Source organism: Leucopleurus acutus (assembly GCF_964270905.1).
Source record: "Leucopleurus acutus genome assembly, chromosome: 5".
NCBI classification, from domain to species: Eukaryota; Metazoa; Chordata; class Mammalia; order Artiodactyla; family Delphinidae; genus Leucopleurus; species Leucopleurus acutus.
The window spans coordinates 66597930-66883560 of record NC_139147.1 but is presented as its reverse complement, the minus strand read 5'-3'; the positions used below and the strand labels follow the sequence as shown (position 1 = coordinate 66883560).

General features: G+C 39.9%; 4 protein-coding genes and 1 pseudogene across 9 annotated transcripts; 3 read left to right on the top strand and 2 right to left on the bottom strand.

Moving 5' to 3' along the window:
- Window positions 1-62051: 62051 nt before the first annotated feature.
- GTF2E1 (general transcription factor IIE subunit 1) lies at window positions 62052-97009 on the bottom strand. Of its 3 annotated transcripts, none has more exons than XM_082839003.1 (5): window positions 96909-97009; window positions 91861-92338; window positions 71347-71548; window positions 68084-68325; window positions 62052-63801 (listed from the first exon to the last, which is right to left on the bottom strand). In XM_082839003.1, the coding sequence occupies exons 2-5, from the start codon at window positions 92306-92308 to the stop codon at window positions 63377-63379; spliced, it is 1317 nt and encodes a 438-aa protein (XP_082695129.1). In that variant the 5' UTR covers window positions 92309-92338; window positions 96909-97009; the 3' UTR covers window positions 62052-63376. The 3 variants fall into 3 exon arrangements, with proteins under 3 accessions (XP_082695129.1, XP_082695131.1, XP_082695130.1); XM_082839005.1 differs by lacking the exon at window positions 96909-97009 and adding an exon at window positions 96726-96763; XM_082839004.1 differs by lacking the exon at window positions 96909-97009 and adding an exon at window positions 94300-94379.
- A 154-nt stretch (window positions 97010-97163) lies between these two features.
- Window positions 97164-139024, top strand: RABL3 (RAB, member of RAS oncogene family like 3). 3 transcript variants are annotated; one of them, XR_014326225.1, is made up of 10 exons: window positions 97164-97241; window positions 102774-102865; window positions 117986-118115; window positions 122072-122186; window positions 124372-124522; window positions 129793-129864; window positions 134000-134038; window positions 134626-134712; window positions 137060-137156; window positions 138086-139024. XR_014326225.1 is itself a non-coding variant. In XM_082839853.1 (8 exons), the coding sequence occupies exons 1-8, from the start codon at window positions 97196-97198 to the stop codon at window positions 134689-134691; spliced, it is 711 nt and encodes a 236-aa protein (XP_082695979.1). In that variant the 5' UTR covers window positions 97164-97195; the 3' UTR covers window positions 134692-136413. The 3 variants fall into 3 exon arrangements, 1 of the variants encoding a protein (XP_082695979.1); XR_014326226.1 differs by having other exon boundaries at window positions 137024-137156; XM_082839853.1 differs by lacking the exons at window positions 137060-137156; window positions 138086-139024 and having other exon boundaries at window positions 134626-136413.
- A 3804-nt stretch (window positions 139025-142828) lies between these two features.
- HGD (homogentisate 1,2-dioxygenase) lies at window positions 142829-188415 on the top strand. The gene is made up of 14 exons (XM_082840045.1): window positions 142829-143043; window positions 148610-148681; window positions 149513-149601; window positions 153519-153624; window positions 168251-168310; window positions 170003-170094; window positions 171289-171323; window positions 172153-172232; window positions 173180-173279; window positions 175359-175483; window positions 177642-177746; window positions 180049-180175; window positions 184853-185034; window positions 187914-188415. Exons 1-14 carry the CDS (start codon window positions 143029-143031, stop codon window positions 188061-188063), a joined length of 1338 nt encoding a protein of 445 aa, XP_082696171.1. The 5' UTR covers window positions 142829-143028; the 3' UTR covers window positions 188064-188415.
- A 13307-nt stretch (window positions 188416-201722) lies between these two features.
- Window positions 201723-208056, bottom strand: NDUFB4 (NADH:ubiquinone oxidoreductase subunit B4). The gene is made up of 3 exons (XM_082839986.1): window positions 207843-208056; window positions 203099-203245; window positions 201723-201879 (listed from the first exon to the last, which is right to left on the bottom strand). The coding sequence occupies exons 1-3, from the start codon at window positions 208020-208022 to the stop codon at window positions 201817-201819; spliced, it is 390 nt and encodes a 129-aa protein (XP_082696112.1). The 5' UTR covers window positions 208023-208056; the 3' UTR covers window positions 201723-201816.
- Window positions 208057-258064: 50008 nt separating this feature from the next.
- On the top strand, window positions 258065-266104 carry LOC309961752 (archaemetzincin-2-like; annotated as a pseudogene). The gene is made up of 2 exons: window positions 258065-259141; window positions 265904-266104. The product of its transcript is annotated as an archaemetzincin-2-like (transcript).
- The last annotated feature ends 19527 nt before the right edge of the window (window positions 266105-285631 follow it).

Below are 285631 nucleotides of genomic sequence, written 5' to 3'. Positions count from 1 at the left end.
CAGCAAAAGCAGTTCTAAGAGGGAAGTTTATAGCTATACAAGCCTACCTCAAGAAACAAGAAAAAGCTCAAATAAACAATCTAAACTTACACCTAAAGGAACTAGAGAAAGAAGAACAAACAAAACCCAAAATTAGCAGAAGGAAAGAAATCATAAAGATCAGACCAGAAATAAATGAAATAGAAACAAAGAAAACAATAGCAAAGATCAATAAAACTAAAAGCTGGTTCTTTGAGAAGATAAACAAAATTGAAAAATCATTAGCCAGACTCATCAAGAAAAAGAGGGAGAGGACTCAAATCAATAAAAATAGAAATGAAAAAGGAGAAGTTACAACAGACACCACAGAAATACAAACCATCCTAAGAGACTACTACAAGCAACTCTATGCCAATAAAATGGACAACCTGGAAGAAATGGACAAATTCTTAGAAAGGGATTAGCCTCCAAGACTGAACCAGGAAGAAATAGAAACTATGAACAGACAAATCACAAGTAATGAAGTTGAAACTGTGATTAAAAATTTTCCAACAAACAGAAGTCCAGAACCAGATGGCTTCACAGGTGAATTCTATCAAACATTTAGACAAGAGCTAACACTCATCCTTCTCAAACTCTTCCAAAATTATCGCAGAGGGAGGAACATTCCCAAACTCATTCTATGAGGCCACCATTACCCTGATACCAAAACCAAACAAAGATACTTCAAAAAAAGAAAATTACAGACCAATATAACTGATGAATATAGATGCAAAAATCCTCAATAAAATACTAGCAAACAGAATCCAACAACACATTAAAAGGATCATACACCATAATCAAGTGGGATTTATCCCAGGGATACAAGGATTCTTCAGTATATGCAAATCAATCAATGTGATACACCATATTAACAAATTGAATAATAAAAACCATATGATCATCTCAATAGATGCAGAAAAAGATTTTGAAAAATTCAACACCCATTTATGATAAAAACTCTCCAGAAAGTGGGCACAGAGGGAACCTACATCAACATAATAAAGGCCATAGATGACAAACCCACAGCAAACATCATTCTCAATGGTGAAAAACTGAAAGCATTTCCTCTAAGATCAGTAACAAGACAAGGTTGCCCACTCTCACCACTCTTATTCAACATAGTTTTGGAAGTTTTAGTCACAGCAATCAGAGAAGAAAAAGAAATAAAAGGAATACAAATTGGACAAGAAGAAGTAAAACTGTCTTCTGTTTGCAGATGACATGATACTATACATACAGAATCCTAAAAATGCTACCAGAAAACTACTACAGCTCATCAATGAATTTGGTAAAGTTTCAGGATACAAAATCAATACACAGAAATCTCTGGCATTCCTATACACTAATGATGAAAAATCTGAAAGAGAAATTAAGGAAACACTCCCATTTACCACTGCAACAAAAAGAATAAAATACCTAGGAATAAACTTATAAATTACCTAGGAATAAACTTACTTAGGGATACAAAAGACCTGTATGCAGAAAACTATAAGACACTGATGAAAGAAATTAAACATGATACCAACAGATGGAGAGATATACCATGTTCTTGGATTGGAAGAATCAACATTGTGAAAATGACTATACTATCCAAAGCAATCTACAGGTTCAACGCAATCCCTATCAAATTGTCAATGGCATTTTTTATGGAACTAGAACAAAAAATCTTAAAATTTGTATGGAGACACAAAAGACCCCAAATAGCCAAAGCAGTCTTGAGGGAAAAAAACGGAGCTGGAGGAATCAGACGCCTTGACTTCAGACTATACTACAAAGCTACAGTAATCAAGACAATATGGTACTGGCACAAAAACAGAAACATAGATCAATGGAACAAGATAGAAAGCCCAGAGATAAACCCATGCACCTGTGGTCAACTAATCTATGACAAAGGAGGTAAGGATATACAATGGAGAAAAGACAGTCTCTTCAATAAGTGGTGCTGAGAAAACTGGACAGCTACACGTAAAAGAATGAAATTAAAACACTCCCTAACAAAAATAAACTCAAAATGGATTAGAAGGGCTTCCCTGGTGGCGCAGTGGTTGAGCGTCTGCCTGACAATGCAGGGGACACGGGTTCATGCCCCAGTCTGGGAAGATCCTGCATGCCGCGGAGCGGCTAAGGCCGTGAGCCATGGCCACTGAGCCTGCGCGTCCGGAACCTGTGCTCTGCAACAGGAGAGGCCACAACAGGAGAGGCCACAACAGTGAGAGGCCCGCGTACCACAAAAAAAAAAAAAAATGGATTAGAGACCTAAATGTAAGACCGGACACTATAAAACTCTTGGAGGAAATCATAGGAAGAACACTCTTTGACATAAATCACAGCAAGATCTTTTTTGATACACTTCCTACAGTAATGGAAATAAAAACAAAAATAAACAAATGGGACCTAATGAAACTTCAAACCTTTTGCACAGCAAAGGAAACCATAAACAAGACAAAAAGACAACCCTCAGAATGGAATAAAATATTTGCAAGTGAATCAACGGACAAAGGATTATTCTCCAAAATATATAAACAGCTCATGCAGCTCAATATTAAAGAAACAAAAATCCAATCCAAAAATGGGCAGAAGATCTAAATAGACATTTTTCCAAAGAAGACATACAGATGGCCAAGAAGCACATGAAAAGCTGCTCAACATCACTAATTATTAGAGAAATGCAAATCAAAACTACAGTGAGGTATTACCTCACACCAGTTAGAATGGGCATCATCAGAAAATCTACAAACAACAAATGCTGGAGAGGGTGTGGAGAAAAGGGAAACCTCTTGCACTGTTGGTGGGAATGTAAATTGATACAACCACTATGGAGAACAGTATGGAGGTTCGTTAAAAAACTAAAAACAGAATTACCATATGATCCAGCAATCCCACTGCTGGGCATATACCCAAAGAAAACCATTATTCAAAAAGACATATGCACCCCAATGTCCATTGCAGCACTATTTACAATAGCCAGGTCATGGAAGTAACCTAAATGTCCATCAACGGACAAATGGATAAAGAAGATGTGATACATATATACAATGGAATATTACTCAGCCATAAAAAGGAACGAAATTGGGTCATTTGTTGAGATGTGGATGGATCTAGAGACTGTCATACAGAGTAAATTAAGTCAGAAAGAGAAAAACAAATACCATATATTAACGCATGTATGTGGAACCTAGAAAAATGGTACAGATGAACCGGTTTGCAGGGCAGAAGTTCAGACACAGATGTAGAGAACAAACATATGGACACCAAGGGGTGAAAGCTGCGGGTGGGAGGGGATGGTGGTGTGATGAATTGGGCGATTGGGATTGACATGTATACACTGATGTGTATAAAACTGATGACTAATAAGAACCTGCTGTATTAAAAAATAAATTAAATTAAATTTTAAAATTTAAAAAAGAATTATAACACTTCTCTTCTCCTATCTGATTACCAGCTGCTATCTGAGGGTCCAGCTTCTAATAAGCTCACATCTGTATGCTGACTGAGATCATGCCCAGACCACCAAACAGCCAGTGGGTACCTTCTCCCACCTTCTCTCTGTGGCTAACTCCAATGGTAAAACCAATTCACCAGGATCTACCTGGAAGAAACGTGTCCATACATTTAGCACCCCAACTTTTATGGTTGCCACCTAAGGGTCAGACCCTCAAATCACCTAGCTGTGATAACCAGTCTGGCTTGCATTCATTCATGAGTTCCACAGGACTTTAGCCAACAAAGAAACAGGTGGGTTTTTTTGCTTTGTTTTGTTTTGTTTGTTTGTTTGGGCTGTACCACATGGTCTGCAGGATCTTAGCTCCTTGGCCAGGGGCTGAGCCTGGGCCCTTGTCAGTGAAAGCACAGAGTCCCAACTACTGCACCACCACGAAATTCCCAAAGAAGCAGTATTTAAACAGGCATGTGAGCCCTGTCTGCAGCTATATACGTAGGCTCAGTGTAGAAGGAGCAGGCAAAATTGTTCATCTCCCAGTTTCTCCCCAGAAGAAGTTTACTTACACTTTACTAGCTGCTGCCTGAGGGGCTAGCTTCTAATCAGTCTGCACCTAGGCAAGGACTGGAATCCTCCCAGGAACCAAAAAGAACTGGTGGGCTAGTAGTCACTTACCCCACATTCTCCCTCTTGCTCATTCCAACAAAAGAACAAAGTCTCCAGCTTCTACCTGGTAAAAGCTTGTCCACATATCTAGCACCCCAAATTTTGTGTGCCATCTGAGATATGGGCCTTCAAATCACCTAGTTCTGATTGCCAAAAGGGCTTGGCCTTCACAAGTCCCACAGAACCATATTAATTTTTAAAAAGGAGTTTTCAAAGAGGCACAGAAACACTTGATGCAGCTGTTCCCTCACCAGGCTCAACACAGAGGAAACAAGCAAAAAAGCCCATCTCCCAGTTTTTCCCTGGAAGGAGTTTGACTGCACACTTCACCAGATGCTTCTTGAAGTCCTGGTTTCTAATCAGAGCCTGCCTATGGAAGCTGACTAGACTCCTTCAAGGAGTCTGAGTAGGCATGTTCCTGCTGTCACCCCCTGGCTCACTCCAGTAATAAAATCAAGCCACTATCTTCTCCCTGAGAGAAGCTTGTCTGCATATCTAGGACCCCAACTTTTATGGCTGCCACCCAAGGTACTGACTCCCAAATCACTTAGCTCTGAGAGCTATAAAGGCTCAGCATTCACAGTCTCCCAGAGCCACACAAAACAAAGAGGTGATTCTATTTGGTTTGTAAGCACTCCCAGAAACTATTCCTTCTGGTTTAGCACAGAATGAGTAGCAAAGAAAATGCTGCTCCCAGTTTCTCCTTGATAGGGCCTAAAGTACATATCTAATGTGCTGACTTTCCTAGACACTGCCTGAAGGTCAGGCTTCTTGCATCATGGAGCTGAAGGTGCAGGCAATTTGTAGTCCTCTGGGAGTCTGAACAGGCATAAGTATGGGCATTCTCCATGCTGTTCAGACACTGACAGGTCCTGGCAAAACCTCAACTACAGACAGCCACTAAGAACAAAGATAGCAATTTGGACAAAAGTTTGATAGGTAAGCAGGAATTCTAGCCGGGTTGATTGATGAGCTTCTTCTCCTACACAAGACCAGTCTGTCAAGACTAGAAGAGGTGGTTTTATCTAATGTGCAGAAAACAACACGGAGAGTCAAGGAAAATGAAGAAATAGGAACACATTCCAAACAAAAGAACGAGATAGATCTCCAGAAACTGACCTTAATAAAACAGCGATAAGTGATTTATATGATAGAGAGTTGAAACTATTGATGATAAAGAAGCTCACTGAGGTCGGGAGAAGAATGCACGAACAAAGTGATAATTTCCACAAAGAGATAGAAAATATTGAAAACTATCAAACACAAATCATAGAGCTGAAGAATACAATATTTGAACTGAAGAATTCAATAGAGGGGTTCAACAACATACTAGAGCAAGTGGAAGAAAAAAAATAGCAAACTCAAAGACAGGGCAGTAGAAATCATCCAATCAGAAGACCAAAAAGAAAAAAGAATAAAAAAGAGTGAAGATAACTTAAATAACTTATGGGACAACATCATGAAGGCCAATATATGTATTATAGATGTCCCAGAAAGACATGCTATTATATATGGAACATTCAAAAGACTCCACCAAAAAAAAACATTGTTAGAACTAATAAATGAATTCAGTAAATTTGCAGATGTAAAATCATTATGCAAAACTCAGTTGTGTTTGTATATACAAACAAACTACTGGAAAGAGAAATTTTAAGAAAACAATCCCATTTAAAATAACATCAAAAAGAATAAAGTACTCAGGCATAAATTTAATCAAGGAGATGAAAAATCTGTACATTGAAAACTATAAAACATTGATGAAAGAAATTTAGGAAGACACAAATAAAGGAATGATATTTCATGTTCATGGATTTGAAGAATTACTATTGTTAAAATATACATTCTACACAAAGCAATCCACAAATTCAATGCAAGCTCCTTCAAAATTCCAGTGCCTGTTTCACAGAAAAAGGAAAAATAACCCTAAAATTCTTATGGAACCACAAAAGACTCCAAATAGCCAAAGCAATCTTGAGAAAGAAGAACAAAGCAGGAGGTATCACAATTCCTGATTTCAAACTATATTATAAAGCCATAGTAATCAAAATGGTACAGTATTAGCATACAAACAGACACATAGACTAATAGAACAGAATGCAAAGCCCATAAATAAACCCACACAGATATGGTCAATTTTCAAAAAAGGTGCCAAGAACGTACAATGGGGAAAGAATAATCTCTTCCGTAAACGGTGTTAGAAAACCTGGAAATCCAGTATGGTGGTTCCTCACAAAATGAAAAATTAGAACTACCATATGATTCACCAATCCCACTTCTGGGGATATATCCAAAGGAAATGAAAATAGGATATTGAAGAGATATCAGCACTCCCTGTTCATTGCAGTATTATTCTCAATAGTCAAGGTATGGAAACAACCTAAGTGTCCATCAATGGGTGAATGGATAAGGAAAATGTGGTATATATATACAATGGAATATTATTCAGACCCAAAAAGAAGGAAATCCTGCCATCTTCAATAACATGAATTAACCTGGAGGGCATTATGATAAATGAACTAAATCAGACAGATAAAGACAAATACTGCATGGTATCACAATATGTAGAATCTTTAAAAAAATTTTTTTTAACTCATAGAAAGAGATGGTAGAGTGAATGTTGCCATGGGCTTGGCGTGGATGAAATGGGGAAAGATGGTAAAAGGGTGCAAACTTTAATCTATAAGATGAATAAGGTCTGAAAATCTAATACATAACATGGTGACTATAGTTGATAATACTTTATTGTATAACTGAAATTTGCTAAGAGAGTAGATCTTAAGTGTTCTCATCAAAAAAATTAAACACATGAGATGATGAATGTGTTAGTTAACTTGATAGTGTGAGTTCTTTCATACATATACATGAATCAAATCATCACATTGTATACTTTAGGTATAATACAATTTTATTTGTCAATTATACCTTAATAAAGCTGGGGAAAAAGGATAAAAGATCACAAATCAGTAATCTAAACTTCCACCTTAAGAAACTAAAGAAACTCAACCTAAGGCAAGTAAAAGGAAGGAAATAATAAATATCATAGTAGAAATAAATGGAATAGGTAATAGAAAAACAATACAGAAAATTAACAAAATTAAAAGTTGAGTCTTTGAAAAATTCAACAAATTGACAAGTATTTATTTATCAAGAAAAAAATATCTAAATTTCTAAAATCAGGAGTAAAAGAGGGAGCATTACTACCAAATTTACAGAAATAAAAAGGATTATAAAGAAATACTATGAACAATTGTATGCCAGTAAAATACATAATATAGATGAAAATGGACAAATCCCTAGAAAGACACAAACTACCAAAACTCACTCAAGAAGAAGTAGAAAATTTGAATAGACCTATAATAAGTAGAGAAATTGAATTAGTAATTGACAGAATTCCCAAAAGAAAAGCCCAGGTTGTCAACACTTCACAAATTCTCCCAAAAAATAAAACAGGGAGAAATACTTCCTGACTAATTCTATGAGGCCAGTAATATCAAAAGGAGACAAAGAAATCCCAAGAAAGAAAACTAGGGACTAATATCCCTTACGAATACAGAAGCAAAACTCTTCAACAAAATACCAGAAAGCAGAATCATATGTCACAACTAAGTGGGATCCATCCGAGGAATGTATAGGTAGCTTGATATATGAAAATCAATGTAATACACCATATTAATAGACCAAGAAACAAAACCACATGAGGTAGTAGAGCATAATGGCTAAAAGCACAGTCCCTGGAACCAGCTACATAGGTTTCTATAGTAGCTCCACCACTAGCTAGTTGTGTGATCTAGGGCAAGTCAGAAATTTTCTATGCCTGTTTCCCCCTTGGTTATTTTGAGGATTAAGTTAGTAGAATGTAAAGCACTTAGAATAGTGTCTGATACATAGTAAGTGCTAGTCAAGTACTTTCTGTTGTTATTATTTTACTACTTTTTATTACTAAATTTATTAAAGATCATGAAAATTATGACTTATCTAACTCCAAATTATATTTGCTGCTGTGCAACAAGTATATAAACTGACATACTCAATTTACTATCTTTATATGTTATAGAAATGATGTTGAGAATTAACAGATGCTTTCAGAGATTAAAATAAACTCATCAATCTAAGAAAAAAAGTTTACCATAATCAAAATCTTGATATCCCCTACTTAAACCTATTCGTCCTCCAATGTTTTCCTTCTCAGAAAATGACAAAACCCAGTTTCTCAGGCCAAAAAAAGATTTAAGTCAACTTTGCTTTCTTTTCCCCCTCATATTCAATATCCAGTGCAAAAGCAAATTCTTCAAAATTTATCCCAATCCATCCACTTCCTACCTTCCCAGCAGTAGCATGTTAGTCTGAGCTGTCATCACCCCTCTTTGGATTACTATACGTACTCACCACCTGACTGGCATTTCACTCCTGCTCCTCTACAGTCTAGTCTCCACACAACAGCCAGAACAACACTTTAAAACTGTAAATCAGATCACGACTGTTTATTCCATGCCTTACAGGGCCCTACATAATCTGGCCCCAGGACACCCCCTATTTTTTTTTAACATCTTTTTTGCAGTATAATTGCTTTACAATTGTGTGTTAGTTTCTGCTTTATAACAAAGTGAATCAGTTATACATATACATATGTTCCCATATCTCTTCCCTCTTGCGTCTCCCTCCCTCCCACCTTCCCTGTCCCACCCCTCTAGGTGGTCACAAAGCACGGAGCTGATCTCCCTGTGCTATGCAGCTACTGCCCACTAGCTATCTATTTTATGTTTGGTAGTGTATATATGTCCATGCCACTCTCACTTTATCACAGCTTACCCTTCCCCCTCCCCATATCCTCAAGTCCATTCTCTAGTAGGTCTGTGTCTTTATTCTTGTCTTACCCCTAGGTTCTTCATGACCTTTTTTTTTTCCCTTAGATTCCATATATACGTGTTAGCATACAGTATTTGTTTCACTCTTTCTGACTTACTTCACTCTGAATGACAGTCTCTAGGTGCATCCACCTCATTACAAATAACTCAGTTTCGTTCCTTTTTATGGCTGAGTAATATTCCACTGTATATATGTGCCACATCTTTATCCATTTATCTGTCAATGGACACTTAGGTTGCTTCCATGTCCTGGCTATTGTAAATAGAACTGCAATGAACATTTTGGTACATGACAATTTTTGAATTATGGTTTTCTCAGGGTATATGCCCAAGAGTGGGATTGCTGGGTCGTATGGTAGTTTTATTTTTAGTTTTTTAGGAACCTCCATATTGTTCTCCATAGTGGCTGTATCAGTTTACATTGTCACCAACAGTGCAAGAGGGTTCCCTTTTCTCCACACCCTCTCCAGCATTTATTGTTTGTATATTTTTTGATGATGACCATTCTGACCGGTGTGAGATGATATCACATTGTAATTTTGATTTGCATTTCTCTAATGATTAATGATGTTGAGCATTCTTTCATGTGTTTGTTGGCAATCTGTATATCTTCCTTGGAGAAATGTCTATTTAGGTCTTCTGCTCATTTTTGGACTGGGTTGTTTTTTTGATATTGAGCTGCATGAGCTGCTTGTAAATTTTGGAGATTAATCCTTTGTCAGTTGATTCATTGGCAAATATTTTCTCCCATTCTGAGGGTTGTCTTTTGGTCTTGTTTATGGTTTCCTTTGCTGTGTAAAAGCTTTTAAGTTTCATTAGGTCCCATTTGTTTATTTTTGTTTTTATTTCCATTTCTCTAGGAGGTGGGTCAGAAAGGATCTTGCTGTGATTTATGTCATAGAGTGTTCTGCCTATGTTTTCCTCTAAGAGTTTGATAGTGTATGGCCTTACATTTAGATCTTTAATCCATTTTGAGCTTATTTTTGTATATGGTGTTAGGGAGTGTTCTAATCTCATACTTTTATATGTAGCTGTCCAGTTTTCCCAGCACCACTTATTGAAGAGGCTGTCTTTTCTCCACTGTATATTCTTGCCTCCTTTATCAAAGATAAGGTGACCATATGTGCGTGGGTTAATCTCTGGGCTTTCTATCCTGTTCCATTGATATATATTTCTGTTTTTGTGCCAGTACCATACTGTCTTGATTAGTGTAGCTTTGTAGTTTCAACCCTTTTTTTCTGTGAATTCTTCCCCTGCTCCCCTCACTCCAGCCACAGCTAATTTCCATGTTGATCCTCTCGCTGGCCAAGCACATTCTTTTCTTTTCTTTTAAACATCTTTATTGGAGTATAATTGCTTTACAATGTTGTGTTAGTTTCTGCTATATAGCAAAGTGAATCAGCTATACGTATACATATATCCCCATATCCCCTCCTTCTTGCGTCTCCCTCCCACCCTCCCTATCCCACCCCTCTAGGTGGTCACAAAGCATCCAGCTGATCTCCTTGTGCTAGGGCATGTCCTTTTGATTACCTCCTCCAACAAACTGCCCTTAGAATACAAGCTTGGGGTGTGAGGGGACAGGCTTTGCTGCAGATTGCAAGTGTGGAGTGCAAGTAGGCAACAGGGAACTGTAGATGTACACCCTCAGCTCTATTCAGCACTCTGATGGTGTCAATTTAACCTGGTTACATAGCATAACCTTTGCCCTGTTGCTGAGAGATCCAGGCAGGCTCCAGATCCCAGGATTACTTAATGTATTAGTAAATGTTTCTCCATTGCCTCTATTTGTTATCTGAATTCATAAGAAGCAAAAAGTTTACAGGCTATAGTACAAACTTGCAATAAATTCAAATAGTCATCTGTGCTCTCTTTTGCCACAATTAACAATCATAAATATTCGGTGATTTAAGACTTAAAATTATCATTTTTTAAAAAAAAATAGTCATTTTAAGAACTACAGTGAAGCTCATCTCAGTTGTTTCAAAAAAATTTTTCCTTATTTAAAAATTTAAAGCAACTGAACGTATTCATTATAATTAGGTATGGCTGCAAGTAACAGTGACTTAAACAAGGTAGAAGTTTATTTCTCTATCAGGTAAAAGTAAGGTGGCCCAGGGCTTGTATGAGAATCCACAGTCTTCAAGTATTAATGCTTTTTCCAGATCACTGCTTTGACATTCTATGACAAAGTCTTTGTCCTCATGGTCCAAGAGGATAGCTAGAATTCAGTCATCACATCATATTTCCAGGCAGAATAATAGAGAAAGGGATGAAGGAGAAGGGCAGAAGACACCCATCAGCTGCTTTTTAAAATGGTTTCCTGAAAGGTGCTGAACAATATTTCTGTTTACCTCATATTAGCAAGATCATAATTACCTTGTCCTGGGGGTCAGCTACAAAGAAACTGGAAAATGTCTATATTCTGGGAGGCTATATGCCTAGGTAAATATTGGGGTTTATATTACTAAGGAAAGAGAAGAATAAATATTGAGGCTAACAACTGGCAATCTATGCCACATTTCAGGATAGAGCTCTGGAAATTCTGATTCTAGAGCAGCTTAGCCACAGTTGTTGCTAGGGATGAGAAGATTAATCCATGTAACTATTAAGATATGCCTGGCTAGAGGTAGAAAAAATGGAGGTGGAAATTTAGGTGAAAAAGTAGGTATAGAATGCTTTGATTTTAAAATATAAAAAGAAATTATTGATTAGAAAATACTGATGAGGGGCTGGAAAGGTGGCTATGCTTTTAATGGATACCTCCTCTGCCCTTCATGCTACAGAAGTGGGAGGGTTTGTGGAGAGTCATGTTAAACTGAGGGTTAAAAGCTGAAGTTGACAAACTATGGCCTTAGGACTAAATGCAGCTCACTCTTTTTGTAAATAAAGTTTTATTAGAAACCAATCATGTTCATTCATTTACATACTGCCTATGGCTGTCTTCATGCTTATAAGGGTAGAGCCCTGTAGTTGCAACAGAGACCATGTGACCTGCAAAGCTGAAAATATTTGCTATCTGGGCCTTTACAGAAAACGTTTGCTGACCTCTGGTTAAAACACCTGCGTAAGGCAGTCCAGTCCCTGACTTTAATACTTGGCTATGTTCTTAAAGCAATTTCACATGTAAAAATAATAGTGGATTGTAAATATGATCTGAGACGTAATTACAAGAATGTAATAGCTGGATATTATTGAGGGAGGGGCAATATTGCTTGTCTTAAATAATGAGTTGTCTTTGCCCTGGAGAAATTCCTATTTCTTATTGTAGCTAGTTGAATTCTCTCTGGATTCTGCATTCTTTTGTTTCCATAAGACCCTTTGCCTGGCTACTGGAGCAACTGAATGTGGACCTTCCCTCTGATAGATAATGATAACATCCCCAAGGAGTCATCTCACATATTGTCCCTGCTGTTGTTATAATGCAAAATGGAGAGATATAATTTTCTTAAGGTAATAACTTTACCTTTACATATAAGGAAAGCATCAAAGCACAGTGAAAAGGAAAAATAAAATCATCTTTCACATTCCAGAGCAAATGTTACTTCCTCTGTGATGGTATCCGTGCTCTGCTAGATGGAATTATTGTCAGCCTCATCTGTCTTCTGTAGCAAGCAGTGTGTAGCTCTATTGAATCTGTCACATTATGCCTTGTTTTGAGATTGTCTGTGAACAGATCTCTCTCCTCTTCTAGAATGTGAAATCCTTAGGGGTATAACTTTTATCTTGTTAGTTTGTGAACACCCAGCGTCCAGCACATTGCCTGGCACCTAATATGTGCTCAGTAAATGTTGAATTGAAACGTGAAAATGTGCTCTCACCACCACATCTTTTCTCTTTCTTCTCCATTACAGAGGCTGGCAGACCTGCCACCAGCCCACCTTGTTCTGGCCACTGTATTGTCTTTCCCTTTCCCTTCTTAGTTTATTTGCTCAATTACAGATCTACATAAACTGTTTGTGTGTGGAAAATGTGTCTTTCATGCTGAAATTCTCCAAATATGGATTTTCTTCTTTCTCTAAAAATTCTCGTTCTGTGATACTTTTTTCCTCTGGACATTATTTTCCCTCAACCCCTTCTCCACTCCTAAATTATATCCTCCTTTATGCACCCACTAAGCAGTGAAGCAGAAGAGAGAGAAAAGGGGCTTGCTTTTTCTATATTCCGCCACCTCCCTTACTCTTGCTCCACTAACCCAAAACACTTGAACCTGTCTTGGCAAGAATTTACTCTGGTAAGAAGTGCAGCAGCTTTCCTGCCCTGAATTTTATTTTATTTTTTTAACATCTTTATTGGAGTATAATTGCTTTATAATGGTGTGTTAGTTTCTGTTTTATAACAAAGTGAATCAGTTATACGTATACATATGTCCCCATATCTCTTCCCTCTTGCTTCTCCCTCCCTCCCACCCTCCCTATCCCACCCCTCTAGGTGGACACAAAGCACCGAGCTGATCTTCCTGTGCTATGAGGCTGCTTCTCACTAGCTATTTATTTTACGTTTGGTAGTGTATATATGTCCATGCCACTCTCTCACTTTGTCCCAGCTTACCCTTCCCCCTCCCCGTGTCCTCAAGTCCATTCTCTACTAGGTCTGCATCTTTATTCCCATCTTGCCCCTAGGTTCTTCATTTTTTTTTTTTAGATTCCATATATATGTATTAGCATATGGTATTTGTTTTTCTCTTTCTGACTTACTTCACTCTGTATTACAGACTCTAGGACCATCCACCTCACTACAAATAACTCAATTTCGTTTCTTTTTATGGCTGAGTAATATTCCATTGTATATATGTGCCACATCTTCTTTATCCATTCGTCTGTCGATGGGCATTTAGGTTGCTTCCACAACCTGGCTATTGTAAATAGTGCTGCAATGAACATTGGGATACATGTGCCTTTCTGAATTATGGTTTTCTCTGGGTATATGCCCAGGAGTGGGATTGCTGGGTCATATGGTAATTCCTTTTTTTAGTTTTTTAAGGAACCTCCATACTGTTCTCCATAGTGGCTGTATCAATTTACATTCTCACCAACAGTGCAAGAGGGCTCCCTTTTCTCCACACCCTTTCCAGCATTTATTGTTTGTATATTTTTTGATGATGACCATTCTGACCGGTGTGAGATGATATCACATTGTAGTTTTGATTTGCATTTCTCTAATGATTAATGATGTTGAGCATTCGTTCATGTGTTTGTTGGCAACCTGTATATCTTCCTTGGAGAAATGTCTATTTAGGTCTTCTGCCCATTTTTGGATTGGGTTGTTTGTTTTTTTGATATTGAGCTGCATGAGCTGCTTGTAAATTTTGGAGATTAATCCTTTGTCAGTTGCTTCATTTGCAAATATTCTCTCCCATTCTGTGGGTTGTCTTTTTGTCTTATTTATGGTTTCCTTTGCTGTGCAAAAGCTTTTAAGTTTCATTAGGTCCCATTTGTTTATTTTTGTTTTTATTTCCATTTCTCTAGGAGGTGGGTCAAAAAGGATCTTGCTGTAATTTATGTCATAGAGTGTTCTGCCTATGTTTTCCTCTAAGAGTTTGATAATGTATGGCCTTACATTTAGGTCTTTAACCCATTTTGAGTTTATTTTTGTGTATGGTGTTAGAGAGTGTTCTAATTTCTTTCTTTTACATGTAGCTGTCCAGTTTTCCCAGCACCACTTATTGAAGACGCTGTCTTTTCTCCACTGTATATTCTTGCCTCCTTTATCAAAGATAAGGTGACCATATGTGCGTGGGTTAATCTCTGGGCTTTCTATCCTGTTCCATTTATCCATATTTCTGTTTTTGTGCCAATACCATACTATCTTGATTACTGTAGCTTTGCAGTCTGAAGTCAGGGGGCCTGATTCCTCCAGCTCTGTTTTTCTTTCTCAAGATTGTTTTGGCTATTTGGGGTCTTTTGTGTTTCCATACAAATTGTAAAATTTTTTGTTCTAGCCTGCCCTGAATTTTAAAACTCATGAGAAAGGAAGAGCCTCTTCCCACCCCCACTCTTATCAAAATATGGCCTTAGCTACAAGGACATATGATTCCTGTATTTTAAAAACAAACTTATGAAAAACTAATTGTGATGAAAATGGGAGCCCACAAGAATAGATACTCCCCTGATGCCCTTCACAGGCCATGGAGTAGCTCTGACTTTATTAGCAAGGGACCCATGAAAAGGGTCAAAGAAGGGATCCTTTCTGGCCCAGCCTTGTATTTGTGAGCCTTTTACCTTTTACTTGTGCTGCTGCCAGTGCTGCCTCTTAGTGTTCCAGCTTCCTAGGCACCCACCAGATTCAGCTGCCAGGCTGAAAGGAAAGAAGAATTGATTTCAGTTTCCAGCTACAGAATGTCCTCACTGCTCCGACCTTGAACAAGGCTATTTCAGTTTCTTGCCAGTCCTCAGTCCATAGCCAGAGTTGTGCTCTCAGCATTGTTTTAATGCATTTCTCCAGGATTTTCCCCCTCATTTTTTCTCTCTGGCCTCTCATCTTGGCTGGCCCTGTGCCCTGACCCTCTCCAAACCTAGCAGGGCCTCCTCACCAACCAGGATAATCATGAGCAGTAAGAGCCTTGCAGCACTGGTTCTTGGCAGGCTGACAGGCACCAGAGAGGACCAGCAGCTGGAAAAGAACCAAGGCTACCTGGTCCATCCCTCCTAGTCTGAGAATCCCTTTGTAAATGAAGAGAGACTGGTCCTAATATTGAGGTGGTGTGACCTTTGGCAGGATCTAGTCTTGCCTCCTTTTTTATTTATAAAATGAAAACACCAGAAGTCACAAATCTTCACACAGAGACACTCAATGTCAGAGCAGTGGCAAGAGCTCCTTGAAAGAAAGCAGTGATTGCTTTAGGCTAGAACTATTAAAGATTTGAGAAAGCAGTACAGGAGAACTCAAATTTGCTCAGACTTTCCAACAATAAGATCCAAACTAGATTAGCTCTGTAGTCAAGCAATTACACTTCTCTTTCCAGCAAATATATCTTATTTTCAGAAGTCAGACTTGGAAATACTGATTCTTGCACAGTATTGCTGTTCTAGAATCCTTTATTTACCCCCATTCCTCTCCCCCTGGGCCACATCCTAGCAAAAGGGAGTTGTGTGACTCTCTCTGAAGCAAAGTTTAGCTTTCTTGCTAGGAAGAAAAATGAAGATCCATAGATTCTTCTGCAAGCTGGAAGTCAGGAATGGAGAAACATGTGATTTGGTTTCAGTTCTACCTCAGCTACTTGAGCAAGTTTCTTCACCTCTCTGGCCCTCGATTTCTTCTCCATACAAAATAAGTAGGATAAGTCTTTCTCTAAGATTCCTTCCAGGCTCTGCTGCAATAATTCATTCTTAACTGCGTCAAGTGCATCACAACTCTGAAGGCAAGAGAGAAATGACTGGCTCTCAGATGCACTGATTTCTCTTTGCAGCATGAATGGAAAATTTACTGAGGACACTGCCATACTGCCTTAGACATGGGGGGAGGAGAGTTGTGAGCAAAGAAAATTGTGCTCCAGAGTCCTGGGCATCGATTCCTTTTGAGAATTCATAGAGTTGACACACATTCCTCTACTGGCATCTACAGAGGCAGCAAGAATCATCTTCTTTAAGCATCATCCCTGCCCTCCACTGCCCATCCAGCTTACTACACATGGAGCGAGTACTTTTCTATGTCAGGCACTATTAGAAATATAAAAATTAATTTGGCAAGATTCCTTTCAAATCAAGCTTACAATATTTGGTAGGAGCGCAAGGACCCAGCAAGGCAAAAACCCAAGGATCCTACTTGAAGAATCATTCTGCTCAGGAAGGGAATTAAGTAGTGGTTCAGAAGATCTTTGACATCAGACACACCTGGATTCAAATTTGGGCAAATTAATCTCTCCCATTTAGTTTCCTCATCTTCAAAATATCACAAAAATAGAACCTCTCTCAAAGGATTAGTGAGATAATAATGCAAGTAAAAGTTCTTTACTTTCTTGTCATAAATAGTTTTTGAGGGTTTTTATATATTTTGGAAGATAACTAAGGATACAGTTTTGAGTGCAGAAGTGCCCCTCATGAATTTTTCAGTGGTGCAAACATTAATTAGATGTCATACAAGTAAATATATAGTTTAAAAAGCGATAAGTGCTATGTGTCATTTGGACCCTCCAGGGAACAGATGCAAAGACAGAATTATAAGCAAAAGAGATTTTGGGGGGAGGTTAATGCCTGAGAAACATTAAGGGCAGAGAAAGCAGAATAGGGCAGAAGAGTCTCAGACTGAAATGCAGATCTGCCAAAGGCTCGGCCAGGTCAAGAGGGACTTAGGAAAAAAGATTGTCCATTAGAGGAATCCCACATTGGATAGAAATGACCAGGCAGTAGGACTATCTGCTATGTCCACTCATTAGACTGGGGCTTCCTGGAAGAGTGTGGCCGTGGCTAGAAAGCTGGGGCAGGTCCTGAAGTCACTAAAACAAGGCATTCAGTCATCTGTACTCTTTGCAGCTGCATAGCAAATTCTTGAAGGAAGATCCACTTGGTGTACCTCCATGGCTGTCCATGCTATGAAGGAAAACTCTAAGAGAGGTTAATGGAGAACCTAACCTAGGCTTCCCTGACAATGTATCATTTACATGGAGATGTAGAAGATAAAGTAGTGTTAACCAGACCAAGAGGTACCAGCAGGAGCTGTCCAGGGTAAGAAAGAGCATCTGTGAAAGCACTCTGCCAGGAGAGGGAGAATTTGGGTTAAGGAACCAAAAGAGAACAAGATTTGAAGCTGAAGAAGCTGGAGCCAGATCTGGCAGGACCTAGTAGGCCATGAAAAAGGATTTTGGTCTTTTTCAGAAGAGCAAAGAGAAGCTGGTGAAGAATTTTAAGAAGGGTGAGGGAGAAGTCAACAACACGATCAGATTTGCAGTTTTTTTAAATTACTGTGGCTGCTCTGTTGAGGCAAGAATTAACAGAAGAACAAGAAAAAGTGCACGGAGACCATTTAGGAGGTTCTTGCACAATGACTTGCACAATGAAAGCCCTCCAAATATAAGACCAATCATCATTATTATTAATACTTACAAGCCTGAATTATGTACTCTTACTCTTGCTCTTTGTATTAAATCTAGACACTTTTGCATTTGCTTTAAGCTCTCTACCAATTACCTCCAGCCTAGTCTTCATTCATCACAAATTATACTGTTCAATAAGCTCACATCCCATTGCTCTGTTTCAGACATTTTACTTCATCATAACAACCTTACTATTCCCTGAACACTTTATACATTTCTGCTCCAAACCACAGTTCATGCCCATCTGGATGCCCTTCCCCACCCTCTGCAAAAATTATCTTCCCCTCTTCTCAAACCCTGCTAAAGTTGTCCCAGACCACTCCACTTAGCCTAATATGCCCTCCATCCCATCCTCCTTCTGGCACTAAAAACTTTGTAAGGCAGAGGTATGTATTGCAATGTGTTCTTTTCATGGTATTTTCCCCTCTTTTGACTTGTAGAAATCAAGGGCTTGAGGAGTAACAGGCACTTAGAAAATGAAAATGTAGAGGAATAGCTTATATTTCCCAAAAACTTATTGTTTAAAAAAATAGTCAGAAATGGTCAATATAGATTGTTTACGATGGAGAACAGGAGCAAATGGGAAAACTGCTAGAAAAGGAAAAAAATAAATGCGATGTGCTAGGAAAAGACAGCTAGTAGTAATAGGAACTAAAATGTATTTAGCACTTACATTGTATCAGTTACTGTCCAAAGAACTTAATATATATTATCTCATTTAATTTTCACAACAACTGTATGAAGTATGATTCTTATCCCTATTTTGTAATGTTGAATGATGAGCATCACCCAGTCCCCTGAGCTCTAAAGAGAAAGAACATTTTCCTGGGCAGCTAATTTTTGAGCCTTAGTTATGTCATGTGGTCGGAGGGGAGAGGGTCACTGGAAAAGCTGATAGAAGCCAAATGGCTTAGAAGATGAAGTTGACCCCCAGAGGGAAAGATTGGGTAGTGGGAAGTAGAGGGAGGAGAGGCAAGGAAGAAGGAAGTGTGATTTGGAAAGGTGAGAAGTTTACAAGATACTTTAAGGAAGTTTTGCATATCCCTTCTCAACGTCCTCAAGAATTTTTAATGAAGATCTACATTGCCCTTTAGAATTTTCTACCTCAGTTTTTTTTAGTCTTCAATAATGTGCCAAGTCTGGCCTTGATGAAAGCTAGATAGCCCAGCTCCTTCAGATTTCCCTAAAGGTATGGTCTCTGGGAACTCTGGAGAAGTGTACATTACAGACATTAACTTTAAATGGAGAGGCACCTCTTTCTCTAGATCTGGAGGGTAGGATGAGGGAACACAGTTGGGAAGGGTTTTCTCTGTCACAGTGAAGGGCAATTTTGAAAGAGTAGTTTCATGGAATGCCGGTGCCAAGGAAATGAAAGCAGGGACTTTGTGCAGAAGCTTTAGAATTCCCATGTTGATCAAAGTAGTCCCGAAGGCTCAGGAGAGCCAAGGAGTGGAGTCTACACTGAGGCCACAGTGAAGGTGAAAAGCCTTAATTTCCAGCAAATTGTAGCTAAATCGGCACTGTTCTGCTTCCTCTTCCTTAACATTCAGCTCATTGACTTACCCACCCACCCAAGAACAGACTTTATGTCCTGATCCCCAAGTTGCTGGTGGCAAGAAGAATGAGCAAAGCTTTGCTCAAGGAAGAGCTATTATAACAAAATAACTATAATTAGCGTGGTAGTGCAGGGAGAGATGCTCCATTTCTTCTGCTGAATTCAGGGCCTTATTTGCATTTGAAAAACAATCTCATTAGAACAGTGTATTAGATTATAAGATATTTTCCAGGAAAACATTTCAGAAGAACCATAGCGATGCCTTGCATGTACACACACAAACAGACACAGACATATACCCTTAATTTTCCAATTAAAAGTACATACATACTTTTCAAGTTAAAAAGCAACCAGAAAGTAATATAAACTGATCACTAGATGTTCCTAAATTTAAGGCGGAAAGACCCGTGGAAGTTTAGAGAGAAAAGGACTGGGAGTTTGGATGAACAGACATTAAGGAAAGCTATATGACAAGTTTAAGAGAACTGTGGAATTAATGCTGTTTAAAAATAATTGTGTTAAAAATCTTTCTCAGGGAATTAGTCCATTTCACGGACTTAGGTGATTACAAAAGTAATCCCTTTTTTCAGGAATTTTAATTGGGTGGCTACAACCGTATACACATGGGGAACCCCTCCTAGTGCTAGAATTGCAGTCAGCATGTTCAATTCATCAATGGGGGATGGTAAATCCCCCAATTCAAAGGGGTTCCATATAGCTACCACGTACCTAAAACCACCCCCAAATGGTTTCCTTGCTTTCATGTTCCACTTCCAAGTCTTTACTTTTGGCTAAACATGCTCACATGTTAGGCTACTTGCTTACTTTCATTCCCCCTTACACTTACCTTACAAAATATTTCTGTTTTCTCTCTTGGTTGCACAATTACAGAAGATAAAACTATTTAGGACTGCAAGGATCCTTAATGATCATCTTGTCCTATTCTCTCATTTTCTTTTCTTTTTTAAATTAATTAATTAATTTGGCTGCGTTGGGTCTTCATTGCTGCATGCAGGCCTTCTGTAGTTGCATCAAGCAGGGGCTACTCTTCATTGCAGTGTGCGGGCTTCTCATTGCGGTGGCTTCTCTTGTTGTAGAGCACGGGCTCTAGGCATTCAGGGTTCAGTAGTTGTGGCACGCAGGCTCAGTAGTTGTGACTCACAGGCTCTGGAGCACAGGCTCAGTAGTTGTGGCACACAGACTTGGTTGCTCCGTGGCATGTGGGATCTTCCCGGACCAGGGCTCGAACCCATGTCCCCTGCAATGGCTGGCGGATTCTTAACCACTGCACCACCAGGGAAGCCCCTTCTCTCATTTTTTAGATAAGGAAACTAGGACAAGATAGGTTAATTTTCCCAGAATCATATAGGCAGTTAAAGGCAGGGGTGGGGAAAGATATAGAACCCAGGTCCCCCTCCCACAGGCCTCCTACTGTCATGCCTGGTCTTCAGTAGCTTTCCTTGGGCAGCTCTCTATCTTCTAATTTTCCCTCCTGGGGGCCTTTGACAGCTCTTTATAGCATCTTTATAGATGACAGGGAGCTCAGTATGACACACACACAATATGTTTATGCAAGGGCGATCTCAAATGCCCTGGTTTGTTTCCTAAACACATTTTGTGGCCTTTTGGCTTACTTTGCACATTGGACATATGTTTCACTTTAAGTAGGCTGGCCCAAATTCCTTCTTTCTAAAAGGAGTCTTAAAACAGGAAAAAAGAACTCAACAGAAAATCCTCTCTTTTTCTTTTTAAAGAAAATGGAAAATACAACAAATGCATAACAGAAAACTGGGAAAGTCGTGATCCTATCACTTTACCCACCATTGTAATCACTATGATGTACTTCCTCCGGGCTGTTCTCATAGGCATCTCTTTTTCATATCATTGTTATATGTCCTTAATCTGACTTAGCTCTAAATTGGTGCTGGAATAAGCTGTCTACAAACTGTCTTGTTCTTCCTCAGAATCAGTGAAAGGACATCCACAGAACACGAATAAATCTTAGAGCTTCACCCAGCACATAACTGGGAGTTATCAATTTTCTGTCATTATATGGTTGGGGTTTGTGGTATAGCCTGCTAATTTTCTATTGAATATCCATAATCCCCTTTTTTCTTACTAAGAGAACCCCAATTTTATTTAAAGCAACTTAATACCAAGCTTAAAAAACTATATTTCTGCAGCCTCTCTTTTAGTTAGGATTGGTCAAATGAAACAGACCTGGTGAAAAGATGTAATCAGCAGTCACAGGGGGGAATAGTGCAGGGAATGCTCTTTAAAGGGGACTGGCTGACTCAGTTGATAAACATTTGTTTTGTTCTCCCCGATTCCTCCCTCTTCCTACCTGTATGGTAGATGTGATGGCTGGAGCTGCAGAAACCAACTGTGACCATAAGGCAATCCTGAAGATGAAAACTACAGGCTAAGGAATAAGGCCAACCTTGGCATTGTGGTGCTGCTATACCAGCTCTGGACTACCAACTTTCCAACTTTATGTTCTTTGACAGAAAAGTATATGTCCATCTTGTTTAAGCTATGTTTTTATCAGAATTTTTTTTTTACTTGAAGCCAGAAATTACTGACACAAGTGCCAAACAACTCTGAAATGCTTTCAGAGAGCTTCCCTTGAATGCTCTCTTTGAATGCCCTAATGGTTCCTCTAAGTCTGGATCCTTTGGTTACTTGGGGTTTCTCAGTCCTCTCTACACACCTCCACGTCCCACATTGGTGCCTTGGCAAGGCCACAACCTCACCCTTTGGACTCTTTAGACTTGACTCTCTTGACGCCCAGGGCTAGGTTCTTTTCCTCTTACCTTTGCCCATTTCCCGTTGCATTTGCTGAAAAGGCCTGGCTTTGCCTGGGAAGCTGCTGCTCCTTCTAAACCCACCCCTCCTCATTCCACCCCCTCCTCAATTTAGTGTCTGCACCTGCTGGGGGTCAGCCTAGACAATTTTATACTAAATGCTTAACAGAAGATTTACATGTAATATTTCTTTGTAGAACATCACCTAAGATGTGCTTAAATTTTATCTACTATTTCCAGATATATATTTTCCCTTCCTAACAGTCTCTATCAAATCGAGTGACTAGTCCCCATAGTTCCAGCAAGGGGTGATCATTGCTGATTAGACCCAGCTGAAAAAAAATCTATCCATAGGTGGCTAATGAAGAAGCTTTTGGGGGAAAATTTTCCCCCAAAGTTCAGCCATAGAACTAGAGAGGCCCTGGTTCCATGATATTATTTTTACCCCTTATCTTTCTCCTTGAGTTATTATTCTAGCAACACACAGGATCTGAAATTTTTAAGATGTAGATTTACTTAATGGATAAGTGATAACTTTTAAGCCAATCTAAAATATCCAACTTGTGGATAAAAATAAGCAAAGTAAATTATTAAATAGTAACTTGGTGCCTGGATTTTAGTGGTAAGTACAATTCTATCCTAAACTATCACTCAGCAACATTAGCTTGTGACTATAAATTAGTCTGGTCAAGTATTTTCTCCTTGGATTCTCGTGGCTATCCTTAACCCAAACCCTCAGGGAAGCAATCTTCCTGGTCCAGATTCCCTACTAATAAAGCATTCACAGGACTATTGACTAATGTGATTTAACTTGGCTCATGTGTGCTCCCACTTGCATAAGAGCCTGGTTTGAGATAGGAAAACACAGAAGAGACCTGCTTGGCTGGCCCTGGGAGGAATGGGTCAGAGAAGAATGACTTGGCAGAGATGGAAGGCTAGATAAACATCTCTGGGCATGAGTATCTGAGGCTTGGTTTTCAGAGAGTCATATTACTCTCAATGAATTAAGAACTGCTATATATATACACTAATATGTATAAAATGGATAACTAATAAGAATCTGCTGTATAAAAAAGAAATAAAAATTTTAAAAAAAAGAACTGCTATAAAGACATTACAAAGGAAGTCCATTCTGACAGGGGCAGTTCTAAAACTTGGGGCCCTCAATAGCTTCCTTCTCTATCTTAATAGAGGCTGCTTATAAGATCTAATCCAGAGATTAAATTATTTCTTCCCTAGGAAATCTCATTTACCGTCTGTGTTATGCAGAGCAATTCTACACACACATACAGCCCAACTTCTACCTCCAAATTTTCTCCCCACCACCCATGATGACTTGGCAAACAGAGAGTATTCTAGCTACCAGGACCTCCTCTCAGAATTATAAACAACAAAACATTAATTTCTTTTACACATAGATAAAAGACAAAATGAAAATAGCTCAGTTCAGGTGGTAGAATTCTGGGTGGTTTATTTTTTTCTTCTTTCTACTTTCAGTCTTACCATACTTTCTTTGATTATAATACATATTAATAAACATTAACATTTCCTGAGTACTGACTCTGGGCCAGGCACTCTGCTAAGCACATTACATATTTTATCTCACCTAATCCTCTTTAAAAATCTATGGATTTACATATAAGGAAACTAAAGAAATTAAGTAACTTATCAGTGAGTAGCCTGCATCTAAGTCCAGGTCTAGCTGACATTAAAGTCAGGACTCTTAGCTACCACAATATTATTTTTATAACGGAAAAAGTACACATTAAAAAAAGACTATAAGATGTTGAAACTAGAAATTTAGTCATGGATTTATCTCAAGGAATTGTACTGTTCTAAAAACGAGAGGGTACATGGCATGGTAGTATATATAGCATGTTGGTTAAGAGCCTGGATTTTGGAGCCAGAACTCACGAGTTCAACTCTGTGTACAGTCTTGCTACCTCCATGACCCTGGGCAAGTTACATAACTTCTCCATGCCATATTTTCTCCATCCACATAATGGAGATAATAGCACCTACTATGGGGTTATTGTGAAGATTAAATCTGTTATATTACATAAAATGCTTAAGTAGTGCCTGGCACATAGTAAGTACTATGAAAGTATTGCTGTCCTTATTGTTATTATTATTATTATTTTATTCCAAGATATTTTGAAGCCAGGCTTGTATCCTTCTGAAAAGAAATCTGGGCTATAATTCTCCTAAGCTCCTGGATCAAGGATTTTAAGAATGAGACTGCCTGACCTTTCCTAGCGGGATAGCTGTGAGGTAAGGGATGAAGGGGGCATGGCGGTCAATCTTTTTTGGGGCTGAATGGATGCACTTTGCAGAGAGAAGTCTCCTGGTATCATTTTAACTACACAGTCAACACTCAGAGCAGAAATTTCCTGTTCATCTTATTTTTCCTTCGTGTAATCAATTAAAATTATTATATTATCAAAGGTCTGTTCATCATTTTTAAAAGCAGGGGAAAAAGTGTCTAAGAATTACCTAATGAAACTCAAATAAATAAAAGTACAATATATGAAATAATAAAAATATTTCTCCAGCAGAAAAAATAATTGCCTAATATATGCTCAAAAAGTAAAGTGAGTCTTTCTCTTATTAAGCTAATGGATGAGTACAAGAACTTAAGTTTCACTGTGGGGAGAATTTCTAAGCCACTCAGGTTTTCCAGAATGGTGGTCCCTCCTCAGGAAGTCACGGGCCTTGAATCCTGGACCTCCAGCAGATGTCAGTGGCTCCCAAATTAAGGCCGAAGAAAAACTATGAAATACGTATCAGGTGAAATCAGAGAAATGAATCCAACTGGAGGAAAACAGAGAAAATGGTGGTCTCTTTGGTGTAGGGAACATAAGTCAAATAAATAATGCTTCCTCACTTCTGACCTCACCACTGCCCAGTGTAAAATTCTCCTCCAAGATAGCCTTAGCCATAGTACTTTTGGAATCTGGGAGCTCCCTCTCTCTAGAGCAATGGCTCAGCTGTTGAACAGCTTTCATGCTGAACTGAAATCTGCCTTTTAATTTCTACTCCTTGATCTAGTTCTACATCTTGATAGGGAAGACCAAATTTATTCTGCCTGTCACATAAGAGCCTTTGAAACATTTGCAGACAATAATCTGCTGTTCCTTTGGTTGACTTTTTTTTCTTCTCCAGGCTAAATGTGACCATTTCTATCAACTATCTCTGACTTCCTGACTCTCACCATTCAATTTGCCTTGCTCTAGTTGGTCAATATCCCCCAAGAATTGTGGTAGCTACCACGGAACCCAGTACTTCAGTGTGGTCTGACCACAGCCCACTGCAATAGGACCAGGGTTGCCTGTGATCTCCACCTCACTTCCCTTCATGCAGTCAAAGGTTGGGTTGGTTTTTTTCAGCAGACACATCATAGTCTTGGCAAATATTCAACTTGTGGTTAATTAAAATTCCCAGTTCTTTCATATGAATAAACACTGTCTAGGTAATCTCCTCCATCCTTAATAGCTGTGTTTCTTTTTTACCCTAAATGTAGAATTCTGCAATTATTTCTGATACATTTTATCTTATTGAGTTAGACAAGACACTCCAGACTGTCTAGACAATTTTGCATTCTGATTTAGTTTTGTGGCTATACTTTCTAGCTTTGTGTCACTCGTAGGTTTAGTAAAAATGCCATAACCTATTAATGCATTGCAAAAGTAAAGCAAACTTTTCTGACATTATTGGAAGTGTAGGCTTGGGTACATGTTGCAGAATGACTTCTAAATTAGCTTGAGCAATTTATAGACAGCATTTTTCAATTCTCTCCAACCCACCCGCATGACATGTAATGCAAGGCACACAAAGAAGAAAAAGAGGCCTCTTTCCTGTGGGTAGTGAGCAAGAAAGAAAAAGGAAAGAAGTAGTGACACTACCTCCATCTTCCCTATTCTCCTATCCCTAGTCCCAGGATTGTACACTCTTGTGCTCTGATTCAGGCATCATCCCTTGGGGTAAATGAGGCTGACAATGTGTTTATAGCTCTTTCTAGACCAGTGCTCAGCCTAGCCACCCAACTTCCCTGTCCAGGAAGATCAGAGGCAACAGGTTGGTATCGAGGCAACATTTGAAGAGGATGGAAGTCAGATGCAGCAGCCCCAGTCTGTACAAGACCCAGCCTGTTGATAATTCTCTATCTTCCCACCAGCAACCAGCTCTTCCTCCCTCTTCCCTTCACCTCCACAGGATCAGTACGAGACAGAAAAGGAGTTTTTCCCTCATTGATTCAGTTCCTACTATTTAGAGCCAGTCAGAGGAACTGGGGCTAACTTTTATGAGCTTAATATTAGGAAAACAAAGTTTACTAATAAAACTAACAAATAGAAACAATTTTATGGCCAGGGTCTGCTCACCAGTATAATGTTTTCTCTGAACCCAAACATATTCAATCTGACTTTTATATCTCCCCTCCCAAAGGGAGATAATCGTAACAAAAGTCTCCAGGAGATTCCCTTACATAGGATTATATGGGCTGCTTTTTCCTCATATTTCAAGGTCAGGTAATCTCAAATGGAACTTTAAGAAATGTCCTACACAGTCGTCAGAGTGGGAGCCATAAAACAAGAGAATAGAGAGTAGGACCGTACTTGGGACCTGGCTCTAAAATCAGTCCTAGATTTCAGTATTGGATTCTTTACCTATCAGCCATGTGGTCCTGGGCAAATTACTTATCTTTCTGCTCCTCAGAGATGGGTATGTAAAAGTAGAGTTGATGTGATAAGAATTAATCAAGTCTTAAATTAGTTATTATGGTTCCTGGCATCTATATAGTTCTTAATAAATATGTTATTTTAAAATAGTTTTCTAATATATATATTCAGCTTTCATTTTTTCTGGTATTCAATTGCTATGCTTTGATCTAAAACAATTAAGAAAGTTGGTAACTGTTGTCAGCAGATTCTTAGAATCCTAGCATATTAGAGATCTAGCTTGACCCGTCCTTTTGCAGATAAAGAAATTGAGGCCCAGGTAGGAAAAAGGAGCTTCTTAAGGCACACAGTGAGTGCATGGCTGAGCCAGGACTACAAACCAAGTATCCTGATTCTCAATCCTGTCCCCAGTTATAGCAGAAAGGAATCAGAATCAGTTATATAACCAAATGCAGATTTAGATGCTAATATATATATCTATATGTAATTGGTATCCATATATATTATTATGTAGAGAGAAATTTTAAATATTACCTATAGCACAATGAATCTTATGCTCAAAACTCCTACTTTAAAATCACCTCTTTACTAAGCAGCATGGGGTCATGGGGAAAGGGCATAGAACTTGAAAACTGAGTGGGCCTGGATCCAAATCCCAATTCCACCACTTACTGCTTATATGACCTTTAGCAAGTCATTTAATCAAGACAGGAATATTACCCCCTATCAGTGGCTTTTGGGAAGCACAAGGCTCATCCAAGTATGGAGACACAATGCCTGGAATATTGAGATACCCATCACATGTTGGCACCCCTCCTTAGATGATGCTCACTTGATTCCCCTGATTTTGGTGCTTTGCTAGGAGCAAGCCACTGCCAGGTGCTAGTGAGATGAGAACCACGTTTGAGAGGAAAGACACTGACCTGTTTTCTTTGTCATGGGTGGGATGGGGACATGGTACTTGGAGTTTCCATCAAGGCTACTTGTGGGTACAAGGTTGTTTCCTAGAGGACATCAGCTCAGGAAGTATACCAAGACCCAGGATTACTTATCACAGGGAAATTGTCTCTAGATTGTTTAATGTCAGGCCTTGGTTTTTATTGGCTGGCCTTAGAGCTGTCTATGCACTGGGATTATATATCCCAATCCTCAAAGTCTGTTATCACCTAAAAGCAGCTTTTGCTTTTGGCACTTGAAGGGTTGATTGCCACAATCTTCTCTTAGTAAGCTTCCTTATGCATTGGATATTTATAAATATTTATGGGAAGAAAGAAGGCAAGAAGGCAGGAAGGAAGGAAGGTAGGAAGGAAGGCAGGAGGCAGGAAGATTGGTTCAAGGATGCAACTGTGATTGGTCCTTGAGAACTAGGAAATAAAATTTTGTTCTGAGAGTTAATCTATACAACCAATTCATAACGGATCAAATCAGAATATGCAAAGTCATCTTAAAGGGACAGTACAGATTCTTAGCCAAATAAGTGGTTCCCCAACCTGGCTAATGATTACAGTCACTTGGGATCCCTGTAAACATTCAGATTCCTAAGCCTTTCCACAGACCCAATAAATTAGAATTTCTAGTTGAGCCAAAAAATATCTTTCTTTGTAAACCCTCCAGGTGATCTTGTGGCAATAAACCCCAGCCTAGCCAGCAGACTGGCTTTGGGAACCACTGCAAGAGGTCTGAAAAGGATTAACATATATAAGGAACAATGTGTAGGTCTGAAGAGGGCTGGTCAGCAAAGGGAATATGGAGAAAAGGGCACAACTGGCGCATTCTGGCTCAAGTAAGCAAAATTCTAGAATTGGGTGCCCTGCCAGGGTTCCAGAAACATCCAGACTATTTGGAGGGTGGATTCCTTTTGAGAAGATAGCAAAGCCAAATGAGCAGAGCCTGATGTTATTAACCATTTGAATCGACTGACTCCCCTTATCAAAGTTCCTTGCTCACTGAGCAACTTTCTAATGATTTCTCTTCCCTTGCAACTAGTCTATAGGGAGAAAAGGTGCAGATCAGGCCAAATGTTTCCTATTGTAAATTAATAAACTGGCATTCTGGTTATATATCTGTCTCTTGTGAGTTAGTATGAGTCAGCATCCTTGAGTCTGATCAACTCAGAGGTTCTGCAGAAATTGAATTCTGATGCTGCAAAGCTGAGGGCCTGACCCTAGGTCCCAGTGAATTCATCAGAGTAAAAGCATGCCATGCAGGCCCCAGGAAACCAGCCAGTTAACCTCTCTTGGAGAAGGAAAATGAGAAGGAGCCCATTTCCCAGGGAGACACATTATGGAAGATTTTCTTTTATCCTTTTTTTTTTTTTTTGGCCACGCCACGTGGCCTGTGGGATCTTAGTTCCCCGACCAGGAATCGAAGCCGGGCCCCCTGCAGTGGAAGCATGGAGTCCCAACAACTGGGCCACCAGGGAATTCCCTAGATTTTCTAGATACTACATGTGTGTTATTGGGTACATTAGCTCAGAAGGGGTTATGTTGTAAGAACCTAACCTAATAAGAAGAGTCATTTAAATTGCTTTTTCTCTTCTCAAAGGGCTTTCAAATGTATTAGCTCATTTGACATTTGAACCAACCCGTGAGGTGAGTCAGGCATATATTATTATTATTATTATTATTATTATTATTATTCCTGAGATGAGGAATCTGAGCACATAGTCACTTACCTTAGATCCAAAGTAAATGGCCCAGTTAGGACCAGAATCCAGATCTTTTGGCTCTTATACATTATTCCTTTCACTTCTCCTCTAATTTAATTTAAAAAATACTTTAAACAAAACCCTAAAGAAGCAATAGAATCACCTGAATGAGATAGAGTGGGACTGTGTTTGCACATGTGTATGGGAGATTAGGTTAAGGACATGGGTATGGAGGGGTAGACAGCAGAGCAGAAGAGAAATCAGATCAGTGGGGATAATAAGAAAGCACATCACATTTTCTTTCTTCTTAGCCCAGACAACCGAGGAATGGTTCAGTTGAATTGAGTACCTATTGTGCACAAGCCCTCATGTGCTACGTGTTATCAAGAGGAGGAGAGCTTCAGAAAGAATATTTTTAAGCATGTATTTTGGTGTGGCAAAGAGTGACACCCCACCCCCAAATCTTCTTCCTTCTTTAATGCAGCACCAAAGAGTACAATCCACACCCAGTGTATTTCGGGGAGGTGGAAAGGGAGACTGTGGTAGTTGAGAAGCTGACTTTGATTAGGACTCTGGCAGCCAAGACCATTTGGAAATGAGGTCTTGATGACATCTCATCAGGGATGGATGTTTGTGCAAAGTGCTTCTTGGGGAATAAAAAAGACTGCAGCTTCCTCAACATTTTTCCATCATTGTATTTTACCTTAGGTCTTTAAGTCTTTGCTGACTTCACCAGTGACAGTTCCCAAAATAAACCTGTTTTTGCAATTGCATGAAAACAAAATCTAGATTCCAGAGGAGCAGGAATTATGAAAGGGGCAAGTCCCTGTGCTCCTCTTTCTCCTGCTCTGACATGCTCTTCAGCATGATCTGCAGCTGGGACAAAGGGCTCCAGCCAGACCTCTCTGTTGATTAGCCCACAGACACTGCCCAGTGGCATGCTTCAGTCCTCATATTTTGCAAACTGGTTTCTCTTTATAAATCTGTACATTCTGATGTGAGCACTCTGGGGTGGCAAAGGGAGAGAGAGCTGCCTGTTCCCAGCCCGATCAGTTCATGTCTGGCTGGATAAACCTCCCACCTCTCTGGCTGATTCATCAGGCTCAGTCTATTCAAACAGATGGGACTTCTATTTAGGTATTTTAATAGCATGTATTTAAGATACCCTATTGAGAATCTGATCTGACAGAGGTTTGGTGAAGCGTTGACGTACTGAAAAACCAGGCTCACTAGGTAAAGAACTTCTTCCCAAGCCAGATAATTTGAATCCATTCAATCAAGTACTTCACTAAGGGCCTACTGTGCAATGGTGTGTGCCCAGCATTGAGTTAAGAGCCATAAAAGTAGAATGCTTGGCAGACAAGCCCTCAAAAACTTCTTTCTCTAGGGAGAAATAGTGCATTGATGGATGTCTTTGTAATTTTACAAACATCTATGACTGCCTACTATGTGCAAGGGGTTTGAGCAGGTAAGGAGCTAAGTAGTCAGAGTAGTGTCCATAACATCCCTTTTATATTAAGTCTACGTCAAACATTGCAAGGGAAAGTGGCTCTCTATTGTCTCATGGTGAGAAAAATGAAAAAAAAAAGATCTAACATTTATTGAGCACCTAAATTGAATGTATTGAATGGTCTTCAGTACACCATGTTCCTTCTTGATACCATGCTGTTGCTTGTTATTGCCCTAACTTTAAGTAATATCACTCTCCCACTCTGCTATGCTTATCCATATCTGATCCTTTTTTTTTTTAAAAAGAACAGATCTGACTTTCTCCAAAAGCTTTTCACTCCCAGCCTTCACCCAATAATGATATCTTTTCTTCATAGTCTTTAACCTGCCTTTTGGAACAGTTTAGTACCTAAAGGCATTCATAATGTTTTGTATTAGTCTCAATCTTTGAGGTTTGTGAGACTTGGATAGTCAATAATACTATAAGCTCTTTAAGAGTAAAACTCAATTTATATTTGTTCAGTTATTCAGCATCTGGTAAGCATCTACTTTGCACCAAATCACCACTGTGAGGGAAACATATAAATAAGAAAAGAACTCTCAAGGAGCTCACACATACACTTTCTATTCTAAAATGGAATCAGAATTCATCTGGAAAACACTTAGCATAGTGCCAGACACATAGTAAGTCTTCTATAAGTGAACTGTCATTAGCTATTATTTCTGTGATAGTGGATAAAAGAGTGAGAAGTAGAGATAAGAACTAAGAAGGGAAGTTATAACTATTAGGTTACTTTTGGAGGTATGTAACAGGAAACCCAACTCAAATGACTTAAGCAATAAAGGGGACTTACTGGCTTATCTGAGAAATTCCAGAGGAAGGGTAATGATTGGTTATGATCCAGTCAGGGTTTTGTCTCCATTTCTTTGTGATTCCTTTGGTGCCACTCCCCTGTTTTGGCTTTATCCTCAGGCTGGTAGCAAGATGATTGTAGTAACTGTAGGCTTCACATTTATACACAGCATCCAGAGAAAGAGAGAATTCACCTCTTCTGGCGGCTCTCTTAAAAGTGAGGAAAAATCTTTCCTCAAGGCCCCAACAAATCTCCCTTCTCATTTCAGTGTACCAAGTGAGTCACAACCTTTTTCTCAACCAATTCCTTGACCAAGAAATGCCATGACTACTTGGCTTGGGCTAGGTTTCTGACCCAGGCACTGTTAAGAGGATGAGATTACTATATCAGTTAGAATGGCCTGCTTATACTGCAGTAACAGCCAACTCCCAAATCTCAGTGGCTTAATACTGCAAAAATTTGTCTTGCTCTTACTATATGCTGGTATAGGTCGGCAGGGGGAGCTCTACCATTATAGTCACTCTGGGACCCAGGCTGATGGAGGCTTCATCTTGACACATGCTTTAGCAATCACTGTATCAAGGGGAAGGGGACCCGGTGAATCATACACTAGCCCTTAAAGGCTTCTACCTGGAAATGACATATATCACTTCTATTCACATTTTATTAGCCAAAGCAAGTCACATGGCCACACCTACATTCAACAAGTTATGAAATGCAATTCTATTATGTATGTAGGAGAATGAGAATATCTGAGAATAGCTACAATCACTACTGCAATTGCTCTTGGCCCAGTCAGGACCAGCTGTATAGATGACTTCTCCTGAAGCACATGTACTTCCTTGGGAAAGGGATCCCTTAGCAAAAATTAGGTACTACTAGGAAGGGAGCAATGGATGCTAAATAGGCAATCAATAATGTTTATTATAGAAGTTATATGAAGGCAAAATGATCTTAGACATCACAGAAATGGAGAAAGGAAGATTATGAACAGATTGGCAAAGGTTGAGGGAGAGAGAACCACTGTAGGACTGTAGCCATCTAGAGATCTGCACAGCAGGAAGGGCCCAGATGAAAATAGGCAGCAGGGCCAGGGCATGAGTTAGCATCTTTGCTGCTGCACTTCCCAGCCCAGGCATGGGAACATAAAAAGTATATCAGGAAGGTATGTAGGGATGGTGGATGATTTGAGGGGATTTGTGTGAGGTCTTGGGTTGTTAAAGAAGTTGAAGAGTTGAAGAAGTCAAGGGGTCCTCAAATGGGCAGTGGGGCCAAAGTCATAATATAACCCAGAACCAGTCATATTCTTAAACTAGGTTAAGTCCTTGAGAAATAACCTACAACAAAGACTTGTGACAGCTGGTGCAGACAGATAAAATGGAATCCAAATGATGGAAAACAGAGGACAGCCAATATGAGATACTGATACAAAGATAAGGCCTTCTGTCCACCGAGTCTATACATGTTAGAAAAAGGAGGTCTCCATGGGAGAGGAGAGTGTGAGTTTACATTAGAGCCATGTTTCTACTCAGGGGAGGAAACACAATATAGAAAAAAGAACTCTTCTAGATCAGCAGTCAGGGAACTTGTATTTGAGTCCCAGCAATGACTATAAATATGATACAGGCAAATCAACATAAACTTCTTTAAACTTGTTTCCTCAGCTGAAGAAAGGGGATAATCATGCGTCCTCTACCTTCCTTAGTGATTTATGTGAATCAAATGAGATAGGAAAGCCCCTTGGCAGACTACAAAGCCTTAGATAAATGTATGTGTGGGATTATAACAGAGATGTGGATCAGTGGGAAGAGTTGAGGGTGGTTAGGATATAGGTGAGACTATCTCCAACTGAACAGAGCCCAGAGTGAAAGACAGAGTGAAGATGAAGTGGAGATATCAGTGGGCTGATAGGCATTGTCTAATAAGTCAAGACTTTTTCAATTGCAAGAGACAGAAACCCAACTCAAACTGGTATAAGAATAAAATTAAATGTATTGACCCACATAATAGAAATAATTACAAGGGTAAAAATGGCTTCAAGTATGGCAGGATTCAGGTGCTCAAGTGCTGTGGTTGGAAATCGCTCTCTCCATCTCCAGTGTCTGCCTTCCTCTGTGTTGGTTTCATTTTCAGGCAGGTTGTCCTCAAATGGTGACAAAGATTGCCCCAGCAGCTACCAGTTATGCTCTACCAGTTTAGTAACCCTAGTAGAAAAAGGCAGTACCTTTTTCTCATTTCAACAAAAGTCCTGAAGTAACTCTCATTATCTGGCCTGGATCATATGCTCCTCTCTGAATCAATCACTATGACTGGCATCAATCCCAGCTGAATCATATGGATGGAGAATGGGGGAGAAATGCAAACTGTGGGAGAACAAATGAAAACCACCCACGTCCACCATAGGAAGTAGGCTTAAGAGGCTTGTTCCTGAAGTGATGATTCTGGAGAAGAGGACACAGGACACAGGAGGGAAGAACATCAAGGGAGGATTTGCAGCAGAGGGAAAGTACCACTTATGGGAGAAAAGCAAGTTTAAAAAAGGGATTTACCAAGTGCACTTTGGGAGACAGGGAGGTGGTATAATGTGACAGATGCTGAAATGAAGATATCTGTTGCTCAAAACACTGTGAGGATATGTTTAAGAATCCCCAAAGTAGCTCAATGCACTCTTTGAGAAATAGTAGTTTAGGAGGCAAAAGCAGCCACTGTCACAGACTTTCAATTAGTTTTTTGCTTGTTAGGTGTTTTTGTTCTTAACTGCTGGGGTGGGGGAAGGAGGAAAAAGACTGTGTCAGTCTTGAAGGAACTAGACTAATGCAGGAGACATGGACAGAGGTCTCCATATCACTGCCATAATTCTATAGATTAATGAGTCTCAGTGGAAAAAGCAGCAAAGAAATTATCCATAAATTTACTACAGTTATAGCCTGTCAAAGAGATGTGAAATGTGACATAAACAGCATGCTAGGTCCTCTCCACCCACCAACTAAACATAAAGGCCCACCCTGTCTTGCCTTTTTTCCACCCTCCTACATACACATTATACCTGCACACAGGCACATAAAAGCAGGGAAGGATTCTCTTGGAACATTCTCAGAATCATTCATTAGACCTCCCAGGTAGGTCACTACCCTGAAAGGAAAAGCTGCCAGCCTCCTGTTTTTGAATCTGGTAGAAAAGGGCTGATCAAAGTTGACTTCATACTGAGAAAATGCTTAGTTCTGGATCCATCCTCTGGATCTTAACAATTACCATGACCTCCACCCCTGATATTGGTACACTTCCAAGCATGTTCAAACAGAAGGGCTTCACCTCATACTTAACCAAAAGAAGACATTAGCCCACTATGACCCTGGACTTAAAGGCTTGACTCTGTGACAGAGAACTGGAGCACAGATATCACAGTCACAGGTTAGTACTCAGATGGCCAGAATGAATCTATGTTAGGACTTAGAGTCTAAATCCCAGGAATGGATATAAAGGGCAATGCAGAGAAGCTAATTCCTTCAGAAAAGAAAATCCAGAGAGACCTTCAAGATGGCGGAGGAGTAAGACGTGGAGATCACCTTCCTCCCCACAAATATATCAGAAATACATTTACATGTAGAACAACTCCTACAGAACACCTACTGAATGCTGGCAGAAGACCTCAGACTTCCCAAAAGGCAAGAAACTCCCCACATACCTGGGTAGGGGAAAGGAGGAAAAGTTTCCACACACTAGGAAGTCCTTCACTGGTGGAGACGGGTAGTGGGTGGGTGGGGGGGAAACTTCAGAACCAAGGAGGAGAGCACAGCCACAGGGGTGCAGAGGGCAAAGCGGAGAGATTCCCGCACAGAGGATCAGTGCCGACCAGCACTCACCAGCCTGAGAGGCTTGTCTGGTCACGCGCCAGGGCGGGCGGGGGCTGGGAGCTGAGGCTCGGGCTTCGGTCAGATCCCAGGGAGAGGACTGGGGTTGGCTGCGTGAACACAGCCTGAAGGGGGCTAGTGCACCACAGGTAGCCGGGAGGGAGTCCGGGAAGAAGTCTGACCTGCCGAAGTGGCAAGAGACCATTGTTTCAGGGTTCACAAGGAGAGGGGACACAGAGCACCACCTAAACGAGTTCCAGAGACGGGCAGGAGCCGTGGTTATCAGTGCGGACCCAGAGACCGGCATGAGACGCTAAGGCTGTTGCTGCCGCCACCAAGAAGCCTGTGTGCGAGCACAGGTCACTACCCATACCTCCCCTCCTGGAAGCCTGTGCAGCCCATCACTGCCAGGGTCCCATGATCCAGGGACAACTTCCCTGGGAGAACACACGGGGCGCCTCAGGCTGGTGCAACGTCATGCTGGCCTCTGCTGCCGCAGGCTCGCCCCACATTCTCTACCCCTCCCCTCCCCCTGCCTGAGTGAGCCAGAGCCCCCTAAACAGCTGCTGCTTTAACCCCGTCCTATCTGAGCAAAGAACAGATGCCCTCAGGTGACCTACATGCAGAGGCGGGGCCAAATCCAAACCTGAACCCCAGGAGCTGTGCGAACAAAGAAGAGAAAGGGAAATCTCTCCCAGCAGCCTCAGGAGCAGTGGATTAAATCTCCACAGTCAACTTGATGTACCCTGAATCTCTGGAATACCCGAATAGACAACAAATCATCACAAAATTGAGGCAGTGGACTTTGGGAGCAAATGTAGACTTGGGGTTTGTGTTCTGCATCTAAATTGTTTCTGTTTCTGTTTTGTGTTTATCTTAGTTTAGTATTTAGAGTTTATTATCATTGGTAGATTTGTTGATTGATTTCGTTGCTCTCATCTTTTTTTTTTTAAATATATATATATATAGATATATTTTTTTCCTTTTTCTCTTTTTTGAGTGTGGATGTGTAAGCTTCTTTGTGTGATTTTGTCTGTGTAGCTTTGCTTTTACCATTTGTCCTAGGGTTCTGTCTGTCTGTTTTTGTTTTTTTAGTATAGTTTTTAGTGCTTATTATCATTGGTGGATTTGTTTTTTGGTTTGGCTGCCCTCTTCTTTCTTCCTTTCCTTATTACTTTTTAATTTTTTTATTTTTAATAATTTTTTTAAAAAATTTAATTATTTTATTTTATTCTTTCTTTCTTTTTTTCTCCCTTTTCTTCTGAGCCATGTGGCTGACAGGGTCTTGGTGCTCCAGCCGGGTGGCAGGCCTGTGCTTCTGAGGTGGGAGAGCCGAGTTCAGCACATTGGTCTACCAGAGACCTCCCAGCTCCACATAATATCAAATGGCGAAAGACCTCCCAGAGATCTCCATCTCAACACTAAGACCCAGCTCCACTCAACGACCAGCAAGCTACAGTGCTGGATACCCTATGCAAAACAAATAGCAAGACAGGAACACAATCCCACCCATTAGCAGAGAGGCTGCCTAAAATCATAAGAGCACAGACACCCCAAAACACACCACCGGATGCAGTCCTGCCCACCAGAAAGAAAAGATCCAGCCTCATCCACCAGAAAACAGGCACCAGTCCCCTCCACCAGGAATCCTACACAACCCACTGAACCAACCTTAGCCACTGTGGGCAGACACCAAAAACAACGGGAACTATGAACATGCAGCCTGTGAAAAAGAGACCCCAAACACAGTAAGTTAAGCAAAATGAGAAGACAGAGAAACACACAGCAGATGAAGGAGCAAGGCAAAAACCCACCTGACCTAACAAATGAAGAGGAAATAGGCAGTCTACCAGAAAAAGAATTCAGAGTAATGATAGTAAAGATGATCCAAATCTTGGAAATTGAATGGAGAAAAAACAAGAAACTTTTAACAAGGACCTAGGAGAAATAAAGAGCAAACAAACAGTGATGAACAACACAATAAATGAAATTTAAATTCTCTAGAACGAATCAATAGCAGAATAACTGAGGCAGAAGAACAGATAAGTGACTTGGAAGATAAAGTAGTGAAAATAACTACCACAGAACAGAACAAAGAGAAAAGAAGGAAAAGAACTGAGGACAGTCTCAGAGAACACTGGGACAACATTAAATGCACCAACATTCGAATTTTAGGGGTCCCAGAAGAAGAAGAGAAAAAGAAAGGGAATGAGAAAATATTTGAAAAGATTATAGTTGAAAACTTCCCTAATATGGGAAAGGAAATAGTCAATCAAGTTCAGGAAGCACAAAGAGGCCCATACAGGATAAATCCAAGGAGAAACATGCCAAGACATATATTAATCAAACTATCAAAAATACAAAGAAAAAATATTAAAAGCAGCAAGGCAAAACAACAAATAACATACAAGGGAATGCCCATAAGGTTAAAAGCTGATCTTTCAGCAGAAACTCTGCAAGCCAGAAGGAAAGGGCAGGACATATTTAAAGTGACGAAAGGGAAAAATCTACAACCAAGATTACTCTACCCAGCAAGGATCTCATTCAGATTCGATGGAGAAATTAAAAGCTTTACAGACAAGCAAAAGCTAAGAGAATTCAGCACCACCAAACAAACATTACAACAAATGCTAAAGGAACTTCTCTAGGCAGGAAACACAAGAGAAGGAAAAGACCGACAAAAATAAACCCAAAACAATTAAGAAAATGGTAACAGAAACATACATATCGATAACTAACTTAAAAGTAAATGGATTAAATGATCCAACCAAAGACACAGACTGGGTAAATGGATACAAAAACAAAACCCGTATATATGCTGTCTACAAGAGACCTACTTCAGAACTAGGGACACATACAGACTGAAAGTGAGGGGATGGAAAAAGATATTCCATGCAAATGGAAACCAAAAGAAAGCTGGTGTAGCAATTCTCATATCACACAAAATAGACTTTAAAATAAAGACTATTACAAGAGATAAAGAAGGACACTACATAATGTTCAAGGGATCAATCCAAGAAGAAGATATAACAATTGTAAATATTTATGCACCCAACATAAGAGCACCTCAATACATAAGGAAAGGACTTCCGGGAAGATGGCGGAAGAGTAAGACGCGGAGATCACCTTCCTCTCCACAGATACATCAGAAATACATCTACGCGTGGAACAACTCCTACGGAGCACCTACTGAACGCTGGCAGAAGACCTCAGACCTCCCAAAAGGCAAGGAACCCCCCACGTACCTGGTTAGGGCAAAAGAAAAAACTAAACAGAGACAAAAGGATAGGGACGGGTCCTGCACCAGCGGGAGAGAGCTGTGAAGGAGGAAAAGTGTCCACACACTAGGAAGCCCCTTCGCGGGTGGAGACTTCGGGAGGCGGAGTGGGGGAGCTTGGGAGCCGCGGAGGAGAGCACAGCAACAGGGGTGCGGAGGGCAAAGCGGACAGATTCCAGCGCAGAGGATCGGGCCGACCGGCACTCACCAGCCGAGAGGCTTGTCTGCTCACCCGCTGGGGCGGGCGGGACTGGGAGCTGAGGCTCCGGCTTTTGTCGGAGCGCCGGGAGAGGACTGGGGTTGGCGGCGTGAACACAGCCTGCAGGGCGTTGGTGCGCCGCGGCTGGCCGGGAGAGAGTCCGGGGAGGGGGCTGGACCTGCCGAGGAGGCAAGAGACTTTTACGTCCCTCTTTGTTTCCTGGTGCACGAGGAGAGGGGATTAAGAACGCTGCTTGAGAGAGCTCCAGGGACAGGCGCGAGCCGCGGCTAAGAGTGCGGAGCCCAGAGACGGACATGGGACGCTAAGGCCGCTGCTGCCGCCGCCAGGAGGCCTGTGTGCGAACACAGGTCACTAGCCACACGCCCTTCCGGGGAGCCTGTGCAGCCCGCCACTGCCAGGGTCCCGGGATCCAGGGACGGCTCCCCCGGGAGAACGCACGGCGCGCCTCAGGCTGCAACGTCACGCCGGCCTCTGCCGCTGCAGGCCCGCCCCGCACTCCGTGACCCTCCCTACCCCCGGGCCTGGGTGAGCCAGAGCCTCCGAATCAGCGGCTCCTTTAACCCCGTCCTGTCTGAGCAAAGAACAGACGCCCTCCGGCGACCTACACGCACAGGCGGGGCCAAATCCACAGCTGAGCCCCTGGGAACTGTGAGAACAAAGAAGAGAAAGGGAAATCTCTCCCAGCAGCCTCAGAAGCAGCGGATTAAAGCTCCACAATCAACTTGATATACCCTGCATCTGTGGAATACCTGAATAGACAACGAATCATCCCAAATTAAGGAGCCCTGTGGATGAAAGGCTCTTGGTGCTGCAGCCAGGAGTCAGTGCTGTGCCTCTGAGGTGGGAGAGCCAACTTCAGGACACGGGTCCACAAGAGGCCTCCCAGCTGCACATAATATCAAACAGCAAAAATCTCCGAGAGATCTCCATCTCAACGCCAGCACCCAGCTTCACTCAACGACCAGCAAGCTACAGTGCTGGACATCCTATGCCAAACAACTAGCAAGACAGGAACACAACCCCACCCATTAGCAGAGAGGCTGCCCAAAATCATAATAAGTCTACAGACACCCCAAAACACACCACCAGACGTGGACCTGCCCACCAGAAAGACAAGATCCAGCCTCATCCACCAGAACACAGAAACTAGTACCCTCCACCAGGAAGCCTACACAACCCACTGAACCAACCTTAGCCACTGGGGACAGACACAAAAAACAACAGGAACTACGAACCTTCAGCCTGCAAAAAAGGAGACCCCAAACACAGTAAGATAAGCAAAATGAAAAGACAGAAAAACACACAGCAGATGAAGGAGCAAGATAAAAACCCATCAGACCTAACAAATGAAGAGGAAATAGGCAGTCTACCTGAAAAAGAATTCAGAATAATGATAGTAAGGTTGATCCGAAATCTTGGAGATAGAATGGACAATAGAATGGACAAATTGCAAGAATCAGTTAACAAGGACCTAGAAGAACTAAAGATGAAACAAGCAATGATGAACAACACAATAAATGAAATTAAAAGTACTCTAGATGGGATCAATAGCAGAATAACTGAGGCAGAAGAACGGATAAGTGACCTGGAAGATAAAATAGTGGAAATAACTACTGCAGAGCAGAATAAAGAAAAAAGAATGAAAAGAACTGAGGACAGTCTCAGAGACCTCTGGGACAACATTAAACGCACCAACATTCGAATTATAGGGGTTCCAGAAGAAGAAGAGAAAAAGAAAGGGACTGAGAAAATATTTGAAGAGATTATAGTTGAAAACTTCCCTAATATGGGAAAGGAAATAGTTAATCAAGTCCAGGAAGCACAGAGAGTCCCATACAGGATAAATCCAAGGAGAAATACGCCAAGACACATATTAATCAAACTGTCAAAAATTAAATACAAAGAAAACATATTAAAAGCAGCAAGGGAAAAACAACAAATAACACACAAGGGAATCCCCATAAGGTTAACAGCTGATCTTTCAGCAGAAACTCTGCAAACCAGAAGGGAGTGGCAGGACATATTGAAAGTGTTGAAGGAGAAAAACCTGCAACCAAGATTACTCTACCCAGCAAGGATCTCATTCAGATTTGATGGAGAAATTAAAACCTTTACAGACAAGCAAAAGCTGAGAGAGTTCAGCACCACCAAACCAGCTCTACAACAACTGCTAAAGGAACTTCTCTAGGCAAGAAACACAAAAGAAGGAAAGGACCTACAATAACGAACCCAAAACAATTAAGAAAATGGGAATAGGAACACACATATCGATAATTACCTTAAATGTAAATGGACTAAATGCTCCCACCAAAAGACACAGATTGGCTGAATGGATACAAAAACAAGACCCATATATTTGCTGTCTACAAGAGACCCACTTCAGACCTAGAGACACATACAGACTGAAAGTAAGGGGATGGAAAAAGGTATTTCATGCAAATGGAAACCAAAAGAAAGCTGGAGTAGCAATTCTCATATCAGACAAAAAAAAAAAAAATCAGGCAAAGATACAATGGGAGGGAACAAGGGGGAGAAAGCAAGCATTTTACTTCTTATTCAGGACCTCATCTTTCTTTCCTTCCCACATTCAACACTCAGAAATACTTCACACAAAATACTGGCTACTTCATTTCTTGTCAACAAGAACTTCAAAAAGGAATTAAATTTTCAGGAATCATTTAGAGAAAGCAGCTTGGTAACTAGTAGAGCAGGGTTAAGAATAAGTTAAGTGCAGACCTCAAATATCTGTTTTTAAATGTGGAACAAGAGAACGAGGGGTACTGTTACTTAAGCTAAGGGATTTCCCGCATTACTTTTTATTCTATACTACCCCAAAATCAAGTAACTGTCTTATACCAGAGTTGAGGTGAGAAGTTTGGGGACCCAGTGCAGAGTTCTTTCCACAAAACCGCATCTTTACAGTTAAAAGTAATCTGGGAATGAGATATGGGCTGAGATCTCCCAGCTAGAATATAGATCTTTTCTGTGTTATTCACAATTTGATCACTGACACCTAAAACAGTGCCTAATGTTATTAAGGAAAAAGTTCCTAACTTGCTATAACAAAAATACCAAAAAATGTAATGTTGAGTCATTACACAAAAGAAGTCTATCTAACCACCAAGAAACAGTCTAGGGCAGGCCTTCCAAGGTGAGAGACTCTGCTCCATGCATCATCCAAGAACCCTGGCTGACCACTCTGCTATTTCAACATGTGGCTTCCAAGGTCACATGCCTGCTGCCATTGCATTCCAGGGTCCACCCTGCAACACGGGAAAAGGTAAATGCTTGTGGAAGAATATGTGTAGAAACAGAACTCCTACTCACATTATTCTGGAGATAAATAGTTACATGGCCACACCTAGCTGGAAGGAAGGCTGGGAAAAGTAGTCTACCTACATGCCTAAGATGTGTGAAGAAGAGGCTGAGGTCTTTTCAAGAATGATGAAATAAAAAGTTTTCAACGAAAAGTCTGGGATTCCCAAGTGAAAATGTGTCTAATAGGCAGTTGGATGTGGAAATGTTGAGCTCAGAAAACAAGCCAAGGCCAGAGATACAGATTTGTCTGCCATCAGCAACAGACAGTACAGGTCAGAGATTCTCAAACTTCAGTCCTCAGACCCTCTGCATCACAATCATCCAGGGGGCCTGTGAAAAATACAGATGATTCAGATTCTAAGGCTCCATTTACTGAATCAGAATCTCTTGAGATGAAGACTGGTAATCTTCATTTTTAATGAGCTCCTAAGCAATTCTTACGAACACAAGTTTTAGAAACATAAGCAAAGGGAATAACTGCTGTCAAAAATAAAAGATTCAAGATGAAGTTAGCACAAATGAGAGAAGGTGCCAAGAAGTCACTGTTAACATGATCCCGCAGTTTCTGGACTGTTGTCGAGCCATACTACCTATTAGATCAACGGTTCTCAAGTCTAGCTTCACATTAGAACATCTGATGAGCTTTTAAAAAATACTGATGCACCGGTCCCACCCAAGACCAATTACATCAGATCACCAAGTGTGAGGACCAGGAATTATGGAGTTTTTTTTTTTTTAAAAAAAAGCTTTACCCCTAATTCAGAGTACAGCCAGGATTGAGAAATGCCATGATGAGACAGCTGCTTTTACATGCTCTTCATTTCGGAGTCCCAGATTACTGCCCTACTCCAGAGATCACAAACCCTTGTTTTAATTAGCTGTGAACACTGAAAAATCAAGAGATCTAACATTTTTTAAAAATCTGGATTTCTGACTTCTTTTGAAGCAGGCCACAGTGGCCTTATATTATTAAACAGCAAAGATCAGCTGATACCAGGTAGCAGTTGCTCCAATCTGACCCTTGGCATTCGTTTACATTCCCTAACTGGCCACCGTAGGCACATGAGTTACTGCCATTGATAGACAGGGGCATTATTATCACAGATAAACAAATATGTTAACTACTCACCTGTAAGTATTACAAGTACTTTATGCTTAATAACTGTATTTGTTTCACTCACGTAACAAAAATATAGTAATCTGAGTCAATCTTGAAAAAAAAAATACATAAGGAAAATGCTAACAGCCATAAAAGGGGAAATCAACAGTAACGCAATCATAGTAGGGGAATTTAACACCCCACTTTCACCAATGGACAGATCATCCAAAATGAAAATAAATAAGGAAACACAAGCTTTAAATGATACATTAAACGAGATGGAGTTAATTGATATTTATAGGACATTCCACCCCAAAACAACAGAATACACTTTCTTCTCAAGTGCTCATGGAACATTCTCCAGGATAGATCATATCTTGGGTCACAAATCAAGCCTTGGTAAATTTAAGAAAATTGAAATTGTATCAAGTATCTTTTACGACCATAACGTTGTGAGACTAGATATAAATTACAGGAAAAAAATCTGTAAAAAATACAAACACATGGAAGTGAAACAATACACTACTAAATAACCAAGAGATCACTGAAGAAATCAAAGAGGAAATCAAAAAATACCTAGAAACAAATGACAATGAAAACACGATGACCCAAAACCTATGGGATGCAGCAAAAGCAGTTCTAAGAGGGAAGTTTATAGCAATACAATCCTACCTCAAGCAACAAGAAAAATCTCAAATAAACAACCTAACCTTACACCTAAAGCAATTAGAGAAAGAAGAACAAGAAACCCCAAAGTTAGCAGAAGGAAAGAAATCATAAAGATCAGATCAGAAATAAATGAAAAAGAAATGAAGGAAATGATAGTGAAGATCAATAAAACTAAAAGCTGGTTCTTTGAGAAGATAAACAAAATTGATAAACCATTAGCCAGACTCATCAAGAAAAAAAGGGAGAAGACTCAAATCAATAGAATTAGAAATGAAAAAGGAGAAGTAACAACTGACACTGCAGAAATACAAAGGATCATGAGAGATTACTACAAGCAACTCTATGCCAATAAAATGGACAACCTGGAAGAAAGGGACAAATTCTTAGAAAAGCACAACCTTCTGAGACTGAACCAGAAAATATAAAAAGACCAATCACAAGCACTGAAATTGAGACTGTAATTAAAAATCTTCCAGCAAACAAAAGCCCAGGACCAGATGGCTTCACAGGCGAATTCTATCAAACATTTAGAGAAGAGCTAACAGCTATCCTTCTCAAACTCTTCCAAAATAGAGCAGAGGGAGGAACACTCCAAAACTCATTCTATGAGGCCACCAACACCCTGACATCAAAACCACACAAAGAAAGAAAACTACAAGCCAATATCACTGATGAACATAGATGCAAAAATCTTCAACAAAATACTAGCAAACAGAATCCAACATCACATTAAAAGGACCATACACCATGATCAAGGGGGTTCATCCCAGAAATGCAAGGATTCTTCAATATACAGAAATCAATCAATGTGATACATCATATTAACAAATTGAAGGTGAAAAACCATATGATAATCTCAATACACGCAGAAAAAGCTTTCAACAAAATTCAACACCGATTTATGATAAAAACCCTCCAGAAAGTAGGCATAGAGGGAACTTTCCTCAACATAATAAAGGCCATATATGACAAACCCACAGCCAATATCGTCCTCAGTGGTGAAAAACTGAAACCATTTCCACTAAGATCAGGAAAAAGACAAGGTTGCCCACTCTCACCACTATTATTCAACATAGTTTTGGAAGTTTTAGTCACAGCAATCAGAGAAGAAAAAGAAATAAAAGGAATCCAAATTGGAAAAGAAGATGTAAAACTGTCACTGTTTGCAGATGACATGATACTATATAGAGAGAATCCTAAAGATGCTACGAGAAAACTACTAGAGCTAATCAATGAATTTGGTAAAGTAGCAGGATACAAAATTAATGCCCAGAAATCTCTTGCATTCCTATACACTAATGATGAAAAATCCGAAAGAGAAATTAAGGAAACACTCCCATTTACCACTGTAACAAAAAGAATAAAATACCTAGGAATAAACCTACCTAAGGAGACAAAAGACCTGTATACAGAAAATTATAAGACACTGATGAAAGAAATTAAAGATGATACAAACAGATGGAGAGATATACCATGTTCTTGGATTGGAAGAATCAACATTGTGAAAATGACTATACTATCCAAAGCAATCTACAGATTCAATGCAATCCCTATCAAACTACCACTGGCATTTTTCACAGAACTAGAACAAAAAATTTCACAATTTGTATGGAAACACAAAAGACCCCAAATAGCCAAAGCGATCTTGAGAAAGAAAAACGGAGCTGGAGGAATCAGGCTCCCGGACTTCAGACTATACTCCAAAGCTACGGTAATCAAGACAGTATGGTACTGGCACAGAAACAGAAATACAGATCAATGGAACAGGATAGAAAGCCCAGAGATAAACCCATGCACATATGGTCACCTTATTTTTGATTAAGGAAGCAAGAGTATACAATGGACAAAAGAGAGTCTCTTCAATAAGTGGTGCTGGGAAAACTGGACAGCTACATGTAAAAGAATGAAATTAGAACACTCCCTAACACCATACACAAAAATAAGCTCAAAATGGATTAAAGTCATAAATGTAAGGCCAGACACTATCAAACTCTTAGAGGATAACATAGGCAGAACACTCTATGACATAAATTACAGCAAGATCCTTTCTGACCCACCTCCTAGAGAAATGGAAATAAAAACAAAAATAAACAAATGGGACCTAATGAAACCTAAAAGCTTTTGCACAGCAAAGGAAACCATGAATAAGACAACCCTCATAATGGGAGAAAATATTTGCAAATGAAGCAACTGACAAAGGATTAATCTCCAAAATTTACAAGCAGCTCATGCAGCTCAATACCAAAGAAACAAACAACCCAATCCAAAAATGGGCAGAAGACCTAAACAGACATTTCTCCAAAGAAGATATGCAGATTGCCAACAAACACATGAAAAGCTGCTCAACGTCATTAATCATTAGAGAAATGTGAATCAAAACCATGATGAGGTATCACCTCACACCAGTCAGAATGGCCATAATTGAAAAATCTAGAAACAATAAATGCTGGAGATGGAGTGGAGAAAAGGGAAAACTCTTGCACTGTTGGTGACAATGTAAACTGATACAGCCACTATGGAGAACAGTATGGAGGTTCCTTATAAAATACGACCATATTTTCCAACAATCTCACTGCTGGGCATATACCCTGAGAAAACCATAATTCAAAAAGAGTCATGTACCACAATGTTCATTGCAGGTCTATTACAATAGCCTGGACATGGAAGTAACCTAAGTGTCCACTGACAGATGAATAGATAAAGAAGATGTGGCACATATATACAATGGAATATTACTCAGCCATAAAAAGAAACGAAATTGAGTTATTTGTAGTGAGGTGGATGGACCTAGAGTCTGTCATACAGAGTTAAATAAGTCAGAAAGAGAAAAACAAATACCATATGCTAACACATATATATGGAATCTAAAAATAAAAAAAGTTTCTGAAGAACCTAGGGGCAAGACAGGAATAAAGATGCAGAAGTAGAGAATGGACTTGAGGACACGGGGAGGGGGAAGGGTAAGCTGGGATGAAGTGAGACAGTGGCATGGACATATATACACTACCAAATGTAATACAGATAGCTAGTGGAAAGCAGCCACATAGCATAGCGAGATCAGCTAGCTGCTCTGTGACTACCTAGAGTGGTGGGATAGGGAGGGTAAGAGGAGACGCAAGAGGGAGGAGATATGGGGATATATGTATATGTATAGCTGATTCACTTTGTTATAGAGCAGAAACTAACACACCATTGTAAAGCAATTATACTCCAATAAAGGTGTTAAAAAAAAATCAAGGATGCTTGAATTCTTACCTCATATGCATATCTCCTATTACTCTGTCCTCTGTAGCTGTTGCCAGGAAAGGCTCTCTGGTCACAAACCCTAGAGTTCTGACATTTTCTGTTGACTCTCACATCTTGGTTACAAGGCCCTGTCTTCTCCCCAGTGATTAATAGTAATTACTGCACACAGTGCTGGGAGAGGTATTACTTTAAAAAGAAACAGCACATAGATATAAATTATCACAAACCCAGAAATTTCACTCTTAGTTATATACCCCCCCCAAACTGAAAATAGGTACTCAAATACTTGTACATGAATGTTCATAGCAGCATTATTATTCACAATAGCTAGAATGTAGAAACAACCCAAATGTCCATCAACAATGAATGGATAAACAAATTGTAGAAATACACAAAACAGAATACTACTCAGTCATAAAAAGGAATGAAGTACTGACACATGCTACAACATGGGTGAACCTCTAAAATATTATAAGTGAAAGAGGTCAGATACAAAGGGTCACATATTGAGTGATTCCATTTATATGAAATATCCAGAATAGGTAAATGCATAGACAGAAAGAAGACTGGTAGTTGCCAAGGGCTGGGGGGAAAGGAGAATGGGGAGCAACTGCTTAATGGTTATGGGTTTTGTTTTGGGGTGATGAAAATGTTTTGGAACTGGATGGAGATGGTGCTTGCACAATATTGTGAATGCACCAAATGCCACTGAATTGTTCAATTTAAAATGATTAATTCTATGTCATATGAATTTCACCACAATCAAAAAAGGGAGGGGGATACTCACTCAGCTAGCATATACCTTTATCCCCTAACTGCCTCACTTCTACCTGAAGGTGTATGTAGAAAGGTGAAGTATCGGCCATTATGTGACCACGAAGCAACAAATATTTGCCAAGAATGGCTAAGCATAAACATAAAAGGAAGCTACGTCTTTGACATCATGAAGGAAACCATGGTATCATCAATTTTAATTTATTAAGAGACAAATAAAATCCCTAGTTGAAGAAATTGGACAACCTTTCTTCTTTACAATTTCTTCTTTAAAGATTGACCTTAACATAGAATTCACGTGTAAGCTTTCAGTTAGATGCATTTGTTAGATGTACTTTTGGTTAGATGGTTTCACCAGTTGCTGGGGAAATGCACTTTGCTGCGTAGATCAGCACTCACCATCTGTAAGTATTCCAAACAGGAAGATAATTAATACAAAATAGCATCACAAACATTAGGTATTCAAGTAATGACAGAAATGGAAAATAAGTCTTTTATATAAAGGCCATGGTTTATTCCTGGCCTGAATAAACATAAATGTTTATTCATTCAAAATGTATTGATGACTACTTACTATGTGTCAGGCATTGAGCCAGGGATATGAGCCAGAACACTGCAGTGAGCAAGAAAGATAAGCCTCTGCCCTCATGGAGCTTACATTCTAGTGAGGGGAGAGACAGACAATAAACACATGAGCAGTCTCACATACACTGCCTGTTAATATCATGCATACAGAGCAACACACTGGGCTTCCAACTCCTTTGATTTAGGACTGGCTGTCAGCTCCTCCGGCTCTGGTCTGGTTTCACAGGGTGCTCCGGTTCCTCAGTTACCTAGGAGTCAGCAGCACTTTCAACATCACAACATTGGTCTCAGTAGTCAAAAATTTCTCAGTTCCTTATCTCCACTGCTGATGTCATCCCTACATTTCACCTTACTTCAGGAAACACACAAACCAAGAAAACACCTCATCCCAACCATTCCCACCCCTAAAAGGGGAAAAATTAAACCAGAAGCAAAATCCATTATTGTTCCCAAGAGAAAGAGCCTACCAACAAAACAAAGCCTGCCTTTCCGGTAGAGGATGAGGGAGGAGAGGAGGGTGGGCACAGCATTCAGGTCAAAAGCTTGTACATGAGGAAAAACGCAAATAATCACTAAGCACAATACATAACTCTAGCACCTGAAGAGAATGCCCTAGACCAGTGCTGTTCAAGAGAAATATAATGCAAGCTACAAATGTGAGCAAAATATGCAATTTAAAATTTTCTAATAGCCATATAAAAGAAACAGGCGAAATTATCTTTAATAGCATATTTCCTCTAACCCAAGATAACTACAGTACTATCTTTTCAACAAATAATCAATATAAAAAATTATTAATAAGATATTTTGCATTCTTTAATCCCATTCTGAGTCTTCAAAATTTGGTATGTATTTCATATTTACAGCACATCTCAGTTTGGACTAGATATAGTTCAAGTACTCAATAGACACAAGTGGCTAGTGGCTACCATATTGGACAGGGCAGCCCTAGACAAAGTACTCACTAAGTTCCCTTTTCCGTGAACATTAAAGCTAATGGCTCCCGAGAGCTAAAGCTTCTAGACGTCTCATTGGCTGCACCAAAGAAGCTATATTCTGCTACCCTCTACTGTTAGTCCTGGGGACACAGCCCTAGGTACCACAAACCACAAGTAAACATAATTCACTGATTAAGAAAAAAATATATATATATATAAATGTATGTATGTGTGTATGTATACATACATATACATATTCAGGCAGGAACAAAATGATATGACGTGGTAGAGAAAAGACTATGTTTTCCTAGTGCCAATTCATCTGTTCATTCATCCATTCAACATTTGTTGACAGCCTATCATGCACCAGAAGTAACTGCATATGCTAGTATCCTGCCCTCAGGGAACTTACCATCTTTGGGGGGAGAAGTTGATAGATATAAATAATTAAATAAAAAAATAAATAAGTTCACTGTCCATAGCAATTTTGCTATGAAGAAAATAAAACAGGAAAATATCATCATGAATGGGAGAAGAGATTACTGTAGATACGGCAAAGAAGGCTTTTCTGAGAATGTGCCATTTAAGCCGAGAATGAAATAATAGGGACAAAAATGGAGAAGAATGTTCTGTGCAGAGAATACAACTAGGGCAAAGACCTCAGGCAGGAAAAACCTTGGCATATTTGCAAAACGAAGAATGTCAATGTGGTTAGAGAGTAGTTAACAGGGAGAAGAATAGTAGATGTAGTCATAAAACTAGGAGCCAGACCTCTTTGGACCCATAGAAAAGGGTCAGGAGTTTAGAGTCTAGATGTTATTCTAAGAAAAAGTCAATGAAGGGTTTTAAGCGCCAGGGGTGAAGGGGGGGTGGTTTGTTAATATGGCTTGGAGTAGGCTGGTAGTGGTGGGGTCAGATTTAGAATATATTTTCAATTTATTAGCAAGTCCTATCAGCTCTATTTCAAATCTGACAGGACTTGCTGATGAATGGGACATGGGATGAAAAAAAGGAAGGATGGCCAACTACTAGACTTTTGGTGTGAGCATGCAGGTGGAATGGTGGTGTCATTTACTGAGATGGGGAGATAAAACAGGAACAAACACTGCTCCCGCTCCTCTATTTCCAATCTTGATAAATGGAACAACCATTCAGTCAGAAGCCAGAGCTTCATCCAAGGCGGTGCCATATCCAAAGAGTCACCAAATCCGTTAATGCCACCTCCCCAAACTTAAAGCTGTCCCCTCCTTTCCATCCCTACTGACTTGGACAGGTCTTTAGACCTATTACTCACTAAGACTATTGAAATCACCTTAATAATCTCCACATTTAAATTCCAACCCAACGTCAATGCTACAAATTTTTCCCCTGCTTAACATTCTCTAACAATCTTTTTGAAGAGCAACTTGGCAATAGCTATCAGTTTAAAATGGACATGTCCTGTGATTGGCTATTTCTCTCTTATGGTTCTATCCTATAGAAGTACTCAGAGAATGCGGATATGAGGGTAATTCATTATAGCACTTTAATAGTGAAAAACTGGACACTACCTAAACGCCATTCAAGAAGGGAATTGTTACATAAACCATCATATAATTATATTATAAAATTCAATCTAGTCCTTATCTTTAAAAATGAAGCAGGTTTAAATATATTGATTTAGAAAGATCTCCAAGATATTTCAAAAACAAATGGCAATGTGTATATGATTGTATTTATTTAAAAAGCATTGCAGTATATCTGTGGGGATGTATGAGTATGTTGTTTCTAAAGGCCTAGAAAATATCACATTAAACTATCAACAATGGTTACCTCGGGGTAAATGAAATAGGGATGGGCTGGGTGGGGAGTTCTCATTTTTTACCATATATATATATATTTCTTATTGGATGAATTTTTAAATAATTAATACATTTATATAACAACAACAACAAACTGTACAACTATCCTGTATGCTTTGACATGATTCAAGGCACTTTAGCACCTGGCACCAGCCTTCATTTCCAGACTAATTTCTCAGACTTATTTACATTAGGTAGGCGATAATGTACTTTCGTGTGATAGGAAATGTGGGTTGATTCTTGAAGCTGGGTCGTGTACTACACCTATCTGCTTTGCAACTGGAATAGGAAAGGCAGCGCCTAGTATTCAGGAGGACAGGAAGCTCTTTCTGAAGAGAAGCTAAGGTACTTGTTCCTTCCCTTGAGGGCACACCAGAATTAGTTCATTCCTTTAGCTCTTCAAAGGAAGAAGTAAAATTTCAAGACTCTTGCCCCTTCTCAACCCATTTGGCTTTACATGTTTTAAGAATACCTGTACTTATCTTGTTCACAGTTTATTTTACTTTTATAATATGAAAATCCAATAGAAAAGACAGCAAATTTAGTGCCATACTTCCAATTCCTTTCTGGAAAATCTTCTTCATTTCCCAAGAGATGTTTAGATATTAAAAAAAAAAAGTGATAGTAGCCCAACTCTGATAGAGATAACACATGTGAAATAGCTTTGGTAGAAACAAAATGCTGAACAAACAGAAGGTAGAATTATACCAATTTCTAAATTCTAAAGATTTTCATATTTGTTTTTGGATTGTCATTTCCTAGTTAATGTTTTTTAAACTCAGGAATAAAGAGAACAAGAAAGTACATATGTAAGTCTTTCTATTGTGGTCCTGGCTGGGAATCTAGTCATAGAGCCAACCAGTAGAAAGAAAATAAACTGTTCTTCCCAATCTTATTCCCATTCAGCGTCTAATTCTCTCAAAATGATACCAAAAAGAGTTATGAAATATTCGATTATTTCCGCCCTAGTCTGTGAGATTAGAAATGAAGTACCTTGGCAAGATAGGAAGAGAGAAACCTAATTAGCAACTGTTTATGCTCTGGTTTGCTACATTCTAAATCCTAAACCTGCCACCTACACTAGTCCCTCAATTAAAATATCCTTCAACTGGTTTGAATTGCTGTAGAACATCAGAAGGTTTTTGTTGTTGTTGTTTTGTTATTATTATTCAGCCTCATTATAAAATGTATTAGCTACCACTTACCTCCATAAACTATCAGAGCAGAAAGGAATCATTGGTGATTCTAGCATAATCCTCTCATTACTGACAGATGAGAAACTAGCCCAGAAAGATTACATCAGATAACGGTGTCACACTGCAAGTGTCTAGTTAACTGGAGCTGGGACTAGAACCTAGTCTCCTGACTTCCAGGCTATGCTAAATTGGATATTTTCTTTTAATCATTTAAAGTTAACACTCCTTAAGGTGTTTTGGAAAAAGTGGTATCTAAATAAGAAAAAGGCTTCAACTTCAAGGGCAGACAGAATGAAAGCAGTTTTCCAGCACATACAAAGCTATGGATCATCTAGGGCCAGTTATTTACTCATCATCTTACTTTTGGCCAAATATATGAGTAATATTTTTTTGGTGTAATGAGAGGAGAAAAAAGTTGGAAAGTAGGGGGTGTGGGGAAAAAGTAGGTGGGAAAATGGTTCCTTGGTTAGGGAAACATCTTGATAGGCCACTTTGGATGTGATAGGACCTTTCAAGGCCCTGCTTGGAGTAGGAATAAAACAAAGAACTAAATTATTTTCTCTAATACATTTATAACTTTCCAAGGTCTTTGGAAAGAAAAGGGTGATAATGAGAAGGAAAAAGGAAGCTGAAATTTTAGCAAGGAAGGCAGCACTCTACTTGGGATGAAATATGTGAGAATGGTAAAGACACTCTTTAAGAACAAGGATGTATACAATCCACTCATACCTTGACTCTTCAGTGCTGAGACAAAAACCCCTCACTGCCCGCCCCCTGCCCATTACTACAAAAACTTCAGTGAAGCTCTGCTACACAGACTTGTGTCCATAGTACTGTGAGAGTCGGTATATGTAGTGCAGAGGAGAGGTGAAGAAGCCAGGGAAGCAGGGAGGCTTCCTGAAGTAAGGAGAAACCTGGCCAGTGTAATGGCTAGGATACCAAACGAAAATGTTTCAAGGAAAAAGTGGGTTTATAGCATGAAATCCTAAAGGGCAGCCAAAGAGATTGAGAAATAAAGGGCTGTTAAGTTGGACAATTAGGACTGGAGAAAGCTGTTTCAGTGTAGTAATAGGGCATAACACAGACTGCAAGAGGGAGATGAAAGAAATACGCAACAAGTCTAGATGAGTCTTTAAGAAGTTGGTAGATAATGGATAAGAAAAATAGAACAGTAGCTTTAGGAAGCAGAACGTGTAAGTTGGATTCAAGAAAAAACAATAACAAGAAACATGTATTCACTGAAATGAAGAGCTGAGAGTTCACCTACAACTACATTATAAACTTAACATCTGATTACTATTTTATTTAAATGAACTTCTTTCTAAATTATGAATGTTTAGAAAACAATGTTTAAAAGTTGAATAGCCCCATATGCACGAGGTACATAAAGTCATTCTTTTTTTTTCTTTTACATCAAATAAAAATTTATTTCCAATATATTTATCAACAACCTAACTATACACCTTAAAGAACTAGGGAAAATTAAATTTGAATATATCAAATAGAATGAGATACTATAGATTAAAATGGAGACAGAGGAGAGAAAAAAGAACAAAGAAAATCAGCAAAAGTAGGTTCTTAGCAAAGATCCAGAAAATTGACAAATTTTCAAATAAGTTGACTAAGAAAAAAGAGAGAAGATTTAAATTATTAAAATAAGAAATAAGTGTGTTGACATTACTACTGAATTTACAAACATAAAAAGGATGCTAAGGGTATATTATGCACAACTGCACCTCAAGATTTTAGATAATCCAGGTGAAATGGATGAATTCCTGGAAATTCTCCCACCAAAACTGAACCATGAAAAAATAGAAAATCTGATTAGATTTAAAAAATTAAGAAAATTGAATCACAAATCTAGAAACTCCAACAAAGACAGCCATGTACCATATGGATTCACTGTTGAATTCTACCAAACATAAAAAATATATATATATATATAAAAATATATATTTTTTTCACATCTTTATTGGAGTTTAATTGCTTTACAATGGTGTGTTAGTTTCTGCTTTATAACGAAGTGGATCAGTTACACATATAGATATGTCCCCGTATCTCTTCCCTCTTGCATCCCCCTCCATCCCACCCTCCCTATCCCACCCCTCTAGGTGGTTGCAAAGCACTGAGCTGATCTCCCTGTGTTATGTGGCTGCTTCCCACTAGCTATCTATTTTACGTTTGGTAGTGTATATATGTCCATGCCACTCCCTCACTTTGTCCCAGTTTACTCTTCCCCGTTCCCGTATCCTCAAGTCCATACTCTAGTAGGTCTGCATCTTTATTCCCATCATGCCCCTAGGTTCATTTTTTTTTTTTAGATTCCATATATATGTGTTAGCATACGGTATTTGTTTCTCTTTCTGACTTACTTCACTCTGAATGACAGTCTCTAGGTGCATCCACCTCATTACAAATAATTCAGTTTTGTTCCTTTTTATGGCTGAGTAATATTCCATTGTGTATATGTGCCACATCTTCTTTATTCATTCATCTGTCAATGGACACTTAGGTTGCTTCCATGTCCTGGCTATTGTAAATAGAACTGCAATGAACATTTTGGTACTTGACAATTTTTGAATTATGGTTTTCTCAGGGTATATGCCCAGCAGTGGGATTGCTGGGTCATATGGTAGTTCTATTTTTAGTTTCGTAAGGAACCTCCATACTGTTCTCCATAGTGGCTGTATCAGTTTACATTCCCACCAACAGTGCAAGAGGGTTCCCTTTTCTCCACACACTCTCCAGCATTTATTGTTTGTAGATTTTTTGAGGATGGCCATTCTGACTGGTGTGAGATGATACCTCATTGTAGTTTTGATTCACATTTCTCTAATGATTATGTTGAGCATTCTTTCATGTGTTTGTTGGCAATCTGTATATCTTCCTTGGAAAAATGTCTATTTATGTCTTCTGCTCATTTTTGGACTGGGTTGTTTTTTTGATATTGAGCTACATGAGTTGCTTGTAAATTTAGGAGATTAATCCTTTGTCTGTTGCTTCATTTGCAAATATTTTCTCCCATTCTGCGGGTTATCTTTTATTTCCATTTCTCTAGGAGGTGGGTCAGAAAGGATCTTGCTGTGATTTATGTCATAGAGTGTTCTGCCTATGTTTTCCTCTAAGAGTTTGATGGTGTCTGGCCTTACATTTAGGTCTTTAATCCATTTTGAGTTTATTTTTGTGTATGGTGTTAGGGAATGTTCTAATTTCATTCTTTTATGTCCAGTTTCCCCAGCAGCACTTATTGAAGAGACTCTTTTCTCCATTGTATACTCTTGCTTCCTTGATCAAAAATAAGGTGACCATATGTGCGTGGGTTTATTGCTGGGCTTTCTATCCTGTTCCATTGATCTATATTTCTGTTTCTGTGCCAGTACCATACTGTCTTGATTACCATAGCTTTGCAGTATAGTCTGAAGTCCGGGAGCCTGATTCCTCCAGCTCCGTTTTTCGTTCTCAAGATCACTTTGGCTATTCGGGTTCTTTTGTGTTTCCATACAAATTGTGAAATTTTTTGTTCTAATTCTGTGAAAAATGCCAGTGGTAGTTTGATAGGGCAAGCATTGAATCTATAGATTGCTTTGGGTAGTAGAGTTATTTTCACAATATTTTTTCTTCCAATCCAAGAACATGGTATATCTCTCCATCTGTTTGTATCATCTTTAATTTTTCATCAGTGTCTTATAATTTTCTGTATACAGGTCTTTTGTCTCCTCAGGTAGGTTTATTCCTAGATATTTTATTCTTTTTCTTGCAACGGTAAATGGGAGTGTTTTCTTGATTTGAATTTCAGATTTTTCATCATTAGTGTATAGGAATGCAAGAGATTTCTGAGCATTAATTTTGTATCCTGCTACTTTACCAAATTCATTGATGAGCTCTAGTAGTTTTCTGGTGGCATCTTTAGGATTCTCTACGTATAGAATCATGTCATTTGCAAACAGTGACAGCTTTACATCTTCTTTTCCAATTTGGATTCCTTTTATTTCTTTTTCTTCTCTGATTGCTGTGGCTAAAACTTCCAAAAGTATGTTGAATAATAGTGGTGAGAGTGGACAACTTTGTCTTGTTCCTAATCTTAGTGGAAGTGGTTTCATTTTTCACCATTGAGGATGATGTTTGCTTTGGGTTTGTCGTATATGGCCTTTATTATGTTGAGGAAAGCTCCCTCTAAGCCTACTTTCTGGAGGGATTTTATCATAAATGGTCTTGAATATAGTCAAAAGCTTTCTCTGCATCTATTGAGGTGATCATATGGTTCTTCGCCTTTAATTTGTTAATATGGTGTATCACGTTGATTGATTTGCATATATTGAAGAATCCTTGCATTCCTGGGATAAACCCCACTTGTTCACGGTGTATGGTCCTTTTAATGTGATGTTGGATTCTGTTTGCTAGTATTTTGTTGAGGATTTTTGCATCTATGTTCATCAGTGACGTTGGCCTGTAGTTTTCTTTTTTTGTGACATCTTTGTCTGGTTTTGGTATCAGAGTAATGGTGGCGTCATAGAATGAGTCTGGGAGTGTTCCTCACTCTGCTCTATTTTGGAAGAGTTTGAGAAGGATAGCTGTTAGCTCTTCTCTAAATGTTTGATAGAATTCGCCTGTGAAGCCATCTGGTCCTGGGCTTTTCCTTGTTGGAAGATTTTAAATCACAGTTTCAATTTCAGTGCTTGTGAGTGGTCTGTTCATATTTTCTATTTCTTCCTGGTTCAGTCTCGGAAGGTTGTGCCTTTCTAAGAATTTGTCCATTTCTTCCAGGTTGTCCATTTTATTGGCATATAGTTGCTTGCACCAATCTCTCATGATCCTTTTTATTTCTTCAGTGTCAGTTGTTACTTCTCCTTTTTCATTTCTAATTCTATTTATTTGAGTCTTCTCCCTTTTTTCTTGGTAAGTCTGGCTAATGGTTTATCAATTTTTTTTATCTTCTCAAGGAACCATTCCTTCATTTCTTTTTCATTTATTTCTGATCTGATCTTTATGATTTCTTTTTTTCCGCTAACTTTGGGGTATTTTTGTTCTTCTTTCTCTAATTGCTTTAGGTGTAAGGTTAGTTGTTTATTTGAGATTTTTCTTGTTTCTTAAGGTAGGATTATATTGCTATAAAATTCCCTCTTAGAACTGCTTTTGCTGCATCCCATAGGTTTTGGGTCATAGTGTTTTCATTGTCATTTGTTTCTAGGTATTGTTTGATTTCCTCTTTGATTTCTTCAGTGATCTCTTGGTTATTAAGTAGTGTGTTGTTTAGCCTCCATGTGTTTGTATTTCATACAGATTTTTTTCCTGTAATTGATATCTAGATTCATAGCGTTGTGGTCGGAAAAGATATTTGATACGATTTCAATTTTCTTAAATTTACCGAAGCTTGATTTGTGACCCAAGATATGATCTATCCTGGAGAACATTCCATGAGCACTTGAGAATGTGTATTCTGTTGTTTTTGGATGGAATGTTCTATAAATATCAATTAAGTCCATCTTGTTAAATGTATCATTTAAAGCTTGTGTTTACTTATTTTCATTTTGGATGATCTGTCCATTGGTGAAAGTGGGGTGTTAAAGTCCCCTAGTATAATTGTGTCACTGTCAATTTCCCCTTTTATGGCTATAGTATTTGCCTTAGTGTTGAGGTGCTCCTATGTTGGGTGCGTAAATATTTACAATTGTTATATCTTCTTCTTGGATTGATCCCTTGATCATTATGTAGTGTCCTTCTTTATCTCTTGTAACAGTCTTTGTTTTCAAGTCTATTTTGTCTGATATGAGAATTGCTACTCCAGCTTTCTTTTGATTTCCGTTTGCATGGAATATCTTTTTCCATCCCCTCACTTTCAGTCTGTATGTGTCCCTAGGTCTGAAGTGGGTCTCTTGTAGATAGCATATACACAGGTCTTGTTTTTGTGTCCATTCAGCCAATCTATGTTTTTTGGTTGGAGCATTTAATCCATTTACATTTAAGGTAATTATCGATATGTATGTTCCTATTACCATTTTCTTAATTGTTTGGGGTTTATTTTTGTAGGTCTTTTCCTTCGCTTGTGTTTCCTGTCTAGAGAAATTCCTTTAGCATTTGTTGTAAAGCTGGTTTGGTGGTGCTGAATTCTCTTAGCTTTTGCTTGTCTGTAAAGCTTTTAATTTCTCCGTCAAATCTGAATGGGATCCTTGCTGGGTAGAGTAATCTTGGTTGTAGGTTTTTCTCCTTCATCACTTTAAATATGTCCTGCCACTCCCTTCTGGCCTGCAGAGTTTCTGCTGAAAGATCAGCTGTTAACCTCATGGGGATTCCCTTAGGCGTTATTTGTTGTCTTTCCCTTGCTGCTTTTAATATTTGTTCTTTCTATTTAATTTTTAATAGTTTGATTACTATGTGTCTTGGCGTGTTTTTCCTTGGATTTATCCTCTATGGGACTGTCTGTGCTTCCTGGACTTGATTAACTATTTCCTTTCCCATATTAGGGAAGTTTTCTACTATAATCTCTTCAAATATTTTCTCATTCCCTTTATTTTTCTCTTCTTCTTCTGGGACCCCTATAATTCGAATGTTGATGCATTTAATGTTGTCCCAGAGGTCTCTGAGACTGTCCTCAGTTCTTTTCATTCTTTTTTCTTTATTCTGCTCTGCAGTAGTTATTTCCACTATTTTATCTTCCACGTCACTTATCCATTCTTCTGCCTCAGTTATTCTGCTATTGATTCCTTCTAGAGAATTTTAAATTTCATTTATTGTGTTGTTCATCACTGTTTGTTTGCTCTTTAGTTCTCCTATGTCATTGTTAAACATTTCTTGTATTTTTTCCATTCTATTTCCAAGATTTTGGATCATCTTTACTATCATTATTCTGAATTCTTTTTCAGGTAGACTGCCTATTACCTCTTCATTTGTTAGGTCTGGTGGGTGTTTGCCTTGCTCCTTCATCTGCTGTGTGTTTCTCTGTTTTCTCGTTTTGCTTAACTTACTGTGTTTGGGGTCTCCTTTTTGCAGTCTTGCAGGTTTGTAGTTTCCATTGTTTCTGGTGTCTGTCCCCAGTGGCTAAGTTTGGTTCAGTGGGTTGTGTAGGCTTCCTGGTGGAGGGGACTAGTGTCTGTGTTCTGGTGGATGAGGCTGGATTTTGTCTTTCTGGTGGGTAGGTCCACGTCTGGTGGTGTATTTTGGGGTGTCTGTGGCCTTAGTATGATTTTAGGTAGCCTCTCTGCTAATGGATGGGGTTGTGTTCCTTCCTTGCTAGTTGTTTCACATAGGGTGTCCAGCACTGTAGCTTGCTGGTCGTTGAGTGGAGGTGGGTCTTGGCATTGAGACGAGGTCTCTGGGAGATTATCGCCATTTGATATTAGTGGAGCTGGGAGGTCTCTTGTGGACCAGTATCCTGAACTTGGCTCTCCCACCTCAGTGGCACAGCCCTGATGCCTGGCTGGAGCACCAAGAGCCTGTCCTCCACACAGCTCAAAATAAAAGGGAGAAAAAAAGAAAGAAAGAAAAAAGAAGATAAAATAAAGTTATTAAAAAATTTTTTTTAATTAAAAAAAAAATGGACAGACAGAACCCTAGGACAAATGGTAAAAGCAAAGCTATACAGACAAAATCACACACAGAAGCATACACATACACACTCACAAAAAGAGAAAAAGGGAAAAAATATATATATATCGTTGCTCCCAAAGCCTCCTCAATTTGGGATGATTCGTTGTCTATTCATGTTTTCCACAGATGCAGGGTACATCAAGTTGATTGTGGAGATTTAATCCACTGCTCCTGAGCTGCTGGGAGAAATTTCCCTTTCTCTTCTTTGTTCGCTCAGCTCCTGGGGTTCAGCTTTGGATTTGGACCCGCCTCTGCATATAGGTCACCTGAGGGCATCTGTTCTTTGCTCAGATAGGACAGGGTTAAAGAAGCAGCTGATTCGGGGGCTCTGGCTCAGTCAGCCCAGGGGGGTGGGGGTGGGAGGGAGGGTTTCGGATGTGGGGCGAGCCTGCGGTGGCAGAGGCCAGCGTGACATTGCACCAGCCTGAGGCGCGCCGTGTGTCCTCCCCGGGAAGTTGTCCCTGGATCACGGGATCCTGGCAGTGGCGGGCTGCGCAGGCTCCCGGGAGGGGAGGTGTGGATAGTGACGTGTGCTTGCACACAGGCTTCTTGGTAGCTACAGCAGCAGCCTTAGCATCCCATGCCTGTCTCTGGGGTTTGCACTGATAGCCGTGGCTCATGCCCATCTCTGGAGTTCCTTTAAATGGCACTCTTAATCCCCACTCCTCGTGCACCAGGAAACAAAAAGGCAAGAAAAAGTCTCGTCTCTTCAGCAGGTCCAGACTTTTTCCCGGACTCCCTCCCGGCTAGCTGTGGTGCACTAGCCCCCTTCAGGCTGTGTTCATGCCACCAACCCCAGTCCTCTCCCTGGGATCTGACCGAAGCCCGAGCCTCAGCTCCCAGCCCCCGCCCGCCCTGGCGGGGGCGCAGACAAGCCTCTTGGGCTGGTGACTGCTAGTCGGCACCGATCCTCTGTGCAGGAATCTCTCCACTTTGCCCTCTGCACCCCTGTGGCTGTGCTCTCCTCCATGGCTCTGAAGCTCCCCCCTCCACCACCCGTAGTCTCCGCCCATGAAGGGGCTTCCTAGTGTGTGGAAACCTTTCCTCCTTCACAGCTCCCTCCCACTGGTGCAGGTCCTGTCCCTATTCTTTGTCTCTGTTTTCTCTTTTTTCTTTTACCCTTCCCAGGTACGTGGGGAGTTTCTTGCCTTTCAGGAGGTCTGAGGTCTTCCGCCAGCATTTAGTAGGTGTTCTGTAGGAGTTGTCCCACATGTAGATGTATTTCTGGAGGAAGGTGATCTCCACATCTTACTCTTCCGCCATCTTGAAGCTCCTCCCATAAAGTCATTCTTGAGGCAACTTATTGCCAGAAAAAGTTTAGACTACATAAAATTGCATCTATTATTTGAAACATGACCAATAAGAGAAAATATTCTGAAACACTTTTTTTTAAATGGGAAGAGTATTCATTTTAATTATGTAAAGATGTTACAGAGCTAGATTAACAAATTTCAGTCAGTATAAAATAGATTTATTGTCAATATTCAGTCATAATACAACCCAGGTAAATGAACCATTACTTTATACAAGGCTCAGATGTTTAAAATCTATCTCAACTTTACACATGTACTATAAAATGATAAATACTTAAAATGACAATGCAAGGGAAAATATTATAAAAAATACAATTGTTGTAGACCTTTGTACGAAAGTTCTTTAAAGTTCTGCCTTAAGGAATAATACCATACTACATATCAGAACCAAAAATAAAGTATTTTCCTTGAGGTTACAATGCTCAATGATATACTGGATGCACTCTAAAATACCATTCCTGACAAGAATCAAAAGAGACAAGGTCATCAATAATGTTGAGAGAAAAAAAAAAGAGAGAGGAGTAATCAATTGTTATATGCTGATTTCTGCTGGAATGGCCTCTTTAAACAATTTACAGCACTGTGGAAGAACTGAAAAAGAAGGGGACCAGTCTCAGCTTTATATAAAGGATTTCCAAATCAGCACACACTCAGACAATGTTAAAGGGTACTGTTCCCAATGCTCTCCACTCTTCAACCCCTTACATGGACTCCTTATCCTAAGTCTGTGTTTTTTCTCTAATTTCTTCCTAAGGGCTTACCAAACACACTTTCTGTTTTCTATTACCTAACATACAAACCAAAAGGCATTATGCACAACAATAATATCTGTTAGTCAAGTCAGTTCTAAAGACACCAATTTTGGTTTAGATATTAATCGTGAGATTTACGCATAACCATCCTTCTTCCACACACACTCCCACCTCCCCTTACATATTGACTCCATCCTAAACTGTGAGGCAATATGAAGCTTTAAGATTTTTTTATTTCCTTCATCAATGATTTGCCTGTTGCCAAGCTGCTTGGTTGGCAGCAATATCAGGAGCTTTTTGGAATGCTTGGTCAGAATAAATAAAAAGGATGTGATCAATGAATTACTGTAACCTATCAAAGTGGGCTTCTACAGGCAGACATGAAGAATTTACCTTTAGACTTCTCTCACTCATTTCAGAAGGGAGAAAAATGTGTCTTAAAAGGGAAAGAAAAAAGGTGAGATAAGGAAATACAGCAAAATATTAATACTGTAGTAATAGGAAAGGGTATGCTTATAGCCAACCTACCTCGTGGAGAAGTTTCTGGCATAAAAATCAAACTTTCTCTCTCTCCCATTACTCTTTGCACAAGATTAACAGTTGATTTACATCAAGAGAGGCAGAAGGCCACTGAACACTTTTCTTCAAAGGTAGGGAATTTCTTTTTAAATGCACATTAGAGAAAGGAGGAAAAGGTAGGGAAAGCTCACTCAAAGAGGTCCTCAAACATGCGTTGTCCCATTGCTATGTACGCTTCCTTTTCATCTGGTGTCATTTGGGCCACCAGCTCTGGCTTCTGGCTCACTTCGCTGTAGGAGAACGGACGGCCAGCCACCATGACAATGGGGTCATCTGCTACTTCCTCAAATTCATCATCTTCCTCATCCTCTTCCCCATGATGTGCAGCCACAGCTGTAGCACAGGGTGGAGAGTCATCATCTGACTCACTGGTCTCACTCTCAGAGTCACTGCCATTGGCAGTGGTCACAGGAGCAGCTGCCCCCACTGAGCCTGCTGTGGCAGAGGGGGTCTTCTTCTCATGAATGAGCAGTGCTCGCATGACCTCCTCATTATCATCTGGCCCCGCACGGCCTTCCTCACGCTCCTGAAACGAGTCTATATCTAAGCCACCTGGAAGGAAAAAAACCAGAAAGTCAATACCCTTAAACATAAAAGGCATTCCTTTATAAGTAACAAAATACATAATATTTTAATATATTATATTTAAATATAGGATAATATTATAAAATAACACAGACTTCACTGGTTCCATTTTTTGAGCTACTGTCCACAAGATATTCAAAATGTTTCTCACAAACTGGAACTTAAGTAGCATAATGGTTAAGTATAGTTGACCCTTGAACAACGTGGGTTTGAACTGTGCAGGTCCACGTATACATGGATTTTTTTTTTTCCAATAGTAAATACTACAGTACTACATGATCCATGGTTGGTTGAATCCATGGAGGTGGAGAAACCATGAATTTAAGTTATACTCAGATTAATCCCTGCACAGTTGAAGGGTCAACTGTACGTGGGTTTTAAGAAATATATGGCTTGGATCTGAATCCTGGTTCTTCCACATGCAAGCTGTAACACTTCAGGCAAGTTATTTAGTCTCTAAACTTTGGTACCTTTTTCTGTAAGATGGGATAATAAAAGCATTTGTCTTCTAGGGCTCTGGATAAGAAAATGAAATAATGTCTATGAAGGACCAATTTTGTAGCTGGCATAATAGGACATCAAAATACGGCTCCTTATCTTGCTCAGAGTAAAAGCCAAAGGCCTTACAATGGCATATAAAGTCCTACATCATCTGAACTCCTCCTGCCCACCTACTTATCCCTTCATCATTCTGCTCCTGTCACAGTGGCCTCCATGGTATTCCCTGTACACACCACACACACACTCCTACCTCAGGGCCTTTGCACTGACAGTTTCCTTTGTCTGGGATATTTTTCCTCTAGGTATCCATACCCCCTTGCATCTTTCACGTCTTCACTCAGATTTCACCTTCTTTCAATTCATCCCTACCTCTATATTCCCAATGCTCTATTTTCTTCCCCATAGCATTTATTTTCTAACATAATAATTTATGTCTATTGTCTTTGTCACCTACTTTCCACAGCTGTAGGTTCTCCACAACAGATATTTACCTTTTTTATTCAGTGATATATCCCATGCATCCAGAATAGTGCCTATTGCTTGTTAGGCACTGAATAAATATTTGATGAATGAGTAAATAAATGGCAGTTTTATTTTCCTGAAGCAAATTAAGTGTACTTTGAACTGTTTATCTAGGAATCTAGTATCAAAAATGAAACTTCTCCCACCACACACCTCCTATCATTTTGTGTACATATTACAGATGAAGAATTTAAGAAAAACATTTATATTCTGAAAATAATACAAAATATAATGCCATTTAAATACATAAAAGAATTTAAAATGTTGATTGAAACCTGACTCCTTGATTCAAATCCTGACTCTTAACACTTTTAGCTGTATGATTTTGGCCAAGTTACTTCATCTTTTTCTGCTTCAATTTTCTCAAGTACAAAAAGGGGGAAAAACAGTATCTACCTCACTGGATTATTGTGGGTATTAAGTGAATATTTGTGAAGACCTGGCACTTAGATTAGTGTTACTTATTATCAAGAGAAGACCCAGAAATGGCCAATTCTGGCCATGGATGAAGTGAAAGCATCTTCTCATTAACATATTAGAATGAATTAGTTGTAACCCTGGACATTTTAGAAAGTATAGAACTCCTGAGATAAGATATTGGGCACATAAGAGAGAGAAAGGGAAACAGGAATTGAGAAGTTAAAAGTTTAGATCAGAGAAAACAGGCTTTTGATAACATGGATGTAAAAGTGAGGGTTAAAATCAAACTTAACCATTTTAAAATAGTGCCAAAGGCTGAACCTCCTCCTTAGAGCCCTTATTACCAATGCAGTATTTCAAAAGGAAAAAAAGACCAGGAATGTATGCAAGTCTCTAAGACTTATACACTTCTAAAAGAATTTTCCAAATACCTTAATATTACCAACATAGTATTTTGAATAATGCTTAAAGTAAATATAAAATTAGAGGAAAAGCAATTTAGTTTTGTAAATTAAATGAAGTCATATCTGAAAGATTTCTGACAAGGTTCTTGAGAGATTTAGCCAAAAAAGGAATTATTCTGTTACAGATGAAGACAGAAAACAAAAAATAAGGATAAATGAACAAATCTCTAGATGGTAAGGTAGAAACACTAGTTCTAGGAGCAGTCTTATTTAATAGAGTTACAAATTACGAAGATGTATCCTGGGAAACTGTCAAGTTCACTGATGATGCTAAGCAATTCTGGGTTCTTAAAGGCCAAACTGATAGCAAAAAAATATAGGAAGAGCTGAAGGTTGTATAAGTGGGCAGAAAAGTGGCAGATCTATTTCAATATTGGCAAGTGTAAGAAAATCTGCCTATAGAAAAGTAATCTAAAATATACTAAAAAACCTTATCCAAGTTATCAAATAAAGGGCAGGAGAGGGTCTGAAAAAAATCTCTGCACATAATTCTAAAGTTATTGGTCTTAATATGCTTCCAGAAGCAAAGCAATAATAAACTGTCATGTAAAAGCTAGAAGGATATTTGAGATAAAACTCAAATAATTAATGATAAATTCATGCATAAATAACATGTATTGCTCTGGTCACTAGGTCTCAAGTAAAGTATATTACAATTGGAGATGGTCCAGAAAAAGATAATTAAAATAAGACAAAAACTGTAGGTGGAGATGGCTTGGGGGAAGAGAATCCTTTGTAAGGAAAGTAGAATCAAAAGGAATTAGAACTTTCAGTAGAGTAATAAGGACATGATTGAAGTCTATAAAATTCTGAAAGATGTTAAAATAACTTGAACTCTGAGGAAAATTAAGTGTAGGACAAATAAGACTCACTTCACACATTCACTGGATAGAGCCTATTCAACTATAATAAAACCTAACGAAGACAAATTTAGACATAAAAGCATATCCTATTTTATACATAGAAGGAAATATTCACAAAAGGGAACAGGGTAGACTAGATGACTTATTTAAAGCCCTTATGATTCAAGTTGTACCATTCTAGGAATTATAAACATTGACTGTTAAACATATGAGCCTAACTGTATACAATACTTGCTAACAATAGTTTTATTTCATTCACTTTTGTTCCTAAGTTCACAGAAAAAAAGGCTTGGTTGCTTCAAGAACAGGCAAGAAGCCAAGTTGGGGAAAACGAACCTATTAAATAGTTGACAGCCTAACTACTATGTAATCTAAACCAATATGCACCAAAATAACTAAACCTCATAGCCAAGGTAATCAGTGGGAAGGAGGGAGAGTAAAGTATGATTGCCAAGGAAAACTTTTTTCTGGTTGGAATTAAAACACCAAAGAGAATCACACCAGAGAATCACACATCTGCTTTTACCATGACTACCCAACTCCACACTACTTTTACAATTCTTAGCATACACAGTAAAGAAACGCTAATTATGAAGGGAAAAGAGTTTAGAAAAAAAAGTCAAAAAACAAGTGGTTTTTAATTACTGATGATTCTTTAGTATTAAAGAAACAGACTCAAGTGATACGTTAGTAATGATACATAACCTAGGAATAGGGACGGGTAGATTCTAATGCTGATGAAATCTAACCAGAGGGACAGACTCCCGCTTTCACCTCTGTTTCCCAGTTTCTGAGCAATACTTATCCAGTTTTAGTCTCCCATTTTCTACCTAGTCCTAAACCATCATCACCCAAAGTCTCTGAATCCAGTAATTTGAGACTAACATTTAAAAAGTAAAATCGTGCAGTTCTCAAGTTTCTGATTATTATATAATTCTTAACCCTTCAGGGCTCACAGAGATTTCCAAAATCTTCTAGTATAAAGTTTTGCCAATCTTCTTGGATGGTGAGAATCCTTGTCTTTACTCATTTGGTATCTTTTTATATATTTCAAGTAGCGCATCTCCTTGGTATTTATGAGGAGACAACATAGCTAGTATATAGTTATGGCTCCTAATTCAAAGAAACAAAAATGCATGCAAGTTAGGGCAACAGAAGATTAAAGAAGAAATGAATTTGGCCACTTTGAACACAAGAGTACTTTTTCAAGAAATTAACATAAAAAAATGAAAATTTCTTAAATCTAGAATGGAAATTTAAAAAGCTGACTGTTTTTTCAACTAAGTTGAAGTTTAATACAAGTATACTGGTTGGTTTTAATGCTTATTGCTCAATTTACTTCCTGCTATAATGCAATTGTTTTACAAAACAGACACAGTGGGTTTCCAATAAAACTAAGAATTGCCCAGGTGATTTCCTAGGTCAAGTTCATTTTCTACCATACCCAAGACATATTCATCTTACTTCTTCTACTCTTACCTTCCTTCATCTCTTCAGAACTATATGCTCCTTGGACAGTGCTCTCTCTTAACCAAATAGGTCTCTCTTTGGCAGATTTCCCCTCCAGTGAGGCTCGATGAAGATCTTCTTGGTCATCCATGTTAATGACAACATTCTGAGTGTATAAGTCCTCATAAGAGGGACCCTTGGTGGCCCATGCTTCCCGGTGGTGCCCACCTGCCAGGCCAGCAGCTGCAGCAGCAGTTGCTGCACGGTCCTTGCTATATAACAAGATTAGAGGAGGAAGGGAAGAAGAAAACTTGAAGTCTTGGTGCTAGAAAAGAAGGGCAGCTGGGGAAGTAGTTACTGAAGAATTACATATAAATTCTATCTAGCAATCATGCACACATGCTTTCATAATTCTGGAAAATCCGCTCTTATACCACAGGGTGAAAGTTACATTGGTTAGAACAACCCATCATATTTATATTTAAGTTTCTCAAACACTGAATCCTCTGGTGTATATAAATGCATTAGGTGTATATAAATGATTGAGGTTGTACAGATTAAGATGTTTAAATAAGTCTACTTAGACAGAGGGGAGAATGAAATAGTGACATAATCCACTTAAAGACACTAGTCTGGTGAAAATCTCTCCCAGTAACATCTTTGATGAGTATTTTGTTTAAAAGCAAAACAAAAACCCCAAACAAAACAAAACACATGTTATATTTTAAAAAGCATGCTCTCAGCTCAACTCAGAAGAATTCAAAGTAGTTCTGTGGGCTTTTCCCTTTCTTTTGTGTGCTGAGAGGCTAGAATAGTATTCTACAAAGCCAGACTTCAACTCAGAATTAATATTCTGCGACTCACCAAATAAGGCAAATCTTTATGCAGAGATCAGCTTCTTTTCAAGTTGTATCTGTCCATCTCTGCACCTATGCTGACTCTCCAAATCCAGGCCCAACCATTATTTCTACCCCCCAGCAACCATGATCTGTTTCTGAGTCTATTTTTTTTTGCTTCTTACTTCTACTATCCATGATCTTCTTAGTCTGTTCCAGGTTGGATCATTCCTTATCTTTCTCTAGTCACTTAACGTTTCCTCATCTCTATGAGTTTCCAGCCTTTCTGCTGCTCCCCGTTTTATCTGATCGTTTCACTTTCAATGTGCTCCACATTCTTTTGAATATACCTGATTTTCTGTGTGTCTAAGCTCACACCTTGTCTTTCTTTGCCTGCTACTGATGCTTTTCTGCATCAAGTTCTAGGCATGACTGTCCCTCCCTTTCTGTTTAGACAGCTCTTTTATTGCACAAACTATCTTCATATTTCATGAACTACCTGCTTATTTAGTATCTGTTCTGTATCTTTCTCCATACCTTTTGCTGTGTTCCTTTCTGTGTCTGCTGACTGATTCTCTTGGCCCTATGTTTCTCCTTTACTTCTCTGCCATTTTTCCTAAATCTTTTCCATGAATCCTGGATTGTCTCCTGTGTAGTGGGCTGTCTCACTCTGAGCCTAAGCAATACTTCTTCATTTAAGTTCTGTATCAGTTCTCTCTCTCAGAAGCCATTCACTGTTTTTCCTTCTCTTTGGTCCTACTTCATATCTGCTTACTCCATTGCTCCTCATTTCTTCCTGGGCCCACTCACATCTACTTGAGTTTTGTCTCATGTTTAGTTGAGATTTCTCTGACGTATCCATGTCTCTAACTGGCCCATTACATCTCTCCCTGAGAATACTGTGTTTCTGACCAACCTCTGGAGGTAATCGTGGGTTCATCCCATCCCTCCCTCCTGTTCTGCCTCTGGATATCTACAGACCCACTGCCACTTTTTCTATCAAAAAAAATGCACCCTCTCTAGTTGTACAAACCATGCTGATCTGGTCACTTAATCCATGCCTTGTAACTACTGCCTTTAGCTGTACCAGGGCTGCTTTGTAAATCACTCTTTCCTATAGCTTTTTCATCAGTTATTTGCTGGCCCACTCTGAGTCTAGGCCTACGAGGCCATCTCTCTGTACCCAATCTATCTATTTGTCTTATTATATTTTAAAGTCTTATGTTACAGCTTTTTTCCATCTTAAAACAGGACACAAGGAAGGGATGGTCCAATTTTCTGTGCTTGAACATTTTCATCTAAATGTGACCACCTTAGGCTAGCTCCCCTGGTGGTGCCAAGAGGAAAACCAACAGGCCAAGTTCGGCAGAGTAAGTATGGAACAAATCTAGATCCTTGAAGATGTAACTGAGCTGTGGAATTAATTCTCAATTGTGCTACCTAAGGACTTCTGGTCATGCTAGAAAGTTTTTCTTACTGTTGAAGCTACTTCTAGTTGGTTTTCTGTTATCACAGATAAAGGTATCCTAACTGACACAGATGCTAGAAAAGAAAATTCACAATAACTTGTACAGATACAAAACCTTCTGTATAACTGGATTGTTTTTAACCACCAAAAAGAAACTCAGTTTGCTCAGGACTGCCCAGAACTGGCTTTTCTGCAGCATCAGTACCAGAGGGCACAAAATACTAAGAGTGCTCCCAAAATCTATAGAGTTACAACTTGGACTACTGTGTTCTATGGAAGGGAGTAGACGGGTATAAACTCTAAAAGCCCTCAGCTTGAAACTGGGAAGAAGAAAGAAAAAGGAAAGAATAGGAGAGTACTCTCTGACCTCAATTCTCAGTTATACTTTTCAAAGAAGAAAAGCCACTTTTTATGGCATGGCAAAATTAAGGCTGCCTCTGCAATTCAAAAATTAGGGTACACTGACAAAAATAGGGAGCCACAGTAAGAAGTATTAACCCATAGGTAACACCCACTATACTTCGCTTTCAAGAAAGTTGCATTGAAAACTAAGGAAGGCAAGAAATGTGTGGTTAAAAACTTCAAAAACAAACATACAAAAAAAGTGAAAGCTGTATTCCTTAAAGAACTTCAGCCTTCAGAACTTGACTAGGAAAATTCAGATATCCCCAAAAGGCACAACCAATTTAGGACTAACTAACAATTGGCTGAGTTGCAGTAGGCCCAAGCAGATTGAGTACTTAAAAGTCAAACCTGACTATTTAAAGATTTTTGCCTAGGGCTCATACTGTTCTGCATTCAGTACAAACAAATTTCATCACAGGCACAAGTTAATACGACATGTGTGGCAGAGCTTAGAATCCACATAATCTTATAGTTTTTAGTCTCCTGGTAAATTACTTACCCAATCCTGCTCTCCAAAGTACAAGTAGTTAAAACAAGGGCAAGCTTAAAAGTGTTCTTGGTAAGAGCACAGGGCCTACACTCACCTCTGTTTCAGGGCTGGTATTTCTGTGGGTTCTGGCTCAAGTATTTCATAGGCCAAGTTCACATCCTCTGTCTCTCGAAGCAAAGCATAAATGGGCTCAATTTGTTCATTAAACCTTGCCAAAAGTGTGCGTGCATCTTTTTTGGGCATTGCTGATTCATCTTCTTCTACCTCTGTATGGCAAAAAGTACAGCGGAAAGTTCCTATAGAGAATACAAAAGTCTCAGGTCAGTGAAGAGAAATTCTCAAGACTAGCCTTTAGCAAACAGTTTATATCTCCACTCTTCCTCCAACATTTTATTATTAAAACTTTCAAAAACATGGAAAAGATTAAAGAAGTTTACAGTGAACATCCATGTGCCCACCACTGAGATTCTACAATTAACATTTTTGTATATTTGATTTATCACATATCTATCCATCTATCATTTTTTGAAGCATTTCAAAGTAATTTCACCCCTCACTGCAGCACAGCAAACAGATTTTAATCACAACATTTCTAACATACATATACTTACTTTAACTTAAAATCAAATTCTTTACAGCTTACCACTGAAACCTGTATCCTTTTCCAACAGTTTTCTTTTTGCACAGTACACATTTGAGTCTATGTCATGGGGAAAGCCAAATAAGTACCTAAAACCGAAAGTTTCTGGTCATTCTGTACATTGTAACAAGGTTATTTCTTCAAATTTATTAACTATTTACATCTAAATAACTTTAACCAATCCACTTCCAAAATTAAAGTTCAAGAAGCCTTTATTGTTATTTCTACAGCCTTCACATTCAGCTTATAATTATATTGTAGTAATTCCTTAGAAACATCACAGATTTTTCACTTCTACTATTATTTCACTAATCTGGGCCACCATTACTTAGCCTGAAATTTAGCTTCCTAAATCTGGTCTTTGAACCTTTAGGCTCTCCCTCTCCAATTCCAAGTTTCCTAGACCACCATTTGAATCATCTCATCCCCCTGCTCTAAAGTCTATCTGATGGCTGAAGTTCTAAAGTCCACAGCATCAAATCTAAATTTCTCATCCTAACATTCAAGAACCTGTATAACTTGATCCAAAAACATCATAACCCTACCACAGTCCTTTACTTGTCAAGTAAATTCAAACACTTGAGAAACAATATATTAGACATTAACATTTATCTTATTTGTATAAGTGCTTTCTTTCTAAAGCACTTCAATTTACACTTTTTGATCCCTATACCAATCCTGTAAAATGACGTCAGAACTGAGGATCTGAGTTTTGTGATTCGTCCAAAGGCACATAGGCAATAAGAGAAAAGTAATAAAAGCAGCTATTGTATACCGAGTGCTTACTAAGTACCAAGTATTGCCAGTCATCTGAAGACAGTATCATTATTATTGCCCATTTAAATCTGTAAAATACAGAGGTTCTAAGGGGTTGAGTAACTTGCTCAAGATCTTATCACTACTAATTGGGAGGTGGTGGCAGGATTCAAACCCAATCTATTATGATGAAACTCACACTCTTAAATATTACTTAACACCACTAGCCCCACTTGGATCTCCAGTTTGGTCCTTATTCCCAATGCCAGGGCTATGCATCCTTCTTTTCTAACCTAATTAACCCAAGAGATTAAAAGAGATCACACAAGCACTTAATGTCTGGCACATAGTAAGTATGCAAACATTTAGTTTTAAATAGCCCAATATATGACTGACAAATAACCCCACCCCCAACCCCTCTTCCCCTAGTAAGGAATAAACAAACTAGACATCTCTGCTTCAACATTAACACTAGATTCTACTGATGTATTTCAAACAGAATAAGTTTCTTTACTGCCTCTCACACATAAACAACCAATCACAAGTAAATTCTTTGTTCATATACCCTGTCTAAACACTCTTAATCCATCTTCCTGCTATCCATATACTACCTCATCTTTTACATCTATTTCAAATAAGTGAGAGAGAGAAAAGCAGCCCCTCATAGCTAAGAAGGAACCTAGCACTCATAGCTAGGCTGTGATGCTTTTCTGCCAAACGGAATCTCACAGATCACCAACATCAGATAAAAGGTCCTCTGAGACCATGATGCAAGTGAGGCAAAACCAAGCCAATCTGAATCTGTCTGAATATAGACAAAAGCAAGATCTCTGCACAACCACACACACACACACACACACACACACACACACACACACACACAAACCCAGCTAACACGAATGACTGCTACTTCTTTACCAATTACAGTTTTAGCCTCACCCTGGTCTTCTCACCTCTGGGATAAGATTTATTAAGATATCCAATCATAGAATTACCCTCACTTCTTTTTTTGTTTTGTTTTGTTTTGTTTTATTGTGGCACGCGGGCCTCTCACTGCTGTGGCCTCTCCCGTTGCGGAGCACAGGCTCCGGACGCGCAGGCTCAGCGGCCATGGCTCACAGGCCCAGCCACTCCGCGGCATGTGGGATCTTCCCAGACCGGGGCACGAACCCATGTCCCCTGCATCGGCAGGCGGACTCTCAACCACTGCGCCACCAGGGAAGCCCTACCCTCACTTCTTGATAGTACCTAATCCACAGCAAATCCCCACCAATTCCCTGAATCCTCCCCAATATTATCTAACAAAAGCCCATATTCTCTAAGTTTATTCAGCATAGTCTTGCTGAGATACATGGTTTCTTATGGTGTGTGGTTTCCTTGCTGCAGAAAGCATCAACAAACCCAATTTTGTACACTGTGGGCATGATGGTCTTTGACTAATGGGCATCAACATAAATATTCTGGCTTAACTGATCAAGAATACTATTTACCAAAATAAAGAAAGAGGAAGAACAAGTTTGTTTTTCTTTGTGGGAGAAAGATACCTTTCTTGAAGAAAGATAAATAAAGATACCTTGCTTTAGATATCTGAATCTATGTTGCCCACTGGCCATCAAAATGGATATGTCAGAAGCCAACTTATTACAACAGCTTAGAGCTCAAGAGTGGAATTTAAGACTAGAAATTTTAATATGAGAATCAACAACATATAGATAGTAACTGAAGCCATAAAGTAGATCAGAGTATCCAGAGATTAAAGAGTAAGAAGCATGGACAGTCAAGGTATAAACCCAAGGAAAGAAGAATCCTTGAGAGATAGAAATGGTACAGCCAGAGGGATAGGATGGCGTTTCAAGGAGGAAATGGTATGGCACTAATTTTCAAGGTCAACAAGAATTGAAAGCCAGCCTTTATATTTAGTAACAAAGGGTAAATAGAGACCTTGGCTAGAGACGTTTTAGTTTGTATGCTATCTTAGGGTATTCTCTAACTATTCCAGCCTGCCTCAGTCTCTTCTCTTCAACAGAAATACAAAGAAAATAATCCATGTGGGAGTTAAAACATAAGTCATACAGAGGCACACCTCAAATATATTGCAGGTCCAGATCCAGATCACCACAATAAAGCAAATATCGCAATAAAGTGAGAGCGAGTCAAAGATTTTTTGGTTTTCAGTACATGAAAATGTTATGTTTACACTATACTGTGGTCTATTAAGTGTGCAATAGTATTAGGTCTAAGAAAACAATGTACATACCTTAATTAGAAAATACTTTATTGCTAAAAAATGCTAACCATCATCTGAGCCTTCAGCAAGTTGTGGTAGTAACGTCAAAGATGCTACTGACCACTAACCACAGATCACCATAACAAAGATAACAAAAAAGCTTGAAAGATTGCGAGAATTACCAAAATGTGACAGAGAAACATAAAATGAGCAAATGCTACTGGAAAAATGGCACCAACAGACTTGCTCAATGCAGGGTTGCCACAAATTTCAATTTGTAAAAAATGCAATGATCTGTGAAATGCAATAAAGCAAAGCACAATAAAACGAGGTATGCCTGTAAAGTAAGGTCTAACACAGCTCTCAAATACCTGCTGAATTGAAAAACAAAGATGTGGGACTTATGTTGACTGCTGAAAAATGAGCGCTTACAGAGACCATCAAGGAGAACTACAGAATACTGCAGAAGAAAAATTATCTAGTTTAGTAGTTTTCAAATTATCTTTAAAGGAAGAAATCCCATTCCTCAAGTGAAAAAGTACCTAAACATAAAAGTAAGTGCTCTGGTTGAAGAATAAAAAGATAGCTAAGCAAAGGGCAACGCTATAATCCTCTCATTATATGTCTTCAAAGCATTACAAATCAGCCTCCTCAATGTCTTGTACCAGGAACACTTTGCTGCAGAGCCTTTGTACTTGCTGTTCCCTCTGCCCAGAATGCTTTTCCTCCAGAGAGTTAAATGGCTCGTCTCTTAACTTCAGACCTTTACTCAAGTCACCTCCGTGAGAGCTTCCGTGGCCAACATTACCTAAAATTTCAACACTGTCCTGTCCTCCCTTTCTTTCTCCTTAACATTTGTCACCATCAACATACTATGTTTTATTACCTAGTTTATTAGGTTATTTATCATTGAGATTGTCATGTTACCCAATGAAAAAGAAATGTCCTCCCAACTACCGCATTTTTCTCTTGAAGATAACATACATTCCAAACTTCAGTGTTAAGTAAACAAATCAACACACTTGCCAGTGTAGCTTAACTGTATAAAATAGCAATGCTTTTATTTTGGGAAAAGAGAGAGAAAAATAGATCACTGTTAACATCATTTCATAGAAAGATGATTTCAGAATGATAGTCCTTGAACTTGAATAAATTTAGTTTCATTAAAAAAAAATAGGGAGAAAAGAGAAAACACAGTATAGTCATAAGGAACCTGAGTTCTAGCCTCATCTAGGTACCTTTCCAGAGACCCAGGCTTAATGTAGATTAAGGCTTAACAAGAATTACTTGTAGAGGGCCCATTTTGCAGTTCTGAAAAGAGTGGCTTTCATATTACTGTCAAAAACTGTGACGGGTCTGAAATTTTACCCCACTCGTAAACTAACAAATTATCCTACCATGGTTTTATAGATGCTGAAGACAGACACAAGACTTACAGATTAGAGAAAAGAACTTTATTACTCATGGCAATAGCAGTACCAGTATCAGGTTTTGTGCCAGTTCCCTGAGTCCCATTTCCCATAGGGTAACACAAAGATGGCCAGGTGACAACTGTACATGCAGTGGATCATGTTCCATGAAAGAAACCCTGAGCTTAGGAACCCAAACCTTTTATAATGGGCATAAACATGCTTATCTTTTGCTCTGTAGGGTGATACTACCTTTACCATGCTGGACACTAAGTAAACACACTCTGAAGGGAGACTTTTTTATTATACTGAATAGCAAGCAAACCTGCCTTTTGCTCTGGAGAGAAACAATAACTCTATCTTCCAAGGCTGCTCACTATATAAACCTCCTTGAAAAATACAGTCTAGAAAAAAGGCAGTCAGTAGCATCTCTGCTTGTAAAACATACAAGACATGTGAGAGACCCATGGAGAACTGTCTTCCAACAACAACCATGTCTGGCAAACATTACAAGAAGAAAAGCTAGCCTGACATCTGAGTCTTATGTTTATCATAAAAACACAAGTTGTAGACAAGAAAGCAGCCTGTCAAAAGCCAGACCTGGAGTCCGAGAAAAATAAGAAATTCTACATTTTATGGAAAATGACTTAAGACTAGCTTAACATACCAGGAGCATTTTTTATAAATTTTACTAAACATTATAAAAATGCAAATCAATTTCCCCAAAATCTGAAAGGGAGATGGGGCTCAGCACACACTGTACGAAGTACCATTCTACTGAGGGGGCAGTAGTGTAACACATATAGACACAGAATCTGTCATCCAGACGCTTAAAGTTTAATAGAGATGAAAGGTATCTGGAGACAAGGAATCTAATGCATACCCCTTGTGGAGAGCTGCTGTTAAGTAATCAATATAAATATCCCAACTCTTCTTGAAACTGGACTATACTATACTGCACAGAATATACTATTCAATAAGAGAAGAAACTGGAATTGAAACTCAGAGCTCTTTAGCATTTTTCCCTTGCCACACATAAGACCAAAAAGCCACATAAGGGAGAACATGCAAGCTAGATCAAAGAATGTGGCAGCAGAGAGAAAATGAAGGCTACAAAGATTCTTCAGGCAAAGCTTGACAGATGATGAGATAAGGAGAAAAAGAAGAGTTCAATGACAACATATATGTCTGATCATATACACCCATAAACCACACACACACACACAAAAACTTAAAAAGCTACTTTACAAATATTCCCACGTATTCATCATAGCCAAGTCTGTGTAACAGTATTATTCAAATCTAACATATGAGGGAATAAAGACTCAGAGAAGTTAAGTTCACCAGGTCATAGTGTAAAAGCAAAAATCATTAAGCCTGGATTCAAATACAAATCTTTCTGATTCAAAAGAGTAAATTCACCGTACCATCCTGAATTACACATCCTTTTCCTAACCTCCTATCATCCCTGCCAGCTACAATTTAGCAAACTTTTCCCATGTATATACATAGGTTCTAATTTTTAAAAATATGGAACAGGAGAGGATTTGTAACAAAAAATTTATTTAACATTAAATGTGCATCACATGCCTGGCATTGACTCAGCTGAGTCTTAATGTATCAGGTTTGCAAGAAGGATTAAAATATATCCAGATGTAGATAATTACCAGGCATTGAAAATAGGGAGAAAAAAGATCTTTTAAAAATAGATATTTCAAAATTATATTTTAGGGTTGTCCATGCAGTAGTATACGAATGTCCCAATTCTATGACTCAGGACTCTCTTAGTGAAGTTAAGTTATTACTCCAAAATGAGAAAAGAAATAGAGACCTACTTGTTGGGATGAGAGGGAAAGAAGAGGGACAGTGAGGGGAAAGAGGGCCATACAATTTTAAGTTTCTCCCAAAATAAGAAATGTAAAAATAAAAATAAATGTAAAAATAGAAAGGAATCAAGAGACATGGGGGAGGGGAGAGAAGGGACTGGGAACAAAAGGAAAAACAAAAAACAAAACAGTAATGTTCAACAAAATTCAAACTTAACACTTTCCTTTGCTAAACACAGAAGAAGAAAATTCAGGTAGTGTCTATTATGCTGGCCAAAGTCTTCTACTTAACTGTTTACTCATCATTTCAATTATGTGAGTATTCAGTCAAGGGAACAATGAATAAATACAGGTAAAACCAAACTGGAAAAAAATGTTTCTCCTCCTTAGTTTAACAAGAAGAAAATGCTTTGGAAATTTATCATAACTGAGGAAAAGGGAAGAGGACATTATGGGTCAAATCCCCAAATAATTAGATATTACTTGGATTGTGGTTCTTCCTTCTTCGCTCCAAAATACACAATGAATAGGTCACCAGCTAATGCCTAGAGTCCACAGTCAAAGATTTATCAAACATATTAATTGCAACTGGAATATTACTCAGCCATTTTCCTACCAAAAATAAAATCAATCAATCAATCAAAATAAAAGAAGCCCAATTGTTTTGATATGCTACAGGTGCTGCAGTGCTGAAGCAGGAGTCATGCTGCAGCCCAAGTCCTCAAGGCTGGCCAAAGAAACAGGCAGGATCAAACCTTCCCTGCTGCAGAGTTCTCAATCCAACATGGCACAATTAACGTACCAAGGATTTCCCACATTCTGCCTCCCTAAATCTTGCTAATCATCTTCTGAGCTGCTTTTTTGGAGCTCACATTCTACTGGGGAGTAGTCAAGACAAAAAATAATGTCAGGGGTTGATAAGTATAATAAAGAAAAACAAAGCAGGTGGCCTCCTAGAATGAGTTTGGGAGTGTTCCTCCCCCTGCTATATTTTGGAAGAGTTTGAGAAGGATAGCTGTTAGCTCTTCTCTAAATGTTTGATAGAATTCGCCTGTGAAGCCATCTGGTCCTGGGCTTTTCTTTGTTGCAAGATTTGTAATCACAGTTTCAATTTCAGTGTTTGTGATTGGTCTGTTCATATTTTCTATTTCTTCCTGGTTCACTCTCAGAAGGTTGTGCATTTCGAAGACTTTGTCCACTTCTTCCAGGTTGTCCATTTCATTGGCATATAGTTGCTTGTTGTAATCTCTCATGATGCTTTGCATTCCTGCAGTGTCAGTTGTTACTTCCCCTTTTTCATTTCTAATTCGATTGATTTGGCTTCTCCCTTTTCTTCTTGATGAGTCTGGCTAATGGTTTATCAATTTTGTTTATCTTCTCAAAGAACCAGCTTTTAGTTTTATTGATCTTTGCTATCGTTTCCTTCATTTCTTTCTCATTTGTTTCTGATCTGATCTTTATGATTTCTTTCCTTCTGCTAACTCTGGAGGGTTTTTGTTCTTTTTTCTCTAATTGCTTTAGGTGTAAGGTTAGGTTGTTTATTTGAGATGTTTCTTGTTTCGTAAGGTAGGATTGAATTGCTATAAACTTCCCTCTTAGAACTGCTTTTGCTGCATCCCATAGGTTTTGGGTGTCGTATTTTCATTGTCATTAGTTTCTAGGTATTTTTTGATTTCCTCTTTGATTTCTTCAGTGATCTCTTGGTTATTAAGTAGTGTATTGTTTAGCCTCCATGTGTTTGTATATTTTACAGATTTTTTCCTGTAATTGATATCTAGTCTCATAGCATTGTGGTCAGAAAAGATACGTGATACAATTTCAATTTTCTTAAATTTACCAAGGCTTGACTTGTGACCCAAGATGTGATCTATCCTGGAGAATGTTCCATGAGCACTTGAGAAGAATGTGTATTCTGTTGTTTTTGGGTGAAACGTCATATAAATATCAAGTCCATCTTGTTTAATGTATCATTTAAAGTTTGTGCTTCCTTATTTATTTTCATTTGGGAAGATGTGTCCATTGGTAAAAGTGGGGTGTTAAATTCCCCTACTATGATCGTGTTACTGTCAATTTCTCTTTTTATGGCTGTTAGCATTTGCCTTATGTATTGAGGTGCTCCTATGTTGGGTGCATAAATATTTACAATTGTTATATTTTCTTCTTGGATTGATCCCTTGATCATTATGTAGTGTCCTTCTTTGTCTCTTGTAATAGTCTTTGTTTTAAAGTCTATTTGGTCTGATATGAGAATTGCTACTCCAGCTTTCTTCTGATTTCCACTTGCATGGAGTATCTTTTTCCATCCCCTCACTTACAGTCTGTATGTGTCCCTAGGTCTGAAGTGGGTTTCTTGTAGACAACATATATATGGGCCTTGTTTTTGTACCCATTCAGCCAGTCTATGTCTTTTGGTTGGATCATTTAATCCATTTACATTTAAGGTAATTGTCGAGGCCACCATCACCCTGATACCAAAACCAGATAAAGATGTCACAAAAAAAGAAAATTAGAGATCAGTATCACTGATGAACATAGATGCAAAAATCTTCAACAAAATACTAGCAAACAGAATGCAACAGCACATTAAAAGGATCATACACTATGATCAAGTGGGGTTTATCCCAGGAATATAAGGATTTTTCAATATACCCAAATCAATCAATGTGATACACCATGTTAACAAACTGAAGGAGAAAAACCATATGATCATCTCAATACATGCAGAGAAAGCTTATGACAAAATTCAACACCCATTTATTATAAAAACCCTCCAGAAAGTAGGCATAGAGGGAACTTACGTCAACATAATAAAGGCCATATATGACAAACCCACAGCCAACATCGTCCTCAATGGTGAAAAACTGAAACTATTTCCGCTAAGATCAGGAACAAGTCAAGGTTGCCCACTCTCACCACTATTATTCAATATAGTTTGGGAAGTTTTAGCTACAGCAATCAGAGAAGAAGAAGAAATAAAAGGAATCCAAGTCAGAAAAGAAGAAGTAAAGCCGTCACTATTTGCAGATGACATGATATTATACATAGAGAATCCTAAAGATGCTACCACAAAACTACTAGAGCTAATCAATGAATTTGGTAAAGTAGCAGGATACAAAATTAATGCCCAGAAATCTCTTGCATTCCTATACACTAATGATGAAAAATATGAAAGAGAAATTAAGGAAACACTCCCATTTACCACTGTAACAAAAAGAATAAAATACCTAGGAATAAACCTACCTAAGGAGACAAAAGACCTGTATGCAGAAAATTATAAGACACTGATGAAAGAAATTAAAGATGATACAAACAGATGGAGAGATATACCATGTTCTTGGATTGGAAGAATCAACATTGTGAATATGACTATACTACCCAAAGCAATCTACAGATTCAATGCAATCCCTATCAAACTACCACTGGCATTTTTCACAGAACTAGAACAAAAAATTTCACAATTTGTATGGAAACTCAAAAGACCCCAAATAGCCAAAGCAATCTTGAGAAAGAAAAACGGATCTGGAGGAATCAGGCTCCCTGACTTCACACTATAGTACAAAGCTACATTAATCAAGACAGTATGGTACTGGCACAAAAACAGAAATATAGATCAAATGGAACAGGATAGAAAGCACAGAGATTAACCCACGAACATATGGTCACCTTATATTTGATAAAGGAGGGAAGAATATACAATGGAGAAAAGACAGCCTCTTCAATAAGTGGTGCTGGGAAAACTGGACGGATACATGTAAAAGAATGAAATTAGAACACTCCCTAACACCATACACAAAAATAAGCTCAAAATGGATTAAAGACCTAAAAGTAAGGCCAGAAACTATCAAACTCTTAGAGGAAAACATAGGCAGAACACTCTATGACATAAATCACAGCAAGATCCTTTCTGACCCACCTCCTAGAGAAATGGAAATAAAAACAAAAATAAACAAATGGGACCTAATGAAACTTCAAAGCTTCTGCACAGCAAAGGAAACCATAAACAAGACAAAAGGACAACCCTCAGAATGGGAGAAAATATTTGCAAACGAAGCAACTGACAAAGGATTAATCTCCAAAATATACAAGCAGCTCATGAAGCTCAATATCAAAAAAACAAACAACCCAATCCAAAAATGGGCAGAAGACCTAAATAAACATTTCTCCAAGGAAGATATACAGATTGCCAACAAACACTTGAAAGAATGCTCAACATCATTAATCATTAGAGAAATGCAAAGCAAAACTACAATGAGGTATCATCTCACACTGGTCAGAATGGCCATCATTAAAAATCTAGAAACAATAAATGCTGGAGAGGGTGTGGAGAAAAGGGAACCCTCTTGCACTGTTGGTGGGAATGTAAATTGATACAGCCACTATGGAGAACAGTATTGAGGTTCCTTAAAAAACTACAAATACAACTACTATACGACCCATCAATCCCACTACTTGACATATACCCTGAGAAAACCATAATTCAAAAAGAGTTATGTACCACAACGTTCATTGCAGCTGTATTTACAATAGCCAGGACATGGAAGCAACCTAACTGTCCATCGACAGATGAATGGATAAAGAAGATGTGGCACATATATACAATGGAATATTACCTAGCCATAAAAAGAAACGAAATTGAGTTATTTGTAGTGAGGTGGATGGACCTAGAGTCTTTCATACAGAGTGAAGTTAAGTCAGAAAGAGAAAAATAAATACCGTATGCTAACACATATATATGGAATCTTAAAAAAAAAAAAACGGTTTTGAAGAACCTAGGGGCAGGACAGAAATAAAGACGTAGACATAGAGAATGGATTTGAGGACACGGGAAGGGGAAGGGTAAGCTGTTATGAAGTGAGAGAGTGGCATGGGCTTATATATAATACCAAATGTAAAATAGATGGCTAGTAGGAAGCAGCCGCATAGCACAGGGAGATCAGCTCAGTGCTTTGTGACCACCTGGGGGGTGGGATAGGGAGGGTGGGAGGGAGACGCAAGAGGGAGGAGATATGGGGATATATGTAAAAGTATAGCTGGTTCACTTTGTTATAAAGCAGAAACTAACACACCATTGTAAAGCAATTATACTCCAATAAAGATGTTTAAAAAAAAAGAGATAATGGCTTAATGTTTCTAGACAATTCTACAAAAAAAATTTGAGTAAATGTTTTTTACTTCCCCTCACTCAAGAAGCTTCCAGGAAAAACAAAACAAAACAGAAGACAATTCACAGTTCCATGTTAAAACCAAGTTATTGGGACTAGAATCACTAGGATTTTAGTGAAATAAAGAGGAAACAAACTTCAAGACACATCACTAATATATGGTATTAATTTTACCACTCTGTAAAAATCCAACCACTGTATATATCTTAGGAGTCAAATTTGGACGTTGGTTCCCCTCTCACTGAATATTTTATAGATTATGTATATATGAGGAAAGGGAGTAAACTGGAGAGCTTGGGAAAATAAGACTGCCAAGAATCCTAAATATTATTCCCCATTATGCCACAATGTGTTTCTGAATACGGCCTAATTCAACATAGCATATTTTCTATACGAACACTACTATAACAAGGTGTTTCAGTTCCTAACCTAGGATTTCATATTAACCAAAGTGACTAACATTATCTTCTAAAAGCAGTGATAAAACATCCCCAAGCTTCTCTATACTTTTAAAATGTCAACTATTCTCCAAATCAAAGGGTGCTTTGAAATTAGAGTTGAAAGAAACCATATATGGTATAGAATAGACTGAACTTATCATTTTACATATCCTTAAAAAAGGTCTACAATGATTATAGGATTTGCCCAGGGAATAGTTACTAACATAGCCCAAGACTGGAAGCCAGCCATGGCTCTGGAATCCTAATACACTGTCACTTTGCTGTCTTATAGCCACTGCTTAAAAAACAAAACAAGATAAAAAAACCCTCTGAAAATGACATACCCACTGAAAACACTGATTACACAAAAAGACCCAATGTAATAAGTGCTCTGAAAAACCCTTACAATACTAACATAAGTTGGTCAAGCATTAATAACCAGAGCTGTTATAACAACAAAATATTTAATTAAGAATCACCTTCCCTGGGCTTCCCTGGTGGCACAGTGGTTGAGAGTCCGCCTGCCGATGCAGGGGACACGGGTTCGTGTCCCGGTCCGAGAAGATCCCACGTGCCGTGGAGCGGCTAGGCCCGTGAGCCATGACCACTGAGCCTGCGCGTCTGGAGCCTGTGCTCCGCAGCGGGAGAGGCCACAACAGCCCACGTATTGCAAAAAAAAAAAAAAAAAAAAAAGAATCACCTTCCCTGTGGAGGCCTGGTGTGCAATGGCTACAAACACAGCCTCCTGGGCACTGTACAGCCTGTTGCTTATACAGGTTGCCCTAAGGGACCTTGGAGACAGCCCTTTCCAGTGGACATTCATGTCTGGATGCTGTCCCCAATCTGGACTCCAGACAAGTATGTACAGTGCCTTTGGAAAGCCCCAGGGCACAGTGGCTAGGGTCCACATTGGCCAAGTCATAAATCCATCCACACCAAGCTGAACAAGGAGCACGTGACTGAGGCCCAACTCACGGCCAAGTTCATGTTCCCTGGCCACCAGGAGATCCACATCTCCAAGAACTGGGGATTTATTAAGTTTAATGCAGATGAATATGAAAACATGGCGGCAGAAAAGCGGCTCATCCCAGATGGCTGTGGGGTCAAATACATCCCTAGTTGTGGTCTCCTGGACAAACGGCTCTCACTCATGAGAGCTTTGGCACTGTCCCCTCTTTACTCATGCCCACCAATAAATTCTACTTTCCTGTCCAAAAAAAAAAAATCACCTTGCTTTCTCAGATTTCAAAAAGGCTTATGGAGGACGGAGGGTGAGGTGGGGTTGGAGACATAAAGTGAAACGTTATATAATCATAAAACTTACCAGTTGTCAACACAGAGAAAGGTGGAGAGAGTAGGGACTGGGTTGCGCGGGAGACCATAGAGAAGAAAAACTAGGTTTGCCATTTTAGTCTATCTATTTTTCTGTCAGTTGAGTCTTCAACAAGTTTATATTCATATATTACTTACGTATTTTAGAAGAAAGAAAACAAATGTTATTTTGAATTCTCCAAAAGCACTCAACTCCCTTTAATACACAAAAGTTACACAGTCATTCTTAGGATATTCTTTGAAAGCACTATCAAGTCCTCTGTTAAACCTTTTATAACTCAAAATGTTCAGGGGTATGTATATTAAAATGTTAAGCCAAATACTGAAGTCTCAAAAAGTCACCCTTTATTCTAATTTCCAAACTTATTTTATAAAGCAAATTTCTTCAGTTTAATTGGGCAAGGGGAAGTGTGTGAAAAAAGGAATTGCTATTATAAAATAATAACAGACATGAGAGAAGCATAGTTATATATTTTATATAATTATTTTACCTATAATAAAATGGAATTTGAAAAATCATCCTTTAGCGATTCACTGCATAACATATAACACTGTAAAATACTCATTTGCATGCAAAAGGAAAAAAAATAGAAGTACGTTTAATGTATTTTTAATTTCAGAAGATCTCAAATGTATTCATAATGTACCCAATACAACTCTACCCCCAAAACTCAATTTAATCAATGAAAATGGCTTCTGTCCTTCCTTAACTGAACACATCTAGGTTTGATCTAATCATGCATTATTCCTAGATTCTGGAACTCATTATAAAGGGGAAAAAAAGTATTATGCCTGGGAGGGAAAACAATAAACTGAAGTGTGGTACTTGGGTGAATACTGAAGCTTATATCAATAATAAATTCTCTGTATTAGGCCCAAATCAAATTCATCTCAACATGCAGTGAGCAGGCAAAAAGTATGTTGTTTTGATATGACTATTTGAAAGACAATAATCAACAGAATGTTATATGCCAGCATCAAAACTAAAAAGCAACTTTTCACAAATAAGTTTGTTCCTATGTAATCAGCTTCAAAATACAAAAAAGATAAAACACAGATGATTTTTTTTTTAAGTTTTCAAACCCTTAAAACCAAGAGCAACAAAAGTTTTAAAAAATCAGCCCTAAAGCTTTTGGTGGAAAGTGAAGGGTAGCAGAGAGAAGACACCTGTTTCTTACTATTTTTCCATAACTAGTTTTTTGTGTTTTTTTTAACTCATTCTAGTAATCACCTTCCTTCTGTCCCATCATCAGCCTCCTCAAAATCCACACCACTGAGCTTTCCAGTATAGTTTCTAATGAACCCATCCTGGGCAAAGATTCCAAACCAGCAACTGAGCAAAGTACTCCTAGAAAGATTTCTTTTAATGTTTGTTTGTCTGTGTTTTTAGCATTTCAGGAATTGGAAACACTGCTTATAAGACATCTTCTTGCCTTAAGTAGAGAGAGATGAAAACAGGAAAAAGCCTGCTCTATGAAGGTGAGCATGAAGGAAACAAGTCTTTCAGAGGCTCATGAATACAGGACCCTGACAGTTTTAAAATGTTAGGTTAAAGGAACTGAAGAGGAATTTCAATGATGTGGGGATCAGGAAACTGATGTGTCTAAATCAAAAAGCATTCCTGCAGTCACAAGCAAAAGAGGGACTCGTGATTTAACACCAAACTTAGAAATGAATATCCCAAGTAGATAAGGACTTTACTTGAATATTGAGGGACTCAGAACTAACCACTGGAAGAGGTCTGTTTCCATTGTTGGCTTTTTTTTTTTTTTTTTTTTGCGGTACGCAGGCCTCTCACTGTTGTGGCCTCTCCCGTTGCGGAGCACAGGCTCCGAACACGCAGGCTCAGCGGCCATGGCTCACGGGCCTAGCTGCTCCAGGGCATGTGGGATCTTCCCGGACCGGGGCACAAACCCATGTGCCCTGCATCGGCAGGCGGACTCTCAACCACTGCGCCACCAGGGAAGCCCTGTTGGCTATTTTTAAGAGTTTTTTATTGGACACATTTTAGAGTCAGTTTTTAAAGACTTCTTTTACACTAATCCTAAAATCTACCTGACTCAAAGTCTTTTCCCTGGAGCCACACAAAAGCTGAATCTCCATGAAAGCTATCTTATCTTCCCCAGTACTCATTTAAAACATTCTGGAAATCTATATGGCCCTACATTTATTTATTACTTTGTAAGATCCTCCAAAACCTAGAGTATAAGACATGTGTGTGTGTATCCACACACATTTGATGAGTTGAACTAGATAATCTCTTAGCTCCTATTTATAAGATTGTATTAAACAAACATTTATAAGATTCCTTTTTTTAAAATTTAACTTACTTCAAAGTTTATTTAAAATGTGATCCCCTGGTCTCTAGGTGAATTCAGTAATAGGGGCTCCCAAACTATTTCTAATTCAAACACCTAACAATTTTACCCAACCCACAATAAAACTACATTGCCTTATGTGCCTTTACAGAAGCTATAAAACTGTATTTTTTCACCTAATATTCCCACTGCTGAGAATCCTTAAGGAAAAACTTTAAAAACAAGAATAAAATGCTATATATACAAAAATATTCAGTGTCACATCTATACCAGCAAAAAAAAAAATACAAAGTGCCCCAAAGGAGTGGAAAGGAAAACAGGAGAGAAAATCACACCTAAAAACATATTTAGAACACTAGATAGAAACAGGAGAGTTGGTACATTAAGGGACCAAGAGATCACAAACTATTCTTGACTATGACTGTAATTATAAATAACACGTAAAAGGGTAGTGGTTTTGTCGTAACTTTTTCTATTCAAAATTTTTTCTGGCACCATGGTTACATAATTTTTAAATTAAAAATGGAAAATATAAAGCTATTTCTATATCATCTAACTTTAACACCTAAAAAGAAAATACAGGGCTTCCCTGGTGGCGCAGTGGTTGAGAGTCCGCCTGCCTATGCAGGAGACGCGGGTTCGTGCCCCAGTCCGGGAGGATCCCGCATGCCGCGGAGCGGCTGGGCCCGCAGCAGTGAGAGGCCTGCGTATCACAAAAAAAAAAGAAAAAAGAAGAAAATACAATATCCCCCTCCCTTTTGGGGAAGCATGTTGCTGAATTTAACTCAGAAGTGTCATTAATGAAATCACTGTGGTTGAGATTGCTAAAGTAGAAATGCTATGTCTCTTCACACGGTCAGAGCCTTGCTAAATCTAAAACATGCATTTATGAACCACTAGATGCTACTTTGCTGATTGATGGATTTCATGCCATGCTGCCTTTGTTCTGATTACATAAGACCCCCATATTTCAGAAAATAAAACAGCTGATTTTGCCTGATTAAGTTTCTGAAACCAGGGACTAGTGGGCAAAAGCTAGGCTCTTCCATTTTAATAAAATTAGCAGGTGGATGGACCTAAGACTGTCATAAAGAGTGAAGTAAGTTAGAAAGAGAAAAACAAATACCGTATGCTAACACATATATATGGAATCAAAAAAAAAAAAAAAAGGTTCTGAAGAACCTAGGGGCAGGACAGGTATAAAGACACAGACGTAGAGAATGGACTTGAGGACACGGGGAGGGGGACGGGTAAGCTGGGACGAAGTGAAAGAGTGGCATGCACATATATACACTACCAAACGTAAAATAGATAGTGGGTGGGAAGCAGCCACATAGCACAGGGAGATCAGCTCCGTGCTTTGTGACCACCTAGAGGGGTGTGATAGGGAGGGTGGGAGGGAGACGCAAGAGGGAGGAGATTTGGGGATATATGTATATGTAGAGCTGATTCACTTTGTTATAAAGCAGAAACTAACACACCATTGTAAAGCAACTACAATAAAGATGTTAAAAATAAAATAAAATAAAATTAGCTATACATATCAAGCATCAAACATTGGGAGAGTTCAACCCCAGAACACCAAAGGCAAAATCTAAATGGAAAGTATGGAAAGAATCTACAATTTTCAGGAAAAAGAGAGGCGGGGGAGGGAAAAGCTATAAAATGAAGTAAGAAAATTGTTGGTTTATGTGTGAATTAATGCCGGTAAAACAATTCTTGCTGGACCCAATTTCCTGAGCCCAGAATTCCTGGATACTCATCTAGGAGTCACTACTCTCTGTCCAGTGGCAGAGTTGCCCATATACTTGAGTTAAGAACTTTTTATCAGGGAAGAAGTGAAGCCTAGAAGGCTTCAAATCTAATTCCTAAGTACCCCCAATTGCTAATATAAACCATAGTTTATAAACCTAACAACTGTTGACATTGGAGTGGAGATAGAAGCCCATTAGATACCTCCATCACCGGTCAGAAACACCATCAATCTCCAATAGCAACCAAGAAATAGAACAGCTTTGTACAGCACTGGCTTCGAATGAAAACTGTAACTATTAATTTAAAGAGAGAATAAATATTACAGCAGAAAAACTTCCCTCCTCCTCTTCTGATACATATACCAAATGTTTATTTCTCGTCTTCTTCAAAATGACAGGGAGGGCAATGAATACTGAGCAAAACAGGAAGGGAACAGAGGGAAAAAGACCAAGATTTCTAAAGGGACTGTATAGAAGAACAAGGGAGGGCTGTCAAGGTACTAATAGTGGAAAAACAAAACAAAACCAGACTGATAAGGAGGTTGGGGGGTCTAATATCACCCAATTATCATATTCTCTCTGTAAAGGAAAGTCCAAATGAAAAACCAAATTATAATCAAAAGGCAAGTATATTCTCATAAAGAGGGTTCCCAATAATTAAGAATTTTCAATCATGGTATCTCAGGCTTCACTGAGACATAACTGCCAATTAAGTTGACTATTAGTGCTGGCTGTTCAGGGCATCCTCCCATGAGCGATACCAATGTAAAGTGACTTATTCTTGCTCTCCTGAACCCCTTCTTTCCACCATCATGTTGACCGTAACCCTCATATTAAGAAAACAGTCTCTGTTCAGACTGGCCACAAAACAACTGTTTCAGTTTTAGCTCTCTTTCATAATATGTTTTCACGCTCCCTACCCTATCTCAATTCCCTCACACAAATAATCTTGACTATATTTGGTCAGGCCATCTCTTCCACAAGCCACCTGTTAATTACAACTAATTTCATTCAGACACAAACCCTAGGTAAAATTCGAAGAGCATCATGAATCAAACTCCTAAATACTGATATATAAGTAATGGGATAACTTCCTTTTAGAAACTTCCATGAAATTAAATAAGAATCAAGTGATACGTAAATGTAGTAGAAGCATATTCCTTTAGATTACCCTCTCTGAGGGACTGGATAACACCTTCACTGCAGTCAAGAGTGACGAGGACGACCACTGTAACACCAACATCTGCAGAAAATCAAAAACCAAAACCCAGAGCTCCTTAAAGAAATCTGTTAGAGTGAATAGCAAAAATCATGAGACTTTTCTAGTCTATTTTGAAAGAGCTCCAGATATAGTCTACAACCCTCCTCTATAGTACACTCAAGCAATTCTTATACTCAGGATGGCTAAGATTTTCTCATAACCAAGACCTCTCCTAGTTAAGCCCTTTCAAGGTAAATAGTTAGGTTCAGACAAATTAAACATTTAAGAGAAATGTGAATTCTTTAAATGAATTTTCATCCAAGATGACTGCTTCACAGTAAATAAGGGGAAAAAAAAGTCATAGGCCATCACTGCTCTTTTTGTGAATAATCTTAATTGATATCAGCATTATTTCCCATTAAAATTTTTTAAAATTCTTTAAAATGTACAATATATAACATATACAAAATTAAACATGTACACAAACCTGTAATTTTTTTATAATAAAACATTTCATGTGTAAAAGCTTAAATTATATTTTTCAGATAGTTATTTTAAAGTCAGATCTATGAACTAAAAAGTAACCTATACTCCTGAATTCAGCCGTAACAAAGGGACAATCTAACCTAACAGCTGTGATTCTTTCTATAGATTTTTTACAAATTTTTAACACAAAATTGATCCACTTGAGTAATTAGTAAAACTATAGTCTCTTTTCCAGTTTACAAATAACAACATAACTATACAACCTAGCACTTTAAAGTGTCCCATGTTAATGTTAGACATGTATTTTTAGAAAAAACATGCTTTGTAGATTCTGTGTTGATTAGAAAAATCCTTAAAACTAAAGTATTTAATTAAATGAAGCAATTTATAACTCCTGTTGATGATTCGCTTCCATTAATGAATGGCTAAGAAACTAAATATCTGTTGTTAACTTGGAAAAAGTGCCCCTCTTATTTCATCTGGCTAACTTTTACTTATTTTTTAGGTCCCCGCTGTTTAAACTTCTTTGAGAGGCCTCCCCAAATCCACATTAGATGCCCTAGTTATGTCCTCCTGATAGCACTTTGCACTTCCACTAACAAAGCATTTAAGTTCTAATAATACGTATTTATTATAACTGTCTGGCAGTGACTGGCACAAGTAGGTACTCAAATATTTGTTGAATGAAGAGTTCAAAAGTAAACTTAGTAAAGTCAGAATAGCCTCAAAGTGGTAGAGAAAGTCAACCGTTTAGATTAGGCTGCAGTTGTAAATAAGGGATGGGGGTAGAAACAGAGGTAGAGGGCTATGCGTAAAAGAACAGTCCATGGATGAGTACTCCCTTGTAAAGGAGAAAGGCTTTGCAACAGCTTCTAAAAGTAGTATGACAGTCAAACAGGACATTAAGACTAAGAATAACTGTATGCTTACTTACACCAATATATCCATTTTATAATGATATATATGATCAGTTTAAAAACTAGATGAATCAACTAAAGAAAAAGGTTACATACTTTAAAAAGTTACTTGAAAGATTCATAAACTGGAACAATCTCACCTGTCATGGGATCAAAGAGCTGATTAGCTTCTAAATCTGTAAAAGTACTACTACAGACGGGACATTTGAAGGAAGCCCGGTTGGTAGAATCTCTCTCATCAGTTTCAATCCTCCTTCTCATGTGGTCCAATTTATATTTTACCACATTAACAAGAGTACGATAATTGATAAAGTAGTAGTTGTGGCGAGTGGTTTTCCCATCTGCAGCAGTCTCTACCCTCATTCTGCACTTGATGAATTTGTCTCCCTTTAAATTATTCAAGACTGATCGAAGTTGCTTCCGATCAAACTTGAGCAGCTCCAGCATGTCCTCCTCTTTCACACAGGGGTTTCGGATCAAGATGTCCAAGGCCAAAGCATGCTCAATGCCATAAAACCCCCGGATCACATACTTGGCTAACCGCTTCAATGCTGCAGGAACCTCGGTGAGGACATCTGGATCTGCCATCTTTAGCAGCAAACTTCAACTTTAAATGTACTGAATTCAGGAAAAAAAAAGAGAAAATTAGCTAGGCATAAGGACAAAGTAATCATTTTAAATCTAGAATAATCAACCCATCAGGTAGTTGGTAATCGCTATTCTTGGAGTGCCACAAAGGTACTTACAACATTGTTTTTAAAAGACTTATAATGCTAAGCATTTAACAGAGAACAAGACTTTCCTCTAGAGTACACAAAAGATTATACCTTAAAAGCTTGACATATTTCTTAAATGGTTACTTTCATGACCTACTGTGTGTTTAATTCCAAAAATTAACATTACTTATAGCAATGATATACTATACCAAGCTCACTTTATTTCAGAAAGAGAAACTCAAAAATCTAAACGAAGTCTCATTATTCTTAATGCTACAGATCTTTGGGAATGCTGGGGAAAAAAAAAAAAACCCTGAGAAACTTAGCAGTTAGCCTAGTTTTTTAAGTGCCTTTATTTCTTGAGTAAAAATTTTCTACCAAGATAGATTCTAGGATGTTTTACATAGTCATGCTCTCACAATAAAATCACAACAAACCAATAAATGCCTAAGTAATCACCAGCTGGGATGTTTGGCAAAATTACTGTTATAAATCTGAAAGAAATTAACAATTATATCCAGACAGCTTTACCAACCTTGAAAAGTTAAATGACCAAGTAAGCAAATGCTATACGGTTCTAAAAAACAGTAACAACAAACACCAAGATATCCTTAAATACTGGATCCCCTGCAGGACAAGTAGAAGCTAACTGTACCCAGAAAGCTGTCTTCTAGAAGCCCAAACTGGCATGGGCTAGACTTTCATGTGGTTGTTAAAAAGCCTGGGATTTGGAATTAGAGTCAGATAGCCTTGTTTAAGTGGCTGTGTGATCCTGAGCAAATCCCTTAACAACTTCAAGCCACACTTCACGCTCTGAGAAATAAGGATAATATCAACTACTTCAATGAGGTGGTTGTGATGAATGAAAATGTAATGTGCTTAGGAAGCACCTGTTAATAAAGACACCATCTATATCAATTTAATACATCTCAAACTAAAAACGGCCAGGCACACAGACTATATCATACAGACTATATCAAATGAAATTTCCCTACACTATAAGGAAATTTTTAACAGCCTACTGAATTATTTCCATAGGGAATCATAGTGTTATTAATACTAGTTTCTACTGAATCTTTTATTTAAAATCAGTAGTTATCAACCCTATCACCCTATTTTATAAGAAACAGTTTTATATCCACAGTACTATTCTAAAAAGACATTCCTAAATAACCAATGAATACACATATGGTGGGGGGAGGGTGGTTATAATACCCTACCTTTAATAAAGGAAAAATAAAAGGAAAGTCAGTTATATTTTGGATTGTGAATACTCAGGCATGACTATATATGAGATAACAAAGTAGCACCTAGGTCCAAACCTGTGGTCCTAGAGCCTTCCTGTCATCCCAAGGCTTAAGGATGCCAAGCAAGTGCCTGGGTTCAACACCAAAGTAGTAGTATAACACACTGCCATGTGCATTTTATTCTTTCCAATTTGGCCTATACATTGAACTTGAACCTAGTTTTTGGGTTTTTGTTTTGTTTTGTTTTACATGGTCAACAGTTGGCAGAACACAATATGTGGCTTCGGAAACAGACCAAAGGATGGTAGACAAATGTCAAAATAACCTACTTTTCCAGTATTATTTCCTACTATTGTACTCCCCTCCCTGACCTTCCACCCCATATACTCCATTTTCCAGGCCAATGGTTCTTAACCCTGGCTGTAAAGCAGAATCATCTGGGGAGCATTTAAAAATACCCACCCTGGGCCCCATTCCCAGAGATTCTGTTTCAGCTGGTCTGAGCAGGTCAGATTAGGCATCACACTAATTTTTAAAGCTCCTTAGGTGACTCTAATATACAGAATAAGTCCCTGACCACTGTTACCAACAAACTGGGTACCTGACTATTACATACCTGGCCAAAGCACATCCTGCATAGGGAGGGCCCTGTGCCACATCATTCAGCCTGTTACCTTTGCCTGAAACACCCTAGGGGGCCCTAAAGATTTGAGAAAGGGAGTGACATGAGGACTCTGCAGTCCAATAGTTTTAGGTTTTGAATCCCAGTTCCACCATTTCTTAGCCTGTGAACCTGGAAAGTTCTCAGCTTCAGTTTCATCAGATTAACAGTGCCTTCCTCATAGAGTTGATGTATGAGATTAAATGAGATAATTCATGTAAAGTGTTTGACTTTCAAGGCTGGCATCGTAAGAGTTCCATTAAGTACTGGCATACATAACAAGACTCCCTACTTAGAAAAGTGACTCTTACAACAATTTGAGAAATGGGCTGAAGTAAGTGAAAATGGAGGCACTGTGGAAACATTAAGAGTGATAGTAATCAAACCTAAACTACGAAAGACAAGAAAAAATTACAAGAGGACAGGATGAATGAAACTTATTAGAGGAACAAAATCAAAAGGACCCAATAATACATTGGAAATGGAGTTACAGAGTAGGAAAATTTTAAATAGCTATTTGGGGTTTTTTTCCCAAAATTTTATTGGGATAAAATATACATAACATAAAATTTACCGATTAAGTATTTTTAAGCAGACAGTTCAGTAATGTTAAATACATTCATAATGCTAACCAACTATCACCACCAACCACTTCCACAACTCTTCTCACCTTGTAAAACTGAAACATTATACCTATTAAACAATAACATATAGCTATTTGTTTTAAACCAGTGTAACTAGAAAAGTACTACTATGAGAAAGAGGTTAACACCTGAAGAGAAACAGGTTTGGAAGAAACGAGGCATTCATTCAGTTTTAGTTGCTTGTCTTTGAGGAAATAACACAGAATATTACTGTGAAGATGTCCTGCAGGTGGCTGAACAAATGAAACTGGAACTCAGCAAAGAAGTCATGCTGTGCCACCTTGTTCAAAATCTCTACACTCTAAAATCCTCCTTCCTGAACATTGTGTTCTCTCCTTCACTGCCTCTACTCCCCCAATTATGCCGAATCTCCTCAATCTCTGGATTTCATAATACTGAGATGAGAGGTCTCAAACTGGTAGCCTGTGCCACATCGTTTGACTCAAAGAATGTTTTGAAAATTTTCTGAATTTGCGGTTAACATTAAAAATCATGAGATTTCACATCAATTTCAATTTTTTCAGGCCCTCTTGAGAACAGCAAATATCTGTGGAAAAAAAAAAATGAGACCATGTTCCCACATGGAAACAATTAGCTAAAGAGTAGCTGACATTTTTAAACAGGGAAGGAGCTTGGCTGGCCTCTGGAGACTTTGCAGTGTGTGACCTCTGGGGGCCAGGCCTTGTTTCTTCTTCTTAGCCTCAGAATCTATCAATCACCTCCCAGCCTCACCTACCACCCTACAGCCCAGACCCCCAAAGGCAAGTTGGTTTTGCTTTTGAACCCTATGTATTCTAATCATACAAACACCGGGCAACAGAGTTGGAGAAACAAAGTTGAAATGAATGCATTCTCTGTGCTTGGTCTACCTTCCTCAGCTTCATCTCTGGCCACACTGGCATTCTCTCAATTCTGTGAGCCACACATGCGTTCCCTACTTCCAGGCCTTTGCACATGCTGTTTTCTCTGCTCCCACAGCTAAGCCCAAAGTCCCTTCTCCTAATCATCCTTCACATCTCAAATGACATTTCCTCAGAGACACCTTCTCAGACTTCCCTTAGTGGCTCAGAATGATCCCCCCCCCCCTTCACATGTTCCCATAGTTCTTTCCCCTTCTTCGCTGCAGTGAATAGACTTATACTTTCTCCATGTCTACCTCGGAGACCAGGAGATTAATCTTGTTCACCACTGACTTTCCAACGTGCAGCACAGCTGGTCTAGTACTTCCATAAAACTTTCAATAGGTCTCGTAAAGCACCTTTTCTTCAAACATGCCCACCCTGCCAGCTTCCCCCCAATTCACTTCCTCCACTGCAGCTTCCAGAGTAGAAAAAGATAGGGTATTGGAAAACCTCTTCTTAAACTTCAAATGGTTTTAAGGAGGTGGAAGCATCAAATTCGTGATTGTAAAGGATTATGCTGACTGCAGCGTGTAAAAGAAGGAAGGAGTGGATGTGGGGAGTCCTGTCAGATTATTTCAGTATACTTCTATTCCATTTCTAGAAGAACTTGTATTCTACACAACCAACTGGCTTTCTCGGCTACCATATTTCACGGTACTCTCCACGCCTTCATACATACAGTGGCATATCACCGCGAAACCTCCGGACAAGCTGGCCTCCACGAGCCCGGTAATGTTTACCTCCTCCCCACTGTGACACCCCGACACCCTAGATCCGCTCGGACTCTACCAGCTGAGTCCAGAGGCCACACTCGGCGCAGCCAAGCCCGTCCTACCCAAGGTCGCACATGGGCCGCTCCGGGTCAATAGTTCTTTGGAAACCAAGAAGAGAACCGAGTCAAGAGAGCAGCTAAGGGGGAGGAGGCTAGCTATGGAGAAAGGAGCGAAAAGGAGAAGACACCCTGAAAGGCGGCGCCGGGCCAGGGAACCGAGAACAAGGAACAGGGAACAAGGTTTACCAAGGCGAATCCTCGAACACTCCCACTACAGCTTTCCTCAGCGCCTCAACTACTGGTTTAAACGAGCCACGCCACTTGTGCGACAAGGAGAACGTCCTATTCCTGCGACCAGCTTTAGAAACCACCCGCTACTTTTAACTAGGCGGGCCAATCAGCACAGTGAGGCCTTCAATCAAGACGGTCACGCTCCTATTGGCCAATGACATTGAAGACTCCGCCTTCCAATCCCAGCTCTGATTGGCCTATAGTCCCGGAATAGGCGTTAACCTTAGGAAGGCAGTGGCAAGATGGCGTCCCTGGATCGGGTGAAGGTACTGGTGTTGGGAGACTCAGGTGAGCCGCTTAACCCACCTCTGGGACTCCCGACACTTTTGAGTTATCCGAAAATCCTCCCCTTTCACTCTCCCTTTACACACCGACTAACTGACTCCGGCCCGTGGCTGAATTCCCTCTTAAGGCCTAAAGACTACACTTCCCAGAGGACTTTGCTCAATTTAACGGAGCGGCGGCATCGCAGGGGTGGGGGGCGCGGAGCCGGGGCCTTTCTCTGTTTTCGCTGGTTTCTACGTTGGTTTCCAGGGCGACCGAAGCCTAGTGATCCTTTGTTTTAAAAATCTGCGGAGGTTGAGTGTTGTACTGGGCGCCGTGCTGAGACAGAAGTTCGGACCTTGCCTTTAATAGATTTTGTTAATTAAAGAAATCAAATGTGCACTAAGAAGAATGACACTGTTCCAAGTGCTTTGCATATATTAACTCATTTAATCCTGAGATCAGTCCTATTATCCCATTTCACAAATGACAAATCTCTTTTAAAGAGATGTAAATGACAGAACTAGTTTGAGCCGGGAGTCCACGTACTTAGAACACTAACGCATATTATTTCGTGAAGTATCAGGTGGTAGACCTGTTTTAGTCTCAACTGCGCTTCTTTTTTCTTTGTTCTGTTTAATCTTAATTGAAAAACTGTTATGTGCTAGGCTGGAAGAAATAGAAAAAATAAGATAAGGGCCATTTTATGAAGCAGCTAGGACTTAATGCTGAGCCCAGTTTAATCCTAATGTTAAAATTCTTACCTTGGACGCTTGAGAACAGGAGTTGAAGTCTGTGTTTCTATCTCCCCTTCACTATCCTGTTTCTCATACCCTCCACTCCTAAGCGTCTTAAGAACTTGGAATAAATATTAACCTTGCATTTCATAGATGTGCTTTTCTGGAGTTGACCTTTGGATGTCTGCTTGAGCAAAGACGTTGTGTCAGATGCTTGGAGGTGGAGAGGGCATACCCCAAAGAGCTTGAAAACTAGCCTTACCAAACTGAATAAAATTGGTGGGGGGAGGAGGTTGAGAACATTTTCACATTGCCTGAAGATTATTTGCATTGCAAAGTATTTTACAGAAAGCATTATTTAATATTCCCTTCAGAAAGTTGCATTATGAAATTCTATGAACATAATCCAATTTATGTCAACTTTAGCATGAAGTGGTGCTGAAGTTAATTTAATAAAAGCACTCAGTTTTACAGATAAAGAAAGCAACAGTGGTCTAAATGGGCTTCGTAGGAGTATCACCAAATAGGATTTAGAAGAATCCAGAGCTAACACAGTTCTTCATGATATGTGAAGTGGGTGCTTTCTCTCGTTTATAATTACCTTTCAATTGCATCTAACAATCGCTTCATGTTACATCTTGTTCAAACTAATCGATTTATTTTTTTCCCAAAAAAATTATTTCCCTACTATAATACATGGCAAATGCTGAATTAGGTGCTGGGGATATAACTGTGGAATCAATGCATTACACAACAGCATTGAATTGGCTGCTGTATTAAATGTGAAAAAGTGATCAGGCAGTTAGTAAGCCTTTTAAAATTATTATTATAGTTTAGTTGCAAAACAGAAGACAGAGCTATGCCCACCAGGAAAGTGATTGATCTTGTCACACATTCACTGATGTTAGGCTATATGTGCAAAGTCAGTTATTGTCTTTTTATCAGTTCCCTTTTAACAATGATTTGCTGTCTTACAAGTTAGAATATACTTTTTACATTTCATCTGCCTTTGTATTTAAACTTCAAAGTTTACCTTGAATAAAGGCTCATTTCCCCTGTGAAATTTTGAGGATTTCGCAAATATATAAAGGAATGACTAGGGATTTAGAAATTTGTTTGTATCCCATGGAGATATTTGATAATTTAGTAAGGAATCCTGAAAGTCTCTCTAACATGCACACACTCTTTTCTCTTTGTTCCTTCATATGTAAGGGATGAGCTTAATACATTACCAGCTCTGTTTGGAGCTGGCATTTATTTGATTATATTGAACTTTTTTTCCCCAGCAAATCAAGTGCATTCTTTTGATCTAAGTTAGTTCTAATGATGAAAACATAGAATCAGAATTTTCCAAAATTCTTAAAGTTAACCACTATTCTTGGCACTTCTGTTGTTCTTACTGTTTAAAGTTCATCCCATGTTAGCTAACTCTTATCACCCAATGCAGTTAATTCATGGAGAGCTATACAATATTATTACATAGAGCTGTTTACTCTGACACAGTTAAGCTTAACTAGAATTTCAAGACTTGTATCAAGCTGATAACTAAATGCCTAGTTATATTCTTCCAACATAAACAAACCTACATGCAAACACAAAAATCAACAATATGCCCTAAAGGCCATAGATATCAGATGCAATGCAGTAAATAAAATACAAAGCTCACTTTGAGTAGTCAAAAATCTTACGTGCCTGTATGTAAAAAAATAAAAGGAATGAAAGGGAAATCTGGGGAAATGTTTGGTTCAATAACATGAGCAGCTAGTATATGAAGAGGTCATGTAAATTGACAACAGTAAAACCTAGTAGATAAATGGGCAGAGCACATCAATAGATAATTCATAAGAGAGGAAAAACAACTGGTTAGCAAAGATGAACATATTGTGTATCTTTACCAGAAGGTAAAGAAATGCAGACTAAAGCAAGATGTCACTTTTTTTTCTCTTATAAGCTAACAAAGATGAAAAAGCAACTACATACTGTTGAGGTGCAACAAGACCTGCAGGCTTATGTGTATGGCGGGTGGCATAGTAACCAGATAAACATTGTCAATGTATATCAAGAACTTTCAATGTTGATTTCGGTTTACATATTAATTTCACTTCTGGGAAGGTATACTAATAAAATAATTTTAATTTTAAACGAAAGTGTAAACAGAAATCTTTTCTTAGCATAATGAAAAGTTCAAAGCACCCTAATATCTAATAATGAGAAAATGGTTACATAAATCATTATGTCTCCTCTCTGAACTACTATGGAGACATTAAAAATATTTATGAAGATTCTATAATAACATGGAAATTTTTAGCCACTAAATAAGTACTAATTAAGGCCCTCTCTGAGTACTGGAAATAAAAAATGAGTAAAACCCAGTCCCAGGCCTCAAAGAACTTAAAATCAAGCAGAGTGAGTAAACTCTATAAACAAGCAAGTGTAATAGTGTATTTTAAGTGCTCTATAGAAAAATGTACAGTGTACAGCGGAGATGCAGAGGATGGTGGGTGATGTGCTTAGTTCTACCTGTATGGAGTAAGAGAAGACTTTATATCTAGAATGATGCTGAGTCTTGAAAGATTAATTCACCAGGCTAATGAGAGGGAAAATGGAAGGAGAGGATGTGTAGGATATTTCAGACAAAACCAACTGTGTAAGCAAAGGCTATGTTTCATTGTTTTTAAGTACACTGTGTAATATATTCACAGTAACAACCTGCTTATAGAAAAACTCTGCTTATGAATTTAAATCTACATTATTGACAGTAGTGCTCTTTGGGTGATTTATTTTCTTCTTTTTTTCTTTACTTTCTAGATAGACTGTAAATAAAACTTTATAATAAAAAGTGATAGATCCATGCACAGTAATGCACACAAAGAGGTCGGCTAAATTTTTGATAACTAGTGACACATAAAGATTCACCAACAATGCTTGTTATAATGGCATCCCAGATATGTTAATTGAATGAGTAACTCTACACATAAATGTACAGGGATAGCTCATTCCCTTTCCTCTTCCTACAGATCTCAGAATACTAGCCCTAGCATTAGTAATTAGATTATCCTAAACCCAGGAGATCTATAAGAAAAGAAAGTGCTGTCCCACTGAATGGGAGAAGATATTTGCAAGCAACATATCTGATAAGGGGCTATCCAGAATATATAAAGAACTCATACAACTCAATATCAAAAAACAATCCAATTAAAAAATAGGCAGAGTACCTTAATAGACATTTTTCCAAAGAAGACATACACATGAAAAGATGGTCAGCATCTCTAATCATCAGGGAAATGCACATCAAAACCACAATGAGATATCATCTCACACCTGTCAGAATAACTCATCAAAAAGACAACAAATAACAAGTGTCATCGAAGATGTGGAGAAAAGGGAACCCTCATGTACTGTCAGTGGAATTGTAAATTGGTGCAGCCACTGTGGATAACAATATGGAAGCTTCTCAAAAAATTAAAAATAGAATTACTGTATGATCCAGCAGTTCCACTTCTGGGTATTTACCTGAAGAAAACAAAAAGACCAATTCGAAAAGATGTATGCACCCCTATGTTCATTGCGGCATTATTTATAGTAGCCAAGATATGAAAGCACCTCAGTGTCCACAATAGATGAATGGATAAAGAAAATATGTGTATATATACACATACAGGTCGACTATTAGCCATAGAAAGAATGAAATCTTGCCATTTGCGACAACATGAATGGATTTAGAAGGTGTTATGCTAAATGAAATAAGTCAGAAAGACAAATACTGTATGATCTCATTTATATGTAGAATCTAAAAAAAAAATGAACAAACAAAATGAAACAGACTCATACAGAGAACAAACTGGTGGTTGCTAGAAAGGAGAGGTGGGGAAAGGGGTGAAATAGGTGCAGGGAATTGAGGTACAAACTTCCAATTATACATAAGTCACAGGGATGTATTGTACAGCATAGGGAATATCACCAGTGGTACTGTAATAGCTTTACATGGGGACAGATGGTTACCAGACTTATTGTGGCGATCATTTTGTAATGTATTTAAGGGTTGAACACCTGAAACTAACATAATATTGTATGTCAACTATACTTCAATAAAAAGAAAAGACAAATGCTGTCTATGAAGTTAAAGGGCCATGATGTAGAAGAAGAAGAAGAGTTGTTCTCCTTTTACAAAAGATAAGTCTGGGCCAAGTGGTTGACTGCTTTCTAAAAATCACTGTATGGGAGAACTGGAATATCTAAATATGGAATTGTGAAATGGTGAATCCCTGTCACTGATAGTGTTCAAGCATAATCTGAAAGACGATCTAACAGGGTCTGTGGAAGGGGCCTCTGCATTGGTGGTCAGGATAGAGGAGATTACCTCTAAGATATGTTAAGATTCTACAATTCTAAAATAGGCTGAATAGATGAAATCCTTCCAAAGGAAAGGGATTAGTTTATTTGAAATTGCCCTGGACCAGTAGTTCTCAAAGTGAGTTCCCTGGATCCGTAGCATCAACATCACCTGGGAATATGTTAGAAGTGCAAAATCTTTGGGTTCCATGACAGACCTGTCAAATTGGAAACTCTGGGGACAGGACCCAGCATTCTGTGTTTTAACAAACCCTCCAGAGGATTCTGATGCTAAATTTGAGAGAACCAGTGTCCTTAACCATCTTCTCTTTATCAATGAAGCTTATTAAATCATTGGTATGGTATGAACACCCTTTAAACAACCATGCTTTATATATCATTATTACTGCTTATTCTCAGTCTTACTTTTGCCATAATATATTTCAGCATGTCTTTTAAATGACTAGAGTTCTTGTATCTTTTACAGGTGTTGGGAAATCTTCCCTAGTTCATCTCCTGTGCCAAAATCAAGTGCTGGGAAATCCGTCATGGACTGTGGGCTGCTCAGTAGATGTCAGGGTATGTGTTTCTTATATTTTAGTTTTTCAGTGCCATATTAAAGATAACTCCTTCAAATTCATGATCCAATTACAGCCCTGTAGTCAAGACTAAGTAATAATAATAGCTGGGTTTTATTAAACACCTACTTTGTGCTAGATACTATGCCCAATGTTTTACATGTCTTTGCTTACTTAGTCTTTTTTTTTTTTTAATATTTATTTATTTATTTATGGCTGTGTTGGGTCTTCATTTCTGTGCGAGGCTTTCTCTAGTTGCGGCAAGTGGGGGCCACTCCTCATCGCGGTGCGCAGGCCTCTCACTATCGCGGCCTCTCTTGTTGCGGAGCACAGGCTCCAGACGCGCAGGCTCAGTAATTATGGCTCACAGGGCTAGTTGCTCCACGGTATGTGGGATCTTCCCAGACCAGGGCTCGAACCCGTGTCCCCTGCATTGGCAGGCAGATTCTCAACCACTGCGCCACCAGGGAAGCCCCACTTAGTCTTTTTTAAACTGTAAGATATAGCTACAAAAATTAAGGCATAGAGAAGTAAAGTAATTTGATCAAATTCATTCAGTTCATAAGAAGCAGAGTCAAGATTTGATCCTAATTAGTCTGATTCCAGAGACTTCACTTTTAATTACTATACTGTATATCTAGAGTTCACTTAACATGCTCCATAAATCATTCTGCTCGAGGCTTTCCCACTAAGACAGCAAACTTTTGGCTAGAAATATAGTGTAAAGGCAAAAGCTTCTGGAGCCTTATATCTAGGTCATCTGTTCCACATCACATTTAGGAAACCCAAGTGCAGTTTCCACTGAATTAGCTATCTTCCCAGATATTTTGGTTTGCTAATTCCAGCTATTCCTGTCCAGGCCTCTCTTGTACTAGCATACCTCTCTCCATTGAGTTAAGAAATAAATAAGGAGGGAATAGCAGTTAGCTAGATTGACAGTTATTTTCCTTCAGTTCCTTGAACCTGTTGTTCCACAGTCTGCGATGTATATTGCCACTGATTAGAAATCCTCTGTCAGCCTAAGTGTTATTTCTTTTTAAGGTAATTTCTTCTCTCTAGTTGCTTTAGAAAAAAAAAAATTTTTATAATCTTTGATGTTCTGTAGTTTTGCTAACTTACATCTAGGGGTGGATTAGTTTTTAGTCATCCTACTCAGAAGTTGTACGCCTCATATATATCTTCATTTTTCAAAATTTTTAGCCATTATCTGTTTGCCTTACCTCTTTCCTTCTGTCTTCTTCTTTTGAACTTCTATTGGATTTTTGTCCTCCACATCTTTTAACTGCACTTTCATGTTTTCTATTGTTTGTTTCTCCGTGGTGCATTCTGGATGATGTACTCATATCTGCCTTCCAGTTAACTAAGAATCTCTTCAACTATGTCTAATCTGTTTTTTAATAAATCCACTCAGTTTTTTATTTCAGTAACTGTAACTTCTAATTTCCAGATGTTCCTTTCGGTTCTTTTTCAAATGTCAAAATTTTTCAAAATATTCTGATCTTTCATTATATTTTACTTTTTATTTTAATCATATTCAACATAATATTTTATGGTTTCTTTTGGCTTGTTCTATTTTTTTTTCTGGGTGGGTGACAGATGTCCTACTTGCTATATATGCAGACTCTACCTCATGGAAATGTACCTCTTGTATGGTTTGTAATTCTTGAAGATGACCACATCTTCAACAGGATTTTTTTTCTCCTCTTCCCTTTTGAAGTCTTGTATGCTGTGTTGTGAGAGTACAGTGCCTTTCATTTCTGTTGCTGCCAGAGCCCTAGCGATTTCAGTGATCCTTGTAATTACTCAGCTTGGAATTTCCATGCAATCTTGATAATGTAAATTCCCCCCAGCATCTGATTGTGGTTTCCATTTTTTGTGGATCTTTCATCTACTTTCTACAAGGTCCCTGACAGAAAGTTTTTCCTGCTTTCCTGAGCCAGTGGACAGAGTTTTTCCTACTCTCTTTCACTGACTGGGCTGCTCATCAAGGGTCCACATTTCAAGAAGGGAATCTGTTCTTTGTCACTCACCCACATATACTCTTGCCTTAAAAGCTGGAAAACAGACCCCTATTCTTGGCTGGGCAGTAAAACTTTGGGGACCAACCCCTAAAGTTATATCTGAATCTGGGTCAGCTCCCATTTCATAATCTTTAAGTTTTTCCTTCATTTCTAGCATCTGGGGAATTTCCTTTTTTTTTTTTTTCTTAAGTGTGTCCTTTTTATTTTTAAAAAATATTTTTATGGCATTTCTATGAGTTTGAAGTCAGAGGGGACCTGTCTATATCATTTCAGCCTACTATGTTCCCAAATTCTTCGCTATGGAAGAAAAAGAAACTAGATAATGAATTCAGTGGCAACTTTATTTAAGTTTGGGAGACCCAATAATAAGCTCTGGACAAAATTTCCCTTTGGACTTTTCTAGCTCCCTTTCTGTGAGAAAGCTTAACATATTGAAAAGAAACTTAGATTTGAACTTCCACTTCCTGGGTCAGTCGCATATTGCTTTTGCTTCTTAAAGAGAAACTTAGACTAATCAGTTTACTTCTCTGAGCCTTAGTATGTCATCTGCAAATTAGAGGTAAATAATACCTGCTTTATCTAGCCTAAAGGTTTGTAGGGAGGATGAGAGAGAAGCTTAAAAGGTGTGAAGTTAAGGTCTAGTGCTTTACAATTTGAAGTTGAAATTGAACTTAAATTCATTTTCCTGCCCCGCCCACCTACCCCTCTTATCTACTCAGAGCCCAGTCTGCGCGTGTAATTCACCTTTTGTCTTATTTGGGGTTTTTTTCCCCTTTTCTTATTGAATTGGCTAAATCCCCAGTACAGTGTTAAGTAGAAGTGGTGCTAACAGGCATCCATGTCTCATTCCCAATCTCAGGAAATTTTTAATGTAATACCATTAAATATGGGTTTTGCTATAGGACTTTTTGTAGATATACTTTATCAGATTAAAGTTACCTTCTCTTTCTATTTCGATGAGAGTTTGAACCACGAACTGGTATTGGATTTTATCAGGTGCTTTTGCATGATAATCATAATTTCCCTGCTTTATTTTGTAACTATGGTAAATTATTTTGATTGATTTTTAAATGTTAAACCAACTTTGCATTCTTGGAGTAAATCCAACTTGGTCTTGATGTATTCTTTTCATATATCACTAGATTCAATTTACTAATACTTTTTTTTTCAAATATTTGCATCTAAATTCATGAGGAATATTGGCCTATCATTTTCCTTTCTTATAATCTCCTTGTGGGATTTTAGTATCAGGATTATGCTAGCCTCGTAAAATGAGTTGGGAAGTTTTACCTCTGTATCTATTCTCCGGAAGAGTTTATGTAAGATTGGTTTTATTTCTTCCTTAGGTATTTGGAAGAATTCACAGTTAAAAACCTCTGGACCTAAAGTTTTCTTTGTGGGAGTTTTTAAATAACATTAAAGAAAATATGAAAATGACTATTTCTTCTATATCAATTTTGATAACTTATGTTTTTGAAATAATTTGTTTCATGTAAATTGTCAAAAAATTTGTTTTTATATCCTCTATTGTCTTTCAATATCTGTAGGATCTGCAGTAGTATTCCTTTTTTCATTTCTGATATGGGTAATTTGTGGCCTTTCTCTTATTTTCTTGGTCAGTCTTGCTAGAGGTCTATCTAGGACCAGTTTGGGGCTTTGTTGATTTTATCTATTATATGTCTGTTTTCTATTTTATTAATTTCTGGTTTTTTCTCTATTATGTCTATACTTTCTTTGGGTTTAATTAGCTGTTTTTTTTTTCTAACTTCTTGCACTGGGTAGTTGTTTCATTGGTTTTTTTCAGGCTTCCCTTTAGAAAGCTCTAAGGCTCTAAATTTCTATCTAGGTACAGCTTTAGCTGCCTCTCTGAAATTTTGTTCATTATCATTCAGTTCAAAATACTGTCTAATTTTCATTATGATTTCTTCTTTGACTCATGGGTGGTTTAGAAATGTGCCACTTAATTTCCAAACTTTGAGAATGTTTATTATCTTTTAATTATTGATTTCTAGCTTACTTTCATTGTGCATAGAACATGTGTGTATGATTTCATTCTTTGAAATTTGATGAGATTTGCTTAATGCCAATTTTGGTAAATATTTCTGTGCACTTGAAAAGAATGCATATTTTGTAACTGTTGAGTGCATTGTTCTAAATATATCAATTAGGTCAAGTTTGTTAGTCTTTTTGTTCAAATCTTCTCTATCTCGACTGATTTTCTTTGTTGCTTGTTTCATCAGTTGCTAAGGAATGAGTATTATAATCTCCAACTATAAGTGTGGATTTTTCTATTTCTCATTTTAATTCTGCCCATTTTTGTTTATATATTTTGAGGTGGTTTTATTAGGTGTGTTCTAATTTAAGATTGTTTAAACTTCCAGAAGGGTTTAACATTTTATCATCATGATATATCCTCTGTATATCCAGTAATACATTGTACTTTGAAGTCTATTTTGTCTGGTAATAAAACAGCTAAATCCCACTTTTTTCCCCAGTTTTATTGAGATATAATTGACATATAACTTTGTATTAGTTTAAGGTGTACAACAAAATGATTTGATATATGTATATACTGAGAAATGATTACCACAATAAGTTTAGGTAACATGCATAACCTCACATAGTTACAATTTTTTTCTTGTCATGAGAATTTTTAAGATTGTGTTCACTAATGAATGAATGGATAAAGAAATTGTGTTATATATATACAGTGGAATATTATTCAGCCATAAAAACGAAGGAAATTCTGCCATTTGAAACAACATGGATGGACCTTGAGGGCATTATGCTAAGTGAAATAAGTCAGAGAGAGAAAGACAATTACTGTATTAGCACACTTAGATGTGGAATCTGAAATAACCAAACTCATGGGAACAGAGAAGAAATTTGTGGTTGCCAGAAGTGGGGGTGAAAGGGGGAGAGGGGTAATATGGGTGAAGATGGTCAAAGGTACAAACTTCCAGTTATAAGGTAAATAAGTTCTGGGGATATAATGTACAACACGGTGACTATAGTTAATAGTATTATATTGTATAAACCAACTTATTTTTAGTTAATGTTTTGTGGTGTATCTTACTTCCATCTCTTAACTTTTATGTTTCCTGTACTCTTGTATTTACAGTGTATTTCTTGTAAATAAGATATAGTTAAATTTTTCTTTGATAAGCAGTCTGATGTCTTAGTTTTTTTTTGTTTTTTTTTTTTGTTTGTTTGTTTTGCGGTACGCGGGCCTCTCACTGTTGTGGCCTCTCCCATTGCGGAGCACAGGCTCTGGACACACAGGCTCTGGACGCACAGGCTCAGCGGCCATGGCTCACGGGCCCAGCCGCTCCGCGGCATGTGGGATCCTCCCAGACCGGGGCATGAACCTGTGTCCCCTGCATCAGCAGGCGGACTCTCAACCACTGCGCCACCAGGGAAGCCCTGATGTCTTAGTTTTTTAATTTGATTCTTGGACCTTGCCCCCAGATATTCTTTCTTTTTTTTAACATCTTTATTGGTGTATAATTGCTTTACAATGGTGTGTTAGTTTCTGCTTTATAACAAAGGCCCCCAGATATTCTGATTCAGAGTTATACACGATGCCCAGGAATCTACATTTTAAGAAGCACCTGAGACAATTCTGGTGCAGGTGAACAGTGTTTTGAGGAACACTGGGTAGGATGTGGAATCAGTTTTCCAAGTGGATATGGAAGTGGTTAATGACAGGACTTAGAGAGGCAAGACTATGAATCAGATGCTGACAGGGAGTTAAAAGGTATTAACAGTAAGGGAAGAGGAAGGGAAGGGAGTATAGCTAGATGGTCCAAAGCTTCATGCAAGGTATTTCCTATTTTTTAACTCCAGGGTAATTCGAATGTGGAAGAGTGAACAGCATCCATCTGAGAGGGCAGCAGGAGAAGTTTTGTCTTCAGGGTAGAGGCTGGCATCAGTTAATACAATGAGGTTGAGGATAAGAATATAATGGAATTTTATATAATCATGGAGTAAGTTTCTAGGAGAGAAGTGGAAAGATTTGGAAGAAGGAAACAATTGGGATTGAATAATGGGTAGAGGAAGCAGAAAGCAGTTTGGGAATCAGAATATAAGAAACCAATTAAGGACCCAAAGTATATGGTAACTGAGGATAACAGGTCTTGAGTGTAGCTGGTAGCAAAATTTCCAAAAGAAACTTTGTCTTAGCAGCCTCCTGTATGTGAAGGTGGAGACTCGGGGTGTATCTGTAAGGAGTGCTTCTACGTACGTCCCAGATTGCAGATCAATATGAGTTTAGTTAGTTCCCAAGAACCCTGACCAAGTTTTAGAAGTAACAGTAGCGATTTCCTTTGGAAACCCCTGCTTTTGGAGAAAGTGAAATTGAAGTTCCCTTGAGTTATCTTATGAAAGACTGCCGACTTTTGAACTCCCTCCATAGTTCCAGGGAACAGTGGGGAGGATGTAAAACTGCCCAAAGGGAGACTAGAATAAAGGCTACAGTAGTCGAAGACAAGTGTCATGTAATAATGTGACGGATTTTACTGGAATGAATGTGTTAGTGACTTCTTTAAAGCCAGACTGGCCTGAATTGCATTACCGTGGAAGAGTTGGGCATGTGGGGCTGAAAGTGATCTTGCTTTTATTACTCTTCATTGAATTGGGCTGGTTGATCTGTCTTCTTTGAGAAAAATGCATTTCTTGAGTGACAACATAAGTAAAAGGCATTTTTAAAGGATAATCTTAAGGTAAGTTCTGATAGACATGTAAATTATATTGACTGTTGTTGTAATAAAGTGAACAGTTCTTCCCTCTAGCAAGGATGGTTAAATCTGATAAAGCCTTTACCTAAATAACTTGAAAGAACACTTTCTGCTGTAGCAGCTTTTATATTGCAATTACAGCTTCTGTGTTACTGAAACCTGAAAGGGGATCTCCAGAATCAGTATAGATCCGTAAATACACACTCTTCAGAACTCTTAAAAACAGTTGCCCCGTTTAGCTCATTTCACATCTGTTAACAGCCAACTAAAAATAGAGATGGTAAAGATGATAATGTAATTGTTTAATTTCAAGTACTGGGTGAAGCTAATAAGCTTAAAGTATGTACTCAGTAATTATTAACATTTTGGATTTAGTATGCAGTGCAGAGGTGTTCATAACTGAACTGAAGGGAAGAGAGAGAAAAGTTTTATTTTGTGGTATTCTTCATTCATTGCTGTGTTCTAATTTTGTTGCCCCAAGTCTAATGGGACCAATATAAATGCATGGCTATGCTTAATTATGAAAACAAAACTTACAGAATTTAATCTTTTCACAAATTATAAATAGGGAAATTGATTTGTCATTTCTAGTTCACTTTAATGGGATTTTTAACTCTAATTTACACATTGCACACAATCAATATCTGTTGAATTCCTCTTGGGCAGCATAACAATATACAAGCGCTGGGGAGAAAAAAAAATTTTTTAAGGGCAGTCTTCCTACCACTAAAAATATGAGGTGGGAACTGGTAGGTGGGACAAGGTCTTTATATAAATGATCTTTAAAATAATGGTAATAATAAATGATGGCTAACATTTTTTAGTGCTTACTTTGGCTAGGCACCTATTTTGCATACTAATCCACAAGCCTTAATGCCCACAACCCTTTGAGGTAGATACTATTAGCTTCCCTATCTGACACATGAAGTAGTTGAGGCACAGAAGTATTAACTGACTTGTTCACGGTCACAATGCTAATAAGTGATGGAGGTGGAATTCAAACCCAGACAGTCTGGTTCAGAAACCTGTGCTTTTGATCACTACTCTGTACTGCCTTTTGTTCCAGGATGGTATTAAGAAAAAGGTATTCTAATGCTGTTAAATACAGTAATGACTAGACTCATATGGAGATTTAAATTTAATTTAAATGAACTAAAATTAAAAATTTAGTTGCTTGGTTGAACTAACCACATTTCGAGTGCCCAGTAGTCACATGTTGCTGGTGGTTACCATATTTGACATTTCCATCATCACAGAAAGTTCTGTGGGATAGCTCTGATATAGAATATAAGTGTTCAAGCGAGAAAGTGAGTCGCTTGTGAAGAACAGAAAATTATACTGAGTGTTAATGATTGAATGGGCAGCCTGGGCAACGGACAAATGTACTATTCCTTAAGAAGAGGGATATATATTACAGGTGGAGGAGAAAGAAATGATAAATTTAGCTCTGGACATGATGAAGGGAGAGATCTGTGAGCTATCCAATGTCTAGAAGGCATTTGACGTGTTGAAGCCCAAGAGAGAATTCTGAATTGGAATTATCTGTATAGGGATAATCCTGAACCATGAGAGCTGATGAGGTTTAAAGGAAAATTTAGAAAGAGAAGAGCTGAGGGAGAACCTTGGGGTATATTTAGAGAGTTGATGTTGAAAAGGGGGTCAGAGAAATATTGATCAAAGAGATAGGAGGGATAGCCAAGATGATGAAATACCACAAGAGCAAGAAAGAGATGAGAATTTCATGAAGGAGGGATTGATTTTTAGTATGAAATAATATAGACATATAAGGACTAAGAGAAAAAGAATTGGATTTGGTGACGATGAAGGTAGTGCTGACCTTTGAAAATGCAATGGAATGTTAGTGGCAGAAACCAAATGATGTGAGTAGGCGGAGAGGAAATAGAAACAGGGGTTTAAATCAGTCGTTTAGAGGTTAAATAAAGGAGCAGATGGGTACAGAATAGAAGGGGAAAGTGAAGGGTTTTTTAATTTATTTTTTTATTTTTATTATTTTTATAAATTATTTTATTTAATTTATTTTTGGCTGTGTTGGATTGCCGTGCGAGGGTTTTATCTAGTTGTGGCGAGTGGGGGCTACTCTTCATTGCAGTGTGTGTGCTTCTCGTTGTGGCGGCTTCTGTTGTTGTGGAGCACAGGCTCTAGGTGCGCAGGCTTCAGTAGTTGTGGCGCACAGGCTCAGTAGTTGTGGCTCGTGGGCTGTAGAGTACAGACTCAGTAGTTGTGGCACACGGACTTAGTTGCTCTGTGGCATGTGGGGCAGGGGGGATCTTCCCAGACCAGGGATCGAACCCGAGGTCCCTGCACTGGCAGGCGGATTCTTAACCACTGCACCACCAGGGAAGTCCAAGGGTTTTTTTTTAAAAATAGAGGAAATGAACTTGGCTGAAGGCAAAACAAGATTACTGGTAAGGAAGAGGCAATTAGCAGACACCTTTATGATATTATTCATTCATTCATTTATTCATTCATTATATATATTGCATACCTCCTGGGTATCAGACACTGCAAAGAATTAGAAGTACAGCAATGAATGAGACAAATTCAATTCCTACTCCCCTGGTACACTCTCATTGTTGACTTTTTTCTATCCTTCTGTCTTTTCTCCCAACTCTCTCCTAAGACCTCCTACCTTCCTGACTCTCTTTAATAATAGTTCTACAGGCACACATACGAAACCAAACTTACTAGAGAATATCTACATCCACTGCTCTTTCCTGATGTGTATCATTTTCTTTACTAAATTTGTTTCTCCTTTTTAAAAATTACACACAATGAATAAACTCTTCAAATGAGACAAAACCTTTTATACTTAGTCTTGATTTGATTTCCAATAAAAAGTTAAGAGGTGAGTAAATGAGAAGTACCAAAGTTACAGTATAGTTCCTTTTCCCATTTGATGATCAGCACATACTTTTGCTACCTGTTGAGAAAAATCCTTCTTTATATAGCTGTAAAGTCTGTAATGACTTTAAATATTCGTTCCTTGATGACCTGATTTAAATATAAAACACATTTCTTATAGTTTGGCATTACCCCCCATCATGTTGGGCTCTTAGTATAGCACCGACGTACCACTTACTGTGTCAAGAGCAATACTTGTTAAAATGTCAGGCTTTCCCTTGGAGATCACTCACCCATATATTATGTCATAGCTACGAGCTACAAGCCACGGTTAAAATTCTTAGGACTCATTACATTTGAATTAAGTAAAACTTAGTTTAATTCACCAGTTTGGAAAGAAAGAAGGGTACCTTCTCTTCTAATTCTGGAAGGAAACATGAAAAGATTTAATTAAGGAAGGTATTTTGTGGTGAAGAGTACAGATGAGTGGGTGAATCTGGCTTGGGAGCGTGTGTAGCCAAAAGGGAGCTGGCTAATAGACTTGGTACATTGCAAGGCTAAGAGGGCATGCTACCTGGAAGTTGTATTACATAGTGGCTATTCTGGAAGGAGTTACAGTCTGTTTACAGTCTATAAACATTAGACATTTGAAATAACTTTAGAGAAAAAAAATGATGTACTTAAATTGTTGCCCAGCTTAATTATGTATGAGAATCTCCTAGAGAGCTTTCTTTAAAATACAGATCCTTGAGCCTCACCCCAGAAGCTTCAAGAGTTGTCCAAGAATCTGTATTTTTTAAAATAAGCCTTCCTATTGGTTCTGATTTAATTTGTTCTTAGAACTGTACCTGAGAAGCACTGGAATTCAGTAAAATAATAAACTGACTATAATAAAACCTTAGAGGATGATATATCCTGAATTTATTCCTTGATTTAACTAAACATATCAAAGCATCTAATATGTGCCAGGTATTATGCTATGTTGTAGGCCTACCAAGATGAATAATATGGTCCATGCTCTTAAGCTCAGAGTCTAATAGAAGAGATATCAGCAGATAAATAAGACAGTGTGGTTAGTGAAATGATAGAACTGTGCAGGATGTTATGGGAGCAAATAAGAAGAGTACCTAACTGGCCCTGATTGGTTTTGGAGCCAGGGAGGGTGGCAGGATCAGCAAAGCTTCACTAAAGTAGTTGAGCTTTTTGATACCAGGTAACTGACTCCTTATAATACATTGTATTGTTCGTTTCAGTGGTTTTGCTTAGAAATCTTGATAATATAAATTATAAATTTCCTTGCTTTCATAAACAGAATTCATGTAGTTTAACCTTTTTATTGATGACTTAACATTTTCACATATTATCAGTTATTTATGCCTTATAGCAAAATAGTGATACCTTTTATCACAGTATACAAGATTACTTTCTATTATCCACAATGGTCCCCAACTGCTGTGATTTTGCTGTTGTCATTTTTGTGTCCTATCCTCTTTGTTGCCAGTCTGCTAATTGTCTTATCTTAACGTCAATGTGGCTATCTGTAGAATATCTTATTTACTTAAAGTTTTCCTTGGACAAAAGGATTTGGACCCAAAAAAAATGTGAATAAGTAAAAAGTATGAAGCATTCTGTTAAACATATATTGATATATGCATTTTATGACATCTATTTTAACTATTCAGCTATCTTGCTTTCTGTTATTTCAGAGCCATTTGATATACAGAATATAACTTCTTCGTTTTGTAAGCAAAGAAACTGAGACTCAAAGATATCAGCGATAATTAGTAGCAATCAATGAATATAGTCTAGGCTTCCTGATACCAAAAGAGTTCCATTGTATAAAATGAGTAATTCTTAACTAGAGGTTACAGCAAAATCATTTGGAGAATTGTTCAAATTATGCATGCCAAGGACTGGACCCCAAAGTTACGGATTCAGTAAGTCTGACATGTATATTTCTTTTTTTTTAAGGACTTTTTTTCCCAGCTTTATTGAGATATAATTGACAAAAAAAGTTGTAAGATATTTAAAGTGTATATTGTGATGATTTACTATATTCTTACACATTGTGAAAGGATTCCTCCCATCCAGTTAATTAGCACATCCATCACCTCACATGTTTATTTATTATTTATTTGGTGAGAACATTTAAGTTCTATTAGCATGTTTCGGTTATACTATAGAGTGTTATCAACTACAGTCACCATATCATACATTAGGTCCTCAGACCTTATTCATTTTAGAGATGAAAATTTGTACCTTTATACCAATTTCTCCCTATTTCCCCCACCCCTGCAACCCCTGGCAACCACTTTTCTATTTTCTGTTTCTATGAGTTTAACTTTTTATTTAGATTCTACATATAGGTGATAGCATGCAGTTGTTTTTTTTTTTTTCTCTGAGTGGCTTGTTTCACTTAGCATAATTCCCTCAAGATCCAATCATGTTGTCTCAAATGGCAGGATTTCCCCACCCGCCCCCATCCCAGCCCCATGGCTGAATAATGGGATAATATTCCATCTCATGGCTGTATATCACATCTTCTCTATTCCTTCATCCATTGACAGACACTTGAATTGTCTTCATATCTTGACTGTTGTGCACAGAACATGGGAGTGCAGATATCTCTTCAGTATCCTGTTTTCATTTCCTTTGGATATATACCCAGAAGTGGGCTTGCTGGATCATATGGTAGTTCTATTTTTAACTTTTTGAGGAACCTTCATTCTGTTTCCATGGTGGCTGAACCAATTTACATTCCCACCAGTAGTGTACAAGGGTTCCCTTTTCTCCACATGCTTACCAACACTTGTTATCTCTTGTCTTTTTGATAACAGCCATATTAAGAGGTGTGAGGTGCTATCTCACACTTTTGATATTCATTTCCCTTCTGATTAGTGATATTGAGCACCGTTTCAGGTATTTGTTGACCATTTGTCTTCTTTGAAAAAATGTCTATTCAGTTCCTCTGCCCAATTTTTAAATTGGGTTTTTTGCTATTGAATTGTATTATTTCTTTATATATTTTGGATATTAACCCTTTATCAGATGTATGATTTGCAAATATTTTATCCCATTCCATAGGATGCCTTTTCACTTTGTTGCTTGTTTCCTTTGCTGTGTAGAAGCTGTTTTATTTGATGTAGTCCCACTTGTTTATTTTTTGCTTTTGTTGGCATGTATATTTCTAAAAAAAAAACCTTGAAAGATTCTGATGTACACCCCTGAACCACCATATTATAATCTGGCTCTTGTCTATATTCTAATAGATAAGGTTGCCGTATATCAGATTTCGTTTCTGAAATATAAGCAGTAAATTCTTATAGAGTCTAGACCATGAGAAAGAGAGAGATTTTGGAGTTTACTCTGAGTAAGAAAGTCATTGGAGAGTTTTGAATTGAAGGGGGATATGATCTAACTTTCATTTTAAAATGATCACTCTAGCTACTATTTGGAGAACAAATGGAGGGTGGTGGGAAAGTGAGTCGGTGAGGCTCTAGTGGGGAAATCAGTTAGGGGATGATTACATTAATTCAGGCAAAGAGATAGAGGCTTTGAGGGTGGTAATAGTTGAGATGGTTTGAAATGAACAGGTTTTGGATATTTTTTTAAGGCAAAAGCAACAGAATTTGCTGACAAATCAGATATGCAGTATGAGAGGAGTTAAGTTTTAAGTTAAGAGTTAAGTTAACGCTTAAGTTTTTGGCCCTTCAACTAACTAGAAGGCTAGAATTGCCTTTTACTGGATCAGAGAAAACTGGGAGAAGAATGGGTTTGGGAGGAAGATTGGGTTATTATTTTAAATATGTTAAATTTGAGGTGCCTGTTAGACATCCAAATTGTAGTTAGGTGATATGGTAGTCTGAGGTTCAAGGGACTGCTCCAGGATGTATATAAATTTGGAATTCATCAACGTATTTATGACATTTTAAATCATAAGAGTAGATGAAATTGTCAAAAGAGCAAGTGTTGCGAGATATCCAAGAACTAAACCTTGGAACACTCTAACAATTAAGAGGGTAGAGAGATGAGGACAACCCAAATGGAGACTGAAAAGGCTTAGCCAGTGAGGTGGGAAGAAAAGCGGAACAGTATGATATTCCTGTAAGTTAAGTGAAGAAAGTATTGAAAGAGGAGTGATTAGTTTTATCAGATGATAGACTAAGATGGAAACTATTCATTGATTGTTGGATTTAGCAGTGTGGAAGCCATTAATGACCTTGATAAGGAATATTTCAGTGGGGTGACTGGGACAAAAGGTGTGACAGGAATGAGTTCAAAAGAGAATATAAGGAAAAGAATTAGAGACAGTTGAGAAGAGACAACTCTTTGGAGGGCTTTTGCCGTAAAAAGGCATAGAGAAGTGGTTTGGCAGCTAGAGGAAGACATGAGGTCAAGAGAAGGTTATTTTTTTATTTTTTTTTTTGCGGTACGCTGGCCTCTCACTGTTGTGGCCTCTCCCGTTGCGGAGCACAGGCTCCGGACGCACAGGCTCAGCAGCCATGGCTCACGGGCCCAGCCGCTCCACGGCATGTGGGATCTTCCCGGACCGGGGCACGAACCCGTGTCCCCTGCAGCGGCAGGCGGACTCTCAACCACTGTGCCACTAGGGAAGCCCAAGAGAAGGTTATTTTAAGATGGGAAAAATTATGGCATGGTTGTTCGCTGGTGGGAATTAATCCAACAGAGAGGGATAATTTGATGATGAAAGGGAGAATTGATAGAGCTACCTCTTTGATAAGAAAGAAGAGATGGGATTTTATGCATAAGAAGGGGTTTGACCTTAGAGACACAGACAGTTTATCTATAATAGCTGCAAGGAAAGCAGATTATATGGGTACAGATGCAGGGAGTGGATAGATAAGCGAAGAGCAGGTTGTAGAGTTCTCTTCTGATTGCTTCTGTCTCTGGAAGCAAGATTATTAGCTGTGCCTGAGGACAAGGAAGAGAGATTGGAAGTTTGAAAAATAGGAGTAAGTGTGAAATAGTTACCTAGGGGAGGAAAAGAGGAAATAGACTATGGAACTGATTGACAGAGAGCTCCAAAGGTAGACTTGAATTTAAAATGAATCCAGTTAGCTTGAATGTATATTTTTCTGAACATTACACTCACTAGCTGGGTTGCAGACATGGAATACAGGAAAAGGTGGATATAATCAAGGCTGGAGTTTTGTCTAATGAATACTATGTGAGGGAAGAGTAAAGGAGAGATTAAAATGACGAATAGCAGAATTTATGCTTAGTTAGGAAGTGAAGGTTTGGAAGTGGAAGGGGGGACTTTGGAAGGTGTTAGGATCCATGAACTATAGGGACCTTTGGGGTCAAAGATTATTATTAGAGTTGGAGTGTTAGAGAGAGGAAGCTGTAAAGATAGGAGGTGGTGATTAGAGAGTCAGAGGGTAAGCTGCTGATATGGAATGTTCAGTGCTTTAAACTGGAATGAGGGTGTTTATGAGTTTTCTTAGTGGCTATAATAATTATTTTGATGGATTGATTTGTTAGGTTCATGACTACAAAGAAGGAACTCCAGAAGAGAAGACCTACTATATAGAATTTTGGGATGTTGGAGGCTCTGTGGGCAGTGCCAGCAGTGTGAAAAGCACAAGAGCAGTATTCTACAACTCTGTAAATGGTAAAACATTTTTTATTTTTACCATATATTAATGGTCTCAGATCATCTGATGAGGAATGCTGGACTCATCGTAATTTAAGAAAGATCTAAGATACCCCCAACTCTTAATTTAAATCTGCATATCACATTCCAGTTCATGTTTTTTAGATTCTAACTATGTATTTCAGAACATTAGATATTTGCTTTGTCTAAGTGTTTCTATTTATATTATTGTCATAAACTAAATATTGAGAGATAGTTTGGGTACTCGACATAAAACATGGAACCTTCCAAAACACTGTCCCCTGGGAGTGCTGTTTCTTCAGTCAACTGAGTATATACCATTAGGAGTCCCATGGTCTAAGCCAGATGTCCCAGAGATACTGAGATTTTTTTTCATCTGCTCCTTAGAGTCCTGTGTAATTATAAAAGCTGCCTAAGGATGTTTTTAGGGGTGCAGAAATTTCATCCAGTTATAGATATACAAACACCTGGAGCAGACTTCTAGGTAGAGGTGTGTAATAGGACATAATTGCAGTTCATAGAGTGCCTATTCTGTGTCCAGGAACTAAACTACTGACACCTGTGATTTACCTATAGAATTTTTTTATCTTCTCTTTAATTCATTTTTTACCTTTTTTTTTTTTACTGTGAAATATAATTTCAACTTCTCTTTGATTGATGTACTAAAAGATTTAGTATCTTACCCCTTCCTTTCTGGTAGATGCTTAGCTATTAATTGGCCTTCATTTATACTATGCTTAGATCTCATTCTATATTAAGTAAGCATTGTAATTATTCAGTACCATCTTCATTACTTATATTCCTCTTTCAATATCTTATCCCATATCATAAGGTGTTGTAGGTACTTCAAAAAAGTAGAGAAGGCTCTTGCCATTGGATGCGTACTGTAGAATACAGGATGAGTCATGTTAGTTCAGACCTATGTCGCATTTAGCTCGGAATTCTATCTGAAAGTGTCACAATCTAATTGAAGAAACAAAATATTCATAAATGAAACAAAACACAGTTTAAGTTGGTGACATTAATATATGACATCATAATGATACATGATAAAGTACATGATAATGGCATATATTAATAGAATGTATATAAATGAGAAAACAGTAAGATAAGACTGGTATAGTATTAGGTGACTTGCTAAAGAGCAGGAGAGAAAGAAATGAAGCCTGGTTTAGATCTAGGATCAAGTGATAAACTTGGATTATATCAGTCAAATGACTTGTCAAAGTTGATATCAATCCGATTTGGCAAAGAAAAGTTTGGATAAATAACACTTTTCCTGTTTAGATCTTTTTGACAAAGAGTTAGGATAAAAATTATAAATAAATAATAAAGTTAAAGACCATTCAGATCCTAGAAACTTTATGGAATTCTGAGTTGTAAGTTTAGTAAGTACTGAAGAAATCCATGTAAATCCATATTTATTTGGTTATCTTTTCTATACCTACTCTCCATTAGTGATTTGTGTCTTCCTTAAATATTATTGAAGTAATTTCATATATCCTATGTTAGTTTTACAAGTAAGACTGAGAGATATTCCTGTTTCTTAAAAAAAAAAAAAAAAAACTCCCACTCACAGACATAGAAAACAAAATTATGGTTACCAAAGGGGAAAGGGAGGGAGGGATAAATTAGGAGTTTGGGATTAGCAGGTACAAACTACTATATATAAGATAGATAAACAATAAGATCCTACTGTATAGCACAGGGAACTATATTCAATATCTTGTAATAACCTATAATGGAAAAGAATCTGAATATATATATATATATATATATATATATATCTGAATCACTTTGCTGTACACCTGAAACTAACACAATATTGTAAATCAACTATACTTCAATGAAAAAGAAAGAAAATCAGTTTCTGTGTTCTTCGAGCCTACCTCTGGAACATTTCTCTTGGTAGAAGCGTTCAAGGTTCTTTACTCCATCTACCATCCTTAGTTTTCTAAGAAACAGAGCATAAGGATCACTCCATTCAAATACAGTCTATTCTTAGCAATAACTTCCTTCCCTCAATACCCTACCTCTTCCCACTGTGATGAATGAGGCTGGTAATCCCCAAAGGAAACCTGTAAAGTGTCTCTACCTCTATTTTTAAAGATTTAGAACATATTCTGATCAGCTATCACCCTGACTTCTTTCCTTTGGGCCTCACTGTGTCCCATCCCTTCTAGCTCATAATCTACAAAGCAGGAACTCTCAGCCCAAATGAAAGAAGGAAAATAAGGAAAAAGGTGCTCAATGCCCTTAAAAGCTCAAAAGCCTTAAATAGAGATCCTCAAAAAATAAACTCCTCCCTGTGCATCTAATAGCTCATTTAGGCCTTTGTAATCTTTTCACTCTCCCAACCAAACCCACCCATAGTTTTGTGGTATTTATACCTAGGAAATAAGGAGAGGAGAAAGTATCTTCCACTCCCTTTGCCCTGAAGTGACTTTATTCTGTCTTCCTCTGATCTTTTACTGTCAGAATACTTGATTTCAAATTCCGCTACCCCACTTACCATGTGATCTAGGGTAAGTTACTCAACCTCTCTGAGCCTCAGTTTCCACATGTGTAAAATGAAGATAATAATTCTTACCTCATAGGACTGTTCTGAAAATCAAATTAGATGCCAGACGTAAAGCACAATATTTACCACATAAATACTGAATAAATGTTAGCTATATTCTTTAACGGTAGCTCTTTATTCCTTTTTTAAAATCTATCCTTGTTCATGTTTCCTTAATGCCTAATAGAGCCCCTCATTGAGGAAAGTAGAGTGAATGCAGTTGGACACGGGGGCAAGTGTCAGATCTCTATTTTTTCCAGATCCCAGGAGAGATACAGATTTATCTGAGCTAACTGGAACTAGTCAACTATAATTTGCACAAGCACCTTAGTTACACAATGTCTGTAAAAACTAGAGGAGCCAAATAATTCTAACTCTTATGCCCTTCTTTTTCAAATTTACATATCTTACATCTTGAAGATGGAAGAATCATCAGTTTCACATTCTCTCTTCACAGTAGAATCTGGGTAATATAGGCAAGGGTTGGGGGTTTAAAAACCTGTTGTCTCTTGATCACAAGATGGTACCCTAAATTTCACTAGGCATTAAAGCTTTTCCTTTTTTGTCAATATCATATTGTAATAACCTGCTTTACCTTTCTGTCCAGGATCTTAACTGATTCTGTTTAATTGTATTTCTAAACCTTATTACATTTTGCTATTTTTCAATCTCTTAAAAGTCCATCTGTTTTCTACTATTCATACTTCTTGACTATCTTTTCCTACCTCCTTCTAGTGGCATATTTCTTTTGCTTTGTCAACTAGATCTCTTACAGGTAGAGCAAGCTTACATAGCTAGCCATTAATCCGAAGAACTAAATGATTAGACTTTTGAGTTGATTAGGTTCAGGTGATCTACAAGAAAACATCTTGTCAGCTAAAGGATAGGAATTGTATCAAATTAAATCAATACCATTTTAATAAATTTTTATTATTAAATATTTTAATGAGTGTAAGTAATATGTGTATGTATGATGTCTATGACAGATGCATAGTGTGGAAAAAAATAACCTTTTTGAATGAATATAATTTCCTATATACTTGAAGTAGTTTTGATTCTTTTTATTGATGAAGTAGTTCTGTAATTAGGACCAGGCAGAATAGGCACTCATTAAGTGTTGAATGAAGAAAAAAAGAAAAGACATTCTAAAAGTTTAATGACATGTCAGCCCTTGTAGAATTTTTTAAAAGTTATATAGCTGACAAAGAAAAGCTTTTAGATAATTATTTTTAAATAATTATTTGCAAGAACTTACAGAGGAAATTTAAAAATAATTGTGTCTGAGTTTGTTAGTCGTACCAAAGTGCATTCAGTAAGCAACCTAATGTTTTGCCAATTGTGAAATGAAGAGGAGTTGTTACAATATTGACATTATTTTCTTTGGTTATTTTAGGTATTATTTTAGTTCATGACTTAACAAATAAGAAGTCATCCCAAAACTTGTATCGTTGGTCATTGGAAGCTCTCAACAGGGATTTGGTGCCAACTGGAGTCTTGGTAACAAATGGGTAAGCCCAGATTACTTCACAGTTGGTTTGAAATGCTATAGCAATCCCAGGAATGTACCCTCCAGAATAACATTCTGTAAAATGTTTGATTTGCAAATATTTTCTCCCACTCTGTAGATTGTCTTTTCATTCTCTTAACAGTATCTTTCACAAAGCAATAGTTTTTCATTTTGATGAAGTCTAATTTCTCTTTTATGTATTATGTTTTTAGAATCATGTATAACAACTCTTTGCCTAATCCCAGATCATGCAGGTTTTCTCCTGTGTTTCTTCTAGAAGTTTTACAGGTTTTGGTTTACTTTTAGATCTATGATCTGTTTTGAGTTAGTTATAATGTGTGAGGGTTTGGTTGAGGTTGATTTTTGTATATGAATGTCCAATTGTTCCAACATTATTTGTTTCTCTGAATCCTAATCTTCTTCATAATGGTAGTTAAATATAGTGACCTGAAAGATGCAAGGTTTTTTGTTTTTGCCTAAGTGGTACAGAGCATATAATACAATACCTGGTTATCTGTCTCTTTGTGATGTTAAGGTGTTATCAGACTTATCCATTCATGATAAAATTCCCCATTTGCTTTTTACCTAATGATTTAAAAAGAAAAAAAGGATTTTGAGATCTAATTTCAAATTGGATATAAGATTTAATGAAAGAAAGTGAGAAAAAGGAAAGTTAAAAAGAGAAATAAGAGAACAGATTGTAAATATACATATATTATGTGCAACATATATGTTATGTTACATATATACAATAAATATATATGTTAATGTGCAAGAGATTATGAAAGACTGCAAGTGGCAAATATGTGTATCAAAGATGATGTTTGATAAAATATATACAAAAAGTTGTATGTAAGCCAGAGTTAGACTATAAGGAAAAAAAAGTCCTAAAGGAGGGCACTTTCAAAACTTTATTCTCTAATAAAGCAAATTTCAGTTTTGGACCATGTCTCCTAAGTCAACATTGATGTTAGTAAGAAGAATCAAAGGCCTTGAACTCAAACTATTGTTGGCTTTAATGCAGTAATTAGGATTATAGTATTTTTATGAAATGGGAGGTAACATAATTCAAAACAATTTTGTTCCAAGTCTGAACAGTAACTGAGGCTCTGTAAGGTTATTGTGAAGGGCAAAAAGATTTGGTAAGTTCTTGTGCGCAGGCGCACACACAAACACAATTTAGATTATTCAAAGAGAAAGAAGAGTGATGTCAAAGGAAGGAAAAAAATTATGCTCACCTGGTTTGTATTGATTGGGTTATGCAATATTGATTTACTCTCATAAGGTGTCGCAACCAGATTTTGCTGACTGTTATAAACTGAGCTTATAATATGTCAAAACTCCAAATCTGTTTCATTTCTCATATGTGAGTAGAATTTATATTAATTGAACAATATTGGGCTCTATGTTCCTTTCAGTAATAGAAAGACAGTGACCCAAGGCCACTAACCCTAAGTGATTCTTACTACCTGTTCTGTGTCTCCCACAGCTCTCGTGTCAGGACAAACAACTATTTGGTACTTAATTCTTTCCTTTTACTATTCATTTTGCATTTCAGTTGTTTCTTTCCCTTTCCATTTGTTGAATCCATCTTTCCCCAGGCTGTAGCATCACCTATGGTTGATTTATGCTGGCCTTCAGCGTTCCTATTTCTGATTTTCCTAAAATGATCTATTTTTCTTTACTATTCATAGACAGAAATGAGTATGGTAGGTGTAAAGCTTATGCATACCCCAGGAGGTACCCAGAAGCTTGACATTTTCCCCTCTGGCAAAAGGCGTGACTGCCATGCTAGGGTACTGGGTTTTCTCTCCACAGAGGTTTGAATCCACTCTCTGCATCTACCCAGAAAAATTCCTGAGCTGTTAGCCTTAGAAGACAGAGCTTTGGGAGAAGTCAAGTCAACCTACTTTCATATACCTGGTGGGCACTCAGTTTATTCAAGTAGTCTATAAAGACCCATGGGACAAATTTTGAGTAGTTGAATTAATAGTTGGAACTTGAAAGATGGCGAGGATTGATTGAAAAAATGAACAAGTAGGTGGGAGAAAAGTAAGTTTATAGGTAATGGGTGAGCAAGAGTCAGTGAAGTACCTGTAAAATAGTGTGAGTAGTTGCATTTAAATATTACACATCTACATCAGAAAGGTAAATTCTATTCACCTCTTCATTATTATTTATCACAGGGATTATGACCGGGAACAGTTTGCTGATAACCAAATCCCACTGTTGGTAATAGGGACTAAACTGGATCAGATTCATGAAACCAAGCGCCATGAAGTTTTAACTAGGACTGCTTTCCTGGCTGAGGATTTCAATGCAGAAGAGATTAATTTGGTGTGTATTTTTTACTAATGCATGTTTGTATTATTATCAGCTAAAGGCAAAACCAAAGACTTCGAAAGTTCTATATGCTCACAGAGGAAGCTTTATATTTGAAATCAGGCATTTGAGTTCTAGTCCAAAAAGTAATGAAGATTGGAGCCAACATAGATTATGAGATGGGCAAAGCCTCCTTATATGCTGACCTGTTGGAATGTTCAAACTTTGTTTTATTCTTGCTTTAGAAAAGCCTCTTATCTTCTTAAACTACAGAATTTACCTTAAAGGGTAAACAAGTATATAAATGAGAAAATTACAAACTGTAAACTAGGAGTGCTTCATAAGCATTAGTTTATATAAACTAATGTATAGTTAGTAATGTATAAGCATTAGTTTATACAATGGATTGAGTCCCTTCCTGAGATATTTAGCTCAATTAGAACTGGACATTAAGAAGGCTAGAAAAGTTCTCATATAAGCTAGTTAGTGTTGCCTGGAGAATGATCCTGGCCAGCAGCTTCAGTCATGGTTTATATGTCATTGTTCGCAAGTAGGATTTCTGCAACATATCTGCACACTGGCATTCCAGACGTGGTGGTGGTAGTTTAATACCACTAATGGCTAACATTCATTAAGGACTTATTAGTGCCAAGCACTGTTCTAGTGCTTTATGTACATTATCTCACATGCATCATCTTCACACCAATCCTATAAGGTAGGTACTATAAGTACCTCCATTTTAAAAACGAAGACTAGAAGCAAAGAGGGGCAGTTAGGCCAAGGTTACACAGGTCAAACCAGGCACTCTGACTCCAGAGCCCATGCTCTACAACTAAGCCTGTTTTCCACTTAATTATCCTTCACCTAACATTTAGAATCTCGGAGCTGAAAGAATTGTTAGAAATCATCTAGATCACCAATTACTCAAACCTGACTGTGTATTCAATATTATAGTATTTGTGAAAATTTTTGAATAAGTGCCCCACAGCTGGTGCTTTTTATTCATAAGGTTTGACAGAAGGACTCAGTAATTTTTTTTTTTTTTTTTTTTTTTTTTTTTTGCGGTACGCGGGCTTCTCGCTGTTGTGGCCTCTCCCGTTGCAGAGCACAGGCTCCGGACGCACAGGCTCAGCGGCCATGGCTCACGGGCCCAGCCACTCCGCAGCATGTGGGATCTTCCCGGACTGGGGCACGAACCCGTGTCCCCTGCATTGGCAGGCGGACCCTCAACCACTGCGCCACTAGGGAAGCCCCGGACTCAGTAATTTTAACTAATAACTCAGCTGATTCTGATGCCCTTTCTCTGTGAATCAGCATTGGTGAACGCGGCTTGGTTCAACTCCACCTGTACCCCCATAATTGAGTCAGCTTCTGCCTGCCATTCCATTGTTTTTTACATTCTGCTTTGCAGTGGAGATGCTTTATTTTTCTCAGCTGCCACCATGGAATATTCAGCATAAATGCCCAGGTAGTCAACACTGGACCATCATATTCCAGAGAATTCCTGTTACATAGAATATATAATATCCTTGTCAAAGAAGTACTGAGGTTACTTTGTTTGAACATTGTTTCCAAAGGGAAATTTACCACTGAATAGCTTAATTTGTTCCAGCAATTACTTTTTTTTAATAATAAAAGTAGCTGGCATTTATTAAGTGCTTACACATGCTAGACACATACTATTTTACTTTTAATGTATTTTAGAATGTATCTGTTTCCAGTGCCTGTGGGTTTCTGTGACAATCATCTAGATATGTGCTTTTCCTATTTTACTTGCAAAGTCAGGGCGATCTTTAATTGTTAACAAAATGTAAAGGTACTCAAGTGGCAAACATGGTCTTCACAGAATTCACATACAACATACTTATGGCCTTTTATCAGTGTACACCGTCAAGAACACAGCAGAAACAAGAGGGTCTTGAGGATGCAGGGAAGAAAAGATGAGGAGGAAAATTGGATAAGAGTTTCAAAAAGAGGTAACAGTCAAAAAGACTCAGCAAGTAAATATAAAGTCTCAAGTAAAAACTAATTTAACACTGTTAGTGCTAGCATCTTTGGTTACTGTATGAATTTACTTAAAATTATTAAAAAGTAAGGATTAACATAACTGTATACATCAAAGATAGAATCAAAGTTTTCTTGTGCCTGGAAAAAAAAAAGACAAGTTGTTTAAATTATAAACAGGAAGGAGATTACTTATTTTTTTAAATCCTATTAGGTTTTTTTGTGTCTAGCACAAATTTTCCTCTGTTATGTGTTTACTTCAAAGTGATCATTCTGAAGCATCTTCCCTAGTTAATGTTTCTTTCTCAAGCATTTAGAGCTATCAATTTTCAGGCTTTGCCCTCTACCATGATCAATAGCAGATAGTTATAGTTCTTTCAGATCTAAAACTCTCTTCCTAAAATCATAGGGTTTCTCTAGCCTGGTCAACCTGAAATTCTGGAGGCTTAGAAATAAGTTTTTGGGAGGTTTTGTCTGTTTGTTTGATGTTTGATTTAATTTTTGTATTTAGTACTTTAGCTCTATTTGGAGTCATCTCTGAAGTCTTTTGACAATCTGATGATTATGTGATCAATATCTGTTTTGTAAAACATATCTAATACAGATCTAGTTAAGGTTTGTCTTTTATATGCCTCAATTGCTGTATAAATGTGTTCAAACATGATTTCAAATACAACAGTTTACACGATGACATTTCAGTCTGCTTAATCCATACATAGAATTATCTTTTATTATGTTAGGTGCTTTTGTGTCTGAAAATTCAATCTGATGGCATTTTCTTGGGATGAAGAAAGAAGGAAACTAATATTTCAGTACCTACTATGTGTCAGACATGCATTATCTCATTTAATTTTCACAAAAATCCTATGGGTTAAGTATCGCTATCTCCATTTCACAAATGAATAAGCTCAACTTTAAAGGTTTAGTAGCCTAACCAATGTCACACAATCTAGAGATGTTGGGATAGATACTCAGATTCAGAGCCTGCTGGCTTCAAAGACCTCTGATTTTTCTTTTACTCTATGATCTTTGAAAAGTTGTAGTCTCTCTTTTGTGGTTTTGGAAAATGTATAGCTTCTGGTCAGAATTTAAAATGTGAGCCTTGAATGTTGTATATTGGTAAAATAGGGATTGTTACAAAATGCACTGGAATGGAATCATGTGGGCTCAGAGATTACAATCAGAATAAATGCAACAATAATAACTTCAGTGATTTCCCAAGGGACACAGATGATCTATAACTGAAAAAATAGATACTATCCTTGCAAAGGAGCCTATATGATATCCCCATGGTTGGGGCTTAGGTGGCATTTGAGGTACAAATCAAAGTACTCGGTCTCTTGAGTTGGCAAGTCAATGATGACAAGCTAAGGCAATTCAACATTGGAATTCCAGGAAAGGGATAGTAAACGTTTTAAGGTCTTTACTAATCATTGCAATGTACTAGTCACTTCATTATAATGTTTCAGATTCTTTTGTCTCTTCAGAGCCTCATTTTTTCCTATTTGTATCCTAATAGTAAATATCTGTTGTTTATTATTTATTATTAAAAATAATATTTAATGATATTTTAAAATAAACTTTTCTATTGTTTATTTTAACCAAAAAATATATCTATTGTTTATTATTATCTTTATGGCCTACCAAGAGATGTAGTGCCTTGCATTCAGTGAGTGAGAAATCCCTGGCCACCGTTCTGTTTGTTTTTTGCTCCTCCTACTCTTTATTTTCATGCTTCCTACTATTCCTAAGAACTTCATAGTACTTAAGTTAGTTGAGCACTGGTGAGTAACTAGTACCAAAAAATGAAGTGTTGTCCTCAGAATGGGAGAAAATATTTGCAAACGAAGCAACTGACAAAGGATTAATCTCCAAAATATACAAGCAGCTCATGCAGCTCAATATCAGAAAAACAAACAACCCAATCCAAAAATGGGCAGAAGACCTAAATAGACATTTCTCCAAAGAAGATATACAGATTGCCAACAAACACGTGAAAGGATGCTCAACATCACTAATCATTAGAGAAATGCAAATCAAGACCACAATGAGGTATCACCTCACAACGGTGAGACTGGCCATCATCAGAAAATCTAGAAACAATAAATGCTGGAGAGGGTGTGGAGAAAAGGGAACCCTCTTGCACTGTTGGTGGGAATGTAAATTGATACAACCACTATGGAGAACAGCATGGAGGTTCCTTAAAAAACTAAAAACAGAACTACCATGTGACCCAGCAATCCCACTACTGGGCATATACCCTGAGAAAACCATAATTCAGAAACAGACATGTACTACAATGTTCATTGCAGGACTATTTAAAATAGCCAGGACATGGAAGCAACCTAGGTGTCCATCAACAGACAAATGGATAAAGAAGATGTGGCACATATATACAATGGAATATTACTTAGCCATAAAAAGAAACGAAATTGAGTTATTTGTAGTGAGGTGGATGGACCTAGAGTCTGTCATACAGAGTGAAGTAAGTCAGAAAGAGAAAAATAAATACCGTATGCTAACACATATATGTGGAATCTAAAAAAAAATTAAAAATAGTTCTGATGAACCTAGGGGCAGGACAGGAATAAAGAAGCAGATGTAGAGAATGGACTTGAGGACACGGGGAGGGGGAAGGGTAAGCTGGGAAGAAGTGAGAGAGTAGTAGCATTGACGTGTATACACTACCAAATGTAAAATAGATGGCTAGTGGGAAGCAGCTGCATAGCACAGGGAGATCAGCTAGGTGCTTTGTGACCACCTAGAGGGATGGGACAGGGAGGGTGGGAGGGAGGTGCATGAGGGAGGGGATATGGGGATATGTGTATACATATAGCTGATTCACTTTGTTATATAGCAGAAACTAACACACCATTGTAAAGCAATTATACTCCAATAAAGATGTTTAAAAAAAAAGTTTGTTTTTAATAGCTCTGTTTCTGCTTTTGAAGGTAAATGTAGGCAGGTCACGTAATTAGTATGTTGGTTTTGTTGTTAGTAAGACATTAACAATCCTGTCTTCCTTTATGAATTATTTGATGATGAATACAGTGGTTCAGTGTCCTCTAAAATTGTCTAAATAACAAAGAGTAAGTGGCCTCACCTTCCTTTAGCACTTTCCTCTTTGCTGTGTGTATCATAATTTGAAAATTACTTGAATATTTTATGAGAGTATTATGCCTAATATTTTACTGTAGAAATGTGCAAGAGGAACAGTAATGACTCACAAGGAGCTTATGTTTCCTAACGTTTAATTGTGGATCTTATGTTTTATCTTCTAGGATTGCACAAATCCACGGTACTTAGCTGCAGGTTCTTCCAATGCTGTCAAGCTCAGTAGGTTTTTTGATAAGGTAATGGCTTCAATTAAGTTATTTTTAAACTTAATTTATGTATTATGAGAGTTTAAATTCTTTGTAGAATGCTTTGTCCTTTTATTCCTTCATGCTAAACTTCACAGCCTGAATACTATATGTTTTGATCTCTTATCTGTTGGTGTAATTGCTCAAGGCCTGCTGACGTGTTTATTCTATCACCAGTGTTCTCTAAGCAAAGGATGAAAGCTACTGGATTCAAATGGGGTTTTTTAAGATACCTAATTCCCTCCTTAAACCAATTTATGTTTCCATATTTTCTAGCATTTTTGTGCTTATTCACCACCCCCAAGTCCCCACAAAAGGCACTAAACTGAGGACATTCTGCTTAAAGCCCTGAGTTATTTTTGCTCTCCCAGCTACTAATATTCTCCATATAAATGTTACTGTTACTTTTAAGGCTAGGTCATCTTCTTGATTCCCTAATTTTCCCTATCAGAAACCTTTGCATTCCAATTATTCACTCTTATCAGCATCATCTTATTGTCCAGAACTGGAATGAAAATGCAGCATTTTCAACATACTGGTAAATTAGAGCACTGTTTGTCTTTCCTTCACAGGGCCATACAGCTGCATTGCATACAATATTGACCAAGTTAAATTGTTTACCCAATGTTGACATTGTGTAGTAAAGTAAAATAGGATGTATTTCTGTATTATTATTGAAAAAAGATTAATTTCTGTCTTATATTTCCTTTTACAAGTAGTCTCCCAAGAAAAAAATTTCCCTCCTCGTAGCTCTTCTTTATGAATCATTTTTCTTTTAACTATTTAGAAATCTAATATTTGGCTTTTTTGTCCAATAGGTCAGCATAAGATGAGCCCCACACTCCGTCCCTGTTTAATATTAGGCCACTGGGAAATTTTTGCTTTATTGCAGAACTTCCCAACTGGTGTGTGGCCAAAAGGGTACAGGTGCACTGAGATAGTGATCCCCTCAGTTCTCAGAGCAGTCAGAGCCCCTGGCCTGGCTCTTCCATTTACTCCATTTGTACGTTTGCTAATGTATAAATATTAGCATTTTCTAAATGTGTCATGACATGAAAAAATGGTTGGAAGCACTGCAAGGCACCAAATTTTCTCTCCACATTGTTTTCAAACTTAAAACGTAAGAACTTCCATTTGTTTAGATCCGTGGCCACTATGTCCCCTAGGAGCAGCATCATATAGATCTGTGTCTGACATGGAAAGATCCCACAATATATTGTTTAAATTTTAAATAATTTATTAATTTTAAAATTAACAAAGTAAAATGTGGGCTTCCCTGGTGGCGCAGTGGTTGAGAGTCCGCCTGCCAATGCAGGGGACACGGGTTCGTGCTCCAGTCCGGGAAGATCCCACATGCCGCGGAGCGGCTGGGCCCGTGAGCCATGGCCGCTGAGCCTGCGCGTCCGGAGCCTGTGCTCCGCAACGGGAGAGGCCACAACAGTGAGAGGCCCGCGTACCACAATAAATAAATAAATAAAATAAAATAAAATGTAATAAGTTATATCCTAGAGAAACAATGGGTTATAGATCAGTGTGACCCAAGTTGTCAGGCAAGACTACTTAAAAAAAAAAAATTAGAGGGAACTTGGTTGGTTTTAAGAAGAGAGCAAGTTTTGATAAGAGGAGACTTCCCTGGTGGTCCAGTGGTTAAGACTCCGCACTCCCAATGCAGGGGGCCCAGGTTCGATCGCTGGTCAGGGAACTAGATCCCACATGCCACAGCGAAGATCCCGCGTGCCGGCAACTAAAAGCCGGCGCAGCCAAATAAATAAATAATTTTTTTAAAAAATGGTTTGATAAGAGAAGGACATCGCAAGTTGAGGGCAGGGAATTATGAGCAAAATTGAAAAGCAACTTCTCTCTTGGTTTCCTAAATCACAAACAAAGTCAGGTGGATTAAGAGGTTGGCCAGGACTTCCCTGGTGGCGCAGTGGTTAAGAATCCACCTGCCAAGGCAGGGGACATGGGTTCCCTGTTCCTGGAGGATCCCACATGCCACGGAGCAACTAAGCCCGTGCACCACAACTACTGAGCCTGCACTCTACTGCCCACGAGCCACAACTCCTGAGCCCACGCGCCACAGCTATTGTAGCCAGCACGCCTAGAGCCTGTGCTCCGCAACAAGAGAAGCCACCGCAATGAGAAGACCGCGCACTGCAACAAAGAGTAACCCCTGCTTGCCGCAACTAGAGAAAGCCTGCGTGCAGCAACGAAGGCCCAATGCGGCCAAAAAATAATTAATTAATTAATTTAAAAAAAAAAAAAAAAAAAGAGGTGGGCCAGACCTCCAGACTGAGGTGGTGCCTGAAAGCAAGGGACTTGGCAGCTAAGATATGACTTTACATCATATCTTCCAGAATTTAGTGTAAAGATTTCTTTTCCAAGGGACTTCGCTGGTGGCGCAGTGGTTAAGAATCCACCTGCCAATGTAGGGGACACGAGTTTGAGCCCTGGTCTGGGAAGATCCCACAGGCTGCAGAACAACTAAGCCCATGAGCCACAACTACTGAGCCCACGTGCTGCAACTACTGAAGCCCATGTGCCTAGAGCCCATGCTCTGCAACAAGAGAAGCCACTGCAATGAGAAGTCCATGCAGTGCAACGAAGAGTAGACTCCGCTCGCTGCAACTAGAGAAAGCCCTCCTGCAGCAACAAAGACTCAAAAATTAAATAAATAAATTAATTAAAGATTTCTTTTCCAAGAGGGAATCTAATCCTCTTCCACACTCCCTTTGCTAATAGTAATTCCTAACCACTCCAGAGGAATAGAATTTTCCTGTCCTACCCTGGAGAGAGGAAGAAAAATCAGTCCTGTCATAGTTTTTGTGGTGTCAGGTATTTTAGATGGGTACTAATCATGAACCAGCTTTTCTACCTTTGAGGCCAGTGAGTGCAACCTTACCCTGAGTCTCTTGTGGCTAAAAGTAACCCATCCATAGTTTCGAAGATAAAATGAATCCAAATGATATGGCTCTCAGGCCAATGAGAGCAAGCTGCTGCAGGCCTGGAAGAAGATGTTCTGCTTTATTCTGAGGAAGTTCCTAGCCTCATAATTCTAGATTCTAATGTCTTAGAGTTAATCTCCAGATAATCTGTATTCTAATCTGCTGAACTTTTCTTAATCACATGTAAAGCTCTGTGTAAAGAAAATAATACTGCCTTTGTCACCATTGCAGTTTCTCAAGTGTTAAACAGAGTTCTTTTTTTTTTTAAATGTTTTTCATCATGTGAATGTAGAGAACAAATGTATGGACACCAAGGGGGGAAAGTGGCGGGGGGTGGGGGAAGGGTGGGGGGGGATGAATTGGGAGATTTTGATTGACATGTATACACTAATATGTATAAAATAGATAGCTAATAAGAACCTGCTGTATAAAAAATAAATAAAATAAAATTCAAAAAAATGTTTCTCATCCTGTGAAAATATGGTGCTCTTAAACTCATTATGTTAGGGCATATATTCTGAAGGCTTCTTTTCAGTAGTAGTGATGGATTTGTACAGATACATCCACTGCTTTACCTTATTTCTCCTACTGACCAAATACAGACAATTCCGAAACTGCTGAATTAAGGGTGCAGATTAAGTTGGAAAAGAAGTTAATTGACTGCTTTTGATGTTGTCATCTGTCTCCATTAAGGACTGACAGAATTTACAACTGTGTTTACTAGAGGGATGTGGCAGTTTACTACATTATATAGACAGACTCCTCTTTAAGAAATAGGTATGCTATTGTAGTAGCAAAAGTGCTTTGCTTTTATCTTATGGATTCTGTTTGGTACCTTTTGGGGCCGACTGCTAGGGAACTTTGAGCCAAATTTGCAGCCATACACTAGGAATTGCATGGGATGTCATGTCACTCTCTGGTTATTTAGTCTTTTTTGTTGTTCATGTATTTTTTGACCTATCATTAATGCTTTTTGGAACAAGAGGCAGGCTTTTATAAAAATACTTCCACAATCCTGATCTCATTAGCACCAGATTTAACTCATTGTATTAGATGTCTGTGCTGTTGAAAAGACTCTTAATTTGGGTATATACCTTTTAGTGCCATTAGTGGCCATTGCAGTTACTACCTTTTCAAGGTATATGTGCTAAGCCCTTAAAATCTTTATTTCTTTTTCACAGGTCATAGAGAAGAGATACTTTTTAAGAGATGGTAATCAGGTCTGTATCTATCTTTTCTTGATAAAATGATTTCTTGAAATTGGAGAGAGGTTTGACTTACTTGAAATTTATTTCCAAATTTGCTTTTGAAATTTTTTTTAAAAAGTGGGGTCAGGGGGAGTCCTTTGCAGGCCCAAGCAACTGACTTTCTTCTGTCCTGTTAAATACAAAAGAAAAAACAGATCGAGGGAAAATAAGAGTCTAAGAAACAAAAAGAATCCAGAGATAAGGTTACATTATAAAATAATAGAATTGCTTGAGACTCCAAAGGCATATATCCAGAGTCTATCACAATGCAAATAATTCATATAAAAGTCCAATAGGTGAATATTATGAGATTCACCGCCATCCTGTCTGATTTAGATGGCACTATCACCAATTGCTTGGCAAATGTTTTTCATTTTGGTAGAATTTATTTTTATTATTTAATCTGCTGTGGTTTTCGGAGTAAAACCGCAGAAAGATAGTTCTTTAAAGAACAACAGCCCAACATACAGAAACAGAAAATAAGGAGAACATTTTAAAGGCTATTAGCATTTGAACTCTGCCTGCTTGAGTCCTAATATGATTATCTTTCTTGCCTACAGATTCCAGGCTTTCCTGATCGAAAAAGGTTTGGGGGAGGAACATTAAAGAGCTTACATTATGACTGAATTACACTCATCCTTTGAAGAGTAAGCAAGCAGTGGCAGTTTTTCACAGCTTTCTTCTTGCTGTGTCAGTTATTAATGTCTCAGGCTTTTAACGAAATCATCTTAAAATGCCACCCTTCAGCCTCACCCTTTAATGGAAAACTGAAAGGAAGTAACAGCGTGGGAAGTCCAAACTTTGTCCCCATTCTCTCTGTTCCTCACCTTTCTGTCCCTGTTTATAGATTATATAAAAGCCTTGTGGAAATACGAGATGTCAAAATGATGCAGTAAATGAGCAGCGACAGAATGCTGCAGAGAAAATTTACTCTTGCCCAGAACTGGAGGGTTTTTATGGGTCTGTAATTTTCCCACACTCCTTGCTGAAGGCTTAATTAAGTACTTCAAAAATGTATCTCCTTCAAAAATGTATCTCTATTGTTTTACCTTCTGAGGGGAAAGGTTATGTTAACCGGCCCTGAGTTGTCCACCCCAAACACTCTCTGTCATTTTCAAAGAAGCAAAATGGTGTTATTTAACTGCCTCCACCTTCATCACACAAAAGGATGCCTAATAATAGCAACCCTTGTCTCTCTCTCCTCTCCTTTGCAAATGGCTCAGTGGCTGGAAGAGGCGGACTAATAGCTGGAGTTAAATATAAATAGATTAATAATACATAGAGAACAGCAGTACCAGAAAAGAAGAATTATGCGAGAAATTGACAGCTCACTAAATCCTTCACTCTTTAGGTTACAGCTGTCTGCACCCTCTTACTGTTTTCTGTTTGGAAATAGGTAGGGTGAAATCTAAGACCTGCACAAGGGCAGTAAGAGAGATTTACAGCCTCTTCAGTTTTTATTTTTATTTTTGAAGGAAAGATCAACTCCTAAAATGTCCCTTAACTATAATCCGTAAACTAAGAATATTATTCTTCGTGTCAACAATGTATTTATGGAGAGAAGTAAAAATAACTTCCACAGCAACACATTTACATGAATTATGGACTAGGATTCTTGGATTTCATAATCCAAAATTGGGGGGGTGTATATGCATAATTGTTCATCACTACCTTTTTTACCCATCTTTTTTGCTCGTGTAATTGCCTTTGCCCCAGTCTTTGTTAATATATAAACCTGTTTTACGAAAACTGTAATTTGCTGCCTTATTCAACAACTCCTTTTCACATGTATTCTTCTCTCTAGGAGGTCTCTGCACTCCTGATTTTGCTCCATATTAAAGTATAATAATAATAAGTACACAGTTTCAGCCTCTCATTTTAAAACTAGGGGAAAAAAACACTAAAATCTCTTTCTATTCCATACTTTGGAAATCAAGGTGTGCCGAAAGAGGATATTAAAATGACGATGTTAAAGAGTGCTTTTAGAAAGTCTGTCTTGGGAATTTGGCAAGGGATTTTAAAGCACTTTTCATCAGCTAGAATTTTCTCCAGTCTTTCTTCACATCCTCCCCCACAAGAGTTAGCCCTGATTTCTTTTTTGACATAAAGGAGAGCTATGCAAATCAGGATCTGTATGTGGAATTTGGCACAAGTATTTTGTGACAGTGGCTGTGCAGTTAAGAAGTAGAAACCAAATGCATATGCAGAAGACCTAAACCAACTGAAGCTCTTTGTAGTCCTCTTTTAAAAAATAAATCAATAACCCTTAATTAGAAAGAAGATCTATTCCAATTTCTCTATTTTCTCCCTTATTAAAAAATAAGGTGAAAATAACCTATCACTGATGGCTTCAGGGTCAACCTTGAAAAATTAACAATACTCAACTTCATTTGTTCTTGCTGTCAGGCTTGACTCCTGAATTACAGTTTTCTAAGAAAAAATGATTTTAATCATCTAAGGTAAGTTTGTTGCAGCATTAGTAGCAGCAAAATAAGGTTGTTGGCCAAAGTGAATGTTATTAGCCAGAGTTCTTCAAAAAGAATCTTTTGAAGCATAATTTTTGCGAAGACTTCCTGAGACCTGCGCATAAAAATTGCTTTTAGGTAATAACAAGTTTAAATACCAAATACTTCCTAAAAAGTGTTAATTAAAGCTTTAATTTTCTTACTTTCTTGATGGAACAAATTGCTACCTATAAGAGAACTTTTTTTTTTTCCCCTGTTGTGATTCAGACGTCTAACCAACATTCTTACTCACTGTGGAGGCAACCAGATATGAAGATCTGTAGCCACTCATCTGTCCCCCAGGCGGCTTAGTTGGAATCCAACTAAGGATTTGGGTTGGTCTCTCTACCTTAGTGCTCTAGAGAGAGAGCCACTCCCAAAGGGGTTGATCCATATCAGCTTTACTCAGGTTCTCAAAAGTCCCTGAACTTGGGACATCTATGATATAATCCAGGTGCCGTGACACTGCTGTTTTTCTCCATTCTGGAAGTGGACTGCATAGAACTGATGTGCTGGGCCGTCGGACTGAGGTGAAGAGCTCCTAACCACTGCCATAATCAGAGCTTCTGAGTCTTCATTTCAACAGGGTATGCTTTAGCACCCAACCTAGGTAGGGCCTTATATGGGTATCTAAATGTTGGTTTAATTGAAATTTTTAAAGCACAGGTAGCATCTATTTTAAGAAGTTTGAAGTCTAACAGGATGTCTGCATTGATTTAACATCTGTTAAAATTCAAAGGAGGATACTCTGGGGGAAGGAGGAGTAGGAAGTTAAAAAATTCATTTCTCCATAGTCCCAAAACTGAGTTAAATTACTGTGGTAGAAGAGGAAGGGTTTCGGGAGATCTAGCACTGGGAGAACCCTGAGCCTCACATATTCCCCAGTATGTTTGCCTAATGCAGAATTGGAGTTGGAGCCTGCCAGCGCTGCTCCATAGAGTAGGAAAAGGATCCAACTTTGAGTAACAATTAATAAGCACCTACATTTAAGGACTCAAAGCAATGGCTTTCAAACTCAAAAGTGTAAGGAAGTCCTCTGAAGTGCTTGTTTAAAATGCAGATTCCAGGATTTCTTCTGCCCCCCCCCCCCCCGCCCAATTCTATGTATATGGGATAGAGCCAGGATTTTGTATTTTTAACAGGCAAACCAGGTGATTTTGATGCAGGTAGCTCAGGATCCACCCTTTGAAAAAAATAAACCCATATCAAAAACGTAGGGAACACATGGATTGTAGACTCCACCTTATGGCACCGTTATAGCAGAGTTCATCAGAGTTCATGATCGCCCCTTAATGAACTAAGTAAGCCACTCCTCCCTCCCAAGGCTACACATGCCACAGCAATCGTAGCGTGATTGTCACATCCTCTATTGGCAAAACAGGAAATATTTGTCTTCGATGTACTGCTACCCATTTTTAATACTAGCACTTTCTACCCTCTGGGTATATCTATTTCTAATGAAATGCCTTGCCATCTTATACATAGCCCCTCTCTTATACCACATTTGTTTTCTCAGCTGGCCAACCACCAAGCTTTACCAAGATCATCAATAAGTAAAGGTGAAGAATGAAACCCCTAAACTTCAACAAAGATGTAAAATCTTGTTCAGTACCATCAAATATATCAGGTAATCTATCAGTTTCATTTTTTTCTTGGAGACATTGGTCCTGAAGTCCTCCGTCCTCTAACTGCACTCTGGAGTGATTGCTCTCTAGGCCTGCCACTTGCCCTTCACATTACTCTGTAATAATCCCCAGTTTCCTAGATGTAATATTTTCCATTTTCTTGGTGTGGATCAGTGGTCTTCCAACTGGGATGTGTGGAAGAATCTCTTCCAAGAGGTACATGGGCACGGATAGTTTTAAGGGAATCATTTTCCAGATCACTAATTCTCATATGAATGTATCTTTGTTAAGATTGATCTGCTTGTGAAGCAGCTCGTGCTGGCTCTTATTTACCACCTCTACTTTCCCAATTGCCCTTTTCCCACTACAGAAAAAGAGCATCTCACTACTAGTGCAATAGAAATACGGCATATTGCCCAGGGGTGTAAATGTCTTCTGGATGCCAACAAAGGGACAATTCTAAATATTAGTTTTATTTAAGGATTTTGTCTGTTCCACTCCTCACAATTACAAAAAAAAAAAAAAATGCAGAGCTCTTAAGGAAGAGCTCCTGAGAACAAAGCAAAGAGCTTTGGTAGGAAACATCCAAGGCTGTGGCACATTCTTTCATGTCAAGTCTTCTTGCCTGGTCTATCAAAATATCAAAATGACATTTACATCAAAAATAATTATACAGGCAAAGGTATATAAAATTAACATTCTTATTTTCCTAACCCTTTCTGAGTAAATGAGTTAGACAAAGCACCTCCAAGTGAAAGGGTAACAGTTAAAGTCACTGATTCCAATAGCTGGGTAACAAAGCCTTTTCCAATCAGGTTTCCAATTATTTGCTTGCAACAAAATTGAAGAAGAACCAACCTGAGTTATTGACTGATAGGTCATTAAAATAATGTTTAATGATAGGTCAGTATGTGATTTTTGGTATTTAATTCAGAAGGAATTTGAGTGCTACCATAACAAAATTCCCTCCATTCATAACTGCTTATTTATGTGAACAAATTTTCTCAACATTTATGTCTATAAAAGCAAAAAATAGGATTAAATGATGCTGAATCCTGTGTCATTCTAGACATAAGAATTATTCATGGATATTTGAATTAATGTGGGAGGGAGCCATCTACCTCATTAAAAGAAGCATTTCCAGAAAGACTTTGCCTTTTATATTTAATAATTATTTATCAAAATGTATAGTATTTATGGGACACTGTCCTAGAGAAGAATCCTCCAGTGTCCTGTCTGGAGGGTAAAACACTTGCTGATAGCATTCTGGAAATGCAATTGGAGAAGGAAGCTGGAGATTTCATCATCACTACACTTGGTTTTGGTCCTGCTCCCCACTCCCTGATGTTTGTGAGTCCAGAGCTTCTGCAGAGAGTAAACCTATCTTGTGCTAGAATCCAGAGGTGGCAGGTATCTGGTGTCTCCAATTTCTGGTCCTTTTCAAGTTCTTCTCTTCATCTGTTCCCCATATCATTCACTGAATCCCTCTCCCTCTGCCTGGCTTTTGGCATCTTTGTTCTTATTGCTCACCACTTTGATACTGTGACTCTGCTCTGGTCCAGTATATGTTTGCCTTGTCCCTGCACACAACCTGCTTCTTCCACTGGGTGTCTTTTTATTTTTATTTTTTTGCGGTATGTGGGCCTCTCGCTGTTGTGGCCTCTCCCGTTGCGGAGCACAGGCTCCGGACGCGCAGGCTCAGCGGCCATGGCTCACGGGCCTAGCCGCTCTGCAGCATGTGGGATCTTCCCGGACCGGGCACAAACCCGTGTCCCCTGCATCAGCGGGCCGGACTCTCAACCACTGCACCACAGGGAAGCCCTAGGTGTCTTTTTGAATGCTAATCACCCTGCCTAGAAGTTCCCCTCTTTCCCCTGCTTTAAATGTCTGCCAAAACTCCCCTTTCTGGAAGCCTTCTCTCACTAGACTCCTCCACTCTGTTTCCGTCAGTGCCCTAAAAACAGGTCTTTGAATGCACTGCACTTCTCTGTCTTTGTGTACAATCCTCCCTCTCCTCAGTGCCCTATCCAACTCTTACTCTGTGTGACTTGGCTCAGGTATCATCTCCTCAGGGAGCTAGTCAGAGCTCTGTGGTCCCTAGTCCCTCCCATAGCACCCTGACTCTTTCTTGTCACAGCACACATGGCACTCCGTTGTAATGGCCTGTTTATTGGTCAATCTTCTCCAGCATGCGCCCTCCTACAGGACCAGACTCTCAATCATTTCTGTATCCCCCCATACCTCACAGGGCCTGGCACATAGCAGGTCCCCAATAATTGTAAGATAAATAAATAAGTGTGTGATTAGATTAAAATAGAAAGTCATCAGACATAGACTCAGAGCTATGTGTTCTATATTTTATTTATTCTCATTTCTCCTGTGTGTGTATGGCACAGTACCTGGCACATAGTGGTTACAAAGCAAATACTCGTTTTCTTGAATTATTGTTACAAAAACAGAAAAAGACAGGAAATAAAGTGAACCCACTTGGGAGAAATCTCTAAATAGGGAATTGATAGGTTTATTCAATTTTAAATATTTTCAGGCCCCTCAAAATAATTTTCATCCAGTCAAGGATCTGTTACCACTTTCTTACTCTTTCAGAAATCTCTCACACCTTAGGAAGGAACTGAAACACCTCTTAAATCTGCCTTCAAAGCTGATTTGGAAAGAACATATAAAGTTTATGGAAAAACAAAGCAGTAAAGCTTTTCCTTTGTCGTTTATTGGTTCCCATCCATTTTTCCCCCTAATCACCAAAGCCTAACTTCTATGATCAATAGAGATTCAAGACCCAATGTACTCATAAACTCAGATATGCAAGAAATATTTTTCTTGAATTCACTTTTGATTTTGAGTCTGCATACTGCAGGAATAATAAAAACTTAGCCTCAGTAAAGCTAGGGTTTACACCCCCCTTTCTCCCAGGTTTGCATATAAATTCCAGGGAAGCTTATATAATACCACAATGTCAGTTGTCTATGCTGACATATGCTGAGATGTGCTATAAACTCCCTGGTCTGCAGGCATCAATCCACACAGTTTGCTACCAGCCTGTCACTTGTTTATATCAACATGGCTCCTTTGGCCTGGTCCTTTCTGTGCTAACACCTCAGACACAGGCAAATCATTCTGCTGCTACTGCAGTACGCTGGATCCTGGGGACCTCTGGAGGTTGCTTAGACCCCTTTATCTAAAGCAGAATGTGTCAAACTGGCAGCCCATAGTCATTCACACCTACATGCATGTTTCTTGACATAATTGTATCAGTTATCTATCACCGCTTAACAAAACACCCCAATATTTAATGGCATAAAATATGTCATTCTATTTGCTCACAATTTTGTGGGTCAGCAGTTTGGGCTAGGTTTAGCTGGTGGTTCTCCTGCTGATCTCACCTGGGATCACGTACGTGTCTGCAGTCATCTGGCAGCCGCATTGCCTCATTCACACATCTGGCAGCTAGTGCTGGGCTGTTGAGTGCCTGGACCTCTTGGTCTCATTCTCAAGGAGGCTAGCCTGACTTCTCTGAATGGTGGTCTCAAGTAGCAAGAAATGGGCAAATCGTAAGGCACAGCATTTTTCAAACCTGTGCTTGTGTTGTGTTTGCTATTAGCCAAAGTAAGATTCAAGGAGGTAAGACTCCGTCTCATTTTGGGAGGAGCAGCAAAGTCACATTGCAAAGGGGCATACATACAAGGATGAAAGGAATCTGTGGGCATTATTTGCAATCTATTACAATGGCTTTATTCATTCATTCATTCATCCATTCACTTGTTTAAGTTGCCAATGTTTAAAAATTGGAGCTTCGTGTATAAAAGTCATATCTTAAAAAATCACCTAGCCTACTTTACCCATTTACACTTCCTGCCTGTTCTGCTGCACCTGAGTTTATGATAATAAAGCCTAGTTTAAAAGATTGTTTTTGTGAAATTAAATGAGGTAATGTCTGTGGGAAAATCTGGCATGAACAAGCTCTCAATATATGGTTTCTTCCTTCCTGAATGCCATTAGCCATGAAGTTGAACCTGACCATGGCTAAGGAGAGTAGCCAAGATGAAGGACAAGGGAGTCATGGAAAAGGTGGCTGGAAAGTAATCCCTTGGTCTCTTTCTAGAGAGGTACAGGCATTAGGAAATAAGATTCTTAAAGAATTTATAAGAACACTAAATACATTTAAGAAATTAAGAGGAGCAATAGTAAATATCTCAGTTTGCTTTAAGCGAAATGCTTCAGGCTCTGAACTGTTCACCCAGCTCATCCCTGGGAGCAGGTATGGAGAGCTGTCCAGACCCTGTCCCTGCTTCAGGTAGCTGCGTGAAAACGCCTGTGTCACAGCACGGATCATTTTCTCACTGCTCTCCAGAGAGTGAACACTCCACCCTGTTCCTTCCCAGCCTCAGTCGGGACTGAGTGGAGAAGCCTCTACCTCACACAGCAGGCCCTAACCGCCACAGTTCCTTCCGCAGAGAGCTTTAGATTCTCTGCCTTTAGTCATAAGCCTCTTTCTTTTAACTGGAACAAATCATTGGTCAACATTTACCTCGGGTGAAGAGGAGACAGGCCTCTGCAAACTCTTCAGAAACAGCCCGGGTTTCAAAACCAAAGACAGTTGTGTAAGCAGTTTGGAAACAAGCATGCTGGACTTTCTCCCTAGTGTAGCAGTTAGGAAATGCTTGTGGCTAGTTTGAGCGACCAGCTGACCAGCGAGCACAGTGAAGCAGTAGAATAACAACATCCAGAGGTGATTTGAAGGAGAAACAGAAGCATTTTGACTTCATACCCTCTCTGAGCCTGGGTTTCCTGAAATCGCCACACCTGCAGCAGAAGGAAAATGGCAGAGTTGAAGGTAAGAAACTATCTGGCCACTTCGCTGTGGCTTCTTCAGCCACAACTCATGGAAGTGTCTGAGAATTCCAGAGCTTCAGAGTCAGAAAGAACTTAGAGAGGCCCTCGTCCAAGCTGTTGTGTTCAGAGGCTTCGCCATGGTGTCCGTAAGCATGGCTGGGGCTGGGGGATGATAAAAGAGATGACGGCCTAACTGTCCATCTCTTGCCTAGCTTTTTTCATATATTGTCTTGGGAATCTGTAGACGTCATAAGGGCTCTCCTCCACCATGGACAGACATGTTTCTCACTGTGTCTGTTTGCCAGCCCCTACTCTCCCACACCTTCCTGATGCTGCAGCTTCCTGGACAGCCTCCAGCCAACCAATTAGGCATGTTTAATCTATTCAGTTATTTTGAGGCTCACAATCAGCGCTTGGCCAGTAGAAACCCTAGCACTTCCTCTAGGAAATAATTCCTTTTTATTATTTAATCTTCAATTGAAAAATATGTGTGGGTTATGTGGTACTAATGAATTAACTCATAATCTTCAAAGTAAATCTGGAGGTAGCCACTTTACCATTAAGGAAAATAAAGTTTAGAGAGATTAAGTGACTTGCCCAAGGTCACTGCTGATAGGTGATAGAGACTGGATTAGAAATTGGGTTTGTCTGAATCCATGCCCAGGCTCCAAAAGGAGCCTTAGTAGCATCTGCTAGACTGAGTGCCTTAAGGCCAATGTCTAAAACTATGCCTAGTGTCCACCCCAGGCTGGCATCAGTGCCCAACACATGCATGTGGACCTGAGTAGAACTGCCCAGAATCTTGACTCAAGCCAAGTGTGCCAGACTCCAGGCTTCTTTCCAGGGTTTGAGCACTTTCTGAATGCCCTTCAACTGATGCTGAGTTTGAAAATCAAACATCTCCCTAATTAACAGGGGTCCTAAAACCACTCAACACCGAAGTAAAAGAGTTTGCTTCTTTATGCCTGATCAAGAGTTAGAAAGACTGAGAAAGAATTCTCATTCTTTCATTCGGCAAATATTATATGTTAATACATGATGCCATGAATTAACATAGGAAAGGAACTGAATCTGGACTAGGTGGAGCCCAGAGAAACTCCTTGAAGGAGGCAGTTCCTAAGCTGAGTCTTAGGAGAGATGTAGAAATTGACTTAACTGAAAAGGGGCTAGAGGAAACAAGTGCAAAGGCACAGCACACACAGAAAGCCCTGCACGTTCTGGGATCCAAGAGTTAAATTTGGGTTGCTGCAGGGACAGCCAAGATGAGATACCCAGGATGTGGTCAGATGTATGGATCTGGATCTCAGGGGAGGGGGTAGAGCTAGGAGAATAGATATGGGAGGTCATCATATCAATGGTGGTAGTTGAAGTCTTAGAAGAGGGGGAGTGCATAAAAACTTCATTTCCTGATGAAAAGGCTATGGGGAAGTTCAGCAGGGGTGGAAACATCCTTACCATTTATAAATAAATTATATCTAAAATCCTATCCTGCTGAAATTTTTGAGCAACTTATTATGCACAGCACCAGCACACCAACGTAAATTGCATGCTGCTCTTTGTTCTCAATTTCAAAGGCATTTTCCCCAGCCTGCTGTCTAATCTCTGCAAGGAAAGGTTAGCTCTACAGATCACAAATCCAAACACAGAAAGCCAGATTGCATCACTCTAATCAATACACACTATAAGTTAAAAAAAATATTTCTCTGCTTTTATTTCTTCCTTTTAATGGATATGTCAACACAAAGCCTCAAATGAAATCACATTTACATAAAAGCAGCACAACTGGGGGAAGAAAGTTCAAAAGATAAAATAGTAAAATTAAATTTTAAATGAACCACCCAATGTTCTTAAGTCTTCTACAAGTCCACTTCTACAAGTCTTGATTTCTTCATTTCTAAAAAAGAGAGCTGTTTAACATGCAGACTTCGGGCCCCAGCACCAAATATTTTGATTCACTAGGTATGGGTCTGTTTTTAACAAGCTTTGGGGGTGATTCTAATTAGCCAGAGATGGGACCTCCTGGTCTACATAATTATTGTATTCATTTCCTGTTTCTGTTGTAACAAATTACCACAAATTTAGTGGCTTAAAATGACCAAATTTATTTTCTTACAGTTCTGGAGGTCAGAAGTCTGAAATCAGTTTCACTGGGCTTAAAGTCAAGGTGTTGGCTGGTTCCTTTTGAAGACTCAAGGGGAGAATCCATTTCCCTGCATTTCCAGCTTCTAGAAGTTGCCTGCATTTCTTGGCTTATGGTCCCTTTCACCATCTTCAAAGTGCATCACTCATCTCTGCTTCCATCATCACATCACCTTTTCCTCTTCTATAATCAAATCTTCCTCTACCTCCCTCTCTTACGAATACTTATGATTACATCTAGGGCGCACCCAAAGAATCCAGGACATCTCCCCATCTCAAGATCCTTGACTTAATCACATCTGCAAAGTCTCTTTTGCTATATAAGGGAACACTCACAAGTTCCAGGGATTAAGACATAGATATCATTGGGGCATTATTATTCAGCCTACCGCAGTTTAGCCTACTTGCAATAATCTTCAAGTTCCCCTAACAATCTATATCCTATGTTCCCATCAAGGTTAACTAGAAATACTGGACTCTTTGCACAGGAGAAAAAGGTAGCTATAGTTCTATCTCTACCCTGACTTCTCTCTCTTTCCCTCATGCCCAGGAAAAGGAAGTGAGGTATAGTATCTGCTCGTCCCATCAGGGTGTTACCCAGAATCAGAGTCAGGAGAAAGCACCTCATAAAACTACTCTGACAAATAAATCATATCCTGGGGACCAGGTGAAAATTAGAAAGCTGTACACTAGGGAGCTGCCAAAGAACTGATGGTACTGAAGTTACATGGACCTCAGTAATTTGTTCTTTCATTTAGAAAGGATGTGTATAATTCTCTTGGAAGGAAACAAAATTGTTTCTATGTGGGAGCAAATTATTCAGAAATCTGGATTGAAGAAAGCATACAAACACACTTGCTTAATGTCAGACGTTTTTATTTTTAATTTTTCGGCATAAGGTATATTTGTATAGTCACTGAACCAGCTGGAGTTGAAAGCTTGGATTTTCACAGCTGATATAAGCAGAGTTCAGATTCTGTCCTTGATCTCAAAGCCTTGGGAAAGCAGCTGCAGAATACTGCTTCCTTGATTCTGATACCTTCAGCAGTAAGGCACATGATATTTTAAAACTCTAACAAACTCATCTGCAATTTTTCTCTCAGGGGATTAGAAAAACCAACTGGTTTGAGAATGACTCAGCAGTTTTCATCCCCCTCTTCAGCCAATGCACCTCAGCTAAGATTGAGAAACCGATTCAGAACTCACACCTCTCTCTGAGCTGGATGGCTCCCTTCCAAAGCACCAGCTGTTCTTTCTACTTTCTTTTCTACTTTTTAAAGCAGTCTGAAGCATATGCTTTAAAATTACATATAGTAAGTCTCTTTTCCTTTGTTCCCAACGTACAAATAACCCTGGACTCTGTTCTGAGGCCAGCAGTTGCAAAGAATGGAGAAGGTTAATGAGTAAACCCACCCACTCCTGCCAGAAAGCTCAGCCTCAGACCTTCTTGCCTCCCTTTGCAGAGGGAAACAACGCTGCAGTTGAACAAAGTGAAGCCAGTGAGGTACTCAGTGGCTTCAGGCAAGATTGGTCTGCAATTCCATTCTACAGAACTGAAGATAATTTCGGGTCAATACCATTTCTCAGCAGCTCAGATTCAATCCTCTTGATGGTGAGCATGAGGTTCATTAGAGAGAAGAAAATTGTATTCAGTGGAGAGTCAGAATGCTGGCTGGTCTCTGCCCTTTCCCCAAGGAAATCATTCCAGATTGCATGCTGCTGTTAACCAATCTCTGTGTAATATAACACACTGTTTTTAGTGCTGATAGATTTTCAAATATAAAAAAATACTGTGTCTGGAGGCAAAAAAGAATAATTTCACTTCCATTGCTTTCTAGGTCATAACATTTCACATTTGATATTCCTTCCAAATATGGGCAGCTGTTGCCCTGATCATTGCTCCCACATCCAGGTGTGTTACATCAATCTCATCCTGCTCCAAGCTGCTGAGAATTCTGGAGGGTTTATCCTCCACCCACTTACTTCCTTCTTATATCTCTTAAAGACATGTACTCAGATGGTGGCATTTCACTCACTGAGTGACGCTGCACTTTCATTATCGTGGGCTAAAATTAAGTATTGATACATTTATGAGGAACAACTATGGGAAGAAAATGGCCTTTTTTTTGATGTTTAAGTTAGAGAAAAGGGGGTTCTAACCCTACTTAGATCAGGATACATACACTCGTGTTAGAATAGGCTCTAAGGGGGACTTCCCTGGTGGCGCAGTGGTTAAGAATCTGCCTGCCAATGCATGGGACAGGGGTTCGAGCCCTGGTCAGGGAAGATCCCACATGCCGCAGAGCAACTAAGCCCGTGTGCCACAGCTACTGAGCCTGCGCTCTACAGCCCGTGCTCCACAGCAAGAGGCCACTGCAACGAGAAGCCCGCGCACCACAACTAAGGGTAGCCCCAACTCTCCACAACTAGAGAAAGCCCATGCACAGCAATGAAGACCCAACCCAGCCAAAAATAAATAAATAGAATAGAACAGGCTGTAAGGGAAAAACTAAATCAAACAGTAGATATCTACTGAGTACCTTCTATAAACCAGGCACAAGGCATATAGAGGTAAACAAGATGCCATAGTTCCAGCCTTCATGGAGCTTATAAACTAGCAGAGAAGCCAGACAGTGAACAAGAACTCACAGGTGTGTTTAAGTGTTGTCAAAATAAGTTTTAGGGGCTCCGCACACTTTACTTTATTGAGAAACTCCCTTTTATTCCTCTGGATGAAAAGTAAATTGATGACAATCAGAATGAACTCCATTGTGCCACTGAGGACAGATCTGGCTATTCTCCTGAAAACCACGCATATCTTCAAAAATTGTTTTCCTATATCCACATAGATGCAAATATATTTACAGGTGCTCCATAGATGAGCCAGATGATATAGGTTTTTGCCTGCAGCGAGGCTGGTTGGAGGGCTTTTTCTCAAGGGTTTTGCTGTCAGATTGGATCCACACACTCTTTACAGCTACTTGTTTCATCATATGAAGGGGAAGTGGAGCTCCAACCTCAGGGAGGTTGCAAGCCAGGCCAGCCAAATCTTACTAACCTGGAGTTGAGGTGATGCCTGAGCCATCTCCCCTCTCAGGAACTCTCTGATGGGTCCAGAATTAAAGAACCTGTTCTTGGAGTGGGATAATTAAGAATAAGCCCATAAATCAACTAAGTACAGCTAAGGATGGAAAGTCCATGTAATATCCAGCACTCTTCTCCCAATTAATTGGTGGTCTTTAAAATTCACACAGAGAAATTATCTTTCCTAAATGGTTCACATGCCAAGTCATAGCAAAGATGTTATGTATAGAATGTGATACACAAACATATGTCATAAAGAAATTCTTACCTTCATAGACAGTCAAAATAGCAAAATACTCTTTAAATCCCATTAATGGTGGCCTTTGTGTCTTTGTCACATGCAGTACATTTCTGGATTCGGTAATGAGTGTGCCTCAGAGGATCCTCGCTGCCCAGGTGCCCTGCCAGAAGGACAGGTATGAGTGAATAGAATATCAGCTTGGAGAACTCTGAATTATAGGAATGAATGACCAGCTTTCAGGCCAAGTGCTTCTACCCACCATCTTGAAAATTAGCCTGTGAACTGTCTAGGAGTTTCACAAATCATTAAGACAATTGGGATGCAGAACAATGACAATACAAAGTTAAAGTTGGATAATGGTTACCTATGGCAAAGCACTTAGTCCCAAAAAAGTAACATTAAATTTAAGGCTTTCAAGAAGATCCCCTAGGTCCGGGGTTAAGGGACTTCCTTAAAGTTCCCTTGAACAGCATAAGATATGGCAATGATGAGAAAATAATCAGTCCTTGTTAAAAAAAAAAAAATGTGTGCACAAAGATGTTCATACTAGTGTTGGTTAAGATAGCAAAAATATGGCAAACAAAAATTTTGTCAAAAAATTTTAAGAATATTTCATGGCATGAAAAAATGCTCATGATATAGTGTTTCCTCTTTTTTTTAAGTGCTAATTATTAACAGGACTACACATATCATAGCGTTGCCATTTTGGAGGATAAGAATGGAAGGAAATATACTCATATGTCAACATTGGGTTATTTCTGGATGGTGAGATAATGGGTTATAGTTTATAAATTTTCTACAATAAGCATGTACTACTTTTCTAATCAAGGAGGAAAGTCACCTAAAACATTATTACAAGAAGGACATATGGGTTGGAGATGGTCATGTGCAGTGAGTGGCTCAGAGCATCGCCATCCAAGACAGAATTCCCCCACTGAGTTGTTTGATGGGAAGGTGGAATGCTTTTCTGATGGAGTGATGTCATTTATTGCCTCCTTTGTTTTAGAATAATCCTCAAGTTTGCCCTTACAATCTGTATGCTGAGCAGCTCTCAGGATCAGCTTTCACTTGTCCACGGAGCAGCAATAAAAGAAGGTAAAAGGATTAGGTTAATTCTGACCTGCGGTCTATGGGAGCTATGACTAGTATTTAGTGCTGCCTCCTATACCTGGGCCACAGCCTCCCAGGGTTGCCCAAGATCCTGCTTCTTACAGGCTGTGCTCTGGGTCATAGTGAGGGGAGGATGAACCTCATCTCCAGCTAGAATCAAGTGACTGATAGAAGAAGGGGAGAGAGCAGCTGCACAGAGCCTAGAAAACAGACATGTCTAGTTCCATTTACAATTTGTTGCTTGTACTCAGAAGAAAGTCTTCCTCACAGTCTGGCCTTCCCCTGGGATTGTGCAGTTGAGTTCCGAATTTTGATTTACTTGGGAGTTTTTTTTATAATGATTAACTCAAAATTATAGAAGATTCAGTGCAATATCTTCCTCAGCTGACTAGAAGTATTATGTTCTTTGGATGAAAACGTTGGATAATCCAAGCTTCGGTTAGATGAAAGGTCATGTATTATGGCCCCTGGTGGTTTGAATTAATAAGGATTTTTCTCCTCGGAATTTGTCTTTGCTGGAAACCAGCACATTCATTAGCACAACATGTCATGATCCATGTTTGCTCTAATCCTACAAGCCAGGTCAATGAACTCAGTCTCTTGGTTAACTCCTATGGGGCAGGTTGGTTGCAGTACCTGTTGTGGTTTAGGGAAGCAGTTGAGTGTTGTGACTTAAACAAGCAGTGTCTAATTATGGGAATTTCAGAATAGAACACCTGTGTAGAGGGCTGCTGCTTATATTGGAGTTAGGGGGAGGAGGGCAGGCAGTCTTGTACTGCTTAGTGGAAGGTGATTGGGTTTGTCTCCAGCGAGTCCTCCTGAGAAGTAAATGAGATAGTGAGAACAAAAGCACCATGGACCACACAAATGATAGGTTGTTTCCCTTAGGGGTTAATCGTGCCCACTCTGGAGGCAGGCCTCCTGAGTTTAAATCCTGTTTCCTTCTCTTTCCAGCTGTGTGACCTTGGGCAGGTCATGTACCCTCCAAGAGCCTTCTGGTTTCTCATTTGTAAAAGAGATAATAATAGTACTTATCTCATAGTTGTGATGAGGATTAAGGGAAAGAACATATGTAAGGTGCTTAGCACATTGCCGGGTACATGGTGAGTGCTCAATTAACATCAATTATTATCATCATCATTATTGCCACAGTAGCAGAGTGTCTCCCTCCAATAAAGTGTATCCCTAGAAGGCTGTCGGAAAACTGAGTGGCAGGTGCTATGCTACCATGTCAATATCAATATTGCTTCCCTCTCGATAGATCTGTACATGGAGGGGGAAGAGATAGTTTCCCATACTTGTCAAATCAAGATTAATTCTATCACTATTTAATCATCTCTCTCTCTCTCTGCAAGCCCAGATAGCCAAGGTAAGGTAAGCACACAGACAATTCCTGTCAATTCTAATTTATGACAGCCTGGCCTCCATGACTATGTTCTTGACTTTATGACCCATTCACTAACTGGACACCTGGACTCCGGATTCTGCTGCCTGCCCCCATTATTCAGCAATATCTTCAGTCAGCAGGAGCAGAGCTCTGTTCCAGGAGGCTGAAAAGGAGCTGTTGGCATTTCATTAAGATGCTGGCACCATTCCCTGAATCAGAATTAAATCTCTGTCCAGGGCAGTGTAGTGCTGCCTGGGGAGTTTTATAAACTCAGCCAAAAAACAAGGGACACTAGGCATGGTTCACCCATCTGTTTAGAACTCTTCAAAGGTATCCACAAGAATTTTGTGAAAATGCTGAAAATCCCCAGTGGGAAGATGGAACCAGCCCCATCCATAGATGAGAAAGCCTGAAATTCCTACATTTAGTCACTACTCATTTAAGCCACAGAGTTCAGGAACTCCCTGCCCCCCACCCACAAACTATCAGAGAGTATATCTATCAGGGGTTGATTTTTATCTGATTAGTTAGCTGATCCCTTAGGTCCTGAGAAGGTGAGAGCCAGCACAGAGAATGTAGGAAATCTGGACCATCATAAAAACCCAGATGATTAGGGGTAGACAGATAGACAATTCAACACACATCTAGTAATTGAGCACCTACTGTGTGCCAGGCATTGTAGGTACATAAACTCTGAATCCTCACAACAATCCTAGGAGATAAGGATGAGGAACATAGGATCAAGAAAGTTTTGGGAATTCCCTGGCGGTCCAGTGGTTAGGACTCTGAGCTTTCACTACTGAGAGCCTGGGTTTGGTCCCTGGTCAGGGAACTAAGATCTCACAAGCCAGGCAGGGTGACCAAAAAAAAAAAGCAAACAAGAAAGTCTTGTAACTTGCCCAGGATCACACAGCCAGTGCTAAAATACACACACACATGTTCTCAATTCCGTATAGAACCTAGAGAGGCCTAGTTAATTCATGGCCCGAAGTCCAATGTCTGAGATTACTTCACCTAGAGCTAGAGGAATCAAAAGAAAACTGAACACATCTAGCTAGCCCTTTAATCTCCCAAATGGTTCAGTGTAGGGCCAGGTCAATTCCACCCCCTGAAGTAGACTGTCCTGGGGCTTAAAGGGCCAGAGCTTGTTCAAGCAGGTCTGGTCTTCCATTGCCCCAAGTGGTGTTCCTCTTCCTGCTGTACCCTGTCAAGGTAACAGCCTCTGAAAGGACTTGGGTCCCTCTTAGTGAGGTTCAGTGTCCCTCTCAACTTCTGGATGGTTCTCCTCCTGGTGTCCTTCAGGGTTCCTTCATCAGAGTCTTCTCTTCCTGAAACAAAGCCAGAAATGTACTATAAGAAAGTAAAGATGGATGCTCTTATAATTTTAGATATGTTAATTTCCTAAACATCTTACAAATTAACATCAAAAAGACAACCCAGGGCTTCCCTGGTGGCGCAGTGGTTGAGAGTCCGCCTGCCGATGCAGGGGACACGGGTTCGTGCCCTGGTCCAGGAAGATCCCACATGCCGCTGAGCCTGCGCGTCCGGAGCCTGTGCTCCGCAACGGGGGAGACCGCAACAGTGAGAGGCCCTAGTACTGCAAAAAAAAAAAAAAAAAAAAGACAACCCAATAGAAAAATGGTAAAGGACTTGGGCAAGTAATTTATAGAAAAATTCCAAGGGGCCAATAAACATACAGATTCTCAACCTTACTCATAATAATGGTAATACAAAATAAAAATGAGATAGTATTTTTTACCTACAAGGCCAAAATTAGTAATAATACCCCCTATTTGTAAAGATGTGGGTGATCAGGCACTCTCACACATTAGTGTTGTGAGAATAAAGTGGTACAACAATTTGGCAATTTTTCTTATTATGCATTGGAAATATCTTAGAGAATGTACAAGAAAATTGTTAAGTTCTGATGTCTCTGAGGATTGGCTCTGAAGAAACTGGAGGAGAAAGCCATCTAAGTCTACCTTCTGAGACTTTTTAAATTACTTGAATTATTTTTATCACTGGCATGAATTACTTCTATAATTTTAAAGAAGAAAATTGATTTATATTTCAAAAATGACAAAGAAACCACCCATATTGTCTCAATCTGTGTAGGACTCCTTGTCCTCACTTTCCAGAGCCAGAGCAAGGATTAGTATCCAATATGTACATAAGCTAATGTTTTTCTGTGGATTTGCCTGCACAGATATCCCTCAAGGTACTTTCCCTTCCTTTATAGTTGTCATTGGGAAAGGCAATTCTTTTTTTGTCAGTATGGAAATAACCAAGGGCTAGAGGCTCAATTTGAAGAGTGATGGATCGTGTGGAAAGGTGAGAAGAGGCCAGGGCTATGGGCAGCAGTGGCTATTAAGAAATGATGCTGTGTCATTGCTTCTCACATTAAAGCCCACAGATCATTGTTGACTTGAGCGTCTTCCTAATGGTATTTCCTGAGCCAGTCTGTGCGTCACTCATAACGTCACCCTAAGGCTTATGTGTCCTTGTTTCCCCCCAGCTGGCTATATAGGATTCTACCTTCGGTTTCTCACAAGCCTTTTGAATCCATTGACCAAGGCCATGTCACTCACAACTGGGATGAAGTTGATCCTGACCCTAACCAGGTAACCTGGTCCTGTATTCACAGGAGAATAGCACGTATCCAAAGCCTTAAATATAAACATTTAAGTCTAACCTGGGTCTTTGAGGAATTAGACAGATTTTTAAAATAAATGCTAAAGTATATCTGTTCTTTTGCTTAAACTTGGGTAGGAATTTTGGAATTGATTGACCGTGCCTGTGCACATGTGTGTGTGTGTGTGTGTGTGTGTGTGTATAAGCTTTCGTTTTTCTAGCCTAATGGCTTTAGGAGTGCTCCAATGAGTTGAATGAATGGAAATTATATAGGCTCGTGAAAATACATCTACACATCCGTAGGTTGGTTGGTTTGTTTTAATCGAAACTCACCACAGCATATTGAAAACACATTCAATACTTATGCCTCTGAAAAGAGGCCTCTGATATGGAGAAGAGAGGCTTGTTGTCTGACCTGGTTTCTGTAAGTCTAGTGTCACCTAGGAACTTCCATTCCTTGCCTAAGAGTTTCCTTCTTTTGATCTAGTGACAGGCTTTCCCTCTGCATATCAGTATTATTTATGTACTCTACTTCCAGTAACAAGACAGACCCATTGCTATAATGGACTGAGCTCCTTTTTTTTTTTCTTTACCTTTTGAGCACCCCAGTGTATTCCCTTTGTCCCTGAGTTTAGGTACATGTCACTGATAACTAGAGCATAATGGAGGAAGGAAAACAGACCTGGGTTTGCATCCCCGGCCCTCTACTTGTCACTGTGTCTTTGAGCTACAGTGTTTTACCTGTAAACTGGGATAATCATGACATCTGCCATGCAGTGCTGTTTTGTGAAGTTTACTTGACAGAACAGGTGGTGACCATGCTTCACCCAGTGCCTGGAACACAGTAGGCAAGAACCATGACTCTGATACAGCCATTTTGATATATTCACTTAAGGGCAGTGATAGTACATGTAAATCTCAGAATTTATATTCAGGTAATTTTTTTTTCATTTTGTATTTTTTTAAATTCTGAGGTCTCCATCTGCCAAATTGGCAGAAAACAACTTCGTCTCCGTCTTCCCTGAGAATCTCTTGTTTTAAACAATGCCAAAGTAGGACTGGGGGTTGGGCCATGCTTGTTGGTCCTCTTTCACTTGGTAGTGTTGAGATGCCCATTGTTCTGCTGCTATCGTGTCAGGCCTGGGCATGGAATCATCTACAAGACATTTCTAGTTCTGTTGTCCCAGACATGCCACACAACCATTTCTTCCTTCTGGGAGTTGCTAAGACATGGGCTCAAGGGTCCCCTCTGTATTCAAAGTTCACACAAATTGATCAGTCTCTCTCCCTCCCCTTCCCTCCACTCTCCTCTCCTTCCACAACTCCTTCCCACAGCCCAAGGAAATCTTCTGTTTCCTCTTGGTTTGCCAAGATGTTTGGTCTATATACCTGCTAATCCCCTTCCCTCAAATGCTCAGACTTTTTGTAGAACAAGACAGAATAATTTAGAGTCACTTTTGTTTTCCTGCCCTGCTCCATCTTTTCCCTAATTATGGAAATCTCAGAGAACCAAGTATCTGCTTGAGTGCTACTCACCCCTCTCCAACAGGGACAGGAGGAGAAGACTTAAGAGTGGAAAAATATGTGAGTTAGCAACATACAGTATCACCCATCTCACAGTCATTTTGAAGCCAAGACATCCTGTTTAAATAACTGACCCTTAAACTTGTGTGAAGTTTAGTGCATGAAGCAGACATCCTCCCTGGTCTACCACTGGCCTATATATTGCCTTTGAGCCTATGGGAAAAGGCAGCCCAACCCCCAACCCTGCAGGCACAGTCCTCTGCTGAGACACTGCCCCTTTCCCCTTCAGCAGATCAGGGCCCTGTGCTGGACACAGTTTGCACAGCCAACCTGTGGACCCCATCTTTACCTGTCTGAGTCTCACCTGGGATCCTAATCCAACCCCATACATCCTTCTCTCCCATACTCTGGGGTTAGGAACCCATCTGGCAGATATACTCATTTAACCATTTACTTCCCCACTCATCTCACAAAGGGCCATAAATCATTCTATCCAAAGTCACTGTTCATTCTTTGAGAATCTGCTTGACTCCTCAATGGGTTACATCTCAAATTCTCCAATTTCTCTCTTAGAGTTACAATGGTCATACTTGTTTGTTTTAGATTAATAAATAGACCTGACTGCTTAATAATAGGACTCCACCTTTCATTAGAAAAAATAAAGGATGGTTGCCTATACCTCTATAGGATTCTTGGTCAGGCTAAAAATTAAACATTTATTATATACTAGCTTTGGAAGGTTGAGAAGGTATTTGAACCACAGTAAGTTTTCTAATTCTTTTCTTCAGGAGGCAAAGAGAATCCCCAATTAAGTTTCTGACAGTTCTCTCAAGTAGAGCCAAATCTCATACTATACAAAGGAACAGCGTGGCTGTAAAGTCAGCAAGTAAGACAAAAATTAAGTACAAACAAAATTATCTCTGAAAAATTCCTTAAATCACCCATAAAGTATAGGATACATGGCTTTGTGTGTGCTTCTTGGTATGGTAATTCTTATGCACACTAAATTTGAGAACAATTGAGCATTGACTAAAAGAGAGATTATAGGCAAATCTGTAGGCAGATGTTTGGGAATTCAAGTCGTGGAGCCCTTAAGGTAGCTATCAACCAGTGGTGTATAGGGTGGAGAGGGGAGTTCCAATGCCTCTGCCTGCTCATATCACCCACACAGTTATCTAAATCTCTTTATACATCGTCATAGATTTGTGCGTGGTTGTGTTGGCAACAGTGGAGCCACACCTATATCATTTTGTTTGGGGTGGGGAGGTGAGGTTTTAAACCTAACCTTTAAGGAAAATGTGACTGTGATGTGTAATATGTAATATGCTCAGTAATATCCTTTTATTATATAATATTATTATTGCTATGACTACTATCAATACATCTTTTAAAACATGAATACAACACTTCACAATGATTATTTGGGGGTACAAGTGGCTTATCCATGGAAGCTAACCTCATTCTGATAGAATTTTTCTGGTTTTGTCTTATTATAAAAGTAATGTAGGGACTTCCCCGGTGGCGCAGTGGTTGAGAGTCCACCTGCCGATGCAGGGGACACGGGTTCGTGCCCCAGTCCGGGAAGATCCCACATGCCGCGGAGCGGCTGGGCCCGTCAGCCATGGCCGCTGAGCCTGCGCGTCCAGAGCCTGTGCTCCGCAACGGGAGAGGCCACAACAGTGAGAGGTCCGTGTACCGCAAAAAAAAAAAAAAAAAAAAAAAAAAAAAGTAATGTATACTTATAAAAACTTAAATGTTATAGAAATTAACAAAGTAGAAAATGGAAATCTCACCCATATGTGAGAGTCAAGTACATCAGTTGTGCATGTTAATTCATTATTTCATAAGTAGTTAACATACATTTTGAGAGAGAAGTTTGAGGAAACTGCATTTAGAAGCCTGAGTTAATATAGAGGCAACAAAATAGCTGCATCAGAAGTTTCTGCTTGCTTTCTAGTAGAACCTTGATACACATTTGTTTCCTTCTCCCCTTCCCCATTTCCTTGCTTTGCATTTTCCCTTGAACTTGTTACCTTCCTCCTGTTTTGAATCTTTCAGATGCTTTCTACATAGTGGCCACCAAATATATTTCTTCTCCAGTATTTCCCCTGCTCATTTTCAATGTTGTGCTCACACATGTTGGGACAGATGTGCCCCAGAACTCGATCATGCCTCTTTGGACACCAGCTCCATCAAGGTAGAGGTTTATCCTCCTCCCACTCTGTAACCTACACCTGCCATCCTGCTTCCCTTGTCCTGATACACACCTTGACTGTTCTTGCAAAATCTATCCTTTTGTCTTTTCATTTACACCTTCTTGACAAGTTAATATCTCTTTCCAATTTTATGCTTCATTAATTAACCATAGCAATCTGCATTCATCACTTCCCCCCCATCTCCTTGTAACCTCTTCCAAATATGTACTCCATACTCAAAGAAAAAGTCTGAGAAAATTATATTTAGATACACATCTGACAGTTCTTCTCAGCTGAAACCTGTATAGTAGGTATGTTTTCACCTATCACAGACCAAATCCAATGCTTCATCAGCTTCACCAACTCCCACGTTAGTCATCTCTGGGAATTTGAGAACATGAGAATTACTTAATATTACCTCCAAGGGAGCATTATGGGATATGCTACCATCACTGTGTTCTTTGATACCCTCCCAGGGGAAACTATGCCCCCAAACCTTCATTTTCTTTTAGGGTATATTTAATTAATCATCTAAGAATTAATGCAAACTCCTTTTGAGTGTAGTTATATTCAGCTGTGGACATAACAAGTTCAATCCATTAATATCTCACATAAGAAATATACCTAATTTTGTTCATCATGCACCTTCCTCTAACTTCTGGAATCCCAGAATTTAACAAACAAATCTGCATCTAATTTAACTGTGAGTTTACAGATTTCAATTAGCATTCCTGAATCAGCATTCCTCTTTTAAACGTCAGAGTCCTTTAAAGTTTATCTTTGTTATCACTACAGCCCTAATGTCTTAATTGTTGGAAAGTCAGACTCTTGACTCAGTTAAGCCTCAGCTGAGGAAATTACCTTTTAGTTCTCAATCAATATCATTTGGACCAAGTGAGAAACACCTCAAAGCTAATTAAAGATTATATCATAAAATTCCCTCTGCCTCCAGGACATACAAATTATCAAAAATGTTTCAAAACAATACATTGTTAGTGGGTGTTTGATGCCTTATTTGTCAAACTCTTTAGATCTCACTATCCTAAAAGCCCCCTCCCTCCAAAAATGTCTTGGATTTCCCACCTCTTTAAGCTTTTGCCCAAGTCTCTCCTATTCATAGCAACTTCTTGAGAAAGTAATCCAAGCCCACTTTATCACCCCTATTCACTCCTAACCCTTTGCAATTCAACCTGCCCAGATCACTCTACTGAAAGTATGTATACCTTCTTTAAACAACAATAATGCACCCCTTACCATTAATACATGTTTTTATTCAAAACTTACATAAAAGTGTCAATGCCTAATAATCCCACCAATGCAGAGTTAACCACTTCTAGTGTTTTGGTTTCTTTCTTTCCAGTCCTTTTCTTTGCACATATATGTAAATAAATAAGATCTGGGGTCTCATGTAGCCAGAGACCAAAAGTAATTGAAAATAATCCCAATCTTCATTTGCTTCCCCTGAAAACATTAAGGAGCATCCAGGCTATGACCCACAGCAACACTTTTCAAAATCCCCATCCCCCAATTTTTCCTAGACCCCAACCCTCTCACACCTAGTCTTCCCCAAGCTCCTCAGGCCTGGACCACTTGTTCATGGCTTGCCTCTGCCTGCCCCTACCTTCTGCCTCTAGAAAATGACACAGTGTAGTTCCTCATCTCATTTTCCCAGGACACACACACACACACACACACACACACACACACACACAACATTGATCTACATGGTGAGACTGGAGTTCAAAGGACTGAGGGAGTGGGAATGAGCCAAGCAGAATTTTCCATAGGGAGCAGGGAAGGGAAGGGGAAGAGGCTGTGCATGCTCTTATATTAATGCTGTTTATGTCTGTCTTTCTCTATCTGACTTCACTAAGTAGAGATTATCATACTACTTATATGTGGAATCTAATATATGATAAAAATGAATTTATTTACAAAACAGAAACAAACTCACAGACAGAAAACAAATTTATGGTTACCAAAGGGGAAAGGGGGAGGAGGGATAAATTGGGAGTTTGGGATTAGCAGATACAAACTACTATATATAAAATACATAATCAATAAGGTCTTACTGTGTAGCACAGGGAACTATACTTAATATCCTGTAATAAACCATAATGGAAAAGAATATGAAAAAGAATATATATACATATATGTGTATAACTGAATCACTTTGCTGTACACCAGAAACTAACACAACATTGTAAATCAACTATACTTTAATTTTTAAAAAGGTAGTTACATATATATTTACTGTAAGTACAGTCATTCTCTAATACAGTTTTACATTCTGCTTTTTTTAATTTATTTAAACATCATATTTTGTGCCTTTTTCCAGGTCTTTGTGGGGTTTTTTGGGGGTTTTTGTTTTTTTGCGGTTCGCGGGCCTCTCACTGTTGTGGCCTCTCCTGTTGCGGAGCACAGGCTCCAGACGCGCAGGCTCAGTGGCCATGGCTCACGGGCCTAGCTGCTCCGCGGCATGTGGGATCCTCCCGGACGGGGGCACGAACCCGTGTCCCCTGCATTGGCAGGCAGACTCTCAACCACTGCGCCACCAGGGAAGCCCTCCATGTCTTTTTAAACTCTTTGAGTGTAGATGATTTTTCATGTGGCATAATTATCCAATACATGTTTATAATTCCTCTGTTGTCAGATATTTAGATTGTTTCCATTTTTACTATTATAAATCATCCATGGCTAAATACAATCCTTTTCTCCTCAACGTCCCAAAGCCTGGAACAGTTGACTTCCCTCTTTTCTTTTATTTTTTTAACATCTTTATTGGAGTATAATTGCTTTACAATGGTGTGTTAGTTTCTGCAGTGTAACAAAGTGAATCAGCTATACATATACATACATCCCATATCTCTTCCCTCTTGCGTCTCCCTCCCACCCTCCCTATCCCACCCCTCTAGGTGGACACAAAGCACTGAGCTGATCTCCCTGTGCTATGCAACTACTTCCCACTAGCTATTTTACATTTGGTAGTGTATATATGTCCATGCTATCTATTTTACATTTGGTAGTATATATATGTCCATGCCACTCTCTCACTTCGTCCCAGCTTACCCTTCCCCCTCCCCGTGTCCTCAAGTCCATTCTCTATGTCTGTGTCTTTATTCCTGTCCTGCCCCTAGGTTCATCAGAACTTTTTTTTTTTTAGATTACCCTCTTTTCTTCCTGGATCTCTATCGTTTCCATTGTGTAAACCTGCAAAACAGGCCATCTCCAAGGTCCTGAACTAGACTCTCTTGCCCCTGCCCTGTCTCCATCATCCTCCTGGGAGAGAGGGAAGTACTTACTCTCTCCTGCTGCTCACTTCCTCTTCCTTCTTGTCTTTCTTACCTTCTTTTTTTCTTCTCTTTCTTTTCACCCCCATTGGCCCTTCCCCTCTGTATTAGTTTGCTAGGGCTGCCTTTACAAAGTACCACAGACTGGGTGGCTTAAACAATAAAGATTTATTTTCTCACAGTTGTGGAGGCAAGATGTCTGAGATCAAGGTTTCAGCAGCTGGGTTTCTTCTGAGGCCTCTCGACTGGCTTGCAGTTGGCTATCTTCCCCTGTGTCTTCACATAGTCTTCCCTCTCTACGTCTCTGTGTTCAAATTTCCTCATCTTATAAGGACACATCATGCTGATCAGAGCCCACCCAAATGACCTCATTTTAACTTAATCACTTCTGTAAAGACCCTATCTCCAAATACAGTTATATTCTGAGGTACTAGGGGTTTGGACTCCAACATACGAATTTTGGGGAGAAGACAGTTCAGCCCAATTCTCCCTTTGCTTCCTCCCCTTTCCTTCCAATTATCAGTTAGTGAGTCCCACTTTCATTGGACTCTGTTTTAGAGATGAAGGGTTAATTGCTGCTTATAAGAAATACCCAGCTTTGGTGAACTAAGAGGAGGAATTCCTTGAGCAACAGGGGGGGTTTCTAGCCCACTTCACTTCCCACCTATCCCCACATGTCTACATCTCTGCAGGTAGAATTATAGATGTCTAACTTCACCCAACCTAATTTCAGCCCAAAGCTTGGTATAACTTGGTAGGCCATGTTGCAGGAAGTCAGTCCCACCACTCGGGTTTGGAAGCTATTCTGGGGCTGCCTTCATTGCAGAACCTCATTTATACTCTAGCATCCACTTCTTCTCCCCCTTGCCATCTTCCACATGTTTTACTTTTTAAAATCTAACGAACATCATTCGTTCCCATGACATTAACTATTACCTCTCTGCAATATGTTTTACAAATCTCCCCACCAACTTCAAACCCCACAGGGGACATTGCCATGTGTATGTCCCAACTCAACAGGATCCATACTGAAGACATCGTAGTCCCATCCAAGCTTTCCTCTCTCTCTGGCTTCTCTAGGTCTGTTAATGACACAACCATTCTTTCACTCTCAACCTGCTATTACCCCTCCCTTCCACTGCCCAGCCAATCCTTAGAGTCATCTTTGAGAACTTCTTTCTCTCTTTACATTGAATTAGGTGCCATGTCTATAGAATGGTGATTCCCACCTACATAAAAGTTACCGGGGTGACTTGTTGAAAATGTAGATTCCCCAGACTCCCCACCCAGAGATTCTAATTCAGTAGGTCTAGGATGATGCACAGGAGTCTCTCTAGATGATTTCCATTCAGATTGGCTCTGGACCACACTTTAAGAAACACTGCTGTAGCATTTGCTCCCAAGATGTCTCTGGTATCTGTATTCTCCTTCCTTTTCTTCACACCCCTGGTCTGGACCTTTTTTCCTCTTACCAGGACTGTTAAAATGGCCTCCTAACTGATCTGTGTGTCTTCCCACCCTATCCCACACATTGCTGCCAGACTCAACTTACTAAATTATCATTCAAAAATATTTAAATCCTGCCATTAACTCTCCCTCCCACTGCCCAGCCAATCAAATGCAGGCTCCCACGACAGGTGATTCTTATTGTATCTTTCAAGCCCTTCCCTCTCTTCCCTGTCCTCTACCCATCAGCCACACTGGAACTTTCACCATTCCAGGACAATACTCTAAATTTTCTTGCCTGGGTGCTTTATGCCCTTTCATCTACTTAGAATTTTCTCTTCTTCCCTCACAAGTATCCACCCACCCAAATGCCACCCATAATTTAAGATTCATCTTAAATACCACCTTCTTCACTGAACTCTTTCAATATTTCTCAGAGTATTTGAGAGTAGGATCTATGTCTCCATCATTTTCATACAACCTGCAGTGTCCAGCACATGCCTTCTTCCAAACGGTAGAATCACAAGTATTTGTTGAAGTAACTCCCTGATAGCTCAGATCCGATCATCCTATAAATAGACTAGATTACATTTCTCTAAATGCATTCACTGGCGCTTGCCAACACCGCAGTGCACATTGCACTGTTCAGCCCTTTTGGACAGTTTGCTGGCTCTTTTTAAGTACATCTCCATCAACTTGCACTTCACTGCTTGGAAAGATGTTGAAGCTGTATGCAAACCAGATTATTTTATTGTGTGTGTCTCTTATTGCTCATGTGTAAGAATGTTAAATATGCCCTGTACCAGGAATTATTCCTGAGGGAACATTCCTGCTTATATTTCTCTTCCAAAGTCACTTCCAGTTATCCATTTCCTTGTTTTTCAATCATGAATTGCCCATACTTGCAGGGTCTTCTTGTTCCCTGAGGGCAGAGACTGTCATGTTCACCTCTGGTACCTAGCACAAAACCTGGCACAAGGAGTGGTACGATAAATCATTTGAATGAGTTAATATATAGGGATTGGACAAGAATGCTGACTTTGAAGGACCTTAGCAGGATTTGGGTCCCAGGAGTCAGACTGGGCCAAGGCAACTCAGCACCTGAGGAGCAGTAGATAAGGGCCCAGATTAGAGGACCAAGTATAAGACCATTAAAAGGAGGCAAAGCCTGGGAGCCATGGAGATCATGAATGGTTTGGAAAGCACATCAAGACAGGCTGAGATTAAAGGGCTCAGGGTTTAGGTTGCTAAGGGAGGCTGAGAAATTGTTGGTATCAGTTCTTAGTAAAGAAAACTTATCTGCTCTAAACCATTAGTCTTGTCACTTTAAAATAGAGATAATAATTATGGGAGCCTTAGAGGGTTGTTGTGAGAATTAAATGTCAGCCAACAAATATTTATTGAGTGACTACTATGTTTCATGCTCTGGGTGCTGAATAATGGATATAAAGCCCTTAGTTTTACCCTCAAGGGCAAGGGCAAATAGGGATCCAGGTTTCTATCCATGAAAAAATGTCATCTAAATAGTATGCTGGCTCATCTTTTTTTGTCTTCTCATGAAAGACTTTTAAAAGGCTAAACAAAGTACAATGATTTGAATCTTCCTTAACTGTGCTCTATTACCTCTAATACCACCAAAGAGTCGCCCAAAGCCTGATTTCTCTCCACATAAATTATGTTGCCTTTGTCCTCAAATTCTAGATTTGCTGAAGAATTTAATGAGCCACTGTTTTATTTTATCCCCCTGTCCCATCTTCCCTAGTCTGGGCTGAAACTCACTGTAGTACATTACCCTGGACCTCTCCTAGCCATAGCTGCTGCTAACAACTGTTTGCATATTATGATCACAAAACCATCTACAAGTTACTTCCAAAATCTGGGATAGATGTTATCAATTTCTAATGATATGTCTACCTCTAGCCCACCAGTGTTGTTGAGAGTATCCAACTCATCCAATCTAGTTGAGTCCAAGGCAGCTTTGGAGGGAATCTTATGTAGTGTTGAAGGTGATACTCAGATCATCCAGTACACCTCGCAATCTTCTGACTTTGGAAATACTGAGTCCAATTCTTTGGTTTCATTTACATCCCTGAGCATGAATTTCAAATCCTGATCATTAAATATTGCCATGATTCTCCTACTCCTTTGGTAACCTTAAAGAATTTTTAATTCTAACTTTAGTCTCTGTTGAAGATGCTTTCCAAATTATTTTTGACCATCTCACTTCTAGTAAGTAAGAGTTTATTTTCCAACAGAATTTGCAGACCACAGCTGCAAAATATGTGAAGCAATGATAGAACTGAAAGGAGAAACAGAGTTAATCCACAATTATAGTTGGAAACATCAACACCTCTCTCTCAACAGCTGATAGAACAACTGGACAGAAAATCAGAAAGGATATGGAAGAACTGAGGGGTTTTCACATGTGTAAAGAACTGACTTATATTTTAGAAACAATCTCAGGACTTTTAGAAACATTTGTCAATTTACTAGCTATTGCCTGAATGTCATTTTGACTTCCAAAAGTCTCACAAATTTGCTTTAGTCTTGTTTTTTGAGATATTAACAATGTTCTCAGTGTCTTATATTTGTTCATTCATTCAATCATTCAATACAAATATATTAATATCCACTATAGTCAAGACATTGTATTGGGTACTTCAACTGATTTCATTGTTTTTGAAATGTTAATAATTGAATTCTGTTTGGGGGTTTCTTTAGCAATAATATAAACAAAATTAACTGTTAAAAAGTTATAGAATTAAATCAGTTAATAAGCATCCAGTGACTTGCCAGAAGTCACAGAGTAAATAGGAACAGAGGCAGCTGCAGAACCCAGGTCTCCTGGCTCAGCCCAGTGCACAGTCCCCTTGGGCTGGCCTTGGATCAGAGGGTTACTGCTCCATAGCATGCAGTTAGTCTGAATATCTGGCTTTAGCAGGAGATGTTTCCACTGTCCACTCCATAGCCTCTTCCTGTTTATCCTCTCCTCAAATTTCCCTCCCTACATTCAACATGATATTGCACCAAAACTCTTGACCCAAATCTCTTAACTGAAGACTCAAAGCTGGCTTCTTCTTGTGGGTACTGGGTTTATCAGAACCACCTTGGGGTCTTTATTATTGTTCATGATATGCTGAGTATAGGTCCTGCACAATCCTCTGCCATCAGACTCAGCAGATAAATTACTCCTTTCCCTATAACATCTCCATCATCTGAAGGGCATCACCTTTTGCATTAGAGAAGGTTCTTCAAGACCACCACCTCATCCAGGATGTGGGCCCTATTGAAGGCATGTTACCTACATCATCATGTAGGTGCCCTTCCACCTTCCACTCCAGGCTCTCTCTCCTCATGACTGATGTGCTACAGAAGATTTTGAAAAACTGACCAGCAAAAACCTAACCAAACCAACCCATTGGCCTCTCTGGTTCAGTCTTTCCTACTCAAAATGTACCAACCTCTTCTCTAGGGGCCAGGACTTTATTTCTACCCACAACAGGTATTTTTAATTTCAGGAAGATCTACAAAGGTGCTGTCATGCTGTCAAACCCAAGTTCATGTACCTGATGCACAGTGAGGCTAAACAAAATGAGATGTCAGAGTTTGGAGCAGAGAAAGATTTATTGCAAGGGCCAAACAAGGAGATAAGGTGGCTCATGCTCAAAAGGGCCAAACTCCATGATGATTTCTGGGGAAGAGTTTTTAAAGGCAAAATTTGGGGTGAGGACTGCAGGGTGTGTGACTTTCTTCTGATTGGTTGGTGGTGAGGTAACACAGTGATGTCTCTGGAATCTCAGCCTTCTGGTTCCAACCAGTCTGGGGTCTAAGTGCTTGTTGTCAGCATATAGTCACCATCTTCTACTGGGTAGGGGTCTTAATTTCTGCAGAACAACTCAAAGATATGCATCAGATACAGATATGTATATCCCTTGAGGAGGATCCAGGAGTCCTGTGACTCTCTCTTCCTATTAAATGCTTGAGCCTGCTCTTTGGAACTCAGAGAAGGCCTAGCAAATTAAAGCCTTTTTTTTTTCCTACAAACAAGAAACAGGGGACACCTGGGAGGGCCCTGCAGGGTCCTGCTCAGTTTCAGTGTCAGTGCAACAAACCAGGTAGTGCTTTCCTATTACTGGGATTCTCTCTTGCTTACTTGCTCCCTTTTGTTTATTTCTTTTTTTCTTTCTTCTCTCTCTTTTCTTGCTCTTCTTTTTCCCTTAGGTTTGGAAAGCCTTAGACTTGTATTATTTAAACATCCTTGCTATTTGGTAACTGTCCCTAGATACAGCAATTTAGTTGATTGACTGGTTGGTTGACTAAGTGGACTTTTCTGAACATGAACATGAATAGCAATACAAAAATCACAGGCTCTCTGGGTTGGGTGTGCTCATTCTTAAACCATAGCTGCACATTAAAGTTTTTTTATAAGACAGAGCTTTTATAAAATACTGATGCCTTGGTCCTACCTTCTCAATCAGAATTAAGATTCTGATTTAATTTGTTTTGGGATCTCAAAGACTCTCTGGGTGATTCTCATGGCTTGCCAGGGTTTAGAATCTCTGGATAGATCTAAAAGGTTGCCCAGGTAACCATTGATCGGATACTTAAATCCCTTCCATTGGGAAATTTAGAATGATGACTCCTCTTAGAACCAAGATTCTAAGTAATATTATCTTCCAGACAATCTTCCTGGGTGTACAAACTCTGTGCTGCTACTAAACAGGGAAGCAGCAGGTAATGGTTCATGGTAAAAAAAAAAAAAAAGCCAGCAGTGCTTAGCTGTGGCCCTGGCTGATGTCAGGGAAATATCCTCCTAGGTCAATGGTGCTCGACCAGGGAATATTTGTCCCCCAGGTGACATCTGACAATGTCTGGAGACATTTTTGGCTGTTATAACTTGGGGGAGTGCTATCAGCATCCAGTGAGTAGAGGTCAGGGACGCTGCTAAACATCCTGCAATGCACAGGACAGCCCCTGCAACAAAGAATTGTCTGACACAAAACGTCAATAGTGCCAGAGTTGAGAAACCCTTTCCTAGATCCTTGGTCTCAGGTTCCTCCCACTCCCCCAGGAAATATCATCCCCAGTGAAATTAGTCCTAAACCTTTTCCTTCTCTCTGAAGCATGATTTCAACAATGTTTTTCAAGTCAACATCTTACATTCTTTTAAAGTAGTCCCAGAATGTGATAATCCTGCTTTGCTTTTAAGAAATAAAGGCTGCTGCCTGACTGTGTACATCAGAGAAGCAGGATCATCCTAGCGCTGCCTTTTCCACGTGCTGCTTCCTTTCCCACCCAGCTGCCTCTCTGGACTACAGAATGAGCTGAGCCCCATGACCCACTGGAGGGCCTGCCTTGACCAGGCACTGCAACCAGTGGAGCCAGCCCTCAGGGTGTAGGTCACTCCATGAGATGTCCTGAGGCTGCTGGGTTTATCAGCTGCCAGACTGCCTGGGTCAGGCCCGCGGCCAAGTTGATTAATAAGTGCTGGGCCGACACTTCTAGTAGGGCTCAGACCTGCTGATTTTATTTCCTACTTGCTTAGATCATTTCATTATTAAATTAAAGATTGTTGTGATTTAAACTGAACCGGCAGGCAGCCCGGGGACAAACACGGGGTTTGGTGAAGAAACTGAACCTGGTACTGCATTTACCAAATCCAATCTCAGCTGGGTGCTTTTTCTTTCTCTTAAAGAAATAATTCAAAACTCCAAGGGCTGGAAGTAAGAAGTAGAGCCTTCCCCTGCAGTGTCAGGAGCCCACACAGAGAGGCTGGCACACCAGGAAAGGGAGCTGATTATAAATAGCATAAAAAGCAGCATCAGTCAAAACTCACTGATGTGCCAGAGCAAAATGTTAAAAGAAATAGGAAGCAATGATTTTTTATTTTTGTAATTTAAAATGCTAAGGAATGAAGACAATATATATACATATAGGTTAAACATACACACACAACACAAACATACACCCTGCATACACACACAGAACCCAACTGAGCCCCTTTAAGGAAATGATGGATAATTATTAAATTGAAAATAACAAAATCACAAGTAGTCAGAGCCTCACAGAGTGAGCAGCTGTCCTTTTTCATGCTATTTATTGAGAAAGTCTGTGGTTTCCCCATGTGAAATAATTTTTCTGTATGCGTATTTCTTTTCCAGCTGAGATGGAAACCATTTGAGATTCCAAAAGCCTCTCAGAAGAAAGTGGACTTCGTGAGTGTAAGTAAGTCAATACTATCCACACCTGCCCACCACTCTCTTCTGCGGTGAGTGATCCAGCCATTTGCAGGCTGGATGCCAAGCAGAAGCAGCCTTGGAGGCAGGCAGCAGACATAGCACCACCTGCCTCTGCTTTTGGGGCTGGCAGAGGGATGTCTTACGTACAGGCACTATATGGCCACTGACACCAAAGGGCACTTGTGAGCTATTTACAACATCTCCAAACAGCCAATGGAAATTGGGCATTTACCTACTTCACGTTTCTTTGTTCCTGGCTAGAACACGGGTTCTGAGCCTCTTTGTTCCATGGACTCCTTTGAAAGTCTGGAAGCCTGTGTTTTTATTTTATTTATTTATTTATTTTTTAAGCCTGTGTTTGTTTTTAAATGCATAAAATAAATTACATAAAATTACAAAGAAGCCAATTATATTGAAAAACAGTGATAAAAATATTAAAATAGCAAATTTGGTTTGGTTTATAGTAATATATATGCTACCTTCTTAATGCACTAAATCACAAGATCTATGAAAAGATCTAACAACTATGGTTATTAAAAGTATGAGCATAAATGATATTTTGGGATATCTGTAACAACTATAATGTGATATAAAATCATCTATGGTTTCTATCAGTACAAGGTTACAGGCACTTCTAAAACTGCTGTGGTTTGTTGCTTACATTCACGTTAATTGAAGGAAATGATAAATTTCAGTCAGAGATTAGTGAAATACATATATAATTTTTTTCCCCATCCAATTTCATGAACTCCCCACAATGGACCCCTGGGCTAGAATAGCATCGATTCAGGGTGGCAACTCTGGTTAGCACAATGCTGATTAGAAGTTCTGCTTGGTAGTTATAGGTGCTGGGAGTATTGGAACAACTGTGCTCAGAACAAAGCATATATAGGGGAGAGGCTGGGAGCTACAAGGTGGGGCTCAAAGAAGCCAGGGGAGGGTTCTGTACACCAAGCTCAGCTCATAGCTTACTTAAGGAGAGTCCAGGTGCCCAGCCTTAGGCCAAATTGTTTGTTCCATGTTGAATTCTTTATCATATTAAGTGCTCCAAGCCCTGTGTGGGCTCATCTAAATAGGCCCCAAACTTGCAAACTGAGTTAAAATGTAAAAAGAAATCTCTCACTCTGGGTGAATTATAGATATCTGGAGGAACAGAGCTCCCTCCTTTCGGGAAGGCCCATGTGTTAAAGTCTTTGGGACTGTGGGTTATTAGCAGAGAGGATTTCAGTTGGTCAGAATACTTTCCTCTACCCTGTTCTGGAAAGATTAGGGCTGACCCTATTCATAAGCAGAGGGCTACCCACATGGTAATGTATATTTGAGGGGCATTAATTGGTCCTTAATGCTGCAACTTTCCTCCCCAAGCCTCCTAGATGCCTAATTTTACCTCCAAAGGAAACTCTCCTTCAGGTTGATCTTAAGCACCAAACTGATAAAATGCCAAGTAATGAATTGATGCTCTGTAAGGTCAACTCTGATGGAGCCATTAAGACAATCCAGACCTAGGGCCATGCCTGGCAATGAGGGTGAGCCACCATCTACAAACATAAGTCAGTAAATTCCGGGTTCCCTGGTCCCAAAGGGAAGACCCTAGTAGAATTTGCCTCATGACTCTCAGGGACCAGTGGGAGGGCTGGCCTCATTCACCTTTCCCTCTCGTGCGGTCTCTCCCAGGGTCTGCACACCTTGTGTGGAGCTGGAGATACCAGGTCTAACAATGGGCTTGCTGTCCACATTTTCCTGTGCAACACCTCCATGGGGAACAGGTAAGTGGCTCAGAGCTATGGCACGAGAGCCCCCTTCCCCAAGAGCTACTGGCAAGAGGGTGAAGGCTGGTTTGTTGTTTTTGTTACTTTTTTTTTTTTTTACCCCAGAGCAATCTTGATATACATTTTAAAATAATGACAATAAATGAGCATTTCTATCTTGACTGACTTCTGTGGCATAAATAAGAATGTCACATAACAATGCAAATACAAAAGGGACAATGGAGCACTGAAAGCAGGAGTAGTCTAAGTATTCTGACTCAAACCTTGACTTTAATCAGGTTTGAGTCAGAATATCCTTAACGTCTAAGGTTCCCCAGGGCTGTTCTTGAGTCCAAAGTCATACTGTATGAGCAGCCATTAGGGCTACCTGTTGGTGGCAGACTTTGGCTTCAGCTAATAACTTTGCGTAAGCTTAAAGATCCTAAATAAAAGAACTTACATATTAGATTTTTTTTTCAAAATCAGAAACACTTACATAAAAGTCATTTTTGCCTTTTCTTTGGGAAGCAGAATATCATAGCAGTTTTGCACACTACCTTTGGAACCAGACGGCTGTGTCCAAAGCCCAATCCATTCTTCTTGGCTGAGCAACCTAGGACAAGTCATTTAACTTCTCTGAGCCATGAATCAGGGCCAAAATCACGGCCCTATGACAAGGCACTGGAGATGTCCCTCGGGGTCCAGCGTCATACCAGGCTCCTCCTGTCTGTCTACCTGAGCTGCATTAGCCTTCATTCAGTTCTTTCTACCTGCCATGTGCCTTTCTGCCTCAGAGCAGGTGCCTGTGCTGTTCCTTCTGGAATGTTCTCCCCACCCCACCCCCATCCCATCCCCAAGCCCTTGCCTAGATGATTTTTTCAGATCTCAGGTCAGACATTCCCCCTTCAGGGAAGCCTTGGCTGCCTCCTCAGACTAGATCAGGTTCATTATTCTTTCAGTCCCCTGAACGTGACATTCACAGTGTCATTACAGTTTATGATGATATGGTTCTGTAGTTGTTGGATTGCTGTCTGACTTCCTACTAGACTCTAAGGCTCCATGAGGGCAGAGATGGGGTCATTTTGCTCATCATTTTACACCCAGCACTAAGCCTAGCACATACCAGGTACTGAGCAATAATTTGTACAGTGAATTAATTTGCCTGGACAGTGTTAAAACTGAAAATCATAGGAATTATTCTATATGTTTCAGATGCTTTTACAGTTCAGATGGAGACTTCTTGATTGGTAAGTTTTGAAGATTTCAGACCCTTTCATTGGTAATTGATCCCTAGTCATAAGCTACTTTTTAATTGTATACATATGACTTTCCTTTCAATCTGTCTTATTTAGTGCAGTCTACAGACTGAGGTGTAAAGGCGATTGGAGGTCTGGAAAATATTCTTTGTGTACCCCCAAGCCCCTACTCTATTTCCTGGTCTCCCTGTCTTTGCTCGTTTCTTCTGGGCCTTTCTGATCTGGGATATCTGGGCAGCTGAAAAGAAATGAAGAGTAATACCAACATGTGATTAACTTGTTAAGATAACTCTATTTGCCTTCACACTCACCCAAGAAAAGACCATCTGTCATTGATATCTGCAATATAAATACAAATTTTCATGAGACCATCAGGAAGGATGGAAAGTCTAGTAGGGATTTCTCTGGTCTACCCATTCTTTTTCGATGGTTTTAGTACGATATTATGGAGTGAACATTTTGATGTAGACAGTAGACATGCAAATGCCAGCATTCTGCTGGAACTATCAGAAATGGGTCTTTTTCCATCCTATTTCTTCTGCTCTTTCTGGTCAAGCCACAGAATTGTGCAAATACAAGCTCCTTACCTGGCAACAAAAGAAAAGAAGAAAAAAGCAGAGTCAATTTTTCCATTCATGTTTTTCTAGATAGTAAAATAGCTAACATAAGTTGTCAATTCTGTCATATTCCCCCATAAAACTCAATAAAGTACTTTTCATTTGGAATGAAAAAGCAAATGCAGCCCTTAAGCCTTTTACTCTTCATGAAGTCATTCTCGCCTGAAAAGAGCTACCCACTGCCACCCTGTCTTTTTTGTTAGTTCCCCAGAAAGGGAAACTTCTCATTTACACCGAGTTTGGCAAGATGCTTGTTCAGCCCAACGAGATATGCGTCATTCAGGTTGGTGATGTGTCCCCCTCTCCCTGCTTCTCCCTAATTTGGGAGCGATCTGATGTTGCAACTGCTGCTATTTCCAACTCTAAAATTTCTCTGTCATGTCTGGGCAATGGGGAGGAAGTTTGAGTTATACAGAAGGCTCCCTGTGCAGAAGGGTAACTAGACTTGTGTGCCTACTTTGTTTTATTATTTTTCAAATTTATTTTATTTAGTTAGTTAGTTAGTTTAGTTAGTTAGTTAGTTAGTTTGGCTGTGTTGGGTCTTCGTTACTGTGCGCAGGCTTTCTCTAGTTGTGGCGAGCGGGAGCTACTCTTCGTTGCAGTGCGTGGGCTTCTCATTGCAGTAGCTTCTCTTGTTGTGGAGGACGGGCTCTAGGCACATGGGCTTCAGTAGCTGTGGCATGCAGGCTCAGTAGTTGTGGCTCACAGGCTCTGGAGCGTAGGCTCAGTAGTTGTGGCGCATAGGCTTAGTTGCTCTGCAGCCTGTGGGATCTTCCCAGACCAGGGCTCGAACCCGTGTCCCCTGCATTGGCAGGCGGATTCTTAACCACTGCGCCACCAGGAAGCCCCCTACTTTGTTTTAAAATAGTACACAATCACAAAGCAAAGAACATTGTCAATTCACTTTCCTAAATATTTATACACACTCTGGATAAGGCCCTGGTGCGGGTGGAAAGCAGTGAAGATGGATTTCTTTAAAAGTTGGCTAAATCAGGGCACTGTTATCTATGGACCCAGTGAGAGAGTAGACTAGAATTGGTTTGAGTCACAGATGTGATTAGAAGTTAAATTTTTCTTTCTACCTCCTCTTTGAGCTGGTCAGCTTTCCAACATAATTCAACAGGCTACAGAATTACTTGTGCAAGTGAGGCTGGCTGTGGCTCTTGGGCAGCTTCTTTATAACTACAGGTATAATTTGGGAGAGCACACCAATGTTTACTTCTGTTCCAGAGAGGAATGCGATTCAGCATAGATGTCTTCGAGGAGACCAGGGGCTACATCCTGGAGGTCTACGGCGTCCACTTTGAGTTGCCTGACCTTGGACCTATTGGTAAATCTTCAATGCAAGCTTCTAAGCCTGACTTGAAATATAGGACACAGATAATTGCATGAAAGTTAAACATCCATCTCCCCTCTTTATCTCACTCAAACTTCAACTTTCCTTTCTAGACAACTTCTTCCCTAGACCAAGTGTAGTTGGGAATTTCAGAACATACTAGAGTTCCCTGAGCAATCGCAGACTTCTTATTTTAGACTTCTAAGTTCAGGGGCTCCAGGTGGCATAGCTGACCCATCTGATGAGATGACAGCTTCATTAATTAGCTGGTCAGTGCACCAGTCCATCAGCTTGTCTTGGCTCCCATGTTGTGCTGAGCGTAATGACAGGAACCACATTAAGGCTAGAACAAGCTTCTTCCCATCACATACATGCATAACAGAAAACGATCCAAGCCAACCCATGGTAAATCTCTCTCTAGAATAGTATACAGGCCATTGGAGAGCAAAACAATACGTAATAGATTTCAGGTTATACAGAGTATACCCTAGAGGATGTAGAAGTCTGGGTTACTGTAGGCCAAGTCTCCAGTAACAGCTTCATAGAAAAGATAAGATTTGACTAATCCTTGATGGAAAGTTGAGGGAAAATAAAGAGGAAAGAGATGAGCTTAAGAAAAAGTGTACAAGTGGGAATGGGTTTTGTGGATAAAAGGAAGATCATGTTCTTAAATGAGTGGCTTGTATGTAGACAATAAAATGGGAAAAGCCATAAAAATGGTAGGGGCTATGTGGCTATGGAAAGGGGAAACGGACTGAAAGACATACAGTCTATGAACCTCACATTCCTACTGAGCATCCTCCAAAACATCTACACACTTGAGAGTCAAAAAGCATACCTCCCTCAGTACTGTGAAGGAGCTGGAAACCACAGCCTCCACGAGGCAGATTAAAACTTTCAAAAGTGAAACAAGTCCCCCACCCCCAATTCTTCTGGCAAGCTGGAGACGGGAGAGCAGGAGAGAAGTGAAGGCGGTAGGAGGGGTTGTTCGCAAAACGTCCCTGGGAGTGAAAGGAGTGGTTGGGAAAATTGGCCCTTGGTTCCATCTTTGACATGTTTGCTGAAGGTGGTGGCCACAGCCCCCAGCTCTTCCCTTTCCTTGTCAACAGATTTTTTTTAGAGCAAACCAGGGACAGGCCAGCATGTGCCTTCTGGTCACTCCCCTGGGGGATCCAAATAGTCAGAGGAAGGTGAGAGGCAGCAGAGAGGCAGTGGAGCCATGGTGGGCCATCTGTTATCCTGCTCTCCACCCGCTCTTCCCACTTTGCTCTGGCTTCCTGCTGCTCCAGAGCCAGCAGAGCCTCCGGGTTCCATGGAACACGTACCCTCTGGAAAATATATATAATTTACTAACCAGCTGGGGACATTTTTTCTTTTAAACCCCAGGAGCTGGAAATGATAAAACACTCCCCAGGTCTCTCCACTCAGAGTTAAATTACGTTTTTGCACTTACGTTTTTCATTTTTGGTCTTTTGATTTATTTTTTTCTCTCTGGAGGGAACACTCACAAAGCAAAGGTAAGCAGACAAGTCCCAAATACTGTCTCCCTCAGTGGCAGACAGATTGTCAGGCTGCAGAGCAGTTTTTCAGGCTTGGGTTGATTCTGAGTTCTGTCTGAGGAGCAGAGGCACACCTGGGGCTACAGTATGTAACCTTTCTCAAGGACTGTAGATGAGTTCTAGAGTCATCAGAGTTTTCTTGAAAAAAAAGATCTAGTATTCTATCATATCTTCCCTTTCCTCTTTTCTAGTCTCTCCCTCTCCTCCCCTTCCCTCCCCTGTAGTGATGAGATAATGCATGTAAAATGTTTATAAACCATATTCACTCTACAACTTTATGACATAATGCTGGTGATGATGATGATGCTATTTTCATGATTTTTTTCTGACCAAATTCCTTAGGTCCTCCTTAAAAGGCACCAGACTGGGATTCCAATGAGCCTTTGAACAATGAAAGCAAATTGTGGAGTAGCTTTTGACGTGGAAGAAAGCCCTTTCTCTTTGTGCAACAGTGGGCATCTTTCCTATGTGATTTCAGAAGTGTCTAAACGACTTTTGGGTCATTATGTTCTAGGAGCCAATGGCTTGGCCAATCCTCGTGATTTCTTGATACCTGTTGCCTGGTACGAAGATCACCAAGCGCCAGGTGGTTACACTGTGATTAATAAATACCAGGGCAAGATGTTTGCTGCCAAACAGGTAAAGTAAGCGGGTTTGTAGGCAGGGGAAGGAATGAATAGTTATTAAGCACCTTCTGATTGCCAAGGCTAGTATTAAGTATTTACATATATTATTTCATCTTTACCACATCACTAAGATACTACAAATAAGGTGCTACTTGCCTTACTTGTAGTCATGAAAACAGGCCAGGTGGTGATAACTTACCAAATGTCACAGTAAATGACAGAATCAGCATTCAAACCCATATCTTTCTGACTCCAAAGGGCGTGCTCTTTCTATTTATCAAGCAATAAAAACCCCGCAATATCTAGGTCTCTATAAATGTTGGGGAAGCATAATATACAGGCAGGGCAATATGTTCTGAAAAGGAAAATGAGTTAATAGCAGTTCATCTAAGACTTATATTCAACAATGGTCACCATATTTTCAAATACAAGCAACAATTGATAGAAGACAAGCAGAACTCAGTTAGTTTGACTTCGTTGATAGCACCAGCCTGGTAAACTCAGGAGATAAGCAAAGGCATAGATAATAATAAACATAACAATATATAATCTGTAATATAATACATTATTACTTCATATACTGGATATATAATATAGTAAAATAAAGTAACCATACAGTAAAAATAATCCAAAGACCTCTTCTGTTTACCATTATTCATTTGCTTTATTTTTGCCCATTTAACTTATTGCTTATATTTTGCTAAGGCACGTTATTTTCTTTGGACAGCATCTAGAAGGTATGCTAACCAGCAGAGACCAACTAGTTTAGCATTTAAAATTAACTCTTGAGGGTTCATTGTCACACTCATTGACACATAGTCACCCTATATTCTCTGGATCAGGATTTCCTAAAATGTGGTTCAGAGACCACTTGCATCAGAAATTCTCAGGAAAGCTTGTTTAAAATGCAGGTGCTGAGCTACTACTCCAGCCTGGCAAAAATGATGACCTCTGGGGATGCAGTGTGGAAATCACATTCATTTTTTTTCCTGTGCTATACAGTAGGCACTCACCAGCCATCTACTTCGTACATAGTAGTGTACATACGTCAATCCCAGTCTCCCAGTCCGTCCCACCCCCCACCCCTTCGTGTCCATATGTTTGTTCTCTACCTCTGTGTCTCTATTTCTGCTTTGCAAATAGGTTCATCTGTACCATTGTTCTAAATTCCACATATATGTGTTAATATATGACTTTTTTTCCTCTTTCTGACTTACTTCACTCTGTATGATAGTCTCTAGGTCCATCCACGTCTCTGCAAATGGCGATAAAGAAGATGTGGTACATATATACAATGGAATACTACTCAGCCATAAAAAGGAACGAAATTGTGCCATTCACGTTCATTTTTAAATGACTATTTCCTGTATTATATTTGACATATATTTGATAGAGGATCACCATGCTAGAGGTAGCCAGCAGCTCCATGGGTTTCCACTTTCCAAATGGACTCTGTGTGGGTTATTCTTTGTGTGAGCCCCCACTGATCCATTCTCCCATCTCTGCCATGATCTGTGCCCTGGGAGGCTGACGTACATGGACTGTATCACCTGGACTCCCTAGCCTAACTACCTTCCTATAACAGAACACTGATCCTCTCTTACCCCAGGGCAGACCCAAGAAGCATCACCTTAGGATTGCTCTGAAATCTCAAGTCCCTGGGGCTGGAACTCTTAGAGACCTTCTAGCCTTCCTGCACTCACCAACCCAGGCACTGAATATACTAGAATCTCCTCTGGGCAGCAGTTAGCTGGAGAGCAGTCACAGCCAAGTGCCTACCCTCAGCACTGGGAAACCCAGACGGTGGCCCAGATTGTCAAAGAATTGCTGGCATCCACAGATTCTCACAATTGTGTTAAAATTGTTGAAAAGGCACTGCTTGGAGCATGTGCTGTGCTTGTGCTGCACATGTGATCAGAAGCAGCTGCAGCTTATGAACTGGAAGACTAGGGTTAGCAGCATAGCGAGGACAGTTTGAGAGAATGTGAAGCAACCACAAGATGATTCAGGGTGATATTTTTCCCAAAGATGGTATTATTAAATGATGAGAACAGAATCACATCAAAAAAGAGACAATAATGCCAAGTACAAACCGAGGAATCATAGCTACAAAAGCATTACATGCTAAAATCACCCTTTCCTGCCTTTTTGTTGTTGTTGTTGTTAATCAGGATGTCTCCCCGTTCAATGTTGTGGCCTGGCATGGGAATTATACGCCCTACAAGTACAACTTGGAGAACTTCATGGTCATCAACTCAGTGGCCTTTGACCACGCAGTAAGTCTGGCCCATGGAGGGGCCCCGGGGAGAGGACACCCGTAGGTGGGAGGGGTCCACAGTAGACCCCTGACATTCACAGATTTAACACTACCAGTGTCACCCTTGGAAGCCCGAGATTTAGTCATTTGTCGCTGTGCTGACAGGAATTTGAATCATCTGCTGCAAGGCTTCAGTGAAGGAGTAAATAACATAGCTAGAGGGCGATCCAGGCTAAAAGCTCAGCACTCACCCTGCAGTACAGCTCAGCTCTCTACAGAGTATTCACAGGAACTCTCCTACATGGCTAAAAACTTGGTTTCTTCCTGGAAAATATATCCCCAAAAGAAAACCAGTGCTAATGTTAGTGATGGAGTGGTGAGGAAGGAACATTTCTGGATTTGGAAAGTTCTCTGTCCTGCTCATAAATACCAAGAGTCTGCTAGCTCTGGCTGCCCACTCCAGTGCCTCCACTCCCGGCTCTTTTTAGCCATGATGGAACAGACAGCCCTCTTCTAAAGTTACTCATAATGTTCCGTGCTTGAATTTAAACCAAAGAAATTCTAGATTATGAACTCGATCATATTGTTCAGTCAATCAGGGGACTACAAATAGGTCCCCAGCCTACAGTGCAGGCCCCCAAGGCCCCACATTCTTGATAAAGTGCTACTTCTGAGATCCTGGGGGAAAGTTCACTTTGCATAATAGATTAACTTTACCCACAAGCTGGAGGGGTAATTAGAGCAGAAGCAAGAAACCAGAGACAGAAAGATTACTCCGAGCCAGTTCAGCTTACCTCTAGGGGCCCAAAACTACCCTTCTGAAGAGCAGCAACAATTAATAAAATCAAAAGGGAAAAGAAAATGAGGCATCATGCCCAAAGCAGCAAGAAAAAGGATCCTGAGACACTGATAGAGCTTTATTTGAGCTTCGCTACCTTTTAACAGTTTCAGATCATTTCTCATGACAGATGAAGGAGTGTTCATTTTCACAGCATAAAGCGTTTTTTGACTTGCATTTACACATGCCCAATCTCCTCTGTACTGCTGCTATAGTTGTTTTCCCAAAATTCAGACCTGATCATTCTGTCACAGCACTAGAAAACCTTTGCAGGTTCCCTGTGGTTTAGGATTAAGTCTGAGCTCTGAAGCATGGTATCTGATGGTCTTTGCCATCTGGGCCTGGGCTCATTTCCCAGTACCACCTCTTGCCCCTCTCCCTTTTGCCAGTGCACTCTGGGCTTTAGCTCTCTTGCCTCAACAAAATCTCTGTGCATTTTGATCTTTCCTGTTATCTGTGCTTAAAATGCCTTTCTGCCTTTTCCTTCCTTTCCTTCCCTTCCTTCCTTCCTCCTTCCCTCCCTCCTTCCCTCTCTTTTTCTTTCCTTCTCCTTTCATTCTTCAGGTCCTACCTCAAATGTCACCTCCTCTTTGAAGCCTTCCCTGATCCTCTCAGTAGAGATAGGCACTCTGTACCCCCTTGGCTCTCTATTTGTAAAGCTAGATTTCCCTTGGCACCTTGCTGTGATTCATTATTCATGCACTTGTTTTATTACTCCTTCAGTCCCCCTCACACACACCCACCACCACCACTAATGATGCTAAAGAGCAAGGAGTAGTGCTCAATCATCTTTGAATCCCAGACCCTCATGTGGCATCTGAAAGTAAACATGATCATTGATTGCCATTAAGTCGAATCTCAGTCTTTCCACCGAAGGAGTCTAAAGTTCTTGATAAATCATAATATTGTCCCCCCACCTATTCCCTTTTCCCCTACACTACCACCACCCAGACGAGTGATGCATTTTAGACCTGAGAGTCAAACAAGGGTAAGAAAGCAATGAAGATACCATCTGGAATCTCTGTGATTCCTCCAAAGAGATACACATCCTACATCTATACCAACCCTTGGATATTATTTTATTTCTATTTCCACCTTACTCTGAGCACCCCTTCTGCCAAGAGCTCCCTGCAGCACATCCCAGCTCTGGTCACTCTGACCTGAAGTTGGGAGGCATGCACTGCTTGTTGTCAGACCCACAGGGTAGTACTTACATGAAATGAGGGCTCAGCAGGGTGAAGAAGCTGCTCAGAATCTCCTTAGCTGGTGTTAATTCATTTTGCTTCAAGCACAGCAAGAGGGGAAAGTCAGATGAGTGATTACTACACCTCAATGACAAGCCTAGACTTCTTAGCCTGGCCTGTGGTTTGATCAGACATTACAGTTTCACTCAAAAACCCTTCATGCATGGGTGACGTGTGTCATTGTTCAGTCACCTCCCTCTCCTCGTGTCTTCAGGCTTTCCTTGTCCTTTCTTTCACAGGACCCATCCATTTTCACGGTATTGACTGCCAAGTCTGTCCGCCCCGGAGTGGCCATCGCTGATTTTGTCATCTTCCCACCGCGATGGGGAGTTGCTGATAAGACCTTCAGGCCTCCTTATTACCACAGTAAGTCTTTTGCCAAGTTACATTTGAAAACCAAAGAGATGGCAGAGTGGTGAGCATTACCCACGGGGAACGCTGCCAGAGGTGTTTTTGGACGCCCTGTCCTGGCTGGAGTTCAAAGCCTGCCTCCCCAGGCCCAGTGCCGCTCCCCCAGAATTTTAGCTACTTAAACGCCACAACTTGTGTGGGGATGGCAGTGGCGTGTTGACTCTGAGAAGGAAACAACTGTGTAATGCCTAGAGCCCAGTTCCTCTGGCCCTGAAGAATGGCACAAAGGCTGGTAAAGGATGAAGCAAGATGTTTCTCTACATTTTAGGTATAAAGGGAGGAGGAACCACGGGATGTTGTTGGTTAGTTTGCTGTTTTTGGAAAGTTCATTATCTAAGTCTGGTTCAAGAGCCAATAAAATGTGCCTTCTCCAATAATAATTGGAGGGGTAAAGCAGATTGCAGTCCACACTAGGGGATGGATCCTATTCTGGAAGCAGTTTCTGCAAAGCAGTTGTTGTCTAGAACAGAACTTACCAAATCTATGATTTTTTTCATTTTATTAATACTGTTTTTACTTACTGCGAACACTTACTGACAATTTCCTATGGCTCTAAGGTTCTTTAAAAGTATTAACCCGTTCAATCCTCATAACAGTTGTGAAAGGTAGGTAGTATCATTATCTGCCTCCACCCCCGCCACTTTTTTTTTTTTCAGAGATGAAACTGAGCTGTGAAGGATTAAGTAACTTGCTCAAGGCCTCACAGCTAGTTAAGTGGTGGAGTCAGGATTTAATGAAGGCAGTCCGATGCCGGACCAGTCATGGGCACTAGCAGATATGCCTAGCACAGTGCCCAGTGCATGATATGCATCTAATAAATATTTATTTAATAGGTGAATGCATCGCCAAGAATGAATAAGGTACCTCATGGCTGTACTTAATGAAGCTGGCATTTTTAATTGTGCAGTAGCTAGCTATAAACCCAACCTAAATGTCAACGCACAATTCTACTTCCTGGAGAGTACATTTTTGTACATAGAGTTCTGGAAAGACTGTGAGGTGCATGTCAGCTGGAACATTCTAAAAAACAAACCCCTTTCTTTAGTTAACCTCAGGGCTTTCTGTCTCTGAGGCGCCTCTCGATATGTACCCAGGTGGCAGCACTTTAACAGGATACAACAGTGACTAAAGGAGCGATTTCGGCATTTGTAGAGGGTGGAGAACAAAGGCCCTCAGAATGGAAGAAGGTCACTTCATGGTCAAATGTCAGCATCACCTTTCTCAGGTGAAATCACCTGAAAAGGACACAACTGGTTAACACTTCAAGGACACCAGATACTTTGTGAATAGAGATGTAACAAACTATGTCCTTTCTGAAGAATATCAAGCCCATCACAGGTCCCAACTGTTCTCCTGGAAATTAGTCCCCTAGAGAACCTGTTGTCAAGGCAAGAGAATTGCTTTGGATTATAGCCTGTACGTCACATACTAATCTTTGATACTTCACTATTTCACATAGTTCTTATATGGAGGCTGCTCTTCGTGCCTGAGGTAGTGGTTTTCAAATTTTAGCATGTGTCAGTGTCACCTGGAGGGCTTGTTAAAACGCAGATTCCTGGGTCCCACCCTCAGAATTTCTGCTTCAGAACGTCCAGGGTAGGACCTAAGAATTTGCATTTGTACCAAGTTCCCTCGTGATGCTGATGCAACTGTTCCAGGAACCACACTTTAAGAGCATTAGGGGATATGAAAACCACTTAGAATGACTTTTTTAAAAAAAATTTTTCCCTGGGTCCACTCTCAGAGAGTTTAATTAGTTGGTATTGAGGTGGAACCTCAGAATCTGCGTTTTGAACTAGCAAGTCAGGGGATTCTGATGCAGGAGGTCTACAGACCACATGTTGAGAAATGCTGGCCTGGGGCTTGTCTCCCCACCCAGGTTCGCTCCTGTGCTACAGCTGTCAATCCACTGCTTGATTTTAGTTTGTAATTCAGACTGCCTGAAACAAATGGCCTCATGAAATGCCTCTTCTAATTTTTTTTTTTAAGACTCTCAAATAAATTTGGCCCAGGATAGATAAATCTCAGAGAGGTATGGTTGCCCTGAGTTAGTTGGAAAAACCCCAGAACCCTGAGTTAGAAATTATTTTTACCAGAGATATTAAAAATAATGCTTTAGGGCTTCCCTGGTGGCACAGTGGTTGAGAGTCCGCCTGCTGATGCAGGGGACATGGGTTCGTGACCCGGTCCAGGAAGATCCCACGTGCCGCGGAGCAGCTAGGCCCGTGAGCCATGGCCACTGAGCCTGCGAGTCCGGAGCCTGTGCTCCGCAACGGGAGAGGCCACAACAGTGAGAGGCCCACGTACCGCAAAAAAAAAATAAAAATAATAATGCTTTAGCAGTAATCAAAATCTCTGCCACTTTGATGTGACTTTACAGAAGTGGAGAATGATTTCTGTAGAAATATTGCCTCCAGTCATCTTGGTTTTTTTTAATAAATTTATTTATTTATTTATTTTTGGCTGCATTGGGTCTTCGTTGCTGCATGCAGGCTTTCTCTAGTTGCGGTACGCAGGCTTTCTCTAGTTGCGGTGAGCAGGGGCTACTTTTCCTTGTGGTGTGTGGGCTTCTCATTGTGGTGGCTTCTCTTATTGTGGACCATGGGCTCTAGGTGCACGGGCTTCAGTAGTTGCGGCATGCAGGCTCAGCAGTTGTGGCTCGCGGGCTCTAGAGAGCAGGCTCAATAGTTGTGGCACACGGGCTAGTTGCTCCATGGCATGTGAGATCTTCCTGGACCAGGGCTCGAACCCGTGTGCTCTGTGTTGGCAGGTGGATTCTTAACCACTGTGCCACCAGGGAAGCCCGCCTCCAGTCATCTTAATGCACCTTAGTCAACTGGATTCAGCATTAATCAAAAAGGCAAGGTCTACCTTCCCAGTGTCCTTTGAAATACAGAAAATGATGTAGAAATGTCATCACCAAATCATTGCTACCTAAATTCATATTCAGATCAAAGCTGAATTCTGTCTTGCTCTCTTCCCAAAATAAAGCCATGAAGGTGACCCTGAGGATACATACTAGATCAAGGAGTGTGACAGCATATTTAAGTCATGAACAGAACTGCTTTTAAAATATAGACACTTTATGCTTACCGTTGCTTCTTTTCCTCTATTTCTGCTTCATGGAGAAACAAGTAGAGCTATGACCTGGGTCTTACCTTTTCTGCAGGGGCCTGCAGCAGCATTTTGTTTTCTGGGCAAAATGGGTATGGCTGCTCAGTCAGTTCCACAAGTATTTTGGCACTTGGGTATATTCACAAGTAAGGAAGGGGGTGGAGCATTTATCATGTCAAATGTTTGGCTTTGCAAGGGTTGCCAATGCCATATCTCTCTTCTCTAAGATTTGCACTCTCAGCACTCTCATGGGACAGACTATGACTACGACTATGACTATGAAGATCTTTAAAGAGGCTGTTTCTTACTCATTTCTATCACAGTACTTAGCACAGTGTCCATATATGCTGGATGGATGGAGAGGCAGATGGATAGGGTAGGAAATGGACAGATGAATGGATGGATGGTTAGATGGGTAGATTTTCACCCAGGTGTTATATTTCTTTAATTCTTGCTCTAGATAAAGAGCTTTGTTTCAACAGAAACATAAGATAGAAAAAGTGGAAACATGGTGATTTTTGTCAAATTTTGTTGATTCTGGAGGCACAACTGGGACCAGTATACTTAACTTATATGAAAGCAAATTTCCATTTAACTTGGGAGAACTTTCTAACACCCAGAGTCTTCATTAATATGATAGGTTCCTTTGTTGAGTAGAGTGCTTCCATTCACAGGAGGCATGCAGGCAGAGCCCAGAAGGTAATCTGTCAGGAATGATATACAGAATATTTCTGTTTTGAGTAGAAGTAGGGGTACCTTCCAATATTAAGATTTTCAGATTCTATGAAAAGAATGTCAATGGAAAAAGAATGAATCTAAGAAGCATTTTAGAGAATGAAAGAATAAGTTGATATTAGATTCAGATATAGAAGATATTTGTTAGAATATATAGTATTTATGGATTAGTTTTTATAGATAATAAGATTTTTTCACAAAGATTATTATTTATTAACAGCCTCCAAGTCCAGGGTTCTTTCCATTACATCACATTTCCATCAACACACACACACACACACACACACACACACACACACACACACACACACACCACTTCAATTTTCTTATTTGGTAACCAGAAATATAGTGATACCCTGTATGACTGTGAGGCTATTTGGGAAGGAATTCAGATCTGAGAAAGAGGATAATTTTTATATGGGGCTTGTAAGCCTAGATGATGGAGTACATCCCTTCTTTATTATGATTTGCATGTTAATTATTATTAAAATTCTTGTCTGGGCCCTGATTTTCTTTAGATCTAGCATAATTTCATCCAGGCAATGGAACTGAAGACCTCTGATAATCCACAGGGCCATGGAGTAGAGCTTTGCCTACCAAGAATTCCACCCTAATGAATGTTTTGCAGTTGTTTTCCTGTCTATCTATATTCTTTATTATTTCTATGAAATTTATCAGATTCTCCTATCTTCTTGACATTCTGTGGAAATAATGTTTGAGAGGTCTTGGTGTTTTCGGGCCTTGCCTGAGATAATAAAAATAATACTGTTTCAACCTTCCCAGGGAACTGCATGAGTGAATTCATGGGACTCATCAAAGGTCACTATGAGGCAAAGCAAGGTGGGTTCCTGCCAGGGGGAGGCAGCCTGCACAGCCCAATGACGCCCCATGGGCCTGATGCCGACTGCTTTGAGAAGGCCAGTAAAGCCAAGCTGGCGCCTGAGAGGATTGCTGATGGCACCATGGTAAGCAAGTTAGATGTGAGGCTCTGGTGGCTTCTGGGGTCCCCAACCTTGTTGAGAGGCTATTTTTTATTTTTCCAAAGTCACAAAGAAGGAGTCAGGAGAGGAGAGTGTGTGTCTATGTGTATGTTCCCATGTGTGTATGCACACACCCCAGTGTATACACTAGACTCCTGATGTGGTAGGGTAAAAAGAGTTTGTATTGTACTTGGAGTCAGACCTGGGTTCAAATTCTAGCTCTTGGTTCCTGTGTGACCTTGAGTAAGTCACTTAACTTCTCTGTGCTTCATTTTCTCCATCTGTAGAATAGATAGAGCATCCAATCCAGCCAGTGGCTGTGATTTAACGCTGCTGACTGTACAGCACTGTTCAAATATAAGGGGGGATATTTTTAATACTATGTGAGGAGTTTTCCCTTATCTGTATGCAGCCCTCTGTATATATGCTCTGTCTCAGAGTCATCTCCTGCATTTTGAAGTAATCTTCTAGGGCCACAGGAACAGGGGATACAGGATGTCACCTTTAGCTAGTTTCTCAAGCCCAGGAGGGTCAAGGAAACCTTTGCCTGAGTACAGGCAGAGATTGTGAGCAGCAGTTCTCAGCTGTTTTCTCATTTTCTTTTGCTCTCCTTTGGCATGGGATGAAACTGATGGGATTTAAAACCTGTTTTGTATTCCTCCTGTGTCACACTGTAAACACTGAGGCTGAACACAATTGCAGTTAGCTGCGGTACTTGATTTCATTTTATTTTGCATTCTAGTTTATGGACCACAATGAGTAATTTTATGCTAAATCATATGTAAATTTGCTTTAAAGTTTTAAACAAATGCCTTCAGTGCCACCTGACTTTAAAATTGATAGCACAGACCTGCCTGACTCCATGCCAAGCTTGCAAACTACCTAATCAGGGAGCTTATCTGTCCCTCTGCCCAACGCATTTTACTTGCAGTTCCAACTTGAGGACCATAGTTGATGGAGCTGTTCTGCAGGGGCATGGTGCGAGTCCCATCTGCTGGACCTCAGCTCCATTTCCCCTTGCAAGGGCCTCTGCAGAGTTTCTGTAGAACCCCTTCATCTCTGTGCGAGAGCTCTATGAAATATTGATAATCTTAAGCTATTACCTCTGAAAGTTCCTGGAAGTTCACAGGCTACCCCAGAGTTACCACTTAGTAACCTTCAGTGCCCAACTTGGCTTTGGATAGTGTTACCAGGGAGCAGTGCTTTTGCAACAGTGAGGCACAGGACAGGGCTGTTTCTATGAGGAGCAAGACTTTGGGGAATGTCTAGGGCTTGGAGCTCTAGTGAGAAGGAGCTCTCCTATGGAGGGGAGCCCAGACTACCTGGCAAAGGAGGGTCCAACACTTTACTAGACCTAACTGGGTCTTCCTCACCATTTCCCATTACATAATTTGGATCCAGGCTCATCCATATGCCTTATCCTTATACCACTTTGCAATAAATTAACTTTATAATACTGTCTTCATAGCTCAGCTGGGATGGAGTTTTGTTACTCCAGTCAGACAGCAAGCCTCCTAAGAAGTGGTCAGCAAAGAGACAACAATAATTATGGCCTTAATAATGACTTTTATATCTGAATAATGCTTTATAACGTGCACAACACCTCCATGTGATCTTATTTGGTCCTCATATCAAGCTTGTCACAGGAAGTCAGGCAGAGACAATCAACTCCATTGTTTTATTTTTTAAATATGTATTTATTTATTAGTTTATGTATTTGTTTGTTTGTTTATTTATTTATTTTGGCTGCTTCTGGTCTTAATTGCAGCACATGGGATCTTCGTAGCAGCATGTGGGATCTTTAGTTGCGGCATGCACACTTCTTTAGTAGCAGCATGCAGACTCTTAGCTGTGGCACGCATGCGGGATCTTGTTCCCCGACCAGGGATCAAACCCAGGCCCCCTGCATTGGGAGCACAGAGTCCTACCCACTGGACCACCAGGGAAGTCCCTCTCCATTGTTTTAGGCAAAAAGAAGTTAATGTATATTAGACACCAGACATTAACATGGGTTCTCTGAGTTGTGGCACAAAAAGAATTTTTATCTTCCTTTTGTCCATGTATATTTTTTAAATTTCCAGCGACATGAGCACATAAGAATTGTAGGGTTTTCTTTTTTTTTTTAAGCCATAGTGAGTTGGAAAATCAGCAACAGGTGAAGCTGGAATGTCTAGGATGCACAGGGCACTTGCATATTCTTTCTGTTGCAGATGAAACCTGCCTGAACATAGCAGGACATCCACCATTCAGAACCTTCTGGGACAGGGCTTTTAAAAGTGCTACAGACGTTCCTGCTCCCCTCTTCCCATCTCCTCCTCCTCAGTCTCTCTTTTCCTTCTTTTCCTTTTCCCAGCCTATCTCTTGGTCAGAGTCCTGCAAAAGAAAGGCTCAAATCCCAGCTCTATGATTTCTTACTACTATCACCTTAGACAGTCATTTCCCAGCTCTGAACCTTAGTTTCCTCATCTGCAAAATGGGAAGTATGTTCTCCCTCACATGGACATAGCCACAGTAAAGGCCCCTGAGAAGAATATTCCTAGGACTCTCCCACCTCTGCCCTTGGATCTAGCAAATTTAGCTCCATGATGCTACAAGGACAATGTGATGCTTACGTGTCCAGTTCCATTTGACAGAATGAAACTTGAGTGTCAGAGAAGTTAAGGATCTTGCACAAGCTACTACCCACTTATAAGTAGTAGGGCCAGAGCCAGAACCCAAGGCTTGAGTTTTTCTCCTCACCGGCTAGCACACATGATTTATTATTCAAAGATTCTACCTACTCATATCGTCTCTCTTGACATCTAGTCAAATGTGTTTTATTATCCACCTCACTTCTTTCTTGTCCCCATCCTCATTCCCTACAGGCATTTATGTTTGAGTCTTCTCTAAGTATGGCCGTCACCAAGTGGGGGCTGAAGACCTCTAATTGTTTGGATGAGAACTACTACAAGTGCTGGGAACCTCTCAAGAGCCACTTCACCCCCAATTCCAGAAACCCTGCAGGAACTAATTGAGACTGGAGCATTGCTACCATAATTGAGGATGGATTTGTGTGATTTCCTTTAGAATCTCATGCTCTTTGGCAGTACTGGGGGAGGAGGTTGGTTAAAATGAGAACTTTTTCACAGTCAAGGAACTCAAACATTTATAGAGATGTATTTGGAAAGTGCTTTCAGCTTAATTACTCAATAAATACTTGCTGGTGTTCTGTGAAAGTGGCAGTTGGTCATAATCAGGCCTTGATGGGGCAGACCTGTGGTGCCCAGGAATGGAAGTCCATGAGATTGGACCAGGAGATTAGGTTCTCCTGGAGTGAGAAGACAGGCAACAGAACAGAAAGGAATGGGAAGCAGTATTTCTCACTACCTTATTTTATTTATTTATTTATTTATTTATTTTGCGGTACGCGGGGCTCTCACTGTTGTGACCTCTCGCGTTGCTGAGCACAGGCTCCGGATGCGCAGGCTCAGCGGCCATGGCTCACGGGCCCAACTGCTCCACGGCATGTGGGATCTTCCTGGACCGGGGCACGAACCCGTGTCCCCTGCATCGGCAGGCGGACTCTCAACCACTGTGCCACCAGGGAAGCCCTTTCTCACTACTTTAGTTCTGTAGTTTTAACACATTTCCCCCACTTTGTTGCCAAATTTTGCTGCTACCAAATTTTTATTTAACAATGTGTAATGAGAGTCAGCTATGTGTCAGGGCCTAGGAACTAGGGTTGCCAGATAAAATAACAACATGCCCAGTTACATCTGAATTTCAGATAAATCACAAATAATTTTTAGTATGTCTTGTGCATTATTTGGATATACTTATACTAAAAAATTATTCGTAGTTTATCTGAAATTCAAATATAACTGATATGCCTGTATTTTTATTTGCTAAATCTGTCAGCCCTACAAGGTCGTCAAGGAGATAGACATGGTCCTGGCCCTTACAGAGTTTACATTCTAGACAGGGAGACAAAATACACAAACAGTATAGTTACAAATTGTGAAACAGGCAAAGAAAAAAACAAATAGGAACTGAGATGGGAATGACAGGTGGGATGGGGAGATCTTTCTTTAGAGAGGAAGGTCTTCATTGAAAAAGTGACATTTAGCCAGACCTAAAGGATAGGAAGGAACAAGTCATTGGAAGAGTAGGGCTGGGCTGGGTTGGGCTGGGGTAAAGGAGCATTACAAGAAAAAGCCTCGTGGGTTCAAGGAACTCAAAGAAGAGTGAATGTGGGGAGCCCAGGAGCAGGCCATTGCAATAGTCCAAGCAAAAGACACCATTGTCCTGGACTAATGAGGTGGCAGCAGGGAGAGAGTGGATAAATCCCTGAAAGCTTTGGGGTAGACCTGAAAGAACTTGTTAGTGGACTGGATGTAAGGTCTGTGGGAAAGAGGAGTTGCAGACAGGGCTGGCACAACTGCTAAGTTTCTGGCAGTGGCATTTCATGATCTCAAACAATAAGGTATCTTTGAGGGTGACAGTAGTTGGTGTGCCTTCCCAATGTTCCTTAATATATTAAGAAATCTTTATTAAAAATAAACCATTGTAAACTAGTAAAGCAGTTAATCCTGTAAAATTTTTAAATTGACCCCTATAGCAGGTTGCCAGTAGCTCACCTCTATCCCATTAACAATCACCATCCTGTGTTGACCAGCTGCTTCCAGTTGCCAGCAGGACACTCACAACATTGACTGAGGCCCAAACCAGAACAAAGTGCTGAGGATTTCTTTTTTAACATCTTTATTGGAGTATAATTGCTTTACAATGTTGTGTTAGTTTCTGCTGTATAAAAAAATGAATCAGCTAGTGCTGAGGATTGGATGGCCCTGGACGCAGCCCTCAACCAACGGAACAGAAATTAGTGGATAAATACGCCAGCTCTCTTGCTCCATACTTCTGAGGCTTGTGTTCAGCTGTGATTCCCCTCAACTTCCAGAAGGATTAAGCTCCACTGCTCATGGTGGCAACTTCTAGAAATGCATCCATTAGTAGCTTCCTTCCCTCTCGCCTCCCCACTCTCCTATGGTGCTTCCCGGGCTCTTTTCTCAAATAACCCCAAACTAAGACAACCACTGAATATTCCCAAACTCCAGCACTTCCGTAATGAGCTCATTCTAACCCTCCTTTATACACAAACCTAGACTCTCACCCATTTTGGTTCACTCTATCATCAGTGTGGTGACAAAGCCTTCCTAGAGCTAAGGAAAAATTCTGGGTTTACATCCATTTAGCATCCAAGCCTGTGTACTTTATCTCCCCAGTGCTGGCAGCAACTCATCAGCAGGAGACAATATTTCACCCAGACCAGGCTCTTCACACTAATTTAAAGAAGATTGTTTCCTTCTGTTGTGCTTCAGATCAGCTAGAAAGATCTGTATCATTTCCTTAATTCCCTATTCTCGAAGATACCTTCCTCTACTATGCTTCCCAAGAAATACACCATCTCTTGGCTTAGAAATTTAAAACTCTTTTTTTTAAAAAAAGCCACCCCGTTTAAGGTTCCTCCAATGACAGGAGAGTTTTCTGCCAGGTACCCTTGGCATCTTTATATATTTTCGAGAGAATGCCACAGAAGCCACCCTTCCCTTTTTTCTTTTTGGGAGACTTCTCTCACAGCCTGGGCTACTGGCAATCGCTCTACAGCAATGGTTCTCAGTAAGGGTGATTTTGTACCCCTCGCCCAAGACATCTGGCAAAGCCTAGAGACATTTTTTGGTTGTCACATCTGGGGAGGGTGCTACTGGCATCTATTAAGTAAAGGTTAGGGAAGTTGGCAAACATTCTACAATGCACAGGGCAAAGAATTATCCAGTACTGAACGTCAATAGTGCCGAGGTTGAAAAACCCTGCAGTGGTTTTTAACTTCAGCTATACATTGGAGCTCCTGGCAGCTTCTAAAACTCCAAGTGCCCAGGGTGTATCTCAGATCAACTAAATTAGAAATACTGGGAATGGAATCCAAGTGAGAATTTTTTTGAAACTCCTCTGGTAATTCCAATGCACAGGCAAGTATGAGGACCACTGTTTTGGAAACTACCTTAAAATCAGTATCCAAAACATTCTGTTTCCAACCTTAGATCCTGGTCCAAATCTGGGCTTCCTGGGGTCTACAGAAAGGAGGTGGAAAAAGTTCCCAATGTTTCATGGAATGAGATGGGATGGGATGGGATGGGGTGTGTAGTGAGCAATTACCCAGGAGGAGAAGGAGGCTACAAGGCGGTGGTGGGGTGGGCCACTGCCTTCCTTCAGAAAGCACAAGCTTTAATGCCCAGATGGGGCACAGAGAGAGTGCAGGGAGGACGAGAGGGAAGGTAAGAAACCTAATGCCCGGATGTAAACTATAAGTTAATAGTTAATGTGCAGTTTCTGTGTTGTAGTTTCCCAGAGTGATGAAAGAGTTATCACTTCTGGGTTTGAAGGAAGTTCTATCCTTCTGGAAAGATATTTTACTACTAAAATGAAAAAAAGGTGGGGGGGCTTGAGAGCTGACATTTAAACTTCTTTGTTACATTTAGTAATTAGCTAGCCTTCAATTTAATATAATCAACTTTATATAATTGCATGACAAATCTGAAGTATGTCCAAAATGTATCCTTTTGTGAGTCAGTGTTGTACATAATTAAGAGGACAGATGCTAAAGCCAGACTGCCTGGGTTCCAGTCCAGGCTCTACCACTTATTAGCTGTGTGACCCAGAGTGAGTTATTAATTTTTCTGAGCCTCTATTTCCTCAGCTGTAAAATGTGGATAATGATAGTACCTACTTCGTAAGGAATTCAGACTCTGGAATCCAGACTGTGCTTAGCTGAATGAGTTTGAGCAAGTGACTTAACCTCTCTGAACCTCACCTTCCTCATTTGTAAGAAGGAAATGATGTATTTCACAAGGATTTGGTGGGGGTTAAATGAGAGCCTGCATTGAAAGCACCCACACTGCTTTTGGCACATAGTGAGCATAGGCAAATTTAGCTATTATTGTTGTTATAGTTTATTGTTGCTATGGTGACTCAATGAATACTTACTAGTTCCTGCCTCAGAGAAGCTATTGTGTGACCTACTGTAGGATACACTGGAATGAGTAAGCCAAGGTCCTTGTCCCTAAATAACTAGCCTTTAGCTGAGGAGGAAGGCATGTACTCTTCTAATGCAATAAGTAACAGAAGCCCAAAGTGTGGAAAATTTAAAGTACATACTGCCTTCTTTTCGTCATCATTTAGGTCTTAAAACAAGAAAACCATATTGAAGTTCAATTGAAGATTTCAACAGTGCATATTAATAGCTCAATTAAAGTGAAAGTTAAGACAGAATCTAAAATGGCTTTGATATAAGTAGTTCACCTATGACTAACTACAGAGCTTTTCCTGAGGAATCTTGCCTAATCAAGTGGGCCTTTGGACCCTAATTAGCCTACTCCAGGTTTTTTAAATCTAAAATTATATCACAAGCTTTGACACAACTCACTACAGTACTATTAACAGTGATACCTCATAAAAAAAACACGTGTATGCAATTCTATACAGTTCCTGGAATAGAAATTTAACAAATGGGGCAGTTTCACTCATTAATGAGCATTTACTGCCCTTATTTTATAAATAAAATTAAAATCTCGAGGACAGGTATATTTTACAACACCGCTTCTCTTAATAAAAGGACATGGTATCAATTGAGTGCAGTCAACTGTAACTGAAAATCTAACATTAGCTTAACAACTAGGACTTTATTTCAAAAAAGAATCTGAGGTTGGCAGGTCAGGACAAGGACAGTGATAACACGAGGTTATCCTGGAACCAAGTTCATTCTGGTTTTCTGCTCTGCTATTCTTGGATATTGTCTTATCTTCATCTCACTTCCATGTCTAGGTCAGGGGAAGGGAGGAAAGCAAAAGGGTGAAGGAGCAGAAAGATTTCTCCTTGGGAAATGTCTTTTATTGAGGGAAGGAAGCCCTCCCCAGTAGATTTCTCTTACGTCTCAGGTGCAGAACTGGGTCACATGTCCACCCTTAGACCAATCCCAGGTTCATTCCCTAGGCGTGGGATCATGCCCACCCTCCCTAAGGTAAAGGGACTTCCACCACCCTCCTGAACAAATCAGCATTCTATTAGAAGAAAAAGGAGAGTGAGTATTGGTGGGCAACAACTACTGCCTGCCATGGATACATTCTTGTGGAAATTCGGCAAGAATAATATGGGAAGTGTTGGTTTTGAATCAAATATTTTCACTCTCAGAGCCCCAAAAAGAGATAAATCTACTAATACTTGCTTTACACAGAAAATGCTCCAAACATCTGCCTAGTTTCTCTCCAAATACATCCTTATTAAAATTGTTATCAACCTTCCCGGGTTGGTCCCCAACTAAGGTCCTTCTGCCAGTGTCATTGGAGCTAATAGAACACGCTGCTATAAACAAGACCAAGTTCAGTTCAGAAGCAAAGGAAAGCTTTATTCTTTGATCAAAGAATGGAGATGTGAGCTCGAGCCCTAGAGCACATGCTCTCTGTGGGACAGGCAACTGGAGGGGCTGCTTTATAGGGTTCTCATCTGCAGAGGGAGGGGCAGCAGAGTTCTTGAGGGTCATGGGCAGTTGTGCTGTTCACGGCACTTCAGGCCACAGCATCTCTTCACACAGCACGTGGCCATCTTGAATTGAGGTGTCAGGCACAGCTGTTCTGCCCCAGGATCTCTAATCTGATGCGTTAGGTGCAAGGCCTCTGCACACAGGCCCCTATGGGCAAGTGAAACTAGACTAAGCACAAGAGAAGAGGTTTAGACCTTAAATTATCACCTAGATTCCATCTTATTTTTCCCAGGACCCCAGTGGGCTTTGATGGTGACAAAATGGCTTTTCAAGTCTTCTTTTTATACAGGGTAAGGAGGTTGGCTGGCAGTTGTCTCAATTGTCCTGACAGTCTCGTTTCTAATCACAAACAGGTGACATGGACAATCAGAGCAGTAGGACTTAATCAAAACCTAGAATACTGATCCTCAAATTAGCAGGGTTTCTTTCTTTTTTTCTTTTAATTTTAACTTTTTAGAATTTTATTTATTTATTTTGGTTGTGCCGGTCTTAGTTGCGGCAGGCAGGCTCCTTAGTTGCGGCAGGCAGGCTCCTTAATTGCAGCCGGCAGGCTCCTCAGATGTGGCTCACGGGATCCTTAGTTGTGGCACGTGAATTCTTAGCTGCAGCATGCCTGTGGGATCTAGTTCCCTGCATTGGGAGGTGGATTCTTAACCACTGCATCACCAGAGAAGTCCCTTTCTTTTCTTTTTTTTTTTTAATAGACTTTATTTTTTTAGAGCAGTTTTAGGTCCATGGCAAAATTGAGGGCAAGGTACAGAGATTTCCCAAATACCCTCTGCCTTCAGTCATGCATGGCCTCCCCCATTATCAATATCCCCCACCAGAGTGGTATATTTTTTACAACAGAGGAACCTACATTGACACACGAGTGTCACCAAAAACCCATAGTTTACATTAGGGTTCACTCTTGGCATTGTACATTCTGTGGGTTTGGACAAATATAATAACATGTATCTACCCTTACAGTGTCCTACAGAGTAGTTTCACTGTCCTAAAAATCCTCTGTCCTCTGTCTATTCATCCCTCCCTTGGTTGCTTCCAGGTTATGGCCATTATGAATTAAGCTGCTATAAACATCCATATGCAGGTTTCTGTGTAGGCATAAGTTTTCAACTCCTTTTGGTAACTACCAAGGAGTATGATTGCTGTATCATGTGGTAAAAGTATGTTTAGTTTTGCAGGAAACTGATACTGACAAACTGCCAAAGTGACTGTACCATTTTACATTCCCACCAGAAATGAATGAGAGTTCTTTATCAGGGTTCTTGAAGAATTGGACAAGTTGTTTCTCCTATCCAAACCTTTCCTATAGAGTTAGGCTGTGAGACTAGCAGATCTTTAAAGATCCTTCCAGCTCTAACTATATACCTGTGAATGTGCTAGAAATGTGCACATGGGGGTCCCTGTTCTTGAAAGCAACATCTCTTAATCCCTCCGAGATGGATTAGGTGTGCTTTCTCAGTATTGGGCTCCACACAACATCAGTCTTTATTGCTTTCAAAGATATGCCTTCTGGAGTCAGCCTGCCCAGATTTAACTTCTATCTCAGCCCTTATTAGCTAGAGGACTCGAGCAAATTATTTAACCTCTCAAAATTTTATGATGATGAGATATAAGATGATTTTAATGATGATTTTTAAGATATGTTGAGAGGTGTGTAAAGCCCTTACTTTAGCTTAGTGCCTGGAACACGAGTAAAAGCTTAATAAGCGTTGACTGCTGTAATTGTTTTTCTCCATTGTAAGGTCCTCCAAGAAGAAGCTGTATCTTCAGATTAGTATCCTTAGTGTTTAGTAAATGACCGGGGCTCAGTTAAGTATTTGATCAACACAGAAAACCAGCAGGATGACACTAGCCGATGTTGTAACCCTGGACGACTTGATCATGGCGAAAGATGACCTCTCTGGTGCCGACATCAAGGCAATCTGTACAGAAGCTGGCCTCATGGCCTTGAGAGAACGTAGAATGAAAGTAACAAATGAAGACTTCAAAAAGTCTAAAGAAAATGTTCTTTATGAAAAACAAGAAGGCACTCCTTAGGGGCTCTATCTCTAGTGGACCACAGTTGCCTTCCAGGAAAAGGTTGGAAGTGTCCCAACCCCTTGGAGGTGTGAGGTTGGGGAAGTTGCCTAGGAGTCCATGTTCCAGTTGATCTTCATTAGCACAGCATCCTGAGTATCTTTTGAGCATGATGTGTAGGATTCCCATCTGGCTCTCTTTGTATGTTGGTCACGTGCAGTGCTGTCTTCCCAATAAAGCGGCTCTTTCTCAAAACCGCCCCCACACACACACACACAGAAGAGACCTGATGGCCAGTGTCCTACTAGAATTCAGTAGGACACAGGCTCCTTTGTCCCACTGGCTGCAGGAAACTAACCATCCCCAGTACCTGCAGACCAACAGCAGCTCATTTTCCTTGTGGCCTGCACTTGTCTCTCCTCCCAAACCCCCTGATGGGAAAAAATTGCTTCTGTGCCACTCCTGCAGAGCATGATTTTGGAGGAGAAGCTGCCCATCCAGCTTCTAGTATATGGCACCGGGGTTACTGAAACCCTCCACCTCCATCTACCCTCACCCAAGCCACTCCATATAAAATAATAATACTACTCTTTGATGCCGTCTCTATCTCACATAAAGAATAAAACCCTCTTTAGAAAACTTTGTTTTTAATTGATGTGAAACATATAATGTAAGTAGAAAAAAGTGCTTAACTGTGCAAATGTAGTTTCAAGAAAAGTCCCCTCTCACATTTTCCTCCTACCCACAACAATTTTATATCAGACTGCAGTCCTTGAATCCCTCCTGTAATGATTTCTGGAGCAGCCTCAGCCAACTTGCCTCTCTCCCCCACCCCCAAGATTTTTCCAGAGCCTAATTATTAAATGAGATGAATGATTTAAATGCAATTGGTGATAAGAACTGACTTTAATCTGATAAGATGATACTCCTTGTGATTATGGGGGAAATGAATTTGAACTTTAGTGCAGGTTTGCTCCAGAATTCTCAGATGTTTCACCAGCCACCCATCTCCAGGGACATTCAGAGATCAGATGTCAGACTTTCAGCTTGACTTTAATCCTGTAAATCCTGAAACTTGGCCATAAGATTGATGCTCACTGCACCTTCTTGGGATGATAAAGAGTCTCCAGGTAGATGACACTGTTCAGGCCACAGTGGTTATCAGCAGAAGGAGTCATCTCTAGCTCAGCTAGAGAAATGGCAGTAAACAAGGCAGCCAGAGAGGGAACTATCAGATGTATTACAGTCATAGTTATAGGTACAAATAGGTCCTATAATAGAAACATGATAAAATTCTGTTTGTTCACACAAAGGTAGAAAGTGGCACTGGAAGCTTTGAAAATTCAGAATCTTTGAATATTTTCATAGGATTATGTTTTTACTAATTTTAAAGTGCTGTTCGTATTTTTAAATCACACATATTTGATCAAGACAGTTTCTTGTTCAGATCTCTAATCTCTTCAAATACCCCATTAACGATCCTGAAGACTGTAGAGATAATCAATACCCTGTATCTTCCCCAAAGTTATGAGAAGACTGTGCCAGGAGTGAGAAAGAAAAATAAACCAGGGACTGGACCCAGGGGATTTTGATCAGAGCATGAATAATCTTTTTCTCCAGGCAGGATCCATAATAAAGGATAAAAAGACATAGTACTTAAACAAACCAGCCTGTTAGAGAAGGAATATTGTTCCAGAGAGAGGAAGGGATGTCATACAAGGAAAAGGAATTATTAAGAAGACTGGCTCCTCATGCATGTGCCTAAAGGGGAACTAATAGAGATAATATATTTAGACTTTCATAAAGTTTTCGACAAGTTCACATCTAAATGAGTCATCCTGGGATCGGCAGGGGCTGCTTTGTCCTGCACTGAGAGCTGTCTCAAAAATTGAAAATAATTTCTGGCCTGAAGTCTTACAACAGCCTGGTTACTAGTCATCCTCCAGCCTCTCCTACCCCAACATGTTCCTCCAGGATCCAGAACGATATTCCAGGAGTGCAAATTCAATAAGGTTACTCCTGCTTAACACCTTCAAAGCTCCCACTGTCATCAGGTTGAAGTCTAAATTCCTTACCTGTGATAAAGGCTTTATGATCTGGTTCCTGGTTACCTTCCTCAGTATATAACTATCATTTTTTGGATGCTCAACATTTGAACCACTTTATGTTTGGGAACTCCTTACCTGCTTTAAAGCTGAACATACTACATGTTTGCTTTTTCAGTCTCCCTTGCAGCCAGAACTCAGGCACATAACCGGGGCTCAGCCAATCCCTGGGTTCAGCCAATCAGATGCCCTGGACTTAGGAGCAAGTGATGGGACGATACAGTGGCCTTGAGGAACTCTTTCCAGCGGCTGTACTTGTAACAAACTTGAGTTCTTGGGCCAACAGAAGCAGATTACTGTGGGCTTCTGTGCCCAGTGCCCCTAGCAGAATCAGTCAGACAAATGGCAGCACTGAGTGCTCAGATGAGGTGTAACTGGTGTTCTCACCAGATCACTTCTGAGTGTGATCTGGGGCACTGTTCATGGTGATAAAAAATCTTTTGAAATTGATTAAACTCTTAAGGACACATTGCTCAATAATTCTCTATGTTAAAAAAGTGTGTGTTTAAAAAATTCTGCCTATGCCTCTCTGGGTATTGCCTTCTTTCAAAGTTTAGACACAAAAGATATATTGTAAATGTTTTTCCTGTTACTGAGGTGTACTAAAACAACTCTTGAGGAAAGAAGATTGGTATAATCAAGGATTAATATCTTTTTTTAAAATTTATTTCATTTTTGGCTGTGTTGGGTCTCCGTTGCTGCGTGGGCTTTCTCCAGTTGCGGCAAGCGGGGGCTACTCTTCGTTGCGGTGCACGGGCTTCTCATTGCGGTGGCTTCTCTTGTTGAGGAGTGTGGGCACTATGCACGTGGGCTGCAGTACTTGCAGCATGCGGGCTCAGTTGTTGTGGCACACGGGCTTAGTTGCTCCGCGGCATGTGGGATCTTCCCGGACCAGGGCTTAAACCCGTGTCCCCTGCATTGCAGGCAGATTAACCACTGCGCCACCAGGGAAGCCCAAGGATTAATATCTTTAATTTACCTTAAGTCTTAAAATCATTAAGAAAAAAAGACGTTTTACATCAGAAAAATTGGGCAGTGGATTTGAGCAAGTAAATAACAAAATATGTCATACAAGGAAAAATGTATGGACAAAAATATATGAATGGACAAAATATATAAATGGACAAAAATATATGAAAAAAGTTATCCTTCAATAATAAATGAAATGCATATTAAAACATTTTCATTAATTAGGTTTAAAAATAATAATAGGGGCTTCCCTGGTGGCGCAGTGGTTAAGAATCTGCCTGACAATGCAGGGGATGCGGGTTCCAGCCCTGGTCCAGGAAGATCCCACATGCCGTGGAGCAACTAAGCCCGTGCACCACAACTACTGAGCCTGCGCTCTAGAGCCCGTGAGCCACAACTACTGAAACCTGCACGCCTAGAGCCCATCTCTGCAACAACAGAAGCCATGCAATGAGAAGCCCGTGCACTGCAACGAAGAGTAGCCCCCACTCACCGCACCTAAAGCCCACGTGCAGCAATGAAGACCTGATGCAGCCAAAAAAAATAATAACAGTAAACACTCACTGAGGCCTGAATGTATGCCACTAAATATTTTATAAGTAATAACTCATTAAACAATGAGTTTAATAACAATGTAAGTTTTACTAGTTTATCCATTTTAAAGATAAGGAAACAGAATTTAAATACATTCCAGGTCACTTCACCAGTAAGTAGCAGAGCAGGGATATAAAGGTAAGGAGGGGTGGGACTGAAAGTTCCAACTTTCTAATCACATGGTTGGTTCTACAGGCAGCCAGCCCCCATCCTTAGGTGTGGCCCAAAACTCACCTCATTAATATAACAAAAGATACCTTTATCTGTTTCATCACTTAGGAAATCCCAAGCGTTTTAGAAGCTTTGTGCCAGAAACAAAGACTGAATATATATTTATTATAAATCATAGTATAACAGGATTTCACTTTAATTTGAAGTTATAACTATCTCCTGGCCAGTTGTACCTGGGAAACAGCAATAAGAAAAAAAAAAAAAAGGTTTTCACACTGGCAGCACTAAGTGACCTTGATTAAAAGGAGCTAGGGTTGCTGCTACACAACGAGGGCAGAAAGGGATATGCCTGGCACCGAGGGGATTCACTGGCTTATCTTGGAGCTTTCATGTCCAGTGATAACTGTAAACAGGCAGTTGCTGCAACAAAGGCCTGATGATGCTAGAGTAACTAAGGTTCTGGCCTTTGGAAATGAAGGTCCTGGTGACTCAGGCAAGCAACCTAGATCTGCAAAAGTTATGGCCAAGAGAAGGGAAATCTATAGCATGGTGGGGGTAGATGAAGATTATCAGCTAGGGCCTCAGACCAGTCACAACTGTGTAGACTGTAGCTTGTTCCACTAACCCTCCAGTTAAGACTGTACCTGACTACCACCCTGAATGATACATTGCAGATTAGATTCAATGTGTGCACAGATCCAAGCAGTACATGGAGTGGATGAAGAAATAGTATACCTCTTGTGCGTGCCTCACTTCCCCTTGGCCCATCTTTTTACTCCAGTTGCTGCTGCAGCTCTCATTTGCCTGCAGGTGTGACCTGACAATACTTCACCTCAGCTGCACAGCACACCACCCGCTTTCTGCCCTATGCTTCCTCCTCCATGAGATGCCAGTAAGAACCCAGTCAGCCAGTCTGAGCCATGCCCATACCTGGGAGATAACTCTGGACCAAAAGGGAGAAAAGCTAGTACGTAAAGATTCACTTTTTCCGTGTCTGGGGGTAAAATTCTGTGTCCATTCCACAGAGCTCCTCAGAAGGCCCCTATAAGAATTAAGCCCATTACCCCCAGAGGCAACGGGCCAAGAGCACCGTTTGGGCTCTGAAGATCACAGGGGCTGACAGAGTGAAATAGGAGCCCAAAAGGGCAAGGTGTGTTGGCTATGGCTAGATTGGGGGCCGCGGTTGGGTGAGAAGACAGGGAGCGGGGAGGCCATGCTGAAGAACACAGGTAAAATGGTATAGAGCATTGGGTTTTCCCTCAACCTGTTTCACTCTGAGCAGTCTCCCACCTGTTCTTTCAGATCACTTCCTAACATAAACTATCTACATACAAGCTTTTCTCTCAGGCTCTGCATTTTGGGGTACTCCAGGCTCATACAAGGATCAAATGAGACAATAGTTGTGAATATGCTCTGAAAGTTGAAAGCAATATACTCATGTAAGCCAGCCCCACAGAGCATGCTGTTCTTCCTATAGCACTTGATTTTACTTTGTCTTCATAGATGAAATTGTCACCCTACTGTTTCAAGACTAAACTACAAAGCATGGGGCAGCTTTTATTGAGCAATACTGTTACTTCATTTTCATCTTTATGACCTTATGAGGTAGTAGGCATTACTACCTCCAGGCCATAGATGATGAGAGGGGGGCCTGGTATTCCAACTGCTAAACTCAAGCTAAGATTCTAGCCCAGATCTGACCTGCAAAGCCCATGCTCTATACCATTTTACCTGTTCTTCAGCATGGCCTCCCCCCTCCCTGTCTTCTCACCCAACAGCGGCCCCCAGTCTAGCCATAGCCAACACACCTTGCCCTTTTGGGCTCCTATTTGCTCTGTCAGCCCCTGTGATCTTCAGAGCCTAAATCAAATGCCATCTCCCTAGACAGAACTGCTTCTTCATCAGCTTGCCAACATCACTTTCCTGAATCGCTATCTTTTTTTTTTAAACCACAAGGTTGTAACTGTTCTGCTGAATTTACCACTGGGGCTGGAGCCAGATGACAGCTTAGGTTTTAAGTAGTACCAGATACATAATAAGCACTTAAATAATAACTGTTGAATGAACAGTTGTCAGAGTGTGTACTCATTAAGCACAGGGCCTAAGTTGTCCTGTTGATCGCTATATTCTCAGCACAATAGCACAATGCCTGGCTCATAGTAGACACTCATTTGCTGAATGACTGAATGAATGAACATGAATCTGTTTCTTCATTAAACTGTGAACTCTTACAAAGTAGGGATTCTACAATGTCCAGCAAATGTTTGTTGAATCTTTTTAATGATTAATAGATTCATTTAAACAAAAGTACATATATAGTCATCATTGCCAGACTTAATATGAGATGTTAAATGTTCGATCCAATTTTCCTTCCCGGATAAGTTTTTCTTTCCTATCCTGTATAGACAGAAAAGAAAAAAGTACATTAAAAACAATGCATTCTGGCACAATTCATGGTATAGCTCTAAAAAACAGAAATGAAACACTCCCAGCCTAATTATAATCCCCTATTGTCTAAAGCCTACAGAGTATGAGTGAGGAAGTAATAATCTGAAGAAATAAAGGGACAATAAGAAAACACTCCTATTGAAAAACACCTAAATTTTAGTAAGTAGAATTATATTACCCCACTAAATAGCATACACTGAAAGCAAAATGTAAATACCTTCTAGGTAAGTGTGGCCTACCTTTCTGTTAAGCAATAATTTATCAGATAATCAAAATATATATACTCCAGGAGAGTGGACTGGCCAGTTTAAAGCAGTGCTACATGGGTGGGCCCCAGTGTAGATGGGAACATGAGGCCTGGGGGCTGGGGTTGGGGACCTAGTATCAGAGTGGTCTAGTGTCAAAGATTAGCTTGGCTTTCCGTGCAGTCACATACCCAGGCCTCTGATGGCAGTGAGCCCCACCACAGGCTGCTTTGGCTTTTCTGTTGTTGGAATATTAACATATTTTAACATTAATTCACAAAATGTGACCAACAAAACTGGAATTCATGCAGACAGGGAGCATACTAAGTGATATATGTATTCTGCTAATACTTAACCCAATAAACATCTCTTTTAAAAGCAAACAAAATAAATATAAAAATTTGCAAAGATAACATCTAAAGATTAATCAGAATAGAAAAGTTTAACTTCTGTACATCCAATGAGAAAAAAGAAATTAACTTTTTAAGTTATTTCTATATTCTCTTGCTTAATATACATAATATAATTTCCTTACCTAATCTAAAACACACCAGGAAAACAAAAATAAATAAATAAAACACATCAGGAAAACTCTTTCATGAGCTAAGTTCAAGTCTTAGATATTTAAAGTGACCAATTCATTATTTTAAATTCTAGAGTAGCCATTAAATTAAATTTGAAAGACCCAGAGACAATCGTAGTTTATAAGAAAGTATATTTCTATATGAGTTGAAACAATAAAGCAATAAAACTAAACATATAATTGAAACTTCCTGTTTTAACTCAGTTGGAAAGGAATAAAGATAAAAGAGGAACTGAAGGAAGAGTAGAAAGACAAGATGGGAATTATCAAGAGAGAGAGCTGCAGCCAGCACAGAGGGAACCTATCACACAGATACCAAACACAAGGTCCTAATACTTACTCTGTCGGTTTTGAAAACATAATACCAGAAGAGGAGGGGCCCAATTCCAAATAGAGCTCCTAAAAGTGAGGTCTTGGGAGTGGGTCTGAAATTGGGATAGACATTTGCTGATCTTGCATAGGTCCAACGAAGCAAGGCAGGATCTTCCTAAAATGAATGAAAACAAAAGATACAGGAAATTAAGTTCTACACTAAGAAACAATCTCATCAGGACTTTTGTGGAGAAGCACAAGAGATGCCCTTTCTTCTCTTCTACAGTTAAGGGTATACCCCGAATATTCCTAAATAGCTTCAAAGAAGATCTTTCATTTCCAGTATTTGTTGAATAATTCTCTGATGATCCTGTTCAGAATTTAAAAGACTCATATCATCCTTCAGCTTCCTATTTATTTAAGATTTAAGAATCCTAATCATTTTAAGCTGTCAGAGAAGGCACTTTTTTTAAAATCATTTTTTTCTATTCTTTTCTGGATTGTTTTTGGCGTCACTGTCTCTCTTGAAGTATGACAAACAGACCACACAGTATTTCCAATGAGGACAAACAGATTTCATATGCTCTATCATACTGTGAACTTTGTTTCCAGGACCTTTTCTAATGCTATGCCCACACTGGTCTCTCCAGGCTACAACTAAACTGCAGGAAGAGGAAGACAGAAGTAGGCTAACTCTGAACTTTACATTTTTTAGGCTGACTTGGCTGGTATTTTAAGAGCAAAATTATTACATTTCACATTATTAAAATAGTTTTTTGAAAGGACAAAGTTGTTAAAGAAAAATAATCAGATTGTCTTGGTTAAGAAAAAAGTAACTGTCAATTTTAATATATTTATACTAGAATAACTATGTAAAAATAGCAAATCTACCCCAAATACGTAATTAAATTTAATTAGCTAAATACCCTAATGATTTTACAAAATTATTTGCTCCAGTTAACTAATAGATAAAAATAAGCAAATGAAATCAGCTTTAAAACTTTAATACTAAGCTGTGAGGAGAACATTCAAGGTTTTAACCAACGCCAAGAAGTCATGATTGGTAGGACATAAATAATTAAACTGGATCTTTCACAGTAACATTTTAAATCAAACTGTTTGTCAAACTCTTTGCAGAGACAGTAAAGAAGGTGAAGACACAAGATACAGGTTCAAGGGGACATTTGAGCTCTATACCTGAAAGGATAAATACATCTATCTATTCTTGTATCTATCCCTTCCTGCTATTAATGCATTTGAATGACTCATGCCAGAATTCTCTACCAGTCACTTCTCTACACCTAATATCTGCCAGATCTGTCTTCCAGAAACAGACATTTCATTTCATAAAAATACCAACAGCTCCATGACCATAGTTCATTGAACTAGGTACTGTTGTTGAAAGAGGTTCCAAAACACCTGCCGTGGGAGACAGTTCTCCTTCCTTGACACCACTCCACATCCAAAGGACTATGAGCAGCATGTGATATGGTGAACACCACTTTTTTTTTTAATTTATTTATTTTATTTTTTTATTTTTGGCTGCGCTGGGTCTTTGTTGCTGCACGCGGCACGGGCTTTCTCTAGTTGCGGCAAGCGGGGTCCACTCTTGGTTACAGTGTGTGGGCTTCTCATTGTGGTGGTTTCTCTTGTTGCAGAGCATGGGCTCTAGGCGCGTGGGCCTCAGTAGTTACGGCGCATGGGCTCAGTAGTTGTGGTGCACGGGCTTAGTTGCTCCGCGGCATGTGGGATCTTCCCAGACCAGGGCTCGAACATGTGTCCCCTGCGTTGGCAGGCAGGTTCTCAACCACTGCACCACCAGCGAAGCTTATGAACACCACTTCTTGAAATCATTTCTTCACTTAGCTTCAAGGGCACACACCAGCTTGGCTTTCCTCCTAACTCTCTGGCCATTCCCTCTTAGTCTCTTTCACTCTCTTCCTCCTTATCTCCCCAGTCTCTTAATATAGGACCTCAGACCTTGTGGGTCTTTCCTGTCTACATTCACTCCCTTGATAATCTCTAGTCACATGGTTTTAAATATCCACCTATAGGCTGATGACTCCCCAAAACTATGCCTCCAGCCCTAGACCTGTACCCTGAACTGCAGACATAATATCCCACTCCCTGCTCAATGCTGACATATTGTCTAATTGGCAAATGTGAGGCCAAACATGATGTATCCCAAACTGATTTGCCAATATGCCATTCCACCTTCATCCCTGATCCTTTCACACTCTTCCCTATCTTGGTAAAAGGCAACTTCATTCTTCACTTCAGTCAAAAACCTTGGAGTTATCCTTGAGTCCTCTCTTTCTCTTACACCACATATCCAATCTGCCAGCTAACCTGATTGGCTCTACTTTCAATACATAACCAGAACGGACCACTTCTTACCAACTCCACTGTCACCAACCTCGCAGCCACCATCAACTAAGAAATTAGATTACTGCAAAAGGCTCCTAACTAGTCTCCTGCTCCTGCTTTTGCTCCCCCATAGTCTCTTTTCTACTAAGCAGCCAGAGATGTTGTTAAAATGTAAGTCCTGGGCTTCCCTGGTGGCACAGTGGTTGAGAGTCTGCCTGCCGATGCAGGGGACACGGGTTCATGCCCCGGTCTGGGAAGATCCCACATGCCGCGGAGTGGCTGGGCCCGTGAGCCATGGCTGCTGAGCCTGTGCGTCCGGAGCCTGTGCTCCACAACGGGAGAGGCCACAACAGTGAGAGGCCCGCGTATCGCAAAAAAAAAAAAAAAAAAAAAATGTAAGTCCTGATTATGGGACACCTGACTCAGAAAAGTTCTTTCAATGGCCTGTGAGGCTTGGTGTGATCTAGTCCCAGGTAACTTTCCCATCTCATCTCTTCCTACTCTGCCCTCACCTTTCTCCATGTTAGTCACAATGGTCTCTTCAGTATTTTGGGGATTAACCAGGCACACTCCTGTCGAAGGACCCTCGTATTTGCTGTCCCCTCTGACTAAAATGCTACTTTCCCAGAGAGCTGAATGGCTAGCTCCCTCCCCTCACTTCTCTGAGATCTTCAATGTCACCTTCCAAGCGAGGCCTTTCCCTGTGCCTTTCTAAAACTGCAGCTGCTTTCCCTCTCTACTATATACACACACTCCTAATCCCCTTCCCTGCTTTATTTTTCTTCTTATCAGTTCCCATTACTTAACATACTAAATGATTTAATTTTTTAACTTATTACTTGTCTTCCCTCTGGAAAGAAAGCTTTATGAGGACAGGAGTCTTTGCCTGTTTTGTTCTCCACTGTTACTGCAGTATCTAAAAGAGGACCCTGAGCAATTATTTATTCACTAAATCAATCATTCTTAGACATTAGGCAAAGAATTTCCATGTATTGCTCAATATATAATTGTCAGGCCCTCATTTACTTAACAGAACAACCAGTGAGCCTAGTGTAAAACCTGTTTTACACAGCAAAACTATAACTTCCCTGGGTCACAGAACTGGAAAAAAGAAAATCTGGAGTTTAAACCTCAGCTCTGTCTGACTCAAAGTCTCTCTCTCTCTTTTTTTTTTTTTACTACATCTTACTATCTAGCACATCAAACCCAATCGTGTGAGTATGTATACAATCAATGTCTTTGTCCTCACCTTCTCCCAAGTAAATGAGGTTCTGGCTGAAGACAATATAGCCAAATGGTTAAGAGATGCTTTGGGTTATACAGACTACGGTTCAAATTCTGCTCTATCACTTGCTAACGTATATCTCTCTATGACATACTTGTCCTTCCCATGTAGTCTTTCTCATCTGTAAAATGGGGATAGTAATAGAGCTTAACTCTTTGAATAGCTGTGATATTTGAATATCATTCAGAAAGAGTTTCAATAGTGCCTGGCACACTGTAAGTTTCTTTCAATTCTCACAACTTCCTAACATTCCTACAGAACACCAATGCAACTGTTGGGAAAAGTCTTTTTTCTTTTTTAATCTAAAAGCACACTTCTTAAATAATAATAGCTATCAGTTTACTGTGCCTGTATTATGTGCTGGGAATGTTACACAGACTATCTCATTTAACCTCACAACGATTCTATAAAGAATGTACTACCATTTCCATATATGAAAATTAGAAAACTAAGGTTCAGAAGGCTTAGGGATATTGCACAAAGTCATATAGTTTGCTAGTACATAGTGCCTTGGCGTTTGACTCCAAAGCCCAAAGCTTCAGCAAGCTGTAGGGTGTTTGGGTCTTTAAAAGATATTAGCCGAAAAATCACTATATTCCCTTCAGAAGAGAGCAGTATTGCTATAAATGTGAACTGAAAAGTGGAAAACATCTTTAAAAAAAATACACACACACACCCCATATTTCCTGAACACTCATCACAAGCCAGGCACTGTGCTGGCCGGTCACGTGCCTGATCTCATTTAATCCTCCTAACAGCCTCATAAGATAGGAAGTACTATATTATCCCCATTTTTCAGACAGGAAAACCGAGGCTAAGCAACAGAGTTGAACAACTTTTTCAAAATCACTCAGGCGGGAAGTGATCAAGCCAAGACTCAAACCCAGCATGGTGTGAATCCAGAACCCGTCCTCTTGACCACCGAGCTCTCTACCCAAGGTCAAAGGGCTAATGAACTGGCCTGCTCTCTGGGCCTGGAAGAGGATCCGTGTCTAAAATACTCTTCGGGAACGGTGACCGCTCCGCGGCGTGATTCCCCTTGTCAGGTCTGAGCTGCCCAGCCCGACGGGACCGTCCCGACTCTGGCCCCTCGATTCCCACCCGCTGGCCCCTCACTCACGATGACCCCATGACGGCTGGGGTCGTTGTACTGAAGCAGGTACTCCCGTTTAAGCCGGGATCTTATGGCCAAACGCTCGGCTTGTGCCTTCCGAGTTTCCGGAGATATGTCGTATTCAGCTGGGTCGAGGGTAGTGGGCAGGGTCGCCAGGCGCGACGTCTTGTGCTCGGGGAACGACATCTTGGCGACCCGGCGCACAACTGCGCCTGCGCGGTCCGAGGCCCGCCCTCTTCAGTCTGACCTTCGTCCTGAGGCAGTGCGCCTGCGCGTTAGCCAGAGGTTGAAGATGGAGTTTAGTAAGAAGTTCAGCCTCTTTCCTCAACCTTCCTCACGGTCCTGGCCCCCTAGTGGCGACCTGCGCAGGCTCAAGGTACTTTCCTCGCCTTTCCCCACCCCCCTCCTTCCCCTACCCCCTCCAAATCTAACGCTTGTTGCTCCTTCCTAGCAGCGTTATCTCTACTGAAATACAGAGCTTATTATGTGAAGTTGAGCTGGCAGAGACTGAAAATGGGATTGACTGTGGAATTCTGATTCAGTGTGGGTTCATCTCTGCGACTTGTGACATGTCACTTAACTTCTCGGAGTTTCCTCTTCCTTATCCCGGAGATAATGACCCCTATTCTATCCACGTAGCAAAACTGTTGTGAGGATTAAAATAAATAATTAATAGATGCCAACATACTTTGCAAGGCACAATTTCTCTTCCAAGAAAAAGAAAATTAGCTTTTCTGTGCGTTACCATATTAGATCCATACAACATAAGCAGAAGAGTATTTTTCATTGGCATGAAATAATGTTTAATAGGAGAATGATGTTAGAAGTGTTCCCTGCCTGACTATAGGTCAGAAAAAAATGGTATTGTATAAACCTCGCAAAGAAACAATATCTTAGTTAAAATACTAAAACCTTTTATGTAAAATCCCTAGCACTCTTCAGGTGCTAAGAATAAAAAACATCCTTAGAGATATGAAAATAAGCATAAGGGCACTGTGTCTTGCTGTGAAAGATAATTTTGGGAAACAAGGCGTGTAACCTAAAAGGAAACCTTCTCCACCCCTACTGTCCTTCTCCTTTCCCCACTATCACCACAGAAAAAGGGCAACTTCAAATTGTATGGCAGGGTCTTTGGGTACCAGTCAGATGCTCCTTAGGGGAAAACATGTAAACAGTATTTCCATAACTCAGACAGGGAATGGTGGATCAGCTTGGGTGAAGCGTCTGGGGACATGTAGGTATGTTGGGAAATGGTTACTAGGCAGAGAAGGGACCTAGAAAGTGTTGGCGCTTGAAGTGATGAGGAGCAGCACTACTGTCAAATTTACTCAACATTTTAATACTGTTTTAAAATATTTATTAAGCACTCGCCCCATGAAGCACACTGCACACTAGTCAGTCAATCTTCCAGGCTCAGTGGGGGAAACAACAGAAGAAATGAAGGACAAGATGTTTGTCTCTGAGAAGCTGACAATCAGGCAGTACAGAAAGAACAGACAGAATATGATAATATTTGCAAAGCAGTTTAATGATCAAATGAATATAGTAGCAAAGTGGGCTCAGGAGAATGCAGGCTGAGGGAATATAGAAAAAAGAAACTTGAGACAAATCACACTCCATTTTAAAGGAGTGGGGGGGGGAAGTTCTATTTTTTTCTGAGGTGTTTAAACATATTAAGAAAATAAAATGAAAAGCAGGAGCAAGTTGAAAATTCTAAAGACTACTTTGATAGTTTCAAAAACCTTTTGTTAATAGATTAGACACTGATCAAGGACGAAGGGCATGTTAAAAAAGAAGAGAAAAGAAAAAAGAAAGGAGTACATTGAGTACAAGCCTACAGACAAAGTTAAAAAAAAAAGACTTTTTAAGTTTAAGAGAGGGAGAGAGAGAGACAGAGAGAAGAAACTTCATCATTTCGTTTTGGATGAGTTAAGGGGATTATCTCCATATTTGCTTTTTTTTTTTAATGAGGTCATTTATTTATTTATTTTTGGCCGCGTTGAGTCTTTGTTGCTGTGCACGAAGGTTTTTGTCTGGTTTCGCGGCGAGTGGGGTCTACTCTTTGTTGCGGTGCGTTGGCTTCTCACTGTGGTGGCTTCTCTTGTTGCAGAGCGTGGGCTCTAGGCACGCGGGCCTCAGTAGCTGTGGCACGTGGGCTCAGTAGTTGTGGCTCATGGGCTCTAGAGCACAGGCTCAGTAGTTGTGGCTCGCGGGCTTAGTTGCTCCGTGGCACGTGGGATCTTCCCTGACCACGGCTCAAACCCGTGTCCCCTGCGTTGGCATGTGGACTCTTCACCAATGAGCCACCAGGGAAGTTCCTGCACATTTGCTTAATTATCATAAGGATCCCTTCAGATAACTGTTAAAAATATGAAGTCCTAGGTTTTGTTCTGCTCTTGTAGATTCAGAACTGGTCTTCAGGGAAACCCAGGAGTCAGTATTTTTTACAATTTCTTGAAGGGATTCTTACAATATTGCATGTTTGGGGAACATAGAGATGAATATAAGAGGTCTTCCTTTTCCCAGAAAAGGCCATCTTAGAATGAATCTATTTAAGATGGAGATCTAGATTCTATAATGAAAGAAAAAGACTTGATTGGGACTTTAGCTTGAAACGGTGCAACCAATAAATTATGAAAATGAATTTATCTTGTATTTAATACACTTTAGGTCACAATTACAACTGTGTGCTAATTCTGATAAATCAGGTGTTAATTTGTGGGGACATTATTTTTATGTAGCTCATTATGCTTCACTGCATTTGATTTTTTGCAGCAGGGTTATATTTGCAAAAGTGCTGGAGGGCTTTGTCCTTTGAAACCAGATTATTTCCTTCTGAAGCACTGATGTTATCATCATTCTTATTCATTTTTCTCTTTTTCATTTGTTACCTGTGTTACCTGGTCCAGCTGTAAGATCCTCCTGTATTAGTAACTTTGCATGTGGATCTAGCAGTTCACCAACGTCACTTTCATCAATTTCATGAAATTCCACATCTTTTGCAAGATTTGCAATAGATTTCTATTGCATTCGAGAACTGGATATTTCCAAATGGATGACCAAGACTTTGATGGGGTGAATGTAGGCACTAGGGTTAGCAGATGGAATAATTTCAGTGAGCAGCAGTTTCACAGGTGGTCATATCATCAATGTATATTTCATGTTTTGAAAATTGTTACTTCTCTAAGAAATCTCCTAATAGAATTTATGAGAATTTATTGGATTACAGGGACTAAATACATGTATCTGTACTTGGTCGGAAGAGGGGGGATGAAGTGGTGAAGTGTAGAAGGAGAGAAGTGCATATATGCAGGGGTGGTTAAGCTATATAAATGGGGCAGGGTTTCAGGGAACAGAAGACGGACAGGTGAATACAGAAACTGTAAGAAGCAGATAAGTTCCAGCTTGCAACAATATGAAGAACATTCCTTCTCTTAATTGAGTAGGATCATATGTATATTTGGGAATAAACTCTTCACTTTGGGTTGAAAATAAACGCAATGCCCAGAGATTTAATTAATCAGTGATTAACAGCATTTGACATTTAGTGAGTATTCTCTATTACTATTATTTTTTAAAATCTTGTCCTAACATTGAATGTTAGCAAAGGATATACTCTCAAGCTAATGAAAGGTCCCCTCTTTACAGGAGCCCTCTCCACTACCCTGGTAAGGACCCTAAAAATGTGTTCGCATGGTCATTCTGTTTTTGTAAAATTAGAAAATGTAAGCTATTTGAATCACAATTGCCTAAGACTGCTGTGTCTCTCCTCTCTGACTTCCCCCTTCTATCACATTTTTCTCCTGTTGGGTGGTATTGCGGTGGCCTTAGATATTTGGGGGATCTTACCAACAAAAGTTGGGGTTTAGTAAGATATATTTATTTGATTCATATCTATGCCAGGTGGAGTTAAGTTATTGCTAGCCATCCAGGTACAGGATGGCTTCCAGGGATACTGCCATCACCTAGTGTGCCATGAAGGTTCAGGATCAGAGTTTGTATTGTGATATAAACTTGTCCTGTGAAGCCTGGCCCTGGAAATAATGAGGGTAGAGGAAGAGAACAAGGTTTGAAATAAACAGAACTAGAAGCTAATTTGTAGAATATTCTTCTAGTCATCATTGAATCTTTTTTTCTCAAAGATTTTTTTCTCCCCTCCTTCTCCCCCAAATTATATAAACTTCAAATCCCATCAAACCTGGATCTTCCTGTTTGTCAGTCTTGTTAAGGCTGCAAGGAAGAGACTCAGAGTGCTTTGTGAATTAATTTATTTGCAAGGAGATCCAGGAACATGGGGGTAGCAAGGAAAGTCATCTCTTGTTTCGCATAGCTACCCTGGGAACTTGTCTTCCAAAACTGAAACGAACAGCAGTTCCAAGGGAGAATAAGAAAAATACTCCAGAGTTTTCAGAGTCTCACCTAAGCTCACGGATCCCACTTTCCCTTTGTTTATTATCTAGTGTTAACTCTTCCTTTAAAAAAGGGTATTATTGAGTCAGTTTGACACTATTCAATTTAGATTGCCCCAAAGCACTACATGGGAGGTTGGCTTTCATTGTATCCAACTCATCTGTGGCTCTTTGACTTGGGCACTGTCCAAATTAGTCATCAATAAGATTACACAACTGTTTTTCTGTATCCCTAACAGATACACCTAGGTCAAAGAAGCTTATAGTATTTGGAAAAGACTCACATAGAACTACTATCTTCAGAAGCAGATTGTATCCAGAAGACACTTTGAGACTACACAGCCTCTTACAAACATACATCACTTTCTACTTGTTTCTACCATAGCTTTTTAGTAAGTCTTGATATTTCATGGGGCAAATCTCTCCATTTTCTTATAGTTCACAATTGTCTTAGCAACTTTTTTTTCCTTTTCTCTTTCAGAAGAATTTTAGTATTAAGCTATCAAGTTCCATGAAAAAAAATAATCCATTGGGATTTTTATTGGAATTACACTAAAGTTATAGCTTGACCTGAGAACAAACATCCTTATAATATTGTATCTTCCCATTCATTAGTTAGGTCTTTTATTTCCTTCAATCATGTTTTGTAACTTTCTCTATAAAGAATTCTGGCCTCTTCTTTTAGATTAACTCCTGCTACATTATAGATTTCATTGCTATTGTTAATTGTTTATTTTTCCTATTATATTTTCTAAATGGTTATTGCTGGTATATGGTAATATTATTGATGTGATGTTGGTATGCTAATCTTGGAACCAGTACCCTTATTGAACTTTTTACCAGTCCTATTAGCTTTTCTATATATTCTTTTCAATTGTTCTGTGTAGTCAGTCATATCTTGTGAAAATAGCAGTCTTGCCTTTTCTGTTCCAAGTTTTATACTTCTTTTTTTCTCTCTTATTGCATTAGCTAGGACCTCCAGGACAATATAATAGTAAAATCCTATCTTGTTCCCAGTTCTAATAGGAAATCTTCTGTTAGTTCACCATTAAATATGTTTGCCGTGGGGTTGGTAGAAGCGCTCTATCAGGTTAATAAAGTTCCCTTTTATTTCTTGCCAGAAGTTTTTTAAAATAATGAATGATTGTTTAATTGATCAAATGCTATTTCCACATTTCTTTTTTTTTTTTTTTTTTTTTTTTTTTTTGCGGTACGCGGGCCTCTCACTGCTGTGGCCTCTCCCGCTGTGGAGCACAGGCTCCGGACACGCAGGCTCAGCGGCCATGGCTCACGGGCCCAGCTGCTCCGCGGCATGTGGGATCCCCCCGGACCGGGGCACGAACCCGTGTCCCCTGCATCGGCAGGCGGACTCTCAACCACCGCGCCACCAGGGAAGCCCACATTTCTTGATCTATATGTTTTTTCTCTGTTAATTTGTTAAAAAAGACAGAGAACCTCGGTAGGTTTTTCTGATGTGTTGTCATTTTGCATTCTGGAAGTAACTCTACTTCATGGTCATGTGTTTTTCAATATATTGATGAATTAAATTTATGAGCATTTTTTATAGAATTTTACTATTTATGTTTACAAATGAATTGGCTCTTATTTTGTTCTTATGTACTTTTGGTAATATATTTAAACGAAATGAGTTGGATAGATTTCCTTCTTTTATTTTCTTTTAACTCTCCAAAACGGTTTGTACAAGACAGGAACTATAATTCTTGAAAGCTTAGTAAATTATCTAATAAAACTGTCTGAGTCTTCTATATTTTTTCAAGAGAGACTTTTGGCTATCAATTCAATTTCTGTAATGATTGTTGGTTTGTTCAGGTTTTCTTCTGGAATCATTTATTGTAATTTACATTTTCTCAAATATATTTCTTTAAACTTATTGCCATAGAGTTTCTCATCTTATGATCTTTTCAGTCTCCATTGTCTTTTATAATTATGATCCTCTTTTTGCTTCTATTACTGTTTATTTATTGCTCCTTATTTTTCTTCCTCAATGCTGCTAGAGTTCTGTCTACCTTATCTTTTCAAGAACCTATTTTTAATTTTTAAAATTATCTCTAATCAGTAATTTTTCCTCTTATACTTTTTTCTTCTATTTTTCTTGAGAGTACTCCAATGTTCTTCTTCCAGCTTCTTAAGCAGAATGCTTATCTCATTTATTTTTGTTTATATGTGTTTTATAATTTTTATGCATGTAATTCTGTACATTTTCATTTTAGCTACATCTCCACAAGCTTTTATTAGTATTTTCATTGTCATGTAGCTCTGAGTATTTCATAATTTCCATTATGTTTTTTTCCTCAACCCATTAGTTATTTAGAAATGCAAAAGATGTTTTGTTTTGTCTATCTTTTTAATGTTAATTTCTAGTTTAACAGCATTATTGTCAGAGAACTTTGTATAATATTAGCCCTTTGGGACTTCATATGTGATGAGTTTTTTGTTCAGTTTGTTTTGTTTTTAACACACCATTTTTTTTAAATGTAACCTACATATAGAAAAATGCATTAATCGTACATATGCTGTTCAATGAGTTATTACAAAGTGAACGCACCCTTGTAATCACACAGTCATTTTTTTAAGTGATTTTTTAAAATTTATTATTATTATTATTTTATTTTTGGCTGGGTTGGGTCTTCATTGCTGCACACGAGCTTTCTCTAGTTGCGGCGAGTGGGGGCTACTCTTTGAAGCATTGCGTGGGCTTCTCATTGCAGTGGCATCTCTCATTGCAGCGCACGGGCTCTAGGCATGCGGGCTTCAGTAGTTGTGGCTCGCAGGCTCTAGAGCACAGGCTCAGTAGTTGTGGCACACAGGCTTAGTTGCTCCACGGCATGTGGGATCTTCCTGGACTAGGGATCAAACCTGTGTCCCCTGCATTGGCAGGCGGATTCCTAACCACTGCACCACCAGGGAAGTCCCACACATAGTCATTTTTTAATTGAAGTATAGTTGCTGTACAATATTATATAAGTTACAGGTGTAGAGTATAGTGATTCACAATTTTTAAAGGTTATATTCCATTTATTTTAAAGGTTATATTCTATTTATAAAGGTTATTATAAAATATTGGCTATATTTCCTGTGTATACATAGTCATTTTTATAATAGTTCCATGTGAGCTTTAAAAGAATGTATATTCTGTATTCATTGAGTGCAAGGTTAGATCAAGCTTGTTAATTGTGTGCTTTGGATCTCTCATATCTTTATTCATCTTTGTCTACTTGGTCTATTTCTAACGTAGAGTTGTGTTATAATCTTCCAATGCCATTGTGGTTTGTTCATTTCTCCTTGAGTGAAATTAGAATACACAGGGTGAATTGAAGGTGGTATGAAAACATTTTGATGTGCATGCATCTGTGAATTGTTTTTACCATAAAGACAAAGCAGTTCACACATAATGGTTCGCTCACTCCATCCACTTATTGAGCTGTATACAAACCAACCAGGAAAAAAGAAAGATTTCTGCTTAAAATATACAGTACACTTAGAAACACATCTGTCATGTAGACCTAAACAAAAGCTTATGAATATTACATTTTGCATTCTTCTTCTTCAGAGACAGTCTTTTCATCCTAGTCATATATCTGTTCTTACTACTAAAGTCACTTACATAAGGACATATTTGTACTTGAAAGGAACAATAAGTTTCCTACAAAGTGTAAGGTGACATTTTCTTGCAAGTTGTCAATTTAACATAAAAGAGGGTTAATACTCTTAGCTGAGGCTATGTCATGATTTCTTCTTGGGATAAAGTTCTGCCCTACCATCATCTTTTGTTTGGGAAAGGCAATAGCCTCCTAGTTGGTTTTCTTATATATGTGCACACTTGCCACACTTTCTTTTTTTTTTTCCCACACAGCAGCCAGAGTGACCTTTTAAAATATCTGTTGTCCTATCTCTCCTAATTAAAGTCTTGCATAACTTCAAGATCCAGTGAGGTCTGCTCCCTACCTCTTCAGCTACACTTGGCTCCATGCTTCCCCATCACTGTCTGTGCTCCAGCCAGACTGGCCTCTCTTCAGTTCTTTCCTTCCACAGGGCCTTTGCACCTACTTTTCACTCTGCCTTAAACATTATACTCTACACTCCTATTCATCCTTCAGAACTCACTCAATTCTATATTCCCGTAAGTAACCAACAAGGTCAAATTCTCCTATGAGCTTTCATAGCACTATAGACCTCTCCTTTACAGCACTAACTACAATCCTAACTTCACATTTTGTATTATTTAGTTAATCCCTGTATTTTAGAAAGCTAGAGTCTACCTGACTACCTACCTACCTAGAGTCTACACCCCCCACATAAGAATGTAGGCTCTTTGAAGACCAGGACTACATCAGGCTTGTCTCAGCCTCCATTCCAACACTAGCACAGTGCCTGGCACATCATAGCAGTGATGAATGAATAAATGACCAGTTGTCTTTCTTCACTTCAAAGAGAATATATTAACCAAACATGCCTACACCCTTCTTGCTGCCTCTGCTTTCATCCCATCCTCACTTCCACCCCATACGCCATACTCATCACCTCTCCCCCTTGTGCCCCCAACCCCAAATTAAAAATTAAAGTAAAAAACCATTGTCCAGTAATGTAGACTTTTACTGAAGATTTTGTGTAGTTACAGAGGAGGGGGTACATCACAAAGCAAAATGCCCTAACAATGCCCTTTTAACATCTCTGCTTTCCCCCCTAGTTCTTATTTCTACAACAGCTTGGAGGGGTCTCATCCCTCTTCTTTTTCCCCCTGCAAAGTCTGCTCTGGGAGCCCCTCTAGCCAAGCTACCTCATCCTCTACCTGCCTCTGAGTCTATGCTCAGCAAAACGAAGCACAGCCATAGACTGAGCCACAACTCCTAGGGGCCTTGGTTTATAGAGCCTCTTGCATTTTTAAAAAATTTGGAACAGAAAATGTTGCCCCTTTTTCACTTTTTCCTTTGCTTGATGATATTATTCCCTCCATCAATGCCACTATGTGCCCTCCCTGCTGTCCGTGGCCGACTGAAATATTATGTCCATCAAAGTCCACTTCAAATGTCCAATTTTCTGGAAACCTTTCCATAAAACATCCAAGTAGAAGTGATTTTTCTCTTCCTTAAGTATGTTTACTACTTTTTTTATTCTACTTGTTATTACAGGCAATGTTATGGTTGTTTTTCTCTCCCTCTCTTTAAGAACAAGTTTGGTTTCCTGTTCTACACGTCCCCTGAAGAGCCTGGCTCAGAACCTGTGCATAGCCCGCTCTAGTCCTGATTAGATTATAGTGAAATTGTTCATGTGTCTTTTCTTAGGCTTTAGGAAAAGCCTCTTCAAGAAAGCGACTAAATTTCATGTTTCCAAATGACAGCCAATGTTTCAATTTTGGAGTCACCTAGCAGGAACTACTCCTCGCTGGGAAAGAGCTCTGTAGATATTGTGGGTGGGTGCAGTACAGCTTTGGTTTAATAGTCTTGGAGAGAAGTTCTCTCTCCAGCTAAAAGATATAGTTCACATTTTTGCCCAGGTAGACTCTAGCTCTCTAAAATGCAGCATCAGTCTGGCCCTTGAAAGACTGTCAGGGCCCCTGAAACAGAGTCTAACTCTTATGACTTCTTAAAAGTTCCAGCGAGGGCTTCCCTGGTGGCGCAGTGGTTGAGAATCTGCCTGATAATGCAGGTGACACGGGTTTGAGCCCTGGTCCGGGAAGATCCCACATGCTGCGGAGCAACTAGGCCCGTGAGCCACAACTACTGAGCTTGCGCGTCTGGAGCCCTGTGCTCTGCAACAAGAGAGGCCGCGATAGTGGGAGGCCCGCGCACCGCAATGAAGAGTGGCCCCCACTTGCCACAACTAGAGAAAGCCCTAGCACAGAAACGAAGACCCAACACAGCAATAATTAATTAATTAATTAATAAACTCCTACCCCCAACATTTTCAAAAAAAAAAAAAATGCCATCGAGATGGCTAACGAAAAGTGTTGGCATGCAAATTTAAGCTCCTGACGTCTAGAGAGAGACCTATTGCTAGCACTATATTCTGTTACCATTAGTGTGATCTTCAGGTGAACAGATCTTCTCAATGTTTTATAGTCACCTTGATCAAGCAAAATGTATGGAGGCCCAGTGATGAGGTTACTTCACTTGTAAATAGCTGAGGGCAGCTAAGATATAACTTACCATCACTTGCTCAAATTTCCTGCCAAATTATATTTATGTTCTCAACACGAAACTAAATATCTTTAGCTTCTTTTATTCCTATTAGCATCTTCATTACCCTGGATTAAACATGGATAGTTTATATATAGTTCTTTGGTTTATTTTTTAACATTTTTTCCATTCCAAATACATTTCATTATAGGAAAATTTTAAGATAGAAAGAAAAATCAAAAAAAATTTTTTTTTTTTTGCGGGCCTCTCACTGTTGTGGCTTCTCCCGTTGAGGAGCACAGGCTCCGGACGCGCAGGCTCAGCGGCCATGGCTCACAGGCCCAACTGCAACCCGGCATGCGGGACCTTCCTGGACTGGGGCACGAACCCGTGTCCCCTGCATCGGCAGGTGGACTCTCAACCACTGCACCACCAGGGAAGCCCCAAAATATTTTTAAGAATCTATATTTCTACAACCTCAGGACAATCACAAGATTTTTTGTCATTTTTTTCAAACTTTGTTCCTCTAGCACTATAGACCTATAGAGGATGTTTTTAAAACATCGTAATCATGCTATAGATATACTGTATGCTGTTTTTTCACTTAAGCTTTTATGTAAGCATTTTTCTTTAGTCTTTATTATGGATAATAATATCCATAATATTATGGATACATAAAATTCCAACAAGAGGAAGTAATTATAATTTACTTATCTCCTGTATTCCAACTTGAAGTTGGTTTAAAAGAAAAAGAAACTATAAATAAGTACTTAAATAAACTCTAATTTTCTAAACATTTTACATTTATTCATGGAGTTATTTGCTTTTTTTTTGAATTTTGTTTTATTTATATTTTTAAACAGCAGATTCTTATTAGTCATCAATTTAATATACATCAGTGTATACATGTCAATCCCAATCTCCAAATTCATCACACCACCACCCCCACCTCCCAGCCGCTTTCCCCCCTTGGTGTCCATACATTTGTTCTCTACACTGTGTCTCAATTTCTGCCCTGCAAACCAGTTCATCTGTACTGTTTTTCTAGGTTCCACATATATGCGTTAATATACGATATTTGTTTTTCTCTTTCTGACTTACTTCACTCTGTATGACAGTCTCTTGATCCATCCACGTCTCAACAAATGACCCAATTTCATTCCTTTTTATGGCTGAGTAATATTCCATTGTATATATGTACCACATCTTCTTTATCCATTTGTCTGTTGATGGGTATTTAGGTTGCCTCCATGACCTGGCTATTGTAAACAGTGCTGCAATGAACATTGGGGTGCATGTGTCTTTTTGAATTATGGTTTTCTCTGGGTATATGCCCAGTAGTGGGATTGCTGGGTCATATGGTAATTCTATTTTTAGTTCTTTAAGGACCCTCCATACTGTTCTCCATAGTGGCTGTATCAATTTACATTCCCACCAACAATGCAAGAGGGTTCCCTTTTCTCCACACCCTCTCCAGCATTTGCTGTTTGTAGATTTTCTGATGATGCCCATTCTAACTGGTGTGAGGTGATACTTCATTGTAGTTTTGATTTGCATTTCTCTAATGATTAGTGATGTTGAGCAGCTTTTCATGTGCGTCTTGGCCATTTGTATGTCTTCTTTGGAGAAATGTCTTAGCATGCTTTGTATTTCTGTGGTGTCTATTGTAACTTCTCCTATTTCATTTCTAATTTTACTGATTTGAGTCCTCTCCCTCTTTTTCTTGATGAGTCTGGCTAATGGTTTATCAATTTTGTTTATCTTCTCAAAGAACCAGCTTTTAGTTTTATTGATCTTTGCTATTGTTTTCTTTGTTTCTCTTTCATTTATTTCTGCTCTGATCTTTATGATTTCTTTCCTTCTGCTAACTTTGGGTTTTGTTTGTTCTTCTTTCTCTAGTTCCTTTAGGTAAGGTTAGATTGTTTATTTGAGATTTTTCTTGTTTCTTGAGGTAGGCTTATATAGCTATAAACTTCCCTTTAGAACTGCTTTTGCTACATCCCATAGGTTTTGGATCGTCATGTTTTCATTGTCATTTGTCTCCAGGTATTTTTTGATTTCCTCTTTGATTTCTTCAGTGATCTCTTGGTTATTTAGTAACGTACTGTTTAGCCTTCATGTGTTTGTGTTTTTTACGTTTTTTTCCCTGTAATTCATTTCTAATCTCATAGTGTTGTGGTCAGAAAAGATGCTTGATATGATTTCAATTTTCTTAAATTTACTGATGCTTGATTTGTGACCCAAGATGTGATCTGTCCTGGAGAATGTTCTGTGTGCACTTGAGAAGAAAGTGTAATCTGCTGTTTTGGGATGGAATGTCCTATAAATATCAATTAAATTTGTCTGGTCTATTGTGTCATTTAAAGCTCCTGCTTCCTTATTTATTTTCATTTTGGATGATTTGTCCATTGGCATAAATGAGGTGTTAAAGTCCCCCACTATTACTGTGTTACTGTCGATTTCCTCTTTTATAACTGTTAGCAGTTGCCTTATGTATTGAGGTGCTCCTATGTTGGGTGCATATATATTTATAATTGTTATATCTTCTTCTTGGATTGATCCCTTGATCATTAAGAGTGTCCTTCCTTGTCTCTTGTAACATTCTTTATTTTAAAGTCTATTTTATCTGATATGAGTATTGCTACTCCAGCTTTCTTTTGATTTCCATTTGTATGGAATATCTTTTTCGATCCCCTCACTTTCAGTCTGTATGTGTCTCTAGGTCTGAAGTGGGTCTCTTGTAGACAGCATATATATGGGTCTTGTTTTTGTATCCATTCAGCAAGCCTATGTCTTTTGGTTGGAGCATTTAATCCATTCACATTTAAGGTAATTATCGATATGTATGTTCCTATGACCATTTTCTTAATTGTTATGGGTTTGTTTTTGTAGGTCCTTTTCTTCTCTTGTGTTTCCCACTTAGAGAAGTTCCTTTAGCATTTGTTGTAGAGCTGGTTTGGTGGTGCTGAATTCTCTTAGCTTTTGCTTGTCTGTAAAGCTTTTGATTTCTCCATCGGATATGAATGAGATCCTTGCTGGGTAGAATAATCTTGGTTGTAGGTTCTTCCCTTTCATCACTTTAAGTATATCATGCCACTCCCTTCTGGTTTGTAGAGTTTCTGCTGGGAAATCAGCTGTTAACCTTAGAGGAATTCCCTTGTATGTTATTTGTTGTTTTTCCCTTGCTGCCTTCAATAATTTTTCTTTATCTTTAATTTTTACCAATTTGATTACTGTGTGTCTCAGCGTGTTTCTCCTTGGATTTACCCTGTATGGGACTCTCTGTGCTTCCTGGACTTGGTTGGCTATTTCCTTTCCCATGTTAGGGCAGTTTTCGACTATAATCTCTTCAAATATTTTCTCTGGTCCTTTCTGTCTCTCTTCTTCTTCTGGGACCCCTATAATGTGAATGTTGTTGCATTTAATGTTGTCCCAGAGGTCTCTTAGGCTGTCTTCATTTCTTTTCATTCTTTCTTCTTTATTCTGTTCTGCAGCAGTGAATTCCACCATTCTGTCTTCCAGGTCACTTATCCATTCTTCTGCCTCAGTTATTCTGCTATTGATTCCTTCTAGTGTAGTTTTTTTTTGTTTTTGGTGTTTTTTTTGCAGTACGCAGGCCTCTCACTGTTGTGGCCTCTCCAGCTGCGGAGCCCAGGCTCCAGACGCGTAGGCTCAGCAGCCATGGCTCACAGGCCCAGCCACTTCGCAGTATGTGGGATCTTCCCGGACCGGGGCACGAACCCGTCCCCTGCATCAGCAGGCGGACTCTCAACCACTGCGCCACCAGGGAAGCCCTCTAGTGTAGTTTTCATTCCAGTTATTGTATTGTTCATCTCTGTTTGTTTGTTCTTTAATTCTTCTAGGTCTTTGTTAAACATTTCTTGCATATTCTTGATCTTTGCTTCCATTCTTTTTCCAAGGTCCTGGATCTTCTTCACTATCATTGTTCTGAATTCTTTTTCTGGAAGGTTGCCTATCTCCACATCATTTAGTTGTTTTTCTGGGGTTTTATCTTGTTCCTTCATCTGGTACATAGCCCTCTGCCTTTTCATCTTGTCTATCTTTCTGTGAAGGTGGTTTTTGTTCCAGAGGCTGCAGGATTGTAGTTCTTCTTGCTTCTGCTGTCTGCCCTCTGGTGGATGAGGCTATCTAAGAGGCTTGAGCAAGCTTCCTGATGGGAGGGACTGGTGGTGGGTAGAGCTGGGTGTTGCTCTGGTAGACAGAGCTCAGTAAAACTTTAATCTGCTTGTCTGCTGATGGGTGGGGCTGGGTTCCCTCCCTGTTGGTGGTTTGGCCTGAGGCAACTCAACACTGGAGCCTACCTGGCTCTTTGGTGGGGCTAATGGCAGACTCTCAGAGGGCTCACGCCAAGGAGTACTTCCCAGAGCTTCTGTTGCTGGTGTCCCTGTCCTCATGGTGAGCCACAGCCACCCCCTGCCTCTGCAGGAGGCCCTCCAACACTAGCCGGTAGGTCTGGTTCAGTCTCCCCTGGGGTCACTGCTTCTTCCCCTGGGTCCTGATGTGCACACTACTTTGTGTGTGCCCTCCAAGAGTGGAGTCTCTGTTTCCCCCAGTCCTGTCAGAGTCCTGCAATCAAATCCTGCTAGGCTTCAAAGTCTGATTCTTTAGGAATTCCTCCTCCCGTTGCTGGACCCCCAGGTTGGGAAGCCTGATGTGGGGCTCAGACCCTTCACTCCCGTGGGTGGACTTCTGTGGTACAAGTGTTCTCCAGTTTGTGAGTCACCCACCCAGCAGTTATGGGAGTTGATTTTATTGTGATTACCCCCCTCCTACCATCTCATTGTGGCTTCTCCTTTGTCTCTGGATGTGGGGTATCTTTCTTTGGTGAGTTCCAGTGTGTTCCTGTCAATGATTGTTCAGCAGTTAGTTGTGATTCTGGTGTTCTTGCAAGAGGGAGTGAGAGTACGTCCTTCTACTCCGCCATCTTGGTTCTCCATCCATCAAAAGTCTATTTCTTAAATAGACCAGCCTCCCTTTTCTTCTAAATGTTCAAAAAATATAAAATCCAGCTGAAGTGTTTTAAAAAAATATTTATTTTTTATTATTTATTTATTTTCATTTTGGCTGCGCTGAGTCTTAGTTGTGGCATGTGGGATCTTTAGTTGCGGCATGCAGACTCTTAGTTGCAGCATGCATGCAGGATCTACTTCCCCAACCAGGGATCGAACCTGGGCCCCCTGCATTGGGAGTGCCGAGTCTTACCTAGTGGACCACCATAGAAGTCCCCGGCCAAAGTTTTAAAATACACTTTTGTGGTAGTTTTTTCACAAGTGGTAAAGGCAGTTGGATATGATATCCTCCCAGGACCATCATTAAAATATCAGGGTGACTTCTATTTTTTTTTTAATTATTGAAATCTTCAAATATACACAAAAGGAGAGGAAATCATATAATGAACCAACCCCATGTACTCATCCCTCAGCTTTTACAATTTTAAATATTTTGTCAATGTCATTTTATCTATCCCCCGACATATACATTTCACTTTTGTTTTTGCTGGATTATTTTAAAGCAATCTCTGACAGTATTTTGTTTTACCCATAAATACTTCAGCATATATTTCTAACCGTTAAAAAGGTTTTTTTCCTACATAACCACAATGCTATTATCACACATAACAAAAATATCAATAATCTCAGGAGCATTTTAAAATTGGATTCTGGAAAAAGCAAGCCAAAGGAATGAGTAATATAGAATTTCAAGCACTAGGGTAAGCAGGTTGGAAAGATGCTTTTGGCAAAGTTGGTACTTTCGCTCTTGTAAATGACATCACAGAGCCAGATGCCACTTTCTCCTACATATTTGAAATTGGATTTACTTTCTTACCCCAAAATGTATTCCCTTGTTCAGTTCAAGGCATTAGCCACCATCTGGGAGCTCAAGGTCAAGACCCAGAGTCCTTGTAGAGTCTTTTTTCCCTCCCCTCTCTCTGGTGCTCCATTTGACCAGTTCTAAAGTCCTAAATCTCAGGGTGAATATTGCTCATATCCATCCCCTCCTCTCCATTCCCACTTCAGCTTCTTTTGGACCCCCATTATCTGTCTCTACACTGAGGTACGGGGACGTCTTCGTTTGGGTTCCCCTAGAAACAGAGGCCTGAGACAAGGATTTGTGTATAGATCATTTATTCTACAGGTGATCCCAGGAGACCTGGGAACTGAGTAGGGGAAGTGAAGGAAGCCAATACAAGGTGTGTTATCAAGCACAGCAGGACATTGGAGCTCCATTCTACTGGAAAACTCTGGGGTACATTATAGAACATACCTCAGAGTCATCCCAACTGATGGGCAAGGGAGCTGGGGTATTTATCCACCACCTCTCCACCCATCATCGCTTGATGGCTGCTCTCAGGGGCAAGAAGTCCTGCACTGTGTACAGGCTGAGCATGCTGCCAGTCAGAAGGCAGAGGGTCACAGGCCTTCGGTGTATAGTGGTGAATAAGGAGGGTACATGGCAGGGCACGAACAGCACTCACTACATCGCCTCCGTTCTTGCTCTCTCCCCACACAAAGCCCACAGATAACTTTCCAAAGTGCAAATCTGGTTCTGGCACTTCTCTATTTAATAAAAAGGGTATATGGATGATGCTAAAGAACAACTTTGCTTATTTACCCTGATGGAGGTGACTGTCTTGAGTGGTACTTGACCTTATGATCCTGGGCACCTTTGGCATACCTTTTGCATATGAACAAAATTTGGATTGGACTTTGAGTCCAATTGTGAATTCAATGGAGAGAGAGCTTTATTCATATGTATATCATTAAAACCTTGTTTACTTACAGAACAGGTTGGGAGGGGGAGGGACAAGTGATTGCTTCTGGTTTGGATTCTGCTAGTGCAGCCCTTTACACCTCAACAGTTTTGCATAATCCTTCCCAGGCAGTGGAGTACCTCCCTTCACTGCCGCTGCACTAAAGCTATCATGGCAATAATTTGTTCTTCTTTATGCAGTCACATTATCTGGAATCTCAGTGTGATTTACAAGCTTACATAACTTCCCAAATGAGTCAGCGTGCTCCTCAAGAAGGCAGCATGGTGAAATGGAAAAAACACAGCATTTGGTAACAGACAGAACAAGTTCAGTTCCTGCATCTGCCACTTCCTAACTGTATGTCAGACAAGCTCTTCTACCTCTCTAAGCCTCAGTTTCTTCCTCTAACAAATAGGGATCAGAGTACATACCTAGGAGGGTTATTATAAGGATTAAATGAGGTAGAGAGCACTCAGTGTGATACATAACAGGCCCTGAATCAGTGTTGACCTTCCCCATCCTACATCCTGATTTTACACATCTGGCAGCAAGTTCTTGACCGTTACCAACCTGCAGTGAGTAAAAAATGCTGATTTATATTGGTCTGCTTTTAGCACCAGTGGATTTTAGATGAAAGTCCAAATCAGTTCTTTGTAAAGGAAATTGCTCTTGCTCCACTGTGGGCAAAGTAGCCACACTGTGTGTGAAATAAATCCATACCAGAAAGGGCTGGGGTGCTCTAGGAAGAACTGGGCTGGCACAGCCTGGCTCGGTCCCCGCTGCAGTGGCAGCCGAAGATCGCTGGCGTTCAGAGGCGACTTTGTGAGCACACGGTCAGACAGACAGCCAGAAAAACAAAATGTGCAGGAGAGGACGTGACATCCCATCTGCATAGCTGCTCACCGTGGCGGGGAGCAGTTAGGAATAGCCTAGCAGGATGCCTTTTGCTAGAAGTGGCAGCGTACGAATGTGGGTGCTGCTGTGCTGGCCAGGGCTGGGGACGATTCTGGAACTGTTTTTCCAAAGTGGCTGGAACAAATGCCTACAAGTTAAAATAAATAAATAAATAAAATCCCTGGTCAGCAAATGAGCACTGCCGCAAACGCTCTTCCCTGCTGGTCACAACGCTCTTAGGGCAGGATTACCAGACAAGCTCATTTCCAGGATCATTATAGCCAGCATAATCCATAGTTAGCAGTCAGCTAGGGTAAGCAGAGAAAGTATTCATAATGAAGGGTGATTGATGAGTGTACTGTATCCATAAAAGCAAAGAAACCTCTGAAAAGAAAAACCAGGAGCCAATCTTTGAACGTCGAAACGCTAGAACATTAGAACAAGAAAGATTCAGATCATCGAGCTGTTCTGGTGATATTTAAATACTAAAAAAATAACAGAACCTTTCTTTCAAATAAAATCTTATTCAGACTCTCCCCATATAAGGCAAATAAAAGGGATACTGCTCAGCAGGGCAGGGGAGGAGGACAGAGGGCAGTGTGGTTCTGGGCAGCCTGTGAGTGAGCCCTCACTATAGGTCTCCCAGTGTGGCCCAGAAAGATGCCTTGGAAATCCTGAGGCCCCACTGACCCCTGTGTGAAAATCTCTAGTCTAGTCTACTCCTCACATTGTACAAATGGGGAATGTAGGCTCAAGTTAATCTAAGATGGCCTAGCAGAATTGGGGCTAGAGCCCAAACCTCTTGATTTTAAGTTCCTTGCTCTCCTAAAAACCATCTCCCCTTTAAAAAAAAAAAAAGTGTCTTTAAAGGTAAAGTTACCTCATGAAATAGCTTGTTAAAGTAAATGAGAAGGCCAGAGGCATCCAAGTATAAATACTGCCTTTGGAAGTGATCCCCTTCTATCTTCTTACCGCTGTACCCAAGTGCAATTTCTTATTACATTTACGACTTTTAGTATGGCAGTCACAAAATCCAAGGAGAATTGCTAAATTAATGGTCTCTTAAGCCAGGATAAGTCTAACCAGTTTGTGCCTTCTAGAAAACAACAACTTAACTACAACAGCTTAGTATTTTTTAATTAAAATATATATATATATTGGCACAATAAGAAAGGAATCTGAAATGCATGGCGGATGGAGATGGCCGAACCAAGGCTGTCACACAGGGGAGCACAAGGCACATCAGACTTCTGATCTACTTCCTGTTGTGAGACCTTGGATAAGTCACAACCTCTCTGGACCTCAGTTTTTTTTAATCTATAAAATGATTAAATCATTAAAGTCACTAAAAGTTAATATTCGACACAGAACTGACACAGAACTTCCCAGTGCTGTGGGTCAGCCAGCACTGTGCCTATTTCATGTACAATAGAGGTCCCTGTCTTCAAGGCTGAGGACCTGGCAGTATAATTACTATAGAAGAGAGAAACGAAGCAACGTGGAGATCACTGTGGGATAAAAGGAAAGAGGGAGGAGGGAAGCGGATGGAGAGAAAAGCGAAGGCTCTCCTTACATGCTTCAGAGGACTGGATGTTGGTCAGTATCCATCCTGTACATTTTTGTGACACCTATTACCCTGAAGTTCTCTAAATGGCAAGATAAATGGCATATGTAGATGAAGAAAAGTCTGTAAGACCATAAGCTGAAATACTGTTTTTTTCTGGGTTGTATGATTATGAATGCCCTGCATTTTCTTTTTTCCTTTCTTCCTTTCTCCTTGTATGTGTTTCCTAAATTTTGTACCTCATCTATATATTACTAGTGTTCCCCCACCAGAAGGTAAGCCAGATAAGTGCGGGAATTTTTGTCTATTTTGTTCACTGCTGTATTTCCAGTGCCTGGAACAGTGCCTAGCATTTTGTAGGTGCTCAATAACTATTTATTGAGTGAATTAATGAGTAATTAAAAATGATATAAGAACAGACACACAGATCATTGGAACAAAATAGAGATCTGAGAAATAAACACATGCATATATGAACAATTAATTTACAACAAAGGAGCCAAGAATATACAATGGGGAAAGGACAATATCTCCAATAAATGGTGTTAGAAAAACTGGACAGCCACAAGCAAAAGAATGAAACTAGACAACTATCTTATGCCATACACATAAATCAACTCAAAATGGATTAAAGACTTAAATTTAAGACCTGAAACCATAAAATTCCTGGGAGAAAAAATAGGTTGTAATTTCCTTGACATTGATCTTAGCAATGTTTTCTTTTAAGATCTGACTTCAAAGGCAAGGGAAACAAAAGCAAAAATAAACAAACGGTACTACATCAAACTAAAAAGCTTCTGCATGGCCAAGGAAAGCATCAGCAAAACGAAAAGGCAACCTACTGAATGGGAGATGTTTGCAAATTAAATCATATATCTGATAAGGAATTAATATCCAAATGTGTAAAGAACTCACAAAACTCAACAACAAGAAACAAAGAACCCAATTTAAAATTTAAACCCAATTAAAAATTTAACCCAATTTAAAAAGGGGCAGAAGATCTGAATAGGTATTTTGCCACAGAAGACACACAGATAGCCGCCAGACACATGAAAAGATGCTCAACAGCACTAATCATCAGGGAAATGTAAATCGAAACCACAATGAGATATTACAACTGTTAGAATGGCTATTATTAAAAAGACAAGAAATAATAAGTGTTAGAGAGGATGTGGAGAAAAGGGAACCCTTGAACACTGTTGGTGGGAATGTAAATTGGTGCAGCCACTATGGAAAACAGTATGGAGAGTCCTCAACAAATTAAAAATAGAACTACCATATGATCCAGCTATGCTTCTGCTTCTGGGTATTTATCTTAAGACTATGAAAACACAAATTTGAAAAGATATATGCACCCCTATGTTTATTGCAGCATTATTTACAGTAGCCAAGATATGGAAACAACCTGTGTCTATCAATGCATGAAAGGATAAGGAATATGTGGTGTGTGTGTGTATATATACAGCTTCTCTTCAGAAAGACATTGTGTCTTAGAACCTTGAGTATAATCATAGCCAACTTCATCATTGTGTGTATGTATACACACACACACACATACACACACACATATACACACACCATGGAATACTATCCAGCCATAAAAAGAAGGAAATTTTGCCATTTGCAGCAATATGGATGGACCTAGAGGGTATTATGCTAAGTGAAGTAAGTCAGACAAAGAAAGACAAATACCATATGATTTCACTTATATGTGGAATCTAAAAAACAAAACAAGCAAAACAAAACAAAAACAAACTCACAGGTACAGAAAACAGACTGGTGGTTAACAGAGGGGAAGGGGTTTGTAGGGGGAGGGTGAAATGGGTGGAGGGAATCAGTTGTATGGCAATGGATGGTAACTAGACCTATGGTAGTGATCACCTTATACTGTATACAAATACTGATTTATAATGTTGTACACCTAAGATTTATATAATATTATATACCAATTTTATCTCAATTAGAAAAGAAAATTAGTGTGATTTTTTAAATTGCAGGCAACACAGATCATGTCTTAAAGCAGTAGCAGTGGCTTTAAATTCTTTTGGACCATGGCCCACAGTTAAAAGTGTGTTTTAAATTGTAACATCACAATACATAAATCAACACACATATATGACATGTAACAAAGATTTCACCAAATAACACTTTATTATTACTACTTGTGATATACTCTGGTCTTTCTCATTTAACCTCCCAACAACTCCATGAGGATAGGTTCTTAGCCCCACTTTACACAGGAGGAAAGTGAAGCTTAGAGAGGTTAAATAACTTGCCCCAAATCAGCAAGTGGCAGAGTTGGTTTCTAATGAAGACCTCTCTGACGCGAACCCCCATATTCCCAACTACAACGCTTACTGTTTCCTAATGGACTTGGTTTGGGTTTTCTATTCAAAGCCCTGACCCATTTGGTGAATGTTCAATTAAAGACAGTTAGTAGAGTGTGGTAGAAAATGATGAAGTGTTACCAGTGGGTGTATATAAGGGAAAAAGAAGCAACGTTTTTTAAAATGCAATATCCTAGGCATTTTGTTTGTTATTCACCTCAATCCTTCCTACAACTTTCAAATTTAGGAATCATCTTTTTTTCCCATCTTATGGATTTGGATGCAGAGAGGTTTAGCAACTTTTTAAAGATAAGTATTTTATGTAGCTATTGGACTGTAAACTTTCCGAGGATAGAGACTTGACTCTCATTCGTGCTTCTGTTTTCAGTGCTTAACAGTACCTGGTACATAGTAGGAGATCAATACACATTTCCTAAAGGAATAACAGAAGGAGATAGCCAAGTGTTAAATCCAGATCTTCCCAACTCCCAAATCTAATTCTTTCTACTTCTGAACTCATAATTTATTAAAAACAATTGGTGTTTGGCCCGTGGCTTTTAACCTCTTACTTACTGCATAATTGGAAGTGTTTTGAGCTCTGGTTCCAATGCCCATTTGAAGCTCTAGGTACATAATTAGTTACTGAGTTCCCATCTCTTGGTGGAATCTGTAATTAAGCACGTTTCATAAGACATACTTAGACATAGTCCCTGGTTCCCTAAAATGCGTTAACATTCACCCAGAAGGCCAGACTTGGAGAAAAACAGGGGGCTGGAAAATATTTACTATACTCCAGTATCATTGCTCTCCCTGGTCACCATAAGAAATTACAGAACTGGAAGGTGCTTTTCTTGTTTTAAATCAGTAAACACATTTTAAAAGGCATACACTTTCATAGAGTTTCTTCACAGTGCATCTTAGAAGTGAAACAAATTTTGACTCGCTAGCACACAATGATATTAACATATTACAGTTTCTCCCCAGGAATTGGATAAAGGTGAGAAATGAAAGACATGTCAAGCATGCTGTTCTAGAAGGACGTGTTCAGATGTGCCTGGGACCTTGCCCTGCGTAATGCTTCAGGACCCAGCAAGGCAGGCCCAGTGATCTGTGAATCATTTTTATCTTCTGATAAAGAGTGGGTGAATAAAGTCATTTCTTCTTGTCTTTCTTACTCATGTGTTGACCAAGGCCATACCTGGCCATGGCCCCAGGCATCCCAGGGCACATCACTGGGCCTTTTCACTTGTGTGCTCATCTATTTCTTCATTCCTCCACTTTTTTCAAGTACTTACTAAGAGTTCTTATAGGCTCAGGCTCTGCAAGATGTTGTGCGGCGGCTACAGGAGGAACGAAGTACGAGCTTCTAGACTCTGTGGGCATTATTGATTATACACCTGGAATTCAGGTGTGACTGTGAGGCCCCCAGCAACTGAGCTGGTGACTTAAGTATTATCACCTTCCTTCCTCGCCAGCTCCTGAGAGCTTGGGAAGTCTTTCCTGTTACTGTGCCCTGAGGTGTGTGATTCTCCCTTATTTCCCTCTATACAAGGTGTCACCCTGACATCAACACAAAGGTGGCCCTCTTGACTTGAGTGAAATAGCACCCATGTTACCATGACTGCATGATCAAAGAGGTTCCACCCTTTACAAGTTAGGCAGTTGGAGAAGATGCAGGATCAGTTCCGCTTTGTGGATAATTCTCCTTGCTTCCTATAGTGAGTTGGGCTACCTCTATTTCCAGTCTGCACTAAATCTGCTGTTTTCATGCAAAATATTTTTTAGCTTGGGGATAGGACTGGCTCTCCTAGAGTCAAATATTCTCTTTATATTCTCCTTATTTCCTGCTCTGAGTTTCCCTCTATAACATCTACCCTGCTTATTTTTACCCTGCTTAACATCTACCCTGTTATTTTTTTAAATAACAGTTTTATTGAGATATAATTCACCGTTTTAAAGTGTACAGTTCAGTGGTTTTTAGTTTATTTGCAGAGTTGTACATCACCACTGTCTATTTTCAGAACATTTTTATCACCCCCCCCAAAAGAAATCACATACATATTAACAGTTGTTCTCCAGTCCTCCCTTTCCCCAGCCCCTGGCAACCACTAATCTATTTTCTGTTTCCATGAATTTGCATATTTTGGACATTTCATACAAATGGACTCACACAATATGTGGTGCTTTGTGATTGGCTTCTATCAATTAGCATGAAGTTTTCCAGGTTTATCCATGTTGTAACATGTATCAGTCCTTCCCCCCTTTTTGAGTGAGTAATCACTTGTATGGATAAACTACATTTTGCTTATTCATTCATCAGTCAGTGGACACTTGGGTTGTTTCTACTTTTTGGCTATCATGAATAATGCTGCTATGAACATTCCTGCCCAAGTTTTTGTGTGGACATACGTTCTCAATTCTCTTGGATATATATCTAGAAGTGGGGTTGCTAGGCTGGCTCAAATCTTAAAGAAACATTTCTAATGGTCGTCATTCTTATCTGTTTCCCAGGGAACAGGTTTCTCTATGTTCATTAAACAAAAGGGGATGACCAATAGCAGGAACTTCTTCACCAAGTCCTGGACACAGCACCTGCTCTTCCAAGTCAGATACAAAGCCCAAACATTTCCACTCTAAACAATATGCAGCTTTGAAGGACTGTGGCAGACCAGAATGGGGACAAGTCACTGCAGTGGCTCACCATTAATAGCAGCTTGCAGCACCCAGAGGAGGTATGCAGAACCAGCCTTCTCTTATAAACAAAGGAACATTTACAGTTATGTCATTCTGTGCTTATGACCGATTCCTTGAAATCTAGTCCCTCATATCCTGTCAAGAATCTTGGACTATGATCTCTGATGGTATGCATATCATGGAATAAGCAGTTTACAACCTTGGAATCCTAAATTGCCCTTTCCCCACCATCCACTCTGAAGGCTCCTGTTTATAACTGAAGTCTGCCCTCTGCTGGTCGAGGGCAGCCCAGACTAACACCACAGAGCCGCTGAAGTTTTTTCTAAAATCATCTCTTCTCCGGGAGCATTTTGGAAATTGCTACAATTTATTTAGCTATAGAAATACGACGAAATGACCTCTTCTGCAGAGCATTCCTCTTTTATTTTTTGATGTTTGTAGGTTTTTTCCTTTTATTCAAAGTAGCAGAACTGGACCAGTTTTGGTTATATTTATGAGCCACTTTCATTTGTGATAAATAACCATTATTTGTATTTATGCAGTGCCTGCCCAGGCCCGTCTGCTTATATTGACTCATGAATCACTAAAATGCTTTCCTGTGGTAGAAGCGGAAAAGGGCTGTTCGAGATAGGAGATGGTGCAATTTATGGGCCGTTAACTGGCCAGTAGTTTTCCAGAGGTGGTTTGTAGACTGAGTGGTGAGTAAAGAAAGACCCAGAGACTGATTCTCCTCACATTCTGTAGGGTATCCATTTGCCCTGTTAGAAGGCTGCAGGGCATCAGGCATTTGGGGATCCCAAGCAGACCTGGCAATCCTTTCTTCCTATTCGTTCCACATGGGCACTGTGGCCAGGAAAGCAGGTGCAGGAGGATGGGAAAGGTGAGTGGGGAAGGAAGCCAGAGCCCAGGGAGACCATGAGACAGTGTGAGCAAAAGTCTGAACCAGTGATAAGAGGAAAGGAAGAAGCTAGGGGAGGGAAGGTGGATAAGAGAAAGAAACAGTGGATAAGGACAGAACAGGGGACTAAAGAAGTGACTCCATTTTTCTGAGGGCTATTATCTGCTTTCTGCAATGCAGTTAACTGTAAAAATCTCTTTAGTTTTCAGTTAACAAAGGAAGGGAATCCTGTCTGATATTCCAGAGTCCTTGAAAACAACCCTATGCCTCTGACGTAATGTTTTAGGAACATTTATACTTTCTGCCTTGAGAGAAACGCAGCACTTTTATGAAAGAAAACTTAATTTTTAGAGAGATGGTTTGGGTTTCTAACCTCTGAGTAGGTGGAGGGGGAGGAACGAGGGCTCCTTATTATGAGCAAACACCATAGCCAGAGGCCTGCAAATCTGTCCCATTCCCCAAGTACTTGATCCTCAAGTTCAGCCAGAGTGGGGGCTCCACTGCCCACCCCACGGTCACCCTCACCCCAAGGGTCTGATTACCCCTGTCAGTCTGCTTGGGGCTGCAGAGCCCCGGGCTCGGGGTGTAACAGAGATCATCGTGTCCTGTTCTTTCTCTTCCCCTCCGTTTCCCTCTTGCCTCCTCCCTCACCTCCTTCCCTGGTCCTTTGGGCTCAAGTTCTCTCCTCCCACATTGCCCCTCTCCAGACTTTGTGACTCAGAACTTAAGCGCTTGAGGAAAGACAGGGCTCAGTGTATTCCTATGAGTGGGTGCTGATGCCCCTTTAAAATCCACCTTGGGAGAGAGAGGAGAGAGAACCAGATCTGCCTTTCCTCCCAGAGATAAAGGTTATTCTTAGCAGTAAATAGGTTTGGTATTTGGGGAGTGTTGTGTTTCTCTCCTTCCTGTCCCAGGGGCTTTGCACATAGCAATTCCTCTTCTTCATGCAGGGAAGGGGAGAAAGAGAAGAAAAAATAGAGAGAGGGAGGCCGTCACTGTTGCCCTAGTAGGCTCTTCTCAGGACTTTGGAAGGCCGATCCCGTTGGTTCTGTTGGAAAGCAGGGGAGTGCCCTCACCCCCAAGCCCAGAAGGCCAGTTTAATTCTAGCAGTCACTTTTGAGGCGAGAAGGCTAACGGCCAAATGAACTCCCTTCAGGCCTTTCCACAGCACTTTGTATGTAGCACGGGTTCGATAAATGTTTGCTCAGCCAGCCTCCCACTTGCACCCTTGTTAGTAAGGGTCTCCCAGGACTGCCCTCACTGGGTGTTAGGACGGTAGCAGTCAGTTAGGGAATTCAAACCCCAGCATTAGACAGCAGACCTTGGAGAACCAAGAACTTGAGAAATTTTTTAAATTAAAAAAAAAAAAAAATGTGTTAAAAAGGTAAAAAAAAAAAAAAAGACAAAATGGCGGGCAAACCTCGAAAAGAGTTACGTAATGCTATTCCACTTTGGAGCCGGATGGTGAGATTTTGCAGAGCCGCCAGCAGGGGGAGCTCGGGCAGTGTGTCAGAATGCCAGCGCCCAGGTTGCCAAGAGCCAAAACCTCCCGATAAACAAAACAGTGAACCTTTGTGGTTTCTCTTGGGTTCTTAATCCTGGGACGCTCAATCCAAGACGGCCTGATTTTCATCCTAGGGGACCCAGCTAGCTTCTCACAGAACACTAGCTGGGTCCTGGAATCTTAATAGATCTCTCCCTCTTTTTTCTCCCTCCCAAATTGCTTTCTCTCTGTCCTCCTCTATTTCTAATCCCTTGTCTCAAACTCTCTCAGTATCTCTTTGTGTGTATCTCCTTCTGTAATTCCCATTTCCTCTGAATATGTGTTTCTGCCTATGCTTCTTTCTTGTTTTTTCTCTATCATTCTAGGCCCACTAGTAAATGTTAATGAAAAATAAATGGAGATGAAACTACTGCAGACTGAGCTCTGAAAGATTTTAAGATCTGGCAAAAACTAACACTTTGAATAAAATTTAAAATATGCTATACAGCAAAAGTGGCTAATCCTGCCAGCACTTACAGTTCAGTCATGTCTTCTGTGTATATTCTCCTGTGTTTGTCTCTAGGCCTGCTGCCCTTGCCATCCTATAATTCTCTGTTGTCCATTTGCTGTTGCCAAGCTGCTGCCCACCTCCCCCAAACCATTGACCTCCAGGGGTCATCTCCCTCTCTGACCAGTCCAACAAGGTGTTTCAGGTCCAGAATAGTTGTACCTCTAGTGACACAGTTTTTTGCTTCTTAAGTAAGACCCAGCCCAGAACACACTGGAACTCTTGGGATTTGGGGTCGAGGGACTCCAGGTGAGAAACTGGTGAGGAGCTCAGCCTTGCGCTCTACCTGAAACCTCTTGTCCTCCAATATCAGGTGCTCCAGCTGGACCTGGTCTACTCTGCCAGAGTATCTTTGCTCATGGTGACTTTCTCTCGGGGATCTTACTCATTGTCTTTCTTTTTCTCCAGACTGACACCAGGGGACCTGTAGCTTATCACACAGTCTGTATATATCTGACCCCTTTGGGGGACAAAGTTTAAATTCTTTTTCTGGCGTTTTGGGCACTGAGGACTCAAGAAATGCAACTGAGTATGTGTTTTAAGTTTCCAGAATATCCCATGACAGTCAAGAAGCACCCCTAGCATCTTACAAAAGGATGCTTTGCCTGGACCCCACAGAGGCCAAATGAGGGTCCTGAGCATGGACTGTATACAGATGGCTCTGGGCAGTGCCACTCAGCAGGCACTGTCTCAGTTCCAGCCCCAGGTACTGTGACTACTGTGGTGGTGGTGGTGAAGTATCCTCCTCATTTCTACATTTCGTGCTTACACCCTCATTCGGATGAGTCTCCCAGGACCCATCCTATGTCCAGATTTATCCTGTCCTATCCAGGTTCTCATTATTTTTCAGACCCTAATTATGTGTATCCCTGAGAGGCAGATTCTAACATGAGATCAGGTAGGACATGAGACTCTTTAATCTTAGCACTTTAACTTTCTTTCAGCCTCCTGTAGCCAAGGAAGGTAGTGGTGGTATGATCTGATCACCCCTCTTCCTGCCCTGCTCAATACTTGGTAACCATTATCATTTCCTAGTTCCAGAGCCTGTTTGGACCAAGTTGAAGACCAAAGTAGGGAGTAGGGGGGCAGACAGGCAATACAATCCAACATTTAAAGGCACTGACGACTTGCTTGCCCTTGCTGGGCCCTGACCACACAGAGAGGCTGAACAAGACATAGGCCCTGTCCTTAGAAAGTGAATGCTTCAATTGGACTGACGCACTATGTCTCTGAATAGGAATAAAAATGAAACTGCTGCAGAAAAACCCAGTGCTGCAAAGTGCTAACATCATCAGGCAGGTTGCCTCTGCAGTGCGATCCATAATCTCTGTGACTTCCAGAGCCAAAAGAGTTGTTATATGACTTTCTAAATTAAGCTTTTGCATTACTTTGGAAACTTACAAAGCATTCCTTCCCACAGACACTGTTCCCAAATTAAACACTTTGTGCTTGTGCAGCTGTTCAAATGTTAGTGAATTGAAGATGGAAAGGTTCTTAGGAAGGGAAGAGAGGTGGGTGCTTAGAAAGGAGAGGAGAGCCCTGCGGGGGAGTTTTTTTTGTTTGTTTTTGTAGGGGGTGGAATTGAAGAGCTGGGGGTCAGATATCAGGGATTATAGAACAGCCGAAGAAAATTATAATCAAGTTAGTCAGCGCATAAAATGATTTTTAAATTATTAGGTCTAGATAAGTGTAGGTTAAGGGGGGCGCATTAAGATCAAGTATTTAAAAGCATGCTTTTTTTTTTTTTTACATCTTTATTGGAGTATAATTGCTTTACAATGGTGTGTTAGTTTCTGCTTTACAACAAAATGAATCAGTTATATATATACGTATGTTCCCATATCTCTTCCCTCCCTCCCACTCTCCCTATCCCACCCCTCCAGGTGGTCACAAAGCACCTAGCTGATCTCCCTGTGCTATGCAGCTGCTTCCCACTAGCTATCTACCTTACGTTTGGTAGTGTATATATGTCCATGCCTCTCTCTCGCTTTGTCACAGCTTACCCTTCCCCCTCCCCATATCCTCAAGTCCATTCTCTAGTAGGTCTGTGTCTTTATTCCTGTCTTACCCCTAGGTTCTTCATGACATTTTTTTTTTCTTAAATTCCATATATATGTATTAGCATGTGGTATTTGTCTTTCTCTTTCTGACTTACTTCACTCTGTATGACAGACTCTAGGTCTATCCACCTCATTACAAATAGCTCAATTTCATTTCTTTTTATGGTTGAGTAATATTCCATTGTATATATGTGCCACATTTTCTTTATCCATTCATCTGATGATGGACACTTAGGTTGTTTCCATCTCCGGGCTATTGTAAATAGAGCTGCAATGAACAGTTTGGTACATGACTCTTTTTGAATTATGGTTTTCTCAGGGTATATGCCCAGTAGTGGGATTGCTGGGTCATATGGTAGTTCTATTTGTAGTTTTTTAAGGAACCTCCATACTGTTCTCCACAGTGGCTGTATCAATTTACATTCCCACCAACAGTGCAAGAGGGTTCCCTTTTCTCCACACCCTCTCCAGCATTTATTGTTTCTAGAGTTTTTGATGATGGCCATTCTGACTGGTGTGAGATGATATCTCATTGTAGTTTTGATTTGCATTTCTCTAATGATTAATGATGTTGAGCATTCTTTCATGTGTTTGTTGGCAGTCTGTATATCTTCTTTGGAGAAATGTCTATTTAGGTCTTCTGCCCATTTTTGGATTGGGTTGTTTGTTTTTTTGTTATTGAGCTGCATGAGCTGCTTATAAATTTTGGAGATGAATCCTTTGTCAGTTGCTTCATTTGCAAGTATTTTCTCCCATTCTGAGCACTTCCTAACACCATACACAAAAATAAACTCAAAATGGATTAAAGACCTAAATGTAAGGCCAGAAACTATCAAACTCTTAGAGGAAAACATAGGCAGAACACTCTATGATATAAAAGCATGCTTTTAAGTGGAAAACTTGGTGAGTGGCTGTTCTCCACCTCTAATCAGTATGAACCAGAGGAAATAAACTGCCAAGGTGGTATCTTAAGGTCATTGTAAGGCCCACTTTTGAAGATGTGACAATAGTTAAACACTAGAATGGGTCACAGAATTTGGCTGGGCACCCTCCTCCAGAGGCCTTTGTTGAAAGAAGCAGCCTTGTGTTCTGCAGGGCTGCAGGTGACACCCGGCATAGACACGGGCATGACCTGGAGAACTTGGCTCCCCAGATTCTCTTCTAGATTGGGAGAGAAAAGAACTCATGTAACATTAGAGGCCTTTAGCAGCATCTGGAAAGAAACAGACAGATACAAGACCCACGGTTCCCACTGCCCCACCTTTCACCAACATGCCAGGGCCCCTTCTATCAAGCCACCCCTGTGTTATTTGTTTCAAAACTTGTGCCTAAATCTTTGCCTGCAAAGATGTGAGCCATCTTGGCAAATGGTTGTTCAGAGAGTCCTTGCTCACAAAACTTCTGTCTGCAATATTTGGATTGGCTACCAGGCCTCTCACTTTTGCACATAAGGTGACCTCACCTTATCTCTGGGTCTCTTCCAGAGAGGCAGAAGTTATTTGGTGGTGATGTAAGAGGAAACACAGATTCCTCTTGGAAACCATTTTTATAGGGGTTGGCTGCATGGTAAGGGATGGAAACAGGGGTTGGAGCAGAGTAGAGTGAGGAGGTGAATAAATCCATGATTAGCCCCATAGTGTTGTCCACGTGGCTGAGGGAGCCGGAAGCCCAGTCTGCAGCAAATGGGGCCCCCAGGAGCACAGATGCAGAGAGCACTGCTGAATGCTGGCTGCCTGGCTCCCCCTGCGGTTCCAGGGCAGGGCCCTGAGGAGGCTGTCCTCTGGTCTTGGCTGTGTCCCAGATTAGCTCTTTGTCCCTGGGCCACGTATCCACTCTGGGTCTGATTTCATTATCTGCAAGAGGAAAATATTTGTGCAAACGTCTCTTAGGTTCCCATAAACTCTATGTTCTCTCATTCTGTATGGCCTTGTGTTTTGGTTTTAAATATTTACGATACCTTTTACCTGTATGGTGCTTTATGATTTATAAAGCACTTTCACATGCTTGCCTCATTTGATCCTCACAACCATGCTACGAGATAGGTAGGACAGAAATTATTCTCCCTATTTTAGAGATTAAGAAACTGAGGATCAAGGAGGTTAGATAATGTGTTATTACACAGACAAAAAGTGGAAAGCCAGGACTCCAGCCCTGGTCTGCTAACCTGAGCTCAGTTCTTCATCTTTTGTCGGGGAGGGTCTAGTGTGCTTTTGAAATTGGATAATTATATATCATCTATCTAGAAAAATGAACTTGGGATTCTTAGATGCTTAAGCTCAACATGGACCCCAGGTAAAATCCCCTTACTCTCAACCACCCTATGAACTCTTGCAAATGTGTGAACGCCTTGTTTCTCTGACTAGATTGCAAACTCCTTGGAGGTTCAGGCCATGTGTTTTCTCTTCCCTCCTATACCCCTCCAGCAAGTGTCACAGAGCCAAGCACCTAGCAGAGGCTGTTGCATTGCCAGGAGAGGAAAAACAAAGTAAGAATGTGAAATACATAAATGGGACAGATGTATGTTTCCACATTTGACCACTTGTCCCAAAAGAACTATTATCCTTGTACTAGTTCTGCCCTAGACAGTAATCTGATTGCCAGACTGTTCCCCAAGTCCTAGAATACAGCACAATTTCCCCTGATGGCAACAGCAATGTCCTTCCCCTCAGCATGATTTTCCAGGCACAAGATGGGCTCATAGGTACAAAGAGACATGGCCTCAGTGATCTCATGCCTCAGGAGTCTGATGTAAGTAAAGAAGGCCTACTGGCTGCCTTAGCTGAGGAGTAGAGGTGAATTACTTTGGGAGGGTCTGCTCTAGCTAAAGCTGAGAGGAAAAGGAGTGCTGAGGCAGGAGCAGCCAGAGCATCTGAGGAAAGCTGCCACTGACATCTGGGTGACTAGAAGGAGAGAGTGCCTTCTGCCAGCAGGAGGGATGGGCGGGTCTGGGGAATGAACCAATAGGGCTGAGCCCAGGGCCTGTGTGGGTTCTCTGACCACCTGTGCACACTTGGCACCTAACCTCAGTGCAGTCTTGCTTCATGTCCCTAGACCCCTACCCTCATCAGTGACTGTGACTTCAGTCCTTTTGTCAGGACCACAAGGAGGGAACACTCAGTGATAATCTAGAGGTGAAGACAATCGACGTGATAAACAGGGATGGCCCCAACTTAAGACCTTTGCCCCATTATTACCCTGACATCTCTTCATTATCCTATACCCCAAGTTCTTACTTTCCCAGATTTGGTGGAGAAGGAGAAGGATTCCAAGACTGTTGCAAGCAGGGCCACTCCCAATAAATAAGACCATCCCATACCCTAGGGGTTCACAGAGTTGAGCTCCACTGGCCAGAAGAATCTTAATTCCAGCTGAAGGAGGTCTCTGTCTCTCCCCTGGTAGCTACCAATGACTCCACTATGAGAAGACTCCTAAGGTGATAGAATATTAGAGATAACATGCACGCTAGAGATTACATGTTCATCCGACACCCTCATTGACGGATGAGGGAACTTAAGAGTATGGTGATGATATAAGTGTCCAAGGCCACCCAGGAAGTTAGTGAAACAACCTGGAATAGAACCCGGAAGTCTTGACCGAGTACCATGCCTTGCTAGTTCTTCTCCTAGCTTACCTGACCCTGGCCCTTTTACACACCAGAAATCTCCAGCCAGGGGCAACTCTGAACAACCAAGCAAGGAAGATCTGAATGTGCAAAACTTCTTTGCAGAAGCAGCTGCTCTTCAGGAGACTTGATGTTACAGCCAGGACTGGGAACTCTGTCTGTCTCCCTGCATCCCCCCAAATTGCTATTCTAAAAGCCTTTCTGGTTACCAAGCCTGCACCCTCGGGCCAAACACAGCACCTGATCTCATCCACTAATCAGTCCTGGTGCCTCCTAGCGGTAGGTGTGAAACCCTGTCAGGTGCAAGGTAGAAGTGGAGAGCCTTGCACAGACACTTCATAAATGTTCTGCAAGTGAATACCTAAGGTTCCAACTCTTCTGCACTCCCTTTAGCCCACCACTTCTGAAAGCATCCAGCAAACTTGTATTCAATCTGTGGATCAATCAAGTCACACAAACAGATATTTATTCAGCTATAACTGGGAAGGCAATCTACCAGGTGCTGAGCTCTATACAAAAACTGGTCTGAGTCCTTGCCTTCAAAGGACTCACAGGCCAACTCGGGGAGACCAGGTGAAATTATATTTGGATTATATTATAAGGCAGCAATACAAGAAGTGCCATGAAGCAACAAATGACCATTTGCAACACTATTGGAATAGATAATTTGTGTATTGGTGCACAAAAGAACACCATGAACTGCACAGGCCAGGGAAGTCTGTGGAAAAGGAAAAATCTGATCAGGACTTTAAAGGATGGGAAGTGGAGAGAAGGGATGAGCATTTCAGAAATTAGCAACTGTAAGAAAAGGTACAAAAATAGAAAAATACAAATGTATTGAGGGTAGTGAGTAATAATAATCATAATAGTAGATGATGCTTATCATGTATCAGACATTGTTCTCAGCAACTAACATTTATTAATTCTCTTGATTCTCATGCAATTCAAACTATTTCTATTATTAAGCCACTTTTACAGTTGAGGAAACTGAAGTGTAGAGAGGTTTAAGTAACTCACCTGAGGATACAAACTGTAAGTGACTGAGCTGGGATTTGAGCCCAAAGGCTATACATCCAGCCACTGCTTTATACAGCTTCTTTCTTTGTGGCTAAAGGAATTGATTTGTTGAAAAGGTGTGTTGGGGGAAAATCACAGAGGATCTTGATTTTTGTGGGCAGCAGGGAACCAGTAAAGCTTTCTGAATAGGGAAGTGGATCTGGATTTAGGTTTTTATTTTTTATTTTTTTTAATTTTTATTGGAATATAGTTGCTTTACAATATTGTGTTAGTTTCTACTGTACAGCAAAGTGAATCCGCAATACATATACATGCTGGATTTAGGTTTTTAAATTGAAATACATACAGGAAGAAAATCCTAAGGACACATTCATATAGGAAAAAGCACAGAGAAATATATTAGCACATACATGCAGATGTTCTTCCTTTTCATAGAGTGCCTTGTCCAGAGTTACTTCTGGTGGCATCTCAGATCTTAAACTACCAGATAATCAAATCCTTGGTCAGTGGCACCGAGGGAACAACCAGAAGGTAATCGGCCCTCAAATCTACCCAGGCACGTGCTCAAAAGCTAGGGACAGAGATAGGCTTGGAGGGTGGTGTATATATGGAAATAGGAGGCATCAGGAGAGAGTGGGAAAGAGTGGAGGGATGGAAGGTATCAGAGAACAAGTGAGAGGTCAGCACAATGAATTGGGACCTCAATTCAGCAAATTACAGTGATGTAATTCAGCAATACCTTAACCATGATTGGATTGAAGCTTCTGGAAGAAAGAAATATATTGCTGAATATTTTATAATAGCAGATAATTGAATATTTTGTAATAGCAGATAATTTATTTAGTCTCTTCCCTCGATTTACAGGCTGAAATGGAAAATTCCTTTCATGCACAGAATGCTTTTATTTCTCTCTCTTTCTTTTTAAGACTCAGTTTTGCTAATACATTCCAATACAGCTGAACTTGTTCTCATGACCATCCACTATAATGAACGTGGGACAGATGAAGTAATAAGACCTCTGAAAGGGAGGTAACTGAAATGAGAACATCTTTTTTTTTTTTTTTTCAGGAACTATATGCACAAAGGAGCCTGCTCAATCCAGTGAAGTAAAAACATTAGGTAATTTGAGTCCTGAGCAGAGATTAGATAATGGTCTTGGATGGGACCTTGGGAACAGTCATGGGAGATGAGGCATCATCCTGTTGAGATGGTCTTTGGGGAATATCTGGTTTGTGTGAGTGTTGTTTTGCTCCTGAGTCACAAAGCATGGGTTGTAGGGCTGGCCTTGGTCTGGGCTCCAGGCAAAGTTATGTACTTACCCTTGTAAACTGTGGTATTCAGTATAAGCGTTGCTGCGATTTATGTCCACGCCTTTATGACCCCACTTTTGGAAATGACTCCAAATCTGAGTTCCAGGAAGCTGTTTCATGTCCACCCACAGCCAAGCAACAGATAGATGACGTAGGGGCGGCATGAGAAATGGTTTGTGAATGCCCAAATCTTGTTCTCTTGAACATATATTTTTGTTTGAAGAATGGGTTGATTCATACGTGTTTAAGAGAGGACAAAAAAATACTCTAATGTAAGAAAATCAAAAGTTGTGTAGACATACCCTCTTCAATCACGTGGCATTGAGAAACTGTGGCTGTTGGTCTCTCCTGCCTTTGCTTTCTTCTCAGCTGCTACTATCTGAGAAGACTTAAGCCCATGCCTGACGTTGAGTCATTTCTGGCTGAGGCTATGCATAGGGAGTTTGGAAATGTCACATTCCCAGACCCACATTTTAGGAACCAAGTCACTACTTTTGGGCTCCTACGTGGACCTAAATTCTTCCCTTTCAGCCAGATCTGCGATATCTGGCACCAAGAATAAACCTGGGTGCCCTTGTGGCCCCAGAGCCACAGTTCTCTCTATGTTGGCCTTTCTCTGTATGTTGGCCCAAGTCCCAGAGGTGAACTGTTATCCCTGTTTCCCCTCGTAAATTCTGACTTATTGTTCTGCCTGGATTTCTGCTTCTTCCTCTAGCACTAGGTACTCTACCCAACTTTCATCCACCCTTGTCCCTTCTTTCCACCATGGGGTGATCTGTGATGCCAGCTCATGGAATGACTGTGCCATAGGAAGGCACATTTGCCTTATTGGACCCTCATATTGATTCCTGTTCACTTAAGTCAGTGTCTCTCAATAGGAGTGTTACGACCCCCTAGGAGATATATTGGAAACTCCAGGGGGCATTTTTGATTGTCACAATTATTAGGAGAGGCACTAGTGACGTTTATGGAGAGGAACCAAGGATGCTGGCTATTTGATCATGTGCAGCACGGGCAGTACACCAACAAGTGTGGTGTGTCCTGTGCAACCTTCAAAAGTCACACTGGACATTTGTGCGGAAAACCCTGTTTATAATTATCTGGCTGTGAAACTCAATCCCATTTTACTTGGAAATACAAGTTACTTCTGCATATTTTAATATACACTGACTTTTCTGCAAACACCTCCTAGGCATTTTTAAAGGAAGAGAAGATTGCACTGTATTTGTTCAGAACTTTACCAACAGTAGTCACAATTTCAGAAAAGCACTTCGCTGCCAGCAATTTGCTCTTGTAATTTGAGTTGTCCGCACACGTGTCTCTGTCTCCATTTGTCTCTGTCACGTTCACTCAGATCTCAAAGCAACTGCTTCATTCTGCCTGCTAGTTAGTCATCCCTAAATATTAATATACTCCAGTACATATTATTTAATTATAAATTATTCCTCTTCTACCAGTAATTTTCCTTTGTCTTTATAGTTAGGACATTGTATTGACTTTTAGAAATGTGTATAGAAGGTTTACAACTTGTGAATTTCTTTTCAGAATAATAAATGGGACCTAACAAAACATTCACTTAAAAATAGGTCATTGGATCTGATGGGGTTGAGAATCCTTGACCTAAGTGTATACTGTGGTACTGTCCATGGAAGGCAGAAAAGGACTGAAGAGGAGGTCGGTGCATTCCTGGAAGAAGGCTGTAGCTACCTACCAGGAGGTCTCATGGGTAGCATCCCCTTGAGGAACTAACCACCTTCCAAATTCCAGTGTTTACTCTCATCAGGTTTTCAGAAGTTTTCAGAATCCAGGGTCACTTGAATCACTCAAATCCATGAGGTTACTCATAGCCATAGTACAAGTTTACAGTGGGAGACATTTCTTCCCAGGGACTGAAAAGCTTATGTCCACTGCCCAGGGCAGCCAGTCCCAGGATCAGAATGAACACAGGATACTGAAGAGAGATAAGAAGAGGCACTCCTGTCCCATAGCAACCACAAAAGGCAGGGTCTCTCCTTGGCGTAGGGCTTGGGTGTGCACTGCCGAGTTAGGATGCCTTGGGTTTTTATTTCCTGTAGTCCAAGGTGACCACTTCCCCTCTGCCCACACCCTCACCCACCTTCACACAGTCTTCCCCCAGGCATGGTACAATTCAATTGATTAAATATCTTCTACGAAATGACATTCACATTCTGGACCTGCCTTCCTCTGATTACATCTGGATTGCCTCCCTTAACTGGATTTTCCTGAGAGCTACACATTTCAGACAGTCTCTTGCTTTACTCCCACAGGTGACTAACCACATCCATTGTGAATTTTACTAGTTCAACTCAGAAGGTGACCTTATGTCCCTGATCTCCAAATTCATGGAGAGGGAGACCTCCCACTGTTGCTTCCATATTCTGCCAAAACTGATGTCAGAAATGAGGAAGGAGTCTGTCTCAGCCTTCTTTCCTGCTCTGCACCAGTCCTATAGCTAGGACAGTTCTCCTGATTCTCAACTCAATTTGATAGAGAATATTCCTGCCTCACTCCAGCTCCCCACTGACTCCCCTCCACCCCCCCGGGTGGCAAAGTTTCAGCACAGATCAAACTGGAGACCACCTGAATTACGGTGATAACTGATTACGGTTCAGAATAGATAACATGGGCATCAGGATATTTGGTTTTGGGGGGTTTTGTTTGTTATTTATTGTTTTCGAAGGTACAGTGACTCCACTCATATAGACTGGTCAGAGGTGGAATGATGAGCTAATTAACTGAACAGTCTAGGTAATTAAGAGATAGTATATATAACATAGATGAACAATGTTTTTGTTTGTTTGTTTGTTTGTTGTTTTTTTTGCGGTACGCGGGCCTCTCACTGTTGTGGCCTCCCCCGTTGCGGAGCCCAGGCTCCGGACGCGCAGGCTCAGCGGCCATGGCTCATGGGCCCAGCCGCTCCGCAGCAGGTGGGATCTTCCCGGGCCGGGGCACGAACCCGTGGCCCCTGCATCGGCAGGCGGACTCTCAACCACTGCGCCACCAGGGAAGCCCCTGAACAATGGTTTTTGAAGAATTATTAATGAAATACAGTTAATTCAAAATGTATGTTAACTATAATTGAGTTGTTTTTTCATGGTTCAGAAGGGAAAATTTCAGGAAACTATGCTTGCGCCCCACCCACCTCTCATGATTATATTACAGACTGAAATAATTGTTTCCTCACACTTTTCATCTCAATCACCCAAATCCTCTCAGTCTTATCAGTGTTCTTCGTGCTCTTTGACTTCCCAGAATTGAAACGTTCAGTATTATTTCTGCATCAGTAAGAATCAGTCACTGTAACCTCCTTGTAGCTTCAGCTCATTTTTGCATTACTTTCATTAACTTTTTTGATTGAGTGTGAAGAAGCTTCCCTCACCAAATCAAGAATTTATGTTAGTGTATAACTGTAAGGCTTTAATTTAATGCCAGCCATTCTTCTTCATTAAAAGAAGATACAGTAAATATAGCACAAGTTCATAGCTTTCTCCAAGAACTTTTAAATATTGAATGAACACTAAACTGAAATTTAAGTGTAAGAAATATTTTAAATTGTACATCATTTATTCGTTCATTTAATTATGCATTACATGAAACATTTGTTAAACATCCATCATGTGGCAGACACTGTATTAGGCGCTGGAGATACTAAGATAGTAAGTCATGGTCCCAGTTCTCAAGGAGCTCATAGTTTAAAAGAAGCGAGACAGGTAAGTGAAAATACGAGTTCAACTCAGTGAAATGGGTACTACATGGAGGTTTGCTGATGCTCAGTTGTGGCACAAATGAACTAAATGATCAACTCTACTTAAAACAGAGGGCTACAGGGACTTCCCTGGTGGTCCAGTGGTTAAGACTCCGCGCTTCCACTGCAGGGGCGCAGGCCTGATCCCTGGTCGGGGATGGGGGTGGGGGAAGCTAAGACCTCACATGCCCCGCAGCAAGGCCAAACTAAGATTAAAAAAAAAAAAGGCTACAAAAGGATCACAGAGGAAGATGCTTATAACAAGTTTTGAAGGAGAGGTAGAAATTTTCCTGCTAGAGACAGCAAAGAAGGACATTTCAGAAAGATGGAAGAGTGTGTGCTAATGTAAAGAGGCAAGTAACAGTAATTGTAATTTGTTCCCAATAACTGGGAATTAGAAGCAGTTTGATGGCACTAACGCCTAAGACGAGACCTTATAGGAGACGGCTGGAAGGGCTAGATCCTAAATGGTATTGAATACCTTGATAAAAGGTTTGGATTTCATTCAGTTGGCAGTCGGCAGTAATTGGGTGCTAAATGTGGAAGTGACATGATCAGATCTGTGGTAAGAAGACCACGATTCTGTGTGGATGGATATATGGTAGGATCAGAGGTAAAGAGTATAGCTGAAATAGTTGGCTGACTACTGAATATTCATGATGCAGGGAAGCATTTGCTCCACCAGTGTCAACATTTCCTAGATCTTTCCAGGTGGAACCCTGTGGCTAGTTCTGGCTAAAGGAATGTGAGTAAAAGTGTATAGGGCATTCTGAGCCAAGGTGGTTAAGTGAATCTACTTCATACTGTCTTCCCTTCCACAGCAGCCCTGGAGGCCTCATTGTGAAGATGGTTGTGTCACAAGATGGGAGGAACCTGGATCCCTGAGTCAGAGAAGAGGTGCCCAGGAGAGCCACCCAACCAAGAACACCTACACTGAACTCTGCATGAGTAAAAAAATAATTTGTGTGTGTGTTAAGCGTCAGATATCCAAATATTGTTAACACTGTTAGATTACCTCAATCTAACTAATCTGACTAATGCAAAAGGAGTATTAGGAGATGTTTGCAATATTTGAGATAAGATAAAGACTTTCTATATTATATGCTGAAGTATAGGAGCCCTTGGAGAAGACAAGTGGAAGATGGAAGAAAGAGGGATAATAATTTATGGATAATATTGAGAAGGCAGGAGGAGATAGGATCCAGAGCATAAGAAGCATTAGCTCCTTCAACAGGAGGCAGGAAAGAGGGATGCCTATTTAAAACAGAAGGGAAGATACATCTATAGGTGAGCAGTAAGAAGCCACCTAGTTTTCTCTAAGACAGAAGAGGTAAAGACATCTGCTGAGAGAGTGAAAGGATAGCAATAAAGGTCCAAGACAAACAGTAATTTCTGTGAAGAACAGGAGAGAGCTGGGCAGAGATATTTAACAAGTGAAAGGCCACCAGCCCACATGGTTGGATGAATTTTCTCCAGCCCAGCTCATCATTCTGGGTGTAAGGGGAAGATAGGTGGATTTTAGGATTGATCCAAGGTTAAAGGATTGCAGAGTAGATGCATTGCAAGAACAAAGGAATGGTGGAATTGGCTCAGTAAGTTAGGATAGGCCTAGCTGCTGTAACCAGGGACCCAACAGTAATTCAGTGGTTCAAACAAGATAGAATTTTCCAATTCCAGGTACAATGGAGTACTCCACAATGGATGCAGCTAAAAATAAAACAAAACAAAAACCTGGACATAATATATAGAGCAGATTTTTGAGGACTCTGAAAATTAAATAGTAGTTGGTGATTGGGGAAGAGGACTAGAATTTGAAGTACCATCAAACTGGTAGTGAGTTTGTCATCTTTTTGCTCCAATAAGCAGCATAAAACCTGAATGTGGGCATCTGCACAGAGGGAGCTCCAGGAGAATCCCTCTAGCTCTGGCTCAAAGAACAGAGAAGGGTCTCCTAATGCTCTGAGAGAGTGGGGGAAACCCACCTTTTTTCTTTTCTCCATTCTCTCACACACCAGCCCCTAAGAAATCCCATGGTGGCAGTGGCAGTGGCAGCATCTGTAGTGACGGTTGGACCTGCAGGATTCTAAAATGCTGAGGGAGGGGAACCTTTGTCTCTGATCAGAGAAGCTGTGATCATCTGTGTGGGACAGACCCCTGTTGCTTTTTGTTTTCTCTCTGCCCTCCTGCTGGTTGATCCTGGACATCAGTGTAATTGCAAAAACTGTGCAACAGAGTCAATAAAAAGCTCCAACTTTCTGGTTGGAGAATTCCAGGTAACCAGAAAGTACTGAAGAGATTGCCACAGGGAGGAGATTGAGAAAGCAACCCCATAAAGTTGCTTATGAATTCTTGGGCCCACTTCCAAGTGCATATGCCCATGCCCATGCTGACTCCAAACAGCATACAAGTTTAAGAACTGAACTTAAACTTGTTCTAATAAGAACTTGGAATTCTTATTAGATACTATGGAGGACAGAAAGAAGTGAAACAACATTCCTAAAGTGAAGAAAGAAAAAACACTGTCAAGCCAGAATTCTATATCCAGGAAAAATACTTTCCGGAGGGAAGGTGAACTAAAGACATTCTCAATGAAGGAAAACTAAGAGCCAGCAGACCTGCCCAAAAATAATTGCTAAAGGAATTCCTTCAGACTGAAGAAAAATTATACCAGAGGAAGGAAACTTGGGATATCAGAAATGAAGAGAGAGCAACAAAAATAACAAATACATGTAAATTTCAGTTTAGTGTTCATTCAGAGGAATATGACTACAGACCCTATAGACATCAAAAGAATATTAAGGGAATACTATGAAGAACAACTCTACACGCAAAAATTCAACAACTTCAATTAAATTGACTGATTTCTTGAAAATTACAAACTATGAGATGTACTAAAGATTAAATAGATATTAAAGAGATTGAATTCATGGTTTAAAATCTTTCAAAAAAGAAAGCTCTAAACCCAGATGGTTCCACTGGTGAATTTGCCAAATGTTTAAAGAATAACTAACATTATTTCTGCAGTTTCTTCCAGAAAATATAAGATGAGGGAAAAGTTCCCAACTTACTTTATAAAAGCAGCTTTACCCCGATACCAAAACCAGACAAAGATAGTACTAGGAAAGAAAACTGGAGACTAATATACCATATAAACAGAAACACAAATATTCCAACAAGATATTAGCAAATTGAATCCAGTAAAATATAAAAAGAATAAAACACCACAATCAAGGAAGTTTATCCTGGCAATGCAATGTTAGTTCAATATTTCAAAATTATTCAGTATAATCCACCATACTAATATCAAAACACAGCATTAAGAAAATGAATAGGTGAACCACAGGTAGAAAGAAAATATTTGCAAAACAAAATATCTGATAAAGGACTTGTATTCAGAATATATAAATAACTCTCAAGACTCAACAAAAACAAATTGGACAAAAGATTTGAGCAAACATTTTACCAAAGAAGCTATATTGTTGGCCCACAAACCCATGAAAAGATGCCCCAAATTGTAGTCATTAGAAAAATGCAGATTAAAACTACAGTTTAGCCAGTAGGATAGCTGAAATTAAAAAGACTGACAATATGAAGCCTTGGTGAATATGGAGAAACTGGAATCCTCATACGTTATAAGCAGGAATGCAAAGTGGTACAGCCACTTGGAAAATCAGTTTGGCAGTTTTTTTTAAAGTTAAACATATACGTACCATGTGGTCCAGTGATTTCACTCCTAGATATTTACCTAAGAAAAATAAAAATATGTCCTCACAAGACTTGTATTTGAATATAGCATAAGCATTCCTAATAACCACAAATGGTAATAATACAAATGTTCATCATCTAGTGAACGGGTAATCAAAATATAGTATATCTATGCAATAGAATATTACTCAGCAACTAAGAGGAATGAACTACTGATACACATAACAGCATGGATGAATCTCAAAAGCGTCATGCTAAATGAAAGAACCTAGTCACAAAAGTCATAACATACTATATGATTCCATTTGTATGAAATTCTAGAAAAGGCAAAACTATAATGACCTGAAGCACATCAGTGGTTCCCTGGGGGAAAGGATGTACTGCAAAAGGGCAGAAGGGAGCTTTCGGTGAGTGAAAGAAGTGTACTGAAACTGGATTGTGGGGGGCTGGCTGCATGACTCTGTACATGTATGCATGCAGTTTACCAAAATGCATCAAACTATACATCTAAAATGTAGGTGAATTTTATTACATGTAAATTATGCCACAATACAGATGTAAAAATTAAAATGAAGTTTAAGTAAAGATGTTTCCAGACAAACAAAACATGAGAGAATTCAATGCTAGCAGCTGTAAACCAAAAGAAACACCATGAAGTTCTTCAGGCTAAAGGAAAATGATATCAGATGTTAGCGTGGAAGAGCACTGGAAAGGGTAAATTTGTGGTTAAATGTACAAGAATGTTGACTGTTTACATCAAAACAATAATAACCCCATTTGTAGAACTAAAATACAATACAATGGTAACAATAGCTCAAACTGTGGGAGGGTGATAAATGCAGTTTAACTGTTGCAAAGTTTCTTGCCTTATTTAGGAAGTGGTAAAATCAAAAGTACTTACTTAAGGTAGACTGTAATACATCAGGAAGGCATATTATAATCTCTAGGGTAACCACTAAAAGAACTACTGTAAGAATGTGTAACTAAAATGTGAATAAGGAAGAAAAATGGAATAATTAAAAATGTTTTCATAATCCAAAAGAAGGCAAGACAGTTGGACCCCCAGGAACCTGTTGAGATCCCAGGCCTGATCCTCTGCCCACCTAGGCCCCTGCCAGCTGCACGGGTCCTGGGGGAGTGGGAGGGAGGGAAAGGGGAGCAAAAGTAAAGGCCGAACCTCCGGGACGGCACCCCTGAGTGGTGGCTGGGGAAGGGAAGGAGTTCCTACACCCAGTGGGACCCACCCACGGTTCGGGGTCCAGCGGGGATGGGGTACACCCTGGAGGAGACAGTGGGGGGGAGCGTGAAGGAACAGAAGGGAACGAGGTGAGTGCTTCACCTGTCCACTTAGGCACTGGGAAGGCTGTTGGGCTCCCAGGCCTAATCCTCTGCCCTTGGAGCCTCCTTCCTGCTGTGCAGAGCACAAGCCCCGCCCCTACACCCCCACCCAGGGCCCCACCTCTACACTCAGAGACCCCTTCCCACAAGCTGGGCTTAAACCCTACCCACACACCCTCACTCAGGGCCCTACATCCAAACTCTGGAGCCCCACACTCCAGAGGCCCTTCTTTCCATGTGCTGTCTCTCCCCTTCCATGCAGGTCCTAAGCAGAGGCCCCGTGCCATGCTCAAACTTAACCTGCCACCTGCCTAGGTCCCACCGCACCCTAAACCCCACCTCTGCCTAAGTTCCACCCCCCACCTAAACTCCACCTCCACACCCAAGGCTTTTTTTTTTCCTCTTTTAGATTGGGGTTCTGTTTTACCTTGTTGATTCTTTTTTATTTTTCCTAATAAATCTTTTACTTTTCTAATTTTATTCTTTATACTTTGTTAGTGATCTCTCCTTTTGGTGTGTTGCCCCACACACACTTTTTTTTTTTTTTTCCTTTTTTCTGCTGTGGTTTTATTTTACCTGGTTGCAGTTGTTTTAATTATAGTTTTATTTTTCCTAATATATTCTTTATCTTTCTAATTTTATTGTATTTTTTATTCTTTGATATTTTGCTGCTCCTTTTTTTCTTTCTTTCGTCCTTTTTTTTTAACCATGCCATGAAGCTTGCAGGATCTTGGTTCCCAGGCCGGAGGTCAGGCCCATGCTCCTGTGGTGGGAGCTCCAAGTCCAAACCGCTGGACTAACAGAGAACTTCAGACCCATGGAATATCAGTTGGAGTGAGGCCTCCCTGAGGTCCTCATATCAGCACCAGGACCCAGCTCTATCTAACTGCCTGCAAACTCCAGTGCTGGACACCTCAGGCCAAACAACCAGTAAGACAGGAATACAGCATCACCCATCAAAAAAAAAACAAAAATGAAATGACAAAAAAATATGTTACAGATGAAGGAGCAAGGTAAAAACCTACAAGACCAAGTAAATGAAGACAAAATAGGCAAACTACCTGAAAAAGAATTCAGAGTAATGATAGTAAAGATGATCCAAATCTCAGAAACAGAATGGAGAAAATTCAAGAAACATTTAACAAGGATCTAGAAGAACTAAAGAGCAAACAAACAGTGATGAACAACAGAATTACTGAAATTAAAAATACTCTAGAAGGATTCAATAACAGAATAACTGAGGCAGAAGAACAAATAAGTGACCTGGAAGATAAACTGGTGCCAGGGAGCAGAATAAAGAAAAAAGAATGAAAAGAATTGCAGACAGTCTCAGAGACCTCTGGGACAACATTAAACACACCACCATTCGAATTATAGTGGTCCCAGAAGAAGAAGACAAAAGAAAGGGTCTGACAAAATATTTGAAGAGATTATAGTCAAAAACTTCCCTAACATGGGAAAGGTAATAGTCAATCAAGTCCAGGGAGCACAGAGAGTACCGTATAGGATAAACCCAAATAGAAACACGCTGAGACACATATTAATCAAACTATCAAATATTAAATACAAAGAAAAAATATTAAAAACAGCAAGGAAAAAGCAATAAATAACATACAAGGGAATCCCCATAAGGTTGACAGCTGATTTTTCAGCAGAAACTCTGCAAGCCAGAAGGGAGTGCAGGACATATTTAAAGTGATGAAAGGGAAAAACCTACAACCAAGATTACTCTACCCAGCAAGGATCTCATTCAGATTCGATGGAGAAATTAAAACCTTTACAGATAAGCAAAAGTTAAGAGAATTCAGCACCACCAAACCAGCTTTACAAGAAAAGCTACAGGAACTTCTCTAGGCAGGAAACACAAGAGAAGGAAAAAACCTACAAAAACAAACCCAAAACAATTAAGAAAATGGTCATAGGAACATACATATCAATAATTACCTTAAACGTGAATGGATTAAGTTCTCCAACCAAAAGACATAGACTGGCTGAATGGATACAAAAACAAGACCCATACATATGCTATCTACAAGAGACCCACTTCAGACCTAGGAACACATACAGACTGAAAGTGAAGGGATGGAAAAAGATAGTCCATACAAATGGAAATCAAAAGAAAGCTGGTGTAGCAATTCTCATATCAGACAAAACAGACTTTAAAATAAAGCCTATTACAAGAGACAAGGAAGGACATTACATAATGATCAAGAGCTCAATCTAAGAAGAAGATATAACAGTTGTAAATATTTATGCACCCAACATAGGAGCACCTTAATACGTAAGGCAAATGCTAACAGCCATAAAAGGGGAAATTGACAGTAACACAATAATATAGGGGACTTTAACACCCCACTTTCACCAATGAACAGATCATCCAAAATGAAAATAAATAAGGGAACACAAGCTTTAAATGACACATTAAACAAGATGGACTTAATTGATATTTATAGGACATTCCCTCTAAAAACAACAGAATACACTTTCTTCTCAAGTGCTCATGGAACATTCTCCAGGATAGATCATATATTGGGTCACAAATCAAGCCTTGGTAAATTTAAGAAAATTGAAATCATATCAAGTATCTTTTCCAACCATAACACTATGAGACTAGATATAAATTACAGGAAAAAAATCTGTAAAAAATACAAACACATGGAGGCTAAACAATACACTACTAAATAACCAAGACATCACTGAAGAAATCAAAAAATACCTAGAAACAAATGACAAGGAAAACACGATGATCCAAAACCTATGGGATGCAGCAAAGCAGTTTTAAGATGGAAGTTAATAGCAATACAGTCCTACCTCAAGAAACAAGAAAAATCTCAACCAACCTAACCCTACACCTAAAGCAATTAGAGAAAGAAAAACAACAACAACAAAAAACCCAAAGTTATCAGAAGGAAAGGAATCATAAGTATCAGATCAGAAATAAATGAAAAAGAAATGAAGGAAACAATGGCAAATATCAGTAAAACTAAAAGCTGATTCTTTGAGAAGATAAACAAAATTGATAAACCATTAGCCAGACTCATCAAGAAAAAGGGGAGAAGACTCAGATCAACAGAATTAGAAATGAAAAAGAAGTAACAACTGACCCTGCAGAAATACAAAGTTTCACGAGAGATTGCCAAAAGCACCTATATGCCAATAAAATGGACAACCTGGAAGAAATGGACAAATTCTTAGAAAAGCACAACCTTCCAAGACTGAACCAGGAAGAAATAGAAAATATAAACAGACCAATCACAAGCACTGAAATTGAAACTGTGATTTTAAATCTTCAACAAACAAAAGCCCAGGACCAGATGGATTCACAGGCAAATTCTATGAAACATATAGAGAAGAGCTAACACCTATCCTTCTCAAACTCTCCCAAAATATAGCAGAGGGAGGAACACTCCCAAACTCATTCTATGAGGCCACCATCATCCTGATTCCAAAACAAGACAAAGATGTCACAAAAAAATAAGCCTATAGGCAAATATCTCTGATGAACATAGATGCAAAAATCCTCAACAAAATACTAGCAAACAGAATCCAACATCACATTAAAAGGATCATACACCATGATCAAGTGGGGTTTATCCCAGAAATGCAAGGATTCTTCAATATATGCAAATCAATCAATGTGATACACTATATTAACAAACTGAAGGATAAAAACCATATGATAATCTCCATAGATGCAGAAAAAGCTTTTGAAAAAATTCAACACCGATTTATATAAAAACTCTCCAGAAAGTAGTCATAGAGGGAACCTACCTCAACATAATAAACACCATATATGACAGACCCACAACCAACATCATTCTCAATGGTGAAAAACTGAAACCATTTCCTCTAAGATCAGGAACAACACAAGGTTGCCCACTCTCACCACTATTATTCAACATAGTTTTGCAAGTTTTAGCCACAGCAATCAAAGAAAAAAAAGAAATAAAAGGAATCCAAATCAGAAAGAAGAAGTAAAGCTGTCACTGTTTGCAGATGACATGATGCTATACCTAGAGAATCCTAAAGATGCTACCAGAAAACTACTAGAGCTAATCAATGAATTTGGTAAAGTTGTAGGATACAAAATTAATGCCCAGAAATCTCTGGCATTCCTATACACTAATGATGAAAAATATGAAAGAGAAATTAAGGAAACACTCCCATTTACCACTGCAACAAATAGAATAAAATACCTAGGAATAAACCTACCTAAGGAGACAAAAGACCTGTATGCAGAAAACTATAAGACACTGATGAAAGAAATTAAAGATGACACAAACAGATGGAGAGATATACTATGCTCTTGGATTGGAAGAATCAACATTGTGAAAGTGACTATACTACCCTAAGCAATCTACAGGTTCAACACAATCCCTATCAAACTACCAATGGCATTTTCCACAGAACTAGAACAAAAAAATTCACAATTTGTATGGAAACACAAAACCCCGAATAGCCAAAACAATCTTGAGAAAGAAAAACAGAGCTGGAGGAATCAGACTCCTGGACTTCAGACTATACTACAAAGCTACAGTAATCAAGACAGTATAGTACTGGCACAAAAACAGAAATATAGCTCAATGGAACAGGATGGAAAGCCCAGTGATAAACCCACACACGTATGGTCACCTTATCTTTGATAAGGGAGGCAAGAGTATATAGTGGAGAAAAGACAGCCTTTTCAATAAGTGGTGCTGGGAAAACTGGACAGCTACATGTAAAAGAATGAAATTAGAACACTTCCTAACACCATACATAAAAATAAACTCAAAATGGATTAAAGACCTAAATATAAGGCCAGACACTATAAAACTCTTAGAGAAAAACATAGGCAGAACACTCTATGACATAAATCACAGCAAGATCCTTTTTGACCCACCTCCTAGAGAAATGGAAATAAAAACAAAAATAAACAAATGGGACCTAATGAAACTTCAAAGCTTTTGCACAGCAAAGGGAACCATAAACAAGACGAAAAGACAACCTTCAGAATGGGAGAGAATATTTGCAAATGAAGCAACTGACAAAGGATTAATCTCCAAAATATACAAGCAGCTCATGAAGATCAATATCAAAAAAACAAACAATCCAATCTAAATATGGGTGGAAGACCTAAACAGACATTTCTCCAAAGAAGATATACAGATTGCCAACAAACACATGAAAGGATGCTCAACATCATTAATCATTAGAGAAATGCAAATCAAAACCACAATGAGGTATCACCTGCACCCCGGTCAGAAGGGCCATCATCAAAAAATCTACAGGCATTAAATGCTGGAGAGGGTTTAGTGAAAAGGGAACCCTCCTGCACTGTTGGTGGGAATTTAAATTTTAATTTAAATTAAATTGATACAGCCACTATGGAGAACAGTATGGAGGTTCCTTAACTAAAAATAGAACTACCATACGACCCAGCAATCCCACTACTGGGCATATACCCTGAGAAAACCATAATTCAAAAAGAGACATGCAGCGCGAAGGGGCGGGGCACGGTGTCGGGTGCAGGGCAAGGCGCAGGGTGGGTGACGTCGACGCCCGGCGGGAAGACAGTGATGGCGTGAGGGTGACGGGGGTGAAGGCACCCGCACCACGCGCTCCTGACCGGACCCAGACATGCCGATTCTGGTGAGGCAGAAACTTGAGAGGAGCCGTCCTCTCCCTGAAGCCTCGTGGTGGAACAGCTGTCTGACCCGTTCAAAGGGAAGGATGAAATCTCTTCACAGGCACGCGATGTGAATGGAAGAGGCCTGTCACTATGCGAACAGTACGGCGCTCTGAACACAGACTAAAGACAGCTCTCATCTCAAAGAACCCAGCGCTTGTGTCACAGTATGAGAAGTTAGATGCTGGGGAAAAGCGTCTGATGGACGAAGCCTTCCGGCCAAACAGTGATCTCTTTGGACCCATTACTTTGCATTCGCAGTCAGACTGGATAACCTCCCATCCTGAGGCTCCCCAAGACTTTGAAGAGTTTTTCAATGATCCTTACAGAAAGACACCTTCTCCACAGAAGCACTATATTTATATACAGTGCATTGGATTGCTAGGAAACACCAGAAGTATCAGTGAAGAATATGTGAAATGGCTCAAGGGCTACTGTGAAGCATTTTTCTATGGCTTGACGGTAAAACTCCTAGAACCAGTTCCTGTCTCTGCAACGAGATGTTCCTTTAGAATCAATGATAACACGCAGAACCTACGGATTCATGCAGGGCAGATCCTGAAGTTCTTAAAAAAGAAGAAACCTGAAGATGCTTTTTGTGTTGTGGGAATAACAATGATCGATCTTTACCCAAGAGACTCCTGGAATTTTGTCTTTGGACAGGCCTCTTTGACAGATGGTGTGGAGATATTCAGCTTTGCCAGGTGCGGCAGTGATTTTTACAGCTCACACTACAAAGGCAAACTGAAGAAGCTGCAGAAGAAATCTTCAAGTGACTACTCAGTGTTTGATAATTATTACGCTCCTGAAGTGACTAGTGTTTTGCTGCTTTGGTCCTGTAAGACTTTAACCCATGAGATTGGACATATCTATGGACTTCGGCACTGCCAGTGGCTCGCATGCCTGACGCAAGGCTCCAACCACTTGGAAGAAGCTGACTAGCGTCCCCTCGACCTTTGCCCCATCTGTTTACGCAGAGTGCTATCAGCTTCCACCTTAAAGACAGATACAAAGGGACACGGGTTCCAGCCCTGGCCCGGGAAGATCCCACATGCCGCGGAGAAACTAAGCCCGTGAGCCACAACTACTGAGCCCATGAGCCACAACTACTGAAGCCCGCGTGCCTAGAGCCCGTGCTCCGCAACAAGAGAAGCCACCGCAATGAGAAACCCATCCACAATGAAGAGTAACCCCTGCTTGCAGCAACTAGAGAAAGCCCACGGGCAGCAATGAAGACCCAATGCAGCCAAAAATAAATTAAATAAATAAATAATAAATTTACTTGAAAAAAAAGACATGCACCATAATATTCATTGCAGCACTATTTACAATAGCCAGACATGGAAGCAACCTACGTGTCCATCAACGGATGAATGGATAAAGAAGATGTGGCACATATATACAATGGAATATTACTCGGCCATAAAAGGAAATGAAATTGAGTTATTTGCAGTGAGGTGGATGGACCTAGAGTCTCTCGTACAGAGTGAAGTAAGTCAGAAAGAGAAAAACAAATACCATATGCTAATACATATATATGGAACCTAAAAAAACTGGTTCTGAAGAACCTATGGGCAGGACAGGAATAAAGACACGGATGTAGAGAATAGGCTTGAGGACACGGGAAGGGAGAAGGGTCAGCTGGGACGAAGTGAGAGAGTAGCACTGACATATATACACGACCAAGTAAAATAGATAGCTAATGGGAAGCAGATGCATGGCACAGGGAGATCAGCTCGGTGCTTTGCAACCACCTAGAAGGGTGGGATAAGGAGGGTGGGAGGGAGATGCAAGAGGGAGGGGATATGGGGTATACATATGCATATAGCTGTTTCACTTTGTTATACAGCAGAAACTAACACAACACTGTAAAGCAATTATACTCCAATAAAGATGTTAAAAAAAAAGGCAAGAAATGAGAAATAAAAGAACAAAGCACAAGAGGACAGATAGGAGAGAAATAGCAAGTGTTAGACTTAAACTGTATCATTAACTATTAATTATTTTAAATGTCAATGGTCTATGATCCAATTAAAAGACACAGTTTGTCAGAGCAAATAAAAACACAGAAACCAGCTGAATGCTATTAACCAGAGCCACACATTAGAGAGAAAGATGAGAAAGATTGAAAAATAAAAGGATGAGAAAAGATATCCTACCCAAATACTAATCAAAGTAAATCTGATGTTGTGAAATTAATATCAGACAAAGTAGATGTTGAGGTAAGCAGTATTGCTAGAGGTTAAAGGGGACATTTCATAATTAAACATATTTTAAAACATTACCTGTTTCTATCTTCCTTTCTTTTGTTAAGTGCTATAATTTTCTAATAATAGAATAACTATATTCAGGTAAGATGATGACTCCAAAATGCTGTGTCATTTCAAGCACAAAAATATGATGAAACTAATTTTTTAAAAATTATTGCCCATCTATGCATGCCATTAGACTTTTAAGAGAGACACCTTTGAAAATGTTAGGACTATTACATTTGCTGATCACCAAAGATTTTATTTGTTCCTATATAGCATTAATGTGCAAAACTACTTATTGCATCTGTCCTGTTTAATAGTCTGCTTCCCTTTCCTCTTTATTCTTCTGAAGTCACGGGTACTGAATTCACTCAGAAAACAGGAGTGAGTTAGCACTCATCAACTATTATGTGTCTTGATGAGAGTTCGGACATTACCTGTCTTTAAAAAAATAACTACTGTAGCTTCGCGTTCAGCTATTTTTTTCTGGACATGCATCTAGCTTCTAATATACCCTTAAACAGAAGGTAATAAATGTAAACTATAGAACTTTGTATAAATGTCAGGATCTGTGATTATTTTTCACCAAACTCAGAACACCATCATTCAGAAACCACATATGATTCAGTGAGGTGCTTTTGCTCATAAAAACCATTTAGTTTCTCTCGGGGAGCTGTAGCCAGAGGAAGAGTCACTCTCTAAACATTGAACCAGGAGCTGTTCAGGTAGAACACTGTGGAGGACACACAGAATGTGTCCATCGTTCAACAACTTCATTTGAATCAGAACCAGTAACAAAACAACAACAAAATGGAGGGGCCGTTATTTCCAAGCTTTGATGTCTTATAAGCTGGTGGAGCTAAAATTTACTGTAACTGTAGGCACACTGAAACCGGGAGATCTGAGAAGGTGTGGCCACGGTATAGGGCCCTCAGAGGAGGGAGTGGTTATCAAAACGCAGAGGAAGCATCCTGTGCAGAGAGGAGCTAAGACTTTTGGTTGGTGGAGCAGGAGAGAGCTGGGGAGGGGAGCAGAAAAACCTTTGCCTTACTCTCCTTCCTTTTTCACACCTCCTGCCAATAATCTCTACTGGCCAAACACAATGGGAAACCAGCAAGCAAGTTGGTGCAGCCTTTGTGGGAACAGAGTAAGATGGAGAAGTGTATAGAGAGGATCTGGAGGAGCACAGGGAAACTATCTGGCACGGGGGCTGTCGCAACTGTCTAGGTAAGAGACCACTTACTGAATTTGAATCTCAGCTCTGCCATAAACTGTGTGCTGTTTGACTTTGTGAAAGGTGCTTAACTGCTCTGAGCCGCAGTGTCCTATTCTGTTAAAATGAGAGGAATATCCTTACCTCACAGATTATTGTGAGGATAAGGTTAACGTGTGTCATTTAGTGCAGTGCCTGGCACACAGTAAGTGCTAGATAAATAAGTTACTTTCCCTTCCTCGTTGAACTTATACTCTGCTTGCCTCTTTTAAGCCAAGCCTAGAGATCTACTTTCTTTTTAACATTAGCATGCTTTAGAAAGATCCTCTTATTCGTAAAGGCCCTGGGGAAGTGTTAGGATCATTCCTATGTCAGATACATTACAGTTATAATTGCTTTGGATCATGGTATTATTTAAGCAGAAAAACATTTATTTTTAATTCTTCAGAAATGCTGTGCACACTACAAGGGACTAATTTGGCCCTTAGCAAATAATTCAACATAAATTACCACCTATTTACCAGAAGCAGCAGTTTATTTCCTAGGACCACTAGACACTGACATCAGCTGTACCCTATTTGTTTGTGTCAGGTAATGCGATACTCTGCATGCAGAACACTTCATTGGATAGCCTTTGGGGAAAGCTCAGAAGATTTTCTATAAGCCAATTGCTCATTCCAAGGATTAGAAGAACATTTCTTATTGTAAACTACACACAGATTTGCCAGGTCATTTCCAAGTTCTGATGGAAAGTCTATAATGTATTCTTATAGTCATCTACTGTCTTTATCCATGATCCCTCAGGCTGGAATGTTTTCTGCTATTCCATTCACCCAGAGTAATTCTAAAACAATGATGGTTGCCCTGCTGACTGGGCCTCCAGAGGAGTCTGGAGCATGCCCAGACTACAGGCTTTCCCTGTGGGGTGCTCTGATGAGGTGGGGGGGGGGGGACTGAGGGTACTGAGTGCAGTGTTGAGAAAGACCCACAAAATGATAATAATGCTTACATGTGTATCCACTTCCCACTTAGCAATTTCACAGCCATTATGCCAGTTGAGGTGGGTAGGATAATTACCTGCTTGCTCTTTTCAGATGAGAAAACTGACTTTCAGGGATGTTAAGTAGCTTGCCCAAGGCCTTCCAACAATTTGGGTTGACACAAGGATTAGAATATAGGTCTAAAGAACTTGTCTAGGGATGAAAAAGCAAACTTACATCCCAGAGTCACTTGCTAACTGCCTGGTCTCTGTAAAAGAATGAAACAAAGACCACCAGAGCTTTAACAGTAAAAAAAGAAAGAAGAGTAAAGTTTATTTCTTTGCCTGACAAGAAAACACTCATCAGTTAAAAAAAAAAAAATTCAGCGACTAGTTTGCTGAGGGGAAAAAGTCAGAATTTGTAAGTGCTTTAGAAAGGTAGAGGGGATTCAAGGTGGTTATGCTAAGTAAGCGTTGAAAACTAATTCTTTGGATAGAATGGAGCCAGACCCTAGGTCTTAACATGATGCATTAAAACAAGCCCCACTGTCCTTTGATATGGACAGTCTTTAGTTAGGCCCAGTGAGGGTCTGGTTGAGGGCTCACTAGAAGTTGTTGTTCCTTTTTCAGCTTCAGCTGGTTACAATATTTAAAGACGGCATTCAGTTTTGACATCTTCTCAAACTCTCAAAATTCTCAAATATTTATCGGAATTACTCAGAGGGCTTGCTGAAACAGATTGCTGGGCCTAACCCCAGAGTTTCTGATTCAGTAGGTTTGGCATAAAGCCTGTATTTCTAACAGGTTCCCAAATGAACTTTTGTGGCTGTCCAGGGTCCATGATTTGAGAACTACTATCCCAGACACATGATGCTATAAAGGGGGAGTTTTCATTTTATACCTCTTTGATATCAACGTCCTCTTCGGGATCTAACTACCAGATGACTCCTTTGCACCCAGGAGGGACGGAGGTCTCTTCTGATAATAACCTTCATGTTCAACTTACAGAAGACCTGCCTTTTCTTCCATCAATAGTTTTCAGAGGAACTATTTTTATGGGGGAGGAGGGGATAAAGAAATTGCTCATAAAATCTAAAGTCAACACACCTTCATACCACAAACTTTATCTGTTCATTTCCCTTCCTGGTGGGGAATCAGTAGTGAATTATTTGACTTGCCTTTTTAAAAAATAGCATTACATGCATTGATTCAATCTCATTACATTTAGTTTGCTTTTATTACCTTACCCTCCCTGATCAGTAATCACATTTTTCCATCCTCATAACCTTTTCCCATCTGATTTTTGATGAGTGTACAATCTGATTTATTTCTGCTGTGATTCAGCCTTACACTTCTCCAAGCTTACAATTCTCCTTGTAAGAATCCAGTGTTCTCCATTTACACCTTCACTCTTCCTTTGTTAGGCACATATCCTAAGTAAGTTATTTGTGTACCTGTTTGTGTCTTCCAGTGGGCTGGTGTCTACGGAGAGAAGGAGCTTATTAGAAGGCTTTGTTTTCCTCATACCTCTAGTCCAGGCCCTACTCATAATAGGTGCTTAATAAATACTGGTTTCAATTTGTTGGCAGGTCTTAATGAGATATGCCTTAGCTGATTCTTCTTTCTTAATTCATATAAGTAAAATTCACACTTTTTGGCGTACAGTTCTGCATCATGACAAACATAAAAAGCCCTGTAACCACCACCACAATTAAAATATAGAACAGTTCCATAACCCTAAAAAACTCCATCATACATGCTGCCTCTTTGTAGTCAAAAACTCCCCTTTCCCTTAGTCCCTGGAGACCACTGGTCCATTCTTTGTCCCTGTAGTTTTGCCCTTCCTGATTGTTATATAAAGGGAATGGCGCAGTGTGTAGCCTTTGGATATGGCTTAGTTCACTTAGAAAAGTGCTTTTGAGAGTCATCCATTTCAGTGACTGTATCAGTAGTTAATTCTTTGTTGCTGAGTAGTGTTCCACTGTATGGATGTTCCACAGTTTGTTCATCCATTCACTAGCTGAAGGACCTTTGGGTTGTTTCCAGTTGTAAATATTTGCATACAGGTTTTGGGTGAACATAAGTTTTCATTTCTCTTGGATAAATAACTAAGAGTGGGATTGTGGGGTAATATGATAAATCTATGTTTAACTTTTTAAGAAACTGCCGGAGTTTCTTATAAGGTAGCTGTACCACTTATCAGCAATATATGAGTTCCTGTAACTTTGTCAGTTTGTTTTGCTTTAGACATTCTAATAGATGTATGGCATTTTGTCATTGTGGTACTTATCTGCATTTCCCTAACAAGTAATGACACTGAGCACCTTTTCATGTGCTTATTTGCCATCCATGAATTATCTTCTTTAATGAAATATCTGTTCAAATCTTCTGCCTATTTTTTAATTGAGTTGTTTGCTTTCTTACTGTTGAGTTTTGAGAGTTCCTTATATATTTTGGATAAAAATCCTTTGTCAGATATGTGATATGGAAATATTTCCCCCAGTCTATAACTTAACTTTACAAAGCTTTAAATTTTGATCAAGTTCCATTTATTAATTTTTTTCTTTTGGGAATCATGCTTTTGCTACTCTAAGAACTCTGTGGCTAACTTAAACTCACAAAGATTTTCTCCTATGTTTTCTTCTCAAAGTTTTATAGCTGTACCTTCTTATTTAGGCCCATGATCCATTTTGAGTTAATTTTTGTATAAGTTTGGAGCATGGTTTAAGGTTCACCTTTATGCATTTGGGCATCCAATTGTTCCTGCACCTTTTGTTGAAACAACTATCCTTCCATTGAATTGCATTTGCCCTTTTGTCAAAACCCAATAGACCATATTTGTGTGGGTCTATTTCTGGATACTCTATTCTGTTTTACTGATCTGTATACGTATCTTTTTACCAATACCACACAGTTTTTATTTAAAAAGACTTTTTAGGGCTTCCCTGGTGGCGCAGTGGTTGAGAGTCCGCCTGCCGATGCAGGGCACACGGGTTCGTGCCCCGGTCAGGGAAGATCCCACATGCCGCAGATCGGCTGGGCCTGTGAGCCATGGCCGCTGAGCCTGCGCGTCCGGAGCCTGTGCTCCGCAACGGGAGAGGCCACAACAGTGAGAGGCCCATGTACCGCAAAAAAAAAAAAAAACATAAAAAGACTTTTTAGGAAGTCTTGTAACCAGGTACTAAGAATCCTTCAACCTTGATTTTTTCCAAAATTGTTTTTATTACCAACCCTCCCTAGTCGGTCCCCAACAAGGGTCTTTCTGCCTGGTGTCACTCATGCCAATAGAATGAGACCCAGTTCGGTTCAGAAGCAAAGGAAATCTTTATTCTTTGATCAAAGATTGGAGATGTGAGCTCACGCTCTAGAGCACATGCTCTCCCCCAAAAAGGCCAGCAGTGGGCGGGGCTGCTTTATATGGATCGCCTCCGTGTGGGAAGGGGGCGGAGCTCTTGCTTGGCAGATGCAGCTGTGCTGCTCACGCTCCAGATCACCCCAGACCACAGTGCGGGCACAGCGTCTCTGCACACGGTCCACCGGCGCCGGCGCTGCGCTGGCGCTGGCGCTGCCGCTGCCGCCGCCGCCATCTTGAATTGAGTCAGGCGCAGCGTCCCTGCACTCGGCCTGCTGAGCTGAGGTATTGGCGCAGCCATTTCACACTAGGAACTCTGGTCTGAAGTGCTGGGTGCAAGGCCTCTGCACGCTGCCCCCCCCCGCCCCCCATGAGCAAGTGAAACTAGACAAAGCACAAAGGAAAAGAAAAAGGTAAGACTTTATCTTACTTCCCAGATTCTATTTTTATTGCCTGGGAATTGTTAATGGGCTTTGCCAGTGGCAAATCTCTCCTCTGTCTTTTGTCCTGCTCCTCATTCTTGAGGGGCACTGAGGGGTGCAGGTCCATCTTCTGTAACTGCTTTCTGCTGAGGGCAAGGAGCGGAACTTCTCCTCAGCTGCTTTTAGATACATTTGATGGTCACCAGACGTCAGCCCTGACTGTTGGTATCCCTGAGTGACCACCTTTTGTCTAACCTTTTGGAGACAAAGGGCACCAGACAGTTTGAAAAAGTAGTGGTTACCAGTGAGGAGAGGGAAGGGGGAGGGGCAATATAGGGGTACAGGAGTAAGAGGTACGAACTATTAGGTATAAAATAAGGTACAAGGATATATTGTACAATACGGGGAATATAGCCAATATTTTATAATAACTGTAAATGGAGAATAACCTTTAAAAATTGTGAATCACTATATTGTACACCTGTGACATATAATACTGGATATCAACTATACTTCAATAAAAATAAATAAATAATACATGGCCCAAATACTAGCAAGAGAATAATGGTCACATGTCAATTTTCTTTCCTAAAAATGCAGGTATCTCGGTCTTTTGCCTGTAGGCAAAAGTGTGCCCTGATGTTGAGAGTCACTGCCATGGCCTGAATATCCCTGGTCACACTTTTGTTGTTTTTTGGAAGAGAAGCTTCGGGTCAGAGAGAGGTTCCCATGAGTAGTCAAAGGGATTCATTGCCCCGGGTTGTTTCTCCAGAGGTTGGGGCTCAGGGGCCTCTTTGCTAGAGTGTGATGTACCCATGGAGTGATCCCTGCAACTTCAGGTTGGAAAGGGTGGTTAAGATTACCAAGTGGAGTCTGTTCTCCTTAGGAGTGAGTTGGTCTTGCAGACTGCCAGCTTTCTAGGTTTTTAGGTTCACCCAGGCTCCTGGCCAGAAGGGGTGCAGGGCAAGGTCAGTGGGTGCAGGCAGCACCTGGTTTTACCATATTTCATGAGGGCTTTCATGGTTTCTCCTATCTGGAGGGTATACTTGAGTTGTCCCATTTCAAGGGGGTTAAAGTGTCCCTTGTCTCAGGCTTGGGAATGGGTCTACCATACATGAGTTCAAATACACTAAACTTTAACCTATCTCTTGGAGTTAACCGAATACCGAGCAGGGCAATTAGAAGCAACTTAATCCAATTTTCTTGAGTTTCCTGACATAGCTTGGCTAAGGCCTGTTTCAAGGTCTGATTGGATCTCTCTACTATCCCTGGTGATTGGGGTCTCCAGGCTGAGTGCAAGGTCCATTTTATGCCCAGGGCACTCGTTATCCCCTTTGTCACTTGAGAGACAAATGCTGGACCATTATCACTTTGTAGGGATCCTGGGAGCCCAAACCTGGGGATTATCTCTTTTAGTAATAATTTAGCCACTTTGGCTGCCAGCAGAGAACACTTCTACCCACCCTGAAAACTATGCTCTAGCACCAAGAGATACCTGAAGTTGCCTGATGCTCTCAGCATGACAGTGAAATCAACCTGCATTTTCTCCAGGATATGTTTCTCTGGTCTGATGGACCTTATGTGGGGACCTCTGGGGGGTCTGGTGCTGGGGTTGTTCACTGTGCAGATGGGGCAGGTCTCAACTATCCGACTGATTATACTTTTCACGCCAGGAGTTACCATGACCTCAAATGACCAATTATATAGGGCTTCTCTCCCATAGTGAGTTCCTTGATGAGCCTCCCTGACGGCTTGACAAGCTGCAGTTTAGGGAAAGAAGTATTGCCCATGTTCATCAGGTAGGCACACATGGCCTCCTGGATCTCTACTGAAGCTCCATTTTCAGGCTCTAATTCTTCCTTTGTATAGATTGGGGAATAATTGGATGGATCTGGCCTTCAAGGTATGAGGGGTCGTTGCCAAGTTACTGTTTCTAGGGCCACCCTTTTGGCAGTTGCGTCTTCCTTGTTTCCCTTTATAACCTCTGCATCCCCCTTTTGGTGACCCCTGCAATGAATCACTGCCACTTTTTGGAAGCTGTACTGCTTCTAAGAGTGTCAGTATGCTTATGCCATGTTTCACCTGTTTATTCTCCACAGTAAGCATACCTCTTTCCTTCCAAATAGCCCCGTGTGTGTGTGTTTGTTTGTAGGATGGCCTATGCATACTGAGAATCCGTGTAAACATTTAAGATCTTCCCTGACCTGAGCTCCAAGGCTCAAGTGAGGGCTGTCAGCTCAGCCTTTTGGGCTGAAGTCCCTGGGGGTAGTGCCTCTATGCCTTTGGTCTGGGAGGTTAACGCGTATCCTGCTAGCCTTTTACCCTCTCCCATAAAACTGCTCTGTGAACCATTCCTCTTCGACATTTGGGAAAGGATCACTTCCTAGGTCAGGGCAACTGGAATAGATAATGTGTATGGTTTCTACACAGTCATGCTCCAGGGGCCCCATTTCTATACAGTCACCCTCCAGGGTAGCAGGTGGCAGGATTTAGCATGTGTCAGGTTTTCGTGGTAACAAGCGGGTTGTCTAAAAGCATAGCCTGGACTTGAATCGACCTTCTGGGGAATAACCGTTCTGTTCCCTTAGAAGTTACTGAAGTGTGGACCTGGTGTGGAGTCCATATAATGGTTGGCCGACAAACGTTAACTTTCAGCCTCCTTTAGCAGGGTCCTAGTAGCTGCTACTGCCCAGAGGCAAGGAGGCCATCCCTTAGCAATCTGATCCAATTGTTTAGAGAAATAAGCAACCACCCCAGTAAGGGGTCCCAGTTTTTGAGCTAATATCCCAAGGGTGATTCCTCTTCTCTCGGGAATGAAAAGGTCAAAGGGTTTAGCTAAATCTGGGAGGACCAGGGCAGAGGCCTGAAATAATGGCTTTTTTAATTCTTGAAAGGCCCCTTGGCACTCTGAATTACATTCAAAAGGATCATCATCTTTTCCTTTGAACATTTCATATAGAGGCCTAGCCATTAGACCATAGTTAGGGGTCCAGATAGGGCAAAAACTGACCGTCCCCAGGAAACCTCTAAGCTGTCTTCTAGTTTTAGGAGAGGCAGAACTGGAAATGGCTTATTTTCTTTCCTGGGGCAGGCTTCTCTGACCTTTTGTGAGAATGAAGCCGAGGTAGGTCACACTAGTTGGTGACCTGTTGATGGGCCAACTTTCCCCGTCTCCCAGCTGGCATTGGGGCCGGGCTGTATTACATAGAAGACCGAATGTTTCTGCAGGATGCACCCTGACAGGCTGTCCTTCGGTATAGTGGACGTTTGGTTCCCCGTACCTTAGATGCTCTGTTTTGGATTTGTCTCCCACCACTGAGGGGGCCGTTGGAGTGATTTATTGGCACACATTTGGCACGTGATTTGACCCGAATAAGATTTCCAGTTCAGGAAATTTGGAACCAGCACCAAACTGTTAATGGATTCCTCAAAAGACCAAAATACGAGATGTCCAAATGGCATGCCCTCGATATAACTGGGGGTCCCCCTTGAATTTGTAACGGCCTGTGCTTGAGATAGTTAGTCCCCCCTCAGTCAGAACATCCCAGAGGAAGTTAGACAGGACCACCTCTGGGCCAGAGCAGCTTAGCCACATTAGTTCCTGACCCACCTGGTCCGTTAGGGAGTGACACAGGTATCTGAGGCAGCGGTCTTCTCTTTCCTCCTTTTGGCCAAAAAGTTTTCTGACTTCTCATCAGGTGAGAGCTAAAAACATGAGGGGTTCCCATAGGGTACTCACCGGATCACTGGGGAGGGGACCCCCTGGAACCTCGGTCAATAAAGAATCACCCAAGGTTCGCCTCATAGGCAGAAGAGGGCAGAGGTCAGGTGGTGGGTGTTTCCTGTTCTTGTCAGCAGCTCACAGGGCTTCCCGATAAAGGAGTTCCTGGTCTTATGAGTGGCTCACAGGGCTCCCCAGCCCAGGCTCCCCAGCCCATTTCAGAGAAACTAGTGCTGGAATTGGTCAAGTCACCAGTCACACACCTACACTGGGACCCTTTCTCACTCAGGCATCCCTCGTGGCTTTCCCTGAACAACTCATTCCGTTTTGTCAGGCGGTCCTTATTACCTGGGCCTCTTCCCAGTCTCACCTTTGCGAACCTCCCAAACCCTTCACCATCCTCCCGCTGGAGCCAGGGTAAGCCTGGAGCCTAGTGGATAGGTGCAGGCAAAAAGGCCACAGTCCGTCCCACCTGTGGTGTCAAAATTTGTTCCCGATCCTTTTGAGTTGGATCCCAACAAGGGTCCTCCTGGATGGTGTCATTTGAGCCAATAGAAGGAGACTGAGTTCGGGCCAGAAGCAAAGGGAAGCTTTATTCTTTCATCAGAGAATGGAGAGGTAACAAGCTTATGCTCTAGAGCACTTGCTCTCCCTGAAAGGCCGTGGGAGGGGCTGCCTTATAGGGATCTCATCAGCAGGGATAGGGGTGGAGTTCTCGAGGGTCCAGGCACAGCTGTGTTGCCCATGCTCCAGATTGCAGTGCGGGTTCAGCATCTTTGCACACGCACACCCCCAACTGAGGTGTTGGTGCAACCATTTCGCACTAGGAACTCTGGTCTGGAGTGCCAGGTGCGAGGCCTCAGCACACAGCACCCTCTGAGCAAGTGAAACTAGACTAACCACAAAGGAAAAGGAAAAGGTTAGACTTTATTTTATTACCCAGATTTTATTTTTATTTCCCAGGAATTGTTAACAGGCTTTGCTGGTGACATTTTTACTATTTTAATTTCTTTGCCTTTCCATATAAATTTTAGAATCAGGTTGTGAATATCTGCAAAAAATTCCACCCTCAGTTGATTCTTGTACCATTTACAGTGGCTAGCCTATGGTTCTCAAACTCCAGTGTGCTTAATAATTATAAAACGCACATGCCTGGGCCCAACTCTGAATATTCTCATTGAGTAGTTCTGCCTTTTTGAACACTGTCCCTAAGGTGAGCTAATGTAGGTGGTCATGGACTATGATTATGTCCTAGCTTCCCTGGAACCTAGGAAATGCTCCACAAGCTTTGAGGAATCTTATAAATACTACATCCGCAAACTTGGTGAAAGGACACACATTGGGTTCACAGTTAAACCTAACAGCTGTTACTATATGTTATACAATATTGTGGCCAGTCAGTATTGTCCAGCCAGTGCTGGAACACAAACCAGAACCTCACAGATGTCTAACTACCCTGCTTTAGATGATGAGAAAAATGATGTGGATTTCCTTATCCTGTGAGTGGCTCCTCTGTGGTAGGTATTCCATGGACCACTTCCATGAACATTTTCTTATACTCAGGGCAGAATTCTTAAACCATTCTCAGACAAGGAAAAACTGGATTGGAGGGATTCACAAGGTAAGTGAGAGAGTTGCAAGGAGAAGCATTAATCAAATGAATAGATTCTCTAGAGAAAAATTAGATTAACGACCATAAATATTAGCTTTGTTGTACATTGAAATGCGAATAGACCAACTTGCTCAGGGAATTGGACATTCTTGTTAATTTAATTTTCTGGGTAATGGGAGATGGAAGGTTAACTGAAAAAACCTTCCAGTAGAAAAATCTTTCTAAAATGAATTAGTGTACTTTCCATGTTAATTTATTACTAAGCATTCACTGCTTTGCTTATTTCCTAAGGGTAGGAAATAACAATTTACAAAAACCAAAGTGAATTTAAGAGGCTTCTCACAGGTCCCTAGACCGAGAGACTCACTGAATAGTCCTGGCAAACAGGTGGGAAGAAATACATTATTGTAGAATGCCACTGGGGAAGTGAACTCCTTTCCAGGTATTAATTGCTTTGCTTATAGGCCAAAGCTGCTTAGAAAGGGGGAGGGGAAAGTAACAATTTAGAGGAAAACCAACCTTCAGTCTTAAAAGAGCCTTCTCAGAAGCCCCAGAATCAGCAGCCCTTGTGAAAAGGTCCGGCATATGGCAATATTGGTTCCCATTGGGAGAAGCAAATAGGAGATCCCACCACCCGGCACAGGACATTTCTTGGTCTTAAATTTTATCAAGTAACCACCTATTCTTGACTCTTCCTTTAAGTCTTCTTGAGGCACCATAGGGAGGCTTGATGAATCTTTCACTGGGCAGTGTAGTCTAGGGGTTCCTAGGTGGGCTTGGACCAGGATGCCTACATCTACACCCTGGCTTCACCTTTTGTTGGTTATATGACCTTGGAAAAGTCGTTGCACTTCTCTTTCCCTCAGTTTTACTATCTGCAAAATGGATGAAACAATAGTACCTACCTCAGAGTTTTTTATTGTAATTAGCAAATGAATTCATGTATAAGATAGGCAGAATAGTCCGTGGATAGTAATCAGTACTTACATGTTAGCCACTACTAATAATAAAATTCTTTATTTATGAGGAAGGATTTAAGACCAAGAAAGCATACTTTCTGAGGCAGATGTTGTAGGACTTGGAGTATGGGTGCTGTGCCTCTTTTTGCCTGAATTGCTACCATATATTTGTTGTATATAAACAAGGTGGTTAGGTCTGCAGCATAGCTGCAGCTTTCCCTGCCCAGTTATGCTTCTTCCCTTCTCTCCTTTCACAGGTGTCAGACCTACCTCCCAGTCTGAAACCTTTCCCTGCCCTAGCCTGCTTCCACCCCCTTTATCTTGACTCTTGAACTCTTGACTCTGTCCCATTATGCTTCCTGGAGGACCCAAACTGACACACTGGGCTCATTGGCCCCCAAGAACACCTCCGAGGACAGAGCCCCCTGGGCCCTCTCGTGAGAGGCAGTATCTCACACTGAATCCTCAGCAATGAACCCTCAGACAGTGGACACTGAGCTGCTGGATGGGGAGGGTTACAGGCAGAGGACTGAATGTACCAGCACTATCTTAGCTCTTCCACTTGGAAGTTGTGCCTTTGGAGGATTAAGAAGATTACTGGAAGTGAATAGGTATCTCAGAAGATGGTGTCAATATTTTTCTTCTCAACTCTGATTTATAATACCAAAATGACAGATTCCCGGCAAAGCAAGGGACGCAGGTTAGGAAGATTAAAAAAAAATGTTTTAGGGACAAAGCTTACTAGCCAAAGGGCTCTACATGAAGTTTGAAGGGAAGGGAGAAAAAGGCTCAGAAGAAACTTCTAAATCACATGAATGGAAGTTATTATGAATGACATAGAAAAAAGATTCACAGTGGGAGAAAGAGAAGCCCAGTAATTCTAAGAAAATAACAGAGAACCAGACTGGGAATAATATTTAAGGCTCAATTATTCATGTTTCAATGTATAAGGTAATACAATATAACTGACAGTTTAAGATAAGCAAATTGTCCCAGGTTGGATTTCTCAGGAAACAAGCACTGAGACAGAGATTAGCTTGCAGGAAATTTATTAAGGAGTGCTCTTGGGATTAATACCTGTGAACTGGAAGGAAAGAAGCAGAACTGATCAGAGGGAGAAGTGGAGTTTCTGTGCCGTCTCAATGGAATGTCTCAGCCAACCTTGTTGAGGATGACCCTCAGAGCTATCCTGAACTGAGGCACGAAGGCCTGGCCTTTATCCCCACATCAGTCAGTCATTGGATGCAGGCCACCCTGGAGGGGGCATGGCCTTGGGAGATGAGGCAGCTCTCCCTAGCTGAGACAGTCCCCGAAGAGACTAACAGGTGAAGACCAGCTTCAGTGTCATTCCCAGTAGCTTGAGTAATAATTCCTTTATTCCTGAAGGGGAATGGGTGGCACATCATAGCATCCACCTCACAGATAAGTATAATTTCATAGATCTTACTGAGACTTGGGGAAATGAAACTGGTTTAAGCAATGAAATGGTATGTTTTTCAATGTAAACATATCTGATAAAAATGGATATATAGTACCACCATATACATATAGTGTCAAAACTGCAAATGTATGGAATCCACAAGTACAGTATACAGCATATGGAGAGGATTAAATGAGAGTGATAGAGTACTGTCATTTGTGGGAACATGCTAAGAATGCCAGGCTCAACAGGAGGATGCTTCCCTAAATCAAATGATAAAAATGTCACAGAGGCAGGAAGTAATATTGTTATTTACTTCAACTACTTGGATGGCTGTTCAAAATCTCTACAACAGTCTTAGAATTTAATACATCCTTGACTTGCCTTCCTAATAATTTCATCTTTAAAAAAGTACAAGAAGGAATGAAGAGAACTGCTATGCTAGACTCAATCTGACCAGCAAGGAAGGATTTGTTGGTGATGTTTATATGAAAGAAATCTTTTAACAAACTTGAAATAAAATGCAGTCCTTGCCTTCCTGAAGAAGAAAGAAAGGAATCATGTCATTCTAGAATCTGTAATAGAAAAAAAAAAAAGAACCTTTTATCATAATAGACATGTAATTGAGGCTTTAGGAAAACAAACTTCAACAAGTTCATAGAAATATAAATAGAACCCCAAGGCCAGAGGCAGTAAAAAGGACGTTGGTTTTTCTTAATTGTGAAACTGAGAAAAATTAAACTTTGTACTGTACTAATTACCTGCAGAAGCCAATTTGATCCAACATGGAGTTCTCCAATGAGTCTGTGTTTTGAAGTGACACATACAAAAGATGAAAGGTCACAAACCAAGATGAATAAAAAAGTTATAAAAACATTGTAAGAAAGTGACAGAAGGCAAAAATCCAGAATGAGGTGAGGAGTGCTAAATGGTAAGGACCACAGAAAGGGCTTTAAAAACACACACACAGTTTGAAGCAAGATGAAGGAACAGATAAACTGACTGCTTAGAGAAGATTCTGTTAAACGATAACGGAGAAAAGGCAAAGCTACTCAATTGCTTCTTTCTTCTCCAATAAGGAACATGATCTTCAAACTGAGAAGGGTATAATAGATATCACAGAGAATAAATTGAAGCCCAATCTCAATGAGGAGAGAGTCAGAGAGAACTGGTATGCAGGCTTTGCTGGTCTCAGGGAAATAGAAAATAGGACAGGTGCCAGAAATCTAAGCCAGGCAAAAATACAGATTTTCTAAAAGGAGAAAAAATGGATTATGGAATCTATAGAGTGAGCTTAGCATTACTTTCTGCAGTATTCTAGAATGCATATTACATAAACGTTTGTGAACTAAGCGTTAAGACACTGAATTAACTTCATGTTATTTTCCGATAGAGCTAAAAGATAGATAGAATGTAAGAATACCAGGCATAATTAATCTTTTTTCAGCACGATATTTTGCAAAGATGCTCATAATAATTCGTTTGAACAAGATGGAGGGATGTTGCCCAGTTTGTACACTGGTTAGAGGGATCCACTGCTGACCAGACAATTGCATTCAAATGTCTGTTAATTGATCCATGTCCATCATAGAGGAAGGCCTCTAAGGCTGTAATGTGTAGCTCTGTACATGTTCTTTTCCTATTCAACACTTTTTTGGGAAGGTGCATATGAAGACACTATAAAACAGAGTAAAGAGAATATTGTGAAAAGAATAAGAAATTCATAGAAAAGGAAATAGCTCCTCAGCTGCAATAGGAATTGGAGCAATTCAGGTTAGTAAAAATTAAAGGAATTTGTACTAATCAATGTTACTGAAAGTGTGGGAGAATGCTCCCCTTGTGCACATTGGCAGGAAGATACATTGGAAGGCCTTTTTGCAGGACAATTTTCGCATTTGTTATCAACATTTGAAAAGCATATACCTTTTCAATTCCATTTCCAGGTACATAGCCTAGAGAAATTCCCACAAGTGTATCCAAAGAATCAGGTACAAGGTATTTGTTACAGTATTTTTTTAATAGCAAAACGGAAAGGCAAGTTTAATGTCTATCAACAAGAGGAAAGTTAAATAAGTAATACACATCCCTACAATGGAACACTGTGCATCAGATAAAAAAATGACTAGTATATGTAAATGCTGAAATGGAAAGGACTCTAAAATATATTATGAAGTGAAATGGCAAATTTCAGAAAAACAAGTACAGTATGATATCCCACAAAATGAACTATTTATAGGTGTAAAGAAGTGCATGGGAAAAGTCTTGAAGAATACATTCCAAGCCACATTGGGTGAATGCCTCTGGAGAGGAACATGGGGTTAGAGGAAGAAGGGCCAAAGGGGATGTTCACTTAATCTATGGTGTTTGGTTTTGTGCAATGTTAATGTTATTTAGCATGTTACCGTAAAATTAAAAATACATTTAAAATTTTTAATTAAAAAAGAAATTAGATAATTTTAAAAATATATAATATTTTAAAGAAAAAAGGCACCAAGGCACTACTCTGAAGACATGTATCCTCTGCGCTTGCTAGTAAGTCACCTTGCTGCTCTGAGCTTCAGGGCCCCTGTGAGAAAGAGAATGAGCACTTCCCTGAGACATTGATGATAAAACAAGATAAAAACAACAAGGTTTCACAAACTTCACAGTGCAATGAAGTTTCTTATAATTAAGGTATATCCAAGTTGAAGTTTCAGTGGACCAGGGTTAGGAGGGTAAGCTAATAAATTGATCGAAATAGGGTTGAAATTATCTTAATGAATTGGAACAATTGGCCTCACACAACCAGAATAATGGACTAGGGAAGAGTATAAACTTTTATTTAAAGGTTCAGAACATGAATTGCATAAGTGCAGGATATAAGAAACCTAGTGTTAGAATCATCATTGTAGAAGCAGTTCTATGATGTAGATGCTAAAAATATAATTTCAAGCCATATTAGGAGAAGCCTTGGGAAGAGAGATGTGGCCACAGTTGCCACTTGGGTCATCCACTGAGATTGACTGATCTAAGCTTGTTGACCAGTTTGAAACACTGAAGTATGTATCATACAGGAACATAACAGGTTTCTCTGAACTTCTCTTCATTGAATGCCCTACCATTTAGCATTAATATTTCAATAATTTTCACTGTTGTTCCCATTATATTCTAAGCTCCTTAAGGGCACACACCATAGATCATACTTTTCCATTCCCTGTAAAACTTGGAGGAGAACTGAGCATATAAAAGACATTTAGTAAATATTGAACATAATAAAACAGATTTTAAAGACTGAAGATAATGCAGGCCCCGCATCCGTCATTCTGAGATCAGTGATCCCATACATGATTCTAAGAGTAGATGTAAGGCAGTGGTTGTACCTCTACTGCCAGTTGACTCTTTTGTTACTTTTATATGACCTTGTTTTCTTGGGGTGTTCTTTTTTTTTAAGCAGAGTACAGTGGAAATTTCAGTGGATTCATTACTGTATCATATTACTAAAGGTTTTATGTGCAGAGGATTTTATGTTACAGGTGACAGAAATAGCTAAGCCACCTGTAAGAATGTGAGAATAAGTTATCCATCAATCAGAAACAACTGGGGAAACAGCTATTTAAGCAAGGAAGCCCTTTATAGAGTTTTATGAGAATTCAGACAGGTACAATTTTTCTCTCTGTTAAAAAAATCCACTCAGGGTACTAATTTTAGCTTTCTCAGAGTTGTGATACTCTCAAAGGAGGAAATATGTCCATTGGAATATGTGGAAAGGTGGGAGCAGTTTTTATCACTTTGTGTTGTTTCAGTGAATCCTTCTTCCCTAGCATCTATCTGTGATTTGTCTCAGAATCAGCTGATATACTTATTAAAAAGATATATATGACTTGGTCTCCCTCCTTCTGGTCTGAAATGGAGCCCCAAGTTCATGAATTTTTAAGTGTTTTTATGATGCATGGCCAGGAATGAAAAGAACTTGGCTATCGCTATAGAAAATAAATTTTGAAACCTTAATGATATGTTTCTCCTACTGTCCTGTTTTAAATATTGTCTTCATCTAATTCAATTAATCAGTGATTTGGGTTTGAGAAGAAAACAAAAGGAAATATGTTCTGGAATTTTACTGGTGAGATGAGAAAATAAGGTCAGGCATGTGCCACAGTGGGGATGGATGTATTTGTTATTTGGGATCATGGCAGGGAACTGATAAAACATGCAAATAGGATAATTGGGGAGAGTTTAAAGAAGCTATTTACAAGGTATGGAGAGGATAGGGAAGTCACAAGGGGTGGGTAAGTGCCCCAGCTAGCAATGGTGGGAACCACTGAACCTGGAGGGGCAGGAGAAAGGAGTGATGGCCAGAACTCCAGCTGTAGGAGAGGGTCACCCAACAGGGGCCTTCAGGATAGAAACAACCTGCAACTCAGCCAGAAGGGAACTGGGGTAATAAACGCCCAAACCTTGCCCTTCTGCTACCTTCCCATCTTCCGCCAGCCCCTCCCACTGGCCAAACCTAACTGGAGGCAGAAGGCAAGGAAGCTGGTTGATGAAGTACACATAAGTCAGCCTCTCGTGGCACAGTGCAGGGTGGAGAAGGATGGAAAATGGATTTAGAGGAGTAAATGGAGAATATCTAGCACAATGGATTGTCCCCATGCACCCCCATGAACACTTCCGCTTCTTTGTTTGTTTACCAATTTTAATTTATTAAATGTAGAAAACATTGGCAAACTTTCTAGTTGCTTGGTACCTGATCATTGTTGAGATATTTGGGGAAGCTTCCATGTTCAGAGCCCTGGCTCTACAAGATAGAAAACAGAAAACTAGCTTCCCCAGCCCCTCATTTGCAGCTAGCTTGAGGTGTAAGCTGTAGTACATCAATTAGACATAACAAAGCACAGCAGATTCCTGCTTGAAGAAAGAAGCTTTGCATATTTTGCTACTCAGGATGGCAAGAGAGGTGACTGGCTTTCAGAATTGGTAGGGTTACAACTGATCTCCCATGACTGGAGGAGTACCAACACACTGCACAATTCCAGCAGGTGTCATTTAAAGCATGATGTATTCTACACAGAAATAGCACTGATGCTAGTGGCAGTTGTAGTTTCAGTAAAGCCAAGTTCCTCTAAGCAACTAGTTCACTATAGCACCCATTGCTCAGTGCTTGAAACAGTAGTGGTTTTCTCAGCAGGCTACTTCTAAAGTTTGGGGCCCTGTTTCTGGAAGCTTATTCTCAGGCCTGATTCTAGCCTTCCCAACGATTTTGTGAGCTACACAAAACCCTAGTAATAAGTTATTTTTCTGTTTAATCAGCTAGAGTCACGTTCTGATGCTTGTAACTGTGGACCTTGAAATACACGATACTTCTTTTTTTTAATATACATTTATTTTATTATTTCTTTTTGTGTTGGGTCTTTGTTGCTGTGCGCGGGCTTTCTCTAGTTGCGGTGAGCGGGGGCTACTCTTCCTTGCAGTACGCGGGCTTCTCACTGCGGTGGCTTCAGCTGTTGTGGAGCACGGGCTCTAGGCGCACGGGCTTCAGTAGTTGTGGCACACGGTCTCAGTAGTTGTGGCTCGCAGGCTGTAGAGCATAGGCTCAGTAGTTGTGGCACATAGGCTTCGTCGCTCCGTGGCATGTGGGATCTTCCTGGACCAGGGCTCGAACCCGTGTCCCCTGCATTGACAGGCGGATTCTTAACCACTGCACCACCAGGGAAGTCCCCACGATACTTCTATTTTCATTTCTATTCTTATTTTTTATTCTCCTGTATTTATCTAAATTGCATACAATATGACCATGTGAGCGATAGAATAAGGAGCATCCTGGCTAACTGCTTTCTGTCTGAAGCAAGAAATGCAGGTATGCACATATTTGTATTTGAAAAAAGCACAGTAGATTGAAATTGAGACCTTATAACCTGGATGTGATTTGTTCTGTGAAATGCCTCTACTTTGTAAATAATTAAGCATCGCAGTAGAACTCATTTATCAAGTATCCTAGTTCTATCACTTCTGATATATGCCACAGACAACTTTGTTGGAGAAATACAAACCTAGGAGAACCCAATTACTCAGGCTCTAGCTTTGCTACCAGAATACCATGTGACCTCGAGCAAAAGCTTTCTCTATGCGTCTCCTTTTCCAGGTCCAGAAGTGAGAGGTCTACAATATGTGATCTTTGATGTTCCTTTGAACTCTAAAATCCCATGATTATATATCTTCCTCAAGATCTTAAGAGAATGTGCTTAGCTTTTTCTGGATTTTAGGTCCTGAGGGACCACAGAATTTTCAAATCAATTCAGGTACTGAGCTCTAGATTCTGTAAGAATAGTTTAACCCTTGACAAAGAAAATCTTACTCTATTTTTAGAATCAGCAAGTCATTCTAACTTTGCTAATTACAAAAATTCCCATTCATACCTTAAACATTACAACCCATGGCCTATGTTTTAATTAATGGTCACTTTGTCACAGAAAATTGAAAGCTTGGCAAGGGAGATTTTTAAAAACAATTGCTGGACTTCTAATAAGATGGGACAGGGAGTTCACACTTTGGCATTGCTATTCTTCCCTCAAATACATGGTAAAGATAAACTATGAAAAAGAAAATAAAAATAACATTGCAGAGTTCAAGGCTTAAAAAAAAAAGATTGCTGTCTCCAAGGATGAGAAAAAAAACAACAGAATACCAAAGAGTGAGTAAGGCTAAAGCCATGGACCTGCCAGTCTCCAAGTCCAGAATTAGGTGGTGAAGGCTGTGTGACTGGAAGTCTACTCCACTTGGGACAAGGGACCTCAATTAGGATCATCGCCTTAGCCAGAAACTGCCTGAGCTATGAGTTAGGAGAGTCTAGGTAGCTAGGAAGGTGAGAGGACACAGATCCAACCTTGAAAGCAGGAAAAGAACCAAGCCACATGTTGGCCTGGTGACTGGACCTGAGGTATCTCTGACATCACCATGGCCAAGAGCCCTGAATGGCCTTTATAGAATCTGGTTCTGAAACAGAATTCCAGGGGGCCAAGTGAAGAGACAATCACAAAACCAATGAATTGGGAGAAGTAGACACAGGAAAGGAGGAGAGAAAAAAAAAGAGACTGAAAACAAACAATAATAAAAACATTTCAACCCAAAATTAGTTTGCAAATCAAAATTCCAATAGCCATGAAATCTAATCCTAAAAAAATAAAGTCAATAAAATATGAAATCAGAACATGAATTCACTCCAGAAGGAAATTAATTGTAATGAATATATAATGAGTATAACAAAATGGTTAAAACAAGGAAGCTCAAAGAGAAAATAAGAGAATAACAGTTATAAAAAGAAGCAGCTATTATGGAACAAAAACAGGCGTAAATGAATCAAAAACAGTTGGATATGCAAAATGACCAAATAGAACTACTCTTCAAGTAGCCCCTCGAAATTTTAAAATTACTTAATAGACAGAATGAGCTCTAGACTCAGTGAAGAAAGTACTGGTTACTGGAAAGCTCACATTGAGGAATTCACCCCAAATTTAACACGGAGAGACAAAGAGTTTAAATATACAAAAGAGTGGTTACAGGCATATAATATGAGTCTCAGAAAAAGAGAATGAAAAGAACGACAGCATAAGTTGCTTCACATAAAAGTAATGGCTGAGAATTCTCCAGAGCAAAAGAAAGACATAAATCCTCAGATTGAAAGTTCACTCTTAGTAACGAAAGGATAAATAAAAATAAATCCCCACCCAGGAATGTTGTCACGAGACTTAGCACATAAAGAATAAAAGGAAATCTTAAATGTGCCCAAAAAAACGCCACAGATTATTATAAAAAAAAAAAACCCACAGATTATCAGACTTCTCAGCAGCAACATTAAATACTACAAAACAATAGAGAAAGCAGTCTTCAAAATGCTGAATGAACAAAACTTTCAACTTAGACTATTATATTCAGCCAAACCACAATTTGAGTGATGAAGAAAAATAAAGATATTTTCAGACACACAAAACTAAAACTATTTATAATTCACAGACCTCCATTGAAAGAACTTTTGCTTTGCCAACCAGGCTTCCTGCCCATCTCTTCTTCAGCACTTTTCCACCCCAGACCACTCCTACCTCTCTTTCCTCCCTGCTTTTGCCATGCTTGGTGCCCTGATAGTGTACACACCATTAACCCTTTCCCTCTGGTCTCTCTCTACTCTTCCTCACTTTACTCTCCCCCTCCTTTGACCTGGTTCTCATTATCCCCATGGTACCAAGCAACTGCCGTCTCCTGCATCTCACCCTCTAAGCCAACCAGCCACATATCTGTTGCTGGATTTTCTGCTATCTTCTTCCCTAGAGCATGCAACCCAGGCAACCTAAGCCTGGAAGCATAAGAAAGGCTTCCCCATTATCCTTTATGCAATTGGGTTAGTGCAGGAGGTAGATGAAATATGTAGAAATAAGAGTGCCAGGGAGAAAAGGAAGAGGGCCAGGTCATAAGAAGAAAGATATAACAGGAAGGAACACTGAGAATTCCAACTATTGCTATAAGTCACGCTCCTAAAATCTGTCTCTCTTTCCACTGGGGGATGTATATGTGTGTGAGAGAGAGAGAGACAGAGAGACAGAAAGAGAAATGAGATTGAGATTTTCCAGTTTTTAAATACATGTGTCTCGATTCGGGAGTAGCTAATACAATAACACTTTAGTTTCCTGACCATCTTGGATAATAGGGTTTAATGGAATTTCCTATCTAAACATGAGTCATTCTCATTTGTGCTGTGAAATTGCCACGGACAGGGATCCTTCCACAAAAGAGTGCATTGACCTAAGGCCTGATCTTTCCCCAGTGCACAGTCTTACTGGTCAAGGCCTCAATTCTCCATCTACAGTCAGGCAGCTTGATCTGTGCTCTGCATGCTGGAGCACCCTGGCTTAGCATGTATGCCTTCTTTTCAGTTTCTAGGGTTTGCATATTGTTTTGAGGGTGGTGTTTGTCTATGGAGGTTTTTGCAGTAATAAAGGACTGTTTTATTTCAGGCCTCTTGACCAATTTAATGGCCTATTAAAGCCACCTAACAACTTTTAAAGAGGCTTCACAGAAATAAAATTAAGACCATTTCTGTTGACTTTGGCACATTGAAATTTAATTTCCCCAAAGCATCGCATAAGTAAAGAGCAGAAAACTTCCAAATATGACAGGAACTGACAGGTATTATTTTTTTATTGATGAGAAATATAAGAAGTAGATTCACTCTAAAAACCCAAGTAATTTGAGAGTTCTAATTTAAAAATAAGAGATTAACATATGCACCATTTCGCAGCAGATTTTGCAAATGAAATGTCTTTTTGAGGCATTTATTTCTCTTTTCTTTGATTATAGAAAGAGGCAGAGGGAAAAAAATTCAGGTTTTTCTGGCATTGCCTTAGAGATGGCCATGATTAACTTTTGGAGTCTTATCTTTTAACCTGCTTTTTTTCTCAATACATATAATAATTAGTTTAATATATCATAAAATTTTCTTATGAAATTCAATATTACTACAACATCACATTATTTTATAATTGTATAATATTCCACTGTGTGACCATATCATAATTTGTTTAAAGGAGGATTCTCTTTTTGGCTATTTGACTGTTTCCAGTTTCTCACAATGATAAATATTGTTGCAACAAATAACCTTCTACAAAGTTTTTTTTTATTTTGCACATCTTGGATTATCTTTTTTCCTTCCTGAGTAAATGGAGTAAATGACTTGAGAGATAACTTTCAAGTGCCAATTTTCTTCAAGCTCAGGCCCTCCCAGGAATGTTGACCTTCTGGTTCACAGTGGTATCAGTTACCCGAAGGCTTGATGTTAGTAGTAAGATGGTGCATCATTCTTAATGGACAGGCTCATGGTTAGTAAACTCTTCATTTCCATCTTGAAACCCTAGATTTGTTTTTGTCATTCTATTCAAACCAATTTGAAAAATCAAAAACAAGTCCTGAGCTAACACACAGGCCAAATTTTTGAAGCAGCTGTAATTAATTTTGATGTGTTTAATATGAGATTGGGAACTGTTCTCTGAGAATTGTTGTTTTTAGGGTTTTTGTAGCTGTTCCTATGCCTTCCCAATGCCAATTCATTGTTAAGTGTATCAGATCTGCAATGTACATTTTAATTAACTCCGTGGTTGAGTCAAATAGAAATCTGCAAAATGTGATTGAAATTTTGGAGACGCTTGATGGGCATCTTAACACATAGTTCAGTCCTATTTAACATGAGTCAGAAAAAAGGCATCTTTGGCTCACGAATCTGCCGCCCTTACATTAGCAGTCACTCAGATCCCAGCAGGCAGAAAATGAAGTCACTTTGGACCAAAGCCTAAGAACACAATGACTCAGAACACAAAATCTTCATCTAGGGAGGAGTTTGAACATAAACAGTTCCACTAATGTCCAGGGAGTTTAAATTCTACTTCTAGTTAGGAGGACTATTACAAATAGCCAAAAAAGTAGGGGAGGGAGGAAGGGGGATAGAATTTTCTCCTATTTATCTGTTTCATTTGATTATTTCTCCTTTATTGGTGCTTTTTGATAGTACAATATCTAAATACATAATCATGGAATACTATAGTTCTCATAATTTCATCATCAATAAAAAAAAGAGGAAGAAAATATAGGTTTATTCAAGCTGACCTAATTACTATAAAGTAACCTTGATAGATTAAAATAAAATCTTTTTTTTCTGAATATAAATAATATTCTGAATATCTTGGGTTTCCAAGGTGCAGCAGCTGAAAATTAAGTTTATGGCCTATGGCAAAAGCAACGTATCTTAAGATATGTCAGATTTTCTCACTGAAAACAAATAACTAGGGAAAGTGGGGATAATGAAAGCATAGAATTTCCAAGTTAATTCCTAATATTTTTAGCAGTCCTGACCCCAGAAGAATTATAATTGGTTTTTAATAAAGGCCAGTTCAGTAGCATCAGTGTAGAACGTGATGTTCATGGCACCTTCCATAATCATGGCTTGTTTTCTTATAAACCTCTATCCTTCAAGTTGTAAAAATCGGATAACGCTGCCTGGCTCATTAATAGTTTATATGAGTTCAGACTAAAAGGATGCCAGAGAAGGAAAGACAAGCCTTCAGAAGGGTTGGGAGAGGAACCCAGAGGAGAAACAGAGCCTATGCTGAGAGCCTGGGGGCATGTGGGGCATGATTTCAACCATACTCTCCACCCACACAACTGGGCCAGAGGAACATGTGGGGAGCACAGAGTGAGTGCAAGAATAAAAGCTCCTTCATGTTCTCTTTTTATAATCGAAATGAAGGAAACCATGTGATCTTCCATCATCCATTTGTAACTCAAGGTGAATTGGAGTTGGGAAATTAACAAAAATGCCTAGGGTCAATGTGCTACGACTCTGGGGAGAAAGAGCAGAATCAGGATGTAATAAGATGAGTCTGGGCTTGTTGCCAAGCTGGCCAGGCTACAAGGATGGGATTGGACTTCTCCCTGAGGAATATGAGCATACAAGTCACCAGATGACAGGGCCCCATTCCCTGACTCAGTACGTAGAAAATAGGAACCACTGGGGAAGGTTTCAAGGGGTGTTATATACCAATAAGAATAAACAACACCAGCACTCTAGAGTTTACAAAGCACTTTCAACTTCTTTTTCTCATATCTATTCCATGGAC

Excerpts from the sequence above, each read along its gene's own strand:
- GTF2E1 (XM_082839003.1), bottom strand. The coding sequence starts at position 92,308 with ATGGCAGATCCAGATGTCCTCACCGAGGTTCCTGCAGCATTGAAGCGG. Across the intron at positions 71,549-91,860 it reads GCTCTTTGATCCCATGACAG|GAACTTTCCGCTGTACTTTT; the intron begins GTGAGATTGTTC and ends TATTCTCTATAG. Across the intron at positions 68,326-71,346 it reads ATACCAGCCCTGAAACAGAG|CAAGGACCGTGCAGCAACTG; the intron begins GTGAGTGTAGGC and ends CTTGTTATATAG.
- RABL3 (XM_082839853.1), top strand. The coding sequence starts at position 97,196 with ATGGCGTCCCTGGATCGGGTGAAGGTACTGGTGTTGGGAGACTCAG. Across the intron at positions 102,866-117,985 it reads GCTGCTCAGTAGATGTCAGG|GTTCATGACTACAAAGAAGG; the intron begins GTATGTGTTTCT and ends TTGATTTGTTAG. Across the intron at positions 134,039-134,625 it reads TTTTAAGAGATGGTAATCAG|ATTCCAGGCTTTCCTGATCG; the intron begins GTCTGTATCTAT and ends TCTTGCCTACAG.
- HGD (XM_082840045.1), top strand. Across the intron at positions 148,682-149,512 it reads GTGCCCTGCCAGAAGGACAG|AATAATCCTCAAGTTTGCCC; the intron begins GTATGAGTGAAT and ends CCTTTGTTTTAG. Across the intron at positions 168,311-170,002 it reads AGAAAGTGGACTTCGTGAGT|GGTCTGCACACCTTGTGTGG; the intron begins GTAAGTAAGTCA and ends GGTCTCTCCCAG.
- NDUFB4 (XM_082839986.1), bottom strand. The coding sequence starts at position 208,022 with ATGTCGTTCCCCGAGCACAAGACGTCGCGCCTGGCGACCCTGCCCACT. Across the intron at positions 203,246-207,842 it reads CCAGCCGTCATGGGGTCATC|GAAGATCCTGCCTTGCTTCG; the intron begins GTGAGTGAGGGG and ends CATTCATTTTAG. Across the intron at positions 201,880-203,098 it reads ATGTTTTCAAAACCGACAGA|GATAGGAAAGAAAAACTTAT; the intron begins GTAAGTATTAGG and ends CTGTCTATACAG.